The following is a 288,358-nucleotide window of genomic DNA, read 5'->3' on the forward strand; positions in this document are numbered from 1 at the left end:
TCAAATACAGGAATGGGTTAGAGGATCAGTCTGTGTAATTTATTTGACTATAGGCAAAGAGAGATGCACTTGGATGAAGGCCAGTAACATAGATAAATGAAAATGAAAATCCATTTGAGAATGGCTCCAATGAGGAGCTGAAACATTGCATACTAAGTACGGGTGAATAAATTTCACACATCTGTTTTGGGGTTTGTTTGGAGCGCTGATTCCTCTTTCAGTTACTCATTTGAGAATCTTGTTGCTCTATGGATCCTTTCACACAGGTAGATTTTTGCCTGAAACGCGCTTTGACCGGCAGAATAGTGTCAATTGGCAATGGTTAGCTCCATTTACATGAAACAATTATTGAACCAAATGTGCCCCAGTGATCATTAGTGCAATCGCTCAGGAACATATAGTTCATTATTGTCAGCAGGACATCCCTGTTTACAAAGGGCAATGTGCTAACAGCAACTGAGAATTTTTAATGCCACTTAAAAGATATGCGTTTGTTGTGTGTTTGGTAACATGTTTACATAGAGGAATGATCAGGCGAATGAACGAATGTTTGTTCCGGATTGTTGGCCCTAACAATATAGTATTTTCTTATACTGTTCTAGACCGAGTTGGACACTGGCGAACATGAGAAACAATTATTGTAGTTAAATGTATTACTTGATGGTTTTAAAGGTGTATAATAATAAAGTGCTCTGAAAACGTAATCTTAAATCATAAACTGAAAGACAATGGAGAACATCAATATTTGGATTAGGGTTTCTGATGATCACGTATGAAAGGTGCTGAAAGCTTGCATTGAATATTATGACCCAAACATCTCAAAGGCCCCTTTGTTTGCACAAAAAGTTCTTGTGCATGTAAACCATCTAACAAGCAAAATACATAGTCCTGGCAAGCAATGTGGCATGCGCCTAAATACAATAATATTTGTATGAGTGTTTGGCTTCTTGTGCTTACTTAACATATTTTTATAAGCAGGTTCCTTAACTTTGCACAGCCATAATAAGCAGCATGTTTAGATTCTGTTAGGCTCCTTCATATTTCTGATTTTGTCTTTGTATTCAAGTTTGGGGGTCCCTATTGGAATTTGACTGAGGTGAGTTATTCTGGGCCATACAAGTGGTAAAAGAATGAACAGAACTCATAGAGGTCATAGTATGAGTCGTTCGCCCCATTGATGGAGGTCCAGAGACTGGTGAACCATAACCAGTGGGGCTTGAAGTAGTTTCTTCAGTCTGTTGTAGTAACCTTACTCTCTCCATCTCTATATGTGAAAGTGGAGTTCCAGGAGAACACATAGTGTTTGAAGGAATATAACAGCAGTCTCTCATAGGATGAAAAGATTCTGGTTCTGCAGGCCTCCGGCATGCATCTGGAGAGACCCTTGTGAAATGCATTTGATTGTAAGAAACATCTGAAGGTAATGATGCATGACCAATTGTCCTGGGCATTGGTGATTCTTGCACGAGATGCAGGGAGTGTGGTATGGGGTAGCTGGACCTAGATTGCTGCTCATTACAATTTATGTGGCTTGCAGAAGGGGTTGAGACCACTTGGACTGTGTATGGACAGGCCAAATGAGGGTTGTACTGTTGGGCAGCCAGCAGAGCTTGCAACAGGCGCATCATATGTTGTAATTCCTTGCTGAGCTGAGAGACTTCCTGGTTGAGATTGTTAATCTGCAATAAAGAAAAAGGACTCGTGTGTCAACAAAAAACTTGTCAAATTTCTTTATCACTTTATCACTAAAAAGTGTTTGTCATTTGGTTTATAATGCATTAACCAAAACAGGTCAAAGTGGTATTGGAAATGGAAACTAAGACCCACACAAAACTCAAGAAAGAGTCTTTCCAGAGCCAACCCTTAATAGGGTTGAAGTCGGGTTCATTGTGGATGGAGTCCTAGCTGTCAGACCACTAATGTCTGCTATTAAGGCTAATGAAATTTGATACTTATAGACTTACCATTAAAGGGAACCTGTCATCACCTTTGTGCTGCCCATACTAACGGCAGAATAAAGTAGAGACAGGTGAGTTGATTTCAGTGGTCTGTCATTTATAAGTTAAAAGTAAGTGGTTGCCGAGAACCAACATCACAATCATTGTAGTCTGGGCCTGGAAAAGAGTCACGGCCACCTGAGAAGAGTCATGGTTATTCATGAATTCCTGCCCACCTGCTGATGACTGACAGTCTTCTACCTAGTCTTCTCCCTTTCTCTCTAGGAGAGAACTGCCAATCATCAGCAGGTGGGTGAGAGAGCAGGAGATTAGGAATAACCAGGACTCTTCTCAGGTAGATTTGACTCTTTTCAAAGCCTGTTCTATAATGATTATGATGCTGGTTCTCGGCAACCACTGACTTTTAGCTCATGAGTGACACACCTCAGTGAGGTCAGCATAAAGTTGATGACAGGTTCCCTTTAATTTGAGTTAATCAATGATGTTTGCTTTCTTACCTCTTGATTTAATCTGCATATATTCTGCTTAATTTCTTCTGCTTCGGCTGCTAAAATTGGGTTGATTAAGTTTATTCCTGAGACAGATGGGCAAGAGAAGAAAAGTGACATGTTTATAAAACATCTTACCAATTTTATGTACAAAATGATAATGTATAATGTATGTATATGCAATGACTGTATCTATATCACTACAAATAAGGTGGCCCCCACACTTGTATTATCCATGCCGTTAAAGGGATAATCCTATGAAAAGTATGACTATGCAATAAATAGGGCATTGTTAATGAAATGTTACAGCAATACACATGCAATAAAAATATTGTTAGGTTTTTTATGTACATTCTATTTTCTTCTCTGGTAGCGCCCCCTGCTGTTTCTCCTGTAGCAGAAATGCTAGTCCCCCTTTTCCTGTAGTCAGTAGTGGACTGACATGCTCAGTAGCTGCTCTCTTCTTCCTCTCAGTGCCGGCATAATGATCTTATGGGGAAGCAGGCGAAGGAGCCCAGACACCTTTCATTCGTCATCCCTACTTCTAAATTCCTAATAATATATAGCTATTCCTCACTCTAGACCAATGATTGTGAACCTTTTAGAGACCGAGTGCCCAAACTGCAATCCAAAAACCCACCTATTTATCGCAAAGCGACAACACGGCAATTTAACCTGAATACTACAGTCCAAAGTACTATATCTTCCATGTACTTCATCATTTAGCTATAATATCCTGCCTACATTGAATGCGCTGCCTGTGCTGTTGATAGTGCGCCCTGCTCTGATGAATGGCAGGAAAAGTCTAAAGCATATTGGTACACCATAGACTTTTTCCAGGGTGCGGGTGCCCACAGAGAGGGCTTTGAGTGCCGCCTCTGGCACCCGTGCCATAGGTTCGCCACCATAGACAGTGGAGAAAGAAATGGAGAGATGGGCCATTGCTTACCATACCACTGTTTATTATTGGAATTGCTGCATCTGTGTGAGGGGCTGCAAGGTAGGAAGACGGGAGAAGGTTTTAATAGCTGCTAGCTCCTGGTTGCCACTGGTGCTGGACTATTACATGCGAGGAGCTGCTTCCAACCCACAAAACATGAAGCTACCAGAGCAGCTGCTCTATGCGAGGGACTATTTTTTATGCAGATGAAGAAAGGATTAACAGGTGCTAATTGCAGAGCCTTTTAGGAGATGCAGGTTCTTGATTGTCTCATGAGTTGCTGCCTGCCCACAGAAAGGGAAGAAAGTCCTCCAGAAAAGCTGTTTTAAGTTTGTGTGAGAACCTACTTGCTGAGATGATGCATTAACTTTAACTTTAAGAACAGACTGGTGCCTGACAGATCTCGTACCCCCGATCTGGTTGTCCTGGCTGGGCTCTGTTTACTCGACTGCAGCAGTGATGTCACATCAACAACACCTGACCACAGCAGCCAATCTCTGCCCTCTTCAGTGTACTGCTGAGGCCGATAATTGGCTGCAGTTGTCAAGTATTGTCAAGGTGACGTCACCCCTGCAGTCAGGGAACCAGAGCTGTAGCACGGGATCTCTCTGGTAAAGAACTATCTATTCTTTATTGCATGAAGATCACATGTGTTGGTGTCTAACGGTTTCCAAATGATAATCACCCCCTAGACAGCTGAAGATGCACATCTTTTGTTTAACCTGCATATTTTGGGTCTTTTCCTTCTCCTTGTATTGTTTCTTTAAATTTACATTCTCTCAATGCTTGCTGAGTGGATGGGCTGTTTCATGTAAAATGTAAAAACTGTGTGCTCTGAGCCAGTTAGATGTTCTTCCTTGCTTCTCCTCATCCATGCTAAAAAAAAATTGCAGTCTCTGAAACATACTGTAGTCGCATCTCCCTTCCCTGTGTTATTCATTCTTGCCAGTTGCCAGTATAACCATGGCAGTTTCAGGATCTTTAGCAAACAGTTTTTAGGGTTGCCAGGAATACCCCTTTAAGCCTCTGCTAGAGGTGTCTGGCAGAAGCTAGTCTCTCAAATGCAAAATTTATTTATGGGCAGCTTGGAGGAGAATTTGACCGACAGCAAATATGCCTACCCAGCAAAGTTCCACTTGTCTAAATGTACAATAGACTGAATTAGAAGTGGCTAAACCCACATACCCTATAGCCAATGTGGGCATCAGGTTTCTATTGTTACTCTTGAGAATTTAGTGAGCTCTATAATTCTCATCCAAACACAGGAAAATGTATTCATTATAAATTAGTAATGACGGTTGCTTATTTGTATATTTTAGGGGTAGATCTAGGACTTTCTTTTGCCTTCTCTGTGTTGTTCAGATTGTATGGAGAACGTTCCATTATCAGTGTGCTTCACTAGGTCATCAAGGTTTATTTTAGTCTTCTCAATGTGAAAATCAGGACGTACTATTCCTCTTGTGTTTTATCAGTGTTTTAACTTTTGTTCTCATTATTATGCAATGTGTGCCGGTTCAGTATAACAGAATTTGTGCACGAGACTCTTATTGAGACCTTATGGACATCTAAATATCTAATAAATATCTAGTATTGCTTAATTTTAGATAGAAGACATTCAGTAATTTAATGGCATTATCTAGCCTTCTCTTCTGCAATCCCCTGCCGATCCAGCATATATGCTTCTGCCTTTGTTTACTAGTGATTGGCTGCAGTCAGTAGCCTCAGCAGTCTGTGCCAAACCACTGTCACCACAGCTCAGCGATGGGAAACCTTGATGGCAATTGTATGTCACATGACCACTGAATGGCTGCAGCAGTCAAGTGCCGGCCTCGTATAAACTAGGACTAGGAAGGAGGACCTCCAGAGCATTTGTGCTGGATCAATGGGGGATTGCTGCTGTTTTCATTTTTTTGAAGGTTGAATAGCCCCTTTCATAAATAATCCGCCATTTCCACTGGCAGAGTAGTAAGATTTTTATGTTTCAAATGGCCACACAGATGTTAGTAGTAAAGAAGGGACTGTTCTCGTCAAACAGGTGGCAGGTGGCCACGCCCTTTCCGCCCATAACCCCGCCCACTCAGCCCATAACCCTGCCCATAACCACGCCCAAACCACACCTGAAATACCGCCCATTCAAATCCCCTTTTAGATCCGATAAGGCGTCAGTAATTAATTAGGTTGTAATATGTTTAAAAATAAAATATTAACCCCTTAAGGACTCAGCCCTATTTCACCTTAAGGACTTGGCCATTTTTTGCAAATCTGACCAGTGTCACTTTAAGTGCTGATAACTTTAAAACGCTTTGACTTACCCAGGCCGTTCTGAGATTATTTTTTCGTCACATATTGTACTTCATGACACTGCTTAAATTGGGTCAAAAAAGCTAATTTTTTTGCATAAAACAATACCATATTTACCAAAAATGTTAAAAGAAATTGCAAATTTCAAAGTTTCAGTTTCTCTACTTCTGTAATACATAGTAATACCCCCAAAAATTGTGATGACTTTACATTCCCCATATGTCTACTTCATGTTTGTAGCATTTTGGGAATGATATTTTATTTTTTGGGGATGTTACAAGGCTTAGAAGTTTAGAAGCAAATCTTGAAATTTTTAGGGACCACTACAGGTCTGAAGTTACTTTGCGAGGCTTACATAATAGAAACCGCCCAAAAATGACCCCATTCTATAAACTACACCCCTCAAGGTATTCAAAACTGATTTTACAAATTTCGTTAACCCTTTAGGTGTTGCACAAGAGTTTTTGGCAAATGGGGATGAAATTTGAGAATTTAATTTTTTTGCCTAATTTTCCATTTTAACCCATTTTTTCCACTAACAAAGCAAGGGTTAACAGCCAAAAAAGACTGTATCTTTATTGCCCTGACTCTGCCGTTTACAGAAACACCCCATATGTGGCCGTAAACTACTGTACGGGCACACAGTAGGGCGTAGAGGGAAAGGTGCGCCTTATGGTTTTTGGAAGCCAGATTTTGCTGGACTGTTTTTTTGACACCATGTCCCATTTGAAGCCCCCCCTGATGCACCCCTAGAGTAGAAACTCCATAAAAGTGACCCCATCTAAGAAACTACACCCCTCAAGGTATTCAAAATTGATTTTACAAACTTTGTTAACCCTTTAGGTGTTGCACAAGATTTAATGGAAAATAGAGATACAATTTTAAAATTTCACTTTTTTGGCAGATTTTCTATTTTAATATTTTTTTTCCAGTTACAAAGCAAGGGTTAACAGCCAAACAAAACTCATTATTTATGGCCCTGATTCTGTAGTTTACAGAAACACCCCATATGTGGTCGTAAACTGCTGTACGGGCACACGGCAGGGCGCAGAAGGAAAGGAATGCCATACGGTTTTTGGAAGGCAGATTTTGCTGGACTGTTTTTTTTTTACACCATGTCCCATTTGAAGCCCCCCTGATGCACCCCTAGAGTAGAAACTCCAAAAAAGTGACCCCATTTTAGAAACTACGGGATAGGCTGGCAGTTTTGTTGGTACTAGTTTAGGGTACATATGATTTTTGGTTGCTCTATATTACACTTTTTTGTGCGGCAAGGTAACAAGAAATAGATTTTTTGACCCTTTTTTTTTTGTTATTTACAACATTCATCTGACAGGTTAGATCATGTGGTATTTTTATAGAGCAGGTTGTCACGGATGCGGCGATACCTAATATGTATACAATTTTTTTTATTTATGTAAGTTTTACACAATGATTTCATTTTTAAAACAAAAAAAATGTTTTAGTGTCTCCATAGTCTAAGAGCCATAGTTTTTTCAGTTTTTGGGCGATTATCTTAAGTAGGGTCTCATTTTTTGTGGGATGAGATGACGGTTTGATTTGCACTATTTTGGGGTGCATATGACTTTTTGATCGCTTGCTATTACACTTTTTGTGATGTAAGATGATAAAAAATGGTACACCGTTTTTATTTAAATTTTTTTACGGTGGTCACCTGAGGGGTTAGGTCATGTGATATTTTTATAGAGCCAGTCGATACGGATGCGGCGATACCTAATATGTATACGTTTTTTTATTTATTTAAGTTTTACACAATGATTTCATTTTTGAAACAAAAAAAATCATGTTTTAGTGTTTCCATAGTCTAAGAGCCATAGTTTTTTCAGTTTTTGGGCGATTATCTTGGGTAGGGTATGATTTTTGCGGGATGAGATGACGGTTTGATTGGTACTATTTTGGCGTACATGCGACTTTTTTGATCACTTTTATTACCTTTTTTGGGAAGTAAGGTGGGCAAAATTTCAATTTCCTAATAGTTTATATTTTTTTATTTTTATGGTGTTCACCGTGCGTGGAAAGTAACATGACCGTTTTATAGATCAGGTCGTTACGGACGCGGCGATACCAAACATGTGTAGGGAATTTTATTTTTTTCATTTTTAATCAGTGATAAATGTGTTTTTTTGATTTTTACTTTTTTTTTTCACTTTTGTTTACTTTTTTTTTGACCCAGACCCACTTGGTTCTTGAAGATCCAGTGGGTCTGATGTCTGTATAATACAGTACAGTACACTATATAGTGTTTTGTACTGTATTTTACTTACACTTTGTCTGAACAGATCTCTGCCTTTAGCACTGATCTGTTCAGCACCATGGACAGCAGGATGCCTGAGACGGCGTCCTGTTGCCATGGGAACCTTCCCTGTCTGCTCAGTAGTGGTCAGAACTTCGCAGATGGGGAAGGGTAAGGAGGGGAGCTGTCTGGGGGCTCTCTCCCTCTCCATCGGGGGGCTGCAAAGGCACAGCAGCCCCCCGATGGGAGAGGGAGGGAGCTCCCTCTTACTGTTAACTTTTTCCATACAGCGGTCCGTACGGACCGCGGTATGGAAAGGGTTAAACGGCTGACATCTGCACAGATGTCAGCCGTTTATACCAGGTGTCAGCAATGTGCTGACACCCTGGTATACCCACTGGCCACCAACTAATTTTCAAGAGGAGGCGCACCTCCCGCACCGCCCCCACCGCCCACAACTCCCCCCCCCTGCACCACCCGCCTGCAAAAAATCATGCAGGGGTGCAGGGGGGGGTGCAAAATCTATATTTTAGGGACACTAAAGTTTCTGATCCCCGCGGTCAGGGACCGCAGGGATCAGAAAGCGCAGCAAACCGCAGGTCTGAATTGACCTGCGGTTTGCGGCGATCGCCGATACGGGGGGGGCGTTCTGACAGGATGCCGGCTGAATGATTTCAGCTGGCATCCCGTTCCGATTAACCCCCACGGCACCGGAATCGCGATTTAAAGTTAGGACGTACCGGTACGCCCTGCGTCCTTAAGGGGTTAAAGGGCTTCTGTCACTCCACTAAACTCATATTTTTTTTGGGGCTACTTAAATTCCTTATGCTGCGATACATCAATATATAATGCTCTTTCTAATTTTCGTTCAGTAGTTATATCAAAAAACGGACTTTTATAATATGTAAATTACCTCTCTACCAGCAAGTAGGGCGGCCATGGTTACTTAGCTTATACTTACATGCGCTGTCTGTGGCCGGCCGGTGCTCCTCCTACTGGTAAGTGAAAGGTCTGTGCGGCGCATTGCTTATAGCACAGACCTGTCACTTACCAGTAAGTGATTAAATGGCCAAAGAGAAAAGGGGAGAAGGCGCTCATAGGTGGTGGTTGACAAGATATGTTGTTATTTGTTCCTAGCCAGGGTGAGTGGTTGCCACTCACCTTGGTTAGGTTGTACTTTCGGTAGTACAGTTCTGGTGGAGGTAAAATCGTGGGGTGATGTGGGTTGGTGCAGCCAATTAACGTCCAAGTTGACCATGGGCGGGAGCCAAGCCGCCACTTTGGTGCGAATTGTGGTGTGTGGGGAGGGGGCTCGTCTGCACTGGGTTCATGCAGTGAGCGGGTGGACACAAGGCGCAATTCACAACCCAGTTGAGGATACAAAGTATTTTTTATTTTTTGATTAGCAAAGACGACGCGTTTCGGGGTACACAGACCCCTTTATCAAGTCTAAAAAGAACAACACAAAATTTTATGGTATAATATGTATAAAAATACAATTAAAAATGAAAATGAATGTAAATATATAAAAATATATATAAAAAAAAATGGACGGGTCTGTGGGTCTAAGTATAAATGGACGAATCAGTGGGTAAAATAATTTTGTTTGGTTAAAACAAAGACGAGAAAGTTGTATATGCATAAATATAAGCTTGCGTATAGAGCGTATAAAATGATATAATAATAAGGGATAAATGAATAAATACATATATGCAAACGGATGTGAATTTTCTTCAAATCTGAGCAGGTGTATGTGTATGTGGTGCTGGGTGGTTCTATTTGGTTGTATGGTCTGAGTTTCGACTAGGGATGATCAATGCATAGAAAAAGAGTTTTTTCAAAAGACAAATGTATTTCTGAATGTGTATGTGAGTATGTCAGAGATACTGTGTATGGGTCATATATTGTATAATAAGTACCTGTATCCTTGTCACCGTAGGCTAATTGGAGGTCACTCTTGTTGGAGATCCCTTATTTGGGGGGTGTATGGCGGTCCGCACTGCTGTGATGGGTGATAAAGTAATGTTTAGTAGGGTGAGTCACTCACAGTGACTCTCCCCATACCTGCCACCCATCCACGTCCCCCAGCAACTAATTCCCACCTGAACCATTAAACCAACCATGAAACATAGCCCAACCAGTAGAATTACATTCTCTCATCAACCCTTTTCTGTACAGGAACCTCTCGCTGATTCTGTCCCTCCCATCTCTATATATAAACGCCACCCTACTAAACATTACTTTATCACCCATCACAGCAGTGCGGACCGCCATACACCCCCCAAATAAGGGATCTCCAACAAGAGTGACCTCCAATTAGCCTACGGTGACAAGGATACAGGTACTTATTATACAATATATGACCCATACACAGTATCTCTGACATATTCACATACACATTCAGAAATACATTTGTCTTTTGAAAAAACTCTTTTTCTATGCATTGATCATCCCTAGTCGAAACTCAGACCATGCAACCAAATAGAACCACCCAGCACCACATACACCTGCTCAGATTTGAAGAAATTCACATCCGTTTGCATATATGTATTTATTCATTTATCCCTTATTATTATATCATTTTATACACTCTATACGCAAGCTTATATTTATGCATATACAACTTTCTCGTCTTTGTTTTAACCAAACAAAATTATTTTACCCACTGATTCGTCCATTTATACTTATGGACCCGTCCAGTAAGAGGAGCGCCTGGCAGGCCACAGACAGCGCAGGCAAGTATAATGCTTCTAAAATTGCTAAGTAATCATGGCAGCCAGGACTGCAGTAGCATCCTGGCTGCCATGGGAACCGATCGGAGCCCCAGCGATTAAACTGGGACTCCGATCGGAACTCTCCGCTGCCACCAATGATGGGGGGGTGATTTTAATTAGGGGGGGGGAGGGGAGGCCGCACTGGCCACCAATGAATTTAATACTGGGGAGGGAGGGAGGGCCGCACTGGCCACCAATGAATTTAATACTGGGGCGGGAGGGAGGGGGGCCGCACTGGCCACCAATGAATTTAATACTGGGCAGGGAGGGAGGGGGGGCCGCACTGGCCACCAATACATTTTTAAACTGGGGAGGGAGGGGGTCTGGCCCCCTGCTGCCTGGCAGCACCTGATCTCTTACAGGGGGCTATGATACGCACAATTAACCCCTCAGGTGCGGCACCTGAGGGGTTAATTGTGCGGATCACAGCCCCCTGTAAGAGATCAGGTGCTGCCAGGCAGCAGGGGGCCGTTATGTCCACAGTTCTCAGTATATTCTAACTTAAAACGTCCCCATCACTATGGGAACGCCTCTGTGTTAGAATATACTGTCGGATCTGAGTTTTCACAATCTAACTCAAATCCAATGGTATATTCTAACATAGAGGCGTTCCCATGGTGATGGGGACACTTCAATTTAAAATATACCATCGGCACACACGCACGGACAACAGCCCTGAGCACGAACACAGGGCTTTTATTAGTATACTGTAGATTACGGATTCTATATACGCTCTATACGTATAAAGTTTGTCTCTTCTTGAAATCAACGTGTCGCCGAGTGTTATGTCCAATTGATTAAAAAGACTAGCAATAGGGGAGTTAATAATGGCGACATGGGATACGTCGGGTATGGGTGTGTTATCTGGGCTAATGATTCTGCAAACGATGTGTAACAGCGTGTTTAGGTTGTAATAATATTCAACGCTGCCCGAGATGAAGAACTCCAAAGGCGCGTTGGCCGCTAACGGTTGTACCTCTACATAAAACGATTTTTCAGTACTTGTTTGCTTGGCGGTATTTGAAAGATATCCAACTCTGATTTGGCATACTCGGCAGATGTGTCGTGTACAAAAGCCATAGCTGTTAATTAGAAGATGTCGCTCGGTGAATGGCTTCTTGTTTTCTGGTGGCGACATCTTTTAATCGGCTCTACTTTATTCATAAAAGGGGGTAGGACGACGCAGTCACAACCGCGTTTTGTTTTCAGCGTTTCTCTTCGAATTTGCACAACACCGGAGCCCTCCTGCCCTTGGGTCTTTTTATTTGATCCATAACGGCGGTCAACGCCGTAGCGACAACATCTTTAGCGATATTCCTGGCGGCTGTTTTTACAAGTTCCACACCTTTCTTGAATAGGGGATCGACTCGCCGGAACAATCCACGAAATAACCTGGCGAGACCAGAACCGTGCATGAATTCTGCGCCGTGAAAGCCGTCCAAACCACAACCGGCTTGCGCTATGTAATAATGCGTATAAGTGTCCGGATCGCCGTACACTCTCTCGGACAACATTTTAATGTGTCGTCACCGTGCGAGGTCTAAAGTGTAATCGCACGATAGTTTTCCTGTATTTGAATTTAACGGGTTTAGCTTGATCCATGAGTATCGATATTGTAATGGTATCAAAGTGTTGTTTGCAGAGAGGTATATAGTCCGGCCTGTTATACTTTTGCGTGACTATTTTCCGCTTATCTCCACAGTTCTTAAAAGCTGTACGTAACTATCGCCAACAAGTTGATGCTGAATGATATCAGTATAAACAAAGATCATATAAAATCCAGCTTTAAAATCAGGATTCATTTTTCTCTTTATAGGTAAAGAATCTGTAACGGTCACGTCCACACACACACACACACACACACACACACACGGGGGGAGGATAGTGACCACTGCGCTCCACCCTCACCCCTGGCCCTGCCTACTTGCCACACGAGTCCTGATGACAGGGGACAACTGGACGGCAGTCCCTAACTTAGGATACGTGCGGGAAGGACAGACAAGACAAATAACGGATAGTGAACGGACCGGGTCAAAACCAAGAGGGCAACGCAGTACAGAGGGATAAGCAAAGAATGGTCAGGAGAAGCCGGGGTCAAATACCAGGAGAGTAGAGAAGTGCAACAGGAGTCCGCAAAGAATAGTCAGGTGGAAGCCGAGGTCAAAACACCAGGAGGGATGCGCAGTACAGGAGGAGCAGGCAAAGGATCGTCAGGGAACAGGATCAGGTAAGTATACAGGTATCCAACAAATCACCAGGAACCTAAATTAACAGGCAACCTGTGGCCAGCAGGCTGCCTGTTAAATACTAGTTAGCTGGGGTCATGTGACGTGGCCAGCGTCACATGACCCGCACCAGGAAGTACAGCTGAGCACCGAGTGCCCAGCTCGGTGCTCAGACCTCGCCTGGTTGCTGGGGGAACTGGCCCCTATCACCAAGATGACGAGGACGCTGTGCGCGTCCTCGCTCCTGCACAGTAATGGGACGCCGGCGGCGCTGAGGAGAGCGAGCGCCCCCGCGTCTTGTGACAGAATCGCTCCCTTTTGTTAAAAATAAATCATCATCCACGAAATGTTCTAAAACAGGCAAGCCAGATTAGTTTATAGCACAAAACTATGTGCCCCGCATCTGTGCCCTGAAGCCCCAATATATTGCCTAACTTTTCACCAGGCATAAACTGTATAAGCTCGATTTCGTTACATAAACGGTTCCACCTCATCAAAAGACGTGTACGACACTGAACATAACTCATCGCTAATACCATCATTAACCGAACACCCCGCGGGAAAAGACAGGTGATGAATAAGCCTGAACTTGCCCGGCTCTTTCTTAGGAACCAGCCCCAGAGGGGAAACCCACAAATCCCACAAAGGACATTCAACAAACGGGCCCACTATCCTACCCGCAGCCACCTCTTTTTCAATCTTCTCCGCAACCACCTCAGGCCGTCGCAAGGCAGAAGCTAGATTGCGAGCAGCGACCTCCACCTGAACTGACACACACGGGATCACAAACCTGTCCCTAAAACCCCTCAACAACAACTCCGCAGCCTCCCTATTTGGGTATGTCTTTAGCCACGGTACCATCTCTTCCACCTTCATGGGAGTCGCCCCCTTTGTGCGCAGCCTCAAATCCTCTGCTTTTTCCGCGTTTAAAACACCGCGACAAGCTGTGGGACCCCCCGCAACCTGAACATTCGTGCTTGAACCTGCAATCGGCGAGGTATCTTCCAGTAACCTTCGTTATACTGCCAACAGCACCCCTTCCTATTCCCGCTAGTGAACTCTGACGCCGAGGAACCCCCGGCCCCAGACCGAAAGGGCTGGCTTACACCCTTTGGAGCCGACATGAGCCACATCCATAGGCCGATGTCCTTGTGGTCCCACCTGATACTCGATCGCACCACTTTTCTCTGTCTAAACTGCTCGTCATACCGGAGCCATGCTACCCCACCATACGTCCTATACGCTTCCCCAATCGCATCCATATAACAAAATAAGGCAGAACAATTCTCCGGCGCCTTCTCACCCACCACACTCGCAAAGATCGCGAAAGCCTGAAGCCAGTTCAAAAATGTCCACAGAATCAACCTATACCGCCGCCTCTCCTCCTCCTCCTTTCTGCTTTCATCCGGCTTCCCCGTTTCCAAATTAAACTTTTCCAACGGAAGCAACGAGAATATCTCAACATACTCGTCCTTCCAAATTCTTTCCCTGACCTCAACCTTCAAATGCGCCCCCAAAACAACCATAAACCTCCGCTTTCGTCGAGTCCGCCATCCTGACGTTCTCCCCCGCCCTGACTCTGTTACCCCCACACGCCGCCGTCTCCCCCGCCAAAGCACCCGCCGTGACAGTCAGCGTGTTCTCAACGGCATCCGCAATAGCACACACTCCCCTGCCCACCACTGGCGCAGGCGCCCACACCGCCGCCGGGGACGCCCTAGCACCCGAACCCAAGCGCGCCATCAGTGATAGCATACCCGACATAAACTCCCGGGCTAAACCGTCAGACCCAGACAGTCCCCCCAAGTTACCCCCCGATCCCGACCCGACACAGGTCTGTCGCTGACACAAAGATCGCTCACCTGGCTGTCCCTGGGGTGTCCTCCCAGCTGCCGCCGACCGCCCTGTAAGTCCTCCCGTCCACGGTCCGCTCTGCGCTGATGGTGTAGAAGGACCGGCACCCGCCGAATCCTCAAGGCCGCCGTCCGTCTCCCCTACATCTTGACTCACTTCACCTTCTTCCAAGGCCCGGTAGTCCTCCAGCATCCTCCAGGCCTGGTTGCAACTCACAGTTGACAAAGCAGCTAGGCCCACCTCCAGATGGCCGCCGACCTTGCACACCCCCACCTTCTTCAAACATCTCCTCAATCACGGGCTCCTTGGCCTGCAAACCGACAGCCGCATCCATCTCCGGCACCGCTGTCATCCCCCCATGCTGCACTGTGGGAGGGGCCAAGTCTGAGTCCACAGCCAGCGCTTGAAAATAATCTTGGCCTGCAGTACCGACTCCGTCCACCGGCTGTTCCCCGCTTCGTGCTCCCTCGCCAAACAGATGACGACTGCCACCAGCCAGAGGATGCAGGTCGCGACGCGACTCGCTCCCTCAGCGCAGCTGCGCTCCCAGGAAGGCCCCCACCGACCACAGATGAGGCCGCACGCTCCACCGCTCTCCCGGACCGGACACTACACACAGGCTGCGCAGGTAAAGTCCGTCCGCCGGCTCGCTCCCCACCAGAATGCGCTGGAGGGGGGGACACCGCACTGGAACTCATCCCCCTTCGCAGCGCTGAAGATGAAGGACGCGGGACAGCGCGTCCTTCTCCCATTGGTGCCCGGCGCTGCGCAGGATTCCTCCCGCTGCGCCGGCAGGGGTTAACCCTGGGGGTCGCCTCTGGGCACAAGCTCTCAGGTGGCACCGATCTCCTGGCCCTAGTTCTAACTGCAGGTGCCGCTGGGGGCCCAGCCGGACCCGCTAAAGCCACCCGCAAACAATCCTGCAGCCATGCCTGACCATGACGGTCTGCTGCTGCCCTCACTGCCAATAATAAATCTTCCACAGATGCCATGCTGCGACTGACCTGCAATCGTGACAGAAAACACTGAACGTCGGTAGGAGGTGTCTCCTCCCCCAGGATTATATACTGACCGCGAATACCTAGTCCAACCCCTATCTTACCAGATACATTAACCCCTTACTGCCTTCAACTTCTCCCTAAGTCAGGCTACACTGCGCCCCGCTCCGTTGCTCTCATTATCGCTTAATTTCTTTATAGCCTTGCACCATCTTTTCAGTATATTTCTTTGTCGCTCTCTAAGGATGTTGAGAGCGATCTTGCCAATAGCGGATATCAAATCATTACTGGCGCTGCGTAATATTAATTTTCGCACCATCGGTTTTGTCTTGACCAATGCTTTTAAAAGATCCCAATTACGTTGGATCCTGTTCGACATCTTTACAGACGCGGCGACGCTACCAAGAATAACCTTCAAGATGAGAAATATGTCATTTTAGAGTTTCATTTTGCACACATAACCGCCGGGAGATCTGGCAGGAACAAACCGGTTTTTAGCCGTAGTTCCTTGGGCGTGTTGGATCTTAAATCTACGAGTAAATAACCGTAAGGTGCGTGTGAAGCATCTTCAAAAGCTTCTAAAAAGAAACGTGCTTTACCGGGGTACATTTGCCAAGCCAATGTAATAACTTGTAATTTATCATGCGGGTTCTTAAAAAGGACCATGTATTTAGTGTTTAAATTTATGGTCCTGCTTTTCTTGCCCTGACAAAAAAACTTTTTGAACGAGATACATGATGCTCAAATTTCTGTGGTGCACGTATTTGGTGAAAGAGTTTTGTATTTCAAGATTTTTTCACAAGCCGCCTCCATAAGATCATAGATGACTGCCAAATTTACCTTGTCCTGTAGGAATAGGTCATCGTCTGTAAAATTTTGCGGTAATCCCTTGATAAACCTGATATTTGTAAACAAACGGGTTAGCTCGTCGTACAATTTCTGCCAACATGCATAAAACCAAATGACATTTTCAGGTTTGTGCGACATTAGTGTATCCACTTGTATTAACAACCGTTTTACAAAAAAACTCTTTCTGGAATTTGAGGGCCCTGCTAAAATACAAGAAAGCGGGTTGCCATGTTTAATATCCGAGAGGTAACGTTGTAAAGTCCGTCGTCAGTCGACTCTTTGTGTAGACGCACTTTTGCATTTTACGTAGCGGTCTTGTCTCTATGAACCGATGCTTCCTATTTCTGAAAATGCTGTTTTGCTTTATACCTGTTGTTTTCTGCGTCTCGGGATTGGGACTGTGCGAGTAATCCAACACAAGTTCTTTTAAACTGCCAAAATTAACAAGTCGGGCGTTAGCGACGTTGAGAGTTATACCCTCAACCTTTAATACGGTGGCGGGTTCCAGTCGCCGTCTCTACTTACGATTATGATGTCTGTGTCGTGATAAAGACGACGTTCTTGCAATCTGTCTAGGAGGTTGTATAATTCGAGTCTGGCGTATGCAGTTGTAAAACAGGCTATAAAAATGTTTGTGTTTATGTTGAGCGCGTAGCGCTCTTTTACATAATGCCGATTGACTACGGTCATCTCGGCATCGAATACATTTTGCTTAAATCACGTACGCCTTTAATTTTTATTAAACATAATTACGTAACGAAGCAAATTTCCTTTGGTCTGGACTGGTTGGGGTTATGGGGACGCCGTAGGGCGTGGTTATAAACTCTTAAATAGCGTCTTAGGACATGCCCGAACATGTCTTCAACATGCTCAGACGTACCATGACGAGCTTCGCTAAATTAACGCCGTATTTCAGAAAATGAACGCTGCAGTCAAAAATAGGGCAGCTGAATCGACACCCTGGAAAGTTGAGTCCCGCGGCTGTCCATCTTAAATTCGTTTTGGGCTAGATAGAAAGGTGCCTAGGACCTGCGATGACATTAGCTTTGGGCGGGGCTTGGAGGGTTTGTGGAAGGCTTGGGCGGGTTATGGGCGGGGAAAAGGGGCTCATCAAAGGTCCTAGATAAAATAGATAGATAGATAGTTAGATGCCTGATAGATAAATTGATAGATACCATAAAAATATATCTTTCATTAGATCTCAGATCAGGCCAGCAATCAGTCCCCCAATGTTAATCAGACCTCATCTGACAGCCCCAATCAGACCCCCAATGTTAATAAGCCCCTTAATCAGACCTCAGATTAGACCCCCAATGTTAATAAGACCCCAGTAAGACCTCAGATCAGACCCCCATGCCTCAGATCAGCCTCCCATGCCATTTATGAGCCCCCATTATCCCCCATGCCAATTATGAGCCCCCATTATTAGCCCCCATGCCAGTTATGAGCCCCAGTGCCATTTATAAGCCCCTGTTATGAGCCCCCAGTGCCATTTATTATGCCCCCAGTGCTATTCATTATGCCCCCAGTATGAGCCCCAGTGCCACAGAGCAAATAATATAAAAAATCCACTTACCTCTCCTTCTCCTGGACACCGCCGCTCCTCACCTCCAGTGCGCTCTGTCTTCTTCCTGCTGTCGGCTGTGCTGTGACCCGGCGCGCACAGCTTGAGGTCACACCGCACCCTCACACTGTGAGCAGCCTTCACAGCCGACAGCCGAGGACCAGGAAGCGGTGAGTACAAAGCCTTCACCGCTTCCTGGTCCTCTGGTACTAATGAGCGTTTCCACTTTTGGGGGAAAAAATGCATCTCATGGGGCAAAAAATACGGTAGATAGATGTGTGATAGATAGATAATAGATAAAATATTTATCTATTAAACGTTAGATTTGGCCTAGATAGATAATTAATTAGCACAGGAGCTTGGGTGAGATCCGCTCTGACATCAGTTTTGGGGGCGGGGGCTGGGAGGGTTTGTGGGGTGTGTGGGCGGGGAAAGGGGCTCATTAAAGGTCCTAGATAAAATAGATAGATAGATAGATAGATTAGCTAGATTGTTAGATAGATAGATAGATAGATAGATAGATAGATAAAATATTTATCTATTGAACAATAGATTTGGGTTAGATAGATAATTAATTAGAACAGGACCTGGTGAGATCATCGAAGGTCCTATAGATAGTTAGATAGACGGATCAAATAACTATTGTCAATATTTATAATTAGCCACTGCCAATAATTATAATAGCTTAATAAGAGGTTGATATAAGCTTAATATACGCTTAATATCATTTTATTTTTAAACATATTAAATTGAATTACTGACACCTTATCAGATCTAAAAGGGGATTTGAATGGGCGGTATTTTAGGCGTTTAGGGCGGGATTGTGGGTGTAGTTATGGGCTGAGTGGGCGGGGTTTATGGCGTAAAAGGGTAGTAGCCACTTGTCACTTTGAGTTTGACGAAAACAGTCCCTTCTTTACTACTGATGTTGCCTTGGTCACATTCATATCTATAACCCCGGGGCAGAAAAGGTGTTCAATAATCCATTGTACTCCATATAAGAACATGTGATCTGAGTATTAGAGTATACCTTAAAGAAGTTGTCCAGGATTAGAAAAAAAAAAAGGCTGCTTTATTTCAAAAACAGCACCGCACCTGTCCATGGGGTGTTTCATGGCTATTACAGTTCAATTCCATTGAAGTGAATGGGGCTGAGCTGTAATGCCATACACATCCTGTGGACAGGTGCGGTACTGTTTCTGGAAGAAAGCAGCCCTATTTTTCTAGTCATGCAGAAGCAAAGGAGAAGCGATGATATGCCTGGATAAGGCATATGACCGCTGCAGCCAATCACTGTCCTCAACAGTAGACCACTGAGGAAAGTGATTGGCTGTAGCGGTCACATGCCTATTCAGGCATATCACCATTGCTGTATGTAAACAAATAGCTCCAGAAAATTCAGGTCAGCGAAGCAGAAAACAGGAGGAAGGGGTGAGTATAAGATTTTTTTTATTGTAAGTAATTTTAAGGCTTGACTGAGACTTTGAATTATCTTAGACAACCCCTTTAAATCTATGCTTTCCAGAGTGCCCAGCTTAAAGGGAACATTGCCTTAGCTATGTATATTGGTGATATAACATTTATACGTCCTGTGTTGTTACTATGGGAGAGTACAGTGACTATCTTAAAAAAATATAACAGGTCTGAGTGAAAGAGTCAAAATTCTTATTCCACAAAACAGGGGACATATTTTAGATTGGCGGGAGTCCGTCGGAATGGAGCGCTAATCAAGCATCCCCTCTGCTGCTCCTTTCAAGCTCTATGGGACGTTCAGCAACATCCGAGCGCAGTACATTTTAACATTAGTTAATAAAATTTTAAGTTATACAAGTGACCTGTAGCTATTGTAAATCTTGAACCTGGGTTTCTTCTTGGCGGTACATATTGTAGAACATAAGCATACATCACAGCATGTGTTTGGGTAAAGCAATATGTGTCTCGGCTAAAAGCATTGACAATAAAATAGGATTGCCATAAATATTAATAAGTATACCAGCATGCTAGAAAAAATGTTGACTTCAGGGTCTTAGCATGACAAATGGAACATCTGTGTTTGTTGTAATCTCTTATGGATGGGCAGGGAAGGACATACATTCACAAGGGAGTGAAAATAGAGAGCAGTAGTTCAGACAGGACAGACGGACGGATAGAGTGACAGACACAGTGAATAGATCTAGTCTGCGTACCCTACCAATGTCTTACTTCTTTACCTGCAACCGGAGACTGTCTGATAGGAGATCTTGGCCTGGAGTTGTCCATGTTGAATTGGAAGGTCTGGTTCTCTGAGACATCTCCACTGTCCTCAATCCCATCTACCACTCTAAAGAGAATGGTTTGGAAGCATTTACAGTCAGTAAATATGTAAATAAAAGCAGTATCACGCTCTTAGATATGAGAAGTCGCATACTAAATTCAGGCTCATGATGTTATATGTGTATTAGGATGGGCCATCAATGCATGATTGGCAGGGGTCTGAACCTGAGAATCTCCACCCAACATCAGAACAAAAGGACAGCCCTGCACATCTGTACATGCAGCTCTGCTTGGTTCTGCAATGAATGTCTATTCAAGTGAAACAGGCTGGGGCTTCAGAACCAAGTGCAACCCTTACATGGATACCACCACAGCGCCTATACAGACAAGTATTCTCATCAAAGACATTTTTGATATATCCACCTCTGGGATCTGCACCTAACTCTAGAATGGAACCCCCAGTACCATCCTGCCTGGATCCATAAGGTTATGTTCACATGATGGATTTTGAAAATCCCGCAAAAAAATTCAACTCAGATCCTTGCTTTTTTTCTCCAGCACATTTTTTTCCCGTGTGTTTTTGACACTTTATTTTAACCAACAGGTTTTTACTTCAATGCTAAATTACATTTTCAGCTCATGGGTTTTGCCACAGATCTGCACCAAAAACAGTGCAAAAAACGTCCGGAGACGTACATAGCAGTTTTTTTTATTCTTCCCATTCCCAAGTGAGAGATTCAGTGCAGATTCCACCCCGAGATAGGGCATGCTGGCACGTGGAAATAAAAGTAAGTGCTGTTTCTGATTGAAATGAATGGGAGGCTTTTTTAGGTGTTTTTTTAAGCGGATTTTGAGGAGCAAAAGTGCCAAAACGAAAAACTCCGTATGAACTGGCCCTAACTTGTGAAATGCGGAAAAAACATAGCTTTCTATGCTACATTTTTGTATTTTCAATTCACTTGTACGGGAGTTATGGAAACAGTACAGTACCAAACCAACAGTTAGGCCTCTTGCACACAACCGTATGGCTTTTTCAGTATTTAGTGGTCTGCAAAAAACAGATCCGCAAAAAATACGGATGATGTCCGTGTGCATTTCGTTTTTTGCGGAACGGAACAGTTGGCCCCTGATAGAACAGCACTATCCTTGTCCGTTATGCGGACAATAATAAGACATGTTCTATCTTTGAACAGAACGGAAAAATGGAAATACGGAAACGATGAATGGATGGTTCCGTATACGGTCTGTATATGGAACGCGCAAAACGGAACGTAAACAGAAAAAAATAAGTTTGTGTGCAAGAGGCCTTATCCTGTATTCAGTGCCTAGGGAATAACGAATCTCTATCCGGAATATCCCTATAAGGGGGTTATGCTTTGACTAACCACACATTGATGGCCTATTTTTAAATACGCCTTTAATGTGTAATTACTGGGGGTCTCAAGCCCCTTCAGTGTTTATCCAAGCACAGCAGCATTTCCAAACATATAACCAGGGGCATAGCTATAGGGGATGCAGAGGTAGAAGCTGCTTCCGGGCCCAGGACCTTGAGGGGGCTCAAAAACCCTTGTGCCACATAAGTAGACACCGGTATTTTAGAAAGTGCATGCCAGTCAAGTTACACCTCTGACTGGAGGGAAGGGGTTAGGTCAAGAATTTGGCATGGGGGATACCGTTTTAATTTTTGCCTCAGGCAGCACGAAGTTCAGCTTGGCCCCTGCCCCTGGCCACAAAGCACTGAGATAAGGGGGCCAAGCTGAACTCTTGCACCAGGGCCCATGAGCCTTTAGCTACACCCCTGCATATGTACTGCATGGTACTGCAGCTGAGCCTCATTAAAATATGAAAAGGACTTAGTCTTCGTTCACATCTCAGTTTGTGGATCCGGCAGGCTGTTTTGGCACAGAGCAGCCTGCTGGATCCTCTACTTCACCCCCGTATCCCCATTGACTGCAGCGAGGTCTAGTGGTGATCCGGCTGATTTCCAGTAAAAATGCCTTAACATAAACCGCTGCATGCAACGTATTTCTTTCGGCTGAAACCTGCCATTTTTGCTGGAAATCACCTGGATAACCGCCGGACTCCATTGCAGTCAATGAGGATCCAGCGATAAAGTAGACGAACAGCCTGCCAGATCCACAAGCAGTGATGTGAACGAGGCTTTAGCTGTAGTACCAGGCACAGCCTTATGTATTTATGCACTGCTGTGCCTGGATTGACATTGAAGAGGCTGTGTCATTCTCCTCTCAGCGTATTGGTGGTGGTCCTGGTGCCCCATTGATCACACATTGAAGGCTTACCATGATAAAAAAAAGCTGGAAGGTTATATTAATTCTAATGCTACAGATGTAGCCAGCATTATTTTGACATAAGCAATTTGTTGTATAAGACCTCATGTACATGACCATATGTATTTTGTAGTCTGCAAAATATGGATGATGTCCGTGTGACGGTCCATGTTACATCCGTTTTTTTGGGGACCGATTAACTTCAGATAAACTTCAGCCACAATGGTGGCTACATCTGTAAATGTTTTTCCAAGCATCCAAGCTAACACGTAATTGCACGAAATTCAATTGTCTGCTACTTGCATATTTTGCAAATCTATAAAAATCCTAGTTATGACAACTTATTCTCAAACCTATAATATACATACAAGTAAAGAACAGATGGGTTCACTGAACTCACCGCGGGCTAAGATCTGGTGGACCATATGTGTTGAGAGATGGAATGAGAAGATTGGCTGGCTTTTTTGAGCCAACATTCTCCGTTTCATGCACTTTCTCTGCCTTGCGACACTGAGGTGAAGGACTTCTACCTCGACTGTTACGTGCTGGAGACCGACAGTTACGACGAAAGGCATGGAATTGCCTCAGATCGTCACCAAGGAGACTGCTAAGAGAACCACGGCGCACAGGGCTATTGAGGTTTGGAAGCAAAAGCTTCCTACGTGTCATAGTAGCAGGAGAGTGGCGGAAGAAGTCATCCGTTTCATCATTGTCTTCAAGAATTGATGATAACTTTTTATCAGATGCGGTGCTAGATTCTGGACGAGGCTGAAAAATTAATTTAAATGACATTTGTAATGATTGACATAATGGAATTCTTAAAATATAAAGCCTGAATGCTATATGACAACTTTATTGGACAGGGACATCCAGGGGTGCACCGCCAATGAGGCGAGGTGAGGCCATTGCCTCAGACAGCACCAGGTAGGGACAATTGGGGGTTAATGGAAAGGCCTTGGGCTTTCATTGTGTGAGTGTTCATCTCTGCATATTCAACTGTATCGCTATATTAACCAGTATGTTTTGTAGCACTATATGTAAAGTTTTCCAAGTATGTCTTTAACAGTAGGGCTGAAGGGAGGGGTTAGGTTGAGAATTTGGCATGGGAGGGGGGCGTAATTTCAGTTTTCGCCTCAGGCAGCAGAAAGGCTAGATGCACCCCTGGTGACATCATATCTTATTCAAAACCAGAATTGCATTCAGATTCCTGGTGGTTACCATTGGAGATCAGTCTCCACCTTGACAGATCCAATTCTATCTAGCAACTTAGCTGAGATCCTAAAATGCTTTGCATCCTCAGAGCTGTGTTTTATGCCAACATCAAACTACTTTAAAGAGCCTGGTAAAAACTCCAAAGCTGCCTATATGCATTGGAATAGTGTTGGTGGAGATAGCTGTTGGCCTTAAGTAGAAATTAGATGAAGCTGAATGAAATAATTTAGAACTAGCCTTTGGATTAAATCTAGTGTATATTTATGGCTAGCTTAAAGAGTTTGTCTGTCTCAGCCAGTAATTGGCTGAATGGTGAGATCCTATGTGTCCAGGGGCCTATGAAGAAGAATCCATCAAGGAACTGAAGCCTCACAATTGATAAAGGTGAATATTACTCATTTTCTTATTTTGCACCATTATTTAAAGGTAACCTGTCATTAACTTTATGCTGACCTCACTGAGGGCAGCATAAAATAGTGACAGAAATGCTGATTTCAGCTGTGTGTCACTCATCAGCTAATAGTGAGTGGTTGCCGAGAACCAGCATCATAATCATTGCAGCCCGGGCCTGGAAAAGAGTCACATCTACCTGAGAAGAGTCCTGGTTATTCCTAATCTCCTGCTCTCTCACCCATCTGCTGATGGTTGGCAGTTTTCTCCTAGAGGGAAAGGGAGAAGACTAGGTAGAAGCCTGTCAGTCATCGGCAGGGAGAGCAGGAATTCATGAATAACCATGACTCTTCTCAGGTGGCCGTGACTCTTTTCCAGGCCCGGTCTGCAATGATTGTGATGTTGGTTCTCGGCAACCACTTACTTTTAACTTATAAATGACAGACCGCTGAAATCAACTCACCTGTCTCTTCTTTATGCTGTCCATACTAACGGCAGAATAAAATTGATGACAGGTTCCCTTTCAGGATGTAGATCACCAGATCATGCTGTATGCAGATACTGAACCATCAGGGGTTGCAGCTAACCAAAAACCAGAAGAGCTCAATTTCGAGTACATTTTTGCAAGTAGCACAATGTAACTCAGGATCAGTACAGAATAAGTAAGAAAAAATATCCAGAAATGCAACAGATAGCTGAAAGGATGCATTACCTGTGATAGCCGTGGTGATCGGGAGAACCTGTAGAATCCCTAGAATCAAACAGAAACCCTGCTGTTTAGTGACAGATAACATGGATAAAATAAGAAATAAAACACAAAGGCATTCCACTTCAGTTTCTTTCATAGTGTTGGCTTCAAATGGTTGAATTGGCTACACAAGTAGAAATGCCTCGTCACAAATAGATTTAGAATTCAGTTAATGATCTTATATTTTAATATGCTTCTTACATCTGTCTCACTGCCTTCACGCAAGTTAAATGTCAGGTCATGGTGAATGTCTGCCATGAATTTGCTGGAATACTCTGGGTAAAGTTCTAACACCTCCAGGAGTCCTCGAAGGCTGAGATATTGCAGATCACAGTAGGTCAGGGCTTTCACATCGGCATTCGTTTTGATCACCTGGTCCTTGTTGGAGTTGTCGGCACCAATGAGATCTCCTTTCCCTAACATATGGAAAGCAAGAGAACACACATTGTAATATTCTGACATAGTTTATATACATTGTAGTAAAGGAAAATATGACTGTAGACAAAAGTATGGTACATGGGCACTGCAGGTTTTGTTGATAATTGGACAAGAATGGGTCAGTGTAAAGGGCCCTCTAGGCCTGTAATGTAATAATGACCTGCCTAATGCCCGGGTCCCTCATTTAGATAATAATTACCCCGCTCCCCGGCACCCGTGTCACTTCTGATCCCTACACAGCCACCGCTGCATCTCCCCATCGCGCGGATCAAAACATCCGGCGACGTGGGGTGGGGGGGCAGCCAATAGCAGGCTGCTGTGGGGACAAGCCTCCCTAACATTGCGGGTGACCCTAGGGAGGCTTGTCCCCATTGGCTAATACCCCCCCCCCCCATCGCCAGAGAGGCAGCGACGGCCATGCAGGGATTAGAAACGCCGTGGGTGCCGTGAAGCGTGGTAAGTATAAGCTATATTAGGTGCCCAGGCATTAGAGGGGGTCATTATAGGGGTTGGATAACCCCTTGAAGGTCCATTTACATTGGTCAATTTTGCAGGCGATTGTCGGGAAGGAATCGTTCCTTCTCGGCAGTCGCCTGCTCGTCAGTGAAGGAGAGTGCTGCATTTACGTGCAGCAATCTCCTCCACAGTATTCCAGCAAACGTCAATTTTTGTCACTACATCAATGATGTGATTACCCAATGAATGTGCGTTTCACTCGTTCATCGAGTCATCAGTAGAACATTTACACTGCAAGATAATCGCTAACGAGTGTGTCCATGAACGCTTGTTAGCGATCATCTGTCCTGAGAATCAACCCATGTAAAGGGCCCTCAAGAAACATACTCTAGAAGGCATCTTTGTGTGACTCTAAGCAGAGAAACACTGTAGTTTAAAGGTCATCTTATTATTTAAAGAGATAACAGGTCTATCTCTGTGGGATCAGCTGGTGCCCTTTTAACTGTTAGCTCTGCAATTGTGATAGTACAAGTAGTACTCACCAAGAATAGCCAGTACCATATTGTCCTTCAAGACTTCCAGAGACCCTGAACATACAAAATAATTGGCTTGCAGAGCATCTCCTTGTCGTAGAAGGTACTCCCCAGGGGCACAGAAGGAAGTTTTGATGTGCAGCGATAGGGCACGCAGACATCCCCGACTGGCTGTCTCAAAAACAGGTAACTGCAAGATGTCCTTATTGAGGTGCATTGCTATATCAGCACGTAACTCATCTGGAAAATCTTTTAGCAGCTGGAAGAAATAAAGGACATCAAATGCTAGAGATCTAAAATGAAAGATGACTTACTGTATCTCTCATTGTGTGACTCACAGTGGAAGTTGCCTATACAAGAGAATATATAAATGCAATGGACTCAAAATGGCCAAGATGGGTAGCTGGACAAAAATCACTCTTAATATTAAATCACAAGAAGCCATGTTGAAGGATTACTTTATAGATAGAAGGTAGAATGAAGCAATTTGAAGTAACATTATGTTCCCTACCTCATTTGCATCAATGCCATTGTTGACAGACCAGGTTGTCTGAAAGTACTCCAACATACGTTGTTTAAGCTGCTGGGGCAAGCGGTGAACTCGGATAAAATCCTTGAGATCCTTCATACGTGTATGGTACAGGGAGCGTCGAGAATACATTCGTTGGATGATGGCTGTCACATTGCCAAAAACCACAGCATGCATTAGAGCTGTAAGAAACAATACAACACCACTGGTGATTACAGTAGTAACCTAATATCCTCCAAGGTACTGCGATCTCTTGGTTTCTTTGAGGATCACCACTGAGTGGTGACAAATGACTTTGCTCCTCACATGATTACAAGACTATGTAGTGTAGCACAGCAAAGTCCTTGTCCATGCTGTTGCTGCTAGACTGCTAATTTGGAACTATGGTCCCATATTTGAAAGCATTGAACTTGACCAAATCACATCCAGACTCACCTCCTATCAACATAGTACAGATGGAGAAGATCTTCTCAGCATCGGTATTAGCGCAAACATTGCCAAAGCCCACACTAGTCAAGCTGCTTAACGTAAAGTAGAGGGATGCTATGTAAGCACTACGAATAGAGGGTCCTCCAATTGAATTATTTATGTAGGGCACTTCGAGTCGCTTTCCCAATTCATGGAGCCATCCTGCAGGACAAAAACATATGTACTCAATACTGTACCCAGTAATCAATTCATTTCCTTAAACAATGCAGTCTTTAATGTCCAGTATATGAAACTAAGTTGGAGTCTACAAAGCCTTCAGTAACTTTGAGAGACGATGACAACATATCAATACAAGATAGGGAGAAAGGGAAATTTAGAAATGATGCTATTTACTAAAAACAACTATTTTATATAATAAGGGGAATTGACCTTTATCAATCTATTCCTTGTAGTAGCTGTTCTTACCAATATCCCAAGTGACAGGGTCATTGCTCTCCATTTCTTTGCGGCCAATCACGTACCAAACACAGGCCATCCAGTGAGCCAGGAGAGCAAACATAGACATGAGAAGGGTTAGCACCATTGCACTGTACTGGGAATATCGATCCAGCTTCTGCAGCAACCTCAGGAGCCTCAGCAACCGAATGGTTTTCAACAGATGGACCAGAGATGTCTTCCATTTTTATGAAAGAGAAGAAAGCTGTCAGACACAGGTCTATCAATTTCTCAATCTTCCGTGTCTGATTTAATCAGTTTGTATATAACAACATGTAGAGCTTTTTACTGTTTAGCTACCTCCAAAAGATTTGTTTTTCTCTTGGAAGAGTTCACAGGAAATACAGAAAACCACGAGGTGACATTTGTTTCTTACCACTGTGACATTGAATGCATAGAGAAGATCAAATGGCAAAGCAGCAATAAGGTCCACAAAGAACCATGTGGCGAGGTAGTGGATGCAGATTGAACGGGGGTTATACACCACTTGTCCAGATTGACTGACGTAAGTTGTACGGAAATTTAAAATGATATCTGTAAGAGCAGAATGAAACAAAAAGGTATTGACCAACTGCTTTTTTACTGATCATTATCTTACATGCAAAAAAGCTATGTATTAAACATCAGTTAGAGGAGTCAAGAATCACAAGTGATAATCATTACCATTTTAACTTGTACAGTTTCTGAACCCCTTCACGTTATGTCTCTTTGATAATGTGACACAATATGTGACCGTGATAGGTAACCACTGGTCAGGATGTGGTATTGCCACCAGAGACAGCATGCACAGGTTTCACATGGTACAAGTATGTTAAGTATATTACTGTTTCCTGTTTTCACCCATTTAGGGGTAACTTTTAAGATTGGATAAGTTAACAGAAATTTTATGGACACCTCCAGGGCAATTTTTTTATGATCGTATTTTAAATTGGTCTTTATTAAAAATATTCTGCCGTTTTTGACGTACAAGTGTTAAAAAATCAGTCTATTTACAGACTGTCGTTCATGTGAAGCCTTATCTCTGATCTCCTGACCTCATAAACAGTCATTATAGCTAAATTCTTTTGAAACTGATAAGAATATTGCTTAAATGAATGTTAATGAGGTCAGGAGATAAGGCTTCACATGAGCCATCAGCTAATGAGACTGAGATGTTATACTTTGTAGACTGAGTTTTTCACCCTTATAACTCAAAAACAGCTTAACATTTTTAGTAATGAACAATTGAAAAAATAAGTAAAATGCTATCATAAAAAAATTGCCCCGAAGGTGTCCATAGCCTTTAAACAATTTTGCTGCAGCCACATTCTCATCGTTTTATCCTGTTTCTCAAATATCATCCCTTTGGGACAGGTGTATAGCCGGGGAGATCATGTGGCATGTGCCCTGAGTGTTAGGTATAAGGATGGGCCCAACAAGTTCATCAGCCTTGGCCAGGATATTTAGATATAAAGCGAGGGCAGCAAACTACATTTTTGTCCTGGGTGCAAGGCGAGTTGTGACCCTGGTGGGGCCGCAGTAATAACCAATGATATTACAAATCAGTTGACATGGCTGCACAAATTGCTTAGTTGTCTATGGCAGGGTATAATAATTCTCTCATTGTCCCTTTAATTGTTAGGACATTTTTTGTTAATTAACTTGTGTCTGAGATTAGATCTTGATAAGGTGTGATCCTCCGTTCTCCCTGATATATGTGATTGGGTACTGCATTGACTTGATGATGAGAGTGCATCTCTACAAAGCCTGTCCATAAAAATGTATTGCTAATGTACAGTAGTACAGAGCTACAAGGACTCTGTGCACATGGCTATTAAACCTTCAAAAGGCTTTCCAAAATTCGTTTTTTCTAGCCACCCCAATACGCTGTAGTAGAGACTAGTAGATTAGTGTATGAGCTTACACAGACATAAAATGGCAGGTATGTTAGAAGAGCAGGTGGGTAACATGCACTGACACTAGCATCCAGGCATCATGGCTGGTTGTCAAATCTCATGCATATTTATTGCCTGTCCACTACTAATTTCCAGTCTTTTAAAGCGAGTCTGTCAACAGTTTTGACCCCTCAAAACTGCTGTCAGCTCTATATAGGTGATGGAGGCAGTGTAAGCATACCTGGAGTGATGGTCGTGAAGTCTGCAGGATGAAAGATCCATTGCGAGCACCATGGAGGTGGTCCTTTAGTGTTCAGTACACCAAGTTCTCTGCACTGGGGATGTGTTGAGTGCAGAGATGTGATGACATGAAGGGACCACCTCCATGGCACTTGTGATGTATTTCTCGATCATGCAGCCTACATGACCATCACCCCAGTTATGCTTTACACTGCTCCCCCTGTCACTTATATAGCGCTGTCAGCAGTTTTGAGGGTCAAAACTGCTGTCAGATTCCCTTTAAAGGAAAACATTTTCATCATTGCAGCTACAAAGATGAGATGGTTTGTCAGTAATGCAATAGCTTTATTTGCTACAGATATAGGCATACAGAGTGGCGGCTGTGTACCCACACATACAACTGGACAGGATGTCTTTGTGGCCCCATACGCTTACCTAAAATAAATAACATTTCCACAGCAATGTCACTGACAATTGTGCTCCGGGCTGCAGAGACACTGTCATCGTGGCCTGTGAAGCAGACATTGTAAGGGACGGTGACAGCTACGTAAAAGGTGGCTAAAAGGATAAGCCAGTCCCAGAGGGCTTTGAAGATGCTGTAATGAAGAAGGATGAAGCGAGGCTTCTGGACAGATGCTACTTTGTATTCGGGGAGGGAAGGCTTGTTATCTAAGAGGTTCTGGGAACAGAAGAAAGAGAGAGTGATTGAATAAATGCTTTGTCGGTATAATTCCGCTTACGGAGGCGGTCAGATCATTGTGTGTCCTTAAGATGGAAGTTTTCTCAGTTCATTATAAAATCAGTCTATCAACAAAATGATGAGTGGAAGTACAGTAGAAACTGGGACCAAGAAGTTCTGGTGGAATTCCATGTCCCATATTATTACATATGGTGAGTTGTACAGAGTAATAATACAATACCCACAGTGCTACGTTATCTCCATATGGTTCCAATTTCATCTAGTGGAATGCTCATTGTACAAAGATATTGCACTATGGAGGAATTCTCCTCGACAAGCATTGCTTCTCAGGGAGAATATTTCCTTAAATGGGTTGTCTGGGAATAAATCATTTTTCCTTGATGCCTGCAGCATTCTGTTCCTAAGGAAAGAATCATACTTACCGCTGGCTTCAGTGGTGGCGTGTCTCTTGTGTACACATCCCTGCTGAAGCCAGTCATTGGCTGCAGTGTAGCAGGTGACTATGTCCATGCAGGGGAGGAAGTAAACAAACCGTGGACATGCAGGAGCCAGCACGCAGGACCGAATCACCAGGGAGCAGGTAAGTATGACTCTTTCCCTTAGGGGAGCATGGCTGCCGGCATCTGGGACAAATGATTTATTGCCAGACAACCCTACACAACACGGTAGTGATCCGGTTGGGTCATGGCCAGCTGCAGTCATGTTAGGCCACACCTGCCTCATATTTAAGTAAGCAATACCATGCGGCCATTAAGAATTTACACTGCTCATACAGTGTGGTCTTCGTTAGTTAAATATCAAGCAGCTGTCTGTGACCACTACCGTGCCATGTGGTCATACCCTTAATCTGATCTTGTATGGAGGCCCCATATGGTGGCCCATGGGTTGCCCGCTCCTCTGCCGTACAGAGCTGCTGGGACCCTCCGTGTCATTGTGTACACAGCCCTGCTCTGTCCATGACGCCTAAGTCTACGTCCACACAGCCTAATTCTAAGCTGAAAAATATGGACCTGTTTTGATTTTTTTTTTACGGTATATTCCTTTTTTCAGCTGGATAAATATCTGCAGGATACACATCAAACAGCAAACCAGTATTATTGGAAACATTTTGGCTTCTAATATGCTTCAAAGCAGTGACATGCCATTTCTTGTGTGAACTGTGGCGCGTATATCCTATTGGAAACAATGGGAGGCTGTTTCTAAATGCTTTAGAACAGGAGTGCACAATCTTTTTTGGTCTGAGGGCAGCATTGTCATATTGCTCTATTTCAAGGGGCCACAAATAAAATGCATCCGTATCCGTTCCGTTTTTGCGGAACAATCTATCGAAAATTTCATGCCCAGCCCAATTTTTTCTATGTAATTACTGTATACTGTATATGCCATACGGAAAAACAGAACAGAAAAACGGAACCGAAACGGTAACACAACGGAAACAAAAAAACGGAACAACATATCCGTGAAAAATGGACCGCAAAACACTGAAAAAGCCATACACAGTCGTGTGCAGGAGGCCTTACTAGCGGGGAAAGAGCTTATTGGTTAACCCTTTAATGACCAGGCCTGAATTTTTTTAAATATATTTCTGCTACATTATTTGTATTTTATAAATATTTTATTTCTTTATTTTTTTTATTGTTTTTTTCCTTTTTATTTTAATTTTTTTATTTGTATTTTATTATTTTTTTAAATATATTTTTGCCACATAATATGTCCCCTAGGAGGACTTTTTTATTTTTTATTTTTTTTTATTTTTTATTTTTTATTTGTATTTTATTATATTTTTATTCTATTGTGTTTTTCGATTTTTTTTAAATATTTTTTTTATTTATTTTTTTAATATATTTTTTCCACATAATTTGTCCCCTAGAGGCCACATAAAAAACTTTTATGAGACAATGAGACTTATTTTTTGCATTATTTCCGCTTTCACTGGGGCATCCAGGGGAACCAGCCTGTGGGGCTTTGTAGAAGGCAGAGCTGATCACGGTCCACTGACCCTGCAGCTCTGTCCTCATTGAGAGCTATGCCACCTATTGGAGGAGAAGGCAGAAGCGCTGATAAACCGCTTCTGCCTTTTCCTTGGCTCCCCTGACAGCGAGGAGCCCAACCTTCTCCTGCTAGACTGCAGGTGCTGTGCAGCGCTCTGGGCAGAGACACAGCTGTGTTTCTGTCCAGCAGGACGGAGGCCGTAGACCTTGGCTCTGGGGGCCGCATGCGCGCTGCAGGTTGTGCACCCGGATATTTAGGTATATTACTGATTGGGAACTGAGCAGCAGTAACCTGGCAAGGCTTCCAGCTCCGTTCTGTATGTTAGCTCCAGCAACAACGGATGCTGCAAACAGCTGATGCGTGGGGATGCTGGGTGTCGGACCCCCACAGGTCACCGATATCTATAACGCGGAAAACCCAAAAATGTAGCTTTGCGTCATAAGTATACATAAAAGAATTCTGGAATATCCAGTTCTATTTTAAGGACAGGCATTCAAGGAAATTCAAGATCCATCTGGATACAAAAGACGTTTATCGGATAATTGGCGTGCCTCTCTGAGCGTGATGTGGTGTGTCTCTTGTGGCCTTTAGCTGATGCAGGTCAGAATGTCACTGACTATCTTTATTTTTATCACAATTAACAGTTCTGGAGCTTACACTTTGCCATCTCGCTGTCACTTTGTCAGCGCGGCCTGATCTGAATACCTCCAGCAACCAATCAAATCGCGACTTTGATCCTTCACATTGAGTAACGTAATCCTGCTTATCTGTTACACTTTCTCTTCTAATCTGATTAGGCCTGGACTGACTTTTCAGTATTTTTTTATTTTTTTTTATTTTGCAGTAGATACATCTGACGGTTACAAAAGCACCACATGTTTCCCTGCTTTCCCCATACAGAACGGCCTTATCAGAGCAGACGGGTGGGACCAGATTAGAGAACAGAGGTTAATGGAGAGACTGATAGGATCTGCCGAAGGTTATTTAGCAAAGCAACATCTGTTAGCTCCGAATTCTATATCTGTCTGGCACAGTGTGCCAGCTCCGCTGCTTTGCTATAGATGGTGTTCAGGGGGCATCTGAGGATTATAAAATATGACATAAAAAAATGAATTCTGCACGCTCATGTTAAGAGCGGTTATCCCACAAAAAAATAATACTTTGTAATAAATACTTTGCATTTCAAATATACATGCAATAAAAATATTGTCATGTTTTTATGTACATTACATTTTCCTCTCTGGTAGCGCCCCCTACTGTCTATCCTTCTGGTCCACCTTCTCCTGCATTCGGTGGTGGACTAACATGCTCAGGAGCTTCCATTCTCCTCTGTGAAGGAGAAACAACTCAGACATCTTTCATTCATTCATCCCTACTTGTAAATTCGTAGAACTAGAGTATATAGCTGTCTCTCTCTCTCTCTAGACAGCGGGGAAAGAAATTGCATTAAATGCCATACAGCTATTTATTACTGGAATCTCTAGAGATGTGTGTGAGGACTATATTCTGTGTAGGGGAGGAAGGGGTTAACAAGAACTGAATGCAACGCACACCTGGGGTTGTCATCAGTGATTTTTCTGCGTTGCCCTGACCACTTTCTGAAAGGGGAGAGAGGTGAGGACCGAAGCCATCATCCCTGGCACATTCAGCATTATTTACTCCAGTTTCCTGGCATAAATGATGTCTGAAATCAGTGGCGACTCAAGGATCAATATATAGGGGGGGGGCACAGAAGATACAGTCAAAAATGGGGGGCACTAATAATTTTCACCAGCTAATCATACTACTGAAAAATACTAAAGCAGCCGCTTCCCCTGCAGCTACGCTCCTGACCCTAGGGTAATATAATTAAGGGGTATCAGGGTACATTGGGTGTAATATAACTGAGGAGGGCTATCAGACATTATAAAGGGGTAATATAGCTTACATTACCCCTGTATTACGTCCCTGATAGGATAGCACTCCTCAGTTAGGTTACCCCTGTATAATGCACCCTGATACCCCTTAGTTATATTATATAACTAAGGGATATCAGGGTACATTACACAGGGGTAATATAACTGAGGGGTATCAGGGTACATTATACAAGGGTAAATGTAATATAACTGAGGAGGGCTATCATGGGACATTATACAGGGGTAATGTAAGCTATATTGCAACCGTATAATGCCTGATAGGCCTCCTGAGTTATATTACCCCTGTATAATAATGTACCCTGTTTACCCTCAGTTATATAACTGAGGGGTATCAGTCAGGGGACATTATGGGTAATATTATAACTAAGTGGTATCAGGGTACATTATACAAGGGTAATATAACTGAGGAGGACTCAGTGCTATCAGGGGACATTATACAGGGGTCCTCAGTTATATTACCCCTGTATAATGTACCCTGATAACCCTAAGTTATAGGGGTATCAGGGTTGAGGAGGGGCTGGGCGCAAGCCAAGCAGGAGGGCAGGCCATGAGGCGAGGTAGTGGGGGTATAGGGGTACATACTTTTTTTTTTTTACTTTTTATTCTTACTTTGTTTTCTTTTCTCTAGGGTAGGCAGGCAGAGTTGGGAAGTTGCCACAGCAGCCACAGACACAGTCGACTGAGTCCACTCCTGTCAGACTGTGTCCTCCTCTCCTGACAGTCCGAAGCTGGAGCCTAGCCCTAGGCAGTGGGCACCTGTAGACAGGCCTAGACAGCCGCTGTGACGCAGGAGCAGAGCAGAACATGAAGGCAGCTTAGGCAGCAAAGTCCGTTCGCGCGGGCGGGCAGGCACGCAGCAGTGCAGCTTTACGTGTTGACGACCGCGACGTCAAGTCGTTAACTCGTCTCTGCGGCTGCCACACTCCCAGCCTGAACCCGCCCTGCACGCTCTGCCTCCGCGAGTCCGCTGGGTCTGAACGCCGCCCCCACCCCCATCTGTCATGTGACTCTCGTCTGAGACTGACTGTGTATGTATCTGTGTTCTGTTCTGTGTACTTTAACTTTAATCACTGAGTAGTGCGGGCGGCTGGCCGGGTGCAGGCAGCAGCAGAGGGCTGCGATTACTAATGCGATTCAGCGAATCAGCAGGGGCGGCACCAGGGGGGGCAAGAAATGACCTGGGGTGGGCAATTGCCCCCCCCTTGCCCCCCTGTAGCGACGCTACTGTCTGAAATCTACACCACTGACCTCTTCATGATAAAGTATTACTAAGCGCTCGTGCACACGGCCGTTTTACGTGCATTGGGGACCTCAGATTGATCCAGACCCATTCAACTTGAATAGGTCAGTGATCCGTCCGCACCACAAAAAAATAGAACATGTTCTATTTTTTTGCTGTGCGGAGGCATGGAGTGAAATCCCATGGAAGCACCACACCGGCCCTTCCGGATTGCGTCTGTGATGTGGGGTGCACACAGCCGGTGCCCGCATATTGCCTGGGCACGGTGGGGCAATGGCCATGTGCATGAGCTCTAAGGCTGAGTTCACATCACGGTTTATTTTCCTGATCCGTCATGCAGGACTTTTTCCCCCATCTAAAATAACGGACCTTAGACGTACAGTATTGGAACAAAGTTTTATGCGAATCGACTTCGGATATTTCATCCGAAGTCGATTCGCTCATCCCTATTGCCCAGCAACAACCCAGGCATGCACTGTATGGCAACGGCAGATCTCCATTGTCCTGTGTGATCTGCCATTGCTTCCAGACCTCTTTCTTTACAGACAGATATTTCTAACTGTTGCCATGCAGAAATCTATTTCTCTTCCAGCAGAGGAGCTCTCTCTCTCTCTTCAGAGCTGCGGCTATAAACCAAGTAATGACGCTGCCTCATTGGTTCAGAGACTAGCGTGATATCTCTGAGGCTACGGTCACATCTACTCTAAAGGGCATCTGGTAGTCTGTTCCGGCCCGAGCAATACCGGAATTGCCGTGTCCGGCATAACCGAACACCGCTGGTACCACTGGATCCCCACTGACTGTAATGGGATCTGACTGGGATCTGGGCAGTTTCCGGTTTGAACACCGGCTTTCTGCCAGACAAATGCCGGGAGTGCACTTTGTATCTAATTGAGGGGAGTTCTTGAGCAGGGGACCAGAGCTGGAGTGCATTTTGCATATCATAGAGGGGATCTTGAGCAGGGGACTAGAGCTGGAGTGCATTTTGTATATCATAGAGAGGTTCTTGAGCAGGGGACCAGAGCTGGAGTGCATTTTGCATATCATAGAGGGGATCTTGAGCAGGGGACCAGAGCTGGAGTGCATTTTGTATATCATAGAGGGGTTCTTGAGCAGGGGACTAGAGCTGGAGTGCATTTTGTATATCATAGAGAGGTTCTTGAGCAGGGGACCAGAGCTGGAGTGCATTTTGTATATCATAGAGGGGTTCTTGAGCAGGGGACCAGAGCTGGAGTGCATTTTGCATATCATAGAGGGGATCTTGAGCAGGGGACTAGAGCTGGAGTGCATTTTGTATATCATAGAGAGGTTCTTGAGCAGGGGACCCTCCTGTTTGAAATCTATATATGTCTTAAAACAAAACATGGAAAGGGATTGTTCTAATCCTCAAAAAAAAAAAAGCCAGAAGTGATAGCATCCTCTGTTTGCATTCTTTTATTGTTCCCAGCAACGCATACAGTCAGACAATGTTTCGACCCTTACAATGGCTGGAGCAAAGCCTTTAACTTTTATAATGGAAAATGTCCGTTTCAGAAGTGGAAACCAGAGAGCAGAAATCTACAGTTTCTAGGCGGTGCTAATACTAGCAAGACACAGTGCCAAAATAACATGTCGTAAAAAGCATCTGCCAACAGGATCAACCCTATTAAAGCAGGCATACTGATTACAATGATGCCTGTCTTGTGAAAATCAGTTGCAGAGTTCCTTTATGCAAGTGAGGGCTTCAGTGCACTATCCCATCTGTGCACTGAAGCTCTCATTTGCATTAAAGGAGATATCAGGTAATTTATATTGATGACCTATCCTCTGGACATGACCGCCATGGCCTCTTCCTAGGGCCATGTGACATCACCGTACATCGATCACATGACCTAGATGAAGTGAATGAGGCTGAGCTGCAATAGCAAGCACAGCCACTATACAATGTATGGCGCTGTTCTTGGAAAGCTGTGGGAGCTGGCTGCGCTCACCAGAGCTATGGTCAGCGCGGTCACTCAATAAAACAGTTGATCGATGGGGGTGCCGGGTCTTGGACCACCACCAGTGTGATAATGATGACCACCACCAATGTGATGACCTATATTTACCTAGATAACCCCTTTAAGAATTTAACTCTTTAAATTAAATTAAAACTTTAATCGTTTTTAACAGATAGGCAGTATGCCTGGATTAATAGGGTTGATCCTGGTGACGGATGCTCTTCAATGTCCCATTGGCCTAATACTGCTTTATCTAGTCTATTAGCCTTAAACTCAATAGCAGATAGATCCCCATCCACTTTAACCATATAGTCTATCCTATGCATTTGGTAAATGACAGGGCACTTAACCTACGGCACAGATTTGGAGTTGTAATTGTCCAATGTTGTTTTGTATCCCTCATCTTGCTCCCTAAGTTTTTAGTTTAGAAATAGAAGACCTATGAGCCCATAAAAATTTAGATTTACTTCTAGTTACCCCCAACTGGTTGTCAAACTTGCATGCGTAAGATTCCGGTTAAAAGGTTGAACCTTTGCTCGATGCATGATCTCTATACTTACATTGTTTAGTTTTATGTCGCTTTTGTTTCGTCCAGAGACTTGACCTGTTAAGTGACAAAGCATGGTCCGACTCTGCCTTCTTGCAGAGCTAAAATGTGAAGCACCAGGTCTACGGTTCTTTTGCTTGTCTGTCAAAAAAGTCATGAAACTGCATTCAGTATGTACAAGAAAGGCAAAGAGGTCCTTGCCTGGAATGTATCTTCTTTAATACTACTTGGCTTCTAGCCATTGTACTCACCATCCTTCTTATCATGTGGGGCTCTCATTCTGTGCTCTGTGACATCCTTAAATGAAAAAAGAAATAGGACCACCTCACCTTTTTCATTTTTGATGGGAACAATGTCCAAGAGACACCAGAAGAGATCTCCTGTTTATAAAGAAAATACTGTTGGAGTTAAAATCTGTGACACAGGCATGAATAAAATATTGCTTGTGGTATCTTAAAAGAAGAAAAAAAAAACTCACCATCTTTTTTGTAAAAGCACACCTCAGCCTGGTACTCCTGCTTCTCATCCAGTGTGCATTCAATACCCTCAAGGACAGTATCGCTAGTCTCCACCCCATAAAGGAAACGGCAACTACAGTTCTTCTGCATGACCTCAGTGCGAGCAAAACCGGTGAGATCACAGAAGCCATCAGAGCAGTAGACAATAGGGAAACCATGTTGGACTTGGGCATTGGCCAGCAGAAAATTGCTGTCTGTAGAAAATAGTAAGAGATAAATTTAGCAAATGGATATGTAAAGAGAATTTTAGATCTATGCTATAAACTCTTGCTAATTTGATTGCAAGAAACAAGACAAAAACATACAATTTTAACCAACAATGGCTTTGATAATGCTCTTTAGATCGTGGAACCACCAAGTGTTGGAACCATTGAGTGTTGAAGTGAGAGCACATATTGTAACATCCATCCGTCCTCAGTTGAAACACTGACTACTGTGGTCTAAACAGCCTCTGGAAACAATATCAACACAAAAATGGTATGTCCGGAGATCTTTTGATTCAGAGCTGCACACAAAAGTGAGACCATTCTAAAAAGATGCTAGGTGTCCTATGGAGTGGTTTAGAGAACCACTTATGGACATGAACACAGTAAAATGTCTTCTCTGGAGTGATGAATCCTGCTTTACACTCTAGAAACCTGACAGGTTGATTTCAGAGATATTGAGCGACTGTTTTTGGTCAGATCGCTCAATTGTTAGAAACATTTACATAAAAAAGGAAAATCGCTCATGGCTCCATCCGCTCATCAAAATACACCTTAACTCTCCCGAACAGATGATGAAGGGGGAGAGGAGGTTCAGATCCACTCCTTTTAAAATAAATTGCCTTCAGAAGTGTCTGGCAATGACTTTCTCTTCTCTCACCATTGACAGCGCATACACACTCAGCCAGCCAAGTGTGTATGGGGGAGTGAGGAGGGATAGCTGTCAGCTGAACCATCTTTTGGCCGACAGATATCGAATATGTATGACTAGTTTTAATGCTGCACCATGCAATGGTATTTTAGAGAATTCTATGCTTCCAACTTTGCTGCCTTCAATTCTCCGAAATATCATTGGAATCATTTGGGAATGTTGCTCCAACTACATATTGAAGTCTATGGACATAGACATTATGCCCACGTACTATTGGTTATACAATTTTTCGGATAAATTTTTCTGTATATGATACGTAATATAATATAATAGCAGGACTCATAATTGTAGTTAGGATAGACTTGCATTCAGCTTACCAGACCAGAGGTTGGATCCTTGGACACTGGACCGGTTTAGGCGACATGTCGTGCTTCCACTGTGGATTTTCCACTGCCCCAAAACTGTCCGAGATTGGCTGGTTTTTAAGGTGGCTTTGCTTCTGCGATCGCATCGAGTCTTCCACTGCATTCAACGTTTGCATTGCAAAGGTTGAAAGCTGAGGGTAGAACCCGCATCATAATGACATGCTATGGATTGAAACCCACAGTGCAAATCAGTTTACTCTGTGGGTTTTGTCCACTGTGTGTGGATGAGAGTTCTCAATTCTCATCCTCTTCAAAGCTTTTGTAAATGCTGCAGATTGTCCGTGCTAAATTCTGCTGAAAATCCACCAAGAAACTCCAAGACACATCTGTGCCAAATCTTATGAATTTTGTATTATCCAGCCAATTTCACAATGCTAGGATTGATTTGAGTATGGATTTCTTATACCCCCTTCAGTTCAATGGGGAAAATCTTCAACAAATCCATGCTCTTTCTGCAAGACAATTTTTGTGAGCAAATTAAGATTTCCTCCACTTGTCGTGCTCTGTATTCCGCTGCATACTGTTCTGGCAGCATTTCTATCCTGTGTGAACATACCCTAAGAATCCTGGAGTTTCATTTAGAACTAATCTTGAGTATTTCAAATTATTAAATTTTTTATTTCTAGATGTGCTACGGTCTAGGAAAGCAGTATTATTCTGATTAAATGGATGGTGGAAGTTCAATAAGTAATTATAACACAGATATACAAGATGAATAGAAAATGTGCAAGCATTGCATTTCACTCAGTGGTCATTGGTGCCTAACTGTATAAATATAACAAATCTTCAGTTTTATATTTGACTCCAGACAGTTTGCACCTTTTATAAAAATGATGGCTGTTCAGTAAGTTATTACTACATCTCTAACTCTGGAGCTCACTTCCACTAGATAAGTGTGAAGGCTGCAATGTAGGATTTCAGAAATAGGTTCACACAGTTATGTATGTGTCACCTTATAATGTCACTTCAGCAAATTAGACTGATAAAATGAAAAATTTATTATAAGATGAGTAACACATGGGCCGTAAATTGGTCCTAGCCTATAATGAGACACATAAGGAGGTTTGAAAGCTTCAGCTTGCTGTTCCTCACTAAAATGTGGGTCTGTGATTATGACACAAGACTTCTGATAAGTCATCTTGGGGTACGTACATATGCGTAAAAGGCATAGTAGCTGCTATTGAGTCCAGAAGGTGATGGAGTCCATTTTCACTATTAAAAAATTTATACTGTAGGAGTCAAACAATGGAAGAAAAGACAAAAGGGACAGCTTCGAGACATGATTAAGTATGATGCTGATGGTGTACATTGAAAAGTCATGGGACATTCCCCTTTGTCTGTGAGGCCTGTGGTCACTTGTTATGTCCGTGTTATGCTCCAATGTTAAAAAACCTATGCAGTTCCGCTAGTGTCGGAAGGGTAGAATCAGTCTAGGTGGACTTGGATTGCATGGTTTCCTGAGGGATTGCAAAGACAAGTAAGGCCTCTTTCACAAACGTCCATGGCCGTGATGACATCCGTGACAAGATGGTCAATGGTTCACCCATGAAGATGTCCATGAGGCGTCCGTGTGTTTGTTGTTTGCCATCCATATTCCACGGACACTGCTAGGCTAAAAATTTGTTTCTTGAACATCTCCTACCAATGGTCTGAGTAAATCACTGACAGGACACGGATGCCATCCATGTTCACAGACCCATAGATTTCAATGGGTGTGTTTGATCCACATCACGGATCTAAGTAGCTCGTGTCCTCGTGGTTTTTCCACTGATCCACAGTTAATGAAGATTCACCAATGTGGAAATAAACACATTAAAAGTCAATAGGTACGTGTGCTGTCTATGGAGAATATGGACAGCACACAGTCATGATTCACTGACGTGTGAAAAAGGCCTTAGGGTACATTCACACGACCGTAAGTGTTTCGCGGTCTGCAAATTGCAGATCCGCAATACATGGATATTGCAATTGCAGACAAGAAAAATACATGCTCTATCTTTTTTGCGGGGCTGCGGAACGGAAACACGCATGCGGACAGCACATGGTGCACATCTTTTGCAGCCCCATTGAAATGAACAGGTCCGCATCCATTCAGAAAAATTGCGGAACGGATGCAGACCCCTAAATACGGTGTGTGAATGTACCCTTATACGACATTGAAACACCCCTGCCCTATGTCAGACAACATGAGAGTTTTTTTTTCAATATTTGTATCTTTATTGTTTTCTTAATAAAACAAGTATAAAAGGGTTATCTGGTCACAGCAGATGGGTACATATAACAGGTATATTTAGAACAATGCATCGCTTCGATACTAAACAGCGTATATACATATAGAGGCATCTAAATCTCGAAGTTCCCTCGATTAGTATCAATACACTGTCACATATATCAAGACCAAAACCCATCCCTGCCCCTGACTACCAAAAAAAAAAAAAAAAAAACGTATATCCCCCCACCCAGCGTACCTGGCCTGGTACGGCCGCCACGAGGGGCGTTAGGGCGCTCATACCCCTCTATTGGGTATTTTTAAAACCTTCATAGATGTCGAGTCCTATTTAATGTGGACTGTTATGGTGATATTCATTATTTAAGAGTGCACGACAATTTATTTGTTTAGTATTTGGCCATAACCCCATCGACAGAAAAAGGGGGGACATCAGTTCCAGTCAGGGTGTGCCCCTCTCGCCACTTCCCCCTGCTATCTATCTATACTCCCATTTCTATGGCGTAGCTCACCCCGCGCCATTTCATAGCCTCAAAGTCTGTTATTCGTGCCATTGAGTTTTGCCATTCATTTATTGATGGCGTCCTATCTTTCACCCATTGTCTCATGATTATTACCTTGGCCAATAAAAATCCCTTCAGCCAATAAGCCTGTTCATTTTTGGTGGTTCTTTTCTTGTACTCGGGAGGGAGAAGTCCAAGCACAACTGCTTGGATAGTTAAGGGGGGGTGATTCCCACTTTGTACCGCCATCGCCTGGAATATACTACCCCAAAAGAGCTTAATAACTGGGCAGTCCCACAGCATATGTATAAACCCAGCGGCTACCAGAGAGCATTTCAAGCAACTAAATGCTTGTCCCTTGTTACTATACATTTTAGATAGGAGACTCGGGGTAACATATAAACGGTGTATTATTTTAAATTGTGTCAACCGGTGTTGTCTCGAAGGCGAAGCCTTCTTGATATTTTGATATATTTCCCGCCATTGTGAAGGGTTACATTCCCCTATATCCACCTTCCATTTATCTACACTTTTAAATTTAGTGACCGTGCTGAGTTCCTCAATAAATCTCTTATATATTAGTGAGATCTTAACTTTATTCCCTACTATATTATAACAAAATAATAAAAAACCTCTGAGTTGCTGCTATAAAAGGTATTTTTTTCAGTGTGCAAGCTAATGCGTGTTGTACTTGAAAGTATCTATATTGTTCTAATGCAGTTATTGGTGTGTGTTGGAACAGTTCCCCTATTAATTTAATTTTCCCTTTCATGTATATATGTGAAAGTAACGTGATACCTTTTCGAGTCCAATAATCATTTTCGTTAAGTGCCAAGAATTCTGTTAGCACAGGGTTATCCCATAGCGGGGAGAAGTCCAGAATTTGGGGGGCCTGGATGAGTGCCTTGATTTTATTCCAGGTCTTCTGCAGCGCGGCCCCAATGGGGCAACATATATCTGCACGCTCCAGAAGCCCAGATTCCAGTATATTGAATATATTATATGTATGCTGTTGAAGTTGCCCAGAAATATGGGATAATAATACTCCATCCCCGGTATTGACGCACCACTGTAGTTGTGAACACAAGTAGTAGATTTGAAAATGGGGCAGGCCTAGGCCGCCATCACTTGCCGCCATTCGCAAGTATTGTAGCTTAATACGGACCCTTTTTCTGCCCCATATCAAGTCATTTATCAATCGATCAATCAAATTAAAGACACTGTCTTCAATCCAGGCAGGGCAGGAGCTAACCGTATACAGTATCCAAGGCAGCAAAACCATTTTAATCAAGGCTATCCTATTAATCTGCGAAAGCGGAAGTTTCTGCCATACTCTTATTTTTTCCCTTATTTTCCCAACTAAAGGGGTGATATTTAGTGTATTATAGTTCCTGATGGTGTTGCTAATTTTTATCCCTAAATAGTCTAGGTGGTCTGTTGGAGTAATAATTCTAACTCTAAGATCATTCAAGGGGGGCATCCGATTCAGAGGGAAAAGAACAGATTTTGTCCAGTTTATGTCATATCCAGCAACTCTACCAAATTCCTCTGCAATCCGCATAACGTCTGGGACACTTCTCCATCCGTCATTCAGATAGAGCAGCACATCGTCTGCATATAGGCAGATCTTATCATCCGTCCCTCTCCCCCCAAACCCCACTATACAGGGTTCAGCCCGTATCCTGCAGGCGAAGGGTTCCATAAAAATTGAAAAGAGGAGTGGAGAGAGGGGACATCCCTGTCGTGTCCCCCGCTTTAGGGAGACGGCAGGGGTAAGTACCCCATTAACCTTGATTCTGGCTGTTGCATCTCTATATAGCAATTTAACCCATCCAATAAAATCCTGACCCAGATTCATCTTATACATGATACGCCAGAGGAAGGACCACTCCACCCGATCGAACGCCTTAGCGGCGTCCAATGACAGGATGGAGCGGTCCTCCCCCCCTCCAATCTGAATGTTAAGAATGGTCCGACGTATATTTGTCTGGATCTGTCGCCCGGGGATAAACCCTGTCTGATCTATGTGGACTAGGCTAGTTATTACTTTTTTTAACCTGTTGGAGAGGACCTTTGCAATTACTTTATAATCTGCATTAAGCAGCGATATAGGATGGTAATCTTCAACGCTATTGCCATTTTTCCCTTTCTTAAGAATCAATGTGATCGTTGCCTCTGTCATAGACGGGGGTAGCTTTCCACATTTGCTAGATTCATTCAGGACCTGCAGCAGCCCGGGCAGGAGCACCCCTGCATGACTCTTATATATGCCAAAAGGCAATCCATCCGCTCCGGGCACCGAAGAGCCCTTAGTCTCGAGTAGAGCTGCCTGTAGCTCGTCCAAGGAAATGGGGGCATTCAAGAGGCCGAAGCCCCGTCCGGCAGCACTGGCATCTTAACCTGATCTAAGAACTCATCTATCTTGGCCTCTGCATCCCTCACTCGGGAGCGATACAAATTACCAAAATAATTTAAGAATTCTCCCTCCATCTCCACTCCTCTTTCCAATCTACGCCCATCACCCGTCAGTATTTGTCTAATTTTTTGGGGGGGCTTTTGATTCGCTATGATAGAGACCAGTAACTTGCCCGGGGTGCCACCCTCACAGAAGTCTTTATACCCCATGAAAAATAATTGGTTCTGAGCTTTTTCCCTCATAAAAGTTATATAGTGGTCTTTAGCCGCTTTTAACCTAGTGCGAGTACTCACATCGTGTTGTATTCGAATACAGCCCTCCAGATATGCAATATTTGCTTCTAGCTTTCGTTGCTCCTCAAAAAAGTCATTTTTTTTCTTTTTTATTCTAGAAAAATAAAGCCCGCGGATAAACGCCTTCATGGCATCCCAAACGTAATGAACGTGTGTTGTACCAATGTTCTCTTGCCAAAATTGTATGAGTTCTTTGTCGATCCCGATAGAATCATTTAATATGGTTAACCAGTGCTCATTCAATCTGAACGATCTGGTGATACCAGCTTGTTGTCCGGTCTTCATCACCAACAGGATCGGTGAATGATCGGAAATACCATGGATCTCGTAAGTCATTTTTAAGATGGAATCGAGCATCTCGCCATTGGCCAAGGCAATATCAATCCTGGACATAGCACTATATGCTTTACTAAAGCAAGAGTACACCTGTTTGTTACCATAAAGCCATCGCCAGATGTCTATCAGTCCTATCTCCTCACAAAACCCTCGGAATACTGTGTGTTTTCCCTGCGCACCTTTCCCCGCTGCTGAAATTCTATCCAGCTCCGGGTCCAGTACGCAGTTAAAATCGCCGCCTATTAATACCGGAGACCGATCCTTGTTGTGCATAAAAAGCGTCAACTGCTTTAAGACTGTCATTGCAAATGGTGGCGGGATGTACAGGAAAGCAAGGACACATCTTCTACCGTTCCATTGGGCGTGAAGGAAGACAAATCTCCCGTCTCTATCAATCAACTGGTCCAGTAGGATAAAGTCAAGGCTTTGATGTATATACACACTGACCCCTCGGGAGTATGACGAGAAGCCAGAGTGGAACTGATATCCTGCCCATCTCTTTATTAGATAATCTGGGATATCAGGTGTAGCATGCGTTTCCAAAAGGGCCACTATTGCGGGGAGATGCCGTGTAATCAGGTCGAAGACCACAACACGTTTTGTTCTATCACCCAGTCCACGTACATTCCATATCATAACTCTGTTATTAGTCATGCTTTAAACTATAAAGGAAACATCCATCGCCCCTCAAGGGCAGCCGCAACCAGGCCAGGACCCACCCCCCCTCCTCCCCCCTATCAAACCCACCCCCCGCACCCCGCCACCCCCCCCCCATCCCCAAACTGGTTCACTGGTGCATAGCATCCAGTCAACCTCTTACATTACACCCATCCATCCATGGGTCAGCCTCCAGCGCCCCACCCCCTCTCACCACGTCCAAACCCCACTCCTCAACCCCGCCCATACATGGTATTGTCTATACTTTAACAGAGTCCAACCATACAAGGGCCTCTCTAGATTTATCAAAGAACATTACCGTGTCCCCATACACCACTCTTAATTTTGCAGGGTACAACATAGAGTATTTAATATTAGCCTCTCGTAATCTTTTCTTAATGTCGTAATATTCTCTACGCTTATTTTGGGTGTCCCTGGAAAAATCGGGATATATCTGTATCTGATTGCCATTGTGATCAATGTCCTGTAATTCCCTCTTACGCCGAAGCACCCAATCCCTGTCACTGGAGGATACAATTCTGACCAGAAGGGGTCGAGGGGGACCTCCAGGTGGTGGCTTTTTAAACGGAATTCTGTGGGCTCTCTCCACGCATAGCGCGGCGATGCCCCCTCTGGCCCCCAGGGTCTCTAGCAGCCATTTTTGTACAAAATCCACGGGGTTCTCCCCCTCTACACCTTCAGGGAATCCCACTACTCTCAAGTTGTTCCTGCGTGCTCTATCCTCCATTTCTGTCAGCTTCATACTGACCCGTTTGTTTTCCCTATCTAAATCCTCAATCTTATTAGCCATCTGTTGCTGTTCTTTTTGGACCTCAAGTAAGCCTGTTTCTACATATTTAATGCTGGCCCTTGTTTTCTTTATATCGTCTCTAATGAGTGTTATCTCGGACTGTAGTGTCTTCACCGTGGTGGAGATGTCTATAACTGACTGGTTTGTGGTCTGTACTACCGTCAATATATCCACCAACTTGTCATCTATGGTGTCTAGTCTGGAGGCATCAGGTACCCTACTCTGCGTCATTTGTGTTAGCAACTCCCCCTGCGTTTCTGCCGGCTCCACAGTTTTTTTCCACCCTCTGGGCTTAGGTGTGGGGGATTTTAAAAATTTATCAATTCTAGCCTGTGGGCTACTTCCACCCCCGGCTTTTGGAGATCCCGTGCCCACTGATTTCCTATTATATTTAGGCGGCATGTTGTCCGTTGTACTATTGTGGGACTGTACTGCTCAGCCTTGGCACTGCCCCGAGTGTGGAACCCCCACTTATTGCCACGCTAACAGTGCGCAGATATAACGAGTATCAAATCATCAATAGATTAGGCATACCATATATAAATCCCTGATTAGTGCTTTTTCAGAGTGGACGGGGGTCGACAAATGAGTATAGGTGGACAGCCTGAAGTCGCTACTTCACCCCAACCAGTCAGAAACGCACCAATGGAGGAAATAAAAAAAACAAAACATATAAGCATAAATTCAGCAAATTCAACCTAGGCCAGTATACTCGTAAATAATCAGTTGAACTATAAAGAAATGTCTAGGGTAGGGGTGTTCAGCAACACCAGCTGCTACGGATGGTGAGAATAAGGATAAGGGTCAGATGGAGATCTCCTTTGCTGCTGTCCACAAACGGTAATCTCACGTGGTAATCTCACGTATTTGGCCTGGCGATGTATCAAGATTATCCAAATTAGTAGGTTATACACAATGCTGAGGTGTTAATATCAACCGTAGACAAGTGCAGTCTCACTAGTAGTCAGCCATTTCCGGCCAAAAGTTAGAGAGGGGAGGTATACAGATTCAACAAAACGGCAGTCTTCTCCTTAGTCAGATATAATGGTGCGGGAGGCAGTAATCACCGATCAAACTTCAGCTCTGTAGTAGCCGGTAGTTTGCTTTGGCGGATAAGAGTGTGTATATAAAGGGGGCACTCTCTTACACCCTTAATACAGGGGGGAAAACTTTCATATTTCAGCCAGGAGTTCCATCAGGGGTATTAATGGCTTTGTAATATCACCCTATTTTTCAAACCCAAGGGATTTTTGTTTTTTCCCCCCTCTTTTTTCCACTTTGCTGCACCCCCGCTGTTTTTTTTTTTTTTCCCCTCCAGCCTACACTTCAATCGGCTGTTATATCACCCATAGCTGGTGACCGGCTGACCCCCTTTTTCATTGTCGTCACTCCACTCCACTCCACTCTCTCATCAACAAAACGGTGGTGCTGCCACCCAGCACAAGGTTATTATAATGGGTTAATGTGTTAATTGTTAGAGATGCACGTTGTCTCACCAATCTTCGGCCAGCCGGCTAAGCAGAGGAGAGCAGAGGGTATGCAGCAGGCATGCACCGGGGGGAGCCAGGGGTCCAACTTGGCAACGCATAAAGGCATGCAGGTTGGTATCTTAGGTGGTCCAGGTCTTTCCACGCGTCTCCCGGCCTTCTGCAGTGGGGCTCGACGGCGTGCTGTCATTCATGGCCCCCACTCAGCAGCACTAATACGGCAAATAGCCAGTTCCCCATGCATTTAGAGTGAGTGGCGCACGTCGCACCTCCAGGATCAGTCGGGGCCGTTCCGGACAGCGCGCAGCGACGGATCCCCGGTCCTCGCGCAGCCCAGGTACAGTACTAGCACGCCGGAAGGTGGAGGACGCCAAAGGTGAAGGGCGGTGGGCGAGTTGGACACAGGGGCGGTACCCAGACGGACGCGCGGCGCGCCCACGTAGTCGAGTGCTACGTCATGCCGCTACGTATCTGAGACAACATGAGAGTTAAAATATATCGTGATCGATCCAGTCTCTCAGGAGGTTAAATTAGTCTCTGGTTCTTCCAACGCCATGTTTCTAAAAATGCATGAAATAGCATCCCAGTAAACATGTTGTTATGGTAACTTTAATCATGAAAGCTTGTGAGGTTAATAGGGGATGCGGCTGAATCAGAAAACGTCTTCTCTTAACGTATACAAGGTACAGCGTGGGCAGTGTTAGCCTCCCATGCACACCTGACGAATTCCAGCAGGTGCAATGGTTATGTATTATATGGGCCAAAGCAGAACAGACAGGGTTAATGTTTGCACATATGTTGTACACGGCAGTAGTACTACAGTGGAGGATGCTAGTAGAAGACTATTCATAACGCTTTCCATACCTGTTTTTATTTTTCATTGAATTCTCACATTTCTAAAGCGACACAGCAGATGGTTCAGTATTGCCAGCTATTGTACCATGTTGGGGAGCAGCTTGCTATTGTTTTGGGGTTCCATGGTCATGACGGTTGAAGGGGTTTTCCCACTAGTAACATTTATCACCTATCCATATAATTGTTGGGGATCCGATTTCTAGGACCCCACTGCCGAACATGACAGCGGGGTTCATGGGGTCCTTTGTGGGAATGGAGAGGTGGTGTACAAGCATGGCTACCTCTCCATTTGCTTCTATGGGACTGCCAGAGATAACTGAATACTGAACAAAATGGATCCGTTGCCATAGTGGGCATCACCACTACATTCCCATAGGGGAAGTGTTCTCATGATCGACGGGCGTCCCAGCAATTGGACCACGACTGATACATGTTGTTAATGGGGAAAAACCATGTCAATGAGAATGACAACTGTGTCTCCTGACTGTAATATAATCCACACTTGACAATCTTTTTGGAAGATAAGCTGATCACAGTGTGTCCTGCTTCTGGGACCACCAGCAATTACATGGAGTCTATATGGGTACCTGACAGTAAGGCTTCTTTTACACGACCGGTTTTTATTTTCCCGTTTACGGGTCATTTTTTGCGTTCCATATACGGTCCGTATACAGAACCATTCATTTCAATGGTTCCGCAAAAAAAACAAAATGTACTCCATATGCATTCCGTTTCCGTATTTCCGTTTATCCATTCTGTTGAAAGATAGAACACGTCCTATTATTGCCCGCAAATCACGTTCCGTGGCTCTATTCAAGTCAATTGGTCTGCAAAAAAAAAAAAACGGAACACTTACGAAAATGCATCTGTATGTCTTCCGTATCCGTTCCGTTTTTGCAGAACCATCTATTGAAAATGTTATGCCCAGCCCAATTTTTTCTATGTAATTACTGTGTACTGTATATGCCATACGGAAAAATGGAACGGAAAAACGGAACAGAAACGGAAACACAACGGAAACAAAAAACGGAACAATGGATGAGTGAAAAACGGACCTCAAAAAAAAAAAAGCTATACGGTCGTGTGAAAGAGGCCTAATGGGGGGAGTTATCCGCCATCCCATGCATTGCCAGAGGATGCCCTTTTAATGTATGAACAGACACAGGCCTGTGATAAATTAGGCACATCCTCTGGCAGTCTGTGCTCCTAGGCTGAAATCCACAACAGCTCAGAGCAGAAAACTGGTAACTACTGAAATTTAGCAATTGCTGAATTTAGCAACTAAAGTAGTTATCCTTTGCACCAGTTTTGATAAATCTACTTCTCTAAACCGGACAACCCCTTCAGGCTTTCCATGTTGTGTGAACCTGGCCCTAAACTGATGTTTGCAGTAATATATACACTCACCTAAAGAATTATTAGGAACACCTGTTCTATTTCTCATTAATGCAATTATCTAGTCAACCAATCACATGGCAGTTGCTTCAATGCATGTAGGGGTATGGTCCTGGTCAAGACAATCTCCTGAACTCCAAACTGAATGTCAGAATGGGAAAGAAAGGTGATTTAAGCAATTTTGAGCGTGGCATGGTTGTTGGTGCCAGATGGGCCGGTCTGAGTATTTCCCAATCTGCTCAGTTACTGGGATTTTCACGCACAACCATTTCTAGGGTTTACAAAGAATGGTGTGAAAAGGGAAAAACATCCAGTATGCGGCAGTCCTGTGGGCAAAAATTCCTTGTGGATGCTAGAGGTCAGAGGAGAATGGGCCGACTGATTCAAGCTGATAGAAGAGCAACGTTGACTGAAATAACCACTCGTTACAACCGAGGTATGCAGCAAAGCATTTGTGAAGCCACAACACGCACAACCTTGAGGCGGATGGGCTACAACAGCAGAAGACCCCACCGGGTACTACTCATCTCCACTACAAATAGGAAAAAGAGGCTACAATTTGCACGAGCTCACTAAAATTGGACTGTTGAAGACTGGAAAAATGTTGCCTGGTCTGATGAGTCTCGATTTCTGTTGAGACATTCAAATGGTAGAGTCCGAATTTGGCGCAAACAGAATGAGAACATGTATCCATCCTCTGATGGCTACTTCCAGCAGGATAATGTACCATGTCACAAAGCTCGAATCATTTCAAATTGGTTTCTTGAACAGGACAATGAGTTCACTGCACTAAAATGGCCCCCACAGTCACCAGATCTCAACCCAATAGAGCATCGGTGGGATGTGGTGGAACGGGAGCTTCGTGCCCTGGATGTGCATCCCTCAAATCTCCATCAACTGCAAGATGCTATCCTATCAATATGGGCCAACATTTCTAAAGAATGCTATCAGCACCTTGCTGAATCAATGCCACGTAGAATTAAGGCAGTTCTGAAGGCAAAAGGGGGTCCAACACCTTATTAGTATGGTGTTCCTAATAATTCTTTAGGTGAGTGTAGTTAATGAAGCAGACTTTGTGCTTTACCTGTGGTCAAAGGTTTCCATTACGGACCTATAGTAAGCTAATATAGTCTTCAAGGAAAAGAGTATATGTCAGACTGGGCTGTCTAGGACCCACTAGTAAAATTTATTTTGGGGGCCCACTATACAGATACATCCAAATATTTTCTGCTCACACAGCAGCAAGATGCCACAAGATGATTGATTATGGGGTCCCTGCAGTAGCATTGAGAAGGCAGGTCTCCGGGTAAGGAGGACACTGGATGTCCTGCCTCTGTACCTATAAGTTATCTTAGCCACAGGGCCGCTTCTGCCATGAGGCGAGATGAGAATCTTGCCTCAGGCAGCAGTTCTTACTATTTTTGAGGGGGCGGCATCCACACAGCAGTTAAACACTGCTGGTGGATGCCGCCTGTGTTCCCTTTAAGCTGCGTCCCCCCTCCTCCTCCTGGAGCACAGGGAGCTGCGGTTCTGTCACTCACCGACCGCTCAGCTCCCCATGGTCCTCCCCTTCTTCAGGCCAGCGGTGCAGTGAATGGTGAAGATGTAGACTTCTCCCTGCTCCACCATACAGCCTGCAGGCACAGATTGTGCTGCCAGCCTGTGTGGGAGGAGCCTGCAGAGCGAGCTGTGTCTGTAGGGGGAAGAGGGCCGTGAGCTTCAGGAACGGGACAAGGTGAATAGTTACTGTGTTTTTTTGTTGTGTTTTTTTTTTTAAACAGGGCATTGCTACTACAAAGGAGGCATAGAGCAGAGGGCATTACTACTACAATGGGGGCACAGTGGGCATTACTACCATAAGGGGGCACAGAGAGCATTACTACTACAAAGGGGACACAAAGGACATTACTACCATAAGGGGGGCACAGAGGGCATTGCTAATACAAAGGGGGCACAGAGGGCATTACTACTATAAAGGGGGTACAAAGGGCATGACTACTATAAAAGTGCACAGGGGGCATCACTACTATGAAGGGCGCAAAATAAGCATTATTACTATGAAGGGGGCACAATGGGCATTATTACTATGAAGAGGGCACAATAGGCATTACTACTATGAAGGGGGCACAATGGGCTTTAGTACTGTGAAGGGGCACAATGGGCATTACTACTGTGAAGGGGCACAATGGGCATTACTACTGTGAAGGGGGTACAATAGGCATTACTACTGTGAAGGGGGCCCAGATTGCATTACTAATGTAAAGGGGGCACAAAGAGGGCATAACTACTGTGAGGGGCATAACTATTAAGGGGCACAGGGTGTGCATTACTACTGTGAAGGGGGCAAAATGGGCATTACTACTGTGAAGGCAGCACAATGGGCATTACTACTGTGAAGGCAGCACAATGGGCATTACTACTGTGAAGGGGCACAGAGGGCATTACTACTGTGAAGGGGACACAGTCGTCATTGCTACTATAAATGGAGGCAAAATGGGCATTACTACTGTGAAGGGGGCCCAGATTGCATTACTAATGTGAAGGGGGCACAAAGAGGGCATAACTACTGTGAGGAGGAGTAACTATTATGGGGGCACAGAGTGGGCATTACTACTGTGAAGGGGGCGCCATTTAAATTTTTACCTCATGCAGCAGAAGAGCTAGAATCGGCCTTGCTCAGCCACATGAACATGCCTATAATAATAAACTAGGGAGTTTCTTAAATAATCTACCCAGTTTTTTTTATATGAACATGGGCTGGTTGAGGTGCTGTACACTGCCTATCTATATGTAGTGTAGTAAGTCTACTGTGTTATGTGCCACTTCTGCAGGGAGTGGAAGACAAGGGCCTGTGGGCCAGTCCGAGCCTGAGTATATGCATTCAGTGACCCCCTGAGGTCAAATGTGGTCTTTTTATAGAGTGCTGAAACTATAGGAATGGGTAATTGAAAGTGAATCATTTTTAGAATTACTGAAGAGATATGAGACAGACCTTAGAATTGCTGCTTCAGAATTTTCCTACAACATCTTAGCGTTCAGTTCAACTAATAATCCCTATGGGGCCACTTCCCGAACAACAGGACAAGTATCAGATCTAGAAAAAGAACTCTCAGCAAAATGTAGATGACAAATACCAAGCCTATTAAATGAGCCTTACAATGTAGAGTAATCCGACAACTGCAGTTTAGAGCATACTGTATATTACAAACTATGGAGGAAGTGATTTTTTTTGTTTGCATAGTTTTTGCTAGTTCTTAGGGACACATATCAAAATGTCAGTAATATGTACACCCCCCGCTCATTAAACTTTCTTTCTGGAAGATTTAGGATATAGGATGGATTTTGTTGCAGATATATAAGCAGATTTCACCCTATGCATTGCATTGCAGGATAAATGTGCATGCTGTGGATTTAAAATCCCATCTGGAGGTCAATTTACACTGTGGAATTGTTGTCGCAGCATATAGATGAGATTTCTTGAAATCTGTAAAGGCCTGAAAATTGGTGTGGAGGTACCCTTATTACGTGTGGTTTTTCCTCATAGATAGTCATGTGGAAAAGCCACAGTGTAATACAGTATCAGCAAAGTGAATGAAATTTGACAATTCTCATGTACACTTTGTGAATAATGCATTTGGAAAGACTTCAGACCCTTTCACTTTTTTCACATTTTGTTATGTTACGGCCCTGTGCTAAAATAAAGAAAAGTTTATGTTTTTCCCCATCATTCTGCACTCAATACACGATACTGACAAAGTGAAAACAGAACGTTAGAAATCTTTGCTAATTTATTAAAAAAGATAAACTAAAATCTTGCATTGACATAAGTGTTCATACCCTTTACTCGGTACTTAGTTGAAACGCCTTTGGCAGCAATTAAAGTGTTGTGGAAATTTTATTATGCGGACATTTTATCTTAGGATATGTGTGTGTTTTTATAGATTGTCATCTGTCTTCCTGTGTCCTCACTTCCTGTATCCTTGTTACATGAAGTGAGTGGTCGGGTGACTGGCCAGCCCCTTTCTATTGTTACTGTGACTAAACAAAAGGTGAGCAGACTGTGGAGGAAGGACAGTTGCTCAGAAGAACTCAAGATGGTAGCACCTTTGTCTGACTGCGGTTGAGGGATTTTCCTTATCCTTACACAAAGCCTGATGCGAGCGGATTTCTAATATTAATATTTCTACAACAGTTGGCGAGCACAGTTAGGAAGATAATTTTTTTCCCCATTATCAGCAGAACTTAAAGGAAACACAGCTTAATTTTCAAAAAGCAAAAAAAGGCTGGCATAAGGTAATATCCTTTTCCTTAGGCTCCATTCACACGTCCGCAAATGGGTCCGCATCCGTTCCGCAATTTTGCGGAACGGGTGCAGACCCATTCATTTTCGATGGGGACGGGGACATTTTCTATGGGGGCATTTGCGGAGCACGGCCCGATCTTCGGGTCCGCAGCTCCGCAAAAGATAGAACATGTCCTATTCTTGTCCGCAGCTCTGGACAAGAATAGGCATTTCTATAGGGGTGCCGGGCGGGTGCGTTGCGGATCCGCAATTTGCGGGTCCGCAACACACCACGGATGTGTGAATGGAGCCTTACTCTCATTTTTGAGAAAGTTTTGCTCTTTGTGAACTGAAATCGGTGTACTCCAATCTGCTGATATCAGGAAAAAAATCTACTGGAAGAACCTTTTGGTGTATGTGGTTGTTATCTGCTGCGTCAAGGGGTGTGAGGATAAGGTAAGTGTTTTTCCATTGTGTTGATTGTACAGAGATTGTAATGTGTGTGCTGAGTAGTACAAGGTCAGTTGAGATTTTTACCTTTCCTTACACAAAGCCTGATGCGAGCGGATTTCTAATATTAATATTTCTACAACAAAAGCCTCCTGTCTTCTTGAGTCTGATGCCATAAGGATTTTCTGGCATTCTTCTCTATGGATCTTCTCAAGCACTGTCAGGTTGGAGATGGACAATCGGGGGACAGATATTTTCACGTCTGTCTAGAGATCTTTGATGGAGTTTAAGTCAGGACTCTGGCTGGGCCACTCATTGGACCACTAATGTGTTGTCTTTGCTATGTGCTTAGGATCATTGTCTTATTGGTAGGAGAACCCTCGGCCCAGTCTAAGGTCCAGAGCACTCTAGATCAGGTTTTCATTATGAATATCTCTGTACTTTGCTCCATTCAGCTTTCCCTCAATGCTGACTAGTCTCCCTGTCCCAGCTGCTAAAAATCAACTCCACAGCATGATGTTGCCAGCATCATGCTTTACTGTAGAGATGTTGTTGGGCAGTGCCTCGTTTCCTCCAGAGATGGCTCTTAAAATTGAGGCCAAAAAGTTGAACCTTGGTTTCAACAGACCAGAAAATCTTGTTTTTCACTGTCTAAGAGTCTATTAGCTGCTTTTTTTGCACACTTTCATATGTGTTTTACTTACGGGAAGCTTCTTTCTGACCATTCTGTCATAAAGCCCATATTGGTGTAATTCTGCAGTGATGTTTGACCTTCTAGTAGTTTCTCCTATCTTCATATGGGGTCTTTGGAGCTCAGCCACAGTGACCATTGGTTTCATGGCAACCTCTCTTACCAATTCCTTCTCCATTGATTACTTAGTTTGGTGGGGCGTCCAGCTGTAGGAAGAGTCAAAATTTCTTACATTTAAGAATTATGGAGGCCATTGTGCTCTTGAGAACTGTCAGTGCAGCAGAATTTGTTTGTACCCTTTTCCAGAACAGTTCTTTCAATCTTATGGCTTGGTTTTTGCTCTGATATGCATTGTCAGCTGTGAGACCTTATATAGACAGTGGTGTGTCTTTGCAAATCATTTCCATTGAACTGAATTTACCACAGGTGGACTTCAATGAAGGCGTAGAAACATCTCCAAGATGATCAAGAGAAATGGGAGGCTCCCAGAGCTAAATTTGAAGTGTCATAGTGAAGAGTCGGAATAATTATGTCCTTTATTAAATTTACAAACATTTCTAAAATTCTAAATTCCTTTTTTTTTTTTTTATTAAGGGGGATTCCCTTTAACCTCACTTGCATTCATTTCTAAATGGCAGACTCATTGGAGAGCACTGAGAAGTCTCACTTGTGCCTGTTTAATAAATCCCTTTCATCTGGCAGCAGTGTGACAGGTCTTTATGATAAACTGTAAGGTCATATTTAATACTGTACGATGAGAGCTCAGTTGGTTGTAAGAAGCCATATGAGAACATATGGTGTCCTTGGAGGTTATACCCTGCTGGTGCCCAGATACACCATTAACCAGCCTCTGCCAGATGTACTGCAATGTGATTTAGATCATAGAGGAACTCTTCAATCATCAAGCATGCCAAGAACAAATTCAGAAATGCATCACAATAAATGGTAAAATAAACTAAAATTATAGTGTAATTTACATATATTCTCCTTCTCTGTCCACCCACAGCTCAAGGCACTGCAGAAGAATACGAACCACATATAATAACAGGATCTAAAGCACTACTCATCCTTTTCCACCTGCTTCAAGTACAAAAGGCCAGAAACTACTCATCGTTACATAGTAGTACTGGTAGTACTCATTCTTAACAGTTCAGGGTAATATATCTTTCATGGTCTGTAGAAAACTGATCTCACTAACGCTAGTGTGAAACTAGCCTTAGTCTAATGGCCCATAGCTCATGAATCTTTGATATACTTCTGTTTGCTAATATATGGTTATACTAGCAGAAGGACCCGGCTTCTATTTCATTTAATGTTTGTTCGTTAACAGTGATTTCCACAATAACCTGCCCCCTTAACAGTGACCTCCACAGAGCTCGGTTCCCTTAAAATGTGACCTCCACAACACCCCACCCCCTTAACAGTGACCTCTACAGCACCCCGCCACCTTAACACTGACCTCCTGTCACGGCGGGCGTGCACTCAGTATGACAGATGACGAACCAACCAGGCTCTGGGCGAGAGACAGAGAAGGGTCACCTCCTAGCTAATCCCTGACCTCTTTCTCTGCACTGCTCAGCCCATCTACACATCTTGAAGGTAGATCTGAGATGTCCCCGTGCCTGGGCTGACAAAACCCTGAATTCCCTGAGATGGTGAAGTGGGAAATAGGAGCAGCCTGCTCGCACAGAACCTGGATGGGAAAGATGACACAAAACAACCAACTAGAAACAACACTTATCTTCCTGAGCTGGAGAAGACAGCCAACCTTCCTTCCTTGCTTGCTTCCAAGATCACAATAATGAATATAATCCGCTCAGGGCACTGGGCAGAGGAGCTATTTAAAGTAATGACTCCACCCAGTGCACCTGATGAGGGGCGGATCCAGCACGACTCCAAAACAAACACTAAACTCGTGCTGCAATCCTGGCCGACCTCCGCACATCGTCAGAGTGGGGCATGACAGTACCCCCCCCCCCCTCTATGGGTGACCTCCGGACACCCTGGACCAACCTTATCCGGATGGGACCTATGAAAGGCCCTCACCAGACGGCTGGCGTTGACATCTGACGCCGGAACCCACATCCTCTCCTCAGGACCGTATCCTCTCCAGTGAACCAGGTACTGGAGGGAACCCCGCAGAACTCTCGAGTCGAGAATCCTGGAGATCTCGAACTCCAAGTTTCCCTCGACCAGAACAGGAGGAGGAGGCAATGTCGATGGCACCACCGGTTTAACATATTTTTTTAGTAAAGACTTGTGGAAAACATCGTGGATCCTCCAAGTCTGCGGCAGATCAAGTCGAAATGCCACAGGATTGATCACAGCAGAAATCTTATATGGACCAACAAATCTTGGACCCAGTTTCCAAGATGGCATTCTCAACTTGATATTCCTAGTGGACAACCACACCAAATCACCCACACACAGGTCCGGACCAGTCACACGTCTCCTGTCAGCCATTCGTTTATACCTCTCACCCATCCTCTCCAAATTCCCTTGAATCCCCCGCCAGATAGAAGATAAGGCAGAAGAGAATCTCTCCTCCTCTGGCATCCCGGAGGAACCAGACCCAGAAAAGGTACCAAACTGAGGATGGAAACCGTATGCGCCAAAAAATGGCGACTTACCCGTGGACTCCTGCCTACGGTTATTCAATGCAAATTCTGCTAAGGGCAAGAACGAGGACCAGTCCTCCTGATTCTCAGCCACAAAGCACCTCAAGTAGGTCTCCAGGTTTTGATTGGTACGCTCCGTCTGACCATTCGACTGTGGATGAAAAGCAGACGAGAAAGAAAGTTGAATGCCAAGTCGAGAGCAGAACGCCCTCCAAAACCTGGAGACAAACTGCGTGCCCCTATCAGAGACAATATCCGAAGGAATACCGTGCAATTTAACAATATTATCCACAAAAATTTGCGCAAGAGTCTTAGCGTTAGGCAGACTTGTTAGTGGTATAAAGTGAGCCATTTTACTGAAACGATCGACTACCACCAAAATCACTGTTCTCCCGGAGGAACTCGGTAGGTCCGTAATAAAGTCCATGGACAAATGTGTCCAATGACGAGATGGAATAGACAATGGAAGAAGTGAACCAGGCGGTCGAGTATGAGCAACCTTAGACCGAGCGCAGGTTTCATAAGCTGCCACGTAATTCTCAATACTCTTACGCAAACCTGGCCACCAGAACCTCCGGGACACCAGATCACAGGTGGACTTACCACCAGGATGTCCAGCGAGAACAGTATCGTGATGTTCCTTAAACACCTTGTATCGTAGGCCCTCAGGAACAAACAACCTCCATGGGGGACACGAACCAGGAGCCCCCTCCTGAGCTCCCAACACCTCCATCTCCAATTCAGGGTACAGAGCGGAGACCACCACTCCATCCGCCAAAATCGGCGCTGGATCTTCTGAATCACCTCCCCCAGGGAAGCTGCGAGACAAGGCATCAGCCTTGACGTTCTTGACCCCTGGGCGAAAGGTAACCACGAAATTGAACCTGGTAAAAAAAAGTGACCATCTGGCCTGCCTAGGGTTCAGACGCTTGGCAGATTGCAGGTAAGCCAAATTCTTATGGTCAGTATACACCGTAACGGGGTGAGACGCCCCCTCCAACCAGTGGCGCCATTCCTCAAAGGCCAACTTGATAGCCAACAACTCTCTATCTCCAACATCATAATTCCTCTCGGCAACCGAGAGCTTCTTGGAGAAGAAGGCACACGGGACCCACTTGCCAGGAGATGAACCCTGTGACAGCACCGCCCCAACCCCCACCTCTGATGCATCAACCTCCACTAGGAATGGTTGAGACACATCCGGCTGCACCAGAATGGGAGCAGACGCAAAACGCTCCTTAACAGCCGAAAAGGCCTGCAACGCCTCATCCGACCAGACAGAGACACCGGCGCCCTTCTTGGTCATATCAGTAAGAGGTTTTACTAGGGTAGAATAATTCGAAATATATTTCCTATAATAATTTGTAAACCCCAAGAACCGCATCAAAGCTTTCTGATTCTCTGGTCCGTCCCACTCCAGAACCGCCCGGACCTTTTTGGGGTCCATACGAAAACCGGAATCAGAAAGCATGTATCCCAAGAACGGAAGCTCTTGCACCGCAAACAAACATTTCTCCAATTTGGCATACAACTTATTCTCCCGAAGGATTGTCAAAACCTGGTTTACATGATCCTGATGGGTCTTCAGATCAGGAGAATAAATTAAAATGTCATCCAGGTAAACTACTACGAACCTCCCCACCAAGTGATGAAAAATGTCATTGACGAATCGATGAAGTACTGCTGGCGTGTTCGTCAACCCAAAAGGCATCACCAGGTTTTCAAAATGACCCTCGTGCGTATTGAAGGCCGTTTTCCACTCATCCCCCTCCTTGATCCTGATCAGATTGTAGGCTCCTCTCAAATCCAACTTGGAGAACACCTTGGCTCCAACAATCTGATCAAAAAGATCAGAGATCAAGGGCAGGGGATATGGATCCCGGACTGTAATACGGTTCAACTCCCGGAAATCCAAACACGGTCTCAGTGATCCATCTTTTTTCTTCACAAAGAACAAACCTACTGCCACTGGAGACTTAGATGGTCTAATATGACCCTTTGCCAAACTCTCGGCGACATACTTTCGCATGACCTCTCTTTCGGGTTGAGAGAGGTTGTAAAGCCGAGACTTTGGCAACTTGGCGCCAGGAATGAGATTAACTGGACAATCATAGTCCCGATGAGGGGGCAATTCCTGAGCCCCACCCTCCGAAAAAACATCCGCAAAATCCGAGAGATACGGAGGTAAAGCCGTAATGGACACTTCAGAAATACATGTGACAAGACAATTGTCCGAACAAAACTCGCTCCAACCAATGATTTGTTTTGCTTGCCAGTCTATAATTGGGTTATGTCTAATCAACCATGGCAACCCCAAAACTATAGGAGCTGGCAAATCCTTCATGACAAAACAAGAAATAATTTCAGTATGTGAATCACCCACCCTTAAATGAATACCATGCACAATGTGAGTGAGACTCCTTTGAGAAAGAGGGGAAGAATCAATTGCAAAAACACGAATCTCGTTCTCTAACGTGCAAGTACTTAGTCCCATGCCTTGAAGAAAAAGAAAGTCAATTAGGTTTACCCCAGCACCACAATCAAGGAATACATCAACAAACACATTTTTTGACTCTAGCGCCACCATAGCTGAAAGGAGAAAACGGGAACTGCAGGGAGCTTGCATACCTGTCTGCTCCACCACACCATTCATACTACCAAGTGTGAGGGAGGGTTTTTTTTCTTTTTTCCTTTTCTCTTCCACCTGTGATTTAACATGAGGACAAGAAAAAATAAAATGACCCCTCTTTCCACAAAAGTAACATAGTTTGTGCAATTTCCTAAAGTCTCTACTATCAGAATGGCAAGAAATCTGACCCAATTGCATGGGTTCCTCCGCTACTCCAGAGTTATAAGCAATATCACCCTGGGCAGAAGAAGAAACAAAACCACACGCAGGAGGGATCCCCTGCACGGAGGAACCCTTACCCCTCTCTCGGATACGTCTATCCAACCGTATAGCCAAAGACATTGCATTCTCTAAAGTATCCGGATACTCATGAAAAGCCAGGGCATCCTTCAACCTTTCAGATAACCCCTGACAAAACTGACTACGTAACGCGGGGTCGTTCCACCCCGACTCAGTAGCCCACCTCATAAACTCTGTACAGTAACCCTCTGCAGTATGTTCACCCTGCAGTAAGTTACGCAATTTCGATTCTGCCATCGAGACCCGATCTGGGTCATCGTAGATCAATCCCAGGGCTTGGAAAAATTCCTCCACTGACCGGAGAGCCAGAGAACCGGGCGGCAGAGAAAAAGCCCAGGATTGAGCGTCCCCTTTAAGCAGAGACATGATGATACCAACCCTCTGATCCTCATTACCTGACGAAAATGGACGCAGTCGAAAGTACAATTTGCATGACTCTTTAAAGCGGAAAAAATCATCCGTACTCCCTGTAAATCTGTCGGGAAGAGCGACTTTAGGCTCCCCACCAATTTGACCTGTACCTGATGCCAGAAACCTCTGACACTGTGTGACCGTACCACGCAGATCCGCAACCTCTAGGGATAAACCCTGCATGCGGTCAACCAGTGCATCAATTGACGCCATCACAAAAGCACTGAGTGATGGCGGATTATAATGTCACGGCGGGCGCGCACTCAGTATGACAGATAACGAACCAACCAGGCTCTGGGCGAGAGACAGAGAAGGGTCACCTCCTAGCTAATCCCTGACCTCTTTCTCTGCACTGCTCAGCCCATCTACACATCTTGAAGGTAGATCTGAGATGTCCCCGTGCCTGGGCTGACAAAACCCTGAATTCCCTGAGATGGTGAAGTGGGAAATAGGAGCAGCCTGCTCGCACAGAACCTGGATGGGAAAGATGACACAAAACAACCAACTAGAAACAACACTTATCTTCCTGAGCTGGAGCAGACAGCCAACCTTCCTTCCTTGCTTGCTTCCAAGATCACAATAATGAATATAATCCGCTCAGGGCACTGGGCAGAGGAGCTATTTAAAGTAATGACTCCACCCAGTGCACCTGATGAGGGGCGGATCCAGCACGACTCCAAAACAAACACTAAACTCGTGCTGCAATTCTGGCCGACCTCCGCACATCGTCAGAGTGGGGCATGACACCTCCATAGTGGACCGTCCCCTTAACTATGACCTCCATCATTCCCTGCCCCTTAACAGAGACCTCCACAGCACCCACCCCTTTAACAGTGACCTCCACAGCATCCCGCCCTCTTAACAGTGACCTTCACAGCAGCCCACCCCTTTAACAGTGACCTCCACAGCGGCCGCCCCTTTATTAGTGACCTCCACAATACCCCATCTCCTTGATTTCCCCAACACCCCATCCCCTTAACAGTGGCCTCTACAGCAATCTTCCCCTTAACACAGACCTCCATAGTTAGTGGACCATCCCCTTAATTGTGACCTCCACAGCAGCCTGCCCCTTAACACTGACCTCCATAGTGGACCATCCCCTTAACTGTGACCTCCACAGCAGCCTGCCCCTAGGGTGGCCAGAGGTCCGGTTTTAGGCCGGACAGTCTGGCTTTCAGACTCCCTGTCCTCCGTCCGGCACAGGGCTTGGACGAACACATGGATGTCCTTTTGAACAGCTCACTCTCAGACAGCATAGTTTTTCCGCAGGGAGAAAGTAACCCTCCCTTCCACCCCTGCAGCTGACAAAGTTGATTTTTACCTTTATTATTTCATTTCCTGTCAGCTGCTGAGTGGGAAGGGGCATGGTCTAACCAGGTTGGGGATCAGGCTAAGCGGGGCCTGGGGGCGGGGTTTTTAAGTCCGGCATTTGAGGTTGGCCTGAATGGCCACTCTACCTGCCCCTGAACTGTGACCTCCACAGCACTTCGCTCTCTTAACATTGTCAACCACAGCACCCTGCCCCTTTAAAACTGACCTACAGCAGGGAAGAAAAATGGCTGGATTGTTATGGAAACCTGGTGTAAAACTGTGTGTATGTGGAGATAAGGGTCATGTGACCAGGCTTCTATTGGCTAATGCATTTTTTGTGAATAGCTCAGGAACAGTACGTTCTAGAGCCGAGACCCAGTCAAAAACCTTCCCAGACACCTGATATACCTGTGTGCCAAATTTCGTGATTGTAAATGCGACGGTGCGGATTTCTTTAGCAGACATATACATACATGCACACACACATACATACACTCAGCTTTATATATTAGATTCCACAATATAGTCTTGAAAAACTGCCTTTCTCATTAGGAAACAATTTGTTTTATTCTCAGATATTTTAGGCCATTTTCTATGACTAACACTAGGCTTTACCAATTTCCGATGCACATGTTAAAATCTGCATATACAGTAAACCAGCTTGTACAAACTGCATGTGTACTAAGGGACTGCATGATTCTTAATAAACGTCTAAGAGCAAAGTTTCACCTTCCCCAAACAGAGTCTTGGATTGTGGGAAAAAACTGATATGACTGCCACGGGTACCACATCACTCACCTAGCTTCTGCCTTGGGCCCGCCAACAGACTCCTGTGTCCCATGCCACAGCCTGGCTGCTATGTCTCTTTCTGTGTGTGTATTAGTGTCTATTCATTGACCCTCTCCCTGCAGCACTGCAAGAGTTAATTCCCCTTTTGTGCTCTGTGTTCAGCTTTTTGACCAAAGAGCTCATCAGCCCTTCTATATATGTTGGGCTGTTTGTTCCGCTCCTAGTGTGAAAAGTAGATTCCTTTTTGTTTCTCTTGCATGTTAGGCCCTGCAAGCCTAACCTGACCCATGCCTGTTCCCTGTACAGACTCTGAGACTCCTGCCCTGACTTCTGGACTGTTACATGGATCTGCATATACTCTGGCTGCCCTGACCTCTGCCTGTTTACTGATAATGTGTATTGCCTGATTCCTCAGTGCCTGGCACTGGTGTGTCTGACTCCAGTAGGTCGGCAGCCAACCACACCAGCAGCCTGGTGGCTCCCCTGCAGTGAAGGCCAGATCCCTGTATAGGGGTTAAAGGGTGAAAGCCAAGGGACTGCCAGGATAATGCCCTCAGGAATAGCCCTAGGTCAAACCAGTTGGTTGGTACAATGGGTCCATACTCAATGTCTTTAACAATGACTGAGGAATTTGGACAAAGAAACTAACTTCAAGTAGGTTGAATTAGAACCCAGAACTGCAGTGGAGCCAGCCAATCTTACCAAATTTGGAACCGTGCCAACCTTGGTGCTGGATGTTTTGGTTGATGTGATATACTGACAAAATACTTATTTGATAGATGGGAAATGTCATCTCACTTCCCTTAGGGAGGAAATATGTTGGAACTTCTAGTTTTAATGCTATTTTTGCTGATGTCAGTGGACCCTACCAATGAGTAAATGGAAACTGCCTTCACTCTCAGGAGGGAATTAGATCCACCATGCTTGTATTTCGTTTAGTCCATAGTACACTTGAAGAGAACAATATACTATTGTGCAGACTCAGTGCTCCGTTCTTTTATTATGGATCCTGTTCCTCAGTTGGAAGGCTTGTTAAAATCTTGTACACTCTTGGTCATAGCTGGTAGAATGTTTCTTTATTCACTTCTTATTGAGATCAATACAAAGCCTCTTATTGATCACAGTAGCTGATGAAGAAGGACAAGTCTTCATAGGGGCATCAGAGCTCCTTAAGAAAACAATGAAACTTCAAATATATATGGTCATTTTTTTTATTTTTAGGAAACATTAGGAATATATTATTTAAGAAGTTTTGGTCTTTACTTTTTTTTTGTCTTCACTGCTAGGTGGTGGTGCGAACTCCTAAAAGAATATGGGGAGCACTGCATTGCTGCAGTAGAGACAACACTTTCTGTCAGTTGGTGCGTCCTTACCAAGCACAGTAGCTATATTGATAGCTTAGCAATTTATTGAAAACGCCATTCTGATCAGTGGTTGTTTGGGCAATATTCACTGCCGAAGGATGCTGAAAGGTAATAACAAATGGGTCTTATCTGTTTGCCCTTACTATTCCCATTTGACCATGATGTCCCTCTGTGACGACTATATTTCAGCATCAGTTCCCCCACTACCTACCTTTTAAATGATAGGTATTAGTTACACTTAAAATATATGCCATTGGGAATGATAAAATAAAAAAGCACGGGGAAACTCACAACTAAAACACAAGTATGTATTGGCCCTGATTTATTGCACTTTCAATTCGGAATTCTGTCTTCAAAAAGTCACAAAATAGGGTTTTTGTGACTTTTTGGACTCACATAAAAAAATTCAACTTTTTGCAGTTTTACACCACACTCCAGTTTTGAAAGGTGGGTGGAAAAGTGGGTGTGGTTGTCTATGTTAATGAGTTGCACTCCAGATTTATCATTGAGACGTATTTTTTTTTTATCGCAAAAAAAGTCTCAATCTCACTCCAGTAGGATGGTGGAGTAGGAAAACTGCAATAGCTTTAAAAGAGTTGTCTGGGTTCAGAGCTGAACCCGGACATATCCCTGTTTTTACTCAGGCAGCCCCTCTGATGTGTGCATCAGGGCATGTCATGCTCTGATGCTCTTCTTTGCCCTGTGCTGAATCGGGCAGGACAAAGTTTTTTCTGGAGATCCGGTGACGTATCGGGCTCTCCATGGGTAAGCGGGGCAGAGTCCGCTTCCGCCTAGCACTGAGGCCAGTGACATCACCGACACTAATGGGTGGGCGGCTTTAGTGCTGACTTAACCTGTAAAACAGCTAAGGCAGCGCTAAAGCCCACCCTTTAGTCTCCGCCTAGCAGTGTAAAAATATAAACAAACAGTCCTTGCCCTGCACGATACAGCTCATATCAGAGGGGCTGCCTGGGTGAAAACGGGGATACGTCCATGTTCAGCTCTGAACCCGGACAAGCCCTCTAAGTATAAGACAAATTTATCAAACAACATGTGACATTTGATAAATGTGGCATAAAGTACTCCAATGCAGATTCCAGCAAATATTCCCTTTATGATAAATTCAATTGACTCCAAATATATTATGCTATACTCATGGTGGTGATGTGCCAACTCCTAATGTGCAGAGCTAGACGTTTTATCTAATGTACTTGACCTGGACACCATTTAGAATATTTTGATCCATCCAGACAATGACGCAAAATGTCACTTGGTTAGTTGTAATGACTTGACATCATCATGTTGTAAAAACCATGGACAGGAAAATAAGTGGAAGGCGAGCAAAGCATTTTGTCTGGGGTTTAGAGGTTAAAGACTCTTACAATATGATGGGATTTGTCCGTCAAACTACAGCCAGTCTGTTAATGCGCAAACAAGCAAAATGCTGCTGGATAAATGCTCATCAAGCCCGTGTGTTGTTCATTTAAGTGCATGACACATTCTCTGAAAACGCACACTGCAAATTAATCAAGAGCAAATATATAACAGGGGTTATTCAATTAACTATCAAGTGTCGAGGAGAGCAATTACTGGAGTCTGGCTGCATTTTATCTGGCGAGTTCTCCAGGGAAATTTCCCAAATTACAGGTAAAACTACTGAGGAGAAATGAAAAAAAAAAAAAAAAAAGCTTCAGAGGCACAATTTTTGAGGGTTGTGCCACCATTAAATGTTATTTTAATAAAATTCAGCATGAAAACCTTACTTTCTGTTGCAAAAATGCTCTGCCACCAACTGCCACCAGGAAGAGAACTGTCTGTAGCAGAAATTTCATGCACCCTGAGAAAGAACACACCCCAGGGTTGCCAGTCTGAACTAAATCTAACAGAGCAATTTAAGCAATGAATGGAGATTCTAGCAGGTTCTAGCTTTGTTAGAAAGAGATTGTTATGTACTGTGTGATGTCTGATTTTCATTTTTCAATCATGGCATAACCCCTTTAAACGGATTCTAGGATGATTTAAAATGGCCGGCAGTAACCTGTCTTAGAATGTGAGCAGGACTGTTTGCTATCACTTGCAGAGATGCCTAGGGTGGTGAGGAGGTTGGGGGACACTACACAGCGCTACACTACATGGTAATGATGCAATCCTGCCTACGATATGCTATTATGGCTGAGCAGCCTGACAGGAATCCTCACCAATATGTAGCATATGTAAGTGCCAGAGCAAGGTGTGTAGCGAGGCCCTTTCCCCCTCATCCCCCTAGGCAGCTCTGCAAGTGGAGGGAACCAGTCCTGTTCACATTCTAGGACAGATTGCTGGCAGCCATTTTAAATCATTGCCGGAGAACCTATTTAAGTCTGGATTGCTTGTTTGTCTTTTGATTTATAGGTAAAGCCACTCATAGTGGGCAGCAGGGAGGGGAGTTGTAGACAGGAAAGGTGTTGGCATGCAGTTTAGGGCTCATGAACACAAACATATTTTTCTTCCGTTTCCTTTCCATTTTTTTACAGGTCTGTATGCAGAACCATTCATTTCAATGGGGCTTGAAAAAAAAAAAAAAAAAACGGAAATGATTGTGTACATATAATTGAACATGGATGTCACATGGGTGTAATAGGTTTTTTTTTTTTGCGGATCTGTGTTTTGCGGACCACTAAATACATACGGTCGTGTGCATGAGCCCTTAAACGGCTCCCAACCACACCAACTGAATGCACTCTCATGTTAGGTTCACACCATCTGTAGCATGTATGACTGATGTGTAGCTAGGGATGTCTACTGACTTATTTGACAGATGTGTTCATAGATTTCTAGGGAATGCATGAATGCCAAAAAAAAGACTGTCCTTATGGCATGCACCTGTCTGATATGCATTTTTTTACTGTACAGTATTTAAAAGCCTTATTAATTATTTTTTTTAATACAAAAGGCATCTCTCAGAAAACACATACCATGATATACAGTCAGGTCCATAAATATTGGGACATCAACACAATTCTAAATTTTTGGGCTCTATACACCACCACAATGGATTTGGAATGAAACGAACAAGATGTGCTTTAACTGCAGACTGTCAGCTTTAATCTGAGGGTATTTACATCCAAATCAGATGAACGGTGTAGGAATTACAACAGTTTGCATATGTGCCTCCCACTTGTTAAGGGACCAAAAGTAATGGGACAATTGTCTTCTCAGGTGTTCCATGGCCAGGTGTGTGTTATTCCCTCATTATCCCAATTACAATGAGCAGATAAAAGGTCCAGAGTTCATTTCAAGTGTGCTATTTGCATTTGGAATCTGTTGCTGTCAACTCTCAAGATGAGATCCAAAGAGCTGTCACTATCAGTGAAGCAAGCCATCATTAGGCTGAAAAAAACAAAACAAACCCATCAGAGAGATAGCAAAAACATTAGGCGTGGCCAAAACAACTGTTTGGAACATTCTTAAAAAGAAGGAACGCACTGGTGAGGTCAGCAGCACCAAAAGACCCGGAAGACCACGGAAAACAACTGTGGTGGATGACCGAAGAATTATTTCCCTGGTAAAGAAAACACCCTTCACAAGAGTTGGCCAGATCAAGAACATTCTCCAGGAGGTAGGTGTATGTGTGTCAAAGTCAACAATCAAGAGAAAACTTCACCAGAGTGAATACAGAGGGTTCACCACAAGATGTAAACCATTGGTGAGCCTCAAAAACAGGAAGGCCAGATTAGAGTTTGCCCAACGACATCTAAAAAAGCCTTCACAGTTCTGGAACAACATCCTATGGACAGATAAGACCAAGATCAACTTGTACCAGAGTGATGGGAAGAGAAGAGTATGGAAAAGGAAAGGAACTGCTCATGATCCTAAGCATACCACCTCATCAGTGAAGCATGGTGGTGGTAGTGTCATGGCATGGGCTTGTATGGCTGCCAATGGAACTGGTTCTCTTGTATTTATTGATCATGTGACTGCTGACAAAAGCTGCAGGATGAATTCTGAAGTGTTTTCGGGAAATATTATCTGCCCATATTCAGCCAAATGCTTCAGAACTCACTGGATGGCTCTTCACAGTGCAGATTGACAATGACCCAAAGCATACTGCAAAAGCAACCAAAGAGTTTTTTAAGGGAAAGAAGTGGAATGTTATGCAATGGCCAAGTCAATCACCTGACCTGAATCCGATTGAGCATGCATTTCACTTGCTGAAGACAAAACTGAAGGGAAAATGCCCCAAGAACAAGCAGGAACTGAAGACAGTTGCAGTAGAGGCCTGGCAGAGCATCACCAAGGATGAAACCCAGCGCCTGGTGATGTCTATGCAAAAATCCAGACTTCAGGCTGTAATTGACTGCAAAGGATTTGCAACCAAGCATTAAAAGGTGAAATAGATAAACCAATACTGTTTCCTTATTTCAGATAAGTAAATGATCCATAATCATTCATTACAAAACCAATACAAGATATATGGATCTATAAGTATCAAATCACAACTCAAGCAATAAAGTTTTATACAAAATCACAGATCTTTTTATTGGTACAAAAAATAGAGTTGTGACCACTGGCCACACAGACATTTAAGAACACTTAAAATGCCATACAGACCGCAGATATGTGGTAGTTACAATAATTGTGCGTAAAGTGCAAGTGCTAAAATTACTTTACAGCAAAGGAGATTGGTCAATGCCCAACACCGAGTTAAGTCCTGTCTATACCATGTAGCAAACGGTAAACATTGAACCATAGACTAAAAAGGACCTATTACTCACATCGGTGACTCTAAACAAATAATGACATGAATGAGGAAGCATACTGACCACAATCTCTACCACGGCACTGACAGTCTGTGCCCCGACGCGCGTTTCGCCGTCAGCTTTTTTACCCCTTGAAAAAGCTGACGGCGAAACGCGCGTCGGGGCACAGACTGTCAGTGCCGTGGTAGAGATTGTGGTCAGTATGCTTCCTCATTCATGTCATTATTTGTTTAGAGTCACCGATGTGAGTAATAGGTCCTTTTTAGTCTATGGTTCAATGTTTACCGTTTGCTACATGGTATAGACAGGACTTAACTCGGTGTTGGGCATTGACCAATCTCCTTTGCTGTAAAGTAATTTTAGCACTTGCACTTTACGCACAATTATTGTAACTACCACATATCTGCGGTCTGTATGGCATTTTAAGTGTTCTTAAATGTCTGTGTGGCCAGTGGTCACAACTCTATTTTTTGTACCAATAAAAAGATCTGTGATTTTGTATAAAACTTTATTGCTTGAGTTGTGATTTGATACTTATAGATCCATATATCTTGTATTAAAAGGTGAAAGTTTGATTTATGATTATTCTGTCCCATTACGTTTGGTCCCTTAACAAGTGGGAGGCACATATGCAAACTGTTGTAATTCCTACACCGTTCACCTGATTTGGATGTAAATACCCTCAAATTAAAGCTGACAGTCTGCAGTTAAAGCACATCTTGTTTGTTTAATTTCAAATCCATTATGGTGGTGTATAGGGCCAAAAATGTTAGAATTGTGTCGATGTCCCAATATTTATGGACCTGATTGTATACAGGGCAATTCAAAAAGGATGGTGCAGAAGAAAAGGCATGTAGGTAAAGAACACAAATTCTGCTCCTGAATAATGAAAGCTGTGCTGTGATTGGTTGCTATGGGCAAGAAAGTACATTTTCTTTCAGACAGTTTTCATAATTCTGTTCCTTTGTGGGTTCGTTTAAACCTGTACATAGAGGGGCAGGTTTAAGATGGGGATATTGCAGCAAGAAAAAGCTTTTTGCTTATTGAAATTTTCAAGAACGGGGTCCGTTGTGGCAGTACAGTGACATTTTCAGAATAAATTTGGTAAATGTGCTCCTCATAGAAACTACTGGATGAAGCAAATCGAAACCACCGGCTGTTGATGTCAAGGATAAAGTCCAGGCTGACTTTGGAAGAGACAGTGAAATGGATTTGAGACGTGTATAAGCATAGTCCTATAGAAAGTCAACCAGGCTGACTAGTATGGTGTTACAAGTGCCTCAACCCACAGTATGGTGTATTTTACCAAAACATACAGATTACAAATTTTTACAGGAGGTGAAACGGGACAACAAATCATAACTCCATGATTTTTGCATTGACTTAAAGGGCTGTAAATGTGTTCTGTGCAGTGAGCAGGCGCAAAGTCTACAGTCCCTTCTTTTTTGCCATGGATCCTGTGACTGGCCTCTCCTACCTGGAAATGTTAAGAGAATGATTTATGCCCCAGATACAGGAAGATCTGCCAAACATTGTCTATCAGCGGGATTGTGCTCCTCCACATTTCCAGTTGAATGTTCAATACCTGAATGAAACTCAACTGGAACGTTGGGTTAGCACAGACAGAGTAAATGATTCATCAATGTTGTGCAGGCATCCATGATCACCAGATCTAACACCCATTGTCTTTTTTCTGTGGGGCTACATCAAGTGGCGGACTGGGAACTTGAAGTGGCCCTGGGAAAAACAACCTGAAAGTGGCCCCATGTTATATACAGGTCCAAATTGACAGAAGGGGCAATACAAGTAGGCGGCATCAGCAATACCATAGTGCAAAATACTGTCCCATCAGAACCGTATACCACAGTGTAGCACAATATATTGCCCCAACAGCTGTCCCTCCTCCAGTTGTCTCTGATTAGGATATGGAGCAGGGGGCTTAGGAGGTGAGGTGCGGCAACAGCAGTTGAATTCAGGATGGCCATGTACACCATACCATTTTGGGATACATGGGACCATTTGAAAAATTTTATTCTATTTATTGGGGAGGCGAGGTGTGCATATTTCATGCAGTTGGAGGCTGAGAGCATGCTGCAGCAGTGCTCCATTTTTATTTTGTACCCTACGATTATCACACTTTGTGATTGCTGTAGATCAGGGTAAGGGCTCATCCACACAGCCATTGATCGGCCGTTCCGTGCATTGGGGACCCCAATTTGTGGTCCCCAATGCACGGACAACATCCGTGCGGATTCTGCAGACAGATCCAGACTGTACCGCAAAAAAGTAGTTCTGCCATGGGGTTCCGTTTCTCCGTTATGCACCGACCTTACGGATTGCGGACCTGTTCAAATCTGTGATTCCATGATTTGCGGGCCACAATACGGGCACAGCCGGGCAACGGCCGTGTGCATGAGGCCTAATGTGCAATACTCGCTGCGTGTGAAATCCAAGCAAAGCTCTGAGCAGCAGTTTCTATAGTCATTATATACTGCACATAACTCAAAGAGGTAATGCATGGTGTATTCTCTTAGGATAAAGATAACATCTTATGGTTTACTGGGAATTATTGTTTTACAGTGCTTTTAAGGCTACTTTCACGCCTGCGTTTAGGTGCGCATCCGTCTGGTATCTGCACAGACGGATCCGCACCTATAATGCAAACGCTTCTATCCGTTCAGAACAGATCCGTTTGCATTACCATTTTTCATGATAATGCAAACGGATCCGTTTTGACTTACATTGAAAGTAAATGGGAGGCGAATCCGTTTTTAATTGCACCATACCGTCCCCATTGACTTACATTGTAAGTCAGGACGGATCCGTTTGGCTCAGTTTCGTCAGACGGACATCAAAACGCTGCAGGCAGCGTTTTGGTGTCTGCCTCCAGAGCGGAATGGAGGCTGAACGGAGGCAAACTGATGCATTCTGAACGGATCCTTATCCATTCAGAATGCATTGTGGCTGAACCGATCCGTTTTGGGCCGCTTGTGAGAGCCTTGAAACGAATCTCACAGGCGGACCCAGAAACGGCAGTGTGAAAGTAGCCTTAAAAAGTATTCATACCTCTCAAATGTATTTTATTGGGATTTTATGTAATAGACCAACACAAAGTAATTATGTGAAGTGAAAAGAAAATGATACATGGTTTTCAAAATTTTTAATAAACAAAAATAGCAACCAATCAGAGTCCACCTTTCATTTTTCAGAGCTCCTTTGGAAAATAAAAGGTGGAATCTGATTGTTTGCTATGGGCAACTAAGACAGTTTTCCTTTCCACCAGTCTTGATAAATCTCCCCCATAGTGTTTTGCATTTAGGCCAAAAAGTTCAACTTTGGTCTCATCTGACCAGACCACCTTCTTCCACGTGTTTGCTGTGTCCCCTACATGGGCAAACTGCAAATGAGATTTCATATGGATTGCTTTCAAAAATGACTTTCTTTTTGCCACTCTTCCATAAAGACCAGATTTGTGGAGGTCACAACTGATATTGGGCCTCTTGGCTGCTTCTCTAACTAGTGCTCTCCTTGCCTGGACTGTCAGTTTAGGTGGATCGCCATGTCTTGGTAGGATTGCAGTTATGCCATACTCCATCCATTTTCAGATGATGGATTGAACAGTGCTCTGTGAGATGGTTGAACCTGATGGACTTATGTCTTTTTTTCAACCGTATTAACTATGTAACTATGTTCAGAGCTTGGGATATTTTTTATAAGCCTAACCCTCCTTTACACTTGTCCATAACTTTATCCCTGACCTGTCTGGTGTGTTCCTTGGTTTTCATGATGCTGTTTGATCACTAATGTTCTCTAACAAACCTCTGAGGCCTTCACAGAACAGCTGTAGTTATACTGAGAATAAATTGCACACAGGTGGACTCTATTTACTAGTTAGGTGACTTCTGAAGGCAATTGGTCACACTGGATTTTATTTAGGGGTATCAGAGTACAGGGTGCTTTATACAAATGTGCACCACACTTTCCAGAGTTTTATTTATGAAACAATGTATCATTTTCTTTTTAACTTCACACATACTTGCCACTCTGTGTTGGTCTATCACATAAAATCCCAATAAAATCATTTAAGTTTGTGGGTGTAACGTGAAAACATGTAGAAAAGTTCAAGGGTATGAATACTTTTTCAAGGCACTGTATATTAAAATATTATTTCAATTATAGTAAAGTACCGCAAAGATTCAAGAGCACTAATCCAACCAAGGAATTCTAAGAATATATCAGTTGAATACTTGAAACATTTTCACTGAGATACATTTTGGTCAGAAGTTTTTGGTAATTTTACATATATACTACATTTAGATGGATGAGAGCCAAAAAGAGAGCATGAAAACTATAGGTCCGTAAGTTTAAAGTGAATCTGTCACCAGGAAATTCACTGTCAAATGAAACCTGTCAGCTTCCCTATGTTGCCTTCACAGGGGGGGCTAACGACAGAACTACTGATTTCAGAGGTCTGTCACATTTGTGATGACATTTAGTACTTTTAGAGTACTGACCTGCCAGAGTCTGAAATGAGTGCTAGAGCTGTGAGAGAGTTCAGTCGAATACTGCTCGCTGTCCCCGCCGCTGAATGATGATTGACAGTTTTCTTTTTTGTTGTGCATATGAAAGAAAACTGTTGGTCGAGATCAGATTAGTACTCTAAAAGTACTGAATGCCATCACAGGAGTGACAGGCCACAGAAATCAGCAGGTCTGTCACTACACTCAATGAGGGCACCATACATTGAGAAGACCATGTGGGAACTTGGCCTTCTCAATCAAGAAGGGTGGGTCTAGCAGAGGAAATAGGAGGAGCAAGAGTGCTTGGACCTGCTCTAAGTGCACTTAAATTAAAAGTACCTTTTCTCCAGAATGAATCAACGGGATGCCAAGTTATTACTAGATGGCTTCCCATAGAAAGCATTATAGGTATGGAATGTGTTACCATTTGTTAGATTTAGTATGAATGTGGCTCTAGGTTTTATTTCGAGGAAGGGTTGGTTTTAGGTGTGAGGACATTGGACTGTATATGATATTTATATAATGCATTTCTTCTGAACCAGTCAATAGGAAAAGTGGAGCAGTTGTACTTAACAACCAATTAGGTAGCTGGTTTAGATATAGAAGGTTAAGGGGATATTCTCCTACAGTATCTCATGAATGGGGCCACGTTGTGAATGGAGAGGAAGCTACGGCCACCCATAAGCAGAGAGGAAGGGCCGGTGCCACCCATAAGCAGAGTAGGCAACCACGTAGAGTGCACTCTGCCTGAGGGCGCCGGCCGCCGCCTACTTGTCATCCTTCTGACATCATCTCCTTCTGTTCCTGTACTTGCCAGCCGGATGCGCTCCGATGAGTTTGTTCACTTCGGGCAGAGAGAGCGGCACGCAGCTGACACACAGCTACGAGACCCTGGTGTATTTAAATCTCATTTAGGCTTTCTTTCAGAAAAGCTTCTCCTGGGATTCGAACTCACGACCTTTCACATCTGAGGCAAGGCATTTACCCTCACAGCTATGAAAGCTGTATTTCCAGTCTACTGTAGGTAACTTTGATACCTAGTGTACATGCATACACATGTCAACTGCCCCAACACACCCATCTCTGCTACATCCATACACAGGTACTGGGGCAGCTGTCATGTGTATGGATGTACACGAAGTATCAAAGTTATCTACAGTAGAAGTCTTATATATATATTTTTTTAAGTAACTGTCTATACAGTTCTCATAGCTGTGAGGGTAAATGCCTTACCTCTGAAGTGAAAGGTTGTGAGTTTGAATCCCAGGGGAAACTTTTCTGAAAGTGTTTTTTTTTTTTTTTTAAATACTGGACTGCTACTTAACTTTTTTTTTTGAGTAACTGGCTACACTGCTTTCATAGTTGTGTTGGGTAAATGCCTTGTCTCTGATGTGAAAGGTTGTGAGTTCGAGTCCCAGGAGAAACTTTTCTGAAAGTGTTTTTTTTTTTTTTTAAATACCGGACTGTTACTTTACTGCCACGGGGGAGGGGGGGGGGGGGCTATTGGCGCCATGATACTGGCACATGGAGGGGGGAGGAGAGAGGCACTTGATACTGGCACATTAGGGGGCAGGGGGAGAGGCTGGCACTATGATATTAGCACATGGGGGGGCAAGAAATGGACATGAATCATGAGGGGCAGAAATGTGAAATGATGGGGGGGGGGGGCAAGAAATGGACATGAATCATGAGGGGCAGAAATGTGAAATGATGGGGGGGGGGGACAAAATGTAGATTTGCTTCTGTTGACTAAAATCCTTGCACCGGCCCTGACTTCGGGCGCGCAATGCCGCGACACCAGTGACCTCCAGAGGTGGGTCTCGCGGGTTCACGCGCCAAAGACACATGATCTTGGCAAGAGCCAAGGCAATGTGGACCTGGAGCACAGCGAGGAGCAGAACCTGGTAAGCACCCCTGGCAACCGCACTCTGACAACCTGCACTAGGGTGTCAGAGGCTGCAGGACAGTGGTGGCACAGGATTTCAGACAGTGGCTGAATGGCGCCTGGCAGTGAATAGGTGGCACTGCTCGTGTTTAGTGTGCCAACCTGCTGAACAGCGCAGAGTGATTGGCATCACTGGGATGGTACTAGGTGGCAGACAATGGCTGGATATTATATATACATGACCATAGTCAGACTGGCACAGGGTACGCGACCATAGTCAGACTGGCACAGGGTACATGACCATAGACTGGCACAGGGTACACGACCATAGTTAAATGTTGCATGCAATAGGTGGCTGAAAAAGGGGCGGAAAAGGGGTGTGGTCAATGGGCGGAGTCAAGGGGCGGCAAAATTAGCTTTTGCCTAGGGTGGCAAAAATCCTTGCACCAGCCCTGCCTGAGCCCCGACTTGAGTAGCTGAGCGCTGAATTGTTTTTTTTTAGAAGGCCTATAGCAATGAATGGGGAGGGGGTGGGGGATGGCCGCACGTGCCTGGCTTGCTTTCTATTCTCTGCTGTTGGTCTTTTGCATGTGTACTTTCTTGGCTATTTTTAGAAGTCCAATGGTAGTGAATGGAGAGGACGCTGCCCATGTGCAATGTACTATCTTTCATGGTGCTGCTCTGTTCCTGTTCTTGATAAAGGAACGGGTTCAAGAAGGACACCTATCTTACCTTTCAGGCATTTATTATTATGATTTATTATTAAAGCGTCATTCATTCCATGGAGCTGTACATATGATAAGCACATACATATGCACATACATAATACAGACAATTGCAATAAGCATGAACAAAATGAGTTACAAACTGGTACAGAAGGAGAGAGGGCCCTGCTCGCGAGGGCTTGCAATCTACAAGATGGCATGTCCTATCAATAAAGTGCAGAGGGTTACAGCAGTTGCAAAGAGAGCAGAGCCTCTAGGTGTAATGCCAACGGCCCTATTGCTCCTAGAGGCTCATTTGCATGTATTAAAGTTTCATTTTTCTCAGTACTGTGGGCACATATGAACATAGGACCAACACAGATGCCTTCATCAGCCAGTTTCATAGGTACAGATCTGCTGAATGTATCGTAACTGGAGGACATATTTAAAGGAAAGATGGAGAAGTTTTCACTCCTGGCTTTGGCTTCACAACCTGCATCAAAAACCTGAACGTGTAAACCCAGCCTTATGGTTGCTGAAGGACATTGCAATACTCAGTCTTCATCAGCGCTGTTGTTCTCACTCTTAGTTATTATTTCTATGCACAATTTCTTGCAGTCACACAAACTTTTCCTCCACGCTGGTGTATTTTTTGACATAGCCCTCCTTACGCATACATGTAAAATACACAAAGATTGTGTATTGTGCTACCAAATAATGGTGATGATTATGCACGCACACAGCGTGCTTTGTGGTATGAATGGAGCTTTATATCAGACTATTTTCTCATCCTACAATGGAATGTACAGAATTTCACCCTGACAATGGCTTTTGATACGCCGTGTTCTCCACTTTGTTTAGATGCTCTACATGCAGTTATAGACTTATCTTTGATGTCGTGACTGACTACAAAAAACATAAAACATTTGCCATAATTGCCTCAGCGTTGTTCTGCTGAAGGGTCTAGTCATTGATTTTATTTATTATATTTATTTTATGTACTTATATAGCGCTACTATATTCCGCAGCGCTTTACAGACATTAGCATCCAACTGTCCCCAGTGGGGCTCACAATCTAAGGTGATCATCATATTAAGGCTCCTTTCACACGGGCGAGTATTCCGCGTGGATGCGATGTGCACACGAGCGGTGATTTTCACGCATCACTTGTGCGTTGCGTGAAAATCGCAGCATGCTCCTCTTTGTGAGTTTTTCACATAACGCAGACCCCATAGAAATGAATGGGGTTGCATGAAAATCGGAGATGGAGACCCGATCATTATTATTTTCCCTTATAACATGGTTATAAGGGAAAATAATAGCATTCTGAATACAGAATGCATAGTAAAATAAGGCTGGAGGGGTTAAAAATTAAACTCACCTTAGTCCACTTGATCGCGCAGCCCGGCTTCTCTTCTTTCTCCTTCTTTGCTGATTGCAGGAAAAGGACCTGTGGTGACGTCACTCTGGTCATCACATGATCCATCACATGATCTTTTACCATGGTGATGGATCATGTGATGGACCATGTGATGACCGGAGTGACGTCACCACAGGTCCTTTTCCTGCAATCAGCAAAGAAGGAGACAGAAGAGAAGCCGGGCTGCGCGATCAAGTGGACTAAGGTGAGTTTAATTATTATATATTTTTTTTAACCCCTCCAGCCCTATTTTACTATGCATTCTATATTCAGAATGCTATTATTTTCCCCTCTAACCATGTTATAAGGGAAAATAATGCAATCTACAGAACACCGATCCCAAGCCCGAACTTCTGTGAAGAAGTTCGGGTTTGGGTACCAAACATGCGTGATTTTGCTCACGCGAGTGCAATTACAATGTTTTGCACTCGCGCTGAAAAATCGTGCATGTTCCCGCAACGCACCCGCACCTTTTCCCGCCCGTGTGAAAGAGGCCTAACTGTTACCATGGCAGCTACTTGGCATTGAGTAGCATCAATACAAGCAGCTCAGTAATTGGACACATTTAAAGCAATGTCCATGAATAATGTATTGCATTCTCTACTGCCAAAAATTTTTAAATTAATACAGATCAACGATCCTTAAAGGTATATTAGACACATAGATTTTCTGCCCGATAAATGCTATCGAGCGTTCATAGTAACTCTCATTAGCGAACATCTGGCTGTCCATTACTGCCTTCCGATGAATGAGCAAATGCTTGTTCATCAGGCGATTTAAATATTTAAGCATGCTGAAACATCTGGATTTGCTGGCGGAAGATCGTGCTGTCAGGTCCGGCGCCACCCATAAGCAGAGTAGGCAACCGGGTAGAGCGCACTGTACCTGGGGGGTGCCAGCCACTGCCTGCACCCCGCCCCCTACTTGTCATCCATCTGACATCATCTCCTTCTGTTCCTGTACTTGCCAGCCGGATGCGCTGGGCAGAGAAAGCAGCACGCAGCTGACACACAGCTACGAGACCCTGGTGTATTTAAATCTCATTTAGGCTTTCTTTCAGAAAGTTTCTCCTGGGATTCAAACTCATGACCTTTCACATCAGAGGCAAGGCATTTACCTTCACAACTATGAAAGCTGTATTACCAGTTGCTTAAAAAATAATAATAATATAAGACTTCTACTGTAGGTAACTTTGATACCTAGTGTACATCCATACACATGTCAGCTGCCCCAACACACCCAGCTCTGCTACATCCATACACAGTGCACTGGGGCAGCTGTCATGTGTATGGATGTACACTAAGTATCAAAGTTACCTACAGTAGAAGTCTAATATTTATTTTTTTAAGTAATTGTCTATACAGCTCTTATAGCTGTGAGGGTAAATGCCTTGCCTCTGAAGTGAAAGGTTGTGAGTTTGAATCCCAGGGGAAACTTTTCGGAAAGTGTTTTTTTTTTTTTTTTTAAATACTGGACTGCTACTTAACTTTTTTTTTTTAGTAACTGGCTACACTGCTTTCATAGTTGTGTTGGGTAAATGCCTTGTCTCTGATGTGAAAGGTTGTGAGTTCGAGTCCCAGGAGAAACTTTTCTGAAAGTGTTTTTTTTTTTTTTTAAATACCGGACTGTTACTTTACTGCCACGGGGGAAAGGGGGGCTATTGGCGCCATGATACTGGCACATGGAGGGGGTAGGAGAGAGGCACTTGATACTGGCACATTAGGGGGCAGGGGGAGAGGATGGCACTATGATATTAGCACATGGGGGGCAAGAAATGGACATGAATCATGAGGGGCAGAAATGTGAAATGATGGGGGGGCAAGAAATGGACATGAATCATGAGGGGCAGAAATGTGAAATGATGGGGGGGACGACAAAATGTAGATTTGCTTCTGTTGACAAAAATCCTTGCACCGGCCCTGACTTCGGGCACGCAATCCCGCGAGACCAGTGACCTCCAGAGGTGGGTCTCGCGGGATCACGCGCCAAAGACACATGATCTTGGCAAGAGCCAAGGAAATGTGGACCTGGAGCACAGCGAGGAGCAGAACCTGGTGAGCACCCCTGGCAACCGCACTCTGACAACCTGCACTAGGGTGTCAGAGGCTGCAGGACAGTGACTGGCAGCAGGGTGGCACACACTTGTGTACAGGGGTCAGGGCACACCTGCTGCTTGACTAGGGGCCATAGATTCTGACTGGCACAGGGTGCCCAGCAGTGGCACATGGAGCCTAATAGGTGGCACAGACTGTCTAAAGGGCTATGAATGGTACAGGGTGCAGGACAGTGCCAGACTGGCAGAGGGCACAAGGCAGCATACTGTTTTATGTTGCCCTGGTGGCACAGGATTTCAGACAGTGGCTGAATGGCGCCTGGCAGCGAATAGGTGGCACTGCTCGTGTTTGGTGTGCCAACCTGCTGAGCAGCGCAGAGTGATTGGCATCACTGGGATGGTACTAGGTGGCAGACAATGGCTGGATATTATATATACATGACCATAGTCAGACTGGCACAGGGTACATGACCATAGTCAGACTGGCACAGGGTACATGACCATAGACTGGCACAGGGTACACGACCATAGTTAAATGTTGCATGCAATAGGTGGCTGAAAAAGGAGCGGAAAAAGGGGTGGGAAAGGGGGTGTGGTCAATGGGCGGAGTCAAGGGGGCGGCAAAATTAGCTTTTGCCTAGGGTGGCAAAAATCCTTGCACCAGCCCCGCGTGCTGTATAATCACGATCTGCTGCTGGCATACCGCTGTCCTTCATGGGGATGAGCAATAGCATAGCAATCGCTCCTGCCCATGCTGCAGAGGACATTTCTGCATGTAATAGCAGCTAGTCTCCTCTGCTACCTATCTGGCGACTGCCGGGAGGGGACGCTTCCCTCCTGACAATCGCTTGCAGCATCAGGGTGTCTAATACACCCTTTAGGCCGCTTTCACACAGTCAGTATTTGATCAGTGATTTCCATCAGTGATTGTGAGCCAAAACCAGAAGTGCAGGCTACACAAAGATAAACTATAAGGGAAAGTATGACCTGAGTCTGGTTTTGGCTCACAATCACTGATGGAAATCTCTGATCAAACACTGACCGTGTGAAAGTGGCCTCACTAATTTTATAGTCTTCTTCACCTTCACCTATTTTCTACCTTTCCGATTATGGTAGCAACTATTGATGTAGGATCATTTGAAACAGATCTAATGAAGGGTAACCTTAGTAGAACTAGAAGGTTTTTCTGGGATTTTAACTTTGATCAGGATAGGATATTAATGTCTAATCAGCAGAAGTACAGCACCCTCCATACTGACCAGTCAGCTGTTCTGCAGTAGATCTGGTCCTGAAAGCAAGCACCAGAAGTACAAAGCCCTGCCCATTGTGTAGTGGACGGAGCTGCTACCTCATTGCTGCTCCCATTCACACAATGGGCAGAGATGTGTAGTTCTGGTGCTGCTTTTTAACACCAGAACTTCTGCAGGACAACTGACTGGCCGATATGGATGGTGTTGGCCTCCTGCAGATCAGACATTGATGTTCTATCCAGAGGATGGGCCATCAATATTAAAATCCCAGAAAACCTCTTTAAGAATTCAAGAGCACTTTTGCAATCCAAAGCACAGAAAACCCTTGCTAAAGCAGAAAGTTTTTAGGTGGCTCACAAGCAAAAACCAAGGACATTTTTGTAATATTCACAATGTACTTTTCCCCTATACAGAACATCAAAGCATGCATGACTGTGACTTCTTATCACCATGAGCCTTAACCCTTTCAGCCCTGGATGATTTTCCATATACATTTCTAACTCCCCGTCTTGGAGCCATAACTTTTTAATTTTTTTGTTTACATAGCTGTAGGAAAGCTTGAAACAAAGCCAAGCTGCTTGAATTTTTGTGCCAGGAGTGGCATAAAGTTACCCAACAGCAATGTGAAAGACTGGTGGAAAGCATGCCAAGATGTATGAAAGCTGTGATTAAAAATCTGCGTTATTCCACAAAATGCTGATTTATGATCACCACCTAAGTTGAAATATTAGTACTGTGTTGTTTGAAAAAGAATATCTGAATATCTTTTGATGTATCTGCCCAGAAAATATATTGTAGTTTTGATTGTTTTAGAACACAACTTCCACTTTTCTAAATCAATTTTCTTAAAAATTTCATTTACTAATATTAAAAAAATGTAGTCACTAAGTTTAAATATGTGAATCAGACCAGAATGCAGGGTAAGCATAATGTTTGAACTTAGGTTAATTGGCCATTAAATGTGTGTGTGTCTGAGATAAGAAAATCAGGTTGGGAACCTACCGGGCAAATGGAGTCTGTCTACAGCTCTACGAATATGTTTGACCTACCTCAAGTTATTTCTATGTCTGGCAAATACATTCTAGGCCTAAATATAGTGTACTTGATACAGGTAGTGTTAAGTAAATTGAAGAATATGAAGTAGAATTTGATCCGAAGTTTAGGAAAAATTTGATTAATCTCAAAGCTGAATTTCCTTGAGCTTCGTGGTGACGAATTGGATGTTTTCTAAAATGGCTACTGCACATGTTACAAAGGTGAAAGTAAGAAGTGGGAGATCTGCAGCAAACACAGGAGGGGTACTCTGTCTGCTACTCAGGAGACTACCTGTGAGGAACCACTTGCAGTGCACGGGTTCATAGAAGCGGCGGCAGGTAATCATCACCTAGTGGTGGATGGAAACTCACCAGTGTGGGAATGTTTCACCAAGTTACTACTAGGGTAACTACTAGGGTGCGAGGTAAGGCACTACTAGGGTGCGAATGTTGGCACGACGGCCCTGCGTTAACAGGGGGCATCACTGTAAGGTGGCATGGGAAAACCGTGGCACTCATTTAATGTTACAGCCTGTTAACCATCAACCGCTGCATCTCCCACCAAGCCAACGTCGGCCCGCCAACATCAGGAGAAGAAAGCTGTCATTCCTTTCCTTTGACTTCAATGTTTATTGCTCCTGATGCTCCTCCTCCTCCTCATCGCTTGTTTCAACAGCAATCGATAACCAAGGCGATTGCAAAGAGACAACAGTATGCGTGCACTTATCCAACAGCACAGAAGCTGAACGTGCACCTGGCCAAGTTGCTGGTACCACAGTCCCTCCCTTTCCATGTAATTGACTCTGCACATTTCAGAGAACTGATGGCTTGTGCACACACAAGGGGGAGAGTCCCAAGCGGACATTACTTTTCCAAAAAAGCTATACCAGTCCTGCATACGTACATTGAGCAGAAGGTGGACCAGTCCTTAGGCCTCTCGGTGTCTGGTAGAGTTCATACCAGCGCTGACGTATGGAGTTATAACTATGGTCAAGGACAATATATGTCAGTCCGGGCCAGGCACACCAGCAACTTGGCCAGATGATGGCAATGCTGATCCGCGTTGTAATTGTGGGATTTCTGCACCAATGTCCTCCTCTTCCTCCTCATTCTCCAACTTGTCCTCACCCTCCCCTCTAGGCACAGTTCACATTGGTCCTCCTGAAGACTTGGCACCTCCATTTCATGTCCACCTGAGCCTCGAGGAGGACGAACTGGCAGTGCAGGACATGGAGGACATAAATGCCCAGGAATTTTATGCACAACTAGGTGGTTTATCTGACCAAGCGACAGGAGAGGATCAGGAGGAGCTGGAGGGTGGCGACAAAGACGAACCAGATGACCCGGACAGACTGTGGCAGTATGCAGTAGAGATGGAGGCTCTCCGAATCTCTTGTGAAAATGGCCAGATGAATGCTGTCATATTTGTGTAGTGACAGCCACATTGGCATAATTCAGCAGAGGGATGACTACCACATTGTTAGACCCTTGTTACTTGTCAAAAATAGGGGCATTTTTTAGACCTTCTGAAGGGGATGCAAAAATGGACTACTGTAGAGACATGCTGTATAGTCAGTTGGTTGCTGCCTATGGGTGCCATCGCCCGTCCTCAGGAAGGTCTGACCTGGGGGACCCTCTGCACTCACGCTCCACTGCCATGACTGGTGGGGGCAGGACAGGAGCAGCACCAGCTCCATAGGCATCCACTTCAATATGGAGTCTATGATGAGCAGTTTTCTTCAGCTGGCTACTGAAGAAACCACCCAGCAGCAGGACATGTAGCAGAACCTCAAACAGCGGGTAGTGGCCTACTTGGACTACACTCTATCACCCATGATCCAAGATCCCTTGGACTACTGGGCATGCAAAGCTGAAGTATGGCCGCAACTGGCCGAGTTTGCCATGGGCATGCTTTCCGACCCAGCCAGTAATGTGGCATCAGAGCGGGTGTTCAATGCAGCAGAGACATAGTAACCCCTAAAAAGAACTTGCCTTTCCTCCCAAAATGTTGAGAGACTAACCTTCATAAAGATTTCCAGATGCCAGTGCCTGATACAACAGAAAAAAAACATTCTGCCACTATTAATCATACTGTAGTGTGCTGCCACACTGGAATATTCTGCAAAATGGGCCATTACTTCTGGCCACGTGCTGCTGCCACCATTCTGATGCTGCCTCTACTACCATTCCTACAATGGGGCATCTTGGCCTACTGATATGTACATGTTACATATATTGTAGAATACGTAGATATTACAATGCTGTTTTGGGGTTTTTCTACTAGTAATCTGCCACCCTCTTGTGCTGAATGCCACTTCTGCTGCCCCCCTCCCCACTCTGTCATGCGGCCGCTATTGTAACTGTCACTACTGCTGCCCCCCTCCCCACTCTGTCATGGGACCACTATTGTCACTGTCACTTCTGCTGCCCTCCTTCCCCACTCTGTCATGGGGCAACTATTGTCCTTGTTACTGCCACTGCTGTTGGCAGCCAACCCCATTCTGTTATGGAGCCACTATTGTCCCTGTTTGTCAATGTTAACATCACAGTTTATTTTTCTGTTCTTCTGATCCATCAGAAGAACAGACAAAAAAAAGCCAAAAGCAGGAGTGGGTTCAAGACACAGATGACATGCAAATATTTCCATTACATTTTATCTCTGTTTTGGACCCACTCCTGTTTTTTTATTACAAATACTGATCAAATACTAATGCAAAATACTGACCAAATACTGGCCGTGTGAAGTAGGCCATTGAAGTCCTCCATGCAGGACTTTTTTCTTTGTTAAAAAACTTATTTCAGACGTAAATGGCCAAAACTGATACAAATTGAGCATAAAGCCTCTTTCAGACAGTCAGTATTTTGCATCAGTATTTGTAAGCCAAAAGCAGGAGTGGGTCCAAAACACATTTTATCTCTGTTTTGGACTCACTCCTAGGTTTGGCTTACAATTACGGATCAAATACTGACCGTCTGAAAGAGGCTTTATTGATGCTCAAACTACAGGCCTCATTTTTTAGTTTTCTGTTCTTCTGATAGCTCAGAAGAACGGAAAAATAAACAGTGATGTCAACACAGCCCTACTGCCACTGCTGCTGCTGCCACCCTCCCCACTCTGTCATGGGGCCACTTATGTCATAGTTACCGCCACTGCTGCTGCTGCCACCTTCCCCATTCTGTCATGGGTCCACCACCTGAATCTTGGGACACTGCACAGTTAAGTCCATGGCGATAAATTGGACCTGATGTTAACAGTGACCTGTAATACTGACTCACAGTAAATCTACAACTAACAGAATGGATTGAAAAGCATGTGTTTGGACTGCCACAACATGCATTAAAATAACTTTTTTTCTCCACTAATTTACTGGCGCTGCCTCCATTTGTTCCGCTAAGGAGTCATTGCACTGCAGGGGTGCACACAGATTTCTTTCTTTACTGAAGGGTGCTGTATGCTTTTATTTTTGTTTAACTGAAGGGATTAGCTATGAATCTTGGTGGACTGAACAGTGATGTAGACAGTGATAAATGACACCTGTAATACTGAAGGCACAGTGCTAGTGTGAACGCAATACACTCTCCCTGCATTCTCCCTGCAGTTTAACTTCCAAGTCTTCACACTGAGATTGGGCCACAAAGTGGAATGAATATGATTAGGCAGAGTGGCCTCGATATACCTGATGTATCGCGACTCGTGACAAATAAATTTCTAACAAATCAAATTTCTTGTTGAAGTTGGGGGAATCGACTGAATCAAAATTTTCAAATCTTCGTTTATCACTACTCTTAGACCTCATGCTTCAAGTTGTACAGAGATGTAAATACGGCTCCCATAGAAGTCTATGATGCCATAATGTACATGTGTATTCCTCCAATGTCATTTTTTTGAAGGGAGAATGCCCCCAATACTTTGGTGGACGGCGGCAGTATATGGTAGCACATGACATGCCTAAAAGCGTCATAGTCCATGAACCCTTAGCATGTAGTCAATACACAGTATTTCCCCTACTAATAGCAATCACCACAACTGGACACTATTTAGCTCTCCTTAGAGCTACATACCACTACCAGCACTATGAGAAGAAGAATGATTCTAAATTCAGACATTAGGTATCTCAGAATATCCCAAGAGATTACAGCTTAGGCTACTTTCCCACCTGTGTTCGGTGCGGATCCGTCTTGTATCTGCACAGATGGATCCGCACCGATAATGCAAACGCTTGTATCCGTTCAGAACGGATGCGTTTGCATTATTCTTTAAAAAAAAAGTCTAAGTCAAAACGGATCCATCTTGACTTACATTGAAAGTCAATGGGGGACGGATCCGTTTTCAATTGCACCATATTGTGTCAGCGAAAACGGATCCGTCCCCATTGACTTACATTGTAAGTCAAGACGGATCCGTTTGGCATCGTCAGGTGGACACCTCAAAAGCGGAACGGAGACCAAACGCAGCCAAACTGAGGCATTCTGAACAGATCCTTATCCATTCAGAATGAATTGGGGCTGTACTGATCCGTTTTGGGCCGCTTGTGAGAGCCCTGAACGGATCTCACAAGCGGACCCAGAAATGCCAGTGTGAAAGTAGCCTTATCATGAGCCATCATCAATAAATTTACACTTATTGACACCATGACTTATCATAGTTCACAAAGACTAGATAGATAGATAGATTGATCCAAAAAACAAGGCAGCACTCAGGTGAAAAGGTGATGACCCGATTTATTTCCCAGGCAACGTTTCGGCCCACTCAATGAGGCCTTTGTCAAGCAAAGCAATAGTGTCACAAGTGAGTATGTATACCCAAAATACCAAGGTGCAAAGGAATCACATGATGCATATTAAGTGAATAATTGAACAATAAGACACATGATACATACTGTAGCTTAGCAACTGACCACTGAAATAACTCTCCTGGGCAGAGAGAGACTTGAAATTTCCTTAAAATGTATTTTTGAAATTTTTCCTTTAGTAAGTTAAGACTGGATGGCTTCAGGCTGTTCTTAGGCCCTGGTCACACCACAACATACAACGCATGGGGTGCATCAGTTGCAACCCTAAGAATGTGGTATAAAATGTATCATGGGCATAATAGATAATCTGAGTTTCACCAGGACAAGATACTCCTCCTATACTTTAAAGGGAATCTTTCACCAGTTTTACGGTGTCCTAACTAAGGGCAATTTAAACTAGTGACAGGTCTCCCTAGCACAATACTGGGTAACTTTGCATAACTGACCCAGCCATTTTGCTAAAATCTTGTGCTAAACAGCTCCCGCGAATGCTGAACGAGTCCCCATATTCAGTAAGCATTACCAGGCTTGCACAATGTCACTGTTCCAGAGAACCACTGATGGGTGGTCCTCCTCATTCTCTGTCATGGTGCCTCTTCCACTCATTTACAGGACAGTTCTCAAAAAGGGCCTGTCACCAGGAAATTGACTATTAAACCAGGCACAGGGCCTTGTAGGTCTAGCTCACCTGAACGTAATGATACCTTTTGCTTCATTCTGGAGAAAAAATGTACTTTTAATCCATATGCAAATGAGCATTTAAGTAAACTGAGGGCGTGCCCAACCTCTCTGTGTACCTTTCTCCTCCTGCTTCCTCCTGCACCCCCTCCCTCTCCTTGAGTGACATGGCCAGGTTCCTGCATAGTCATCTCACCTGCCCCTGCCAACCAGTGAGGGTAAGGAGAGGCTGGCAGAGCAGCAGGAGGAGCAAAGGAGCAACTGTAATGGGTAGACTACAGTAACCAGAAAGATTATCAAAATTAGGGTTTTTCAGTTTAGAAAAAAGACGACTGAGGGGAGATCTAATAACTATGTATAAATATATCAGGGGTCAGTACAGAGATATCTCCCATCATCTATTTATCCCCAGGACTGTGACTGTGACACAAGGGAACATCCTCTGCGCCTCCAGGAAAGAAGGTTTGTACACAAACAGAAGAGGATTCTTTACGGTAAGAGCAGTGAGACTATGGAACTCTCTGCCTGAGGAGGTGGTGATGGTGAGTTCACTAAAGGAGTTCAAGAGTGGCCTGGATGTATTTCCGGAATGTAATAATATTACAGGCTATAGCTACTAGAGAGGGGTCGTTGATCCAGGGAGTTATTCTGATTGCCTGATTGGAGTCGGGAAGGAATTTTTCCCTGAAATGAGGAAAATTGGCTTCTACCTCACAGTTTTTTTTTTGCCTTCCTCTGGATCTTGCAGGATAAACGGCTGAACTAGATGGACAAATGTCTTTTTTTAGCCATACAAACTATATTACTATGCTACAGAGTGTATAAAGTGGCTTGGGCCCACCCTCAGTGCATTTAATGGCTGATAGAATTAAAGTGAAAGGTTTGATTTCATTGAGCTGAGTTAGCACTACAAGGCACTGTCTCTGATGGAGCAATGAATTTTCTGCTGACAGATGTGTATTGTAATGGATGCATAACATGAAGGGAACAGTCCTTGACATGCTAGCCCAAAGCACTGCTGTAAGGTTGGCTTGGACATTGAATAAACAGGGTTTCTCTAGCGGTTGATCTCGGGAATGGATCTAATGCCCAAATCTACACCTCTACACTTTGCGTTTTTTTTTTACACTCAGACATCACAACTCTTTTGACAGTCATGATGGGATTAGCTTGATTAAGCTGTGATGCTATATTGAAAGTGGAAGCTGGTTATCAGTTGGGTTACTACTATGTTATATTGGAATGTGGCTCTTGGCGAAAAGACCTGAACCTTATGATTTTCAAACAGCCCTACAAATTGAACCATCACAAAAACGAGGGATGGCCAATCTGGGGCTCTTCAGCTATTGTAAAACTACAACTTCCACCATGCCCTGCTGTAGACTGATAGCTGTACGCAATGTGGGCATGCTGGGAGTTGTAGTTTTGCAACAGCTGCAGAGCCTCAGGTTGGCCATCCCTGACAAAAACCATTGATTTCAAATGACATGGTTATAGAAAAAAAAAATCGAATGATCTATTGGGGCTGGAGTGTTTAGTATCGCTGCTCAGCGTCTTGGAAGAAGAACTGCAGATAATGTGCGGAGAAAAGAATTGGAGACGGCATCCGCAGCTCATTGAGAATATCTAGGGCAGGTGCACAAGCAGAAAGATGAGGAGTCAGCTGAAGTGCTAAGGTGTTGAGGGACACATTGATTTATATGAAGCTGGAGAAGAAACCATATGATTGGCCATTCTAGGAAGGGGGCTCGGGGGATTGTAAAAGCCATTTCATTTCTGCAAGAGGACGTTAGTTTTAGTGAAATGGGTTATCACCAATGTTATGGGACCACTGTGGCTAGAAATATCAATTTAGATTTTAATTTTCTCCCTTGCAGCATGGTATTTTCTAGGCTGGTCTACTTTGCTTTTACAGAATTGCACGCTATTAACCTTTAACACACTATATAAAGTTTAACAGCCGTATAGAGGTTCTTAATGTTGCTATTACAGAGTAATTTAAATTTATATTATCATGCAGGTGATGTCCTAGGCACATTTCTGTAATACACCTTGTATCGACTACTGCAGGCCCATCCTGTGCCTCTCTGTCATCTTTTTACTAAAAATCACGGTGACAACTTTATCTCACTGTGATTTTGTAGTAAAAAGGTCACAGAGAGGCACGGAGCATTATCAGTCAGAGCGGGGTTTGGCAATCTTTCATGCAGCGGATTACCCGCAGGGCATCCGCTCGTGTGAAAGAGCCCTTACAGAAAAAGAACTGCAGCAGAAAGGACACTCCACCCCCCGAGAAAGGACTCATCTCCTGTGCTAAATAAATAATAATCTAGCAAAACAAATTCAGTAATTAATGGAGCGATCTATGTGAGATGCAGGGCTGGTTCTAGCTTTGTTAGAAAGAGACTTGTGTACTATATGATGTCTGATTTTCATGTTTTACATTAATCATGAGAATACCCCTCAGAATGCCTACATACCCTTTAAGGACTCTTAAGTATTACTGTATATAATATGTAATGCTTCATGCTCTAAAATGCTTTGTGCTCAATTCAAACTTCACCCCCAATACAAGCTCTCAATAGAAGGCAACTGCATCCCTATAATGCGTTGTGCAGTTTTTACCACACAAAGGAGAAATTTATAATTATCGATAGAACAATTGCCATTCCAAGCAGCAATACAGTTAGCTAAAGTGCTTTCTACTTGAAAGATAAAAATGAACTAATATCCTTTGGCTTAAATTAACCTTTTTTAAACACCATAAAATTACAGTCTCTGCTGAGCTTTGTTAATCATGGCCACAGAATATGCAAGACCACGTAAGATCCTCAGATATGTGAATCCCCAAAAAATTTAAATCAGACACTTGTTCTACCACTTCTCCATTAATACATATTGGTCCTTCTAGACTTTCTGAAATCCACCGCACTCTCCTTTGTCTTCTTAGTATTCAATATTGTCATGACACCACATGGCCAGTTGTTGTACTTCTTCCCTATGCTCACTCTCATCATCCCCCCCCCCAATCAGCCCAATTATCGTAGTGTCATCAGCAAACTTGATTATTGAATTGCTTCATGGCCCTTAGTGAATGACTCTATGCTAGAAAAGGATTTCTATAGAGAAGACAAATACATTATATATAGCCCCTACTCCACCATCCTTCTTTGGAGTAGGCAGTGTGGACCTACACAGTGGTCCCTTCTGGCCTGAGGGTCACGTAGCTCTTCTTGTCTAGAGGTGATGTAAAAACAAGCACTGTTCATGTCACTAGGGACGGCATGAACCAGCACCAGTAGAAAGATAAAGGGCTTTCTTACTCTATGCACATATCAATTCCCTGGTCACGGGTCATGTTCCAACTGATGGGGTCCATCTCTTCCCATCTCAAACTCAAAGCTTGCATAAGTGCTAATATTTTACCCATTCTCCACTGGACCATTGGAGATCCTTGGTGGACCCAGCAAATCAATGCATTACACAGATAGCCCACTGAGTTCAATAACAGCTATGTAATGCATCATATCCCCTATGCTAGCGCTGTAGGGAAATTGAACATTTATGGGGTCATTTATTATCCACAAATACGCCTTTTCCCCGCTCTTGCCAGGTCTAAAAAACTGGGCGTGGAGAGGATATGGAAGGGGAAGGGCCAGCAGGCTCGTCTCATTCATCATTTTCTATGTCTGTTTCAAGTGTAGAAAATGGTCTAAATGTAAGCCAGGTAGGAAGCTGTCTCACATTTAGACTGGCGCTGGATGCGACAAAGTTATGTAGAGGCTTCTTCGTAACTTCGGCTGTTCCACCGCCAGATAGGGGTTGTTAACACCCGCGTCTAAAACACCAGTCTTAACAAATGACAAGCTTAGTGTTAAATTTCCTCACAGATTTTAGCTTACCGGTTGGGGCTCCAGCAGTGGAACACCCTGTGATTATCTTATTTTTTGGAAACTCTTCTTAACCGCCTCCGGACCGCCTAACGCAGGATCGCGTTCCGGAGGCGGCAGCCCTGCGCACAGTCACGCATATATGCGTCATCTCGCGAGACGCGAGATTTCGCTCAAAGCCGGCCCGCGCATGCGCATCGCGGGCCGGCAAAAGTTAAAGAAGTATTTCGTCACCAGCCTGCCAGCCAATGATCGTGGCTGGCAGGCTGGCGATTTTCAAAAAATCAAATCACAAGCCAGATAACACATTATATTTGTAAATATGATGTGTTAGGGCTCTTTCACACCTGCGTTCTTTTCTTCCGGCATAGAGTTCCGTCGTCGGGGCCCTATGCCGGAAGAATCCTGATCAGGATTATCCAAATGCATTCTGAATGGAGTGAAATCCGTTCAGGATGCATCAGGATGTCTTCAGTTCCGGAACGGAACGTTTTTTGGCCGGAGAAAATACCGCAGCATGCTGCGCTTTTTGCTCCGGCCAAAAATCCGGAACACTTGCCGCAAGGCCGGATCCGGAATGAATGCCCATTGAAAGGCATTGATTCTGATCCGGCCTTAAGCTAAACGTCGTTTCGGCGCATTGCCGGAGCCGACATTTAGCTTTTTCTGAATGGTTATCATGGCTGCCGGGACGCTAAAGTTCTGGCAGCCATGGTAAAGTGTAGCGGGGAGCGGGGGAGCAGCATACTTACCGTCCGTGCGGCTCCCGGGGCGCTCCAAAGTGACGTCAGGGCGCCCCAAGCGCATGTATCACGTGATCGCATGGACACGTCATCCATGCGCATGGGGCGCTCTGACGTCATTCTGGAGCGCCCCGGGAGCCGCACGGACTGTAAGTATACCGCTCCCCGCTCCTACTATGGCAACCAGGACTTTAATAGCGTCCTGGGTGCCATAGTAACACTGAAAGCATTTTGAAGACAGTTCCGTCTTCAAATGCTTTCAGTACACTTGCGTTTTTCCGGATCGGGGAGTGTAATTCCGGCAAGTGGAGTACACGCCGGATCCGGACAACGCAAGTGTGAAAGAGGCCTTAAATGGCTTGTCTGCTCCTCTGCTGGTCCTTTTCGTCGGTTGGTTCCAGCAGAGGAGCAGACATCACAGTGAGTAGCCACCAAACACTACACTTAGCCCCAGATCACCCCCCATCACCCCAATTAACCCCTTGATCACCCCTTGATCGCCCCTGTCAATCACCTAGTGAAAGGAAAAAAGTGATCAGTGTAAACTGTCACATTTTTTTTTCACTGGTATTGACTGATAGGTTTTAGGATAGTTTAGGCCCCTTGGTTAGGTAGTTTAGCGTCAGTTAGCGCCCAGCCCACCGCACCGCAGTCACTGATTCGCTGATTAGCGTATCGCTAATCAGCATTTGTACTTTTATAGCATCTGTAAGTGATCAAAACTGATCACAGTCAGATCTATAATTGTATTAGTGTCACCTTAGCTCGCCCTCCACCCAAAACGCAGTGTTTGCCCGATCAGGCCTGATCGGTCGCCCACACGTGCGTTCACCCACACCCGCCCCGCCGCAGTGACAAAAAATATATATTTTTTTGATCACTGCACAATCACTTTCCAAGCGCTGCGGCGATAAAAAAAAAATCAGTTTTGATATTTTTTATCAATCGCAGCGGCCTCCGGTACTTTGCTAGCCTCCCCTTTGTAAGACAGGCTTGCTTTTTTTCTTGGGTAGTCTCAGGGAATACCCCTAAATTTAGTAGTCCAAATGTCAAACAGGGGGTATTCTTCTGAAGAGGCCTACAGGATTCTGACCCAGTCGGATGAGGAATGGGAACCCTCATCTGACGAATCTAGCGGGTCAGAATATGAACCTGTAGAAAGCAGTGGCAGTCTGACCCAAAGTTCGGACGAGGAGGTTGAGGTCCCTGATAGCACCAGGCGTACCCGGCCCCGTGTCGCTAGACCACAGGTTGCGCAGGATCCGCTTCAAGAGCAGCAGAGTGGGGCTGGCGCTGTCGGATCACGTGGTGAGGCATACACCAGCAGCGCAGCCCTCCCTGGACCTAGTACCAGCACTGCCGTACAACATGGTGAAGTGGCGAGCACCAGAAGGGCAGTTGAAGCTGGTACGGTGGCACGTGCAGTAGTTACCCCGTCGCAGCCACCGCACAGACAGGCCCGTAGACCCCCTAGAGTCCCTGAGGTGCTGGCAAATCCTGATTGGCAGTCACCAATTTCAGCCGCACCATTAGTTCCCCCTTTCACCGCCCAGTCTGGAGTTCAGGTTGAGACAGCTCAGATCGGTTCGGCCCTGGGATTTTTTGAGCTGTTCTTGACTGCGGAGCTCTTGGACTTAGTCGTGGCAGAAACAAATCGGTATGTCACTCAATTTATATCCGCCAACCCGAGAAGCTGTTATGCCCAGCCTTTCCGGTGGAAACCAGTCCAAGTTCCCGAAATTAAAAATTTTCTGGGCCTTCTCCTTAACATGGGTCTAACCAAAAAGCATGAATTGCGGTCATATTGGTCCACGAACCCGATTCATCACATGCCCATGTTCTCTGCTGCTATGTCCAGGGCACGATTTGAGGCCATCCTGCGTTTCCTGCACTTTAGCGACAACACCACCTCCCGTCCCAGAGGCCACCCAGCTTTTGACCGGCTCCAGAAAATTCGGCCCCTCATAGACCACTTCAACCAGAAATTTGCAGATTTGTATACCCCTGAGCAAAACATCTGCGTAGACGAGTCCCTAATACATTTTACCGGGCGCCTTGGCTTCAAACAATACATCCCAAGCAAGCGCGCCCGGTATGGGGTCAAATTGTATAAGCTCTGTGAAAGGGCCACAGGCTATACCCACAAATTTCGGATCTATGAGGGAAAAGATCAGACCCTGGAGCCGGTCGGTTGCCCTGACTACCTGGGGAGCAGTGGGAAGACAGTCTGGGACTTGGTGTCACCCTTATTTGGCAAGGGGTACCATCTTTATGTGGACAATTTCTACACAAGTGTGCCCCTCTTCAGGCATTTGTTCCTAGAACAGATTGGCTGCTGTGGCACCGCGCGAACTAGTCGCGTGGGCTTCCCTCAACGGCTCGTAACCACCCGTCTTGCAAGGAAAGAGAGGGCTGCCTTGTGTAACGAAGAACTGCTCGCGGTGAAATGGAGAGACAAGCGTGACGTTTACATGCTCTCCTCCATTCACGCAGACACGACAATACAAATTGAGCGAGCAACCCGTGTCATTGAAAAGCCCCTCTGTGTCCACGACTATAATTTGCTCATGGGAGGGGTGGACTTCAATGACCAGATGTTGTCTCCGTATTTAGTTTCCCGACGCACCAGACGCTGGTATAAGAAGGTGTCTGTATATTTAATTCAATTGGCTGCATATAATAGTTTTGTTCTCTACAGTAAGGCTGGGAGAACACGATCCTTCCTCAAATTTCAGGAAGAGATCATCGAGAACCTCCTGTATCCAGAAGGTTCCGTGGCCGCATCCACCAGTGTAGTTAGCCGTCTACACGAGCGACATTTCCCCAGTGTCGTTGCCGGTACCTCAACCCAACCGTTACCCCGAAAAAGATGTTGTGTCTGTAGCAGGAGTGGAATAAGGCGTGACACCCGCTATTTCTGTCCTGACTGCCCTGACCACCCTGCCCTATGCTTTGGAGAGTGTTTCCGGAAGTACCACACACAGGTACACTTAGCATAGGGATTGCATCTCACAGAACAGGCACACAGGGCTATTAGGGCCCTTTCTCTCACAGCTGTTGCAAACCTCTCCTTTCACCTGGGATAAAGTGCATAATGTACTTCGCCACATCTTTGGGCGATTTGCGCTTTGCACATTGTCCCATGGGGAAGGAGAGGTTTGTCCTATAAAAGGTAAAAAAAAACACCAGTAAGCAAAAAAGTTAACTTTCAGTTAAAAAAGTTAAAAAAAAGTTTATATGGTCTGTTCAAAAGTTATTATAAAGTTAATAAAATTTATTGCGTTGCGGCCTGGTTTTTTCTTTTTTGTTTTGTTTTTTTTACCTTCCAGGTGGACCAACCGATCGACTAGCTGCAGCACTGATGTGCATTCTGACAGAAGCATTGCGCTGCTGTCAGATTACACACAAGTCGGTGTATGCGGCGCTGCAAGACGAGATTTCTCCTCTGCAGTAAAAGATACGTTTGCCGAGGCATATGAGCTGAGGAGGCGGCGGTGTTCATATGCTTTGGCAAAAATTTTTTTTTTCTATGAACTCGCCATGCCCCTCATTGAATACCTTGGGGTGTCTTCTTTCCAAAATAGGGTCACATGTGGGGTATTTATACTGCCCAGGCTTTTTAGGGGCCCTAAAGCGTGAGAAGAAGTCTGGGATCCAAATGTCTAAAAATGCCCTCCTAAAAGGAATGTGGGCACCTTTGCGCATCTAGGCTGCAAAAAAGTGTCACACATGTGGTATCGCCGTACTCAGAAGAAGTTGGGGAATGTGTTTTGGGGTGTCATTTTACATATACCCATGCTGGGTGAGATAAATATCTTGGTCAAATGCCAACTTTGTATAAAAAAATGGGAAAAGTTGTCTTTTGCTGAGATATTTCTCTCAACCAGCATGGGTATATGTAAAATGACACCCCAAAACACATTGCCCAACTTCTCCTGAGTACGGTGATACCACATGTGTGACACTTTTTTGCAGCCTAGGTGGGCAAAGGGGCCCACATTCCAAAAAGCACCTTTAGGATTTCACCGGCCATTTTTTACAGATTCTGATTTCAAACTACTTACCACGCATTAGGGCCCCTAGAATGCCAGGGCAGTATAACTACCCCACAAGTGACCCCATTTTGGAAAGAAGACATCCCAAGGTATTTCATGATGGGCATAGTGAGTTCATGGAAGTTTTTATTTTTTGTCAAAAGTTAGTGGAATATGAGACTTTGTAATAAAAAAAAAAATCATCATTTTCCGCTAACTTGTGACAAAAAATAAAAAGTTCTATGAACTCACTATGCCCATCAGCGAATACCTTAGGGCAGGGGTGTTAAACTCAAATTCATCGGGGGCCGCATCAGCAGTTTGGTCACCCTCAAAGGGCCAGAAAACTTACAGTTACTTGGCTTGGCCCTTGGGGATCTCGGACGCCACTTCCACACTTTGGCCGGGGGCTCGGTGGAGCTGATGAGGTGTTTTATCCTAATGAGAAAGATTTCATAATAAGTATTTGGAGATAATAGCAGCCCCCAGTAATAACAGCCCCCAGTAATAACAGCCCCTCTGTGCCAGTAATAACAGCCCCCTTTGCCAGTAATAACAGCCCCCTTTGCCAGTAATAACAGCCCCCCCTTTGCCAGTAATAACAGCCCCCCCTTTGCCAGTAATAGCAGCCCCCAGTAATAACAGCCCCTCTGTGCCAGTAATAACAGCCCCCAGTAATAAGAGTCCCTCTGTGTCAGTAATAACAGCCCCTCTGTGTCAGTAATAACAGCCCCCAGTAATAACAGCCCCTCTGTGCCAGTAATAACAGCCCCCAGTAATAACAGCCCCTCTGTGCCAGTAATAACAGCCCCCAGTAATAACAGCCCCTCTGTGCCAGTAATAACAGCCCCCAGTAATAAGAGCCCCTCTGTGTCAGTAATAACAGCCCCTCTGTGCCAGTAATAACAGCCCCCGCCAGTAATAACAGCCCCCTTTGCCAGTAATAACAGCCCCCCTTTGCCAGTAATAACAAACAGCCCCCCCTTTGCCAGTAATAACAGCCCCCGCCAGTAATAACAGCCCCCCCCCTTTGCCAGTAATAACAGCCCCCCCTTTGCCAGTAATAACAGCCCCCGCCAGTAATAACAGCCCCCTTTGCCAGTAATAACAGCCCCCCCTTTGCCAGTAATAACAAACAGCCCCCCCTTTGCCAGTAATAACAGCCCCCGCCAGTAATAACAGCCCCCCCTTTGCCAGTAATAACAGCCCCCGCCAGTAATAACAGCCCCCCCTTTGCCAGTAATAACAGCCCCCCCTTTGCCAGTAATAACAGCCCCCCCTTTGCCAGTAATAACAAACAGCCCCCCCCTTTGCCAGTAATAACAGCCCCCGCCAGTAATAACAGCCCCCCCTTTGCCAGTAATAACAAACAGCCCCCCCCCTTGCCAGTAATAACAGCCCCCTTTGCCAGTAATAACAGCCCCCCCCTTTGCCAGTAATAACAGCCCCCCCTTTGCCAGTAATAACAGCCCCCCCTTTGCCAGTAATAACAGCCCCCCTCTTTGCCAGTAATAACAAACAGCCCCCCCTTTGCCAGTAATAACAGCCCCCGCCAGTAAAAGTATTGTACATAATAAAAAAAATTAAAAAAAACACATACTTACCTCCATGTCAGTGATGCGATGCAGGCCTCTTCTGGCCTGTGTCCCACGCTGTATGGCTCAGGCAGCGCGATGACATCATCGCACCGCCTGCGCCGGCCTCTGATAGGCTGCAGGCACTAGGCCGGCAGCCTATCAGAGGAAGGGACAGGGACACGCCTCTCCCTCCCCTACCGCAGCACAGGCAGGCATCTGTATCGCTGTCCTGAGGACGGCGATACAGATGACTGGAGATGAGCGCTTCCACAATGGAAGCGCTCATCTCCCTGTGCCCAGCCGCCGCCGCCAGCTCGACTGCCGCATATCGGCGGCGGCTGCGCGGGCCACATGACGAGGTCTGGCGGGCCGTTTTCGGCCCGCGGGCCTTGTGTTTGACACCCGTGCCTTAGGGTGTGTACTTTCCGAAATGGGGTCATTTGTGGGGTGTTTGTACTGTCTGGGCATTGTAGAACCTCAGGAAACATGACAGGTGCTCAGAAAGTCAGAGCTGCTTCAAAAAGCGGAAATTCACATTTTTGTACCATAGTTTGTAAACGCTATAACTTTTACCCAAACCATTTTTTTTTTACCCAAACATTTTTTTTTATCAAAGACATGTAGAACTATACATTTAGAGAAAAATTTATATATGGATGTCGTTTTTTTTGCAAAATTTTACAACTGAAAGTGAAAAATTTCATTTTTTTGCAAAGAAATCGTTAAATTTTGATTAATAACAAAAAAAGTAAAAATGTCAGCAGCAATGAAATACCACCAAATGAAAGCTCTATTAGTGAGAAGAAAAGGAGGTAAAATTCATTTGGGTGGTAAGTTGCATGACCGAGCAATAAACGGTGAAAGTAGTGTAGTGCAGAAGTGTAAAAAGTGGCCTGGTCATTAAGGGTGTTTAAGCTAGGGGGGCTGAGGTGGTTAAAAAAGACTACCTAAACAGGACAACCCATTTTAACGATTAAAGAGGACCTGTCACGGCTCCTGACATGTCTGTTTTAATAGCTTTATGCATTCCCCATGTAATAACAATTCTGGAGCATCTATTCTTATGGCTCTATGTTGTGCCATTCCTTTATTATTCCTTCTAGAAGTTATTAACAAATTACTATCAGTCTTCAGAAAGGGTACAGAGGGGAGGTAACAAGTTGGGGGGGGGGGGGGTGTACCTGCACAGACTCACTCTATCCAATCAGTGCTGCCATTTTCAGAGTGTGTCTGTACCCCCCCCCCCCCCCCAAATGGTTACCTCCCATCTGTACCCTTACTGCAGACTGCTAGCAATTATTCATAACTTGTAGTAGAAATAATACAGGAATGGGACAGCATACAGACATAAGAATATATGTTCCAGAATTGTTATTACATGGGGAATGCATGAAGCTATTAAAACAGACATGTCAGGAGGGGTGACAGGTCCTCTTTAAGATCACATTTTTTTAATGAAAGAAACTAATCAAAATATGACTACTACTTGTATATGGGTGCCATGTCTATAGCTCAGTATGTCTCACATCATGAAGTGGAAAAATCTTCATAAAGAGATTTTTTTGTAGCAGTTTGCAATTTTTCAACCTACACTGAACAGAGCTTCTCCCTAGTGCACCCATCAATAATATCTTAGCTCTGTACATCAGGTATCAATCATGGCAGCTGCCAAAAAGAACTAGACCTCCCATCCTGTAGTCCTCTCAAAAGCCCTATTAATAAATTATTATGCCGTCCATTCACACATCATAAGCAGGAGCAACCATGAAGAACGGTGCTCTTCTTCTAGGGAACAGCACATTTATTCATCCCCTCTATTGTAGAAGGACTGCGGATTTGCCTGGCTATCTTGATCATTGTGTTACTTGTTTTATCTGCAATGTTCAGGAGGGAGGGTGGGTGTTAATTCCACCGCTACCAACAATCCCCCCTCCTCGTGCCGAAGATGTGAATGAGCTAAAAATAAAAAAAAAGTCCACCAAAGAACGTGGCAGGTACCAGAAAGAGAAACCCCTCAGGATTCATCAGCTGAGGATTTCCTGAGAACAAAATCCAGGTAGTGACCTACATAATGTGCAAGCGGAAGAGAGAGCTCATTACAGGAGGAGGGGAAAGTCACAAAAGGAACCTGGTCTACTTAAAGGGTTTCTGTCATCACAAAATTCGTTATGTAGCTGGCTGACATTAGTGATGTGCTAATGTCAGCAGTACATAACTGTGTAACTTTTATCTGCCTACATGCCGCCGTTCGCCCAGAAAACGAACTTTCTATTGGGGCGTTGCTGCAGCACATTTTGGTTTGATGGACATCTCTGCTCTGCGCTTTGAAAGTAAAATCCAGCGCCTGCGCCGTCCCGTTTAGTATTCGGCGCAGGCGCAGTGAGTGAAGGACGCTCGCCTGCTGCCGGCTTCCTCACTGCTGCCGAGCTCCCCGTAAGTGAAGACAGCCGGCAGCAGGCGAGCGTCCTTCACTCACTGCGCCTGCGCCGAACACTAAACGGGATGGCCAGGCGCGGGATTTTACTTTCCAAGCGCAGAGCAGAGATGTCCATCAAACCAAAATGGGCGTGCCGAACGGTGAGGAGATGGAGCCTCTTGGTGCTGCAGCAATGCCCCAATAGCCCCTAGAGGCTCATTTGCATATTTTAAAAGTTGGTTTTCTTGGCGCACGGCGGCATGTAGGCAGATAAAAGTTACACAGTTATGTACTGCTGACATTAGCACATCGCTAACGTCAGACAGCTAGATGACGAATTTTGTGATGACAGAAACCCTTTAATGTCCAGTAACTATGTTATTATGACCTACAGCATATTCCAGATGGAACAATACATAAAACGTGGCATGTAGGAATATGCAGATAGGGTTAACATAACTCTTGCATTGCTAAGCTGACACATTGATGTCTATTTGTCTCCTCGGCTACTTCTTGACTTCTGCTGTGGTACCCCTGTCCTTAGATGAACTTTTACAACTTTTACAAGTAGGAACATGATATAAGGTGAGGAGTCGCATGTAAGACAGCAGAAGGTATTCAAAAAGAAAAGCTGACCTTAAGAAGGCAAGTTGCATTTCTCTGTGACAGAACTGTAACGCATTGTATTATCAATAATGGTTGGCAAAGCTTTCTCAGGAACTGAAATTCTTCAGCACTTAAAGGTTGCATTTTAATGTATGCTGATTTCATGTTAGCTGTCAGGCTGTGTGACCTCACATTACTCAGCGCTCCCTGCTGAATCAGGGGGTGCTGAGAAATTTTTTAGTGGAATACATCAAGGGGTGTGAACTATAACTTAAAATGCACTACACCAGACGATACCCGGGACCCCCGATGATCATCTGTTTGAGAAGGCATTGGCACTAGCAGTAGCTCCATGGCCTTCTCACAGCTTTCCCTAGACCATCTGATGTCAGTCATTGGTCAAATAGCCTAGCTCAGACCCATAGAAATGAATGGGGCTGAGCTGTGATACCCGCCATTAAATGGGTGGCACTATGCTTGGTGAGCAGGGAGAAGGCCGCAGCGCTACTGTGAGCCCTGGCGCCTTCTTAAACAGCTGATCGGCAGGGGTCCCGTGTGTTGGATCCCCACCGATCAGATATTGATGACCTATCTAGTAGATAGTTCATCAGCATCTCGGAAAACCCTTTTAAGGTGGAATTACTTAAAGGACTTGTCCACATCCAGGATTACAAAAAAAGCATGACGCTTTCTTCGAGGAACTCTGCCATACCTGTCAATACAGCTCAGTTACAAGACCACACACAACTTGTAGAAAGATGTAATTTTTTTAAAAAAGCGGCTAAGTTTGTTCCAAGAGTAGTAGATGCTTAAAACAAGCAGATGTGATTGGAAACAGTAAGCAAATGTATACCTATAAATCTATCCTGAGATAAAAATAAAAGTGAAATAATATAAGGGTCATATGGTCTTTTCTGCCATCATTGTTCAATATTTTTATAATCCTGGACAAGAAATGCTAAAAACCTACGTGGTCACTTTGATAAGAAGTCCTGATACAGGATATTATCTGGCGGAAGAAACAAACTCTTCTCATAAAAGAAAATCAGCGCCCAAGAGCGATGCGCTTTATATCAATGCTGCAGGGAGTCTGATTTATTCTGCAGAAAGAGCGTCTGAGAGCAGGAAGAATGTTTTATACAATGTAACAACTGGAAGAATGGATGACATTCATTAGCTCAACATATTAAGCACACAGGTCTATTATTAGATGTGGCTATTTTTCTCCAAGCACATAACACAGGAAGCAACACGCAATTTATCCTGGAGCCTCATCATTTATCCTCACCTCCCTATGGTGAGTTGTTGCGAATCCAAGGGTGTTAGTTGCAAGTCATATTGTGGCACTTTTCATACTGTACAATTAAGAATATAAGAATATCTTTCCAATATGTCAGTCCTTCTACTGTATGTGCAGTTGATTTGGAGGTAGAGTGGGTGGCCGGGGGGGGGGGGGGTCCGTTGCCCCGGGCGCCAGACTGCAGGGGGCGCTGACGGCCGCTGGCGCAAAATCACTAATGTTTCCGCTCTGCTCCTTTGCTGCACTGCGCAGAGTGAGCGAGGAGCGGTAAACTCTCAGCCCGGCCGAAGGAGCGCGCGCTCTGATGAATCACCAGGGCACGCACGGCTGTACGCAATGGCACTGATATAGGCTCCACCCACCTTCCAGACACTGTGGAGCAAGAAGAACTAAGAGAAGATGGCTGCCGCTTCAGGACCGAGCGCAGCCTGTGTGTGATTCAGCGACACCCGTCCCACGACACTGACAGTGAGTGACAGTCAGTGTCACAGACAGTTACTCACTCACACAGCACACTGACTAAGTTAAGTCCCCCTGGCCTGAGGCTCAGCCCCTGAGCACAATTTTAACAAACTAAGCAGTGCCTGGCGGCTGCCTGCTGCTTGCTGCAACACCACTCAGACCAGTTAGGGAGTGAGGGCAGCAGTAGTAGGTGACTGACTGTATTTCTTCAGTTTAACGATTGCTGCTGCCCAGGGGGGTAATTTTTTGGGGGGAAATGTGTCTCAGGCTGAGCCTCAGGAAGAGTCATTACTGGACCAGGATTAATAATGGAGGATTATTATTGTGGGGGCCTAGGTGGAATATGCACACTAGTAATATTCTTTCCCATAGTCCTATTGTGCAGTAAATTCCACTTAGGCCCCCACAGTAATAATCATTTGTATTAATCCATTGTTAGTCCTCTTACATGGGGGGGTTGTATCTTACATGGGACTATATGCTGGAGGGGCTGAAGGCAGGAGAGTAATGTATCTTACATGGGACTGTATGCTGGAGGGATTGAAGGCAGGGAAGTATATTTTATAGCAATGTATGTTATGTCCATCCAAATATCTGTTTGGGGGGGGGGGGGGGGGGATATAGAATTTGGCCCACCCTGCTGCATCCTGGCCCCAGACTTCAGGTCACACCGTGTGTGTTCTAAATTCTGGGGCCTCACACCCATCTACTACATTCACTGTGTTATCTGTGGTGTTACATAGGACTGCAGGTGACATCTACTACATTATTTGTACTCAGACAGTTATCACTGTGTTATCTGTGGTGTTACACAGGACTGCAGGTGGCATCTACTACATTATCTGTACTCAGACAGCTATCACTGTGTTATCTGTGGTGTTACATAGGACTGCAGGTGACATCTACTACATTATTTGTACTCAGACAGTTATCACTGTGTTATCTGTGGTGTTACACAGGACTGCAGGTGACATCTACTACATTATCTGTACTCAGACAGCTATCCAGGGCCGGATTAAGAGCATCATGGGCCTGGTGCTGAGGATTTTGCTGGGCCTTTTTATGGAACTGCACTCAGTGTCTTAATTACATATATATTTTATCGATACCATTAAAGTATTTTGTTCTTGCAACTACCCCTTCATTTGGCGTCTATCTTGGCAACATGGAGGGGGACCACGGGAGGGGGACCACGGGAGGGGGACCCTGAGGGTGGGGGCATCCTCAGGGCACTGTAGTGTCAGGAAAACCGCTTTGTTTTCCTGACACTATAGTGATCATTTAACATGACTATGAAGATTACTGTTTTCTAGCTGCTGTGGACTGTGGACAACAGCAGCTAGAAACAGTAATTTCCATAGAGCTGTGTTATGATTTATGGACACAGCACTCAGCATGCTTAGCCAGTCAGATAGAAGGCTGGCTAAGCATGCTGAGAGCTGTGTCTAAATACCATAACACATTAAAGGGATTCTGTCACCAGGTTTCACCCGTCAGCTAAAAATATGCTGATGTTCAGGGCGTCTTCACGATTCCTAATGTGGGCTTATAAATGTCATCTGTGGGCTTATTTAGCTAAAAAACAGCTTTTACTAACCTGTCAGTCAAACAAATAAGGTGCCCAAGGGGATGTTAATGGATGCAAGGTGTCGGCCGCACCCGCCGCCGTTCGTGCCCAGCGCCGCCTTTCCGGACTTCTGCGCCGCCTCCTAATCCTCTGTGCCGCCTCTCGCTCTCCCTCCCTCCCCCTCCTCCTGCTGTAAGATCTCGCGCATACAGGGGTTGAGCGAAGTGCCGGCGCATGCGCACTTCGCTGTAAGAAGCCAAATGGAGAGGTCTGCACGGGCGCATCAGGCAGAGCCCTGTGCGCAAGCGCGAGATCTTACAGCAGAAGGAGGGGGAGGGAGGGAGGGAGAGCGAAAGGCGGCACAGAGGATTAGGAGGCGGTGCAGAAGTCCGGAAAGGCGGCGCTGGGCACGAACGGCGGTGGGTGCGGCGGGCATCTTGCACCCATTAACATCCCCTTAGGCACCTTATTTGTTTGACTGACAGGTTAGTAAAAGCTGTTTTTTTAGCTAAATAAGCCCACAGATGACATTTATAAGCCCACATTAGGAATCGTGAAGACGCCCTGAACATCAGCATATTTTTAGCTGACAGGGGTGAAACCTGGTGACAGAATCCCTTTAAAGAAATTACTGTTTCTAGCTGCTGTGGACTAGCAGCTAGAAACAGTAATTTCTTTAATGTGTTATGTTATAGAGACTGAGCTCTCAGCATGCTTAGCCAGTCAGTAATTTTCATAGTGCTGTTATGATTTATGGACACAGCTCTCAGCATGCTTAGCCAGCCTTCTATCTGGCTGTGCTTCTTGAGAGTCACAGTCCACAGGCTCAAACAGCCTGTGGACTGTGACTCTCAAGATGCAAAGCCAGATAGAAGGCTGGCTAAGCATGCTGAGAGCTGTGTCCATAAATCAGAACAGCACTATGATTGCCCTCCCTTCCAACTGGATGAGTTTATCTGATACCTGCCCTGCTCTAGAAGCTCCTGCTGTCTCACGGGCTGGTGTGGCTGAGCGCTGTGGGCCGTGTGCTGGTCGAAACTGCTGAGTAGGTTGTACACAGCACAGCGTGCAGGAGGGATAACCGCGGGCGCACTGAGGTCATATCCGGCGGGCCGGCATTACAGGAACCGCACCAGCTGCTCTGACGTCCTGCCGCCGGATATCCTGTGACGTATATCCGGCGGCAGGACGTCAGAGCAGCTGGTGCTGTTCCTGTAATGCCGCGGCCAGCCGGATATGACCTCAGTAGTGATGGGAAGCTCGGATCTTTCAGATGAATCGGTTCATGAATCGGATCTTCGGTTCACTTGCTGAGTCACTGACTGCTGAGCTGACTCGCAAGTGAACCGAAAACTCTAGGTGCCGGTGCGCATGCGCAGATGCTATCCATCCGATTCACTTGCTGCTGCTGACTCAGTCGGCTCTTCAGCTCGCTAATGAGTGAGTCAGGATCAGGAAGAGTGATTGATTATAGTGATAGTGAAGGGAAGCTGAGGCTGACGCCGGACAGGAGGACTCAGGAGCTGTCACTGTGGTGTGCATTGTTGTCTGTTGTGCATTGTTACCCACAGTGACAACAGTCTGACACTGACAGTAGTACAACGAACCAAGTGAAGTGAAATGTGAATGCCCGCACAGGGAAAACTATGTGCTGAATTGATAACAGTATTACAGTAACAGTCACTGGCTGATAATAAAATAGTCCCCACAGTCCCCACTTAACGGAATCCATAAAGGAGATGTGAACCCACCCTTAGTTATATAGCTACTGAATGAGATGCCTTTAACATATATATCTCCTGAGAAGCCAATTTGATCCTAAAGGGTTAATTCAACCTGTAATCTAAACTCTGTGTCATCTGTCACTTCTCTTATCTCTCTGGGCCCCATAGCAAGAATCTAAATTGGGCCCCCATTCCCCTTTTATAGCCCCTCCCACTACCCATTCCAGGCCTCTTTCTTTGTTCCATGAACTATGTTCGCTGCTGTTTTATAATTTATGCCATCAGGGCCGGATTGGGATTACAAAACAGGCCTGGCACACAAAAGAGGCATAATAGATACAGTGTGTACAGATGTATAGTGTATACAGTAGTGTACTGATATGTGAGGAACGTGGTATAATATATGCAGTGTGTTCAGGTATATAGTATATACAGCAGTGTACTGATATATGAGGTATAAATTACAGCTCGTACCTCACATATCAATCCAATACTGTATATACAATATACCTGTACACACTTCATCTATTATATCTCGTACCTAACATATCAGTACACTGCTGTATATACAATATATCTATACACACTGCATATATTATACCTTGTACCTCACATATCAGTACACTGCTGTATATACAATATATCTATACACACTGCATATATTATACCTTGTACCTCACATATCAGTACACTGCTGTATATACAATATATCTATACACACTGCATATATTATACCTTGTACCTCACATATCAGTACACTGCAATATATATTATATATCTGTACATATTGCATCTATAATACTGTTTAATATATGCAGTGTGTGTGTGTGTATATATAGATGTGAGGCATACAAGGTATAATACTGTAGATGCAGTGTTTATAGAAATATGTGGTCAGTTATGCATTATAGTCACTGTGTGTGTGAAGTACATGAGGTTGTGGTCACTGTACCTGTCTGAAGTATTATACATGAGTGAGCAATGAGTAAAAACAGGGCATGGAGGGGGGGTAAATGATGAAAAGTGGAGGACCTCCTCTTACCACTCCATTCCAGTCTGTATGGATCAATGCAGAGCTGATTGTGAACTTCTAATACTTGCTGTTAGGGGTTGAAGGACCTGTGATGATGTCATCACAGGTCCTGGCAGATGTACCTTTCAAACCTAGGAACTACACCATTTTTGGTGCAGTTCCTTTGCTAGATTCTGCAGGACCTGTGATGCTGAAGATGATGTCATCACAGGTCCTGGCAGATGCACTGTTCTAACCTGGGAACTACACTTTACACTGTGCACTTCCCTTACAGGACCTGAGACGACTCAGAGCTGCTAGTGCCTGCCTTGCCTCAGCTCTGATTGGTTGGTGGGCGGGAAGGGGCGGGGCTGGCAGAAGCAGCTTCCACTCTAGGATCATATTACACTCCTCCCGAGTCCCTCCCTCAGGCTCCCTGCTGCCAGCGTGAGGTGAGCGTCTCTGCATTGTCTGTGCTCTATGTGACGCTGCGCTGTGTACAACAGAGGACTATTAACCCTCCCGACGGCCTTTTGGCTGGCAGATGGGCCTATTTTATGGTAGGGGCCTGGAGCTGCAGCTCCATCAGCCCCTACGTTAATCCGGCCCTGCAGCTATCACTGTGTTATCTGTGGTGTTACATAGGACTGCAGGTGACATCTACTACATTATCTGTACTCAGAGAGTTATCACTGTGTTATCTGTGGTGTAACATAGGACTGCAGGTGACATCTACTGCATTTTTTCTATAAAAAAGGGGCGTGTCCAGAGGTTGGGGGGGACGCGATACATGGCTTGCTCCGGTGCTGGCAACCCACGCTACGCCACTGCCAGATACACACGCCACATTTAGAACCTAATTTAGACTCCTGTCACCATATTTAAAATAATTTTAAAGGGATTTTCTGGGTCCTGTCCAGCATGGCCACCTTACTTGTAGGATAAAGTTTGTCATATTCTTACTATTTCGAAATTGTGTGGATCGGCCTCAATCAAGTGATGCTCCTCTTCTGAAAATCTAGCTTCCACTGACGTCAAGTCAGACTGTGGACAGGGCGTCACTTCTGCTATGGAGAGGGTCAGAGGTATCCCTTTCCCTGGTGCATGCGCAAACTCCTGAATCCACCTCATCTACGCACGCGCCAGGGAAAGGAGTAGTTCTGACCCTATCCACAGTGGGAGTTGTAGTGTCCCACTAGGTAAAGGTGGGCACTACACAAGGGTCAATTGGGCCACGTTGTTCTCCACCTCCTGTGGAACATGGTTATTGTATTTTATATGTCATTTTAATGTATAATTGTCATTTTATCCACCTCCCGTCCGCCCATAGACTATAAACGTCCGGGAGGTGGTTCTCTATTTCTGAATGGACGTTCCAGAACGTCCGTTCAGAAAGTGCAGCTGCACGCTAATCGTGCAGCTGCTGATCGGGTTGCCCGCTGTCAGTGACAGCAGGGCACCCCAGAGAGAAGGCAGGGACAGTTCCCAGGTGTCCCTGCCTTCTGGATCGCTGCATACACAGCGCTCACCGAGCGCTGTGTATGCAGAGCAGGAAGCGCTATGCCCGGCCCGGGACCGGAGAGTGCAGGAGCTGTGTGAGGTCTTTCAGAGACCTCGATCAGCCCTGCACTGAGGCTGTACCGCGCAGAATTATGCTGTACAGCCTCTCTGGGGGGTGCATTTCTCCTGTAACTGTCAGCCCCAGTTACAGGAGAAATCAACAGTGAAAAAAAAAAAGAAAAAGTGAAGTAAATGTCCCCCAGAGGTCTTGTATGACCTTATGGGGGACAAAAATTGTAAAATAAAAAAAATAAAAATAAAGGGTTGAAAAAATAAAATAAAAAAAAGGTTTCACATGTAAAAAAAAAAATTCCCCAAGTAAGGAATAAATGAAATGTAAAAAATAGCAAAAAATAAAATAAAATAGACATATAAATAGACATATTTGGTATTGCCGCGTCCGTAAAAACCAGCTCTATAAAAATATCACATAACCCCTCGGGTGAACACCGTAAAAAAAAAAAAAAATGTGTCAAAACAAGCAATTTTTGTCACCTTACATCACAAAAGGTGAACATGGAGACACTAAAACATAATTTTTTTGGTTTCAAAAATGCTATTATTGTGTTAAAGTGAAACAAATAAAAAAAAAGTATACATATTAGGTATTGCCGTGTCTGCAAAAAACAGCTCTATAAAAATATCACATGAGCTAACCCCTCAGGTGAACACCGTAAAAAAAAAAAAACAGTGTCAAAACAAGCAATTTTTGTCACCTTACATCACAAAAGGTGCAACACCAAGTGATCAAAAACGCGTATGTCCCACAAAATGGTACCAATAAAACCGTCACCTCATCCCGCAAAAAATGAGCCCCTACATAAGAAAATCTCTCAAAAAATAAAAAAACTATAGCTCTCAGAACATGAACACATTAAAACATAATTTTTTTGTTTCAAAAATGCTATTATTGTGTAAAACTTTAATAAATAAGAAAAAGTATACATATTAGGTATCGCCACGTCCGTAACAATCTGCTCTATAAAAATGTCACTTGACTGAACCCCTCAGGTGAACGCTGTAAAAATAAATAAATAGAAACTGTGCTAAAACAACCAATTTTTTGGTCACCTTGCCCCATAAAGTGTTATAATGAATGATCAAAAAATCATATGTACCCAAAAATAGTAGCAATTAAACTGGCACCTTATCCCCTAGTTTCCAAAATGGGATCACTTCTTGGGAGTTTCTACTGTAAAGGTGCATCAGGGGGCTTCAAATGGAACATGGCATCTAAAAACCATGTGGAGTTCCTTTTCTTCTGTGCCCTGCAGCAGTTTATGACCACATGTGGGGTGTTTCTGTAAACCGCAGAATCTGGGTAATAAATATTGAGTTTTGTTTGGCTGTTAACCATCGATGTGTTAAAGAAAAAAATTGATTAAAATGGAAAATCTGCCAAAAAAGTGAAATTTAAAAATTTGATCTCCATTTTCCTTTAATTCTTGTGGAACGCCTAAAGGGTTAACAAAGTTTGTAAAATCGGTTTTGAATACCTTGAGGGGTGTAGTTTCTACAATGGGGTCATTTATGGGGGTATCCACTATTTAGGCCCCACAAAGTGACTTCAGACCTGAACTGGTCCTTAAAAAGTGGGTTTTGGCAATTTTCTTAAAAATTTGAAGAATTGCTTGTAAACTTCTAAGCCTTCTAAAGTCCTAAAAAAAATAAAATCACATTTCCAAAATGATGCCAACATAAAGTAGACATATGGGGAATGTTAAGTAATAAATATTTTAGGAGGTATCACTTTCTGTTTTAAAAGCAGAGAAATTGAAATTTAGAAAATTGCGAATTTTTCAAAATTTTTGGTAAATTTGGGATTTTTTCATAAATAAAGGTGAAATATTTTGACTCAAATTTATGACTGTCATGAAGTACAATGTGTCACGAGAAAACAATCTCTGAATGCCTTGGATAAGTAAAGGCGTTCCAAAGTTATTACCACATAAAGTGAGATATGTCAGTTTTGCAAAATTAGGCCTGGTCAGGAACGGGGCAAATGACCCAGATGGCAAGTGGTTATTAATGTTATCTCCTGAGTACCAGACCTATTAGAGGTGTAATTCCTCCTCCTAGACTGTAGAAGGAGCTAGGGAACCCCCTAGTATAAATAGCCAGGTCCAGACCAGAGAGAGGGTGTGTACAGAAGCCAAGAGTCACCTTAGCCAGAGAGTAGCTAAGGAGCAGCTTCTGATATGCAGCTAGATAGCCCAGGCTTCTAGCTTGCTACCAGGAGAGGGTTTTGCCTCCTGAGTAACCTGAAGTTCCTATAAGAGTACAGAGCAGAGCTATTGTTCCAGCCAAACAGAGAGCTGAAGGGCAGAAGGATATATGTACAAAGCAAGGAGATATATACCTGGGGAAGTTTTCCTAACCAAGGATAAAGCCAGCAATAGGTCATACGGGCCTTGGGATAAAGACAGACAGGATTCTTAAAAGAAAAGTGCAGCCTGATCTGTAAGTGTTTAACCCTCTGAGTATCTTGCAAGAACATTGTGCCTGCCATTTGATGTAAAGTCTGCCTGTCACCATCTTAACCTGTGGAACTGACCAAAAGACTGTAAATAGTTAAAAAGTTTTGGTTCACTGCAACGTGTGTTCCTCACTTATTACTGCAAGGAATCGGTGTGCCACTGGCGTCACAAACTTTAAGGGATCTTGCCACAGGCACACTAAACCTACAACACCTAGGGCACCTCACCTACCACCTGGCCTGATCCCTATACACAGAAAGTGCCCCAGAGGATCCATGTGCCAGCCTCTCCATCACTGCTGTACGCCTGCCCAGGGTCTTCTATAAACTGTGAGTAACCAAGAGCAACCCTCGTTCTGCCTATTAACCGTGACCTCACACTCGCTCACCCTGCAGGGCTGCGTACTGCAGAGTGATGGTCCAACCAAAGCCCAGGCTGGAAACCTGACAAAGGATGTGACATTGGCAAAAGCTAGATTTTCAGAAGAGGAGATTCTGATGACCAGGTTCCCATAAGACAGATCTACGTAGGGATATGGTAATTATATTACACACTTTGTCCTACAGGTGTGTGGGCACTGTGCAGTTAAGTTGGGCCCCAGAAAACAGCATTAATTCATTGACCATATGCCATGAGATCAGTAGCAGGAGCATGGCTGACATAAATGGGCTCCTGCCATCGCTGCCGCGATCAAAGTTAACTCCAATCCAGGCAATTTAACCCCTTATATTCCACAGCATTTAAGCAGTTAAAGGCAAAGCTCATTGCCATTCCATTAAATAATGTGTGAAGTGTATTATATTCGTGATCAAAGTATCACCTTGTGTGACTAATATAGTAAAACAAGTTTGAAAAAAACACGTTCAAAGGAAGCTACTGTATATTATAAAAAATAAATAAATAAAAATATGCAAAATTGCTGCATCGGTATTGACAAGCATAGTAAACATGAACAATAGTTCATAATAGTGTATCCCCACATATAGCATATAACCCCGCAGCAAGGTGAGCCTGACCATTGTATTCCAGTCTCTCCAGTCATGCAGCCTCCTCTATCAGAGTTTCATAAAAATGCCTGCTGCCCTTTATAACCCTTGCTGTAATAACCTATCCTGAGGATCCAACTTTACAGATGGATTGTGGTCTCAGAGGACTCGATAAACCGTGCACATATGAGGAAATACATTATCCGTCTCTCATTGTCATATTTCCTCCTAGCACTGGTCATATCAAGATATTGTTCCCCTATGGGTCTGCGGGCTCGTCTCATATGAGAAAGGTCTCTGTGCAGCCAGTATAATGTGTAGATGAAATAGTACACAAGAGCAAGCGGTGGGAAATCTATATGCTGATGTTGGACACAGAGAAAAAGACCTCAAGTTCAGAATCATAGATCATATCCCCCCTCTAAAAAGAGGTGGTAACAGAGAATTGGCATTAAAACAGCGTGAACTGATATGGATACATAGGTTACGCACATTAAAACCTGATGGTCTGAACACAGAATCTTTTTAATAGATAGGTGCTGTTCGCCCCATTATTGTGGTGTGATACTATTTGTCCAGCCTGGTTTTAGGACTATGCAATAGTGCCAGTCATATATATTGTTTGCTAATTTTCTCCTTTCTATTTTTGTAGATATTTTGGAAGTCCTTTGTCTCTACCAGTCCAGTGATACCAGAAGTGGTTCTATGTCTCCGCTCATCATGGCTCTTGCTTACTTGTATTTGTATGAAGAAATATAGAACATCAGTGGTCTCATCTATGTGTGTGCTATTTCTTGACATTTGTCTGATTTGATTGCTTGATCGGTGACTGTTTCGACTCCTACCGTGCTGGTGTAAATTTGGCATCCGGAGTGGGTCACAGGCGTGTACCATCTTCGGTTGTCATAAAGGTGTTAGCCGAGGGGACCACTAAAGTTTCCCTTGCCTCACGCTGCACCAATTCACACTGTAGTTAAGAGGGAAGGGTTTCACTCCTCTTTCAGTCATCCCTTTATGCATTTTATTCCCTGAGGTGGTGGATGGCACGTCAAGGTCGCCCAATACTGGCCTGTTGGATGACACGTCGCATTTACACGTGCCGCAAAGTCACCATGATGGATGCCGCTGCGACACTAGATGTGCCATCCTATGTTCTCATAACCGTATCCTCTTTGAATCTTTTGATCCCTATATATTTGCCAGCTTTTGCTGAATAAATCTATCTAGATGGCCCCACTGATGCCTTTAATAATTTATCCTTTTGAAATGTATACAAACTTATCCGGTCGCCATGGTGACCGGACACACCCCTGTGGTGGATTGGCCTGGGTGGAGTCACATGGTCCGCTCCTTTCCTCCTCACGGTGCGAGTGATGTGATCTCTGTCATCGCGTCCCCGATAACGCGGGCGGGTGTTCTGAGTCGCGCCGATCGCGTCTGGGAGGATGGGGCAGATCGTCAGGCTCCGAGCCTGTGCATTGCGCACACAGGGACGCCGGACGCATGCGCCCACACTGAACCACCAATGGTAAGCTGGTTTTAGTTGGAATAATAAATACAGCTGTATTAGATTAAGATATAACAGCTGAAGATGTCATTTTAACCCGTTTAGATAATAAGCACTTGCACTAATGCACAGGCTCACAAAATTTTTTGGGGATTATGCGGCATAATTATTATGTATTCACCATAATTATGGAGACTTCACATTAAGAATTGTATGGTTTTTAGGGTATTTATGCACTTGTAACAGTCTTGTTATCATGTGATTATTTGATGTATGTATCATGTGTCCAATTGTTCAATTATTCACTTAATATGCATCATGTGATTCCTTTGCACCTTGGTATTTTGGGTATACATACTCACTGGTGACACTATTGCCTCATTGAGTGGACCAAAACAATGCCTGGGAAATAAATTGGGTCATCACCTTTTCACCTGAAGTCGGAGTTCTGCCTTGTTTTTTGGATTTATTATACAGTGGAGGAGATGCCTGCCTTCCTGAGGATTTGCACCCTATTCACACCGTCTAACTCTTATCTGTGTTTGTAGATAGATAGATAATAGGCAGAATATCGCCTCAATTTCAGAAATTTAAGGCAACATCTGTGTGACTTCACTTGGAGGAACCAAGTAACACCTTAATCCACCATTAGTGATTAATACCAACCTCCTGCTGGATTCTTTCAATGTTGATCTGATAAATGGACATATCACTGGATGTATTATGGCTGCTGGTTAGTATTATAGTGTCAGTATGACAGATGTTATAGGACTACTATTTTATGGTAACTGTGATTATTATTTCATATCTGATATAATATACAGCATGACATGTGATATTATAGCACTGGTTGGCGGGTATTATTACATGGAAAGCTTTATTAATAAGATTATATGAACCTAAATCTGGCGCTTACTGTTTTACTATATAACACTGAATGTAGAGGGTTTTGGGGCTGGGGGCTGGAATTTGAGGGCATGGTTTTGACAGGACCAAGCCCCATCTGTCATTGTCATGTGACAGGTTTGGCGCATGTTATCGCATCTAAATCTCCTTCCGCTAAGCCGTGCCCCTTGTCGACCTGGAATACATGAACTGGCGACCTGGTGTAGTCTTATGACATGGTCTAGACGCAATCCCATTAGTACATTTTCTCCATTGTATCCATGAGAAACACGCGAATAACATAGGTAGTGAATGCCGGTGGCCATGATAAAAGGTTCAGAATGACTTGTACTAAGCTGATGATGAGACCGTGATGTTTTCTATGATTTGATGAAGATATATAGAGTTCTGTAGCCATGGTTACTGCTGTTTATTACTGGTGGATATTTACTTTACAAAATGAATGGAGGCATGCATCTTTATTATATATAGCCCACAGGTACATTTATTATAGCAGTGTTGTATATATTTGTAGTCACATTAACCCTTCTACCTTATTTTCAAATTTACTGTTTTGTTTGCTGTTACTCCGCACACCATATACAAATCTGATGGAAACCATCAGCAAGATGGCTAACTCTCAATTATTCCAGGCCGCTCTTACCCCTGGCTGACCTCATCTATGTGTGATTATAGGGAGGGGCGACAGCAGGTATGAACTTACTCAACATTCAATATTCAACATTTTTCAAACCAGCACCTGGATCTGAATACTTTTATAGTTGTATGTAATTAAAAATTTACTATAGCAACTGAGTTATTCAATAAAATGAATCTGTATAGCGTCACCTGCTGTTTGCTCTTTTCCTTTTTTCTACGTCCACCTCATTGAGGTGGTCACACGCGCTCAGTTTAAATCTTCAACTGTCACCATCCATATCTTCTGTTAGAAGCTGTGATAGTTATAGGGAAGGAGCTACAGCAAAAAGCATGTGGCCCCTGAGAAAGGACATGCTTCGTAGCTGCCAGCCTGAAATAAATCTAGCAGAATAATTGTACCAATAATCAGGAGAGATCTTTGGATCCATGTGAGGTACAGGGCTGGTTCTAGCTTTCTTAGAAAGGTATTGTGATATACTATATGATGCCTGATTTTTATTTGTTTACATGAATCATGGCATAACCCCTTTAAGTGTTTAAATGGGTGAACCCGGGCACTGAACTAAAATAAATTGGGTAATAAATGACAAATGGGCACAGAATCCATTGGTTCCTCCTATTTATTCCTCCTTTAGTATCTTTTCCGTTTTAATAAATCTTCTTAGAATATATAAGACACACTTCTCTGCAGGTATCTGTTCTGTGTAAACTGAGTAAAATAACATTTTTATATAATATATTAAGGAAAGCACCAAACGACAATGGTATAGGAGATTGAAGACTTAAGTGGGGGCACCAAAAGGCAATTTTGCCCTGGGCATTGTGCAGCCTTTAGGCTCTCACCATTAACATAGGTATATAGTAGTAGTTATGTGCATCTTGGTGCAGGTGGTATTTGAACTCTACTAAACCATAGCTATAAATACAAAGTGTAGGTTATTTGCAGAATATTCCATTTACTGTATGCCATGTAAAAATAGAGGATCACGTCAGGACTGAGCAGTTTTGAAGTTTATCCCTAGCTTGGCGCAAGAGAATGAACTTCAAAATAGATAGTCGACCAGTGAATTAACCATATAGTACAGTAAACCTCTCCAAAAGACCACCCGGATCTGACCTGTGATTGATTGATTGGCCGTTCCCTTGTATTTTATCTACTGTATATTGACCTGTAAGACTAGGGATACACGGCAATATTGGACGTCACACAACCAAGGATCGCAGTGTAGCAGGGCAGTCGTAGAAATGATTGGGGTCGCAGCACGACTCCCAAGTTTGCCGCAACTGTGACCCCAAAATCACAAAAAATCCTTCAGGGTTGGGATGTTGATCATAGCAAACTTGCAACTCCATTCATTTCTATGTTTGTCACGCCCAAGATCACCATCTCAAAAAGAGATTTTCCGTATTTATGGGGTATTTCTATTGGTTACCATGATGTAAGCTCACAATGTAGATGGTTAAGGCTACTTTATGTAGTGGACTACTTGGTGCACACCTGTCCAGTAAATAGCCCTCTAAAGAACCAGTTTGGGGGCTAAAAGAAGCAATACCGATCTCTTCATTACTTACAAGCAGCAAACTTGGTTTTAAAGAGGGGGGCTGCTTTTCTCTTCTTGGCTGTACAGAACTACTCTGGGCAAGGTGACAGCTGGGTTCACTTCTGGTCCCATAGATGAGTGGCCATTTTGGTGACAATTGTATCCAATAGTTCTCAAGTCAGCACAGGACATTACAGACCTGCCCTAATCTAAGGGATAATTATCTTGGTTAAATGTTGACTTTAAGGGGTTATCCAGCCCCCCCAAATGCCCAGGCCCCTCACACAGATTGTACTTACCTCGCTCCCTTGCACCCGCGTCGCTCCTGTTGCCTGCATGGCCACTGCTGAATCTCGGATCAAAATCTGATAAAGGAAGGGGGGGGGGGGAGATTGGATGGCAGACAATAGCCGGCCGTGTTACCATTGGGAGATGTAGTGGTGGGCATCAGGAGTGCTGGGGAGTGAGGTAAGTACAATCTGTGTGAGGGGCCTGGGCATTTGGTGGGGGACATTTTACATTTTTGGGGTTTTTTAGCAACTCATTCTCATTCAAGTCAACGGGACTGAACTACAATGCCAGATACAGTGCATGGACAAGCGTGGTGCTGATTTTGGAAAACAGAAGAACCTTTTATCTAATCCTAATAAACCCCTTTAATTTTGGAGCTCCAAGTGTTTTATTTAAAGCAGCTTCTGACCCGTAGCTCTCCAGATGATGGAAAACTACAATTCCCAATTGGGAGTTGTAGTTACCTAAAAGCTAAAAATCTACAAGTTGGAGAACGCTGATTTAGAATAACAGCCATTTAGACAATGCCAAAAAATGAGCCATCCACCAGCCTCGTCTGTAAAATGGCGTGGTTTATGAATCAGGAGCTTATCCTTTCATTCTCTTCTCACTCCGTTAGCTCTGACAGCTCTTTTTCCTAAATAAGTAGTTAGTGTTGACAGAATGGATGCCGCAGTGGATATTTCTCATCACCTCCCTCGAGTGCACATCCAACATGCACACAGATCTGGGACATCACTAAAATCTAGCTCTATTCAATCCTGACAAAATAAACATTCCATTTTTACAATCCCAAGAAGCAAAAACATATTTTTTTTTCCATAAAACACAATAATGTCTTCAGGCTTCTTCCAAAGAGACATTTATCAATAATAAAAATTCCATTTCCCCTCCTGGCATGGGGGCTATGTAGAACTGGAAATGAGATGCCAGCTTCTTCTAGGGTGGTGCAGCGCCTCCTTCTTTGTCTAGGGAAATATAAATAAAGCACCTAGATAATGGAAGGGAGCATCCTACACTGTGCAGGGCATATACGGACAAGGGCTTCACATATTAGATATTAAGATTAGAATGGAAATCTGAGTAATTTAAATCAATTGATATGCAAGAAGTTCACACCTGGTGCTTCACTGCTGCATTATTTTGCAGCCTCCAGATGTTACATAAATGTCAGTGAGAGAATTTTTTTTTTATTATCTCATCTACCCTTTATGTTTTTGTGACCCACACATTTTTAGGACCCTATGTGATTTAGCAGTAATCTGCATATGAATCGGGCAGAGATTGTTCAGTTCCCCTGCAGCGCTACCACTGGAGAATGAAAGCATTACACAGAGGCCATTGAAAACAATAAGCTTCCTATAATATGGGACTTTTCCCCGCTCACGTCAGGTCTAAAATTGTGGACATGGGGTGGGCAGGGAAGGGGCGGGACAGCCGGCCTGTCTCATTTACCATTTTCTACGCCTGTTTTAGGTACCTCTGATCTCAACCACCACTGTAATAAACATCGCAAGGATACCACCAGGGCCGCATCTACTATTACTGGAGGAGGGTGTTGCGATTCTTCAAAATCATGAAAGAGCAGAACTTCAGAAACTAGTCTCATGCTATATCCCCAATCCAACTCTTGACCTGCTCCCAAAATGTCTGTATCTGTGGACATAGCCATATACAGTGTGCTAAGTCTGCCCTATCTAATCCACATTTCGGGCAAGCAGTAAGGAAAGTTGGGTTATCTGATTTCCTGGGAAAGGTGAAGGCGTAGATGGCCGAATGCATCAACCGAAGGTGTGACTCTCGCCACACCTCGCAAGGCACCGCTTTACACACTCTAAGCCATCCCTGCAGGATTTTCTCAGGCGATATTGTTATATTGAGCTTCTTCTCCCATTTTTTAAAAAGAACTTGTGCTGATGCTTTATTACCGGATTCACGTAACACCCGATATATGTGAGATATGGAAAGTTTGGAACTATCAGCTCCCAAAGAAAATACTAAAGAGTTCCCAACACATTCGCCCGTGACATCACTCAACCTCTCCTTCCAGAAAAGATAAACTTGTTGAAAAGGAAGAATGTGTGACCCATCTAGATTATACTTATGACATAATTCAGAAAAGGTAAGGTATCTTTTTTCCGTGATGTGAAGAAGATCAAATAAGGTCTTAATACCCTTTGTTCTCCAAACCTTAAACATTGCTCTCATTTCTGATGTATAGATGAGGGTCCTGAAAGGGAGGGGGGAGAGTTTTCTCGAAGGACACACATAAAAAATATTTTTATGCATAGTTTGCAATTCTGACTGTTATATGAGATGGGTATGGGTTGCCCATTTAATTGACTTATAAGTAGAGTTGAGCGAACACCTGGATGTTCGGGTTCGAGAAGTTCGGCCGAACTTCCCGGAAATGTTCGGGTTCGGGATCCGAACCCGACCCGAACTTCGTCCCGAACCCGAACCCCATTGAAGTCAATGGGGACCCGAACTTTTGGGCACTAAAAAGGCTGTAAAACAGCCCAGGAAAGAGCTAGAGGGCTGCAAAAGGCAGCAACATGTAGGTAAATCCCCTGCAAACAAATGTGGATAGGGAAATGAATTAAAATTAAAATTAAAAAAATAAAAATGAACCAATATCAATTGGACAGAGGTCTCATAGCAGAGAATCTGGCTTCACGTCAGCAGAGAATCAGTCTCTTCATGCCATAGCAAAGAATCTGGCTTCATGTCAGCAGAGAATCAGTCTCTTCATGCCATAGCAGAGAATCTGGCTTCATGTCAGCGCAGAATCAGTCTTCATGTCATAGCAGAGAATCAGGCTTCACGTCACCCACCACTGGAACAGGCCACTGTCACACATTTAGGCCCCGGCACCCAGACAGAGGAGAGCGGTCCCGTAACAGAGAATCTGGCCTTATGTCAGCGCAGAATCTGTCTTCATGTCATAGCAGAGAATCAAGCTTCACGTCACCCACCACTGGAACAGGCCACTGTCACACATTTAGGCCCAGGCACCCAGGCAGAGGAGAGAGGTCCCGTAACAGAGAATCTGGCCTTATGTCAGCACAGAATCTGTCTTAATGTCATAGCAGAGAATCAGGCTTCACGTCACCCACCACTGGAACAGGCCACTGTCACACATTTAGGCCCAGGCAGAGGAGAGAGGTCCCGTAACAGAGAATCTGGCCTTATGTCAGCGCAGAATCTGTCTTCATGTCATAGCAGAGAATCAGGCATCACGTCACCCACCACTGGAACAGGCCACTGTCACACATTTAGGCCCAGGCACCCAGGCAGAGGAGAGAGGTCCCGTAACAGAGAATCTGGCCTTATGTCAGTGCAGAATCAGTCTTCATGTCATAGCAGAGAATCAAGCTTCACGTCACCCACCACTGGAACAGGGCACTGTCACACATTTAGGCCCCGGCACCCAGACAGAGGAGAGAGGTCCTGTAACAGAGAATCTGGCCTTATGTCAGCACAGAATCTGTCTTCATGTCATAGCAGAGAATCAGGCATCACGTCACCCACCACTGGAACAGGCCACTGTCACAGATTTAGGCCCAGGCACCCAGGCAGAGGAGAGAGGTCCCGTAACAGAGAATCTGGCCTTATGTCAGCGCAGAATCTGTCTTCATGTCATAGCAGAGAATCAGGCATCACGTCACCCACTACTGGAACAGGCCACTGTCACACATTTAGGCCCAGGCACCCAGGCAGAGGAGAGAGGTCCCGTAACAGAGAATCTGGCCTTATGTCAGCGCAGAATCAGTCTTCATGTCATAGCAGAGAATCAAGCTTCACGTCACCCACCACTGGAACAGGCCACTGTCACACATTTAGGCCCCGGCACCCAGACAGAGGAGAGAGGTCCTGTAACAGAGAATCTGGCCTTATGTCAGCACAGAATCTGTCTTCATGTCATAGCAGAGAATCAGGCATCACGTCACCCACCACTGGAACAGGCCACTGTCACACATTGAGGCCCAGGCACCCAGGCAGAGGAGAGAGGTCCCGTAACAGAGAATCTGGCCTTATGTCAGCACAGAATCTGTCTTAATGTCATAGCAGAGAATCAGGCTTCACGTCACCCACCACTGGAACAGGCCACTGTCACACATTTAGGCCCAGGCACCCAGGCAATGGAGAGAGGTCCCGTAACAGAGAATCTGGCCTTATGTCAGCGCAGAATCTGTATTCATGTCATAGCAGAGAATCAGGCATCACGTCACCCACCACTGGAACAGGCCACTGTCACACATTTAGGCCCAGGCACCCAGGCAGAGGAGAGAGGTCCCGTAACAGAGAATCTGGCCTTATGTCAGCGCAGAATCTGTATTCATGTCATAGCAGAGAATCAGGCTTCACGTCACCCACCACTGGAACAGGCCACTGTCACACATTTAGGCCCCGGCACCCAGACAGAGGAGAGCGGTCCCGTAACAGAGAATCTGGCCTTATGTCAGCGCAGAATCTGTCTTCATGTCATAGCAGAGAATCAGGCTTCACGTCAGCCACCACTGGAACAGGCCACTGTCACACATTTAGGCCCAGGCACCCAGGCAGAGGAGAGAGGTCCCGTAACAGAGAATCTGGCCTTATGTCAGCGCAGAATCTGTATTCATGTCATAGCAGAGAATCAGGCATCACGTCACCCACCACTGGAACAGGCCACTGTCACACATTTAGGCCCAGGCACCCAGGCAGAGGAGAAAGGTCCCGTAACAGAGAATCTGGCCTTATGTCAGTGCAGAATCTGTATTCATGTCATAGCAGAGAATCAGGCTTCACGTCACCCACCACTGGAACAGGCCACTGTCACACATTTAGGCCCAGGCACCCAGACAGAGGAGAGCGGTCCCGTAACAGAGAATCTGGCCTTATGTCAGCGCAGAATCTGTCTTCATGTCATAGCAGAGAATCAGGCTTCACGTCAGCCACCACTGGAACAGGCCACTGTCACACATTTAGGCCCAGGCACCCAGGCAGAGGAGAGAGGTCCCGTAACAGAGAATCTGGCCTTATGTCAGCGCAGAATCTGTATTCATGTCATAGCAGAGAATCAGGCTTCACGTCACCCACCACTGGAACAGGCCACTGTCACACATTTAGGCCCCGGAACCCAGACAGAGGAGAGCGGTCCCGTAACAGAGAATCTGGCCTTATGTCAGCGCAGAATCTGTCTTCATGTCATAGCAGAGAATCAGGCTTCACGTCAGCCACCACTGGAACAGGCCACTGTCACACATTTAGGCCCAGGCACCCAGGCAGAGGAGAGAGGTCCCGTAACAGAGAATCTGGCCTTATGTCAGCGCAGAATCTGTATTCATGTCAAAGCAGAGAATCAGGCTTCACGTCACCCACCACTGGAACAGGCCACTGTCACACATTTAGGCCCCGGCACCCAGACAGAGGAGAGCGGTCCCGTAACAGAGAATCTGGCCTTATGTCAGCGCAGAATCTGTCTTCATGTCATAGCAGAGAATCAGGCTTCACGTCAGCCACCACTGGAACAGGCCACTGTCACACATTTAGGCCCAGGCACCCAGGCAGAGGAGAGAGGTCCCGTAACAGAGAATCTGGCCTTATGTCAGCGCAGAATCTGTTTTCATGTCATAGCAGAGAATCAGGCTTCACGTCACCCACCACTGGAACAGGCCACTATCACACATTTAGGCCCCGGCACCCAGACAGAGGAGAGGTTCATTCAACTTTGGGTTGCCCCACAATATAATGGTAAAATGAAATTAAAAATAGTATTGAATGAGGAAGTGCCCTGGAGTAGAATAATATATTGTTAAGGGGAGGTAGTTAATATCTAATCTGCACAAGGGATGGACAGGTCCTGTGGGATCCATGCCTGGTTCATTTTTATGAACGTCAGCTTGTCCACATTGGCTGTAGACAGGCGGCTGCGTTTGTCTGTAATGACGCCCCCTGCCGTGCTGAATACACGTTCAGACAAAACGCTGGCCGCCGGGCAGGCCAGCACCTCCAAGGCATAAAAGGCTAGCTCTGGCCACGTGGACAATTTGGAGACCCAGAAGTTGAATGGGGCCGAACCATCAGTCAGTACGTGGAGGGGTGTGCACAGGTACTGTTCCACCATGTTAGTGAAATGTTGCCTCCTGCTAACACGTTCCGTATCAGGAGGTGGTGCAGTTAGCTGTGGCGTGGTGACAAAACTTTTCCACATCTCTGCCATGCTAACCCTGCCCTCAGAGGAGCTGGCCGTGACACAGCTGCGTTGGCGACCTCTTGCTCCTCCTCTGCCTTCGCCTTGGGCTTCCACTGGTTCCCCTGTGACATTTGGGAATGCTCTCAGTAGCGCGTCTACCAACGTGCGCTTGTACTCGCGCATCTTCCTATCACGCTCCAGTGTAGGAAGTAAGGTGGGCACATTGTCTTTGTACCGGGGATCCAGCAGGGTGGCAACCCAGTAGTCTGCACACGTTAAAATGTGGGCAACTCTGCTGTCGTTGCGCAGGCACTGCAGCATGTAGTCGCTCATGTGTGCCAGGCTGCCCAGAGGTAAGGACAAGCTGTCCTCTGGGGGAGGCGTATCGTCATCGTCCTGTGTTTCCCCCCAGCCACGCACCAGTGATGGGCCCGAGCTGCTTTGGGTGCCACCCCGCTGTGAACATGCTTCATCCTCATCCTCCTCCACCTCCTCCTCATCCTCGTCCTCCTCGTCCTCCAGTAGTGGGCCCTGTCTGGCCACATTTGTACCTGGCCTCTGGTGTTGCAAAAAAACTCCCTCTGAGTCACTTTGAAGAGACTGGCCTGAAAGTGCTAAAAATGACCCCTCTTCCTCCTCTTCCTCCTGGGCCACCTCCTCTTCCATCATCGCCCTAAGTATTTTCTCAAGGAGACATAGAAGTGGTATTGTAACGCTGATAACGGCGTCATCGCCACTGGCCATGTTGGTGGAGTACTCGAAACAGCGCAACAGGGCACACAGGTCTCGCATGGAGGCCCAGTCATTGGTGGTGAAGTGGGTCTGATCCGCAGTGCGACTGACCCGTGCGTGCTGCAGCTGAAACTCCACTATGGCCTGCTGCTGCTCGCACAGTCTGTCCAGCATATGCAAGGTGGAGTTCCACCTGGTGGGCACGTCGCATATGAGGCGGTGAGCGGGAAGGCCGAAGTTACGCTGTAGCGCAGGCAGGCGAGCAGCGGCAGGGTGTGAACGCCGGAAGCGCGAACAGACGGCCCGCACTTTATGCAGCAGCTCTGACATGTCTGGGTAGTTGCGAATGAACTTCTGCACCACCAAATTCAGCACATGCGCCAGGCAAGGGATGTGCGTCAAACCGGCTAGTCCCAGAGCTGTAACGAGATTTCGCCCATTATCGCACACCACCAGGCCGGGCTTGAGGCTCACCGGCAGCAACCACTCGTCGGTCTGTTGTTCTATACCCCGCCACAACTCCTGTGCGGTGTGGGGCCTGTCCCCCAAACATATGAGTTTCAGAATGGCCTGCTGACGTTTACCCCGTGCTGTGCTGAAGTTGGTGGTGAAGGTGTGTGGCTGACTGGATGAGCAGGTGGAAGAAGAGGAGGAGGAAGCTGAGTAGGAGGAGACAGGAGGCAAAGAATGTTGCCCTGCGATCCTTGGCGGCGGAAGGACGTGCGCCAAATAGCTCTCCGCCTGGGGCCCAGCCGCCACTACATTTACCCAGTGTGCAGTTAGGGAGATATAGCATCCCTGGCTGTGCTTACTGGTCCACGTATCTGTGGTTAGGTGGACCTTGCCACAGATGGCGTTGCGCAGTGCACACTTGATTTTATCGGACACTTGTTTGTGCAGGGAAGGCACGGCTCTCTTAGAGAAGTAGTGGCGGCTGGGAACAACATACTGTGGGACAGCAAGTGACATGAGCTGTTTGAAGCTGTGTGTGTCCACCAGCCTAAATGACAGCATTTCATAGGCCAGTAGTTTAAAAATGCTGGCATTCAGGGCCAGGGATCGAGGGTGGCTAGGTGAGAATTTACGCTTTCTCTCAAATGTTTGTGAGATGGAGAGCTGAACGCTGCCGTGTGACATGGTTGAGATGCTTGGTGACGCAGGTGGTGGTGTTGGTGGTACATCCCATGTTTGCTGGGCGGCAGGTGCCAACGTACCTCCATAGGCGGAGGAAGAGGCCGGGGCGGCGGCAGCAGCAGCAGAAGAGGCCGAGGCGGCAGCAGCAGAAGATGTAGCAGGGGGAGCCTGAGTGACTTCCTTGTTTTTAAGGTGTTTACTCCACTGCAGTTCATGCTTTGCATGCAGGTGCCTGGTCATGCAGGTTGTGCTAAGGTTCAGAACGTTAATGCCTCGCTTCAGGCTCTGATGGCACAGCGTGCAAACCACTCGGGTCTTGTCGTCAGCACATTGTTTGAAGAAGTGCCATGCCAGGGAACTCCTTGAAGCTGCCTTTGGGGTGCTCGGTCCCAGATGGCGGTGGTCAGTAGCAGGCGGAGTCTCTTGGCGGCGGGTGTTCTGATTTTTCCCACTGCTCCCTCTTTTGCTACGCTGTTGGCTCGGTCTCACCACTGCCTCTTCCTCCGAACTGTGAAAGTCAGTGGCACGACCTTCATTCCATGTGGGGTCTAGGACCTCATCGTCCCCTGCATCGTCTTCCACCCAGTCTTGATCCCTGACCTCCTGTTCAGTCTGCACACTGCAGAAAGACGCAGCAGTTGGCACCTGTGTTTCGTCATCATCAGAGACGTGCTGAGGTGGTATTCCCATGTCCTCATCATCAGGAAAAATAAGTGGTTGTGCGTTAGGGCATTCTATCTCTTCCACCCCTGGGGAAGGGCTAGGTGGATGCCCTTGGGAAACCCTGGCAGCAGAGTCTTCAAACAGCATAAGAGACTGCTGCATAACTTGAGGCTCAGACAGTTTCCCTGATATGCATGGGGGTGATGTGACAGACCAATGGGCTTGGTTTTCATGCGCCATCTGTGCGCTTTCTGCAGAAGACTGGGTGGGAGATAATGTGAACGTGCTGGATCCACTGTCGGCCACCCAATTGACTAATGCCTGTACCTGCTCAGGCCTTACCATCCTTAGAACGGCATTGGGCCCCACCAAATATCGCTGTAAATTCTGCTGGCTACTGGGACCTGAGGTAGTTGGTTCACTAGGACGTGTGGCTGTGGCAGAACGGCCACGTCCTCTCCCAGCACCAGAGGGTCCACTAACACCACCACGACCATGTCCACGTCCGCGTCCGCCTCCCTTATTAGATGTTTTCCTCATTGTTCCCGTTCACCACAATTTTGAGAATGGCAAATTTGGGAATGCTTTTTCAACCCAGAACAAAAAGTCTGCTTTTACGGTCACTACAAATAACTTGACCAGCTAAAACTGTGCAGATTTGGTTGAATAGAGATGTGAGACCTGTTTTTTTTTGCGCTGTGTGACAGTTATAGGTTTAATCACAGAATGACACTTCTATCAGCACGCTAGCGTGTGTCTTAGGTTTTTCTGAATGATACTATCAATAACTTCAATGTAAGATTTTCTTTTTGGGATAGATTTCAAGTAGGCCTGAAATACCACAAACTAGTTATTTTCAGAATGGCAAATTTGGGAATGCTTTTTCAACCCAGAACAAAAAGTCTGCTTTGACGGTCACTACAAATAACTTGACCAGCTAAAACTGTGCAGATTTGGTTGAATAGAGATGTGACACCTGTTTTTTTTTGCGCTGTGTGACAGTTATAGGTTTAATCACAGAATGACACTTCTATCAGCACGCTAGCGTGTGTCTTAGGTTTTTCTGAATGATACTATCAATAACTTCAATGTAAGATTTTCTTTTTGGGATAGATTTCAAGTAGGCCTGAAATACCACAAACTAGTTATTTTCAGAATGGCAAATTTGGGAATGCTTTTTCAACCCAGAACAAAAAGTCTGCTTTGACGGTCACTACAAATAACTTGACCAGCTAAAACTGTGCAGATTTGGTTGAATAGAGATGTGAGACCTGTTTTTTTTTGCGCTGTGTGACAGTTATAGGTTTAATCACAGAATGACACTTCTATCAGCACGCTAGCGTGTGTCTTAGGTTTTTCTGAATGATACTATCAATAACTTCAATGTAAGATTTTCTTTTTGGGATAGATTTCAAGTAGGCCTGAAATACCACAAACTAGTTATTTTCAGAATGGCAAATTTGGGAATGCTTTTTCAACCCAGAACAAAAAGTCTGCTTTGACGGTCACTACAAATAACTTGACCAGCTAAAACTGTGCAGATTTGGTTGAATAGAGATGTGAGACCTGTTTTTTTTTGCGCTGTGTGACAGTTATAGGTTTAATCACAGAATGACACTTCTATCAGCATGCTAGCGTGTGTCTTAGGTTTTTCTGAATGATACTATCAATAACTTCAATGTAAGATTTTCTTTTTGGGATAGATTTCAAGTAGGCCTGAAATACCACAAACTAGTTATTTTCAGAATGGCAAATTTGGGAATGCTTTTTCAACCCAGAACAAAAAGTCTGCTTTGACGGTCACTACAAATAACTTGACCAGCTAAAACTGTGCAGATTTGGTTGAATAGAGATGTGAGACCTGTTTTTTTTTGCGCTGTGTGACAGTTATAGGTTTAATCACAGAATGACACTTCTATCAGCACGCTAGCGTGTGTCTTAGGTTTTTCTGAATGATACTATCAATAACTTCAATGTAAGATTTTCTTTTTGGGATAGATTTCAAGTAGGCCTGAAATACCACAAACTAGTTATTTTCAGAATGGCAAATTTGGGAATGCTTTTTCAACCCAGAACAAAAAGTCTGCTTTGACGGTCACTACAAATAACTTGACCAGCTAAAACTGTGCAGATTTGGTTGAATAGAGATGTGAGACCTGTTTTTTTTTGCGCTGTGTGACAGTTATAGGTTTAATCACAGAATGACACTTCTATCAGCACGCTAGCGTGTGTCTTAGGTTTTTCTGAATGATACTATCAATAACTTCAATGTAAGATTTTCTTTTTGGGATAGATTTCAAGTAGGCCTGAAATACCACAAACTAGTTATTTTCAGAATGGCAAATTTGGGAATGCTTTTTCAACCCAGAACAAAAAGTCTGCTTTGACGGTCACTACAAATAACTTGACCAGCTAAAACTGTGCAGATTTGGTTGAATAGAGATGTGAGACCTGTTTTTTTTTGCGCTGTGTGACAGTTATAGGTTTAATCACAGAATGACACTTCTATCAGCACGCTAGCGTGTGTCTTAGGTTTTTCTGAATGATACTATCAATAACTTCAATGTAAGATTTTCTTTTTGGGATAGATTTCAAGTAGGCCTGAAATACCACAAACTAGTTATTTTCAGAATGGCAAATTTGGGAATGCTTTTTCAACCCAGAACAAAAAGTCTGCTTTGACGGTCACTACAAATAACTTGACCAGCTAAAACTGTGCAGATTTGGTTGAATAGAGATGTGAGACCTGTTTTTTTTTGCGCTGTGTGACAGTTATAGGTTTAATCACAGAATGACACTTCTATCAGCACGCTAGCGTGTGTCTTAGGTTTTTCTGAATGATACTATCAATAACTTCAATGTAAGATTTTCTTTTTGGGATAGATTTCAAGTAGGCCTGAAATACCACAAACTAGTTATTTTCAGAATGGCAAATTTGGGAATGCTTTTTCAACCCAGAACAAAAAGTCTGCTTTGACGGTCACTACAAATAACTTGACCAGCTAAAACTGTGCAGATTTGGTTGAATAGAGATGTGAGACCTGTTTTTTTTTGCGCTGTGTGACAGTTATAGGTTTAATCACAGAATGACACTTCTATCAGCACGCTAGCGTGTGTCCTAGGTTTTTCTGAATGATACTATCAATAACTTCAATGTAAGATTTTCTTTTTGGGATAGATTTCAAGTAGGCCTGAAATACCACAAACTAGTTATTTTCAGAATGGCAAATTTGGGAATGCTTTTTCAACCCAGAACAAAAAGTCTGCTTTGACGGTCACTACAAATAACTTGACCAGCTAAAACTGTGCAGATTTGGTTGAATAGAGATGTGAGACCTGTTTTTTTTTGCGCTGTGTGACAGTTATAGGTTTAATCACAGAATGACACTTCTATCAGCACGCTAGCGTGTGTCTTAGGTTTTTCTGAATGATACTATCAATAACTTCAATGTAAGATTTTCTTTTTGGGATAGATTTCAAGTAGGCCTGAAATACCACAAACTAGTTATTTTCAGAATGGCAAATTTGGGAATGCTTTTTCAACCCAGAACAAAAAGTCTGCTTTGACGGTCACTACAAATAACTTGACCAGCTAAAACTGTGCAGATTTGGTTGAATAGAGATGTGAGACCTGTTTTTTTTTGCGCTGTGTGACAGTTATAGGTTTAATCACAGAATGACACTTCTATCAGCACGCTAGCGTGTGTCTTAGGTTTTTCTGAATGATACTATCAATAACTTCAATGTAAGATTTTCTTTTTGGGATAGATTTCAAGTAGGCCTGAAATACCACAAACTAGTTATTTTCAGAATGGCAAATTTGGGAATGCTTTTTCAACCCAGAACAAAAAGTCTGCTTTGACGGTCACTACAAATAACTTGACCAGCTCAAACTGTGCATATTTGGTTGAATAGAAATGTCAGGTCTATTTTTTAGGCGCTGGGTGACAGGCTCAACTTGCCCCTGATGTAATATATGGCCAAAAAATAACCAGACTGTTGATGGTTAAATGCACTTGGGTGAAACAGGCTCAGCCTGCAGCTGATGTAGTATATGGCCAAAAAATAACCAGACTGTTGATGGTTAAATGCACTTCGGTGACACAGGCTCAGCCTGCAGCTGATGTAGGATATAGCACAAAATAACCACACTATCGATGGTTAAATACACTTGGTGATAGCTCATGCTGGCGCACCACAAGTCACAAAATGGCCGCCGATCACCCCAGAAAAAAAGTGATCTAAAAACGCTCTGGGCAGCCTCAAAAAAGTGAGCAAGTCAATAATAGCACTTCAATGATCCACAGCTGCAGATCGATCACAGAATGAAGTCTTTTGGAGGAGTTAATCTGCCTAATCTCGCCCTAATGTCGCAGCTGCAACCTCTCCCTATACTGATCATAGCAGAGTGACGTGCGGCGCTACGTGACTCCAGCTCAAATAGAGGCTGGGTCACATGGTGCACTGGCCAATTACAGCCATGCCAATAGTAGGCATGGCTGTGATGGCCTCTTGGGCCAAGTAGTATGACGCTTGTTGATTGGCTGCTTTGCAGCCTTTCAAAAAGCGCCAAGAAAGCGCCGAACACCGAACCCGAACCCAGACTTTTACGAAAATGTTCGGGTTCGGGTCCGTGTCACGGACATCCCAAAATTCGGTACGAACCCGAACTATACAGTTCGGGTTCGCTCATCCCTACTTATAAGTGAATGATAAATTACATGGTAATAGATCTTTTACCCTAAGATGGTGTCCTATTTAAAGGGGTATTCCCATCTTGAGATGACTCCCTCGCCAACCTCCTCCAGTATGGATACAGTGGCCAAAGGTGGTCAAAACCACAGAAACAACCGAGCGGGCTGTGCTATGCTGTTACTGCAGCTGCCATCCAAATAAATGGGGGATACAGAAATGGTAAGACAGGGAGCTTAGCTGTTTCCGCATCTCACAAGTTACAGAGACAAGGCGGCCTGCTGGGCTGCACTGTTTTCTGTAACTTCCATTCACCTGTATGGGAGCTACACCAGCCCGGCTGTTTCTGTTGCTTCAACCATCTCCAATCTCAGTATCCAAGCTAGAAGTTGGATAGGGCTGATGAGAATACTCCTTTAAAGGGGTTCTCCAGCTTTTTACCATATTTTGTCTCCTCCCTCCCTGCAGGATCGGTCCACTGCTGCCTTTACTGGCCTCCAGCCCCTGCTTATAGCCTTCCAGCATTGTGGGGATCATGTGTGCCACTGCATCCAATGACTGCCCACAGTGTTGACAAGTGAGTGTGGTGAGTCATTTGCTGCAGCGGCTCATGTGAGCTTGTTTATGCCAAAATTTTACAAGTAGGGACTAGAACATGGCGAATGAGGAAATGGGAACAAAGGAGCCAGAACTGAGTGGTGGGAGCAGGTAAATATGCTTTACTTCATAGGTCTAGCCTGGAGGGCGGGAGCAAAATTTGGTAAAATGCTGGAGTACCCCTTTAAGGAAAGGTCCGCTGGACTTTTAGACCAAATGGCATGAAAGCATATTGTGCCAATAGGATAATAGCTCCAACTGTGCTCCTCCAGGTTCCTGATGAGGCATGTTTTAAAAATGTTCTCATCAATCATATTCTAATTTCCATGCTGACATGAACCTACGTACCCCAGGCTATATTTTACAGTTTGTTGGTGGGATCAGACATTGGTAGTTGCTGTTGCTGACGGTATACTGAAATCATACTGTTGTGGTTGATCACTAGTCCTTGGTATTGCTGCCTGCTTCCTGCTGCTCGCTCCTTTGGAGGCTTTGCAGAGGAAAATTGTTTCCTATCCCATGCAAGCCTTGGATTGCACATTTTGTATTTTCTGTATATTTATTCCATAGGATCCGTTGAATCTGAACTGGTAGAGTATGCAATTATCTGTCCCGCAAATAGGATGTCTTCTCACTTGGCCTCACACATTGTCTCTCCAGAAGTCCTCGCCCTACATTCCCCTTTTTTTCAGTTCTGAAGAACAAACAGCCAGGGAGAGCAAAAATAAGTCTGGTCTTCAGAAGGGGCTCTTCAATGATGCCCTTGCCAATGGCTATCCAGCAGTGCTCAGCTGTAAATCCAAAAGCCCCAGAAGCTAGAATGAGTTGTCACACCAATACTTATCACGTACGACGTAGACAATCTAAAAGGATACACGGCACAATCCCAGTGACTGGAACTGACAGGAGTTGACTTCAGAATGGGTGAATTATCTCATGATACACCATGTGTATCGTACAAAGAGGAGCTCAGCTGCTTCTCCTGCCTCCTGTCTCTAGGGCAGGGGTGAGTGTCTCACAATCAGAGGTTTTTCCAACCAGATCACGCAGTTGCTCCTCTCTCGTCTCTGGCAGCCACATTGAATTTTGATGATCTGTTATTTAACCTTTTCATGATTGGGCCTAAAAAAGGCCTGAACGTCCTGGTAATTTTTCGTGATTTTGTGCACGTGGTGATTTAGTGACCCTAACTTTTTTTATTTGTTTGACTACCAAAATAATTTTTGCAATGTTTTTTAACTTGATACTTAGGACTCCTTATTAGCATGTTTTTTTTTTTGTTTGTTTTTTTTGATTTTTCTTTCCTTTTATAGGTTTCATTTGGGGAAAACCGCAAATTCTTATTTAAAAGTCATCTTTTTAATTATAGATTTTATTTCTTAAATATATATCTTGATAAAACTGACACAAAAACGAATTATTGCAATGGGTTCCCAATTCTGTAACAATCGCTTTCATATACAACATGTATAGGTTTGAGTGAACAGGGCAACTATGGTGACTGTTCTGTTTACTTGCACTGTTTCCACAGGAGCCCCAGTTTTAGGGGAAAACAGCCCCACTGTGGGGGCATTACAGACAGGCAGGGCTGATCAAGGTCTCCTTAGGCTGGGTTCAGACCTGAGCGCATTCGATATGCGCTGTTTACAGGCGTTTTTATCGGCCGTATTTTGGGGCGTTTTTGTATTTTGGAAACGCGCGTCGTGCGCGTGTTCTTGCTATTGAACACAGAGGTGTACAATGAAAAACAGAGGTGTTACACGCGACAATACGCCCCAAAGAAGCTCCTGTACTTCTTGGGGCGTAGGGCGTTGTACAGCGCGTTCGTACGCACTGTAAAACACTCAGGTGAGAACCATGCCCATAGGGAAACATTGGTTTTTGCCTGTTGAGCGTTTTCCAGCACGTAAGGAACGCGCTGTAAAACGCTCAGGTGTGAACCCAGCAGACTCTGCAGCTCTGGTCCTACCCCAGACACCCAGCGGTCACGTGACTGCTGGGACTAATAGAGGAAGCGGCTCGGCTGCTTCCTGCACTCCCTCCCTGCGCTCGTGCAGCTCTCTCCTGCCGGCAATGGAGAAGGTAAGAGCAGTAATAAACCGCTCCTATCTTCTCCTCAGGGTCCTCGCTGTGTCTGACAGCCAGGTCCCGAGCTGCTCCTGCTAGATTGCAGGAGCTTTAATCCCAGCGCTGTACAGTGCTGCCTGATGGTTTATATACAGGTTATGCAGATAGGACTATATAGTCAGTGGGCAGTCGGGAAGGGGTTAAAATGGGACCCCCACTGATCACTAAAATTAGGTTCTCAAGCCCCCTATTTGAATGGAGTGATGGCCTGACAATTGTGCTGCAGCTCCGTATATTTCTATGGGATGGCTGAAGAGAGCAGAGTGCAGTGCTCGGCTATCTGCAGCAGTTCCATACAGAATGAAGGGAGCAGCAATGCACACTTGTGACCATCACTCCATTCAAAGGGTCTCATCATCGGTGAGGGTCCCAGTGATCACACCCATATCACCTGTCCTGTGGATAAGCTAATTATGTGTTATAATGGAAAAACTCCTTTAATTTTCCATCAATTGTCCTATTTTGAAGAAACTCAGCAGCTGCATACAGCCGGGGACACGTCCAGCCCAGTTTTTGTTCTTATCTCTGGAGATGTGTTTTATCGTCAGCCATTGAGCGTGCACGTTGCCTGATGCTACAGCGTAAAACAGACCGGACAGATTGGGATGTTAAGCACCAAAATATGAGCAGATAGATGACACTAAAAAAGCTATGTATATACTATACACACTTGTCTGCCAAACATCACGTTAGTCATAAATCTAATTAGGTGAGTATTGTATAATGAACATAATGAAATGTATACTCATTGACAAAAACATAATAATAAAGCACCAAGAAGGAGTTGCTGTCTATGTGTGAAGGTAATGATGACATATGTAAATTATTAGGCCCCTTTCACACGGGCGAGTATTCTGCGTGTATGTGATGCGTGAGTTGAACGCATTGCACCCGCACTGAGTCCGGACCCATTCATTTCTATGGGGCTGTGCACATGAGCAGTGATTTTCACGCATCACTTGTACGTTGCGTGAAAATCGCAGCATGCTCCTCTTTGTGCGTTTTTCACGTAACGCAGGCCCCATAGAAATGAATGGGATTGCGTGAAAATCGCAAGCATCCGCAAGCAAGTGCGGATGCGGTGCGATTTTCACGCACGGTTGCTAGGTGACGATCGGGATGGGGACCCGATCATTATTATTTTCCCTTATAACATGGTTATAAGGGAAAATAATAGCATTCTGAATACAGAATGCATAGTAAAATAGGGCTGGAGGGGTTAAAAAAAAGAAATACATTTTTTAAACTCACCTTAATCCACTTGTTCGCGCAGCCGGCATCTCCTTCTGTCTTCTTTCTTCAGGACCTGGGTAAAGGACCTGTGGTGACGTCACTACGCTCATCACATGATCCATCACCATGGTGATGGATCATGTGAAGGACCATGTGATGAGCGTAGTGACGTCATCAAAGGTCCTTTTCCTCACAGACGAAGACAGAAGAGATGCCGGCTGCGCAAACAAGTGGATTAAGGTGAGTTAAATTATTATTATTCTTTTTTTAACCCCTCCAGCGCTATTGTGCTATGCATTCTGTATTCAGAATGCTATTATTTTCCCTTATAACCATGTTATAAGGGAAAATAATACAATCTACACAACCTTGAACCCAAACCTGAACTTCTGTGAAGAAGTTCGGGTCTGGGTACCACAGTCAGTTTTTTATCACGCACATGCAAAACGCATTGCACCCGCGCGATAAAAACTGAACAATGGAGCGAACTGACTGACTGCATTTGCGTACCTACTTGCGTGGGTTTGCCGCAATGCACCAGGACGCATCCGGACCTAATCCGGACACGCTCGTCTGCAAGGGGCCTTACAGTATTAGAGTGAAAGGATGTTTATTGGGGAAAACGTTTCAGCTGAAAGGAGGCTCGACAAGTACCCAGTCTAGTGCCCTGGATACAAGAGGAGATACAACTGGGAATAGAGCAGTGTTGGACTGGGGTGCCTAGGGCCCACCAGTAAAATTCATTGTGGGGGTCCACCACACAGATACATACAAATGTTACCTCTTCACACAGCAGCCAACAGCAGCAAGACGTTACAAGATTATTGATTATGGGGGTCCCTGCAGCGACTTCAAGAAGGCGGGTGCATCTGTAATAATAAACTGTTAAATAATCTACCCAGTTTATTATATGAACATAGGCTGGTTGAGATGCTGTACACTGCCTATCTACTGTATATGTAGTCTGGTCACTCCACTGTGCCATGTGCCAGGTGGGAAACGGGACCCACCTTGCTTGGGGCCCACCAGAGGATTCACCTGTACCCCTGCGGACCAATCTGAGCCTGGTCCTCTCATCTAATACTTCCTCTCTAAATTGTCCTCCGATATTCCATAGTAATAGCCTGGACATGCTGGGAGTTGTAGTTCTTTCTTCTTATACTCCCTCGGTGAATTGTCCTCTGATATCCCATAATAACAGCCTGGACATGCTGGGAGTTATAGTTCTCTCCTCATACCTCATGCCTGTAGAGTCCTTTCATATTACATATTAACAGCCTGGACATGCTGGGAGTTGTAGTCAGGTTCAGACTGGCCCACAGGGGTACAGGTGACTACCCTAGTGGACCCCAAACAAAGTATATAAAAAAAATTGGGTACATTATTTAACAGTTTAGTATTAAAGATGCATCTGGTGGCTAAGATGACTTTTAGACACAGCAGCAGGCCAGCTCGTATCCTTCTTTTCTAGGCACCCGGATTCTTGAAGTCGCTGTAGGGACTCCTGTAATTAATCACCTTGTAGTGTCTTGCTGCTGTCTGCCGCTCTGTGAATGGGTAATATTTGCATGTATCTGTGTAGTGGATAGAGATGTCCCGAACTATTCACCAGGGAACAGTTCCCGGCGAACATAGCTTGTTTGCGTTCGCCGCGGCGGGCGAACATATGCGATGTTCGGTCCGCCCCCTATACATCATTGAGCAAACTTTGACCCTGTACCTCACAGTCAGCAGACACATTCCAGCCAATCAGCATACCCTCCCTCCCAGACCCTCCCACCTCCTATCAAAAAGCAAGGACAGCATCCATCTTAGATTCATTCTGAAGCTGCAGTGTCACAAATTTGACTAAATTGTAATCGCAATGCGATTAATACAGGTTATATTAATTGCATTGCGAATTCAACTTAGAGCTGGGTTCCTAATGGTTGTATTTCTAGAATATAACGAAGATTGAGAATATAGTGCTATATTCGTTATATTCGGCAATTCTAGCAATACAACCATTAGGAACTCAGATCTAAGTTGTAATCGCAATGCGATTAATGCAGGTTATATTAATCGCATTGCGAATTTAACTTACCACACTCTGCGTCAACTACGTAATTTTCCATGGGAGTTTTGCCATGGATCCCCCTCCGGCATGCCACAGTCCAGGTGTTAGTCCCCTTGAAACAACTTTTCCATTACTATTGTGGCCAGAAAGAGTCCCTGTGGATTTTAAAATTCGCCTGTCTATTGAAGTCTATGGCGGTTCGCCCGGTACGCCCGTTCGCGAACATTTGTGTCGCGTTCGTCTTTTGCGAACGGAAAATTTTATGTTCGCGACATCTCTAGTAGTGGACCCCCACAATGAATTTTACTGGTGAGCCCTAGGCACCTCAGTTTGACACTGGAGAGGACTACAACTCCCAGCATGTCCATTCTGTTATTATGGGATATCGACAGACAATTCAGAGAGGGAGCATAAGAGGTTAGGACTACAACTTCCAACGTTTCTCAGGGTCACCAATTCTCCACTGCTGAACTCCATCCCCGCCTGCACTAATGCACGATGGTGATGTCGTCACACGTCCTTCAGCTCTTGCACTTTAGTAAGTTATAGTTCCCGCCCTGCGGTGCGCCCCCCCCCCCTTACCCCCTCCCCCTTCAAAATCCCAGATATTTTTGGTAATTTATAAATTCCAACTGGACAATTTTTTTAGGTACCAGAAAGAGGACATGTCTGGAAAAAAGAGGACGTATGATCACCCTAAGGACTGTTCTGGGGGACACTTGTGGGGCACTGTGGCTGTCACTTATTGCACAACTATGGATATAGCGGAAACTTATAGAGGGCTTTGGCTGAGCTTTATAGGACTTTTGTCTGTTATGGGGGCACTGTGACTGGCATCTGTAGTGGGGTGGTGGAGAAACGATGAAACTATGGCAAGTTATGAAGGCAGTGGATGAAATGTTTTGGGGCTTTGACTGGTACTAATATCGCACTGTCAATAGCTGTCTCTTATGGTAGCAGTGTGGTTGCTGTGTTAGACGGGCATTGTGATTAGCACCTATGGTGGCAGTGTGGATGACATTTGTAGGAGCACAATAATTGTCACCTTTGTGAATAGCTTCTATGTTACCAATATTGCTGGGAGTTATAGGGGCAGCATGGGTTTCACTTATGGAGTGGCTGGCATTTTGGGGGCATAGTGGCTGGAAGTTATGGGCGCACTGACTAGGGTTATCACCCCTGGCATCACTGTGGATAACACCTATAGGGTCAATATTGCTGGGATTTCTTGAAGAACTATGGCTGCCAGTTACAGAGACAGCAGATGAAACTTATGGGGGCACTGACTGCCACTTATATGGCACTGTCAGTCACTATTTCTAATGGGGACACTGAGGATAGCACAAGGGGCCCAGAATTCTAGGATCTGTAGGGGTAGTGTGGCTGGCAATTACTATGGTTGGCAGTTATGAGGGCAATCCAAGACTCTTGAGTAAATGTATGAGGGATCAGTTTGGCACTTATGGTAAAGGGGCACAATGAGGGCACTGGGACTCCGACTTGTGGTATTATGGGTGTACTGTGATGATACAGGCATGTGAAAAATGTGTTCCAACGTACATCTTAGGCCTCATTTACCAAGGACTGTCCTTGTTGCCCCTAGCAACTAATCAGCTTTCATTTCTTTAACTGCTTTGGAAAAATCCAAGCTGCTCTCTGATTGGTTGCTATGGGCAATGAAGACATTCTTGCGCTCCATTCACATGTCGACATGTGTTTTGCGGATCCTCAAAACACGGACACCGGCAATGTGCGTTCCGCATTTTGCGGACCGCACATCGCCGGCACTATAATAGAAAATGCCTAATCTTGTCCGAAATTGCGGACAAGAATAGGACATGTTCTATTTTTTTCGGGAACGGAATTGCGGACCCGGAAGTGCGGATCCGCATTTCCGGATCCGGGCAGCACATTGTGCGGCCCCATAGAAATGAATGGGTCCGCAATTCCGTTCCGCAAAATGCGGAACAGAATTGCGGACGTGTGAATGGAGCCTTACTGGTAGATAGCTGTGATGAATAAGAACCCATTCCTCAAGGGGGATGTGCGCCTATGTTATTATTTATTGTATGTAATCCCCTAATATTATATGTAATACGCATTTATATACTGTATTTAGGCCGGGTTGTGATGTAATTTAGACACAAGATGGGACATGCGTCTAAATTTGCAACTTTCTGACGCCATAAAACTGTCGTAGAAGACTGGTTCATTCGCCCCACAGTGTTCACCTGAACAGTCGTTGACCCTTAGCGTCACCAGCTTCTCATTCGCCGCAAACGGTGCTGGGACTCCTAACACTGCTAAGAGTTCTAGCAATTTTCTGCTAACTTGGTTATTTCATAATGAATTTCATAGAAACATAGAAACATAGAATGTGTCGGCAGATAAGAACCATTTGGCCCATCTAGTCTGCCCAATATACTGAATACTATGGATAGCCCCCGGCCCTATCTTATATGAAGGATGGCCTATCCCATGCATGCTTAAACCCCTTCACTGTATTTGCAGCTGCCACTTCTGCAGGAAGGCTATTCCATGCATCCACTACTCTCTCAGTAAAGTAATACTTCCTGATATTACTTTTAAACCTTTGCCCCTCTAATTTAAAACTGTGTCCTCTTATGGTAGTTTTTCTTCTTTTAGCTCTCTTCCTTTACCGAGTTGATTCCCTTTATGTATTTAAAAGTTTCTATCATATCCCCTCTGTCTCTTCTTTCTTCCAAGCTATACATATTAAGGTCCTTTAACCTTTCCTGGTAAGTTTTATCCTGCAATCCATGTACTAGTTTAGTAGCTCTTCTCTGAACTCTCTCTAGAGTATCTATATCCTTCTGGAGATATGGCCTCCAGTACTGCGCACAATACTCCAAGTGAGGTCTCACCAGTGTTCTGTACAGCGGCATAAGCACTTCACTCCTTCTACTGCTTATACCTCTCCCTATACATCCAAGCATTCTGCTGGCATTTCGTGCTGCTCTATTACATTGTCTTCCCACCTTTAAGTCTTCTGAAATAATTACTCCTAAATCCCTTTCCTCAGATACTGAGGTCAGGACTGTGTCAAATATTCTATATTCTGCCCTTGGGTTTTTACGCCCCAGGTGCATTATCTTGCACTTATCCACATTAAATTTCAGTTTCCAGAGTTCTGACCATTCTTCGAGTTTTCCTAAATCCTTTTCCATTTGGCGTTTCCCTCCAGGAACATCAACCCTGTTACATATCTTTGTGTCATCAGCAAAAAGACAAACCTTACCAGCGAGGCCTTTTGCAATATCACTTATGAAGATATTAAACAAAATCGGTCCCAGTACAGATCCCTGTGGAACCCCACTGGTAACATTACCTTGTTTTGAATGTTCTCCATTGACTACAACCCTCTGTTGTCTGTCACTCAGCCACTGCCTAATCCACTCAACAATATGGGAGTCCATGCTCAATGACTGCAGTTTATTGATAAGTCTTCTATGTGGGACAGTGTCAAAAGCCTTACTAAAATCTAGATATGCGATGTCTACTGCACCTCCACCGTCTATTATTTTATTCACCCAGTCAAAAAAATCTATAAGATTTGTTTGACATGATCTCCCTGAAGTAAACCCATGTTGTTTTTCATCTTGCAATCCATGGGATTTTAGATGTTCCACAATCCTATCCTTTAATAGGGTTTCCATTAATTTGCCTACTATTGATGTCAGACTCACTGGTCTATAGTTGCTCGATTCCTCCCTACTACCTTTCTTGTGAATGGGCATGACATTTGCCAATTTCCAATCTTCCGGGACGACTCCTGTTACTAATGATTGGTTAAATAAATCTGTTAACGGTTTTGCCAGCTCACCACTAAGCTCTTTTAATAATTTTGGGTGTATCTCATCAGGCCCCTGTGACTTATCTGTCTTCACCTTAGACAGCAAACTTAGAACATCTTCCTCTGTAAAGATACATGCATCAAACGATTTAATAGTCATTCTTTCTAGTGGAGGTCCTTCTCCTTTTTCTTTTGTAAAAACTGAACTGAAGTATTCATTAAGGCAGTCGGCTAGCCCTTTATTCTCTTCTACATACCTTCCGTCCTTTGTTTTTAATTTAGTTATTCCTTGTTTTAATTTCCTTTTTTCATTTATATATCTGAAGAATGTCTTATCCCTTTTTTCATAGACTGAGCTAGTTTTTCTTCTGCCTGCGCTTTAGAAGTTCTTATAACTTGCTTGGCCTCTCTCTGCCTAATCTTGTAGATTTCCTTATCTTCATTGCGCTGTTTTTTTTTATAATTACAAAATGCTAGCTTTTTATTTTAATTCCCAACTGGGACATTTATGGCATATTCATAGGATGGGGCCCCTGAAGTGTACAGACAGGAAGTTGCGCATGCGTGAACACCCTTCATTCACCGCTATGGAACTTCAGAAAATAGCTGAGCGGCGGTTTGGCAATTTTCAGGAGTCCCATAGTAATGAATGGAGAAGTGGTCGCGATTGTGCTAACTGTTCTCCATTTGCTGCTATGGGACTTCCAAAAACAGCTGAGCGTGCTCACTATTTTGGGAACTCCCATAGCAACGAATGGAGAAGACGCCACGAATGCGCAATGTGCTCACCGTTTACTTTGGAATCCTGTCCTGGAGATATGAACCTATAGGACATTTATGGCACATCCTATCCATATATGCCGTATATATCCCAGATGGGAATACCCCTTTAACCTCCTCCCTGAGAAAATCATGCATACACCCCTGAAACCAAAGAACGTAAGTTAAAGAAACAGAATAAAGACACAGAACACGTTAATTGGGGATAAATGGCCAAATTGTTTATTTAAAATAAAAAAAATGGCAAAACCCCGACTCACGGAGAGTCACCCTCCAGCACTCAGGAGAGGAAAACCCCCTGTGGAGGAAACCTCTAGGGAACCATGGCTGGAGGGCTGCCCTTCCCTTGGGCTTAGAGGGTAATGCCACTATGTGACTGCCACATAAATATTAGGGGGGATGCAGCAGCCGGGCTGATCTGGTTGGCTAGGCAGATGTCCCTTTTCTCCCGTTGGGTGATGGGCTTCCTGCTAGAACCTCCAAATTTCCTCAAGGTGTGGTGGGCGGGGGCAGTCAAGCTCAAGGTCTTCAGTCCATCAAGTAGAGCACCAAATATGGCCGCCTGCCTGCTTTTAACAAGGGTTTTTCCCTTATGACACAAGTGCTTGTGATGTCACAGGTGTCTGTGACTAATGTTCATGGCAGTGTTCCGAAGTGTTAACCCTTTAGTGACTGTCAATGGGCAACGTATATGAAAGGAATCCATGTTCTTTTTTATGTCAAAACCAATTCTGCTTTTTGCTGAAGTTTTGTTTCTCTGTTAGGAACTAACTCTGATTGCTGTGAAACTAATTGCTGTAAGGTTTCTATTCTCTGTAACCCTGAATCTTATCTCTTTGGCACTACTCTCGGACAATATCCCTAATATGGAAGTTCCGTTTTTGTTTCTCTTTTTCTGTCTGTAGCATAAAACGTGTTAATATGATAGGTTAAATACATAACTTACGATGATATGCTAATAAAGGGGGTAAAGCCCCCTCTATATAACCTGTGTACATTAAAAATAAACCTCAGAGTGTTCATTCAGTACATCACCGTTGTGTCTTTTGTTACCTACTGAGTGAAGCGCTCTCCTGACGTCAGAAAAGGACTCAAACCAAGCCGATACTAGAAGTTTGGTGCCAGGGGTACCAAGTGGGACGTTGAGATTCCTATCAGTATATTTGGTGGAGCAGGTTTTTTCTGTAGCTGACAACCACCAACCGAAACCAACCCGGACCAGTGGTTCTTATTTAACCCCTTCCACACCACACCATGTAAATGAACAGACTAACAGCATGGTCCATTCAGTTTTATATTTGACCCATGACCCTATCCTGGGACCGCACTTGAGGACAGCGCAGCCATGAGACGGACACTTGCATTATGACTTTACTCAAGCAGGAAGTGCAGGGTTTAGTAGTTACAGTCATCATTGGGTACAAAACCTGATGGTTACATTGTTATTAAAAGGTTGGCGATTACTTTGGGCAACTGAACAGTCTATCAGGTAAACAGCTTGATGGTGTCAGTCTTCCACTAAGGCACATGGCCCTATAGTTACAAATCTCGGTTGCAGTTTCTGACAACTCACGCTACCAAGATTTGACAGGGCACGTGGATCAGGGCTGTCTTGTCAGGGCCATGGTATGGAGGCCATTAGACACTCTCTTCACTCCTCCTAACTGTTATCTTACCCTCAACTGCCTCTTGCTGTCTTCTCTCCTTGAATGAGCCTAGACATCTGATTGGTGCTGGGCTCCGTTCAAACCTCTTTACACATGGGACACAAGAAGACAGGTAAAGAGGACAGACATCATATATGACTGCACATCAGGGACAAAGTCTCTTACACTCAAAGCATGGATGAAATAATTTAAAGGGGCAGCACCACCCCTATACAAGCTACAGTATGCTGACAACTTCAAGGCACAGTGAATGGAGCCTTTTGCTTCCAGCTCCATCCACTGTTTTGATTCCAGGCTGCCAAAAACAGCTAATCGATGGGGTGACGGGTCCCCAATAGAGTTGCCACCTCCCTGGTAAACCACTGGCCTAGCCGGTATTACCAGTAATCTTCTGGGTAAAGTGGCAACCCTACATGTAGTGCATACATTATATAATAGGTTCAGGTGACTTCTTTTGTAACCCCCAAAAGGAGGACACTATACCCTGGTCAGTAGGTAACGATACAACACACAGAATGGAAAGCATAATCTATATACCAGCATCAGGAGACATTACAGGGAGGAGGTATAAGAGGACAGGACTACAACTCTCAGCATACCCAGTTCGTTATTATGGGATATCAGAGGGCGTTTCAGGGAGGAGGTCTATGATCAGAGGACTAAAACTCTAAGAATGTCCAGGCTGATATGATGAGATAGCAGAGCACATTACAGGGAGGAGGTATAATAGGAAAAAAATACACTGCTCAAAAAAATAAAGGGAACACTTAAACAACACAATGTAACTCCAAGTCAATCACACTTCTGTGAAATCAAACTGTCCACTTAGGAAGCAACACTGAGTGACAATCAATTTCACATGCTGTTGTGCAAATGGGATAGACAACAGGTGGAAATTATAGGCAATTAGCAAGACACCCCCAATAAAGGAGTGGTTCTGCAGGTGGTAACCACAGACCACTTCTTAGTTCCTATGCTTCCTGGCTGATGTTTTGGTCACTTTTGAATGCTGGCGGTGCTTTTACTCTAGTGGTAGCATGAGACGGAGTCTACAACCCACACAAGTGGCTCAGGTAGTGCAGCTTATCCAGGATGGCACATCAATGCGAGCTGTGGCAAGAAGGTTTGCTGTGTCTGTCAGCGTAGTGTCCAGAGCATGGAGGCGCTACCAGGAGACAGGCCAGTACATCAGGAGATGTGGAGGAGGCCGTAGGAGGGCAACAACCCAGCAGCAGGACCGCTACCCATGCCTTTGTGCAAGGAGGAACAGGAGGAGCACTGCCAGAGCCCTGCAAAATGACCTCCAGCAGGCCACAAATGTGCATGTGTCTGCTCAAATGGTCAGAAACAGACTCCATGAGGGTGATATGAGGGCCCGACGTCCACAGGTGGGGGTTGTGCTTACAGCCCAACACCGTGCAGGACGTTTGGCATTTGCCAGAGAACACCAAGATTGGCAAATTCGCCACTGGCGCCCTGTGCTCTTCACAGATGAAAGCAGGTTCACACTGAGCACATGTGACAGATGTGACAGAGTCTGGAGACGCCGTGGAGAACGTTCTGCTGCCTGCAAAATCCGCCAGCATGACCGGTTTGGCATTGGGTCAGTAATGGTGTGGGGTGGCATTTCTTTGGAGGGCCGCACAGCCCTCCATGTGCTCGCCAAAGATAGCCTGACTGCCATTAGGTACCGAGATGAGATCCTCAGACCCCTTGTGAGACCATATGCTGGTGCGGTTGGCCCTGGGTTCCTCCTAATGCAAGACAATGCTAGACCTCATGTGGCTGGAGTGTGTCAGCAGTTCCTGCAAGACTTAGGCATTGATGCTATGGACTGGCCCGCCCGTTCCCCAGATCTGAATCCAATTGAGCACATCTGGGACATCATGTCTCGCTCTATCCACCAACGTCACGTTGCACCACAGACTGTCCAGGAGTTGGCAGATGCTTTAGTCCAGGTCTGGGAGGAGATCCCTCAGGAGACCGTCCGCCACCTCATCAGGAGCATGCAGGGAGGTCCTACAGGCATGTGGAGGCCACACACACTTCTGAGCCTCATTTTGACTTGTTTTAAGGACATTACATAAAAGTTGGATCAGCCTGTAGTGTGTTTTTCCACTTTAATTTTGAGTGGGACTCCAAATCCAGACCTCCATGGGTTGAAAAATTTGATTTACATTTTTTAATTTTTGTGTGATTTTGTTGTCAGCACATTTAACTATGTAAAGAACAAAGTATTTCAGAAAAATATTTAATTAATTCAGATCTAGGATGTGTTGTTTTTGTGTTCCCTTTATTTTTTGGAGCAGTGTACAATTCTCAGCATATCCAGGCTGATATTATGGGATATCTGAGGAAGGGAGGGGGTATAAGAGGAGAGAACTATAGCTCCTAGCATTTCTAGACTGTTATGTGATATCAGAGAACGTTACAAACTTGAGTATATTGATACCGTGTGGTCAGGAGAGGGTTAATGGCCTTTGAAGTCAGGCACATTGACAGTCACTAAAGGCTTAACCCTTTGGAACACTGCCATGAACATTAGTCACAGACACCTATGACATCATAAGCACATGTGTCATAAGGGAAGAACCCTTGTAAAAAGCGGGCGAGCGGCCATATTTTGTGCCGTACCTGATGGACTGAGGACCTTGAGCTTGACTACCCCCGCCCACCACACCTTAAGGAAATTTGGAGGTTCTAGCAGGAAGCCCATCACCCAACGGGAGAAAAGGGACATCTGCCTAGCCAACCAGATCAGCCCGGCTGCTGCACCCCCCCCCCTTACTATTTATGTGGCAGCCACATAGGGGCATTACCCTCTAAGCCCAAGGGAAGGGCAGCCCTCCAGCCATGGTTCCCTAGAGGTTTCCTCCACAGGGGGTTTTCCTCTCCTGAGTGCTGGAGGGTGACTCTCCGTGAGTCAAGGGTTTGCCATTTTTTTTTATATTTTAAATAAACAATTTGGCCATTTATCCCCAATTAATGTTGTCTGTGTCTGTTTTTTTAATTTGCATTCTTTGGTTTCAGGGGTGTATGCATGATTTCCTCAGGAAGGAGGTTAAAGGGGTATTCCCATCTGGGACATATACAGCATATAACAATAGGATCTGTCATAAATGTCCAATAGATGGGGGTCTCATCTCTGGGACCCGCTCATATTTCTAGAATAAACAACTTGCTGTCTGTATACTTCAGGGGCCCCATCCTATGGATATGCCATAAATGTCCCAGATGGGAATATCCCTTTAACTGAAATTCACTATGAAATAACAGTATAAGCAGTGTTAGGAGTCGCAGCATCTCTGCACCAACTGAGAAGAGTCGCTAGTGATGCCGAGAGTAAACGACTGTTCAGGTGAACGATATAGGGCGAATGGATCAATCTTCTATGCCAGCTTTATGGCGTCGGAAAATTGCAAATTTACAAGCTTGTCCCATTTTGTGTCTAAATTAGATCACAGCCTGGCCTAAATACAGTATATAAATGTGTATCACATATATTATTGGATTACATACAATAAATAAAAACATAGGCGCACATTCCCCTTAAGGAACGCTATCTACCATTAAGGCCTCATGCACACGACCGTTTTTTTTTGCGGTCCGCAAAACGGATTTCCGTTGTTCCGTGATCCGTGACCGTTTTTTCTTCCGTGGGTCTTCCTTGATTTTTGGAGGATCCATGGACATGATGGAAAAAGTCATTTTGGTGTCCGCCTGGCCGTGCGGAGCCAAACGGATCTGTCCTCACTTACAATGCAAGTCAATGGGGACGGATCCGTTTGACGTTGACACAATATGGTGCAATTGCAAACGGATCCGTCCCCCATTGACTTTCAATGTAAAGTCAGGAGTCCCTATTATACCATCAGATCAGAGTTTTCTCCAATCCGATGGTATATTTTAACTTGAAGCGTCCCCATCACCATGGGAACACCTCTATGTTAGAATATACCATCGGATTTGAGTTAGATCGTGAAACTCAGATCCGACAGTATATTCTAACCCAGAGGCGTTCCCATAGTGATGGGGACGCTTCAAGTTAGAATATACTGATAACTGTGTAATAACTGCCCCCTGCTGCCTGGCAGCACCTGATCTCTTACAGGGGGCTGTGATCCGCACAATTAACCCCTCAGGTGCCGCACCTGAGGGGTTAATTGTGCGTATCATAGCCCCCTGTAAGAGATCAGGTGCTGCCAGGCAGGAGGGGGCAGACCCCCTCCCTCCCCAGTTTTAAATTCATTGGTGGCCAGTGCGGCCCCCCTCCCTCCCTCCCCAGTATTATATTCATTGGTGGCCAGTACGGCCTCCCCTCTCCCCCCCCTAATTAAAATCACCTTCCCCCATCATTGGTGGCCAGTGCGACCTACCCTCTCCCCCCCCTAATTAAAATCACCTTCCCCCATCATTGGTGGCCAGTGCAGCCTCCCCTTTCCCCCCCCCCCTAATTAAGCTTTTATGCAGACGGATCAGCGGATTCGTCTGTGTGAAAGTAGCCTACGGACACGGATGACGGATGCGGATGACAATCTTGTGTGCATCCGTGTTTTTTCACGGACCCATTGACTTGAATGGGTCCGTGAACCGTTGTCCGTCAAAAAAATAGGACAGGACGGACAGGAAACACGGATCACGGACGCACAACGGTGCATTTTCCGAGTTTTCAACGGACCCATTGAAAGTCAATGGGTCCGCAGAAAATCACGGAAAACGGAACAACGGACACGGATGCACACAACGGTCGTGTGCATGAGGCCTAAGACTGTCTTCATTGCCCATGGCAACCAATCAGAGAGCATCTTGCATTTGTCCAAAGCAGTTAAAGAAATGAAAGCTGTGCTCTGATTGGTCGCTAGGGGCAACAAGGACAGTCCTTGGTAAATGAGGGCTAAGATGTACGTTGGAACACGATTTTCACATGTCAGTATCATAACACTACACCCATAATACCACAAGTTACAGTCCCAGTGCCCTCATTGTGCCCCTTTACCATAAGTGCCAAACTGAGCCCTCATACATTTACTCAAGAGTCTTGGATTGCCATCATAACTGCCAACCATAGTTATTGCCAGCCACACTACCCCCACAGATCCTAGAATTCTGGGCCCCTTGTGCTATCCACAGTGTCCCCATTAGAGATAGTAACTGACAGTGCCATATAAGTGCCAGTCAATGCCCCTATGAGTTTCATCTACTCTCTCCGTAACTGGCAGCCATAGTTCTTCAAGAAATCCAAGCAATACTGACCCCATTGGTGTTATCCACAGTGATTCCGGGGGTGATAGCCCCAGTGCCCCCACAACGTCCAGCCACTGTACCCCCATAATTGAAAAACCACTGTGCCGCCAAACTGCCTGCCTCTGAGTCTCCATACTGCCCCTACCACTCCCAACAATATTGGTAACATAGGAGCTATTCACACTGATGCCAAAGGTGACAACCATGGTGCCCCTACAAATCCCACCCACAGTGCACCCATAAGTGCCAGCCACTATGCCTGTCTAAACGAGCAACCACACTGCTACCATAAGAGACAGCCATTGACAGTGCCATATGAATGCCAATCAAATTCCCAAAACATTTGGCACCCCTCCCTACAGATGCCAGCCACAGTTCCCCCATAACAGATAAATGTCCTATAAAGCTCAGCCTAAGCCCTCTATAAGTTTCCACTACAGTATATCCATAGTTGTGCCATAAGTGACAGCCACAGTGCTCCACAAGTGCCACAGTCTCCTCCAGAACAGTCATTAGGGTGATCATACGTCCTCTTTTTTTCCAGACATGTCCTCTTTCTGAGACCTAAAAAAAATTGTCCAGCCGGAATTTAAAAATTACCAAAAATATCTGGGATGTTCAAGGGGGAAGGGGGTGGGGGCACCGCAGGGCTGGCTCTATAACCTGCTACAGTGAAAGAGCTGAAGGACCTGTGATGACATCACCATTGTGTGATCAGTGCAAGCAGGGACAGAGTTTAGTGGTGGAGAACTGGTGAGACTGAGAAACCCTGAAAGTTGTAGTCCTCTCCTCCTATACTCCCTCTCTGAATTGTCCTCTGATATCCCATAATAACAGAATGGATATGCTGGGAGTTGTAGACCTCTCCAGTGTCAGACTGAGGTTCCTAGGGCTCACCAGTAAAATGAATTCTAGGGGCCCACTACACAGATACATGCAAATATTTCCTGTTGACACAGTGGCAGACAACAGCAAGACAAACCTCCCAACTTTTGAAAATCGCAAAGAGGGACAATATATGCCAGCATGCATCGCTGCAATTTTTTTCATACTAGGCCATGCCTCTAACTCTGCCCAAAGTATAATTACTGACCCCTGTCACAACTGCAGCAGCTGAGGATCGGGTAGGTGAGTATAAGTTCCTTTATTATTCTGCAACATGTGGAGCCTATGGGACAATTTGTTTCTTGTGCTTCAATATTCCATTTAAATATTAGCACATCAGATTATAGATATTTAAGGTAGAAATTGAACAAAATAATGAAGTTATGGTCTAATATACAGGTAGAAACCATACAGACACTTTAGTAAGGAGCAATTTAGTAAATGTATTAATGCACATTTATACATTAATCCCCCAGGTCAAAAAGAGGGACATTTAAGGATCAAAGAGGGACAGAGGGACTTGGGTCAAAAAGAGGGACTGTCTCTTTAAAAGAGGAACACTTGGGAGGCATGAGCAAGATGCTACAAGGTGACTGATTATAGAGGACCCTGCAGTGACTTCAAGGGTGCCTAGAAAAGGAGGATACTGGCTGGCCTGTGTCTACAAGTCATCTCAGCTATCAGATGCATCTATAATACTAAGCTGTCAAATAATCTACCCAATTTTTTATATTGACGTTTAGGCTGGTTGAGATACTGTACGACTCCTATCTATATATAGTGCAGCCACCTTACTGTGCCAGGTGTGCAGGGGATGAGGGACTAGGGGCCCACCTTGCTTGGGGCCCACCGGAGGATTCACCTGTACCTCTGTGGGCCAGTCTGAGCTTGGAATAGAGGCATACAGGGCCCATATGGCATCCTGTGGTACATTTGCCCACCGCTGTTGCATCTGGGCCTGTAGATCCTGCACACTCATAGGCTGTCAAAGATGGCATCCCAGCTGGTCCTGTAAATGCTTAATTGGTGATAAATCTGGTGACCTGGCAAGCTGAGGAAGTTTTGCAATCTGACAGACACATTCCTGGGAAAACCTGGCTGTTTGTGGGCGAACATTATCCTTCTGAAAAATGCTAATTGCAAGACCTGCTATGAGAGGCAACACATGCATCTGTGGGATGTGCTACACATATCGCTGACCTGTTAGTGCCCCTTGTTTTACCATTCGGATGACTGACTGTCGTATGTGATGTATGCGTTGTATATGAGCTGCTCGTGCTTGTCAACAGATCAAACAATCCTCTCTACTGGTTGTCTATCTGGGCCAACTGGCGCCTGTTCATCGTGTGTGCATGCCCTCACATAACCACTGCTTCCAACACCTTCTAACAGCTAGGTCAGAGTGGCCTAGATGTCGTTTCATTGAAATGACGGTCCTGCTTCTGTTAGTCCAATAATGTGCCCCTTCTATGTCTGTCAACTGGACAAAGTGTTGTTTAAGTGTGTTGTATAGGCCTGTCTAGCAGTCTCATCAAAAGGTACACTACCCAAAAGTGACCCCTGAAAGCATTTTCTTTTTAGGGCAGCAGTGGAAGCACTTTTATGCCCTCTTGTGGAAAGACCCAGTGTTTAATAATTTACATATCTGCCTAAGACGTAACTGAAAGTCAAGTTTTGCAGTCATTTCTACCTGGGTGTGTTATTTTTTTTGTTAGTGATTGTATAATAAAATACCACATGACATTCATGGTGATGGATCGTGTGATGGACCATGTGATGAGCACAGTGATGTCACCACAGGTCCTTTTCCTCCTGCACAGCAAAGAAGAAGACAGAAGAGAAGCTGGGCTGCGCGAACAAGTGGATTAAGGTGAGTTAAATTTATTATTTTTTTTTTAACCCCTTCAGCCCTATTTTACTAAGCATTCTGTATTAAGAATGCTATTATTCTCCCTTAAAACCATGGTATAAGGGAAAATAATAATGATCTGGTCCCTATCCCAATCATCTCCTAGCAACCATGTGTGAAAATCGCACCGTATCCGCACTTGCTTGCGGACGATTGCGATTTTTACGCAGCCCCATTAACTTCTATGAAAAACGCACAAAATAGAGCATACTGCGATTTTCACGCAACGCACAAGTGATGCGTGAATATCACCGCTCATGTGCACAGCCCCATAGAAATGAATGGCTCACAATGCAGTTATCCAGTGACGTTTTATACTGAATACTTGTCTCTACGTCCTTTGAATGCTATTCTAGTGTGCAATCATCCTCAATCATTCATTGCTTCAGTTGAAAGTGCCCCCTCTTACCCCCCCTTTCATATCCCTTTATGTCTTCCCATTAGGGAACAAGTCACCCAGAGGTCTCCGCCTCACCCTTCAGTTCTCTGCTCATCTGTTCCTCCCTATACATTACTGGTATCTCATTAAATTGGCAGCATTTAGCCCGTGTTCTGTACATAGCTGCCTTCCCGTCACCTCCCACCTATACTGCCCTTTCTGTCTTCGTAAACCTTCTCTCATCAGAGTTCATTACCAATACCTTGGAAACCAGCAACTCAGTGATTCAGTTTTTACATTACAAGCCCTACTTCCAATTATATCTGTGGTGGCCAAAACCGGTGTTTGAATTAGCACAACCGCAGCAGGACACAATTTGTAGCGATGAAACACCTTCATAATATCATTTACATTGTCTTCTTTAGTGGAACAGGCATGCCGGTGTTTGGGTAGTGATGGATTGTAAGAAAGTAATACCATTCCATTATAGAATTTTCTGTAACAGACATTGCATAAAAGAAAGAGATATATACATTTCATACTGAGCGTTCAGCTAAATTAGCAACTATGTATATACTGTATGTCAAAGTAATTAGATTGATCCAATCATCTGGATGGGATCTGAGAACAAGCTAATGTCCTAGGGCCCAGCAGACTTAAAGGGGTCTTCTCATCTCAACATTTGTTGCTAGGATAGGCTACAAATGTCTGATAGGTGCAGGTCCCACCTCTAAAACACACTACTATCTCCAAAACGGGGCCCCGAAGTGAAGGGAGACCAGCTATGTATGCGCAGCTACCCTCCATTACGAAAATAGCCAACCACTGACTTGACTACTTACGGCGGTCCCATAGCGGTAAACAAAGAGGTGTCCACGCTTGTGTGACTTGCTCTCCATTCACTGCTATGGGCTTCCAAAAATAGCTGAGTGCATTCGCTCATTCATTTTCGGAAGTCTAATGGCAGTTAAAGGGGTTATCCAATACCTGAAACGCTGCACCATACGCCCGGGCCCCTTACACACAATATACTTACCTTGCGCTCCGACACCTGTGTCGCTCCTGGTCCCCGCATGGTAAGTATATTGTGTGTAAGGGGCCCGGGTGTATGGTGCAGCATTTCAGGGGTTGGATTACCCCTTTAACTGCCATGAGACTTCCAAATAACCCTTTTAAGGCCTCATGCACTCAACCATATGTGTTTCCAGCCTGCTGCTTCTCATCTTTAGAACTACGACTTACACATGTTCGGCCAGTGTTCCAATCAATCCCGGCACACTGGGCCTCCGTTTTCGAGACTGGAGGTTCCAAGCGGTCGAACCCCACCAATCCAACAGTTATCCCTTAACAAGTAAATGGGGGATAACTTGTTGTCATTGGAATACCCATTTTAACCTCTTAAGGACACAGGGCGTACAGGAACACCCTGATGTCCGAGTCCTTAAGGACACAGGGCGTACAGGTACGCCCTGTGTATTTCCGAACACCGCTGCGGGCAGGCAGTGATCGTAACAGAGTGCCTGCTGAAATCATTCAGCAGGCACTCTGTGACAATGCCGAAGGGGGGTCCTGTGACCCCCCCGTATTGGCGATCGCAGCAAACCGCAGGTCAATTCAGACCTGCGGTTTGCTGCGTTTCTGGGTCAATCGGGTCTCTGGTGACCCGATAACCTGGAATAGGATGGTGATCGGTGGTGTGATAATACACCACCAATCACCATCCTTAGATCATGAGATGTGGCGGTGACATCACCTCTCAGGATCGCATCCTATTGGCTGGACGGGCGGGCGGGGGTTAACTTCCCCCAGCTTTGCTCTCCTCCTCTACACTGCTTCCGTGGAGCCAGGAGAGAGGAGTCCGTCCGTCCAGCTCTGAGCCCAGCACCCCCACGTGAGCCACCATAGTGCCATCTGGCACTCAAAAGTTTGCAGGGAAAGGTTAGATTAGGTAGGGTCCGGGAGACTGAGGGATAGTTTTAGGGAAAAAAAGTATTTTTTTTGGGCTTCACCCTGATCGGGTGTCTGGGGTCCACAGCACACTCAGCTGTGCGACCCTAGACCCCCCAGGGGTGCTGCAGCTTGTCCCCCCCTCCCCACACACACACATTTTTTGGGGCGCAAGCGCTTTTTTTTTTGTGTGCGTGCGTTGACTGTGGCCGGCGATTTTGAATTGTTTTTTTTTGTTGTTGTTTTTTTCGGGGGCTTTCATTTTTTTTTCTTTTTTCTTTCTTTCTTTTTTCTGTTAGGTTTATAAGTGAACGTGAACACCCGTCCCCCCACACACACGCACACTAAATAAAGTTTTATACACATGCACACACACACTCCCTTATGGCCCGCCAGACGTTCTCGGCTGAGGAGGCATACGCCCTGCTTGTCTCAAAATCCGATAGCCCCAGTGAGGATGAAGATGACCCCACTTTCCTCTTGTCATCCACGTCCTCATCATCTAGTGATGATGAGTCCCCAAGGCGGCAGAGACGCCGCAGGTGGAGCCAGGGGACCCCAATGCCAGGGAACCTGTGGCCCACACTAGTATGAGCAGCCCTGGGGCTCGTACTAGTTTTCCGGCCCACCAGATAAGTCCACCTGAGCCCCCTACCGGTGAACTTGTCTGGTGTACCCCAGAGGATTTTGAGCCTGTGATTCCTGACTTTGTTGGCCAACCAGGAATCCAGATTCGCACAGTGGGCTTCACTGAATATGACTTTTTTTTTTTTTTTCAGTGATCACTGTGAATCTGATAGTGGAGCAAACGAACTTGTTCGCCCAACAGCTCATTGCTCAAAACCTGGGCTCCTTTTTGGCTACGTCCGGTGGCTGGACTCCGGTCAGTGCAGCCAAGATGAGGATGTTTTAGGGCCTCGTGCTGCACATGGGCCTAGTCAAAAAACCCAGTGTCAGGCAGTACTGGAGTGGGGACATCCTCTACCAGACCCCACTCTACTGTATGGCCATGACACGTTACAGTTTTGAGGCCATTCGGAAATGCATGCATTATACAGATAATGCAGCATGTCCCCTGTGAGGTGATCCTGCCTATGACCGCCTGTACAAAATCAGGCTGGTCATCGATCACTTCAGGGCCAAATTTTTAGAGGCCTATGTACCTGGAAGGGAGGTCGCTGTTGATGAGTCTCTCATTGCTTCCAAGGGGAGACTCATTTTCCGCCAGTATGTTCCCTCTAAGCGGGCGAGGTATGGCGTGAAGCTGTACAAAGTTTGTGAGAGTACCTCAGGGTACACTTACAAGTTTTGTGTGTACAAGGGGCGAGATTCCCGTATTGAACCCCCAGAATGTCCCCCCACTCTGGGTGTTAGTGGGAAACTTGTGTGGGACCTTATGCACCCACTGCTAGATAAGGGTTACCACCTGTACGTGGATAACTTTTATACTAGTATCCCCTTGTTGCAGTCCCTCGCTGCCAGATCCACGTCCGCTTGTGGGACCGTGTGGAAAAATCAACGCGGCCTCCCTACCCACCCCCTCCAGGTACCTATCCCCAGGGGTGAGACCCATGCCCTTACCAGTGGAAACCTGTTGCTGGTCAGATATAAGGACAAGAGGGATGTCCTTGTACTGTCCACAATTTACGGAAACTGCATCACCCCTGTCCCTGTGCGAGGTACCGCGGCAACGGTCATCAAGCCCGATTGTATTGTGGACTACAATTGGTATATGGGAGGAGTTGATCTCTCTGATCAAGTCCTCGAGCCATATAACGCCATGCGTAAAACCCGGGCATGGTACAAAAAAGTTGCGGTCTACTTGGTACAGGTTGCCTTGTACAACTCTTCTGTGCTGTCCTGGAACACTCGCAACACAGGGAAATTCCTGCAGTTCTATGAGGCAGTCCTCAAGACGTTGATCTTTTCTGACCGGGAAAGAGCAGGCCGGAGTACCTCAGGAACTGGAGGCGCCTGGATCGTCCCTGGCCAACACTTTCCAGGTGTGGTCCCCCATACTGGAAAGAAGGGACGGTCCCAAAAAAAGTGCAGAGTGTGTCACAGGAGGGGGATACGGAAGGACACCACCACTCAGTGTAAAACGTGCCCGATCATCCGGGCCTCTGCATTGACGGTTGCTTCAGGGAGTACCACACTTCCATGGAGTACTAAATTTATAATCCCCTTCCCCAATTTTAATTCTATTTGGCCACAGACAATCCCCTGAAATAAAATTAAAAAAATTATGGGTCTCAGACTTTGGAGACACTAAAACCCCCAAATTTATTTTTTTTCAAAAATGATATTATTTAGTAAAACTAAAATAAAATAAAAAAAGTATACATATTAGATATTTCCACGTCCGTAAGAACCTGAACTATAAAAATACCACATGACCTAACCCCTTAGATTAACACAGTCAAAAGAATTTAATAAAAACGGTGTTAAAATAATCTTTTGTCACCTTACATCACAAAAAGTGTAAAAGCAAGCGATCAAAAATTCATATGCACCCCAAAATAGTGCCAATAAAACCGTCCTCTCATCTCGGAAAAAATTAGCCCCTACCTAAGACAATTGGCTAAAAAAACAAAAAACTGACTCTCACACTATGGAGATACTAAAATGTTTTTTTTTTGTTTAAAAAAGATTATAGTGTGAAACCTAAATAAATTTAAAAAAGTAGACATATTAGGCATTTCTGCATCCGTAAGAATCTGCTCTATAAAAATAACACATGACCTAACCCCTCAGATGAACAGTCAAAAAATAAAATAAAAACTGTGTAAAAAAAAACGATTTTTTTTGTCACCTTACATCACAAAAAGTATAATAGCAAGCGATCAAAAAGTCATATGCACCCCAAAATAGTGCCAATAAAACCGTCCTCTCATCTCGCAAAAAATTAGCCCCTACCTAAGACAATTGGCTAAAAAAAACTAAAAACTGACTCATAGACTATGGAGATACTAAAATGTTTTTTTTTGTTTAAAAAAGGATATTATAGGGTAAAACCTAAATAAATTTTGACATATTAGGTATTCCCGCGTCCGTAAGAATCTGCTCTATAAAAATAATACTGAGTGGACCCAGCATGAATGTGGAACCTGCACTCCCTGAATTTTATGGTGGCCATTATGACACATAACAGGTAGTATTTAGTGTTAGTTTCCCGTCTTATAGAGATTCACCTTGACGCCAGCAAACGGGCCCAAATAATTTAGTACAAAATATATTTGCCAAGAATCTCAAATTTATAAAATAAGCGTAGCATTAGCACCAGAATGTTTTCTATAACTATGGCATATTTGTATGTAATTTGTGTTTGCAGAGTGCTGCTGCATTGTGTGTTTTTTTTCTTTATGATTCCTCATGGCCATCGCTAAAACTCTCCTTTATGTTGATTTTCTAATACAGGAGACTTAGCCCATTAGTAATCCTGCTAGATATTCTGGGTATTTACGTCTATTTTCTTACTCGGGAACACCTATAATTCCAAGGTTGACAGACAAGGGACTCTTTATAAGACAAAGTCACAGCAGATATGGTAAATGGATTCCCAATAACCGGCATGTAGGACTTCTCCTGTATTCACCCTATTGTTCTCCTCTCTAGAGTCTCTGCGCTCTCCCATCCTCCTAGTTCCCTCTTTGTCGTGGAAATGGAACGTTATGTTCATGAAGATGACACAAGACCAATTTCTTGTCACTCGGCCTTCCTTACCTAGAGACTGCACCTATCTGTAGATGGTGGACAGTATGTTCCAGGTCTATTGCCATTGTTGGATATCTTCTTTTCTTTCCAATTCTCTTTTTATTGATTTTTTTAGAGCAAATTGAAAATTGTGCAATGAACAAGTGGTACAATATTGTCGAGAAACCATAATGACAAAAATGCATGAGAGAACATTCGTCTGAATATGAATATCATTACAAACAAGTACAATAAACATAGAGTACCAGGAAAAGGTGGTATACAAGATGGGGGGTGGGGATGGGAGAAAAGGGAGAAGGGAAGTACGGGGGTGGGGGTGGGAGGGAGGGTTCTTTTGCAAAGTGTTGGAGGGCGAATGAGGTCGAGGGGAAGGGAAGGTGACCCAGTCTTTTCATATTGATTGGAACTTTGTGTGTGTGTGTAATTCCCAGGCTGAAAGTTCCTCCATGAGGAAAATATAATTGACTTTTTGCAGCCATTGAGATATGCTGGGAGGGCTCTGTTGATTCCAACGTAACGGAATTAAAAATTTTGCAGCAGCCGTTAAATGTTGGAATAGTATCCATTTCGTGGTCGGTATATCATCCAATCTTATGTTAAGTAAAATGGAAATGGAAGAGGGGTCATTGACCAAGGAACATATACTCTTAATTAGTTTTGTCACTTCCGACCAGAAAGGTGTCAGCACAGACCACCACATGTGGAGGTATGAGCCTTGTAAGAGGTGGCACTTCCAGCATATATCAGAGCTGAGACATTTCATCTGCTTTAGCCTGATTGGTGTGCAGTACCATCTAGAGGTTAGTTTAAATGCGTTTTCTTGGAGGCGAGTACAGCGGGATATGCCGTGGGATCTGCTGTATATTTGCTTAATTTCTGATGGTGACCATGTAGTACCGAAGTCTCTACCCCATTCTGCAATATATCCCCTATCTGAAGGTGATTTGACTACCTGAAGGACGCCATACACTTTAGACAGTAAGTGTTTTGGGACTTTATTTGAAGATATCAATTTTTTTTTTTTCATAGGCTGTGGGATCCCTAGGGACACTTCCTTGAATTAAATAAGGACAGTGTCTATATCTTCTAACCTTCAAAAACAGAAATTCAGTTGTCAACTAATTATTGATCTCTCTCATGTGAATTTCTACCTACAGTATGCATTCAAGTTTCCTCTTACTTCAGGGATTGTCCTGGACTTTTAATAACCCCAATGAAGAACACTATGGGGGAGGTTTATCAAACCTGGTGGAAAGAAAAACTGGCTTAGTTGTCCATTGCAATCTATCAGATTCTGCTCCTTTGGAAAATGAAAGATGGAATCTGATTGATTGCTATGGACAACTAAGCCAGTTTTCATATTTTGATAAATCTGCCCCATGTTCAACCCGTTTTCCCCCAAAACTAACGAAAAGGCGAGTAACAAACTGTTTCCTACTGTACCATGAGGAATATAGACATTATATGTGCCACTGAATTAACGGAGAAACATAAGGCTATAGTCACATGACAGTGAAAAAAGTAACCAAGAGAAATGGACACACTGTCAGTTTTTTTAATGGTCATTTTTCAACCATGACTGTTAAAAACGACCTTTAAAAATGGATGAATTTCATTGGCTTTTTGTAAAACTTAGATTGTGAGCCCCATTGGGGACAGCTTGATGCTAATGTCTGTAAAGCACTGCGGAATATGTCAGCGCTATATACGTGCATAAAAATGAATGAAAATAAATAAATAAATAAAATCCAAAGCCCTGCAGTATACATATTGTCTTCCATAGTGGCCCCCAGAATTAATTATGTGCAGGGTTTTTTTATGCCAAAAAAATGCTTGTCTCTTGATGCTGAAGGACCTGCAATTCCAGCATGATGACATCATCATGCTCTCCTAGCAATCAGTGCAGGTCCTTCAGCATCAAGAGAAGAGCAACTGCCTCTGCACATTCAAGTGGATAAGGTGCGTAATTTCTTTTTTACTTTAACCCCCCTAAAGGGCCTTTTTCCACTTGTGTACCCATTTTTAACCCCTAAAAGGCCTTGTTCCACTAGTGTACCCATTTTTAACGTCTGTAAGACACTTGCTCTCCTGTCTAATGGCCGTTAAAAACTGTCCCATTAATATCAGATGTGTCTGTCTGGCCGTGAAAATGGCAAAAAATAGGCCCTTAAAAAACGGCCATGTGAATAGCCTCATTTATTTTAATTGGTTCTAAAAATGGTCATGTGACAGGCCCGTTACCAAAACAAACATTACATGGCTGTTTTTCACCGTTGTCTGTATGTAGCCTAATTTCTTTTAGATACAACACAAATTGTGAGGCAGAGAAGATGAACTGTCCTTGGTGCTGAAAATTTTACATTTCCTATATGTAGAATATGGATGGAAAGGATTATTTAATCCAGTCACCTCCTAGTGGACCACTCCAGCTGTTTGACAGCTACTACTTTCATCATGCCCTTACAGTTTAGGTTTACCTTATTTGACTCTGTAAACGCTTTGGGATGATTGGCCGTATGTGACTAAACATTTCCACTACACAGTAGAGTAGACCATATTTTTTTAGAATCCACAATTCCTTATGACTCCAACATTCCCTATCTGCTTAACAGGAAGGGACATGGCTTTGCTGGAAAGGGGCGGGGCCTAAAATGCACCAGTTGGCGACAAATTTGCGCCACAATTCTGGTTTTAAATTATGCCTCAAAGAAAGCCAAACAATAGTCAGAGAAAAGTGTCTATCCGTACACCAGATTTATCATCTAGCCCAGGAATGCTCAACCTGCGGCCCTCCAGCTGTTGTAAGACTTGTAAGACTACAACAGCCACCATTCCCTTTGATAGCTGTATGCTGTCTGAGAATGATGGGAGTTGTAGTTTTGCAACAGCTGGGGGGCCGCAGGTTGAGCATGCTTGATCTAGCCTGATCCCCTGTGATAAATCTAGTCTATACAGTCTGACTAAGCTTACACCAGCTACAGGATTAGTAAATCTGCCCCAATGTGTGCATCTCCTGTACAGGTAATAGGCCATTGTGGGGTAATGGTGGTCCACTGTTTTCAATACCTCCTGGCGCAATAGCATGACCTCAAGTGGTTGGAGACAATTCATTTTATTTGCATATACGTGACAACGCGTTTCGGAGTAGAGTAAGTATGAGGCATACAGTAGTTCGCAGTTCGCACTGTATGCATGTGGTTTTGCAGCCTCAGACTTGAAAAAGGAGTATTATTCTACTCTGAAATGCATTGTCACGTATCTGCAAATAAAAATAATTTTCTCCAACCACTTTAGGTCGTGTTATTGCACCAGGAGGTATCGAAAACAGTGGACCACCAATACCCCACACCCCTCTATTGTCTCTCATCACTCCTCCAGGAGGACTGGCAACTCCACAAGTGAGGAGCGAACAGTACGGGCAGCACCAACCACCACTTAAACACACGCCTACACTAGTGTTGTGCCTATGCTTGCACAACACAAAAAGGTGAGCATAATTATTACCTCCTTTTAAACTACCCACCAAGAAACTATCACCTTATAAGCGCCTCTCTCCCTCTATCGCCACATATCCTGTACAGGTAAGTAAATGTTAGACATCAGCAGGTGAAAATGGTTAGGAATTATATTTTACCAGTAAGGCTCTGTTCAGATCTGCATGGCTGTGTTCATGTCAGCATTGTTTTCCATGCCGCTTGGGTTTCGGTGCTTTTGATGGCAAGAACAGCATAGATGGCACGCTTTTCTTCATGTCTAAAACTCTAGAACCCCAATGGAAGCCCGAGAGACCCCTTTATAAATCAGTGCAGTTTTGGTAAACGGATCTGTCATACCTGTAAAGGCTCCATGACAGCAGTTTGAATCGAGCCTTAGAGCTTTGCTCATGTGAAGAATTGGGTATGGTGGTATATTTTAGAATAAGAAACAAGTATCACCGCAGTCACCTTTGTCCTGTTCTGCTCCATAAGAGAGCACAATGCTCTTATGTATTGTTTCCACAGTTACCAGGATCCTCATTGTAGTTTCCTTGATAATGTAACTGTGTTCTTGCTAATCACATGAGTCACATCCCATTCTCTGCCTAAATAGATTGTAATTACCAGCTTCATTTCACACCTTGATCTAGCTAAAGCTGGATCTAGACAAACCAATAATCGTCCAGATTATAGGAAATGACCTGTCCTGCGAGGAGTGGTTTTACACTACATCATTTTTATTTATTTTTTTATGCCAAATTTTTTGTGTTTTAAGGGTGCACACACTGTCAGTTTTTTTAACAATTTTTTTGATGCTTGTAAAAAGCATGAAAAAATTCTGGAATTTCTATGTTGCATATTTTTCTTGCATTTTTTTTTCCAGTTTATGGGAAAACGTCTGGAAAAAAAATTGCACACCCAGAGCATGTTGCTATTTCAAAAAAAATTCAATGACCAAAAAAATGCACCTTAAAGGGGTTTAAGTGAATTAAGAAAATGAAAGTACTTATATATTACTTTATAATAAATTCATTCCCAAATACCTTTCATTGGTTATAATGGCTTGTTTTGTCTAGAAAGCAGTCATCAAGGGAAATAAAATGGCCACTGTCTTATTAGTACACACAAAACCTGTCCTAATCACACAGCAGGACAAGTTACTTCCCAACACTCACGTAAAGAGCTGCCTCATCCTCCTCTCTGCTCTTCTTGGAGATACGAAGTACACAGAGGATGGACAGGACAGACTGTGGTAATGTGGTACTGTGGTAATGGAGACTGCATACAAGCGCTGCTGCTTATTAGCCACATCCCCACCTCCTCTCTGTACTTCATGTCTTCTCATGAACTCCATTCCTACAGAGATTCAGATAAAGATTATATTAAACTGTATTCAGGATCTTAATCCCTGACAAGCAGAGAGGAGGAAGATGAGGCAGATCTTTACCTCATTGTTCTGAAGTAACTTGTCCTGCTGTGTGATTAGGACAGGTTTTGTGTTTACTAATAGGACAGCAGCCATTTTGTTTCCCCTAATGATAACTCCTCAGACAAAACGAGCCGTTATAACTAATGCAAGGTATTTGAGAATATCATTATAATAAAGTAATATTTAAGTATTTTCATTTTCCTAATTCCTGGAGAACCCCTTTAAGATTGAAAAAACTCCACTACAGAAAAACAAACATCCATGCAACATCTGCAGCTGGCATTTCTAGTTTAAAAATGCTGCAAATACACCATCCACCAAAATCCACCAAAATCCACCAAACCCATCAATAATGCCAGAAAAAAAACCTATGTCTGACACCAGCCTTAGACAATTTCCTTGCGTTTTTGCTGCTTTGGCATTTTTTTTAATCACAGCAACCTTTGGGTATGGGAAATGCTTGTAAAAATGCATTTCTTTGTGTTTTTAACAAGCCAATTAAACTCTCTAGGTTAAAGGGGTTATTCAAGATGCTTCTGCGAGTCCGGGATCACGTGTCGTACATTTGACATGTGGTTCCAGCCTAGCGAGAGATCCAGACTCATTAACCGAATGCTGCCCATAGATGAAAATCACAGGAAAAATAGTCGGCACTCACTCTGTTTGCACGTTGCACGGGATAGGAATGGAATCCACGTATATTCAAGGAAAATCCCAGCAGGATGAAAATCAGGCATGTCAGGTATGTCTGGATGTGTATAAACTCCAAATTTGAATGTGCCTGATTTTCATCTATAGGCAGCATTTGGTGTACCTGTAAGGCCTGCATCATATCAGTCAGCTCTGGGTGGGACTCACAGCCTCGTCCCTCCTCCCATTGCATGTGTGGTTTCACACTGGAGGCAACTGGTTGCTGTTTGCTGTGAGTCGGACCTTACGCTTCTGTAATTCGCCCACTGGCCCCTGGTACTGCCCATATGGCACAGGCAGGTTAGCGTTAGGTGCCGGGCCACCAGAGATACCTTGACGTGGTGCGCGGGCTCCGGTATGTCCTTCATATAGGGATATATTGGCTAAAGTCTCATTTTTAACATCAGTGTGAGGATTTAGTCAGATTTTGTTGATTACAACTACCAGAGTAGTGCACCTATTCTTATAAATGTTTATTTGATATAGTCAATTACATCCACACATTTTGCTATCTGGTGTAGGATGTCTATGTGGCACTTGTGGTCTGCTGCGGGCATCATCCATCTTACGCGTTTCTTGCTGGGATTCGCCATTAGCAACGGACCACAAGTGCAAGATTTGCTCCCCTGGTTATAAATGCACAACTGCCTATGGGGTTGAGCATTTGCTGCTTTTTGAGACCACGTTATATTATGTACAGTAATTTGCACAATGGTTCTTTTAAAGGGGCCATACCATTAAAAATATCCTACATTTTTCGAAGCAGCACATGAATCTGAATACATTTGTAGTTGCATGTAATTAAAAATGTAGTATAGCCACTGAATTATTCAATAAAATCCATCTGTATAGCGCCACTTACTGTTTGTTAGTTTTTTTATTTCTCTGTCCACCTTGCTGAGGTGGACGCATATGCTCAATTCCATCCTTCAAATGACACCAGCCCTATCTTCTGTGACAGTTACAGGAAGAGAGCTGCAGGAAAAAGGACATGCCCCCTAAGAAAGGACCATGATGCGGATGAACAGGAGTCTCGACCGGCCTAGCTGCAAGTAAAGGGACAGCCAGTGAACAGCCACTGGATCGGCAGGTAAAAACCATGAAACAACACGCACTTACCTGCTGTGGCCACAATGATGACTGGACCCCCATGCAGACAGGAAGCTTGGTGGCCCCAGGCAGAGCTGCTCACCGACTTGTGATTTCCCCCTCCGGGAAACCCAGACACCCCCTTCCAGAGGTTCAACAGATAAACAGTGGAAATGTCTAGCAACCATGCTGGAATAAAACACCAAACATACCAGACATGGAACACCAAACTAGACATAAACACACGCCCAAAACACCAACCACACCAAACAAGACAAACAGGTGAGGATAGGAAAAGGACAGAGGGAACATAAGGGAGACATCATGGTGACATCGATGTCTAGCTAGGAGGCCCTCCCACTGGACAGATGGTATATCCAGGAAAGGAGCAACACTCCAGCTCACACAAAGGCTTTAGGGCAACTGACCTCAGACTCACAACACCAGTATATAAAGAGCCAAGAGGCCACACCTAAAACACACCTAAAACCACACCAGCCAGATAATTAACCCCTCCAGCACCAGACAGGAAAGGACCCAGGGGAAGGGAGTAGCCACCTACATGCTGCAACAACAACACATTGCCGCAGGCAACAGCATGCACGGCAACCGTGTCACGGCGCACACAACAGAGGCCGTGACGGTATGGTTTGCTATGGTTGCACTGATACCAATTATGTGTACTAATGTGCACTAATGTCCACTATAAACATTTTATTACTAAGGTGAGCAGATGTGCACCACTTATGAGACTGGATCTTCTCAAGTTCAACCCAAGAAGCTTCTTTAAGGCTGATTTCATATCTCCATTGTGAACTTCGGCACTCATGTATGCTGGCTTTCAGCCAGACAAAAAATACTACATGCAGCATTTTTGTCTGGCCAAAAGTCGTCTTTTATGCCGGATCCCATTATAGTGTTCCTGTGTAGGAGAACGCGGCCCAAGGCTTCATGTACATTATCTTTAAGGTCAATTGTTTGTCTCTTTCATTTGTCAATTCTCAGTCTATGATCTCATTTTCTTCATTACATTACTAAGTTTCTGTCATGAACATACTTCTGTTGTTACTCACATAACACACAAATGGACAGGTCACTGCTTCCCACAAGATCAGTGCACTCGTCCCTGCTGCTGTGATCTTCCCAATGATCTCCATGGCTACAAATTGTTCTATTTCCACCTACTTCAATACTGTGGAGCTACAAAATAATGTGTGAGATGGACAGTCAATACAATGATGTGTTCACAGTACTCTTAATAATCTGTTCAATATAGGGACACATTTCTTGCGATAGCTAGATAAGATTTTATAGAATCCCAATGATTTTCTGTGGAATTCTATGCTACAGTAAATATCTATATTCAAACACATTTGTATTATTACTATCATTAATATGTGTATTTTTAGCCCTGTTATCTCCAAATACCATACAAATTACATATTGGATGCTATATAAGATTTTTCCCTGGCAGACTAAATATTCCCTGCACTGCCCCAGCATCTTCAGCCACTTCTCATTAATCCCCAGATGATCTCTCCTCTTGATGTCTTAAAATTTCTTAGAAAGCTCCTTCTTTCCCTTCCCAGCTTAACATCTATAATGGATCTTTAATTCCTTTCAAAAGTTCAGTAATGGGAAGTTTCTGAATTTTAGGTTTGCATTAAAATATTTTTTAATAGTTAAGTCTTTTATTCTCATAGCAAGGAGACACAGAGTTGCTCACCCAATAAAACTCTTCTAAATGCTGGAAATGGAGGACTTCACCTATAGTCAGCCTGGAATTACAGGGCAGGATTAATCAGATTTCTACTGGTTCAAGCATTTTTCTTGCGCCATATATTAGAACAAGTCTACAGGGCAACTTGGAAGCTGATTGTGACGCTAGCATCTCCTCCTAATCTCCTCCTAATCATTCTTTATTCATCTAGTAAATAGTACACAAATAAAAAATTGTGATGTTTCGGCTATGTCCTAGCTTTTTTAGGAAACATCACAAATTGTATCTGTGTACTATGGAGTAGATCAATAAAGAATCACTGACGTCACAAGTTGTTTTTCCATCTGTTCGGATTGGCTAGTGAGGATCTACCGACAGATGTCCACCTATATTCCTGACTGTATGCGGGTAAGAGACATTGGTGCTGTTCTTAAATTCATGTTTATACATGGAAGCTGAAGTCACACTTTATCCAGTATTGTATCATGGTGGGACTATTACACTCCAATTGAGGCAATGACAAACTTACACAAAGTGAGAGTACTAGAGTGCAACTCAATAAAAAAAATACTCTACACAGGGTTCAAATGGTCCACCAGACGTTCTGAGGTTCCTCTGGTGCCTCTGACACAATAAAAAGCCCTTAAAGACTAAGTACACCTTCGGGAGCAATTTTTTATGATTGCATTTTACTCATTTTGGGATCAAAATCAATTTTTCAATTGGTCTTTATTACAAATATTGAGCCATTCTGTCACAAAGGGTAATTATGTTTCTAGCTATGTTAATGGTACTTTCTGTTTCACTTTGTGCCGGTCATCTAATAGTCCTTATCTGTAAGTTACTAAAAGGTCATTTTTTTAAGTTACTAAAAGGTCACTTATTTAAGCCACATTGTTATCAGCAAGATAAGAATTTAGCTATAATGAGTGCTTATAAGGTCACAGATCAGAGCTAAGGATCCCATCAGCTCCCTGCCTGACGGAGAGAGAGCAGAGAGAAAATTTAGAACCAGCTATTAAAATGGCTCAATATTTTTAATAAAGATCAATCGAAAAAAAAAAGATTTATAGCTCAAAATAAGTACAATGCAACAATAAAAAAAAAATTGACACCAAAGGTGTACATAGCCTTTAAGATCCAAGGAGCTGATTTTGGAGATATTTTCTTGCCGCTTTGGTCTATGAAATGCAAATAAGGATTACATGTCCTATGTGTACAACAGCAATATCAAATAATTACAATCAATTAAAAGAGGATTATTCTGTAGAGACAGAGGGTGGGCCCAAAGAACCCTTTCCCAACATTGATTGCATGTCTAAAATCACTGAAAATGTATATGACGTGATTCATGTTCTATGAATATCTTCAACAGGACATTGCACTCTGCAAATCCCCTTACATACACTGGTTCCTAATGGCAAGCTTTTTTTTCCTGCATTCTGTATGCTTTCTCAAGGTACTATAATGAAGACTAATGCCCCAAAGTTACATTCTCGTGTATTATTCAAACCTTAATATAAACCTGAGGATTCTAGTATATAGACATTGTAAAGTAATCCATCAATACCATGTGTTCATTGGGAAAGTTTAGCATCCTGTTATTACTATATGATATTGGTCAGCCTTGACAAAGGCTGGGATACAGTCGAAACGTTGCTGTTTGATTTTATGGCACACTTTCTGTAAAGTCCGTCCAATAAAAGATTCACTGGAGATGGTGCCGCTACCTCTCTTCATTTGCTATATGGTCGACTACTGAGGATTTGCGGTCGTGGCTCGGCTGTTGCATTACCGGTGTGGCCATTTATGTCCGTGGGTGCTGCTCTACAAACACTTTTGTCACCCCTTTAACATTGATTTTCACAGTGGCCGCCTCTTTAACACTGACCGCCCCTTTAACAGTGACTTTCACAGTGGCCGCCCCTTTGACAGTGACTTTCACAGTGACCGCCCCTTTAATAGTGACTTTAACAGTGACCACCCCTTTAACAGTGACTTTCAAAGTGACCGCCCCTTTAACAGTGACTTTAACAGTGACCGCCTCTTTAACAGTGACTTTCACAGTGACCGCCCCTTTAATAGTGACTTTCACAGTGACTGCCCCTTTAACAGTGACTTTCAAAGTGACCGCCCCTTTACCAGTGACTTTCACAGTGACGCCCCTTTAACAGTGACCACCCCTTTAACAGTGACTTTCTCACTGGCCGCCCCTTTAACACTGACCACCTCTTTAACACTGACTTTTACAGTGGCCGCCCCTTTAACAGTGACTTTCACAGTGACCGCCTCTTTAACAGTGACTTTCACAGTAACCGCCCCTTTAACAGTGACTTTCAAAGTGACCGCCCCTTTAACAGTGACTTTCACAGTGACCGCCCCTTTAACAGTGACTTCAATAGTGACCGCCCCTTTACCATTGACTTTCACAGTGACCGCCCCTTTACCAGTGATTTTCACAGTGACGCCCCTTTAACAGTGACCACCCCTTTAACAGTGACTTTCTCAGTGGCCGCCCCTTTAACAGTGACCACCCTTTTAACAGTGGCCCCTGCCCCCCATGCATGTAGCAGTATAGTTGTGCCATCATATGTCATATGACTGAATATTTCAGGACCTGCGAACTGCTAAAACCTGTGATCAGTTGTTATGGCAACCTGGATTAAGACCTGAGAGCTTCTATTGGCTGATAAGGGACATGTGACCGTGTGTATGGCAGTTAGGATTTAAATAAAAGGCTGGCAGGCTTGTATTGGATTATGCAAGTAATTTTTTGGGAATATCTCGGGAAGATACGTCCTAGAGTGCTGAGACTAGGTGTATACCAAGTTTCTTTGAAATGGATGGTTGCGTTTTTGACTTTTCGCGGAACATACATACATACAGTGCTGCCCATAATTATTCATACCCCTGGCAAATTTTGACTTAAAGTTACTTTTATTCAACCAGCAAGTAATTTTTTGACGGGAAATGACATAGGTGTCTCCCAAAAGATAATAAGACGATGTACAAGAGGCATTATTGTGGGGAAAAAAAAACATTTCTCAGCTTTTACTTACATTTGAGCAAAAAATACAAGATGTTCTGCACTGTGGAAAATCCCAGAGTACGTGGTCGGAATCCAAAAGTGATACCTGTGCTGGCCAGCAGGATAGTTAGAGAGGTGAAAAAGAATCCAAGGATTACCACCAAGGCCATCCTGGTGAATCTAGGCTCTGCTGGTGGCAATGTCTCAAGGCAGACAATCCAACTGTCACTGCACAATGCTGGGTTCCACTTCTCCAGATAAGGCACACAAAGGCTTGCTTGGCCTTTGCAAAAGCTCATCTGGACAAAGAAGAAGACATCTGCTCTTCTGTGTTATGGTCAGATGAAACAAAAGTTTAATTGTTTGGTCACAATGATGTTTCCTTCATTTGGTGTAAAAAAAGGAGAAGCCTTCAACCCAAAGAACACCATCCCCACTGTCAAACATGGTGGTGGGAACCTAATGCTCTGGGGGTGTTTTTCAGCCAATGGACCAGGGAACCTAATCACAGTAAACGGCACCATGAAAAAAGAGCAATACATGAGGATTCTCAACGACAACATCAGGCAGTCTGCAGAGAAACTTGGCCTTGGGCACCAGTGGACATTTCAGCATGACAATGACCCAAAACACACAGCAAAAGTAGTGAAGAAATGGTTAGCAGACAACAATATTAACATTTTGGAGTGGCCCAGCCAGAGTCTAGACTTGAATCCAATTGAGAATCTGTAGAGAGAGCTAAAGATCAGGGTGATGGCAATGAGACCCTCCAACCTGAAAGATTTGGAGCTCATTGCTAAAGATGAATGGGCAAAAATACCTGTGGAGACATGCAAAAAGCTGGTCTGCAATTATAGGAAGCGTTTGATTGCTGTAATAGCCAATAAAGGCTTTTCTATTGATTATTGAGAAGGGTATGAATAATTTTGGACTGGACACTTTTTGCTCAAATGTAAATAAAAGCTGAGAAATGTGTTTTTTTCTCCCACAATAATGCCTCTTGTACATCGTCTTATTATCTTTTGGGAGACACCTATGTCATTTACCGTCAAAAAATTACTTGCTGGTTGAATAAAAGTAACTTTAACCCCTTAAGGACCGGGCTCATTTTCACCTTAAGGACCAGGCCATTTTTTGGAAATCTGACCAGTGTCACTTTAAGTGCTAATAACTTTAAAACGCTTTGACTTATCCAGGCCATTCTGAGATTGTTTTTTCGTCACATATTGTACTTCATGACACTGGTAAAATGAAGTCAAAAAAATTATTTTTTTTGCACAAAAAAATACCTAATTTACCAAAAATTTGGAAAAATTTGCAAATTTCAAAGTTTCAGTTTCTCTACTTCTGTAATACATAGTAATACCCCAAAAAATTGTGATGACTTTACATTCCCCATATGTCTACTTCATGTTTGAATTATTTTGGGAATTATATTTTATTTTTTGGGGATGTTATAAGGCTTAGAAGTTTAGAAGCAAATCTTGAAATTTTTCAGAAATTTACAAAAACTCAATTTTTAGGGACCAGTTCAGGTCTGAAGTCGATTTGCGAGGCTTACATAATAGAAACCACCCAAAAATGACCCCATCTAAGAAACTACACCCCTCAAGGTATTCAAAACTGATTTTGCATACATTATTAACCCTTTAGGTGTTGCACAAGAGTTATTGGCAAATGGGGAGGAAATTTGAGAATTTAATTTTTTTTTCAAATTTTTCATTTTAACACATTTTTTCCACTAACAAAGCAAGGGTTAACAGCCAAACAAGATTGTATCTTTATTGCCCTGACTCTGCCGTTTACAGAAACACCCAATATGTGGCCGTAAACTACTGTACGGCCACACAGCGGGGCGTAGAGGGAAAGGTGCGCCGTATGGTTTTTGGAAGGCTGATTTTTATGGACTGTTTTTTTGACACCATGTCCCATTTGAAGCCCCCTGATGCACCCCTAGAGGAGAAACTCCCTAAAAGTGACCCCATCTAAGAAACTACACCCCTCAAGGTATTCAAAACTGATTTTACATACGTCGTTAACCCTTTAGGTGTTGCACAAGAGTTATTGGCAAATGGGGATGAAATTTGAGAATTTCATTTTTTTGCCTAATTTTCAATTTTAACCCATTTTTTCCACTAACAAAGCAAGGGTTAACAGCCAAACAAGACTGTATCTTTATTGCCCTGACTCTGCTGTTTACATAAACACCCCATATGTGGCCGTAAACTACTGTACGGCCACAAAGCGGGGCGTAGAGTGAAAGGTGCGCCGTTTGGTTTTTGGAAGGCTGATTTTGCTGGACTGTTTTTTTGACACCATGTCCCATTTGAAGCCCCCCTGATGCACCCCTAGAGTAGAAACTCCATAAAAGTGACCCCATCTAAGAAACTACACCCTTCAAGGTATTCAAAACTGATTTTACAAACGTTGTTAACCCTTTAGGTGTTGCACAAGATTTAATGGAAAATAGAGACACAATTTCAAAATTTCAAATTTTTGGCAGATTTTCCATTTTAATATTTTTTTTCCAGTTACAAAGCAAGGGTTAACAGCCAAACAAAACTCATTATTTATGGCCCTGATTCTGTAGTTTACAGAAACACCCCATATGTGGTCGTAAACAGCTGTACGGGCACACGGCAGGGCGCAGAAGGAAAGGAATGCCATACGGTTTTTGGAAGGCAGATTTTGCTGGACTGTTTTTTTGACACCATGTCCCATTTGAAGCCCCCCTGATGCACCCCTAGAGTGGAAACTCCAAAAAAGTGACTCCATTTTAGAAACTACGGGATAGGGTGGCAGTTTTGTTGGTACTAGTTTAGGGTACATATGATTTTTGGTTGCTCTATATTACACTTTTTGTGCAGCAGGGTAACAAGAAATAGCTTTTTTGGCACGTTTTTTTTTTTGTTATTTACAACATTCATCTGACAGGTTAGATCATGTGGTAATTTTATAGAGCAGGTTGTCACGGACGCGGCGGTACCTAATATGTATACATTTTTTTTATTTATGTAAGTTTTATACAATAACTTTGTTTTGAAACCAGAAAAATGTTTTAGTGTCTCCATAGTCTAAGAGCCATAGTTTTTTCAGTTTTTGGGCGATTATCTTGAGTAGGGTCTCATTTTTTGCGGGATGAGATGACGGTTTGATTGGCACTATTTTGGGGTGCATATGACTTTTTGATCGCTTGCTATTACACTTTTTGTGACGTAAGATGGCAAAAAATGGCTTTTTTTTACACTGTTTTTATTTTTATTTTTTTACGGTGGTCATCTGAGGGGTTAGGTCATGTGATATTTTTATAGAGCCGGTCGATACGGACGCGGCGATACCTAATATGTATACTTTTTTTTTATTTATGTAAGTTTTACACAATGATTTCATTTTTGAAACAAAAAAAAATCATGTTTTAGTGTTTCCATAGTCTAAGAGCCATAGTTTTTTCAGCTTTTGGGCGATTATCTTGAGTAGGGTCTCATTTTTTGCGGGATGAGATGACGGTTTGATTGGTACTATTTTGGCGTACATGCAACTTTTTTGATCACTTTTATTACCTTTTTTGGGAAGTAAGGTGGGCAAAATTTCAATTTTCTCATAGTTTTTATTTTTTTATTTTTATGGCGTTCACCGTGCGGGGAAAGTAACATGACCATTTTATAGATCAGGTCGTTACGGACGCGGCGATACCTAATATGTGTAGTTTATTTAATTTTTTTAAATTTTTATTCAGTGATAAATGTTTGTTTTTTTTATCTTAACTTTTTTCACTTTTTTTTACATTTTTTTGACCCAGACCCGCTTGGTTCTTGAAGATCCAGTGGGTCTGATGTCTGTATAATACAGTACAGTACAATATATATTGTTCTGTACTGTATTTTACTTACACTGAACAGATCTATGCTTTCAGCATAGATCTGTTCAGCACCATGGACAGCAGGACGCCTAAGCAGGCGTCCTGTTGCCATGGGAACCCTCCCCGTCTGCTCAGAACTTCGCAGACGGGGAAGGGTAAGCACAGGGCTGAGGGGGGCTCTCTGGGGGCTCTCTCCCTCTCCATCGGGGGGCTGCAAAGGCACAGCAGCCCCCCGATGGAGAGGGAGGGAGCTCCCTGACCGATGACAGTTAACTTTTTCCATACAGCGGTCCGTACGGACCGCGGTATGGAAAGGGTTAAACGGCTGACATCTGCACAGATGTCAGCCGTTTATACCAGGGTGCCAGCAATGTGCTGGCACCCTGGTATACCCACTAGAAGCCAACGATCATTCATGGGGAGGCGGGCGGGGGATCGCGATCCCGCCTGCCGCATCGCCCGCCTCCCGCAACGCCCCCACCGCATGCGACACCCCCCCCGCACCACCCGCCGGCATCAAATCGTGCAGGGGTGCAGGGGGGGGGTGAAAAATATAGATTTTAGCCACTCTAAAGTTTCTGATCGCCACGGTCAGGGACCGCGGGGATCAGAAACTGCAAAAAGCGCAGCAAACCGCAGGTCTGAATTGACCTGCGGTTTGCTGCGATCGCCGACACGGGGGAGTCACATGACCCCCCCTGGCGTTGTCACAGGATGCCGGCTGAAGGATTTCAGCCGAAATCACGTTCCGTTTAACCCCTCGGGCGCCGGAATACAGATTTTAAGTCAGGACGTACCGGTACGTCCTGTGTCCTTAAGGACTCGGGAAATAGGGCGTACCGGTACGTCCTATGTCCTTAAGGGGTTAAGTCAAAATTTGCCAGGGGTAGGAGTAATTATGGGCAGCACTGTACACACACACATACATACACACATACGTCCTTTTTTATAGATATAGATATTGTGGGGACTCGCTCTTGTAGTTAGGATAAGCAGGCGCAATACAGAGGCAAAATACAAGTTTGTAATTCAAACTTCAGTGTTTATTTACACATGATGCCAAAAACAAAACGTCACTTTTGCAGTGTCGGTGTTACTTCACACCCAATGGCAAGTTAATATAACAAAAGTCACCTTGGTGGCAGTTCTGCCTCAGAAAGTTCAAATACAGGCTTTAGACGGCCCGTTCCCCTTGACACATGGGTCTCCGCTCTCCAACCCAGCACAAGCCTCAGATCCCAGCACACAGACCTCCTGAGCTCCACTGTCAGACGGAGGTAATCCTCTCCACCTGGCAGTGCTATTTGGTTTTGTGCCTGGGAAAACCCGGCCTGGAACATGGGGAGTAGTCACCCTCCCAGCACTTTGACTACTCCCAGTAAGAGCCATCCCCAATCAGCTATTACAGCCATGCTAAGTACCAAGGTGTCAAACAGCAACTGCTACTGACACAAAAATCGGCTCCTACTCCACCGAGGCCAGGAACCTCGGTGACACATACCTATCATCCACGATGATTCCTTGTACCTTCTTACAATATGTATATATATCTGCATGTCGTTTCTATGCTCTAACTGCTGCATATCAAGAAGCTCTGCAGGTTCTTATCTATAAACTTAAGTGCAGCTAAGAAGAGGATGCACATCCCCAGTGCTGTATAGTTGTTAAACGTAGCTGAAATATTATGCAGTTCATCCTGAGATTCTGCACCACCAGGGCACTTAAATCAACTAAATGCCATGAAGACTTTTCTAGAATCAAGTACTTAAGGATCTGTAAAGCTGGAAGCATGTTTGCATTTTAAAGTCCTATAAAGCCCTTTGATCCAGGCTGAAGCAGTCTCCGCTCTTGAACAGGAAGTCTGTATACGGATTTTGATAGTAATTCATACATGACACTTGCTTAAGCATTAGCCACCCATCTCTGGATTGTTAATTTGTGATGTGATAGTCTCAGTGATATAAAAGAAATTCCTAAACGCTAAAAGCAAAGTAATAGATACTATTCATAGGTACTACCACCCCACCAAAACTTGTTTTCAGTCTTTAAAGGAGTTGTCCAGCTTCTTTTTATTTTTTATTTTTTAAATCTGCTGCCCCATCCATCTGTACCCGTGGAGGAATGCATACTCTATTGCTCCCTGCCTAGCTGTCTTCACTGATCTTCTGGTCCCCATCTGTCTACTTCCACATGGATGGGGTCACTTGTGCCACTGCAGCCAATGACTGGCCTCAGCAGTGACATCAGCGTGCCACTTCAGGACACCTCACCAGTGAGGCTATTCATTGGCTGCAACGACTTATGTGACAGCATCCGTGCGGAAGTTGACAGACGGGGACTGGACTGGAAGTTCAGTAAAGAGAGTCAGGGAGCTGGATTGCAGTATCGGGGAGTAGGTGAGCATGGATATATATACAGGTACAGCTGGGGCAAATAAAAAAAAAATGCCTAGGCTTTAAACATTCTTCTTCACTCCTACAACACCATGTTCCTGCCCATTCCTATATAGGTATACCTGCAAAAGGAACTTCATTTTTTGGCCTATTCCTCTTTGCAGATAAGGACCACCTAGGATAACAAAGTAAGCAGAAACTAACAAAGGTTTCAATGTCCAGTTTCAGTATACCAAATGTTAAGAGCTCTGGAATATCTGGTGTATTCAAGTTTCTAAGAGAATCCTCCAGTAGGCCCAGGCTTTGACACAGTAATAGGCCCCAAAGGTCCACCACAAGCTGACTTTGGAGCTTCCAATCACTTGGCATTAGAGTCTATTTCATATAGTTTGATTCACAAATTACATATTAGACTTTATATAATATGTCCTGTATGGGCAATGAACTGAAAGTGGAGTTGCACATGTTTTATATAAATGGAATTTGGGGGTTCAAAATATTTTGTCTGGTCAATGCTGTGTGTTTTTTTGAAAGTTTTATTTTTTCTAAAAGCTTATAAAGTTAGAGATGGGCCCCCAAGCTGAATATTTGCCCAGAGAGAAAATAACTTTATTTGTCCCTGATTGCAGACAGTATATACTCTTATCAGTTTTGTCCTGTGGTCAAATTGATTCCCGTTTTACTGTTCTCATAAGGCAGCGCTGATGAAAACTGGTTTCGGCTCATCTATATATAATACTATGTATGGTATGTAGGTCTCATCATTGAGTGGAGATGATTTCCGGTCATATCTGAGCCTGTTGATAATAACATCTTCACAGTCATAGAACATTGTGGAGCAGGCCCAGCACACTAATTTACCATTCTGCACTGCAGCCTACAGAATAATCCTCTTAAAGGAAATCCTTGAAGCCTCAGTGTGGCAGTTTATCAAACAGACTGGCACTTTCCGCTTTTGGGAATGCTATTTTTTAAAGAATGATTAAGGTGATTCCAGCCACCAAGGGCACATTGCAAACTAAAATAAGGTGTTTGTGCTCGAGTGGATTAGATTAGGTGTTTGTGCAGTTAATTAGAAAAACATTAAAATAAATATTCTTTACCTTTCTATAATGTATAAGGTAGTGGTTAATGTTAGAAGGTTACATTGATGGTGGTTTAGAAGGTCTCCTTGCCCTGAACACAAAGGTCTCTGAACTCAATAAATGACCGATATCTAGCTCTGACTGGTAGGTTACTTTGACTCATATTTTCTTTTAATGGTTTTCGTGCATGCAGTTAATCTATGATGGAGCTAGTACGGTATATGTTTAAAGTAATGGTTTATGCACAGTCTTCGTCTGTTGGGCTACTGTAACCCAAAGGGGTGCAACGGCAGCTTTCATAAATGTGATGTGAACATAGCCTAGTTTTATCTGAGGTTGCATCCACACGACCGTGTCCATTTTGAGGATCGCAAACCACAGATCTGCAAAACACAGACACTGGTCATGTGTACTCTGCTTGTTGTAGCCAAAGATAGGACACGTCCTATCTTTTGTGGTGTGGCTACACAGGCCTGGAAGCACGTTATGTCTTTCGTGTGCTTCTGGGTAGGGCAGCCATGCCACAAAAGATAAGACATGTCCAGTTCTTTGCCACATCTTGTGTACCATGGACCCACTGAAGTTAATGGGTCCGCAGCATGATGAGGCGTGCCCTTGCCTGGCGTCCATGTTTTGAAGATCCATAGTCTGTGGTCCGCAAAATGGACACAGTTGCGTGAATAGACCCTTAGAATTATAAATCCTATCAACCAAGCCAGCTCATACCTGAAGACTCTCAAATATGCAACTACACAGTGACACCTGAAATTAAATTTTTGGATAATATGATTTTACTATGGCACAATAGATATTCACTGATAATGAAACTTTTATAAACTCTCTCAACCCTGACCAGTATACCAGTCCCAGCCTCTGAACAACACCCCCACATCATGATGCAGCCACCACCATGCTTCACTGTAGGGATGGTATTGGGCAGTGCCTGGTTTCCTCCAGAAATGACGCATAGAATTGAGGCCAAAAAGTTCAATCTCTTTTTCCTCAGACCAGAGTCCTTTAGGTGCTTTTTTTGCAAACTCCAGCTAGGCTTTTATGTGTCTTTTACTGAGGAGAGACTTCTTTCTGGCTTCTTTGCATAAAGCCCATCTAGGTGTAGTGCTGCAGGGATGGTTGACCTTCTGGAAGTTTCTGAGCCAGACTGACAATTGCATTCTTAGCCCCCTCTCTTACCAAGGCCTTTCGCTAGTTAAAATAAAGTTTATTTTTATTGTATATAGTTAGGTAATGTTATATATTGTATATTTTGGCTGTAAGTACCAGTAAGGTACATGGTTGGCAAATGGTTCCAAGAACAGGGCTAACCACCCTGTTCCTTCTCTCTTGGTAGGAGAGGGATGGTCCTGCTTCCAGCCAGGTGGGGCAATTCCAGAGGAGACACAGACAGCAGAGGAAGCACACTACAGAACTTCTGTTCCTGCAAAGGATTCTCCATAGAGAACAACAGAATATGTCCTCAAGTAAATCCTTGAGAAGTCAGACAGCAGAGTGACCTGCTAACACCTGCATCAAAGACACTTCTGTGAGGTGAAGGACTACTGTTAAGACACTCATCACCCAGACCACCACCAGGCCAGTTAGGCAAGTAAAAACCTGATAGTGGACGTCTAATCAACCTCCATATTCCTTACTGGTGCCAGAAATTGCACTTGGAATCCGCTGCTTTTGAATGTACCTAACGTTATACTTTGAACTTAGTAAAAGAGACTGTTATATGTTTACTTCTGGCCTCATTTTTCAAAGCTAAATTTCCACTGTACCAATCCCCAGGGAGCAACAGCCTGAGGAAGTATACCATGACACAACACTTCATCAAGGTCTCTAACATTCTCATCCACTGCACCGGCTTCTCAGGAGCTCACTGCACATTCAGCTCTAGGAAGAGTCCTGGTTGTTCCAAAATTATTCTATTTAACAATTATGGAGGTCACTGTGCTCTTGGGAACTTTCAGTGCAGCCCCAAAAATTTGTACCCTTCCCCAGATCTGTACCTCTACATAATCATATCTCTGAGATCTACAGGAAGTTCTTTCCTTCTCATGGCTTGGCTTTTGCTCTGATATGCATTGTCAGCTCTGAGACTTTATATGGACAGGGGTGTGTCTTTCCAAATTGTGTCCAATCAACTGAATTTACTGCTACTGACAATCAAGGTGTAGAAACATGTTAAAGATGATCAAGAGAAGAGTTACATTTCAAGTCTCACAGCAAAGGGCCTGAATACTTATGTCCATGCAACATTTTCTTTTTTTTTCGTTTTTGTGAATGGGGGAAACTTTATTTTTTTATTTTAGCACAAGGCCTAAATATAACAAAATGTGAGTAAAGTGAAAGAGTCTGAAGATTTTCTGTGCATTAGATGAACAGTCCATCCATGGGCTTAATGTATTACTTCATCGGTGGACCTGGTATGTGGGAAGGAGTTTTCAGAACTGGACATAGGAGCTACATGTTTTAATAAGTATTTGGAAATTAGCAGATACACTTCATTTATGAAACTGAACTATAGGCATTGTGTGACTTGTTTTATGTTCTATATTACATGGAATATTTTTCAAAATGTGATCATGCCACCCAAATTCCAAGTGGTCAGTAGCTGCCTTAGAACTTAATTGTACTCTGTGCTCATGTACTTTATCATGGAAAGCAGCTCACTCTTCCAAATTCAATTATAAGTCAACCATGGAGCATAATTACGTTTCTAGAAAGTGCAACGGATTGTAGGGAATTCTGGATGCATTCATGCCATCAGTTATCGTGTCTGATTATTTGGTCATCCTGCATGTTTTGCCGAAGACAACCAAGGATGTTTGCAACCTGAGTAGAATCAATCAATCAGTATGGGAATGGCAGAATGCAATATTTTTTTGTGTGTGTTTCATTTAGATGACAGCCAGAAGGATAATGTAACAAGACACTGATTATTCAGCTAGGAAAGAGCAGCCCTTATAAGTGCTCAGTCATTTCATTAGTGCAGTGAAGAGGGAACAGTCCATGGGATTAGGCTAAAAAATAGTTCCATGCACTGCTTTCACATCTTAATCCCTCTGGAGGGAAGGAAGGGAGGATGAGGACAAGGTTATTATATTATTTTCATAATCTACTACACTAGGAATAGAGAACTCTCATATCATTTGTGTATTTCTAGTGCACCCTCTCATCTTTTAAAGAGATACAATCTAAAAAGGGAATACCTGAGAAGCACTACTACAATCAACCTAGGGTATATACTGCCTACAGAACCACACACTATTATTTCTATGTTTTTGGTGTTTTTTGCTTGTAAAAATGCCATGAATTTCAAGCATTTTCATTGCATTTTTTACAAGTGTTATTGCTGGCATTTTTCTATTCACTACATGCATTTTCATTACCGTACATTACATTTTTTTAAGTGTTCTATGTTACACTATAGACTTTCAGTTATCATCTGGCTGCAGTGGGCACAGGTCTATGTAGTACAATGAGAACTGTGCAATGCTCTAGTAGTCCTGTGATGGAGCTGCAAGAAAAATGAATACTTTCTGCCAGACCAAGTCACAGATTTCAGCAGATTATTGGTGATACTATCAGTGGGGCACTGTTATCTGCTTCTCATTGTGGCACTTTTCAAAGGGCCCTTTTACTCTGGCCCTAGAGTTTGGCTAATTATCAGGAACAAACATTTGACAAAATGCTAAAAGAATGGGAAAAGAACGATCGTAATAACGATCGTTTGTCCCCTTTTCACTTTGTATTAGACCCAAAGGTATTTTAAATGACAGCCGATTGACTTTTATATATCGTCATTTAACACTCATTATTGACTCAGCATTGGTCCATGTGAGAGGGCTACACCTAACAAAAAGGAAATGTCCAGAAGACAGCCCCTACAATAAGAACATGGTTAGCATATAAAAAGATTTTGCAATGTATCGTAGCTTATTTTAATGTGAAGATTAGCTATGAATTCATTACATGTGTACAGTGGGAGCTACTTTATTAACGTTCATTAGAAGCTTGTGCTATCAGGTGCCCCTTGAGGACAAGTAGAAGTTAATTAACTGTCTCACACTAAAAATGGGTAGGGATTTCAATGGTAACTTCAATTTGAAACTCGAAATCTTACTTACAAAACATCTTATTTTTGTGCCTATGTCTCATTGCCAAGGTTGGATTGACCTAGGCCGATCTCACTGGTTCTTCTGTAAGTCTCTAGTACAACAGGGTCTCCAAGGTCCATCAGAAGAGAGCACTTTTTGAAGCTGGTTCTGAAGTCAATTACCTCAAACCAAGGGCCTTTTTTATGGGTGGAATTCACAAATAACCTATTTATACATCCTGTGTGTGCAATAATAACAGTTAAAGGGGTTGTCACACTTCAGCAAATAACATTTATTATGTAGAGAAAGATAATACAAGGCACTTACTAATGTATTGTGATTGTCCATATTGCCTTCTTTGCTGGTTTGATGAATTTTTCCATCACATTATACACTGCCGGTATCCGGGGGTATGACCACCCTGCAATCCGGTAACATTGTTAGTGCTTACACAATATAGGAAAAAATACGGTCCCAGCCACCAGAGGGGCGGGCGCCTTTTTCTATAATGTACAAGCATGACCACTGCTGCTGGATTGCAGGATGGTCATAACCCCTGGAAACAAACAGTGTATAATGTGATGGAAAAATTAATCCAGCCAGCAAATACATTCACAATACATTAGTAAGTGACTTGTATTAACTTCCTCTACATAATAAATGCCACTTGCTGAAATGAGACAATCCCTTTAACCACCTCCGGACCGCCTAACGCAGATTCGCGTTCCGGAGGTGGCAGCGCTGCGCACAATCACGCATCTACGCGTCATCTCGCGAGACGCGAGATTTCCTGTGAACGCGCGCACACAGGCGCGCGCGCTCACAGGAACGGAAGGTAAGAGAGTTGATCTCCAGCCTGCCAGCGGCGATCGTTCGCTGGCAGGCTGGAGATGTGTTTTTTTTAACCCCTAACAGGTATATTAGACGCTGTTTTGATAACAGCGTCTAATATACCTGCTACCTGGTCCTCTGGTGGTCCCCTTTGTTTGGATCGACCACCAGAGGACACAGGTAGCTCAGTAAAGTAGCACCAAGCACCACTACACTACACTACACCCCCCCGTCACTTATTAACCCCTTATTAGCCCCTGATCACCCCATATAGACTCCCTGATCACCCCCCTGTCATTGATTAAACCCCTGTCATTGATCAACCCCCTGTAAAGCTCCATTCAGATGTCCGCATGATTTTTACGGATCCACTGATAGATGGATCGGATCCGCAAAACGCATACGGACGTCTGAATGAAGCCTTACAGGGGCGTGATCAATGACTGTGGTGATCACCCCATATAGACTTCCTGATCACCCCCCTGTCATTGATTACACCCCTGTCATTGATCAACCCCCTGTAAAGCTCCATTCAGATGTCCGCATGATTTTTACGGATCCACTGATAGATGGATCGGATCCGCAAAACGCATACGGACGTCTGAATGAAGCCTTACAGGGGCGTGATCAATGACTGTGGTGATCACCCCATATAGACTTCCTGATCACCCCCCTGTCATTGATTACACCCCTGTCATTGATCAACCCCCTGTAAAGCTCCATTCAGATGTCCGCATGATTTTTACGGATCCACTGATAGATGGATCGGATCCGCAAAACACATACAGGCGTCTGAATGAAGCCTTACAGGGGCGTGATCAATGACTGTGGTGATCACCCCATATAGACTCCCTGATCACCCCCCTGTCATTGATTACACCCCTGTCATTGATCAACCCCCTGTAAAGCTCCATTCAGATGTCCGCATGATTTTTACGGATCCACTGATAGATGGATCGGATCCGCAAAACACATACAGGCGTCTGAATGAAGTCTTACAGGGGCGTGATCAATGACTGTGGTTATCACCCCATATAGACTCCCTGATCACCCCCCTGTCATTGATTACACCCCTGTCATTGATCAACCCCCTGTAAAGCTCCATTCAGATGTCCGCATGATTTTTACGGATCCACTGATAGATGGATCGGATCCGCAAAACGCATACGGACGTCTGAATGAAGCCTTACAGGGGCGTGATCAATGACTGTGGTGATCACCCCATATAGACTCCCTGATCACCCCCCTGTCATTGATTACACCCCTGTCATTGATCAACCCCCTGTAAAGCTCCATTCAGATGTCCGCATGATTTTTACGGATCCACTGATAGATGGATCGGATCCGCAAAACACATACAGGCGTCTCCCTGGAGCCTTCCAGGGGGGGTGATCACCCCATATAGACTCCCTGATCACCCCCCTGTCATTGATCACCCCCCCCTGTCATTGATCACCCCCCCCCTGTCATGCTGCATTCAGATGTCCGTATGATTTTTAAGGATCCACGGATACATGGATCAGATCCGCAAAACACATACGGACATCTGAATGGAGCCTTACAGGGGGGTGATCAATGAAAGGGGGGTGATCACCCCATATAGACTCTCTAATCACCCCCCTGTCATTGATCACCCCCCCTGTCATTGATCACCCCCCTATCATTGATCACCCTCTGTAAGGCTCCATTCAGACATTTTTTTGGCCCAAGTTAGCGGAATTATTATATTTTTTTCTTACAAAGTCTCATATTCCACTAACTTGTGTCAAAAAATAAAATCTCACATGAACTCACCATACCCCTCACGGAATCCAAATGCGTAAAAATTTTTAGACATTTATATTCCAGACTTCTTCTCACGCTTTAGGGCCCCTAGAATGCCAGGGCAGTATAAATACCCCACATGTGACCCCATTTCGGAAAGAAGACACCCCCAGGTATTCCGTGAGGGGCATATTGAGTCCATGAAAGATTGAAATTTTTGTCCCAAGTAAGCTAACTTGTGCCAAAAAAAAAAAATTTCTATGAACTCGCCATGCCCCTCATTGAATACCTTGGGGTGTCTTCTTTCCAAAATGGGGTCACATGTGGGGTATTTATACTGCCCTGGCATTCTAGGGGCCCCAAAGCGTGAGAAGAAGTCTGGTATCCAAATGTCTAAAAATACCCTCCTAAAAGGAATTTTGGCACCTTTGCCCACCTAGGCTGCAAAAAAGTGTCACACATCTGGTATCGCCGTACTCAGGAGAAGTTGGGGAATGTGTTTTGGGGTGTCATTTTACATATACCCATGCTGGGTGAGATAAATATCTTGGTCAAATGGCAACTTTGTATAAAAAAAATGGGAAAAGTTGTCTTTTGCCAAGATATTTCTCTCACCCAGCATGGGTATATGTAAAATGACACCCCAAACCACATTCCCCAACTTCTCCTGAGTACGGAGATACCAGATGTGTGACACTTTTTTGCAGCCTAGGTGGGCAAAGGGGCCCATATTCCAAAGAGCACCTTTCGGATTTCACAGGTCATTTACCTACTTACCACACATTAGGGCCCCTGGAAAATGCCAGGGCAGTATAACTACCCCACAAGTGACCCCATTTTGGAAAGAAGACACCCCAAGGTATTCCGTGAGGGGCATGGCGAGTTCCTAGAATTTTTTATTTTTTGTCACAAGTTAGTTGAAAATGATGATTTTTTTTTTTTTTTTTTTTTCATACAAAGTCTCATATTCCACTAACTTGTGACAAAAAATAAAAACTTCCATGAACTCACTATGCCCATCAGCGAATACCTTGGGGTCTCTTCTTTCCAAAATGGGGTCACTTGTGGGGTAGTTATACTGCCCTGGCATTCTAGGGGCCCAAATGTGTGGTAAGGAGTTTGAAATCAAATTCTGTAAAAAATGACCAGTGAAATCCGAAAGGTGCTCTTTGGAATATGGGCCCCTTTGCCCACCTAGGCTGCAAAAAAGTGTCACACATCTGGTATCTCCATACTCAGGAGAAGTTGGGGAATGTGTTTTGGGGTGTCATTTTACATATACCCATGCTGGGTGAGAGAAATATCTTGGCAAAAGACAACTTTTCCCATTTTTTATACAAAGTTGGCATTTGACCAAGATATTTATCTCACCGAGCATGGGTATATGTAAAAAGACACCCCAAAACACATTCCTCAACTTCTCCTGAATACGGAGATACCACATGTGTGACACTTTTTTGCAGCCTAGGTGGGCAAAGGGGCCCATATTCCAAAGAGCACCTTTCGGATTTCACTGGTCATTTTTTACAGAATTTGATTTCAAACTCCTTACCACACATTTGGGCCCCTAGAATGCCAGGGCACTATAACTACCCCAAAAGTGACCCCATTTTGAAAAGAAGAGACCCCAAGGTATTCGCTGATGGGCATAGTGAGTTCATGGAAGTTTTTATTTTTTGTCACAAGTTAGTGGAATATGAGACTTTGTATGAAAAAAAAATAAAAAATCATCATTTTCCGCTAACTTGTGACAAAAAATAAAAAGTTCTATGAACTCACTATGCCCATCAGCGAATACCTTAGGGTGTGTACTTTCCGAAATGGGGTCATTTGTGGGGTGTTTGTACTGTCTGGCCATTGTAGAACCTCAGGAAACATGACAGGTGCTCAGAAAGTCAGAGCTGCTTCAAAAAGCGGAAATTCACATTTTTGTACTATAGTTTGTAAATGCTATAACTTTTACCCAAACCATTTTTTTTTTACCCAAACATTTTTTTTTTATCAAAGACATGTAGAACAATAAATTTAGAGTAAAATTTATATATGGATCTCGTTTTTTTTGCAAAATTTTACAACTGAAAGTGAAAAATGTCATTTTTTTGCAAAAAAATCGTTAAATTTAGATTAATAACAAAAAAAGTAAAAATGTCAGCAGCAATGAAATACCACCAAATGAAAGCTCTATTAGTGAGAAGAAAAGGAGGTAAAATTCATTTGGGTGGTAAGTTGCATGACCGAGCAATAAACGGTGAAAGTAGTGTAGGTCAGAAGTGTAAAAAGTGGCCTGGTCTTTCAGGGTGTTTAAGCACTGGGGGCTGAGGTGGTTAAAGGGGTTTTCCTGCTTTATGCACTTTTTTAATTTAAAGCCAAGACAGTTGAGCCTGTACCTGTTGAAAAAAAATCATACTTACCTTGCCCCCACTGCCGCATTCTGATTACCTGGCTCTTTCTGTCTTCTGGTTCCCATCATGTAAACTTCCATAAGAACGGGGAACATGGAAACGTGTCACTGCTGATGCCAATCATTGGCTGCAGCGGAGTACGTGACCACACCAGTCTGTAATTTTACAGGACATGAGCCAAAAGACCTCAGAAGAGAGCCAGGCGCCCTGGAAGCTGGAGGGGAGCAGGTTAGTATAGTTTTTTCAATGGGCCAAATTTTAAAAAGCTAGAAAACCCCTTTAAGCTTACAATGCAATAGAAAGTAGACATGTATATGTGCAGTGTACAGTACAGACCAAAAGTTTGGACACACCTTCTCAGGTGTTTTCTTTATTTTCATGACTATGAAGGCATCAAAACTATGAATTAACACATGTGGAATTATATACATAACAAACAAGTGTGAAACAATTGAAAATATGTCATATTCTAGGTTCTTCAAAGTAGCCACCTTTTGCTTTGATTACTGCTTTGCACACTCTTGGCATTCTCTTGATGAGCTTCAAGAGGTAGTCCCCTGAAATGGTCTTCCAACAGTCTTGAAGGAGTTCCCAGAGATGCTTAGCACTTGTTGGCCCTTTTGCCTTTACTCTGCGGTCCAGCTCACCCCAAACCATCTCGATTGGGTTCAGGTCCGGTGACTGTGGAGGCCAGGTCATCTGGCGCAGCACCCCATCACTCTCCTTCATGGTCAAATAGCCCTTACTTTCAAAGTTTTCCCAATTTTTCCATTTTAATTCATAGTTTTGATGCCTTCATAGTCATGAAAATAAAGAAAACTCTTTGAATGAGAAGGTGTGTCCAAACTTTTGGTCTGTACTGTATATGTTTGTATCTGTCTAGTGTGACACAGTGAGGGGTTGCGTCTGGCAAGGCAAGTATTTTCCTCCCAGCAAGTGCGGCTGGGCTGGTTTCCAGCCAGGTGAGGTCAAATACCGGACTGGAGTTTAAGTGCCGGTCTGGGTTTTGGCAGCACCTGGCTGTCCTTAAATTGGCAGCTGGGCTCAGCAGAGATGTCTCTGTTTTTGGGATCTGAGGCTTTGTGCCGTGCTGGAGGGCTGAAAGCTGGGGAAAACAGGCCCCATAAAACCAGCTGCGGACTACTGGAGGCAGAACTACCAGCAAGGTGACTTGTGTTATATGAACTTTCCATTGTGTGTGAAATAACACCAAGATTGCAAAGTTACGTGCTGTTTTGTGCAATTGCCTCAAGTGTGAATAAACACTAACGTTTTGAGTTAAGAACTTGTATTTTGCCTCTGTCCTGCGCCCGCTTATCCTATCTACCAGAGCGAAACCCCACAATTGGTGGAGGATGCAGGCAAGAGCAGTGATCTGGCATGAACGCCGATATTTATGTTTCTGCATTTTTCAGGCACGGTTGTATGTCGTACATTAAACCAGCTGTATTTCAACCAGTGCCCCACGACAAAATGGAGGCTGTTATGAAGGCCCTTATGGAGGCTAATCTGCACCAGCGAGAGACAAGCCTGCAGCAACGCGAGGCTAATAAGCAGCAGCAGGAGACTAACCAGTAGAGATGTCCCGAATAGTTCGCTGGCGAATAGTTCCCGGCGAACATAGCTTGTTCGCGTTCGCCGCGGCGGGCGAACATATGCGATGTTCGGTCCGCCCCCTATACATCATCATTGAGTAAACTTTGACCCTGTACCTCACAGTCAGCAGACATATTACAACCAATGAGCAGCAGACCCTCCCTCCCAGACCCTCCCACCTCCTGGACAGCATCCATTTTAGATTCATTCAGAAGCTGCATTCTCAGTGAGAGGAGGGACAGTGCTGCTGCTGCTGATTCAATAGGGAAAGCGTTAGCTAGGGCAGTGTTCTGTGTCCACAGACTCATCTGCTGTAAGGACAGCTCACCCCAAGCGGTCCAGCTCACCCCAAACCATCTCGATTGGGTTCAGGTCCGGTGACTGTGGAGGCCAGGTCATCTGGCGCAGCACCCCATCACTCTCCTTCATGGTCAAATAGCCCTTACTTTCAAAGTTTTCACAATTTTTCGGCTGACTGACTGACCTTCATTTCTTAAAGTAATAATGGCCGCTCGTTTTTCTTTACTTAGCTGATTTCTTCTTGCCATAATACAAATTCTAACAGTCTATTCAGTAGGACTATCAGCTGTGTATCCACCTGACTTCTCCTCAACGCCACTGATGGTCCCAACCCCATTTATAAGGCAAGAAATCCCACTTATTAAACCTGACAGGGCACACCTGTGAAGTGAAAACCATTTCTGGGGACTAACTCTTGAAGCTCATCGAGAGAATGCCAAGAGTGTGCAAAGCAGTAATCAAAGCAAAAGGTGGCTACTTTGAAGAACCTAGAATATGACATATTTTCTGTTGTTTCACACTTGTTTGTTATGTATATAATTCCACATGTGTTAATTCATAGTTTTGATGCCTTTAGTGTGAATCTACAATTTTCATAGTCATGAAAATAAAGAAAACTCTTTGAATGAGAAGGTGTGTCCAAACTTTTGGTCTGTACTGTATATGTAGGATAGGTTCTTAAAATAATTCGCTTTGGTGGGCCCAAAGTACCACAGTCTTATACTGCTTATAATTCCAAACTCCCCCCTCCATTTTGTTTATGGGAAGGCTCTAGACTAGACTCAGAAAGGAGCCTATAAAACTAAAAAGTGCATATCATTCTTGTTGCCAGCCCTCATCCATACCTTACACATGTGAGAACCAATATGGCAAAACACTGCATGGTCTTTTTAAAACAGAAGGTAGTTTCATAGCGAAATCCCATCATGCATCCAAAGAAATGCCTCTTTTAATAAGCATTTAAAAGAGAAATTCAGTAAACATTGCCCTTTTGATAGTCATAGATGCCTTTGAGAAAATCACATTTGTGAAGCCTGTGATATGAGACTACCACTGCCCAAAACCCTTTTGGCACCGCTCAGAGATTCTGATGTACGATTCTAAGCACACCGCCAGTGATTTGTAGCCAGCATAGGATAAAGCCTTGGTTCTACTATCCGTGTCAGTGTCCTGTGCGGTTTTGTACAGTAAAATGCCAGGCCTCTAAAAGAATCCCAACAGACCGCATTATAGTCAATGGGGTCCAAACAGCGCCATTAGTTTTCAGTTATCTGCTGGATCGGAAAACAGAACAGCAGAAAATAACAAGGCTGGTGTGAACCCAGCCATATACACGATAAGAAATAAAATATAGACAGCGCATGGCATGCTGAGGGTTATAGTGCCTGTCATGCTGGGGTTTATAGTGCAGGGCGTGCTGGGGTCGGTCTATTGTGCAGGGCATGCTGGGGGTTATAGTGCAGTTTATCTTATTATGGATAATAGTTCCGCAGACGTTGTCCAGCAGATCTTTCCAAGGACGACTATACCCTTCTCCGAGATGATCATAGTCCTCTCTGTAATGTATGAAGTCATTAAACTGACATCCACATGCTGTCATGAAAGTAAAATAGATGGTTAGAAGCGGAAAATTCCCCAGGTCCTTCTTTACTTGGTGTGTCACTGTCTCCCCAAGGACATTGAATGAACACAAAAACAAGGCATTGCCGGCAGCTGACTCCACGGAGACCGAAAAACAGAGGCAATCTCTGGAGGGAGAAGACTGCCGTAGCCAGAGTCTCATCCTTACTTCAACATGAGCATCTCTCTCACTGCTTCATTTATACAACGTTAAGTGATGGGTCTAATAATGGACATATTATTATTAGTCAATTGAACAGCTACCACCTCATGGATTCATTGCATTCAATATTAATGATTCTATTGTCCACCTGAGGTCCTCACTGCTTTCTCCATGCGCCTATATATCCAGTCAAGCGGCAGACATTTTCCTCAAATGACTTCAGCAGATGATTCTTAATCATCATAATTAAACTTTGTAAGAAATAACATCATCTTCTGTGCAAGGAATGACATCATCCTCTGGTTTAATAGTTTACACATTACTTGATACAAAACCAAAGTCGATTGTCAGATACAAGAATAAATGGTGTGTCAGCAGAAAACCTTTATTGATTTTCAGAGTAAAAAAAACTGCATAAATTAAAACAAGGAGCGTTTCAGCAACATAACCTAAATAAGTGGCCAAAACATGCAATATATTATGAGGATGGTAAAAGTAAGCCGCCACCTCTGATGTCCTAGGATACCTTATGGGACACATGATTAAAAAAAAAACATGTACATAAAATGCATTATTGCCCATTGCCTGCAGTCATATCCCAGCTGGCACTCCTCCACATAGGTAGTGAAAAAAGGTAGGAACCATCTATGACATCCAAAGGCCTAAGAGCATTTTGAAAAAGAAAAACCTCCAATGACCACAAAAATGCAACAAAATAAAATGGTAGATGTATAGATGTTCTGGTGATCTTGGTTCCTCGGGATAGGTCATCAATATTTGATCAGTGGGGGTCCGACTCCTGGCACCCCCACAGGACAGCTGGCCACTGAACTCCGTGAGCGCCACAGCCTCCTCCAAGGCCAGTGACGTCATGTTCATCAGTCAGATGGCCTGGGCACAGCTCAGTCCCATTCAAGTGATGGCCTATCCTGATCTGCTCTTTGAAGGTGTCATAATGCTCATGCAAGTACTGGCCCATATACCTAAAACTGTTGTACATAGGACAAAGCTACAATACCCTGCTCCTCACACAAGCGCACAACCCCATTTAAACAGCTGATCAGTGGAGATGTGTGTATATATATATATATATAAATACACACACACAGACAGTAAGAGAGTACGCTATGGAGGCTCATTCCCATCGCAGCCGGCTATAGGCTCCTCCCCCTCCCGATGCAGGATGTTTTCATCTGCATGACCGGGAGATGCAGCGGCTGCTATGCTGGCATCAGAAGCGACGCGGGTGCCGGGGAGCAAGGTAAGTACTATCTGTGTGATGGGCTCGGGCATATGTTCATACATACACCAAGGTAAACAATCTGGGGGACATTTATCATTCCCCAGTATGCCAGACTACTAGCGTAAAAAAGTCGCACACAATGGTGGTGTAAATGTTTGTGACTTTTTGGGGGTTTAGAGCCCTGCTTGGCTGGGGGGCACAAGGGGGCGGCACAGGAGAGACTATATTATAATCTATGGCAGGAAACTGGTGCAGATTATAGTGCAAATGTACATCAGTTCCCTCTCTAGTGTAGATTTCTGTTTTGGCACAGGGACCTGCACAGATCTACCACATTAGAAGCATGCCCCCTCTCACTAGCCTACAGAATTTGTAGATCCACACTTTGAGAGTACAGCCACACGTTCAGGTTTACTGATGTAGATTTGGAAGGCAAAATCAGGAGTGAATCATAAAAGGTAAGAAAGAATAAAGGATATATATGACATTTGTTTAGTCACTCCTGGCTTTGGTTTCCAAAACTGCATAAAAATAATCTGAACGTGCAGACAAGCAAAACAACCTCAAATCCTTGCCCAAAGGTGGGTCTAATGACCCGAATTAGCAGCATCATAAAGATCTAAAATGCTTTTACTTCAGGTCATTGGTCGTTGGTGAGGCTGGGGAATTGGCAGGTTAAGGCCTCATGCACACGACCGCTGTGTGCATCCGTGGCCATTGTGCCGTTTTCCGTTTTTTTTTCGCGGGCCCATTGACATTCAATGGGTCCGTGGAAAAATCGGAAAATGCACCGTTTTGCAGCCGCATCCGTGATCCGTGTTTCTTGTCCGTCAAAAAAATGTCTATTCCTGTCCTATTTTTTTGACGGACAACGGTTCACGGACCCATTCAAGTCAATGGGTCTGTGAAAGAACACGGATGCACACAAGATTGGCATCCGCGTCCGTGATCTGTGGCCGTAGGTCACTTTCATGCAGACGGATCCGAAGATCCGTCTGCATAAAAGCTTTTTCAGAGATGAGTTTTCACTTCGTGAAAACTCATATCCGGCAGTATATTCTAACACAGAGGCGTTCCCATGGTGATGGGGACGCTTCTAGTTAGAATATACTACGAACTGTGTACATGACTGCCCCCTGCTGGTGCTGCACCTGAGGGGTTAATTGTGCATATCATAGCCCCCTATAAGAGATCAGGGGCTGCCAGGCAGCAGGGGGCAGACCCCCCTCCCTCCCCAGTTTTAATTTCATTGGTGGCCAGTGCGGCGCCCCCCCCTGGCCCCCCCTCCCTCTATTGTAATATCATTGGTGGCCAGTATTTTTTCATGTCCGTGGATCCTCAAAAAATCAAGGAAGACCCACGGACGAAAAAACGGTCACGGATCACGGACCAACGGAACCCCGTTTTGCGGACCGTGAAAAAATACGGTCGTGTGCATGAGGCCTAATCCAGATACAAAAGTTACAAAAGCTTACAGATGTTAGGTTCACCTAAGTTTCTAAAACCAGTATAAAACTGGATTTACACATATAGTTTTGTATGTAGTTTTTATGCAGTTTAATTTATCCAAAGTCAGTAGTTGATCAAAAAAGAAGGAAATATGTGAAGGAAAAACTTCTTCTCTCTTGGATCCTCTCCTGCGTTTGATTCTAAAAACTACCAAAAACTTACCAATTTCAGACAGCAATAATAAAGCCTTTTAGTTTCCAAATTATAGTAGCAATACCTGAACCTCCCCTGGTCCTAGTGAAGTAAACTTAGAGGTCTGTGTGTTGCAGTTGTAATACGGATGGTAAATTGCTAATTACAGCCTTCTGAAAGTCGCTTTAATGTTTCAAAAATGGATGAATTAATCATCACATAGTGTAAAATGTTTAATCATTTAAAAAAATACCATCATAAAAATACTGAAAGCCATGTAGAAACTTGCTGTATTAGCCAAAACAAAGTATTTTGGCAGCTCAAGAATGAATATGGATGCAATAAATGTAAGGATTTATAAAAACGGAAAGATCATGTTAATCACTAAAATAATTATAGATATTTTTTTCTGTTTGTCAAACATTTAAGCTTTAAAAATTACAAACTGGTACCACTTCCAAAAACCTTCTAGGGCAGGTTCCCGCTCTATTAAGGCATCTGAGTCATAGCTTAAGAAACTTATTCTATGTGCAGCCAGCAAATGACTGTTCTTTACACTCTGAAATGAGAGCCAAAAGAAGGCAACGACATCTAAAATTTTAGAAACCAGACTCTATTGTTACTTAGAAGTCAAGGCTGTGGACAAGTGTGTCATGAAGTCCTTTTTGGCTGATTGGGAGGCTGACACGGAAATGGACATATTTGACAAACAATTTCCTGCTGGTTTCTTATGGGCACTTCAAACGCTCGGTGACAAGTTCCCTTTAAAATATGTAGCATTCCTAATGCTATTACTTGGTCAAGAAAAAAAAACTGTTATAACTCCTTGTCCCTGTCAAAATTGACTTGTCACACCTAGTGTCATTTGCAAAACTCCTTGAACCTCTCCTATGTCTACATAATCATCCAAGAAATATTAAACTGTGGGTCTATGAAGTCAAACAATTATGTAGACCAAAAGGACTATCCAAACAAGAATGTAGACCACAAGGTTTGTCTCAGCTTTAACAGTCATAGAAGGTTCTCCTTTATGTAGAGCAAAGATTCAGTTAAAGGAATTTTACAGGTCTTACATATTAAGAACCTGCAATTAGGATAGATCATGGATATCAGATTGGTAGGGGTATGACTTCCAGCACCAACTCCAATCAACTGTTTAATGGGGGGGGGGGGGGGGGGGGGGCTTGGCTGAGTATTGCAGTCTCTTCCGTCAGCCTGTGATATCATGTCCATTACTTTGTGCAGTTCAGTCCCATTAAAGTGAATGGGATTGAGCTGAAATATTGAGCTTGGCTATACAATGTACCATGCTGTGCATGTTATAGTATGAAGAAGCCACAGTGCTCAACTGAACACTGCTTCAAACAGCTCGGGGTGGCGAGAGTCTGATCCCCACTAACCGGATATTGAAGACCTATCCGAAGGGCAGGTCATCAATATATAAGTCCTAGAAAACCCCTTAGCTAAATGGGTAAAGTAGAGTGGTTTATAAGCACCCTTCTGGCACACAGCACCTGCCCTAGCTATGCCCCCAAGTTATGTACTGCTGCATAACTTGGATTATTTCTGAGGAGTTTTGGAAAGTCCTATGGGATTAGTAATGACAGCCATATTATCTTTCAACTTTCTAGGAATAAATGACATCACAAACACTTAACTGGATACAATATTTCCAACATACAATGGTTATTTCTGACCCATCGTAAGTTAAAGCTAGACTCAACATACAATGTCTCAGACTCAGATCCAACCAATCCAACCAATCCAGGCCACTTCTCTGGTAAAATAGCTGGATTAGTTGCTAGTTATCAGCTATTCCTTACTGTTATATGTAAGGACATATTTTATGTCTTAGTTATCTGCTTATATTTCTTGAATCTTCATTTTCTCTTATCTTGGATGACATTTTGAGGCTTTGGAACCGATTACTCAAGTTACAATGGTTTCAACATACACTGGTCGTCCTGGAACCAATTAATATTGTAACTTGAGGGACCACTGTACTTTATAGGCAGGACATATAGTGTACAGTTCTAGATGGATATGATGCCATAATTGGTGTATTCTAATAATCCTAGTGACTGGCTCCTGAGAAATCTATTGATCTAGGCATGCTTACATGGCACTAGAGCCCCCTCTAATAGAAAAAATATGAGCGTACTTTCGGCAAGATCCCATAATTTACAAATTATTAGCCCCTGTGGATTTTCAAGTCATTGGGCATTCAATGCTGTAATGGAGATCTGTAGATTGCAAGCAGTGTGAGGAAGCGTGTGTTATAAACATACATTGTGCCATCTGCTTCACAGCATGATCTGGCGTTCCCATCCCGCAGAACAAAAGACCCGTCTCCTTGGCTCACACCTAACCACCATCCCTAATATTAACCCTCTCACCTCTGCTACGAGACCAGCAATATTCTCCTATCATGTAAATGCATGCAATGGCCATTTGAATTGCTAATATCTCAGTAATCAAATAGAACTATGGATTATGCCAGTGCTATATTATTTCTATCATTATGGGGACAGATCTTCTAGGCATTTGTCTTTTTTTCAGCTAGATGGGCAATGCCAGAACAGACTGACCTTGGGCATCTGACATCTGACATCATTTGCATTTACACCAATAATATAACTGCAAAAGATATACCCCATACATGGTTCAAAAGATATACCTTACATGGTTCAACTTTGTCACCTGTCAAACTGTTCTAACCTTGGTCACCAGCAGTGGTTCTAAAGACTTCAGACTGGGCCCATACAAGCCATACACACCAATGTATAAATACAAAATAGCAAAAATGGAACCACTTCTGTCTGATTAGCCTTGAATTTTTGGGTGTACGCAGCTGTAGAGGCATGCACTGATTCTCCACATGGCCCTGCACGAGACCATGTTATGTATGCAGATGAAGCCATGAAAGACCAAGATCTGACATATCAAACCTGGATATAAAACTTCTATTAAAAAGATGTATTTCTGGAAGATTTGCAAATCTCGACCTATCCTTTCATTTAGGGCTCGTTCACATGAACGTGTGCTGCCCGTTGCCGTATTGCGGACCGCATTTGCAGATCCGCAATACACGGGCACCGCCTAGTGTGCATTCCGCATCATGGATGCGGACCCATTCACTTCCGGAGATGCGGAACGGAAGCACGGAACGGAACACTACGGAAGCACTACGGAGTGCTTTCTGGGGTTCCGTTCCGTGCCTCCGCACCGCAAAAAGATAGAACATGCTCTATCTTTTTGCAGAACAGAGGGATCACGGACCCATTCAAGTGAATGGGTCAACGATCCCCATGCCGCTGAGCCACGGTCGGTGCCCGTGCATTGCGGCCTGCAATTTGCGGTCCACAGCAGGGGCACGGGCATCACACGATCGTGTGAACGAGCCCTTAGCAAAATATGCTTGTAAGTGCAGAAGGTAGAGTCAGTTCACCAAGTTTCAGATTTACAGTAAATTTACAGTAGATTTACAGTAAAGTAACATCTTGGGGAATCGACGAAGTCAGAATTTTTCTTAACAATCCATCCTACTCATTCCACATGCAGCAATTTAAAATGTTTAAAAACTTTCTGTACATTGCAAAAGAACAGACAAAAAAGAAGAGTTGTTACAATACATTAGAGACAAGACTTTAAAAATTGTAGTGGATTTTATAGTGCATTTATACTATCACACCTTATACTATTGTACGGCAACATATCGTGGATCCAGAATGAATTATCTGAATACATGGTAACTATACAGATTTCTTTCTCTTGTAGTAAGCGTTATAGACATATATACAGTTGTATAAATCAATGAAGAAATTGTTATGTACGTACGAGTCCCATCAAATCTTGTAGCGATGGTATCCAAGAAAGTATTCTGCGGAGCAAGCAAACCTTTCATCACAGGCATGTTTCCACCACCTTGATGCTCTCTCCTTGTCAATAATCCTTCTGAGACGCTGCATCAGCATTGAGAAGATGCTACAAAGTAGTCAAGGCACCCTTGTCCTCTCTCTACCCCACTGAAACCAGATGATGCTTCTAAGACATCTTGTTTTAATCTCGCTGCCAGGCAGCCTCCAGTGAATTACATGAGCAGTCACACATTGATATTCATTGTTTTCTTTTATTATGTCCGCTGCTTCTCTCTCACCCTCTCCTCTCTTGTGTGAGTCTCTCTCTTTCCATCCCTCTCTCCTCCCCTCTGTGTTTCTCTCCCCCCTCCCGTGTTGAGCTGTCCCCTTCATGTACCTGCCTTCCAACTCACATGGTCCCCTGACTCTCTCCTGCTTGTCTCCAACTCCCTCCTCCTATTTACCAACACACCTCTGCCTGTAACACTCAATCGCCATGCCCTGAGGTCTATTCAGATTTTTCTCGTATCACGCTGTCTCTATTAGGCATGGATGAAATGAGAAATTGCATGAGACTGATAATAATTTCTCATTCCTGAGATCATACTTTCTCTTTCATGCATTTTGATCTCTGCAGAGTGAGACTAGGGCTATATGGGGACACTGGAGTGGTAACACTGGTCACATCAAAGTTGCCTTTAGTCATGGTGGCTTATGTCCCATTAGTCATTATATTATTTAGTTTATTTATTTATTATACTCACTTATATATCGGTATATTCCGCAGCTCTTTACACACATTAGCATTAAGCTGTCCCCAATGGGTCTCACAATCTAAGTTCCCTATTAGTATGTCTTTGGAGTGAGAGAAAACCAGAGTACTCGGAGGAAACCCACCCAAACTCCATGCAGATTGTCCTTGGTCGGATTCGAACCCAGGACCCCAGCACTGCACCGCACCAGTTAGACATATACCTTAGGAATAAGCTAATAAAATAAAAGACCACAGGCACAATCTAAATTGGAAATACTTGGCCACAATGTTTATTAAAGGTATCATGAATAAATATTTCAATCAGTTAGCATAATGTATTAACCGTAATCAATTAATTAAAACCATAAAATATTAAAATCATCATCAATTAATCCCTCCAGATGCCATATCAAGCAGTCTGTCCAGTATTAGCTTGGCGACAAAATTCCCATTGAAAAACAGTTCATAAAATCATTCTTGAATCTTCTTACACAGGTTAACCCTTAGAAAGCACCACAATATAAAGGGGATGGAAGTTTAAACCAATCCATAAACTCAAATCTTCCTGTTCTTAGTAACCGATTAAACTGCACGTGCTCCGCAAAGCTGACCCATATCTGACCTCCTCAAATGGTACCAACAATAAAAGGTGGGGGCATGGAAATAGAGGAGTAGAATAAGTAAAAGGAGACTAAGCCTAAAAACACAGCCCTGAACTTTCAGGGCATTAAACCTTTAAACCAACATAATGGACTGAGCCACCATGTGCCCCCCAAGCAGATTGCTATAGGGGGCTCTTATCTTGGAGGGAGCTTCATGGATGGAGAGATAGACATTAGATATATAGGCGCATATTGACCATCTTTAAACCCAACAGATAATACATCTATCAGCTATAACGTTAAAACCACTGACTAGTGAAGTGAATACATTTGTTTATCTCTGGACATGACATCTATCATGGGGTGGGATATATTAGGTAGCAAGAGAACAGTCAGGTCTTGAAGTGAATGTGCTTGAACCAGGAAAAATGGTACAGTATCTGAGAGACTTTGACAATGTTCAAATTGTGATGGCTGAACGATTGGGTCAGAATATCTCCAAGATGGCATCAATTTAATAATCTCAATTTAATCCAGCATCTGTGGGATGTGCTGGAAAAACTAGTCCAGTCCATGGAGGACCCCCTCACAACTTACAGGACAAAGGATATGCCAAGATCCCCTATCCACCAGACTGGTGGTACCCCAACCAGTAAGCTGGGTACATGTCCGCTACCACTCAGTTTGCTGTGTATGGAACTGCTGGAGATTGATTAGGCATGTACTCGGCTATCTCCAATGAAGAGGCAGTGGACATGTGCGACTTGCCCCTCCTTTGATATAGGGGCACACAACCCCTATTATCATGATCCCAGCAGTCAGACCCCTACTGGTTAGATGCTTATTCCCTCTCCTGATCTGCTGCAAACATCTTGGTGCAATACCCCACAGGATACCTTCAGAGGTCTTGTGAAATCCATGCTCGTTTTGGCAGCACAGGAGAAATCTACACAATATAAGGGCTCATGCACACGGCCGTTGCTCGACCATTCCGTGCATTGGGGACAGCAATTTGCAGTCCCCAATGCACGGGCACCACCCGTGCGGATTCCGCGGACGGATCCAGACCCATTCAACTTGAATGGGTTCGTGATCTGTCCGCACCACAAAAAAATAGAACATGTTCTATTTTTTTGCAATGAGGAGACACGGAGAGAAACCCCACGGAAGCACTCCTTAGTGCTTCCATGGGGTTCCGTGCCTCCGTTCCGCAGTACAGGCACGGCCGGCAAATGGCCATCTGCATAAGCCCTAACGGTTAGGTTTATTTCTTTTATATGAGGTTTTAATGTTATGGCTGATCGGTTTACATCCCATTAACCATCGTGACTTGTCATTGCATTTTGCAAAGCAGTTCAATCTGCTTATTGATTATTTTGTCCCTTGCCGTTTATTTTTACATCGCAGCATGCTTTCTGTCTGGTGTTTCTTTAGAAATTTTTTTTAAAATAAAACCACAAGTTGTGCTACTAAAAAGACTTCACGGCCAAAAACGCATATAAAAAATTTCTAGGCATTTGTTCAAGTAAAAAAAAATATATACCATAAAAAATGATAGGCCAGGCAGCCAGCTGCCCACGCCCTCCCTGCTCTTGCTATGCCACCTTTTCAGGAAAGTGGCAAGGGCGGCGTACAGACACCACTTTCACACAGTGTGTGTGTGACTTTTTTACAGCACATTTCCCCCTATATGTTCTCCAAAGTGGTGCTTTTTAAGAATACTACTCAACTCTTGTCGCAAAAAAAACAAACATATGGCTATGTCGACGGTAAAATATGAAAGTTGTGGCCTTTGTAACGCTGAGATGAAAAATATATAAGAAAGCTTGCAGTGTCCTGAAGTTCAAAATAGGCCGTGCCCTTAAGGGGTTAGCCAAAATGCTGAAAGTTAGACAAATTCCCAAATACCTGGTAATAAATGTACAAAATGACACAAATAATTTCACATTAGGCCTTATATTGAAAGAAATGGAAAGAAACAAAAAAAAAATAGTCATTGCCCATAGCAACCAATCAGGTTCCAGGGTATATGTGTGCAGTACTTGAGAATGTAAGCAGCAGTGTGATTGGTTGCTGCAGGCTCCCTGTCCCTGTGCTAAATGTGTATTGTATCTAGTACTTGACATCTCATCAGTGGCGTCACTAGAACTAACTGGGCCCCACAGCAAATGTTTGAATGGGCCACCCCCTGCCCCCAGCAACTTCTTTGCACCCCCCCTACTCACAGGCAACCCCCTCTCCTGTGATAAGTCGGGATTGCTCTCTCCAGTATATAATTTCTGTGTCTAATACTGTTGAGGGCCCTGACAATAAAATCTTTAATCCTCCTCCTAGGAGAGGCCCCTTCTGAGGTAGGGCCCCAAAACAGCTGCCTACCTTATAGCTACGCCCCTGCGTCTCGTTTCTTCACTCCACACGTAACATCATTGGCTTAATCCAGTTTTCCTGTGACTGATGCCATGCCCTCAGCCGCTGGTGAGGAGGAAGGAAATACCAGGTCTGAGACCAAATACCAAATTCTCTACCATAAACTTCTGCAGTTATTAAAGCCACCCTAAACAACCACCCCTTACCCCCATGTGCTAGAGGAGACGTCGTCTGTTAGGACCCCTCACTCTGGGACACCTCATTACAGAGGGCAGAAGCCCAGCAGCCTGAGGTAAATATTCACTTACATATCCCATTACTACAAGTATTATGTGTGGCGTATGTCGTTATTGCACGTATATTCTCTATGTAGATTATTATAGTGCCGTTCCCTGGTATCAGCCTGTAAAGTGAGGGGGTGAACCATGCCAACATGGATTTAAAGGGCATCTGTCATGCGTTAATAGAAAGTAAATTCATATTATATGTAATACGTAGCATATGTTAAAATATGTGTAAGATACTACTAATTATATAGACAGCTTGAAATGCTCTAATAGTTATACAAGTATACATGCTGTTGGTTAAAATGCAAACAGATTTAAACTCAGTTGTAGTGGAGCACTCGACAGGACACTAAGGTGTCTCCTGACAGAGGTCAAGCTTGAGAAGAGACAGGTAAAGTTTTTTAGTTACCCCCCTAGCCACAGGTTCTTTTGGTCCAAATAGCAAAAGAGCCCGCTGTATTTTGGTCCATCTGTTGGGGCTCCCAACCAATCATGAGAATGAGGGTCCCGTTCCTCCATTCTGATAAAGCGGCAAGTCATGCATGTCCATTGCTGCACTGAAGATAGCCCAGTATATAAAATCAGTGATACAGTCCTAACCTCAGTATCTGAGGAAAGGGATTTAGGGGTCATTATTTCAGAAGACTTAAAGGTAGGCAGACAATGTCATAGAGCAGCAGGAAATGCTAGCAGAATGCTTAGGTGTATAGGGAGAGGCATTACCAGTAGAAAGAGGGAGGTGCTCATGCTGCTCTACAGAGCACTAGTGAGACCTCATTTGGAGTATTGTGCTCAGTACTGGAGACCATATCTCCAGAAGGATATTGATACTTTGGAGATAGTTCAGAGAAGAGCTACTAAACTGGTACATGGATTGCAGGATAAAACTTACCAGGAAAGATTAAAGAACTTTAACATGTATAGCTTGGAAGAAAGACGAGACAGAGGGGATATGATAGAAACTTTTAAATACATAAAGGGAATCAACAAGGTAAAAGAGGAGAGAATATTTAAAAGAAGAAAAACTGCTACAAGAGGACATAGTTTTAAATTAGAGGGGCAAAGGTTTAAAAGTAATATCAGGAAGTATTACTTTACTGAGAGAGTAGTGGATGCATGGAATAGCCTTCCTGCAGAAGTGGTAGCCGCAAATACAGTGAAGGAGTTTAAGCATGCATGGGATAGGCATAAGGCCATCCTTCATATAAGATAGGGCCAAGGGCTATTCATAGTATTAAGTATATTGGGCAGACTAGATGGCCCAAATGGTTCTTATCTGCCGACACATTCTAGGTTTCTATGTTTCTATAAGTACAGCACATGCATGACCTGCCATTCCATCAGAACGGAGAAATGGGACCCCTTTTCTCATTGGGTTCCCAGCAGTCAGACCCCCAGCGATTTTCCATCTTGACTTACAGCCCCCTCTTCCCGCCGTAACCCTGTTAATTGGGTCCATCGAGTGCCCGTGTTATCTTTTTTTGTGCAATGGATGTAGCAGAGGAATGTGGCTTCTAGTGTCGGACTGAAATCCCTTGGGCCTACCAGAGTAAATGATTCTGAGGACCCACCCTCTATGTATACAGGACCTTAAGGCCCCTGTTTTATTAGGGGTCTATTATTGTCAGAGCTTGGGCCCATCGGAAGATCCTCTGGTACTCAGACTCTCTACTGTAGTATGAACTCAGCCTCATCAGCATAGAAACACAAGAATCTCTGTGAAACATTGACCAGTGTAACGTGTAATATATTTCTATAGGGTCACATGCGGTCACATATCTAAATGCAATGTCATGCTACCACAATATTGCAGCATTGTTGGATTGTTTGCTATTATGTCAATTAGAACCCTAATTCCCCAAAAAGTTGGGACTGAGCTAAAATGTAAATAAAAACAGAATGCAAATCTTCAAATCTCTTACAGCCATATTTTATTCACAAAAGATCAGGGATGCACAAGCCGAGGGCCATTGGATGCATGTGGCCTGCAGAGCCATTGTTTGTGGCCCCCCGTCCTGCTGTCCTGATCGTGCGATTAGCTGTGTTTCTGCTGCTATCACTGCACTGTGCTGGATTACAGCTCCTGCTGCTGCAAGTCGGGTCCTTAGCTGTTTACCAGGGGCAGACTGAGAACTTAAACTGGCCCTGGAAAAAATACTAAATGTGGCCCTGTCGAGTAGTTGGATCCAAACTGATGGAAGGCAGGGCCAGCAATACCATATTGTGGCATATTATGCCACCCCAACAGAGCCAAATACCACAGTCCACCACAAAATACTGCCCCAAAAACTTCCACTAGCCAGCCGTGAGGAGGGCCCAGGCAGCCCCCTGGGCATTGGCCCAACGACAAATATCCCTGTAAGGTCTATGGCCAATCCGCCCCTGCTGTTGACAGTGACTACAGGGGACCCGAGGAGAAGACAGAAGAGGTTTATTACCACTTCTGCCTTCTTCTTCAGATAGGTGCATAGCGCTCAGTGAGTGCTATGCAGTGAATAGAGGAAGCCGCTATGCTTGCCTTGTACAATGGGGGTTGTTTTCCCATCTGTAACTGGGGTTTCTTTGGATGCCCCAGTTACAGTGAAAATAGTGAGAAATACAAATGTCTTTCAGTGGCCTTTATATATTATGTGCCAAAATATATATAAAAATAAGCAAAAAAATAAAAGATATAATAAAATACATATAAAGGGGAAAAAAGGAAAAACATAGCAATCAATCTTTGTGTCACGATCAGTGTGGGGGAAAACTTCCACACTGAACACAGGAGGGAAGGGGAACAGTAACTGGGCCTGGAAACTAGGGAAGGAACAGGACACCTCCTAAACAACCCTGATCCGGGCCCTAACTACCTATCAATATTAATAGACCTTGAAGGTAGGAATATTCATATGCAGGATACCTAGGCCCTTTATTCCCTATAAGGCCCTGGAATAAGGTTAGGACCGGAGACAACCCATTCCTCCCCAGATGGACGAAAGGAAGTCTCTGTCTCAGACCCAGATACAAACAACAGGGAATATACAAACAAAAACAAACGCTACACTTAATTTATGTAGAGATGGATGAGCAGGAACACCAGAGACGACCACACACCAGCTCAGCCAAATCCAAAAGAAAGCTATCTACCGCATAGTCAGAAGGGTGGGGTCAGACTATAAAGGGTAGAAGTGATAACCATTGAGCAACAGCTGTAGTGGCGTCGCTACAGGGGGGTAAGGGGGGCAATTGCCCCCCCCTATGTTATTCTTTGCCCCCCCGGGTGCCCCCCCGCTGATTCCCCCCAAAGCAGGCCGGTGAATACTAATGAGCGCTTCCATTATGGAAGCACTCATTAGTACCGAAGGACCAGGAAGGCAGCGGTAAACGCTCTGTACTTACCGCTTCCTGGTCCTCGACTGTTGGCTGTTCAGGGCAGCGCACAGCGTGAGGGCGCTCTGTGACCTCACGCTGTGCGTGCCAGTTCAGAGCACAGTCGACTGAGGAGAAAGAAAATTGCAGGCGGCGTCCAGGAGCAGGAGAGGTAAGTGTTTTTTTATTTTATAAAAAATGTGGCTGCTGGGGGCATAATAGGGGCTAATGAGAGGCATAATGGGGGCTAATTAGAGACATAATAGGGGCTAATTAGACTATTAGAGGCATAATGGGGCTAATGAGGCATATGGGAGCTAATGAGGCATATGGGGGCTAATGAGGCATATGGTGGCTAATGAGGCATATGGGGGCTAATAAGATGCATAATGGGGGATAATGAGAGGCATCATGGTTGCTAATTAGAGATACAATGGGGCTAATTAGACTATTAGAGGTATAATGGGGGCTAATAAGGCATATGGGAGCTAATGAGGCATATGGGGCTAATGAGGCATATGGGCGCTAATAAGAGGCATAATAGGGGCTAATGAGAGGCATAATGGGGGCTAATGAGAGATATAATGGGGCTAATGAGGCATATGGGGGCTAATAGGAGGCATAATGTGGGCTAATGAGGTATAATGGCTTATAATGGGGCTAATGAGGCATCAGGGCTGATATGGGGGCTAATGAGAGGCATGGGGGCTGACATGGGGGTGATGAGGCATAATGGGGGCTAATAAGAGGCATAATGTGGGCTAATGAGGCATAAGGGCTTATAATGGGGGCTAATGAGGCATAAGGGCTGATATGGGGGCTAATGAGAGGCATGGGGGCTCATATGGGGGTGATAAGAGGCATAATGGGGGCTAATAAGAGGAATAATGGGGGCTAATGAGGCATAAGGGCTTATAATGGGGGCTAATGAGGCATAAGGGCTAATATGGGAGTGATGAGAGGCATAATGAGGGCTAATGAGAGGAATAATGGGGGCTAATGAGGCATAAGGGCTTATAATGAGGCTAATGAGGCATAAGGGCTGATATGGGGGCTAATGAGAGGTATGGGGGCTGATATGGGAGTGATGAGAGGCATAATGAGGGCTAATGAGAGGCATAATAACAGTGTCATCCACAGATGCCCCCATAACAGTATGTCTTCCACAGATCCACCATAACAGTACGCCTGCGCACTGACGAGAGACAGAAAGAAGGGGAAAGAATCCGCGGAAGCAAGCAGAGGACGGCACAGCAGACGACTGAATAGCTTCTTTTGTAAGTAAATAGTTTTATTATAAATGTATCCCTGCATACCGCAATTCTCTGGTATTTTGTAATCTTATTTATATATACTTATTTTGTTTTTGCCCCCCCATTTTTGACTGTGGTATCTTTGTGCCCCCCCCCCCCCCTATATATTGTTCCTAGAGTCGCCACTGAACAGCTGAGAAAAGGGAAGTGGTCATTAACCCTATCAATACTGAATCAAGAGAAATCAAGGAGGCTGTTAGATTCCTCCACGCTCAGCCAGTCTCCCTGATCTCCTGACATCAGTCACCTGAGGGACCGTGACACTTTGACGGCTGATTTGCATATTTTATCATGATGAAAGATGTACGATAATTGTCAGCACATATCTCTGTGTACTCAGAAATGTGCTGCCGATATTAACATAACCGAATGAGGGAGGAATTACTGTGATAGTGATCATTTCTTCCCATTCACTTCAGCCTGTGTAATAGGCCGATGCAAACAAGTGCCAATCGGCTTTTTTTTCCCGGTCTCTTGAAGTAGAGAGACATTTTATCATTTCATTAAAAAAAATTAACTCATTTAGAACTTAATGGCAGCAACACATCTCAAAAGTTGTCTACCATTGTGTAGCATCCCCTCTTCACTTACAGGGGTTATCCAAGAGCTATAATGCCCCCCCAGATTGTATACTGGCTCCCCATTGCCCAGCGAATTCACTTCAAAGTACTAACAAATACATACAAGGCCGTCCACAACCTGTCCTCTCCCTACATCTCTGAGCTACTTTCCCGATACATCCCCACACGCACTCTCCGATCCTCACAAGACCTCCTTCTCTCCTCTCCTCTTATTGCCTCTTCCCACAATCGGCTCCAAGATTTCTCCCCTGCATCCCCCATCAGGGGAGCACCCAGGAATTTTGTCTAGGGGGGGGTCCGAAAGGCAAAAAAATGTGGCATGTGTAGTGCCTGTGCTAATTCAATTTTTCAAAGTCCCCTTTATATTTAAAAATGCAGGGAAAGGGTGTAGTGTGTTGCGCGGATTCTTTAATTGGCAATTCTAAAAGGCCTGCAGGAAAATAACAATGCAATTTTTTTGGCCCCGCCCATTATTAAAAGCCCCTCCTACATATAATAGGCCACTCCCAACAAACACTGTACAGCTGACATTCTATAGTTGCGGCCTGTCTCTACACATCATACGGAGAGGGGAGGGTCTGTCCTGGCTGCACTGCCTGCTTATACAGCAAGCTACAGCCAGGAAGCTCCTCCGCTCTCCTCCCTCCCCTGATCCTGCTCAAGGCCTGTGGTTCCCCCCCACCATCTGCCACCCGCCCGTGGCCAGCTGCCTCCCTTGACCGTCCTCACCCAGCTCTGAATCCTCCTTCTGCAAATGGCAGGGGGAGGAGCTGGAGCATCTCCTCTCCTACATAGCGCCCCCTACCTCTTACATCCAGTGATGTCAGCTTTGTTGTAGACGTTTTCTTTCCTCATCTTCTCCATTCAGACCAGACCGCCATGATGATTTTTCAGCCATCTCCCGTCTCTGCAGAGATTGACAAACAGACATTAGTTTCCCACATTTCCATCATCTTCACATCTTCTGAACACCCTTTCCTGCCACCCCCAATACTCTGCCCGCTGTGCCCCCAATACTATACTGCAGAAACAGTCCCCCTGGAAATACTACTACCACACAGATAGTGCCCCCCCCTCAACAATTATTGGCTCACAGTGCTCTAAAAAAATAACTGCGCCCAGACACTAATAGTATAAAGATAATGTCCCCCAAAAATTATTGTGCTAAGCTGATACTGTGGCAGGGTGCCCCCCAAAGTAACAGGGCTCCCCAAAATAGAAATAATTCTCTGCCAGAGCACACTTAGTAGTAATAATGCCCCTATAGTGCCCATACTAGTAATCATGTTCCTCATAGCCCCCCAGTATTAGCAAAGCTCCGCATAATACCTCCTTGTACTAATAATTCTCCCTACAATATGACAGTAAATGAAATACCCCCACTTAGTGCCCGCTGTTGAGCTAATGTCCCCATAATGTATGCCAGTATATAATACCCCTATATAGTGCCCCAGTAAATGCCCTCATAGTGCTCCTCTCCCCCTTCCCCATAGTGTCCCCCATAATATGAAAGTAAAAAATGCCCCTTCTAAGTGCCACCATATGCCCCAATAGTGCTCCACTCCTCCATAGTGCCACTCTCCCCTATAGTGCCTACCATAATGTGCCAGTAAAAAAATGCCCCCTTAGTGCCACCAGATGCCATAATGCCCCCATAATGTGCCAATAAGAATAAAGGCCCCTTTAGAGCCCCCACTTCCCCTTAGTGCCCCCAAATAATGCCCCTATAGTGCCACCAGATGCCCCATAGTGCCATTCTCCCCTATAGTGCCCCCATAATATGTCAATAAAAAAAGCCCCTTTAGACCCTCCAGATGCCCCCATAGTGCTCCTCTCCCCCATGGTGCCGCCCCATAATGTGCCAGTAAAAAATTCCCCCTTAGTGCCACCAGATGCCATAATGCCCCATGTGCCAATAAGAAAAAAAGGCCCCTTTAGAACCCCCACTTCCCCATAGTGCCCCCAAATAATGCCCCTATAGTGCCACCAGATGCCCCATAGTGCCGTTCTCCCATATAGTGCCCCCATAATGTGTAAAAAAAAAAAAGCCCCTTTAGAGCCCCCATAGTGCTCCTCTCCCCCATGGTGCCCCCCAAATAATGTCCCTATAGTGCCACCAGATGCCCCCTAGTGCCGTTCTCCCCTTTAGTGCCCCCCATAATGTGTAAAAAAATAATAATGCCCCTTTAGAGCCCCCATAGTGCTCCTCTCCCCCATGGTGCCCCCCAAATAATGCCACCAGATGCCCCATAGTGCCGTTCTCCCCTATAGTGCCCCCCATAATGTGTAAAAAAAAAAAAAAAACCTTTAGAGCCCCCATAGTGCTCCTCTCCCCCATGGTCCCCCACCCCATAATGTGCCAGTAAGAAGTGCCACCTAAAAAAAAAGTACCACCAGATGCCCCATAGTGCCGTTCTCCCCTTTAGTGCCCCCATAGTGCCAGCTCCCCCCCTCCAAAAAAACAAAATAAATAAATAAATAAATACACTGATACTTACCTCCATCAGCAGCGATGCGATGCAGGCTCTTCCGGCCTGTGTCCCTGCTGTGTTCTGCCCGCCCGGCTCAGGCGCGTGATGATGACGTCATCTCGCCTGAGCCGGCCTCTGATAGGCTGCAGGCATTAGTGCCTGCGGCCTATCAGAAGAACAGGGGAGGGACACACCTCTCCCTCCCCTGCCGCAGCACAGCACAGGCATCTGTATCGCTGTCCTAAGGACGGCGATACAGATGGATTAGATATGGAGATGAGCGCTTCCATGGAAGCGCTCATCTCCTAGCGCTCATCTCCTAGTGAACTCCCCCCCCGGCCCCCCCCACCACCACCGCGGCCGCAATTACATCCAGGGCCGCGCCGCCTGTGGTGATCGACGGTGCGGCCCTGAAGGATAAAAAAAATAATATTTCGGCTGGTTGTTCTAGGGGGGGTCCAGACCCGCTGGACCCCCCCTGTAGGTGCGCCACTGTCCCCCATACTCTGGAACTCGCTACCCCAACATATCAGACTTTCACCTACAGTGGAATCCTTCAAAAGAAACCTAAAAACCCACCTCTTCAGACAAGCCTACAACCAGTGACCCTGCTGCCTCTATACCGCCATGACCAACTTCTCCCGCACCTACTGTGTCCTTCTCCCATACCATGTAGATTGTAAGCCCTCACGGGCCAGGGCCCTCTCTCCTTCTGTACCAGTCTGTAACTCGTCTTGTTTATGATTAGTGCAATTGTCTGTATTATGTGTGTATACCTCTTCTCATATGTACAGCGCTATGGAATGAATGGCGCTTTAATAATAAATAATAATCATAATACTTACCCCGCTCCCTGGCACCCGCATCGCTTCTGATGCTGGCACGGCCGCCGCTGCATCTCGCGGGTGATGCTAGGGAGGTTTGTTCCATCGCAGCCTGCTATTGGCTGACCCCCCCAGAGGCTGAATGTTTTAATCTGTGTGACGGTGAGATGCAGCGGCATCAGAAGCAATGTGGGTGCCTGGGAGCGAGGTAAGTAGAATCTGTGTGAGGGGCCCGGGCATTTGGGGGGAAATTATAGGTCTTGGATAAAACCTTTAGGGCTCGTTCACACAAACGTATTTAGCGTTCCGTATACGGGCCGTTTTCTGCATTCCGCATACGGTCTGCTCATTTCAATAGTTCCGCAAAAAAAAACTTTATGTACTCCGTATGCATTCCATTTCTGTATTTCCGTTTTTCCGTTCCGTTGAAAGATAGAACATGTCCTATTATTGCCCGCATATCACGTTCCGTGGCTCCATTCAAGTCAATGGGTCCGCAAGAAAAAGCGTAACACATACGGAAATGCATCGGTATGTCTTCCGTATTTGTTCCGTTTTTGCGGAACCATCTTTTGAAAATTTTATGTCCAGCCTAATTTTTTCTATGTAATTACTGTATACTGTATATGCTATATGGAAAAACGGAACAGAAACGGAAGCACAACGGAAACAAAAAACGGAACAACGGATCCATGAAAAACTGACCGCAAAACACTGAAAAAGCCATACGGTCATGTGAAAGAGGCCTTAACAACAGCCTGCAAACGTCTGGGAATTGAGACCAATTGCTGGAGTTTTAGGAGAGGATTCTTGTCCCATTCTTGTCTGATGTAGGATTCTAGCTGCTCAACATCCTTTTTTGCGGAATTTTTTGTTTCATGATGCGGCAAATGTCTTCTATTGGTGTCTGGACTGCAGGAAGCCAGTTCTCTACTTCTGTGAAGACATGCTGTGTGATGGATGCAGTAATGTTTTTTTTAAAAAGCATATACTGTATAAATCATGTAAAAAAAAAATTGGCATCAAACTCATGTGAGCACTGAGAAAATACTGTAGCCTGTTTTCACACATAGTTTTTAGTGGCATTTTTTGCAGTAAAAACACCAGCTCCAGATGTTAGCTAAAGGTCTACGAGACTTATGAAACATGAGAGACACAAGAATTATTTTTTCCTCCTGCGATTTGTTGTTGTCCTTGCTTCTTATGAAAAAAAAAACACAACATGCTGGAGATCTTAGAGTTTTTTCAGGTGTTTGCCAACACCTTCTCTATAGGGAAAAAAGGTCATTAAGAAAACACAAGTGGTAAAACACACTGTGCAAAAAACACCCGAAACTGTCTCGAAGGAACTTTGGACTGTAAACTCTGTCTGCAGTTTTTGTATATGTGTTTTTTGGTGGCGATTTTTTTAAATTGGGCTGTATTTTTTGTGTATTTGGTAATTTTATAAATGCAGCTGGTTATAACAATGGCATTTTCCATAGCCTTCTGTAAATAGGAAAAAAAGGTCTGAAAAAAATGCTATTCACACGTGTAAAAAGAAAAATGGCACAATAAAAACCCATAAAAATGCATACAACATGAAAAAAACACTGCATTTTTACTGGGGAGGGGGAGTTAGCAGAAAAAAAAAAGTCCACCTGACCAAATTCTTGTTTGAAGGGATCCTTAAAGGGAACCTGTCACCGGGATTTTGGGTATAGAGCTGAGGACATGGGTTGCTAGATGGCCACTAGCACATCCGCAATACCCAGTCCCCATAGCTCTGTGTGCTTTTATTGTGTAAAAAAACCGATTTGATACATATGCAAATTAACCTAAAAGAGTCATATCTTACTTGTGTGACCAGAGAAGAGTCATATTTTCAAGCTCTGACTCATCTCAGGTTAATTTGCATATGTATCAAATCGGTTTTTATACACAATAAAAGCACCCAGAGCTATGGGGACTGGGTATTGCGGATGTGCTAGCGGCCATCTAGCAACCCATGTCCTCAGCTCCATACCCAAAATCCTAGTGACAGGTTCCCTTTAAAGGCTTACAATTAATGTAAATATCACAGTTAACAAAGTACATGCTGTTAAAACCGATCCAGTGAAGAGTTAGAAAATGTACTTGTGTAGTATGGCACCACCTGGTGGTTAACGTCTATTGTAACATCGCCTGAGTAGTGGACACACTCTCTCCAGTGGCATACCTTCATGGAATGGGGGGAGGGGGCTCAAGGAAAACAGATTATTACAGCTTTCACTGTATAAATTCATATGCACTGAGCTCCCCATAGTGGGGGCTGCAGGCAGCAAGCTTTGTAATAGAATATCGGAAGGGAAGCGATTTAGAGCTGTATGGAGAAGATTTATCAATATTATCATCATTATCAGTATGTATGCCAGATGTCTATTGTAGACACATTGAGAAATATGGTTAAAGTCAAATAAAGTGAGTAAGGCCAAGGGTTACTTTTTATTACAATTTTTTTCTTCTGCTTGATTTAAAAAAAATCTGGGGCTTTGTGATTTGAGCTCTGCATGACCCTGGTTCTCCTCACTTTAAGATCTCTGTGCAGAGGAGCTAATAGATATAGAAGGAAGCAGTCTAATTATGAGCTCCCTGAGCAAATTTTGGACCCACTCCTCCCTCAACTTATTGCTCAGGTGCACATGCAGCAGTGGAATTGTTAGCGTCTATCAATGAAGAGACTTGATCAGCCCCCCTCCCCATACTGTTACTTTAACTGGTGTGCCAAAGAGTGAAAGTACGCCCTTTTGTGCACCACACATAAATAGTGTTCCCCACAAAGGAATAGTGCCCTCTGAGTGCCCCCAGAATGATGGTTAGGTATATGGCTGATGTACTTGTAGATCCAACTTCTTCACTTCTTCCCCTGAAGAATAATTTAGGGCAATTCTATACTGCAGCAGAACCTCTAGATGTGGTTCAGTCCGAACCCAGCAGAAATGCCCCCATTAGTAACCCCACAGCAGTAATGTACCCCTTTGTGCCCCACAGCAGTAATGTACCCCTTTGTGCCCCACAGCAGTAATGTACCCCTTTGTGCCCCCACAGCAGTAAGGTCCCACTTTGTTCCACCCACACAATAGTATGGTTCCCCTTTGTGTCCTCACACAACAGTAATGTCCACATTGTACCACAACAGCAGTAATGTACCCCTTTGTACCCTCACAGCAATAATATCCCATTCTGTGCCCCACACAACAGTAAGGTATCCCTTTGTGCCCCCACACAGCAGTAATGCGCTTTTATGCCCCCACAGAGTAGTAATGACCTCCTTTGAACCCCACACAGCAGAAATGCCCTCCGTTGTGCGCCCTAACAGCAGTTATACCCTCCTTTCTGGCTCCACACAGCAGTAATGTCCCCTTTGTTGTCCCCACAACAGTAATGCCGTATTCTATGTACCCCATTATATTCCCCAGAGCAGTAATGCCCACCTTGTGAGCCCACACCATAGTAAGGTCACCCTTTGCGCCAAATAAAATAAATAAAAATTGTGAAACCTTCCTCTCCCACAATGAGCCGCTGGATCCTCTTCTTGCCACCTGCTGTCCATGGCCCAGCTCAGTAGTCACGCTGCAATGATCATTCCACCTGCCTTGGTACACTGACGGCTAGTAGGTCACAGGCCTAAAGCAGTTTGTGGCTTACCAGAGTAAGTGGAGGTACAGGGAGCCAGTGACTCTATACTCCATCGTAGTTTTCACATGGAGATATGTCCTAGGTATGCAGATTCAGTTGGAAGTGGCTTACTGGCGGGCACCCTTCCCCTCCTGGCCTGGTCGCGCCCCATGTGACCGCTAACATTACGCCACTGCTTCATATGCTAGAAACAATGGCAGTTACTTTAAAACAGCTATTCACAGCATTTATAGACTTATGGAATAAAATGATTCATGGGATAACCCCATTAGCTGTTCTATTGTACCCTGTGATAAGGGCTGTATTACACTATGTGATCAGGCAGACAATTACCTGCTCGTCACAGGAGGAGACCGCTGCTATTACATGCAGCGATCTCCTCCACAGTATGGGAAGGAACGATCACTAATGCCATTGCTCGCCCCCATACAGTATAATTTCTTGCCATCAGCAGAACATATTTAGGCTATTTTTGCTGTATCCGTCATGGATCAGCAAAAACACTTCCGGCTGTATACGTTATGAACTGATCCAGTTGTATTATCTGTAAAAATAGCCATGACGAATCTGTTTCCTTTTGTGTCCGGACATTTTTTAGATATAATACAATTATTTTTAGAGATAATACAACTGGATCCGTCTTGCTCCACATCCCATGACAAAATGGAAGCGGTTTCCTCCGGTATTGAGATCCTATGACGCAGGTGGGAAATAAGTCTTAGACAGTACGTTCTGCCACTGGCAAACGATTATTTTTAAACCTGCTTAAAGATTTGCGATTGCCCGATGAATGAGTGTTTGCTAGTTTATCAGGTAATCGGAGGTAGAATTGCAACGGGTGCCTCCCCCTAGGGCCCTTAATAGATGTAACGGCCCACGTGTAGGAATGCTGAGTGGTATGTTACGGCCTAAAATGTCTCTTAACCTCCCTGACGGTATTCCCGAGCGTGACTCGGGGTTAATTTTCGCTGCCAGGAGCGGTAACCCCGAGTCACGCTCGGGGTAACATTACAGAGTCCCTTCACCTTCTGCCGGCGATCCGGCGATGTCCTCCGCTGAGAGCGCTCGTGTTCTGCCAGATCTCTATAGGTAATGGCTAAATACTATATTCGGGAAGGACCTGCTGACGCCATAACATCACGTGGCACTCCTAGATCACGTGGATCGGAAACATGTATCATGGAGCTTGCTAGGGTCAGCAGTGCGGGGAGTGAACTAAAAAATTCCTGCAGCGCAGTAGAAGTACGCGGAACCTACTGATTTAGTAACTTATTTTGTACTGAAACTGTTGGTGATGTGCTGTGAGGGATTGTACACCGCGGGGGGCAGCTGCATGGATGCTGAGGGAGGGGGTATCTTGTTGTATGGGGGGGAAGCTGCATGGATGCTGAGGGAGGGGGTATCTTGTTGTATGCGAAAAGTCTATACCGGAAGTGACGCAGCTGCACAGGAATCAGCTGCAGGAGGGTGTGTGCGGCACCGCGCGTGCGCACTTAGGGGTATAGAGATTTTGCAGCGCACGATGTTGCATCAGATCTCCCTACCCCTGAATGCGCACGCGCGCACAAATCATCAGTTGCAGTTCATCCTGATTCGATCTGATGATTTGTGCGCGCGTGCGCACTCAGGGGTAGGGAGATCTGATGCAACACTTTGCGCTGCAAAATCTCTATACCCCTAAGTACGCACGCGCGGTGCCGCACACACCCTCCTGCAGCTGATTGCACGAACTACTTCTATCTTCTATCTATCGCACACCCTCCTCCAGCTGATTCCTGTGCGGCCGCGTCACTTTCGGTATAGACTTTTCGCAAGGTATAGAGATCTGGCAGAACACCGGCCGGCATTTGACTTCCTGGTTCCGTTCCCTGTGAGCAGCAGCTGCGCATGGGAGTGGAACTGGGCGGGAAATTCAAATAAATATAAACATAAAAAGTGACAAACACACATAAAAGAGGTTATACATTGTAATCTGAGAGGATTACACTGTATAACCTCAGATCTGACATTTGATGACTGTACAGTGCCCCTTGCCTGCCATTTTACTGTCATTTGTGAATATAAAATATTTATGAAAATAATTGTACCATTTTTGGTACAAAATTCCTGACATAATCATACCGCCAGGGAGGTTAATGTGTGTCACGGTGCTCCAACATGGATACCGCTGGACCCCAGGCTTTGGCTCCAAAGCAATAAATAGCGGGAACAATTGAGGGATAAAAGAATAACTGGAGTCCAGACCTTGAGATGAAATTTAATGGCAGCTTTACTTTGCATAAACGTTCTCCAAAACGGTTTACAGGCTTTGTCTTGGTTCCAGCAGGCTTCAGCATTAAAACTGGCAGGCAAACTTCCCTCTGCTATATCTATTTCTCTCTGAATCTGCTGTACTGACAGGATGGCTGTATAAGGCCTCATGCACACGACCGTACTTTTTCACGGTCCGCAAAACGGGGTTCCGTTGGTAGGTGATCCGTGACCGTTTTTTCGTTCGTGGGTCTTCCTTGATTTTTGGAGGATCCGCGGACATGAAAAAACTGTCGTTTTGGTGTCCGCCTGGCCGTGCGGAGCCAAACGGATCCGTCCTGAATTACAATGCAAGTCAATGGGGACAGATCCGTTTGACGTTGACACAATATGGTGCAATTTCATACAGATCTGTCCCCCATTGACTTTCAATGTAAAGTCAGGAGTTAATATACCATCGGATCGGAGTTTTCTCCATTCCGATGGTATATTTTAACTTGAAGCGTCCCCATCACCATGGGAACGCCTCTATGTTAGAATATACCATCGGATTTGAGTTACATCGTGAAACTCATATCCGACAGTATATTCTAACACAGAGGCGTTCCCATAGTGATGAAATTTGCGGCCTCCGTCGGCCCCCCTCCCCCCCTCTATTGTAATTTCATTGGTGGCCAGTGTGCGGCCTCCCCTCTCTCCCCCCCCTGCCCGATCATTGGTGGCAGCGGAGATTCCGATCGGAGTCCCAGTTTAATCGCTCTGGGGCTCCGATCGGTAACCATGGCAACCAGGACGCTACTGCAGGCCTGGTTGCCATGGTTACTTAGCAATATTACAATATTAGAAGCATCATACTTACCTGCTGGCTGCTGCGCTGTCTGTGTCCGGCCGGGAGCTCCTCCTACGGAGGCCGCACACTGGCCACCAATGAAATTACAATAGAGGGGGGGAGGGGGGCCGACGGAGGCCGCACACTGGCCACCAATGATATTCAAACTGGGGAGGGAGGGGGTCTGCCCCCTGCTGCCTGGCAGCCCCTGATCTCTTACAGGGGGCTATGATACGCACAATTAACCCCTTCAGGTGCGGCACCTGAAGGGTTAATTGTGCTGATCACAGCCCCCTGTAAAAGATCGAGTGCTGCCAGGCAGCAGGGGGCAGTCATGTACACAGTTTGTAGTATATTCTAACTAGAAGCGTCCCCATCACTATTGGAATAGGGGGGGGAGGGGGGCCGACAGAGGCCGCACACTGGCCACCAATGATATTAATACAATAGAGGGGGGGCCGCACACTGGCCACCAATGATATTACAATAGAGGGAGGGGGGGTGGCCGGGGGAGGCCGCACACTGGCCACCAATGATATTACAATAGGGGGGGGGGGCGCACACTGGCCACCAATGATATTTAAACTGGGGAGGGAGGGGGGTCTGCCCCCTGCTGCCTGGCAGCCCCTGATCTCTTATAGGGGGCTATGATATGCACAATTAACCCCTCAGGTGCAGCACCTGAGGGGTTAATTGTGCGGATCACAGCCCCCTGTAAGAGATCGGGTGCTGCCAGGCAGCAGGGGGCAGTCATGTACACAGTTCGTAGTATATTCTAACTAGAAGCGTCCCCATCACTATGGGAACGCCTCTGTGTTAGAATATACTGTCGGATTTGAGTTTTCACGAAGTGAAAACTCATCTCTGAAAAAGCTTTCATGCAGACGGATCTTCAGATCCGTCTGCATGAAAGTAACCTCACGGATCACGAACGCGGATGCCAATCTTGTGTGCATCCGTGTTCTTTCACGGACCCATTGACTTGAATGGGTCCGTGAACCGTTGTCCGTCAAAAAAATAGGACAGGTCATATTTTTTGGACGGACAGGAAACACGGATCACGGATGCGGCTGCAAAACGGTGCATTTTCAGATTTTTCAGAAAAAAAACGGAAAACGGCACAACGGCCACGGATGCACACAACGGTCTTGTGCATGAGGCCTAACTCAGCTTCTTCTGTATTCTGCACTTCACTTTGGAGTCTGACTCTAGGTTATGCCAGGGAACTTTCCTCCTGGCTCCTGAGGCTTCAAGCTTTGGCCTCCATGGCCAGCAGAGCATAAGGTGCTCTGGCTGGCGTGGGCATGGCCAGCAGAGACGTGCCCTGCATAACTTCCCCAAGTAAGGGGTAAGCTAGAACTGACTAGAAACTGGGACCCACCCTTCCTGCATGAAGTAGGACTCGCCAACATCTCTCCAGGGGGTGTTAGAATGGAATGGATAGATGCATTCTACCTAACTGCAGCTCTGCAGTGTTTGCTGCCACCTGCTGGTGAACCAGGCACATTACACGTTAACATAACAGTTGCAAACATTAGAAATGCACAGTGTATAGGACCTGGAATAAAATGCTTTATTATGCATTATAATTATATTAACCCATTAAAGACAGTAGCGGGGTGAAGAACTGGTAATGCCACTCTGGGGCGTTACAAAATTGCATAGGGTGGTTCATCACTAACAAGCGCTCATAGAAACACTTATCAGCAGTGATCTGCCCAACAATCGTCTGGTGTAATACAGCCATAACTCCCCAGGTTTACCTGCAGTAGCACATTGTCAAGTCACATTGCACATTCCACAAACTAGCTCTGCTACATCTGCTTATCTCAGTGGCTTTTATATTTCTATTCAACTGTTAGTATGAAAAGGATATTGTTTAACCTAAAATGTAACGGCAGAGCTGTCCACAATCTTATTTCCAGAAATAGTACTGCAATATGTACTGTATCCCAGAATATTTGTCTTCCTGTTACCAGAAACAAAGTTTTAAAACCCAAACCTGTTTGTATGATGGCAGTAAATCTTCGCACTATGTTTGCAATCACCTTTTGATATAAAGCAGAGGAAAGCAGAGGGTGCTGTGTCAAATCACAGGTTGTCCTCTACTGCCCTCTTCTGGTGCCTATTATATTGCTTGTTGAACAGGCTCTTTTGAAAGCTGGAAGCAGCAGTATCATCTGTATTTATATGGCTGTATGGCAGAGCCAGTAGTAAAATTTTGGGCTTTTCTTGTGGTGGCATAAAGTAAGCATATATTTTAAATTTGCAGTATGCACTACTTTTATGCCTTTTGTGGCCCCGATATGGCCACTTAAGTCAATAAGACATTATAAAATAAGCATAAATCCAAGATCAACATATCTGGAGGGGGAGAAGGGGTTCTGTATTGATTGATTAAAAAAATCAGACATCATATAGTACATAGAAAAAATGTGGGGGATTCAGTCAGCACAACCCTGTATGCAGGTGCACATCGCTATGGCGAAATACACATACAAACGCAAAAAAACAAATGCAATAGCACTCTGCAACCAGCACTCTGCCCTGCCTCTATGCTGGATGTTGAATGAGGCATTGGTGTACATTTTGGCCAAAGCGTAATAAGCCACTCACCACGTCAAGGTCGCCTCTATGAGTGGTCCCTAACACTAGTTCCTACCTGTTTATGGGCCATGATAGCCGCACAAAGTCCAGGGAGCGCAGGTACAACATGCACGCCAGGCACACTCTGCTTTTAACCCCGTCCGGTGCCGTGACAGCTTTCATCGGATCCAGGGATGCAAGTACCAACATGCATGCTGAGCCCACTATATACTTCTCCTGGAGCCAAATGGCTACTGGTAGGCGCTGTAAAAGTAGACTCAGTTTTATACTGACTTTAAAACCAGCCTCCAGGGCAGACTAACTGGTCAGGTGTGCATGACTGCATGGAGATCGCCACGCCTCCAATATATACTACAAAGAAAAAATGTGGGGGATTCAGTCAGCACAACCCTGTATGCAGGTGCACATCGCTATGGCGAAATACACATACAAACGCAAAAACACAAATGCAATAGCACTCTGCAAGCAGCATTCTGCCCTGCCTCTATGCTGGATGTTGAATGAGGCATTGGTGTACATTTTGGCCAAAGTGTAATAAGCCACTCACCACGTCAAGGTCGCCTCTATGAGTGGTCCCTAACACTAGTTTCTACCTGTTTATGGGCCATTTCCCGCATTGAACTCGCTTGTGTGTCAGGCATTTGTCACATCCGTGACAGGCGGTAGAAGATCTAAAAGACTGGCTGCACGTCAGTGATCTGACAGCTTCTTTTGGTTTCACTTTGTCTATGTGTTGCTAGGATGTCCACACCTCCTTTTCCGGTGTAGATCATGTGACATTTACTACTCCCTTCTTAGTCTGGCTTTACCCATCACTCCTTGCGGTTGATAGCTCATTCTGGTTGTGGTTCGTTTGGTGTCTGGATCTCGGCTGAGTTCATGCTTTCCATTTACCTGGAGTTAAGTGTCTTTCCTTTTTGTATTGTGTTTATTTCCCTGTTTCTTGGTACCAGACCTGAGGGAGACTCTTGTTCCTTCAGCTGGGAAGGATCAGGTCGTCTGTGGCCCAATCACTATCTTCAGGGCCTTCTAGGGTGAGGCAGGCTTAGGTTCCTGCGGATGAACAGTCCTACCATCGGGGTCTGTTCATTCTGTTAGCAGTCAGGGCCTGGGTTGCGATTTATTAGGTGGTGACCTTTCCCTAGTTTGCAGGCCTGGTACCTTCTCCCTCCCTTTTGTGTTTGGTGTTGAGTTAGCCTCCCACACTATGCTGTGACATTATCAACCGCCAAAACTGCCATTTTGTTTGTGTCAGTGCGGCGATGGATCCAATCTCTGCACTAGTCGGACTACTACAGGGGTTGTCTTTGGAGGTAGCTGATCTCCGCAAAACTGTCTCGCAGATCCAGAGACCTCAGGCGGCTGGTTCCGACAGTGGGAATCAGTCCCCTTCTTTGATCCTCCCGGACAGATTTTCCGGGGGCAGTGCCAATTTCATGCTGTTTAAGGAATCATGCAAATTATATTTTAAGCTACGTCCTCATTCTTCTGGTGATGAGAGTCAAAGAGTGGGTATAATCATGTCGTTGCTTAAAGGAGACGCTCAGGCATGGGCTTTTCTTTGCTGACCAGATCGTCGGTAGATGAGTTTTTAGGAGTTCTAGGTCTCATCTACGACGACCCGGATTGGATTTCCCTGGCCGAGACCAAGTTGCGGGGTTTACGCCAGGGAAAGCGGTCTGCGGAGATCTATTGCTCTGAATTTAGGAGATGGGCTACGGATTCAGAGTGGAATGATCCAGCTCTCAATAGTCAATTTTGTCAGGGGTTATCCGAGAGGCTGAAAGATGCATTGGCCTTTCACGAAAATCCAGAGTCATTGGAGGCGGCTATGTCACTTGCTGTACTTATCGATAGATGTCTGAGAGAGAGATCTAAGGTCTCTCACTCTCAGGATGTACTATCCTATGAGGTGGCGGCTTCCTCTGACACTTTGGGTGAAGAGACACTTGAGTGTATGTCTGGTGACGAGCCAATGCAGTTGGGGGGAGCTACCACTAGACCTGTTGGAAAGAATGTTGGTCATAAGAAAGGAGCCTGTTTTTTCTGTGGTAAAAAGGGACATTTTGTTAATGTATGTCCCTACGTTCAGCGTCAAGGTGAAAACAAAAATAAAACATTTAATTCCCATTTTACTCTTGGTGGTGTGGGAACTTAAATTTATAATTTACTGGTAGTACCCGATTTCTCTTGTCTGCTGAGGTGGCGCTAGAGTCCAAAATTGTGAAAATTGAGGACTTTATTTACAGTGGGGCAGGGGTTAACCTAGTTGATGGCCAGTTCGTTCGCATGCATGGATTGTCAACAAGTGCGTTAGAAAAAAAATATTTCTGTGTTTGCAATTGATTCCGCTCCACTTACTCAAAAATACTTATCACAGATGGTGCAGAACATCAAATTGAGGGTGGGTGATTTTCATCAGTAATTCATTTCGTGTTTTGTGTTGGAGGGTCTGCCTGCTCTGTTGGTTTTGGGCTTGCCATGGTTAAGTAAACATAATCCTACCATCAATTGGCAAGCGAGACAGATTCTCGATTGGAGTGATTATTGCACAGAAAATTGTCTTAATACATTGATTTCTGTTATAACCACTAAAGCTGTACCCTCTGATGTATTTTCTGAAAGTGGAGGCCAGGAATTACCTCCGCATCGGCATTATGATTGCCCTATCAATCTTATTCCCGGAGCTAAATTGCCCAAATCTCAATTATATAATATTTCTGAACCCAAAATCCTTATCCCCTTCCTTTGATCCCAGATTTGTTTAATCAGATTGTCGGTGCGAAGGTGTTCTCCAAGTTGGATTGGAGGGGGGCATATAATCTGGTAAGGATCAAAGAAGGGGACGAATGGAAGATGGCATTTAATACCCCTGAAGGTCATTTTGAGAATCTGGTCATGCCTTTTGGGTCAACCATTGCGCCTATAGTTTTTCAACACTTCGTTAATGACATCTTTCATCATCTGGTGGGGAGGTTTACTGTGGTATATCTGGATGATACAGGGAGTGCAGAATTATTAGGCAAGTTGTATTTTTGAGGATTAATTTTATTATTGAACAACAACCATGTTCTCAATGAACCCAAAAAACTCATTAATATCAAAGCTGAATATTTTTGAAAGTAGTTTTTAGTTTGTTTTTAGTTTTAGCTATTTTAGGGGGATATCTGTGTGTGCAGGTGACTATTACTGTGCATAATTATTAGGCAACTTAACAAAAAACCATTTCAATTATTTATTTTTACCAGTGAAACCAATATAACATCTCAACATTCACAAATATACATTTCTGACATTCAAAAACAAAACAAAAACAAATCAGTGACCAATATAGCCACCTTTCTTTGCAAGGACACTCAAAAGCCTGCCATCCATGGATTCTGTCAGTGTTTTGATCTGTTCACCATCAACATTGCGTGCAGCAGCAACCACAGCCTCCCAGACACTGTTCAGAGAGGTGTACTGTTTTCCCTCCTTGTAAATCTCACATTTGATGATGGACCACAGGTTCTCAATGGGGTTCAGATCAGGTGAACAAGGAGGCCATGTCATTAGATTTTCTTCTTTTATACCCTTTCTTGCCAGCCACGCTGTGGAGTACTTGGACGCGTGTGATGGAGCATTGTCCTGCATGAAAATCATGTTTTTCTTGAAGGATGCAGACTTCTTCCTGTACCACTGCTTGAAGAAGGTGTCTTCCAGAAACTGGCAGTAGGACTGGGAGTTGAGCTTGACTCCATCCTCAACCCGAAAAGGCCCCACAAGCTCATCTTTGATGATACCAGCCCAAACCAGTACTCCACCTCCACCTTGCTGGCGTCTGAGTCGGACTGGAGCTCTCTGCCCTTTACCAATGCAGCCACGGGCCCATCCATCTGGCCCATCAAGACTCACTCTCATTTCATCAGTCCATAAAACCTTAGAAAAATCAGTCTTGAGATATTTCTTGGCCCAGTCTTGACGTTTCAGCTTGTCTGTCTTGTTCAGTGGTGGTCGTCTTTCAGCCTTTCTTACCTTGGCCATGTCTTTGAGTATTGCACACCTTGTGCTTTTGGGCACTCCAGTGATGTTGCAGCTCTGAAATATGGCCAAACTGGTGGCAAGTGGCATCTTGGCAGCTGCACGCTTGACTTTTCTCAGTTCATGGGCAGTTATTTTGCGCCTTGGTTTTTCCACACGCTTCTTGCGACCCTGTTGACTATTTTGAATGAAACGCTTGATTGTTCGATGATCACGCTTCAGAAGCTTTGCAATTTTAAGAGTGCTGCATCCCTCTGCAAGATATCTCACTATTTTTGACTTTTCTGAGCCTGTCAAGTCCTTCTTTTGACCCATTTTGCCAAAGGAAAGGAAGTTGCCTAATAATTATGCACACCTAATATAGGGTGTTGATGTCATTAGACCACACCCCTTCTCCTTACAGAGATGCACATCACCTAATATGCTTAATTGGTAGTAGGCTTTCGAGCCTATACAGCTTGGAGTAAGACAACATGCATAAAGAGGATGATGTGGTCAAAATACTCATTTGCCTAATAATTCTGCACGCAGTGTATACTAATTTATTCTCCTGATATGAAGACCCATTAGGATCACGTGAGACAGGTGTTACAGATCCTAAGAGAGAATAAATTGTATGCTAAGATGGAGAAGTGTGTATTTGCAGTTCAGTAAGTGCAATTCCTGGGTTATCTACTCTCATCCTCAGGTTTTCGGGGGATCCTGAGAAGGTCCGTGCTGTGCTAGACTGGGATCGTCCTGAAAATTTGAAAGCCCTTATGTGGTTTTTGGGGTTCACCAACTACTACCGTAAATTCATTTTGAACTACTCGACTGTGGTTAAACCTTTAACGGACATGACTAGGAAAGGTTTGGATATCTCAGTCTGGTCGGATGCGGCATTAAAAGCCTTTTCAGTGGTGAAGGAATGTTTTGCTTCTGCCCCTATACTGGTGCAACCGGATGTGTCACAGCCATTCATTGTGGCTGGGGTAGGAGAGGTCCTGTCGTAGGGTCCTTCACCTAGTAAATGGCGTCCATACGCATTCTTCTCTAAAAAACTCTCAGCCGCTGAAAAAGATTACGACGTGGGTAATAGGGAATTGTTGGCCATTAAGTTGGCTTTTGAAGAATGGCGTCATTGGTTGGAAGGAGCAATTCATCCTATTATGGTGTTCACTGATCACAAAAATCTGGCTTACTTGGATTCAGCTAAACGTCTGAACCCAAGACAGGCCAGATGGTCATTGTTTTTTTACCAGATTTAATTTCATTGTCACCTATTGCCCTGGAGTTAAGAATATCAAGGCTGCTGCCTTGTCACGTAGCTTTCTTGGGGGAGATGATTCGGAAGATCTTGAGGCAGAGGTGTCGGAGGCCCAGGGAGAAGCACTGGATTCTTTCCCTCCGGGGAAGTTGTTTGTTCCTTCTAAGCTACGTCACAAGGTGTTCGAGGAACATCACTGTACTGTTCTCACAGGACACCAAGGGAGCAGATCCACTTTCAATCTCATATCTCATAGATTCTGGTGACTAGGTTTACGCAAGTGTGTTGAGGACTATGTGTCAGCTTGTAGTACTTGTGCACGTGCTAAGGTGACACATACCTGGCCTTCTGGATCTTTATTTCCGCTGCCCATACCTTCTAGACCATGGACTCATTTATCCATGGATTTTATCACAGATTTACCTAATTCTTCAGAGAAAACTGTGATTCTGGTCGTTGTTGATCGCTTTAGTAAGATGGTGCACTTTATAGCTTTACCAGGTCTCCCCAATGCTAAAACTCTTGCACAGGTCTTTGTCGATAACATTGCAAAACTACATGGTATTCCCTCTGATTTGGTGTCTGATAGAGGGACTCAGTTTGTTTCCAAGTTCTGGAAGGCGTTCTGTACTCGTCTGGGGGCATAATTGTCCTTCTCTTCGGCGTTTCACCCTAAGTCGAACAGACAGACCGAACGCACAAACCAGAATTTGGAGACTTACTTGAGATGTTGTGTCTCAGAGAATCAAGAGGAGTGGTCTTGTCTTTGGCCGAATTTGCCATAAACATCCTTAGACAGGAATCTACTGATAAGTCACCCGCAATTTGGCACATTTTCTGGCACTGAGATTTCTGGTATACCTGAAGAAGAAAGATTTTCTTCTTCTTTGTCCGCTATTTGGTGGAAAATTCTAAATAATCTGGAAAAGATGGGCAAGAAGTATAAACGTATGGCTGACAAGAGACATATGAATGGTCCAGGCTTGAGAGTTGGTGATTCTGTGTGACTGTCCACAAGAAACATTAAGTTGAAAATACCTTCTTGGAAGTTGGGTCCAAGGTTTATTAGTCTATATAAGATCACTGCCATTGTTAACCCGGTAGCCTTTCGGATTGAGCTCTCCCAAGCTTTGAAAATTTATGTGTACCATAAGTCATTGTTAAAGAGTTATGTTGAACCTCTTGAACCGTCCACCTTGCCTCCCGCCCCTGTGATGGTGGACGGTAATTTGGAATTTCAAATCGCCAGGATAATTGACTCACGAGTTCTCAGTAGATCCCTCCAGTATCTCGTGCACTGAAAGGGTTACGGACCGGAGGAGAGGATGTGGGTCCTAGAGGCCGACGTTAATGCTAAGCGTCTGGTGAAAGCTTTTCACCGAGCTCATCCAGATAAAGTGGGTCCTGTGTGTCCGGCGGCCATCCGTAGAACGGTGGCTACTGTCACACCCGTGACAGGTGGTAGAAGATCTGAAAGACTGGCTGCACGTCAGTGATCTGACCGCTTCTTTTGGTTTCACTTTATCTATGTGTTGCTGGGATGTCCACACCTCCTTTTCAGGTGTAGATCATGTGACCATTACTACTCCCTTCTTAGTCTGGCTTTACCCATCACTCCTTGCGGTTGATAGCTGTGGCGAAACCAACCTCGCCACTGGGTTTTGGAGGGGCCTGGCTACTAGCCTCTTGCCCCAGGATTATGGGCCCTCTCATCAGTCAGGCCTCATTTGTTCACAAAGGACTTGGACTAACTTGAACTCTCACCCCCACGAATTAGACCAGGGTTCAAGTTAGTCCATTACGTTTGGTAATTGTATTTTGTGGATTGCGTCTCAGACAATACTCATTGTGTTAGTTAATTGCGTCTCAGACAATGCTCATTGTATTTTGTTTATTGCGTTACAGACAGAGGGAAGGGGATTTTGTGTACAATAGCTGGGGAGGTTGAATACTGTAAATACATGTGATTGGCTGTTTCCTATTCAACTGTCTACAGCATTCATATGCTTGAGAGGATTTATATGCTTCTTCGGTTCGGTGATTGTGGTGTCTGCCAGAGTGCTTGGAAACCTCAGGAAACGCTAGGAGCATCCGTCAACGGAGGTACTCAGTCGGGGTGCCAGGTGATCCGTTACAATAGCTCATTCTGGTTGTGGATCGTTTGGTGTCTGGATCTCGGCTGAGTTCCTGCTTTCCATTTACCCGGCGTTAAAGGGAACTATCACCTGGATTTTGGGTATAGATCTGAGGACATGGGTTGCTAGATGGCCGCTAGCACATCCGCAATACCCAGTCCCCAAAGCTCTGTGTGCTTTTATTGTGTAAAAAAAAAACGATTTGATGATGAGTCAGAGCTTGAAAATATGACTCTTCTCTGGTCACTCAAGTAAGATATGACTCCTTTATGTTAATTTATATAAAAGGCGGGAAGTACAAAAGTGCATAATACTTATTGAATTCGTCTGCAAATTAAATTAAAAGTGTAATTTATATGTTTAGGGTAACACAATGAACATTTTGAAATGCTCAGTGACGGTAGCATAGTAGAGGTGACAGGTTTCCTTTAAGTGTCTTTCCTTTTTGTATTGTGTTTATTTCCCTGTCTCTTAGTACCAGACCTGTGGCAGACTCTTGTTCCTTCAGCTGGGAAGGATCAGGTCATCTGTGGCCCAATCACTATCTTCAGGGCATTCTAGGGTGAGACAGGTTTAGGTTCCTGCGGATGAACAGTCCTACCATCAGGGTCTGTTCATTGTGTTAGCAGTCAGGGCTCGGGGTTGAGATTTATTAGGTGGTGACCTTTCCCCTTTCCCTAATTTGCAGGCCTGGTACCTTCTCCCTCCCTTTTGTGTTTGGTGTGGAGTTCCCCTCCCACACCACGCTGTGACAGCATTAGTCTGCACTGCGATCAGACAACTGAGATTTTTTCCTCTGATCTCGTTCATTAGTGCACAATTGCTTACTTTAGTTTGGAGTTTAAGGAACTAATATAAAAGTTAAAAAATAAATAAAGTTTCTTGAAGTTATGGACTGTAATTTGTATTTGTTGTTAGGCTATAAAAAATACAGCGTTTTAAAAATTCAGGTAAAAATTATTTGAGTCATTTAGTTGTGAATAAAAACTGTGTATATTCTGCTTTGAGTTCAAACGCATTGTTGAGCTCTAATGTGCCTAAAGTTTTCCTAAGCAGCAGGATACGACCACCGATACTTTAGAAACCAATTTAAGGTCCTTGCTTGCTGACACTGAGAGAAGTAATTTATCATATGAAATGTAGAGGGGTCCCTTTATACGGGACGACAGAGCAACAGATTCTCGGAAATGAAGCGTTCCTTTAAAAACAATCGTCTGATCGTCAGCAGAGGAGAGCGCTGCATTCACACGCAGCAATCTCTTTCACAGTGTGGGGAGGAGCAGTCACTAATACCATTGTTCTTCCCCATACTGACTCGTTGTTTGCCGGCAGCAGAGCATGTTTACACAGCACAATCTGCTGCCAGTAAACGTTAATTTTTGTGTGCACAAACGATCAAATTACCTGATAAACTGGCATTTCGCCATGGGCGTCCGCAGGGAGGGGCAAGGGGGGGCAAGCGCCCCCCCGGGGCCAGCAGCACTGGCGGATCCAGGGGGGGCAACGGGGCAATTGCCCCCCTCCCCCCCGAGCTGCTCAGAAGTGGGGGGACGGCGGCGGGGCACAGGGAGATGAACGCTTCCAATGGGTGAGGCAGGGGAGGGAGGGAGAGGCGTGTCCCCGTCCTCAGGCTGAGGCAGGGGAGGGAGGGAGAGGCGTGTCCCTTTCCCTTCCTCTGATAGGCTGCAGGCACTAGGCCGGCAGCCTATCAGAGGCCGGCGCAGGCGGCGCGATGACATCATCGCGCCGCCTGAGCCGTACAGCATGGGACACAGGCCGGAAGAGGCCTGCATCGCATCGCTGCCAAGGAGGTAAGTATAAGTGTTTATTTTTTTTTGTGTACAATACTGGTGGCTACTGGCACATAATGGGAGTCTCTGGCTACTGGCACATAATGGGGGTCTCTGGCTACTGGCACATAATGGGGGGCTCTGGCTACTGGCACATAATGGGGGGCTCTGGCTATGGGCACATAATAGGGGGCTCTGGCTACTGGCACATAATGGGAGGGGGCTGTCATTACTGGCACATAATGGGGGGCTGTCATTACTGGCACATAATGGGGGGGCTGTCATTACTGGCACATAATGGGGGGGCTGTCATTACTGGCACATAATGGGGGGCTGTCATTACTGGCACATAATGGGGGGCTGTCATTACTGGCACATAATGGGGGGCTGTCATTACTGGCACATAATGGGGGGCTGTCATTACTGGCACATAATGGGGGCTGTCATTACTGGCACAAGGGGGGGCTGTCATTACTGGCACATAATGGGGGTCTGTCATTACTGGCACATAATGGGGGGCTGTCATTACTGGTACATAATGGGGGCTGCCATTACTGGCACATGATGGGGGGGCTGTTATTACTGGCACATGATGGGGGGCTGCTATTACTAGCACATGATGGGGAGGCTGTTATTACTGGCACATGATGGGGGGGCTGTTATTACTGGCACATTATTGGGGGCACTATAGGGGCATCTACTGAGGCCACAAAGAAGGGGTGTTTTATATGGGGGGCTCTGTACAGTAGAATTTTATACTGGGACACATTATGGTGGGTACTATGAGGAAGGGGGGAGAGGAGTACTATGGGGTCATCTACGGGGGCACTAAGAAGGGGTATTTTATACTTGCAAATTATGGGGGACACTGAGGGCATCTACTGGGGCATTTTATACTGGTACATTATGGGGGGCACTAGGAGGAAGGGGGGAGAGGAGCACTATGGAGGCATTTACTGGGGGCACTATATAGGGGTATTTTATACTGGCACATTATAGGGGCACTATGGGGACATTAGCTCAACTGGGGGAATTACAAGGGGGTATTTTTTGCACTGTCACATTATAAGGAGAATTATTTATACTGGGGGGCATTATGGTGGGCTTTATTACTCCCACATGGTATAACCCCCTAGTAGCAGCACCATCCTCTCCCTGCACTGCTATTCCTCTGCCCCTTCTCAAAATCCTTATTATGAAATCTTTCTCATTAGGATAAAACACAACATCAGCTCCGCCGAGCCCCCCAGCCAAGTGTTGAAGTGGTGTCCGAGATCCCCAAGGGCCAAGCCAAGTAATTGCAAGTTTTCATGTGAAATATGTTTATGTTATACACATATAGCATACACCGTGCCCCACAATATACAGTATACCTCTACACTGTGTAGTCTTGTGGCAGCGGACAGAAAATAATCTGGAAGTGCCCCTTCCGAGACCAGGCTCTGGATCCGCCACTGGGGGGCTCATGCGTTACTATACTTGGTCATAATGAATATGCCCCTCCCCTTCATTACATTCTCAGAAACAAGCAGAGCATGGATGTCAATAAAATTATGCCCCCCCCCCGGAAAAATTTCTGCGGACGCCCATGCATTTCGCTTGTTCATCGGGTAATCGGCGGTACTTTTACACTGCCAGATAATCACTAACAAGTGTTCCTTTGAACGCACGTTGGCGATTATCATTGGGATTCTCAGCCCGTGTAAAGGGCCCTTAAGAAAATGATTTTGTGTCTATTGAGATAACGTACATTAACCACTTAAGGACCACAGGTTTATACCCCCCTAAAGACCAGGCCCTTTTTTACAAATCGGCACTCCACAACTTTAGCGTTTTATTGCTCGGTCATGCAACTTACCACCCAAATGAATTTCACCTCCTTTTCTTCTCACTAATAGAGCTTTCATTTGGTGGTATTTCATTGCTGCTGACATTTTTACTTTTTTTGTTATTAATCGAAATTTAACGATTTTTTTGCAAAAAAATGACATTTTTCACTTTCAGTTGTAAAAGTTTGCAATGGCCAGACAGTACAAACACCCCACAAATGACCCTTATTTCGGAAGGTAGACACCCTAAGGTATTCGCTGATGGGCATAGTGAGTTCATAGAACTTTTTATTTTTTGTCACAAGTTAGTGGAAAATGATGATTTTTTTTTTGATTTTTTTTTCTTACAAAGTCTCATATTCCACTAACTTGTGACAAAAAATAAAAACTTCTATGAACTCACTATGCCCATCAGCGAATACCTTGGGGTGTCTTCTTTCCAAAATGGGGTCACTTGTGGGGTAGTTATACTGCCCTGGCATTGTAGGGGCCCAAATGTGTGGTAAGTAGTTTGAAATCAAAATGTGTAAAAAATGACCGGTGAAATCCGAAAGGTACTCTTTGGAATGTGGGCCCCTTTGCCCACCTAGGCTGCAAAAAAGTGCCACACATGTGGTATCACCGTACTCAGGAGAAGTTGGGGAATGTGTTTTGGGGTGTCATTTTACATATACCCATGCTGGGTGAGATAAATATCTTGGTCAAATGCCAACTTTGTATAAAAAAAATGGGAAAAGTTCTCTTTTGCCAAGATATTTCTCTCACCCAGCATGGGTATATGTAAAATGACACCCCAAAACACATTCCCCAACTTCTCCTGAGTACGGAGATACCACATGTGTGACACTTTTTTGCAGCCTAGGTGCGCAAAGGGGCCCACATTCCAAAGAGCACCTTTCGGATTTCACCGGCCATTTTTTTTACAGATTTTGATTTCAAACCACTTCTCACGCATTCGGCCCCTAAAATGCCAGGGCAGTATAACTACCCCACAAGTGACCCCATTTTGGAAAGAAGACACCCCAAGGTATTTCGTGATGGGCATAGTGAGTTCATGGAAGTTTTTATTTTTTGTCACAAGTTAGTGGAATATGAGACTTTGTAAGGAAAAAATAAAATAAAAAATAAATCATCATTTTCCGCTAACTTGTGACAAAAAATATAAAATTCTAGGAACTCGCCATGCCCCTCATTGAATACCTTGGGGTGTCTTCTTTCCAAAATGGGGTCACTTGTGGGGTAGTTATACTGCCCTGGCATTTTCCAGGGGCCCTAATGTGTGGTAAGTAGGTAAATGACCTGTGAAATCCTAAAGGTGCTCTTTGAAATGTGGGCCCCTTTGCCCACCTAGGCTGCAAAAAAGTGTCACACATGTGGTATCGCCGTATTCAGGAGAAGTTGGGCAATGTGTTTTGGGGTGTCTTTTTACATATACTCATGCTGGGTGAGAGAAATATCTCGGCAAAAGACAACTTTTCCCATTTTTTTATACAAAGTTGGCATTTGACCAAGATATTTATCTCACCCAGCATGGGTATATGTAAAATGACACCCCAAAACACATTGCCCAACTTCTCCTGAGTACGGCGATACCAGATGTGTGACACTTTTTTGCAGCCTAGATGCGCAAAGGGGCCCACATTCCTTTTATGAGGGCATTTTTAGACATTTGGATCCCAGACTTCTTCCCCTAAAATGCCAGGGCAGTATAAATACCCCACATGTGACCCCATTTTGGAAAGAAGACACCCCAAGATATTCAATGAGGGGCATGGCGAGTTCATAGAAATTATATTTTTTTTGGCACAAGTTAGCGGAAATTGATTATTTTTTTTTTTTCTCACAAAGTCTCCCTTTCCGCTAACTTGGGACAAAAATTTCAATCTTTCATGGACTCAATATGCCCCTCACGGAATACCTGGGGGTGTCTTCTTTCCGAAATGGGGTCACATGTGGGGTATTTATACTGCCCTGGCATTCTAGGGGCCCTAAAGCGTGAGAAGAAGTCTGGAATATAAATGTCTAAAAATTTTTACGCATTTGGATTCCGTGAGGGGTATAGTGAGTTCATGTGAGATTTAATTTTTTGACACAAGTTAGTGGAATATGAGACTTTGTAAGAAAAAAAATAATAATTTCCGCTAACCAGGGCCAAAAAAATTTCTGAATGGAGCCTTACAGAGGGGTGATCAATGACAGGGGGGTGATCAATGACAGGGGGGTGATCAGGGAGTCTATATGGGGTGATTACCCCCCTGTCATTGATCACCCCCCTATAAGGCTCCATTCAGATGTCCGTATGTGTTTTGTGGATCCGATCCATGTATCCGTGGATCCGTAAAAATCATACGGACATCTGAATGCAGCCTGACAGGGGGGGTGATCAATGACAGGGGGGGGTGATCAATGACAGGGGGGTGATCAGGGAGTCTATATGGGGTGATCAGCCCCCCTGGAAGGCTCCAGGGAGACGCCTGTATGTGTTTTGCGGATCCGATCCATCTATCAGTGGATCCGTAATAATCATGCGGACGTCTGAATGGAGCTTTACAGGGGGGTGATCAATGACAGGGGGGTAATCAATGACAGGGGGGTGATCAGGGAGTCTATATGGGGTGATCACCACAGTCATTGATCATGCCCCTGTAAGGCTCCATTCAGACGTCCGTATGCGTTTTGCGGATCCGATCCATCTATCAGTGGATCCGTAAAAATCATGCGGACATCTGAATGGAGCTTTACAGGGGGGGGTGATCAATGACAGGGGGGGTGATCAATGACAGGGGGGTGATCAGAGAGTCTATATGGGGTGATCACCACAGTCATTGATCACGCCCCTGTAAGGCTCCATTCAGACGTCCGTATGCGTTTTGCGGATCCGATCCATCTATCAGTGGATCCGTAAAAATCATGCGGACATCTGAATGGAGCTTTACAGGGGGGTGATCAATGACAGGGGGGTAATCAATGACAGGGGGGTGATCAGGGAGTCTATATGGGGTGATCAGGGGTGATCAAGGGTGATCAAGGGTGAATAAGGGGTTAATAAGTGACGGGGGGGGGGGGTGTAGTGTAGTGGTGCTTGGTGCAACATATTACTGAGCTACCTGTGTCCTCTGGTGGTCAATCCAAACAAAGGGGACCACCAGAGGACCAGGTAGCAGGTATATTAGACGCTGTTATCAAAACAGCGTCTAATATACCTGTTAGGGGTTAAAAAAAATCACATCTCCAGCCTGCCAGCGAACGATCGCCGCTGGTAGGCTGGAGATCCACTCTCTTACCTTCCGTTCCTGTGAGCGCGCGCGCCTGTGTGCGCGCGTTCACAGGAAATCTCGGCTCACGCGAGATGACGCCAATCGGCGTTAGCGTAGCCTGGGGGAGCCGCCGCGATGACGCCTTTCGGCGTTAGCTTAGCGGCAAGTGGTTAAAGGGGTTCAGCCCTGAACCTGGACATAAGCTTCCCTTCACTCCTTTAGGACGTAGGATAGGAACATCATAGCATTTCTTTACTCCAATGCTCCCCTTGCCTTGTGCTGCATCGTGCAGTGCAAGGCCTGCCTAGAACAATGCTGTACACTGCCCATTTGTGATGGTGATGTCATCGTTCTCCCTGCTAGGCGTAAGTCTGTTGTCCAAAAAAAAAGACAGCGCAGCTCAAACTTATTCTAAAGGGATGTTGGTAATTAGGGTACGTTAATAGTGTCTTTAAGGTGCAATCGATCACTGGATTTCAAGTTTTAGGTTCCCTTCACATTCAGATTTTTCGTCTCCTGAGGGTTATATAAGAGAACTGAACATAGTGAGGTACCCCTCACTATGTTCAGTTCTCTTATATGTATAACACTCAGGAGATGAAAAATGGTCTATTAATTCTGTCTCTTGGCTGTGCATTAATCCAGCCAGGTGTTGATTCTTCTCTACGTGAAGGCTGGAGTAACGCACAACCCCAAGCTATTCTTTGCATATATTACTTTTCACTTGATAACCACTTTGAAGGGTTTTTCCAGGACTTACTTATTGCTGACCTGATGATGACATGATGAAGTGAGCACAGTACAATAGATCTTTGATCAGATACAAACTGACTGTATCAGAAATCGCCGCTGGAAGATGTGGCAACACGTGGGCCAGTGGCGTACATACAGGGGTCGCTGTTGCGACCGGGCCCGTCACTCCAGCCGCGTGTGGACCCCTAGTCCCGCCCTTCTGTAGTCCTTGTGCCCGCCCCTTTAATATACTTACCCTCCCCGGCCGCCGCGTCACTGTCCTGAGCGCATACAGCATCAGGACGTAGTGCGTGCACTATGACCTGACGCTGCACGCTGTCAGGTGACAGTCCAGTGTCGGCTGGGAAGACAGACAGAGAGATGTGGAGTGCGACTTCTGCCAGAGGCCCGAAGAGCAAGAGTAGTCCCGTGGCGCAGAACAGGTAAGTATTGGGGCCTGGGGGAATGGGGATCACTCTGGGCTGCCGCCACTGATTGATGTGAGCCGATGGGGGCTGAGTGGGGGTCTTTGGGCTGATCTGAGATCTGATGGCTGCTGAGTGGGGGTCTTTGGGCTGATCTGAGGTCTGATGGGGGCTGACTGGGGATCTTTGGGCTGATCTGAGGTCTGATGGGGGCTGAGTGGGGTGTCTGATGGGGGTCTTTGGGCTGATCTGAGGTCTGATGGGGGCTGAGTGGGGGTCTTTGGGTTGATCTGAGGTCTGATGGGGGCTGAGTTGGCTGATATGAGGTCTCTCTGCAGTGGCATAGAGACTCACTGAGGCCAGCAGCAGCCATTTTAGTCAGATTACAGCCACTCTGCAGCTTTGGCTATAATCTGACTGAAATGTCTGCTGCTGGCCTCAGTCTCTCTGCCACTGCTGCTCTTAGGCCTCTTTCACACGGGCGTTGCGGGAAAAAGTGCGGGTGCGTTGCGGGAACACCCGCGATTTTTCAGCGCGAGTGCAAAACATTGTAATGCGTTTTGCACTCGCGTGAGAAAAGTCACGCATGTTTGGTACCCAAACCCGAACTTCTTCACAGAAGTTCGGGCTTGGGTTAGGTGTTGTGTAGATGTTATTATTTTCCCTTATAACATGGTTATAAGGGAAAATAATAGCATTCTGAATACAGAATGCTTAGTAGGTGATCAATTGAGGGTTAAAAAAAAATAAAAAAATTAACTCACCTTCTCCTCTTGTTCGCATAGTTCCCGGTCTCTTCTTTACTTCTTTAATGATGAGCTGTGGGCTAAAGGACCTTTGGTGACGTCAAATCACTTGCTCCAATAACATGGGCCATCACCATGGTGATGGACCATGTGATTGGAGCATGTGATCTGACGTCACCACAGGTCCTATCCGATAGTTCATCTTTTAAGAAGTAAATAAGAGACCGGGAACTACGCGAACAAGAGGAGAAGGTGAGTTAATTTTTTTTTTTTTTTTTTAACCCTCATCTGATCACCTACTAAGCATTCTGTATTCAGAATGCTATTATTTTCCCTTATAACCATGTTATAAGAGAAAATAATACAGTGAATGGACTGTCACCTAGCAACCATGCGTGAGAACTCGCACCGCATCCGCACTTGCCTGCGGATGCTTGCGATTTTCACGCAACCCCATTCACTTCTATGGGGCCTGCGTTGCGTGAAAAACGCAGAATATAGAGCATGCTGCGATTTTCACGCAACGCATAAGTGATGCGTGAAAATCACCGCTCATCTGAACAGCCCCATAGAAATGAATGGGTCGGTATTCAGTGCGGGTGCAATGCGGGTTCACCTCACGCATCGCATCCGCGCGGAATACTCGCCCGCGTGAAAGGGGCCTTAGGGTGACCAGACGTCCAGTTATTAGACTCCTGGTCTGGCACAAGGCCAGGACGGACAGCCAGAAGTCCTCCTTTTTTGTTGTTATGGATGATGGGATGATGATGGGACGGCGGGTCCGGCTCAGGCATGGTCACTTAAAGTACCAATGGCAGGGGGCAGGGCCTGGCAGCATGTCCGGATCACAATGCGTGCTTACGTGACGTCGCTAAGTTATCAGCGCTGCAGGCCTGGCAGGAAGCTGGGAACAGAGGAGCGCGGGAGCCACTGCTAGTCTGCCACTGCCCATTTGCCCAGTAGTCTGACTCTATACTACAGTCACTCACCCCACCTCGCCTCGTTCTCTCTCTCTCTCTGCCAGACATTTCTGCCAGCCTGAGCCAGGCCCAGGAGCAGCACTCATTCAGCCAGCCAGAGCCCACACTGAGCCCAGCCAGCCTCCAGCATTCAGCCTTGCCAGTTGCCACAGACTTTCAGCAGGGCGATTCAGCAGCTTTCAGCCAGAGCCAGCTCAGGTAAGAGTTACTATCTGGCCTTGGTATGTTCTGTATATTATTATATGTGAGCTGGCCTGGTATAAGTTATACATCTTCTGGTATATTAAGATGTATAACGTATACCAGCTGTACATACATAATTATATACAGGAGATACCCAGGTTATAACAGCATGCTCCATATCACTATATACAAGATGTTTAACTTATACCAGCTGTACATACATAATTATATACAGGAGATACCCAGGTTATATCATCAACGTGGTCCACTATATCACTATATACAAGAAGATGTTATACCGTATATAATCCTCTTGTATATAGTGATATACAGTATATAATATATATGTGGTAGGCAATTAAGAGTGCCGTATTTGTGTGAGGGGAGGCGGGGCGTTCACTATTTAAACCTGGCCCTCCTCCCCCCACTTGTCGGTTCGAACGATTTCGAATCGGCTTGTGGGTTGGTGCCAGAGAAGGGCATGCGTCACTGGAGGATCGGGGGATCGGCTGCGTCGAGCTCGTCGCTACGGTGATTAGGTAGGCAGGGTGGCTTGCACACCCGTCTCGCTATGTATAACATGTGGGGCTGCCGAGCGTGCCGCCGGTCCCCAGCTGCGCTGGAGACTGCCCGCACTCCCGATCGCTTCCGGCACCCCGAGACAGGTACCCCGATCCGCTCCAGGCCCTGCGCTAAGCACCCCCGCTCCCACATGCAGCGTCCCCCAGGCAGGCACCTCTCACCTGTGGCTCAGCAGCGACGGGTCACGACGTCCGCTCGCATACCCTGAGCATCGGTCACGCCGGCCGTCGGCTCCACGACGCAGCGTTATATATCACTCACTCCCGTATCAGAACGTTCCGCCGTAGAGGAAAACGCCGTCCGCTCACACAGGGATCTATTCATTAGCTGCAATCAGTAAGCGGAGGTTCAGCTGCAGGATCAGGGGACGGAAGCCGAAACCTATAGGCGATTAATACGCCGCGGCTTTCCCTGTACAAATAGTCGATAGCGGTGGGCACGGGATGCAATGTTCCACATGGCGGAGCGCAAATCCCTCGCAGCCGATCCTGATGCACGTTCTCCTGGTAATTACAATTAGCGAGGCTGTGAAGGTGGACATGCTTATTCATGTCTAGGAATCCGCTGCAGAATAAACTCGTCTTCTTTACTGCGCCAAACTCAGGCAAGACGAGATAAGCAGATACTCAGACATGTGCACTGTATAACAAGTTATGATTTCAATGGTTAATTCTAACCTAGAAGGGAATCACTGGCTTGCTGCGCTCCAGCAGGTCCTGGCTTGAGAGAGGGCGGGGGATGGTCGACACCTACAGGCCCATACTGGTACTGCAGTCTTGGTGCAGGGCTCCTCTGCTCAGGCACAGTGGCTAGGTACTAAGGCAGGAGTAAAAAAAAAATATATATATATTTAAAAAAATTTGGAATATGTTCAAGGATCAAATATAAAGAGGGCTTCAAGGAGGGGGGCTGGCCACGTCACTTTGCGCACGCAGCCGGGCCGCCCATAAGCCCATACGGTCAGTCAGGGGGTTGGTTCGGGCGCAGTCACAATAATCCGGTGGTTAGCTAGGGAGCGGTGGCATGAGTGAAGTGTCGCCCAGCTGGCGTGCGCTCACTCACACGTCTGTCCTTGGTTATTCAGGTCCACAGGTGGTGGGCTAACTTACGATACTGTGGGGTTCGTGGCTGTCATGGCCACCAGGTGAGTCAGGGGTGGTGCATGCGGGGGCCAACCCCCTCTTTTCTCCTGCATAGGCTTTGGGGACAGGGGATGGTGGTCTATTATGTCCAGGCCTCTGGCGCATCTCTTACAGGGTGGCGCCTACAGTCGTGGCCTTTGGTGGGGGGGAAAAGAAAAAGAAAAAAAAAAAAAAAAAGAAAAAATTATAATAATGGTATAGATAGGAATGTTGCTTTGCCAGGTCTGTCACGACTACAGACTCCTTATAAAGCCCTGCCACGACTGCAGGCATCAGTCTGTCACGACTACAGACCCGCTCTAAAGCCCTGCCACGACTGCAGGCAACAGTCTGTCACGACTACAGACCCGTTATAAAGCCCTGCCACGACTGCAGGCATCAGTCTGTCACGACTACAGACTCGTTATAAAGTCCTGCCACGACTGCAGGCATCAGTCTGTCACGACTACAGACCCGTTATAAAGCCCTGCCACGACTGCAGGCATCAGTCTGTCACGACTACAGACTCGTTATAAAGTCCTGCCACGACTGCAGGCATCAGTCTGTCACGACTACAGACCCGCTCTAAAGCCCTGCCACGACTGCAGGCACAAATCCGTTACGACTGCAGACTCATTATTAAGACCGGCCACGACTGCAGGCATTAGTCTCATGTCAACAGACTCATGAGGTAATACTACCACGTCTACAGGCGATGGTCCGTTACCGCTACTCTCGATGTAGGGTCCCCTCACGACTATAGGGGCTAGTCGGTCACATCCACAGACTCGGTCGCACTCCCGTTAACTACAGGCACTGGGTGGGCATCTACGGGTAGTTGCGTCACGACTACGCACGTGGGTCAGCCACGGCCTGGGAGGTCAGCCTTCACGGTCACAGGTAGGTCCAGTTAGGCTTCAGTCTCCCAGCGGGTTCCAGTCACAATAACCAGCCCCTAGGTGAGGGGGGGCACTCCCGCACCGGCGCACAATGCCAGGGAGCTGTGCGGCTCCTCACGCGGCACACGGTTCAAACCAGCGGGGGCCGGGGCCCACGGTAAAGGAAGGGCTCCCTCTGATCCGGTGCACATTGCCAGGGAGTGGCGCTGCTCCCCACGCGGTACGAGTGTCCAGCCGGCGGTGGGTCGGCCCTCCCGCACTGGTGCATTCTGCCAGGGAGCAGCGTGAGCTCCCCACGCGGCTGGGGGGTAAGGCTCCTCATCTTCAATAAAGTCTGGCATGGGCCGCCGTGCCGTTAGGTAGGCAGGGATCAGGGGAAGGAGTACTAGGCTCGGTCAGGGGGAGCAGATCATAGGCGGTGGCTGGCTTCCTGCTGCCAGCCGTACATTAGGTTCCAAGGGGGTTATTTAGGCACAAGATGTTAGTTAGTCCGTGCAGGTGATCTGCGTTATACCATGCTCTTCATGCTCGTACTCAGAGCTGTGCCCATACGGGAGCTGCTTAAGTGGTTGATAGTGAAAAAAAAAAAAAAAAAAAAGTATGTGTATATATATATATATATATATATATATATAAAAAAAAAAAAATAATATATACATTTTTGAGTCTCTCACGCATGGCTTCTCCGTGTTAGTTTTACACATACAGATCTGCCATTAGAGTCTCTCATGCATGGCTTCTCCGTGTGAGTTTTACACATATGACTCCGCCATTAGTCTCTCACGCATGGCTTCTCCGTTTTAGGTTTACACATATGACTCCACCATTAGTCTCTCACGCATGGCTGCTCCGTTTTAGGTTTACACATATGACTCCGCCATTAGTCTCTCACGCATGGCTGCTCCGTTTTAGGTTTACACATATGACTCCGCCATTAGAGTCTCTCACGCATGGCTTCTCCGTTTTAGGTTACACATTTGACTCCGCCATCTGAGTCTCTCATGCATGACTTCTCCGTTTAGGTTCACACATATGTCTCCGCCATTAGAGTCTCACGCATGGCTGCTCCGTTTTAGGTTACACATATGACTCCGCCATTAGAGTCTCTCACGCATGGCTTCTCCGTTTTAGGTTTACACATAGGACTCCGCCATTAGAGTCTCTCACGCATGGCTGCTCCGTTTTAGGTTTACACATATGACTCCGCCATTAGAGTCTCTCACGCATGGCTTCTCCGTTTTAGGTTACACATTTGACTCCGCCATCTGAGTCTCTCATGCATGACTTCTCCGTTTAGGTTCACACATATGTCTCCGCCATTAGAGTCTCACGCATGGCTGCTCCGTTTTAGGTTACACATATGACTCCGCCATTAGAGTCTCTCACGCATGGCTTCTCCGTTTAGGTTCACACATATGTCTCCGCCATTAGAGTCTCTCACACATGGCTTCCCCGTTTTAGGTTACACATATGACTCCGCCATTAGAGTCTCTCACGCATGGCTTCTCCGTTTTAGGTTTACACATAAGACTCCGCCATTAGAGTCTCTCACGCATGGCTTCTCCGTTTTAGGTTACACATATGACTCCGCCATTAGAGTCTCTCACGCATGGTTTCTCCGTTTTAGGTTACACATATGACTCCGCCATCTGAGTCTCTCACGCATGGCTTCTCCGTTTTAGTTTTACACATATGACTCCGCCATTAGAGTCTCTCACGCATGGCTTCTCCGTTTTAGGTTTACACATAGGACTCCGTCATTAGAGTCTCTCACGCATGGCTTCTCCGTTTTAGGTTACACATATGACTCCGCCATTAGAGTCTCAAACGCATGGTTTCTCCGTTTTAGGTTACACATATGACTCCGCCATCTGAGTCTCTCACGCATGGCTTCTCCGTTTTAGTTTTACACATATGACTCCGCCATTAGAGTCCCTCACGCAGAGCTTCTCCGTTTTAGTTTTACACATATGACTCCGCCATTAGAGTCTCTCACGCATGGCTTCTTTGTTTTAGGTTTACACATAGGACTCCGCCATTAGAGTCTCTCACGCATGGTTTCTCCGTTTTAGGTTACACATATGACTCCGCCATTAGAGTCTCTCACGCATGGCTTCTCCGTTTTAGGTTACACATTTGACTCCGCCATCTGAGTCTCTCATGCATGACTTCTCCGTTTAGGTTCACACATATGTCTCCGCCATTAGAGTCTCACGCATGGCTGCTCCGTTTTAGGTTACACATATGACTCCGCCATTAGAGTCTCTCACGCATGGCTTCTCCGTTTTAGGTTTACACATAGGACTCCGCCATTAGAGTCTCTCACGCATGGCTGCTCCGTTTTAGGTTTACACATATGACTCCGCCATTAGAGTCTCTCACGCATGGCTTCTCCGTTTTAGGTTACACATTTGACTCCGCCATCTGAGTCTCTCATGCATGACTTCTCCGTTTAGGTTCACACATATGTCTCCGCCATTAGAGTCTCACGCATGGCTGCTCCGTTTTAGGTTACACATATGACTCCGCCATTAGAGTCTCTCACGCATGGCTTCTCCGTTTAGGTTCACACATATGTCTCCGCCATTAGAGTCTCTCACACATGGCTTCCCCGTTTTAGGTTACACATATGACTCCGCCATTAGAGTCTCTCACGCATGGCTTCTCCGTTTTAGGTTTACACATAAGACTCCGCCATTAGAGTCTCTCACGCATGGCTTCTCCGTTTTAGGTTACACATATGACTCCGCCATTAGAGTCTCTCACGCATGGTTTCTCCGTTTTAGGTTACACATATGACTCCGCCATCTGAGTCTCTCACGCATGGCTTCTCCGTTTTAGTTTTACACATATGACTCCGCCATTAGAGTCTCTCACGCATGGCTTCTCCGTTTTAGGTTTACACATAGGACTCCGTCATTAGAGTCTCTCACGCATGGCTTCTCCGTTTTAGGTTACACATATGACTCCGCCATTAGAGTCTCAAACGCATGGTTTCTCCGTTTTAGGTTACACATATGACTCCGCCATCTGAGTCTCTCACGCATGGCTTCTCCGTTTTAGTTTTACACATATGACTCCGCCATTAGAGTCCCTCACGCAGAGCTTCTCCGTTTTAGTTTTACACATATGACTCCGCCATTAGAGTCTCTCACGCATGGCTTCTTTGTTTTAGGTTTACACATAGGACTCCGCCATTAGAGTCTCTCACGCATGGTTTCTCCGTTTTAGGTTACACATATGACTCCGCCATTAGAGTCTCTCACGCATGGTTTCTCCGTTTTAGGTTACACATATGACTCCGCCATCTGAGTCTCTCACGCATGGCTTCTCCGTTTTAGTTTTACACATATGACTCCGCCATTAGAGTCCCTCACGCAGAGCTTCTCCATTTTAGTGTTACACATATGACTCCGCCATTAGAGTCTCTCACGCATGGAGATTAAAAAAAAAAAAAAAAAAAAAAATAATAATAAAAATTTCCTCACCAGGCCCAGCTGCGCTGGGACTAGTCTCCCATCTCACCATAGCTAAGAGACTGATGGCCAATTCCTTGGCCAGTAATACTCTGAGGGCTTACAAGACAGCTTGGCACCTGTTTCAGAGATATGAGAACACCTACCCGGCCGCTGGCCGGGGACCTATCACTCACCTATTGGGCTTTGTCAGGGTTTTTGCCACTCTCAATTAAACCTGTCCTATAGCATTGTTAACTATACATGGCAGGTATTCAGCACCATTGGTGCAGGCTACATCCGGACCTACCGTCACTCTTCTCCGCCCACCCGATCAAAGCGGCGTTGAAGGGTTTGCGCAAGATGTCTGTTGTGAAACGACATGGGCGTCAGCCATTTACCGGTAGCTTGTTCAGGCCGTGACAGGCAAACTGCAGGGGCAAACCGTTCGGGCCGCAGGTTAGCGCTCTGGTAGAAACAGCCTTGTACCTGACTTTCCATGGATTCCTCAGGTCAGGCGAGCTCATGGGCACCAATACGCTGGCTGGGTGCCTGCAGAAAGGTCAGCTCATCCGGCACGGGTCCATCTATGTCCTCACCTTGGCCTCGTCCAAGACGTCACGGCCGGGGCAACCAGTGGCGGTCAGATACTTTCCCACGGACAGCAGATGGTGTCCGGTGCAGGCCTTGGAGGCTTGGCTGCGTAGTATTTAGTCCAAGCGGCATGTTCTCCCGTACTCAAACTAGTCAATGCCCGGCTAACCACTGCGGCCTTTCTTACGTACTTTCAGGTTAGTTGACAGGTCCAGGGGTCGGTCCTCGCTGGATCACAGGACATTCCTTCCGCATGGGCGCGGCAGCGGCGGCGTCCATGCATAAGGTGCCAGTACATGTCATCAAACGGTTGGGTCGTCGCAGTTCCGTGTGTTCCATACGTAATATCCCGGATCCTTATACGAAATATCATTGGCTTTCGAGTTTTGGTCTGTAGTTTCTGTTATCAAGTTTTCTAACTCCTATGCATGGTTCTTTTGGCCCCTTTAGGCTACCCTTCGATAAGCAGTTCCGGCATAACTCTGCTGCTTCTAGGTTGGGGGGGTGGAGTATAGGCGTAGGTAGGGGACCCTCTCAGCATGAGCCGATCCGAGCACAAGTGGTAGGCAATTAAGAGTGCCGTATTTGTGTGAGGGGAGGCGGGGCGTTCACTATTTAAACCTGGCCCTCCTCCCCCCACTTGTCGGTTCGAACGATTTCAACCCACCCAGGAGCCCTCCCTTCTTTCAGGTCTCATTATTGGGGTAGCCCCCTTTAGGCTACCCTTCGATAAGCAGTTCCGGCATAACTCTGCTGCTTCTAGGTTGGGGGGGTGGAGTATAGGCGTAGGTAGGGGACCCTCTCAGCATGAGCCGATCCGAGCACAAATATATATATATATATATATACAGTGGGATGCAAAAGTTTGGGCAACCTTGTTAATCGTCATGATTTTCTTGTAAAAATCGTTGGTTGTTACGATAAAAAATGTCAGTTAAATATATCATATAGGAGACACACACAGTGATATTTGAGAAGTGAAATGAAGTTTATTGGATTTGCAGAAAGTGTGCTATAATTGTTTAAACTAAATTAGGCAGGTGCATAAATTTGGGCACCACAAAAAAGAAATGAAATCAATATTTAGTAGATCCTCCTTTTGCAGAAATTACAGCCTCTAAACCAGGCATCCTCAAACTGCGGCCCTCCAGCTGTTGCAAAACTACAACTCCCAGCATGCCCGAACAGCCTACAGGTATCAGCCTACAGCAGGGCATTGTGGGGTTTGTAGTTTTACAACAGCTGGAGGGCCGCAGTTTGAGGATGCCTGCTCTAAACGCTTCCTGTAGGTTCCAATAAGAGTCTGGATTCTGGTTGAAGGTATTTTGGACCATTCCTCTTTACAAAAATCTTTAGTTCATTCAGGTTTGATGGCTTCCGAGCATGGACAGCTCTCTTCAAGTCACACCACAGATATTCAATTATATTCAGGTCTGGGGACTGAGATGGCCATTCCAGAATGTTGTACTTGTTCCTCTGCATAAATGCCTTAGTGGATTTTGAGCAGTGTTTAGGGTCATTGTCTTGTTGAAAGATCCAGCCCCGGGGCAGCTTCAGCTTTGTCACTGATTCCTGGACATTGGTCTCCAGAATCTGCTGATACTGAGAGGAATCCATGCGTCCCTCAACTTTGACAAGATTCCCAGTCCCTGCACCGGCCACACAGCCCCACAGCATGATGGAACCACCACCATATTTTACTGTAGGTAGCAGGTGTTTTCCCTGGAATGCTGTGTTCTTTTTCCTCCATGCATAACGCCCCTTGTTATGGCCAAATAACTCAATTTTATTTTCATCAGTCCACAGCACCTTATTCCAAAATGAAGCTGGCTTGTCCAAATGTGCTTTAGCCCACCTCAAGCGGCACTTTTTGTGCTGTGGGCGGAGAAAAGGCTTCCTCTGCATCACTCTCGCATACGGCATCTCCTTGTGTAAAGTGCGCCGAATGGTTGAACGATGCACAGTGGCTCCATCTGCAGCAAGATGATGTTGTAGGTCTTTGGTGCTGGTCTGTGGGTTGACTCTGACTGTTCTCACCATTCGTCACTTCTGTCTATCCGAGAATTTTCTTGGTCTGCCACTTTGAGCCTTAACTTGAACTGAGCCTGTGGTCTTCCATTTCCTCAATATGTTCCTAACTGTGGAAACAGACAGCTGAAATCTCTGAGACAGCTTTCTGTATCCTTCCCCTAAACCATGATGGGGAACAATCTTTGTCTTCAGGTCATTTGAGAATTGTTTTGAGACCCCCATGTTGCTACTCTTCAGAGAAAATTAAAAGAGGAGGGAAACTTACAATTGACCCCCTTAAATACTCTTTCTCATAATTGGATTCACCTGTGTATGTAGGTCAGGGGTCACTGAGCTTACCAAGCCAATTTGAGTTCCAATAATTAGTTCTAAAGGTTTTGGAATCAATAAAATGACAACAGTGCCCAAATTTATGCACCTGCCTAATTTTGTTTAAAAAATTATAGCACACTTTCTGTAAATCCAATAAACTTCATTTCACTTCTCAAATATCACTGTGTGTGTCTCCTATATGATATATTTAACTGACATTTTTTATCGCAACAACCAAAGATTTATACAGGAAAATCATGATGATTAACAAGGTTGCCCAAACTTTCGCATCCCACTGTATATATATATATATATATATATATATATATACACACACACATACATACACACACGCGCGGCGGGGGGTGAAGACAGGTTGGGGGGCGGTGTCGGGTTGAGGGGGGGCGTTGACGGGGAGGGGGCCCCATGGATCAGTTTTGCACGGGGCCCCATGGATTGTGTGTACGCCACTGACGTGGGCCGTGTTTCCCAGACCGATCCCAGTTATGTGAATCAGCCCTTAATTGGAATATCTTGTGTGGATGTTGTTAGCCCAGTGGTCCATGCCTGCATTGCTACCCCTACCCGCAGGGCACGGGCACTGGGCTCCCTCTTTCCCTCCTGCTGCCGTGCTCCGTACTGACAAGCGTGGGCAGCAGGTAGCTTAACTGTTGTATCTGTGCTCCATGCCAGAGTTTACTTCCTGCTTGAGTCCTGGACTGTTGTAAGGGCATGCATGGACATGTCTCTCCTCCCTTGTGAGGCAGCACGCTAGCTGCAGTATTTTATCCGTCCAAAATTCCGGAACACTTGCCGGTACGCCGGATCCGGCATTATTTCCCATTGAAATACATTAATGCCGGTTCCGGCACCAAGTGTTTGGATCCGGAAAAACGTATCCGGTATATTTTTTTTTCACATTTTTAAAGGTCTGCGCATGCACAGACCGGAAAACCGGGTCCGTTTTTCCGGTCTGCGCATGCGCAGACCTTTAAAAATTTGAAAATAAATAAATACCGGATCCGTTTTTCCAGATGACACCAGAGAGACGGAACCGGTATTGCAATACATTTGCGAGAAGGATCCGCATCCGGATCCGTCTAGAAATGCTATCCATTTGCACACTAATTTCCAGTTCCGGAGTCCAACAAAACAAGTGTGAAAGTACCCTTAGTCACTCCCCTCCAGGGTATAGCCAGTTAGTGGGTCCACACCCGCTTGCATAACAGACGTCATATAGGAAACATAACGTTTTCCATTAATCCTTTGAAGTTGCAGCATAAAAAATGTCCCGAAAAGAAGAAAACAATCGGGAAAGGTGCTTTAACACCTTAGTGACCAGCCTGTTTTGGGCCTTACTGACCAAGCATTTTTCTTCTTTTTTTCATCATCGCGTTCCAAGAGCTATAGCTTTTTTATTTTTCCGTGTATATAGCTGCATGAGGGCTTGTTTTTTGCGGAAAAAGTATTTAATGGCACCATTTTTGGGTACACACAACTTTCTGATTAACTTTTATTACCTCTTTCTGGGAGGGAGATGGGAAAAACAGCAATTCTGCCACTGCGTTTCTACGTTATAAATTTTACAGTGTTCATTTTTTGGTATAAATAACATAATATCTTTATTCTCTGGGTCAGTACGATTACATTGATACCAAATACATATATTTTTTTTTACGTTTTACAACTTCTTTGCAATAGAAGCATCGCTGCTTCCCAAGACCCATAACGTTTAAATTTTTCTTTCTATGGAGTTTTGTGAGGGCTTGATTTTTGTGGGACGACTTGTATTTTTCACTGGTATCATTTTGGAGTAAATGGTGCTTTTTGATTGCTTGTTATTATGTTTTTTTGGTGGCAACTAAGAATAAATTAGCAATTCTGTCTTTTTTTTTTTTTTACGGCGTTCGCCATAGGGGATAATTTGCATGATATTTATGTAGTCCGGGTCGTTACGGATGCGGCAATACCAAACATATGGGGGATTTATTTATTTTTTGCAATTTTTTTCATTGAAAAGCGTATTTTTAATGGAAAAAAAGCATATTTTTTTATGGGATTTTTTTATTTAATAATTTTTTTTTTATTTTTTTTAACGCTTAATAGTCCCACAAGGGGACTATAACAGACAATATTTTGATTGCTTTTAAAATGCCATGCACTATCCCTATAGTGCATTGCATTTTAATGGCAATGCTATTCTGACATTGACCAGCAGGCTGCGCCTGAAATTACTCAAGGCTGGTCTGGGGTCTACATGAGACCCTAGCCAGCCTTTACAAACATCGCCACCCCGCGATCGCATTTGCGGCGTGCCGATGGGAGACAGAGGGAGTCCGCCCCCTCTGTCAGCACTTTACATGCGGCGAGCGCCATTGCCCGCGGCATGTAAAGTGTTAAATAGCCCGGATCGACACTTCTGCCATTCCGGGCTGTTAAAAGTGGCGGCCCAGTCTAAGGCCCCTTAGTGACTGCTGTAAAAACACTTATGGGTGGTTACTAAGGGGTTAATCATTGTAATTTAGAAAAATTTGATAAATTAGGTAGAGCAGAGTAACTTGGATTTCTCCAGCTGTCTGCTTCTTCTCAATAATGTTTGTTAAGCTGCACATTGATTTCTCAGTCACAATAATTCCATGTATATTGGATTATTGTATGCTGGAATATTGCAGTAATTTAGCTTTGTTTATGTCTCTTAAAGGGGTTGTCCAAGTATTTTTATTGATGACCTATCCTCAGGATAGGTCATCAATATCAGATTGGTGGGAATCCGACACCCGGCACCCCCGCCGATCAGCTGTTTGAAGAGAAGGTGCGCGCCGTGCCAGTGCTGCCTCCTCTTTATTGTTTTCCTGCTCACCGTCGCATCCGCAGTGGAGAGCAAGTGTAATTACACCTAAGCCGCCCCATTCATTTCAATGGAATCGCTGTGTAATTTACACTTGCATAGGAAAGAGCCATCCCATTGAAGTGAATGAGACAGCTTACGTGTAGTTACACCTGCTCACCGCTGCGGATTCAACGGCAAGCAGGAAAACAATGAAGGTGTTGGACCCCTGACTCCTATCCTGAGGATAGGTCATCCATAACAATAACTTGGACATCCCCTTTAATATACACTGAAATCTAATAAGAGCAAATTATGTCATAAGCTATTTCCCAAGATGCTGTGTGCCAATAACAGGAAACTAGAATTGTGAATTTAGCTTTGGATGTGAACGGAGAACACGATGTAGCACAGAATCTGTATCTGAAAAGATGCTACACTTTCTTAGGCTCAGTTCAGACCTGAGCGTTTTACAGCGCGTTCCTACGCGCTGTAAAACGCTCAACAAGGAGAAACCAATGCTTCCCTATGGGAATGGTTCTCACCTGGGCGTTTTACAGCGCGTACGATCACGCTGTAAAACGCCCGACGCTCAAACAAGTACAGGAGCGTTTTTTTGGGCGCTTGTCGCGCGTTCCCGTACATAGACTTTCGGGAACGCGCGACACTGTGTGTACGCTTGTCTCTGTATGCGCGATTGTAAACGCCCGTACAATTGCGCATACAGAGCGCTCCTTTCAGAACGCTCAGGTGTGAACTGAGCCTTAGATATAACCTGGTATTTTACCTGGAGTATTTAAAGAGATTTTACTGTCTTGTAATGCTTATGACTATAATATGACTATGGGCGCATTCACATCACTGTTTTGCTTTCCGTTCTTGTGATCCGTCAGAACAGATTTATTTTTTTTTTTAAAGGAGTTGTGCTGGAGTTGTGGGACAATTTCCCATATATGGTGGAAATGTGATAGGATTAGGGGTTTCTGGAGAGAGGTGGAGGACACTGTACGCCAGGTGTGTGGGCCTGTGTTAAAGGAAATATAAATTATTGGAATTTATGCAAATCTCAATAATTAATATTCATAAATAGGCGTGAATCGTCGAGTGATGACTCTGCCTATTTATGCCTAAATAAACAAATCACTACTGATTACCTTACTCTACACTGAACTACCTGCGGCTATTGCTGCGGCGCCTTACTACTACAAAGACTACACACTGTGCTTAAATAAAAGGTATTTATTAACACACTATACGTCACAGTATAATATATTTGCTTATAACTATATATATCTATATCAATGGAATAGGTATATACACTCACCTAAAGAATTATTAGGAACACCTGTTCTATTTCTCATTAATGCAATTATCTAGTCAACCAATCACATGGCAGTTGCTTCAATGCATTTAGGGGTGTGGTCCTGGTCAAGACAATCTCCTGAGCTCCAAACTGAATGTCAGAATGGGAAAGAAAGGTGATTTAAGCAATTTTGAGCTTGGCATGGTTGTTGGTGCCAGACGGGCCGGTCTGAGTATTTCACAATCTGCTCAGTTACTGGGATTTTCACGCACAACCATTTCTAGGGTTTACAAAGAATGGTGTGAAAAGGGAAAAACATCCAGTATGCGGCAGTCCTGTGGGAAAAAATGCCTTGTGGATGCTAGAGGTCAGAGGAGAATGGGCCGACTGATTCAAGCTGATAGAAGAGCAATGTTGACTGAAATAACCACTCATTACAACCGAGGTATGCAGCAAAGCATTTGTGAAGCCACAACACGCACAACCTTGAGGCGGATGGGCTACAACAGCAGAAGACCCCACCGGGTACCACTCATCTCAACTACAAATAGGAAAAAGAGGCTACAATTTGCACAAGCTCACCAAAATTGGACTGTTGAAGACTGGAAAAATGTTGCCTGGTCTGATGAGTCTCGATTTCTGTTGCGACATTCAAATAGTAAGGGTGAATGCAGGGAACCAGGGATTCGTTTGTATAGGGGAGAGTAAGGGTTAACCAGGGATTCGTTGGTGGTATAGGGGAGAGTAAGGGTTAACCAGGGATTCGTTGGTGGAACGGTTAACCAGGGATTCGTTGGTGGTATAGGGGGTGTAAGGGTTAACCAGGGATTCGTTGGTGGTATAGTGGTATAGGGGAGAGTAAGGGTTAACCAGGGATTCGTTGGTGGTATAGAGGGTGTAAGGGTTAATGCAGGGGAATCGTTGGTGGTATAGGGGGTGATATAGATACTCAGCCGGTATGCTCGTTGTCCAGGGGGTGCTCGTTTTCCTAGGGGATGATCCTCTTCGGCTGGGGGCTGGTTCCAAGAGTTATTTAAGTTCGGCGGCGCTCTCTCCCGAGGCAGCCCGTCCTGTGGCCCAGAGCACGTGGGCCGGCGCGGTGATATGATGTCACCGCGTTGGCCTGCGCATCCCAGAGCGCGCTTCCAGAGAGCATCTATATACCCTGCGGCGCGATAATTATCGCGCCGGAGGTATGCAGATAACAGAGGGAGGGACGTTTGTTTCCCTCTCTCTGTTATGTTAACTATCCCCAGCAGCTGCGGATAGTTAATACTAAAAGGCATCGGATCTCTATTGATCCTATGCATTTTGAGGTCACCAGAGGCTGGACATGATTGTCCAGCCATCTGGTGACCTTCTCATCTCCGGCAGGGATGCAGGAGGAGTGGGGGGGCACCGGAACAGGGGGCATCTTATCTGTATACTATATGTGTATAGATGCTTGGGGCACAATCATACACATATATATACCGATCTTCTGGTGGGAGTCATACCTACATATATATTCATGGATGCCTGGGGCACATCCATAAATATATATACAGTACAGACCAAAAGTTTGGACACACCTTCTCATTCAAAGAGTTTTCTTTATTTTCATGACTATGAAGGCATCAAAACTATGAATTAACACATGTGGAATTATATACATAATTAACAAGTGTGAAACAACTGAAAATATGTCATATTCTAGGTTCTTCAAAGTAGCCACCTTTTGCTTTGATTACTGCTAAGCACACTCTTGGCATTCTCTTGATGAGCTTCAAGAGGTAGTCCCCTGAAATGGTCTTCCAACAGTCTTGAAGGAGTTCCCAGAGATGCTTAGCACTTGTTGGCCCTTTTGCCTTCACTCTGCGGTCCAGCTCACCCCAAACCATCGCGATTGGGTTCAGGTCCGGTGACTGTGGAGGCCAGGTCATCTGGCGCAGCACCCCATCACTCTCCTTCATGGTCAAATAGACCTTACTTTCAAAGTTTTCCCAATTTTTCGGCTGACTGACTGACCTTCATTTCTTAAAGTAATGATGGCCACTCGTTTTTCTTTACTTAGCTTCTTTTTTCTTGCCATAATACAAATTCTAACAGTCTATTCAGTAGGACTATCAGCTGTGTATCCACCTGACTTCTCCTCAACGCAACTGATGGTCCCAACCCCATTTATAAGGCAAGAAATCCCACTTATTAAATCTGACAGGGCACACCTGTGAAGTGAAAACCATTTCAGGGGACTACCTCTTGAAGCTCATCAAGAGAATGCCAAGAGTGTGCAAAGCAGTAATCAAAGCAAAAAAGGTGGCTACTTTGAAGAACCTAGAATATGACATATTTTCAGTTGTTTCACACTTGTTTGTTATGTATATAATTCCACATGTGTTAATTCATAGTTTTGATGCCTTCAGTGTGAATCTACAATTTTTATAGTCATGAAAATAAAGAAAACTCTTTGAATGAGAAGGTGTGTCCAAGCTTTTGTTCTGTACTGTATATATACACATATATATAGATATGACCAATAAGCCCACCCACATAATATACCATATACATAGAGATGTATGCTGCCAAGGGGGCATACATACATCTCCATGTATACACACATGTCCCACCTGGACGGGCCCATAGAAAAGGGCCAATACATATGTACCGTATATATGTCAGGCCATATATACAGTACAGACCAAAAGTTTGGACACACCTTCTCATTCAAGAGTTTTCTTTATTTTCATGACTATGAAAATTGTAGATTCACACTGAAGGCATCAAAACTATAAATTAACACATGTGTAATTATATACATAACAAACAAGTGTGAAACAACTGAAAATATGTCATATTCTAGGTTCTTCAAAGTAGCCACCTTTTGCTTTGATTACTGCATTGCACACTCTTGGCATTCTCTTGATGAGCTTCAAGAGGGAGTCCCCTGAAATGGTTTTCACTTCACAGGTGTGCCCTGTCAGGTTTAATAAGTGGGATTTCTTGCCTTATGAATGGGGTTGGGACCATCAGTGGCGTTGAGGAGAAGTCAGGTGGATACACAGCTGATAGTCCTACTGAATAGACTGTTAGAATTTGTATTATGGCAAGAAAAAAGAAGCTAAGTAAAGAAAAACGAGTGGCCATCATTACTTTAAGAAATGAAGGTCAGTCAGTCAGCCGAAAAATTGGGAAAACTTTGAAAGTAAGGGCTATTTGACCATGAAGGAGAGTGATGGGGTGCTGCGCCAGATGACCTGGCCTCCACAGTCACCGGACCTGAACCCAATCGAGATGGTTTGGGGTGAGCTGGACCGCAGAGTGAAGGCAAAAGGTCCAACAAGTGCTAAGCATCTCTGGGAACTCCTTCAAGACTGTTGGAAGACCATTTCAGGGGACTACCTCTTGAAGCTCATCAAGAGAATGCCAAGAGTGTGCAAAGCAGTAATCAAAGCAAAAGGTGGCTACTTTGAAGAACCTAGAATATGACATATTTTCAGTTGTTTCACACTTGTTTGTTATGTATATAATTCCACATGTGTTAATTCATAGTTTTGATGCCTTCATAGTCATGAAAATAAAAAAAACTCTTTGAATGAGAAGGTGTGTCCAAACTTTTGGTCTGTACTGTACATATGTATTTAAATATGACACTTCCCTCAACAGCCTGCAACTCGCTTATCAATGGACACAGTTCTCTTATGGTTGGCCTCATGAGCATTCTCTAGCATCCTATCTTCTTACTGCAGCCAAGCTTAGTGCGGACCCGCCTGCTAAACAACAGTGGATGGACAGGGTAGATCAGTTTTATACACTTGACAAACTTACTGCATGGATCAAAGGCTCCCATGACCATCGTGAACGAATTTGGTATCCTCAGGTTTCTTTCAAAAGATCCATGCTTTCTCAGAGGCCCCCGTCCACCGGTACCTGATGCAATATTTGGGCCGCTGGAGGTGTGGACTGTCCTCCACGTCGCTCCTACCTTGGGTCTTTTTCTCCTTGGGAACTGAGCACATATTTTTCTTTATGGTACTTCCAAATGGCATTAACACCCCAATTTTTGTCACTTCATGATACTTTGATGGACTTGTATGTGGCATCACTCTGGAAATCTCATAGTTACTGGTGTTGAGCGCAAAAATTCTAATCACGAATTTTAATCGCGAATAACGCCACTTCATGAATTTGCGAATAGTTAGAATATAGTGCTATATATATTTGTATTCGCAAATAGTGTTAATCAAGAATATTCTAATCGCGAATTTATCGCGAATATCGGCACTTAGCAACATCCCTAGCAACCAATTTGAAAGTTGCCTACTCCTTAGTGTTAATCCCGAATATTCTAATTGCAAATTTTTATCGCGAATATATTACATTGCTGATTTTCGCAATCTAGTGAATAATGACTGGAGATCACGAATTCTCGAATTTGAAAATTTATGGCGAATATTCGGCCAAAAATTTGCAAATTCGATTATTGCCTATACCGCTCGTTACATAGTTAAAACGGTTGAAAATAGACATGTCCATCAAGTTCAATCTCTATTTGTGTTTGACCTGACAGATATGTTTTAATGTTTTTTCTTGCTTCTTTCAGTTGTGTGTATTTTACATTTAGGGTACTTTCACACTAGCAGCAGGGGACTCCGGCAGGCTGTTCCGGCAGGTGAACAGCCTGTCGGATCCGTCCTGCTGCTAGTTTATGTGTGCCCCCGGACTGCCGCTCCATCCCCATTGACTATAGTCCCCATTATAATCAATAGGGATGGAGCGGCAGTCCGGGGGCACACATGAACTAGCGGCAGGACGGATCCGACAGGCTGTTCACCCGCCGAAATTTTACGGTGTTAATTTTTTTGTATAAATAACCTAATATCTTTATTCTCTGGGTCAGTACAATTACATTGATACCAAATACATATAGTTTTTTTTTTACATTTTACTACTTTTTTGCAATTAAACCCCTTTTCTTAAAAGGAAAAAAATATTTTCGCATCGCTGCTTTCCAAGACCCATGAGGGTCCATTCACACGTCCGCAATTTCATTCCGCAATTTGCAGAACGGAATTGCGGACCCATTAATTTTTATGAATCGTGCGGCCCGGCTCCAGAAATGCGGACCCGCACTCACGGGTCCGCATTTCCGTTCCTGAACAAAATAGAACATGTCCTATTCTTGTCCGCAATTGCGGACAAGAATAGGCATATTCTATTAGGGCCGGCGATGTGCGGTCCGAATTGCCGGTGTCCGTGTCTTGCGGATCCGCAAAACACAGTACGGACGTGTGAATGGAGCCTAACTGTTTTTTTTTTTATTGTTTTATAGAAGAGATTAGGGCTGTACTGTATAGTAAAAGGGGGTTGTTGTGCGCTCTGTTGAGACAGGAGCCTGTGTCTGTCTGGGCTCTTTCCCCCCTCCTCACGCACTGCGGGGGTGCTGAAAAGATGGCCGACTGGCGGGAAACCTTAAGGGCCTGTGTATATGGGCGAACCTCGCTCCTTCACTTCTTGTGCACTTGTTGTGCCCGCTGCCTCCCGAGCTCCTCCCCCTGCTCCTCACCAGGTTTGGCGCATCCGGATGCACCGTAGGTCCTCTGCCCAGAACTCCCACGTGGCTCGCAGGTCCAAGCTCCCGGCGCGATTCTCAGCTCCCTCCGTGTGTTTTGCTGGGTAAGTCTGCACAGCACTGACTTCTGTCGGCTGCAGGGCTCAGTCAGAGGTCTGAATCAGCTTGGATTTGTCTAAGTCTGTAGTGCCAGCCGCGGAGCTCCTTCCCATGCGTCCAGCCATCTTGGCTGCTGGCCATGCCACCGCCCCACCCATAACTTTTAAATTTTTCTTTCTATGGAGTTCTGTGAGGGCTTGATTTTTGCGGGATGACTTGTATTTTTCATTGGTATCATTTTGGAGTAAATGCCGCTTTTGATCGTTTGTTATTACATTTTTTTTGGTGGCAACTAAGCATAAATTAACAATTCTGTTATTTTATTTTTATTTTTATTTTTTTCGCCGAAAGGGATAATTTACATGATATTTATGTCGTTTGGGTCGTTATGGACGTGGCAATACCAAACATATGGGGGAGATTTTTTTTCATTGAAAAGCGTACTTTAAATGGAAAAAATGCATATTTTTAAATGGAATTTTTTTGAATTTCAGAAATGTTTTTTTTTTCCTTTTTTTACCACTTAATAGTCCCACAAGGGGACTATAACAGACAGTATTTTGATTGCTTTTAAAATGCAATGCACTATCCCTATAGTGCATTGCATTTTAATGGCAATGCTATTCTGACATTGACCAGCAGGCTGCGCTTTAAATAACTCAAGGCTGGTCTGGGGCCTACACAAGACCCTAGCAGGCCCGTTGCTAACAGACAGACAAAACAAGCAATTGCTTGGGGCCCCGAGCTGTTTTGCTTCCTTTAAGGCTGAGTAACTCAGAAGATCCGATGGTATATTCTAACCCCCAGGCGTTCCCATGGTGACGGGGACGCTTGCCTGGGGGTTAGAATATACCATCGGATCTGAGTTTTACGAGCTCAGTGAGATCGTAAAAACTCAAATCCGATGATATATTCTAACCCCCAGGCGTTCTCATGGTGGCAGGGACGCTTGCCTGGGGGTTAGAATATACAGGGCCACGCCGCTCACAGCAGTATATTTATAAACTAATCAGTAACTACTTTAACTTTAATCATTGCTCATTGCTGAGCTCTTTACTTGGATTATTTGCATATCTTATTTGGATATAGCAGGCAGTGCGGGGGGCGGCGCTCACTCACTGACGTCACGCGCCTGCTCCTCCCACTAGGCGGCGCAGGCGCGTGACGTCAGTGAGCCATCATGGCACTGTTTAGGGGAGGGGGGATCTGTGGATGGCACTGTTTAGGGGGGATCTGTGGATGGCACTGTTTAGGGGGGGATCTGTGGATGGCACTGTTTAGGGGGGATCTGTGGATGGCACTGTTTAGGGGGGATCTGTGGATGGCACTGTTTAGGGGGGAGATCTGTGGATGGCACTGTTTAGGGGAGGGGGATCTGTGGATGGCACTGTTTAGGTGGGATCTGTGGATGGCACTGTTTAGGTGGGATCTGTGGATGGCACTGTTTAGGGGGGGATCTGTGGATGACACTGTTTAGAGGGGGATCTGTGGATGGCACTGTTTAGGGGAGGGGGATCTGTGGATGGCACTGTTTAGGGGAGGGGGATCTGTGGATGGCACTGTTAAAATTTCATGCACATTAAATGCAACAGCAGTATTTGCACTGTAAACCTCCTTTTTTATTTATATAAAGTGTGGGTGAACTTAAACTGTATGGCTATACTGTGGTTCCTGTATGCTTTGCGTGCGTAAGGTGGGGAGGGTGTGGAGGGGGGGGCCTCCATGTCTATTTTGCTTGGGGCCCCCAAATTCCTTCAAACGGCCCTGGACCCTAGCCAGCCTTTACACACATTGGCACCCCGCGATCGCATTTGCGGCGTGCCGATGGGAGACAGAGGGAGTCCGCTCCCTCTTTTAGCACTTTACATGCGGCGTGCGCCATTGCCCGCGGCACGTAAAGTGTTAAATAGCTCGGATCGACACTTCTGCCATTCCGGGCTGTTAGAGCAGGGTTGTAAAAGGTGGCGGCCAAGCCTGAGGCTCCTTAGTGACCGCTGTAAAACACGTATGGGTTAATCATTGTAATTTAGATAAATTAGATAAATTAGATAGAGCAGAGTATTTCTCTAGCTGTCTGCTTCTTCTCAATAATGTTTGTTAAGCTGCACATTGATTTCTCAGTCACAATAATTTTATTTATGTTGTAATTTACTCCCAGAGAGATTCCATGTATATAGGATTATTGTATGCTGGAATATTGCAGTAATTTAGCTTTGTTTATGACCCTTAAAAGGGTTGTCCAAGCATTTTTATTGATGACATTTTCAAATGTAGCTGGTTCCTACACTGCCCTAAAAATGTAGGCTTCGATAAGTCCAAGAGAGGCTGTAAATTAATGTTAGTTACCCATCTGTGGAAGCCACCTTGACGCCTGGTAGATGGGCCCGACACAAGTTTGATCAAAATGTGCGCTAAGAGCTTCCATTTTTCCATTTATAGTAGGTATAATACCACTTTAATTTAGAATGAGCCCCATTTCTCAGCTCTATTGTTTGTATGTTTAAAGTTGTGCAGCCATTTTTTTATCAACCATTTTTTTTGCTTGTTTCAGTACAGCCATGGATCCTATTGCTGCACTGGCTGGACAGCTGGAGGGACTGTCTTTGGAGGTAGCTGACCTCCGCACGACGAACTCGCAGATCCAGAGACCACAGGCTGCTGATCCTAGTGGTGGTTACCAGGCCTGTCTCGAACCTAAAGTTGCCCACCACCCAGACAGATTCTCTGGGGGAAGTGATAATTTCATTTTGTTTAGGGAGGCATGCAAATTGTATTTTAGGCTACGTCCACACTCATCTGGGGATGAGATTCAGAGAGTTAGTGTGGTTATTTCATTGCTTAAAGGGGACGCTCAGTCATGGGCTTTTTCTCTGCCGACCGGATCGGTGGATGAATTTTTTCAAGGCTCTGGGTCTCGTCTATTATGACCCGGATCGGACCTCCCTGGCCAAGACCAAGCTATGTGGCCTTCGTCAGGGAGAGCGTTCTGCTGACATCTATTGCTCTGAGTTTAGGAGTTGGGCTACGGATACTGAGTGGAACGATCCGGCTTTCCGTAGTCAGTTTTGTCGGGGATTATCATGAGAATCCTGAGTCTCTGAAAGCCTCTTGCAGTACGCATTTATAGATGCCTGAGAGAGATCTAGGGGCCCCCACTCTAAGGACGTACTATCACATGTATCGTCTTCCTCTGACACTTTGGGTGAACATACTCCTGGGGTTATGTCTGGGGATGAACCCATGAAATTAGGGGGAGCTACTCCTTAATCTGCTTTCAAGCGTATTCGTCGTAGGAAGGAAGTGTGTTTTTTCTGCGGACAAAAGGGACATTTTATCGATGTATGTTCATGCATTCAGCGTCAAAAATATTAGAAAAAAGGGGACGTCTAATTCCCATCTGACTCTTGGAGGGGTGAGATGGGAGTCAGAGTGTCAAGGCTGTATGTGAGCAACAATAGTATACACAGTAAAAGAGCTACTGACCGGACCCAAACTAGGGAGGATAAAGGGTGACCCCTGTCCGACCCTCAAAGCTCTCCCTATGCTGCTAAAGCACATGCCCGGATCCAAATGGCGGAACGAGGCATGCCCACGTGCCTAAGACTGATGACCACTGTAACCCCTACAATAGTGGAAGGGGCACGGCCACCGGTGCCCTACTCAGTATATGGAGGGAACCGTGGCCACCTCAGATCCAGTCAGAAAATAATCAGGTACACAACAATGTCTGTACACTTAGCTGAAGGTGTTGCAGAAGAGAAGACGGATCCAAGGAGAAGACGGATCCAAGGACAGCTGGCAATATCCGGAGTGCTTGCTGCAGCAGAACACAGGTCCAGTGAACTGATAGCTACAAGTGAAGATACTAAAGCAAGAGCTACAACTGAAATGAGAACTATAATCCACGCCCTACAATAGGAGGAGGGGTGATATAAAGAGAGGGAAATCAAACGCATGAGTAACAGCTGGGAGGAAGGAAACCAAAAGTAAACAGAGCAGTGAGAACTCCTCCCAGCTCTAGTAGTGACATCATCACAGGGGTGGAGAAACAGAGCTGTGAGAACGTCCCAAAGCTCTGGTAGTGACACAGAGAACGTGCATTTGTCTTGACTGCCGAGTACCCGATTTCTCCTGACTGCCGAGGTGGCACTAGAATCCAAGACTGTGGGGATTGAGGTGTTCATCGACAGTGGGGCAGGGATGAACCTGATTGATGCTCAGTTCGTCCGTATGCACGGGTTGTCTCCAAGTGCATTAGAGAAAACCATTCCCATTTTTGCTATTGATTCTGCACCTTTAACTCAGAAGTGCTTATCTCAGATGGTGCATGACATCCGATTAAGAGTGGGTGACTTTCATCAGGAATTAATATCATGTTTTGTGTTGGAGGATCTCCCTGCTCCGTTGGCTCTGGGTTTACCGTTGTTTAGCAAGCACAATCCAACCATCGATTGGCAAGCTAGACAGATTCTGGATTGGGGTGATTATTGCATTGACAATTGTCAGAATAGCTCTTTTTTTCTTTAACTACTAAGACATTACCCTCTTTTATATCTGATTTTGCCGATGTATTTTCTGAAAGTGGATGCCAGGATTTACCTCCGCATTGGGAATATGATTGTCCTATCAACCTTATTCCCGGAGCTAAGTTGCCCAAATCTAGGTTGTATAACCTTTCTGGACCTGAAAGAACAGCCATGAGAGAGTATATTACCGAGAGTTTGGTTAAAAGACGCATAAGACCTTCCAAATCTCCAGTGGTAGCAGGGTTTTTGTTTTTTTAAAAAGGACGGAACTCTTAGGCCATGTCTGGATTTCCGTGAGCTCAATCGGATTACTGTCCGTGATCCTTACCCCCTTCCTTTGATTCCTGATTTGTTTAACCAAATTGTTGATGCCAAGGTGTTCTCCAAGTTGGACTTAAGGGGGGCATATAATCTTGTCAGGATCAAGGAAGGGGTTGAATGGAAGACGGCTTTTAATACCCCAGAGGGTCACTTTGAAAACCTGATCATGCCTTTTGGGTTGACCAATGCTCCTGTGGTTTTCCAGTATTTTGTGAATGACATTTTTCATCTCCTGGTGGGGGGGTTTGTTGTCGTGTATTTGGATGACATACTAATTTATTCTCCAGACGTGGAGACTCATCAGGATCACGTTAGACAGGTGTTACAGATCCTAAGAGATAATAAATTGTATGCAAAATTAGAGAAGTGTGTTTTTGCTGTACATGAGGTGCCAGGGCCAGTGCTACCATAAGGCAGACCAAGCGGCTGCCTTAGGGCGCAACCAGGGGGAGGGCGGAAAAATGTGACATGGAGGGGGAGAAATGTGACATGGAGTGCTGATGTGACATAGGGGGGTGATTTGACATGGAGGGGGAGAAATGTGACATGGGGGGCTGATGGATGGGGGCTGATGTCTGACATGGGGGTCTGATCTGAGGTCTGATTAACATTGGGGGTCTGATTTGGTCTGTGAGCTGAGGTCTGATTAACATTGGGGGTCTGATTACTGGTCTGACCTGAGGTGTAATGGAAAATATTTTTTTCTTATTATCGTCCTCTAAAACCTAGATGCGTCTTAGAGGGGGAAAAATATGGTCCTCAAACCAGCGATTGTCTGAAGCAGAGAGAAGATACCAGGACCACACAGAGGAGAAGTAAGCTGCTGCAGACGGGACCAGGGCCAGGTGAGCTGTGGGGGGGGGGGACGCAAAAATGTAGCTTCGCTTGTGTTGGCAAAAAACCTTGCACCGGCCCTGTGAGGTGCAATTCTTGGGCTACCTGCTGTCATCTTCAGGTTTTCAAAAATGGATCCAGAGAAAGTCTGTGCTGTATTGGACTGGGATCGACCCGAAAATCTGAATGCACTTATGCGGTTTTTGAGGTTCACCAAATATTACCGAAAATGTATTCAGAACTATTCAACAGTGGTCAAACCATTAACTGACATGACTAAGAAATGGCCGGATGTTTCAGTGTGGTCTGATTCGGTGTTGTGAACCTTATCTGCGGTTAAGGGGGGCTTTGTTTCTGCCCCTATATTGGTGCAGCCGGATGTATCACAACCTTTCATTGTGGAAGTTGACGTGTCGGAGGTGGGGGTAGAAGCAGACTTATTGCAGTGCCCATCACCTGGTAAATGGCGCCCATGTGCATTTTTTCTCTAAAAAAACTCTCTGCCGTAGAGAGAAATAACGATGTGGGTAACAGAGTTGCTGGCCATTAAGTTGGCTTTTGAGGAGTCGCATCATTGGTTGGAAGGGGCGATCCATCCAATCACAGTGTTCACAGATCACAAAAATCTTGCTTACCTGGAGTTGGCTAAACGACTGAACCCAAGGCAGGCCAGATGGTCTTTGTTTTTCACCAGATTCAATTTCATTGTCACTTATCGTCCTGGGTTAACAACGTCAAGGCAGATGCCTTGTCACATAGTTTTCCTGGAGGTGGTGATTTTGAAAATCCGAGACCGATACTGTTGGAGGGGGTGGTGATATCCGCTCTATACCCTGACCCAGAGGTGAAGGTGTTAGAGGCTCAGGGAGACGCACCGGAATCTTGCCCCTCTGGGAAATTGTTTGTTCCATCAGAATTGCGTCATAAGGTGTTTGAGGAACATCACTGTACAGTTATTACGGGACACCCTGGGAGTAGATCCACTTTTGACCTCATCTCTCGTAGATTCGGGTGGCCGGGGTTGCGTAAGTGTGTTGAGGACTATGTGTCGGCCTGTAGTATCTGTGCATGCGCTAAGGTGACACATACTCGACCTACTGGATCTCTACTTCCGTTGCCCATACCGTCCAGACCATGGATTCACTTGTCTATGGATTTTAATACTGATCTGCCTAATTCGTCTGGGAAAGCAGTTATTCTGGCGGTAGTTGATCGTTTTGGTAAAATGGTGCACTTTATAGCGCAAGTGTTTGTTGACAACATTGTGAAACTTCATGGCATTCCCTCTGATGTGGTTTTGGATCGTAAGACTCAGTTTGTGTCCTGATTCTGGAAGGCATTCTGTACTCGGCTGGGGGTAGAACTGTCTTTTTCTTCTGCTTTTCATCCTCAGACGAATGGACAGACGGAGCGCTCTTATCAGAGTCTGGAGACTTATTTAAGATGTTTTGTCTCTGAGAACCAGGAGGAATGGTCCTCGATTTTGTCTTTGGCAGAGTTTGCCATATACAATCGTAGACAGGAGTCCACTGGTAAGTCGCCATTTTTTTGGGGCATATGGGTTTCACCCGCAATTTGGCACATTCTCTGGTTCGGATACTTCCGGTATCCCTGAGGAGGAAAGTTTTTCGTCATCATTCTCTTCTATATGGTGGAAAATTCTAAATAACTTGATGAATATGGGCATAAACATGTAGCTGACAGGAAATGTATGAATAGTCCGGACCTAAGTGTGGGTGATTTTGTGTGACTGTCCACAAGAAATATTAAGTTGATGTCACCGCCAGCTCTCTGAGAAGGTCTGGCAGACGTTCTTCTATACCTCTTGCATGATGTTCTTTGTTTTGGTTTCACTTTGTCATCTCCTTTCCTTCTCCCAGCTGTTACCTATTTACACTAATTGCCTCCCTTTTATATTCCCTCCCATACTGCCTCACTTTGCGGTTTATACTACTTCCTGGATTTGAAGTGTTCACTGCTGGAGACTTCTGTTACTGCTTGTTCAGATAAGTCCTTTCATGTATTGTGTTTTGTTGCTGGCTTGATTCTAGGTGACCCTGACTCCCTCCGTATTTAGTGCAGGGAGCCGGTGGTCGTGTCCCTTCACTATTATAGGGTTTCAGGTGTCACACAGTCTAGGTACGAGGGCATGCAATCGTCTGAGACCCTTGTATGTGCTTAGCAGTCAGGGTGAGCTCTTAGGGTTTTATAGGGGTCACCCTTATGCTCCTTAGTTTGGGATCAAGCCAGTCGGATGTTTATCCATAACTTCCAGCTATCTACAACATCATCTGTGACAGTTGAAGGTTCCTTCTTGGAAGTTGGGTCCAAGGTTTATCGGCCCATATAAGATCACGGCCATTATTAATCCTGTAGCTTTTTGTCTTGAACTTCCTCAGGCTCTGAAAATTCATAATGTGTTTCACAAATCTTTGTTGAAGAGATATGTTGAACCTTTGGAGTCGCCCCCCTTGCCACCCGCTCCTGTCATGGTGGACGGCAGTTTGGAATTCCAGATCGCCAAGATTATTGACTCTCGAGTTCTCTGTAGATCTCTTCAGTATCTTGTTCACTGGAAGGGTTATGGACCAGAGGAGAGGATGTGGGTACCGGCATCTGACGTGAATGCCAGTCGTTTGGTGAAAGCCGTTTACAGGTCTCATCCGGATAAGGTTGGTCCTGGGTGCCCGGAGGTCACCCGTAGAAGGGAGGGTGCTGTCACGGACATTCCCGCGACAGGTGGCAGGAGATCGGTAAGACAGGCAACATGTGGTTTGATCTGACATGTTTTCCATTTGGATCAAATGATGTCTGTGTTGTTTCTGGTGCTTGCTACACCTTCTTTCCCCAGGTGTGGCTACCTTCTCTATTTATTGTTGTTTCTCCCACTATGCTATGCGGTTTATAGCTTCAGTTTGAGTTGTGGATAGCTGGTGTGTGGATCTCGGCTGAGTTCCTGGTGCTACCATAGCCTCTTGAAGTTAAGTGTTTTCTTTACCTTTTGTATTTTGTTTGGGTTATTTTGTGTGTTGCATTTCCCTGTCATTTGTATCAAGGCTTAAGGGAGAATCGTCCGTCCTTTTGGAGGAACAGGTTCTCTCAGTCCTGACATTAGTACCAGGGTCCTATAGGGTGAGTTAGGACATTAGGTATTCCTGTGTATGAACTTACCTACCTCTGGCATCTGTTCATGCTGGTAATTAGCCAGGACTTTGATTAAGGTTTTACTAGGAGGTGTCCATCTCCTTTCCCTAGTTTCCAGGCCTCCTTATTCCCTCACCCCTTTCCCTCCTATGTTCGGTGTGGTGTTTCACTCCCACACCCGAATGTGACATAAACTTTCTTATGCAGATATAACCTGGTATTTTACCTGGAGTATTTAAAGAGGTTTTACTGTCTTATAATGCTTATGACTATAATATGATTATGGGTGCATTCACATCACAGTTTTTTTTTTTTTTTTTAAAGGATTTGTTATTATGAGCATCCATTGTGATCAGTTTACCTCTGTTCTAGATATCAGTTCTCTACCTGTGCTGGAGTTGTGGGACAATTTCCCATATATGGCGGAAATGTGATAGGATTAGGGGTTTCTGGAGAGAGGTGGAGGACACTGTACGCCACGTGTGTGGGACTGCAACTCGCCTATCAATGGACGCAGTTCTCTTATGGTTGGCCTCCTAAGCATTCTCTAGCATCCTATCTTCTTACTGCAGCCAAGCTTAGTGCGGACCCACCTGCTAAACAACAGTGGATGGACAGGGTAGATCAGTTTTATACACTTGACAAACTTACTGCATGGATCAAAGGCTCCCATGACCATCGTGAACGAATTTGGTATCCTCAGGTTTCTTTCAAAAGATCCATGCTTTCTCAGAGGCCCCCATCCACCGGTACTTGATGCAATATTTGGGCCGCTAACTGTCCTTCACCTCGCTCCTACCTTGGGTCTTTTTCTCCTTGGGAACTGAGCACATATTTTTCTTTATGGTACTTTCAAATGGCATTAACTTTTTTTTATTTCAAATGAATTTTTGTCACTTCATGATACTTTGATGGACTTGTATGTGGCATCACTCTGGGAATCTCATAGTTAATATGGGTGAAAAAATACATCTCCATCTGTGTTTGACCTGACAGATATGTTCCTATATTTTTTCTTTTTGTTGCTTTTTTCAGTTGTGTGTATTTTACATTTACTTTTAAATTATATTTGACTTAAAGAGGACCTGTCACCACTCCTGACACGCCTGTTTTAATACCTACATGCATTCCCCATGTAATAACAATTCTGGAGCATCTAGTCTTATGGCTCTATGTAGTACCATTCCTGTATTATTCCTGCTAGAATTCATGAATGAATTGCTAGCAGTCTGCAGTAAGGGTATAGAGGGGTGGTAACCAGTTGGGGATGTTACATGCACAGACTCACTCTATCCAATCAGTGCTGCCATTTTCAGACTGTGCAGGTACACCCCCCCCCCCCCCCAACTTGTTACTACCCCTCTGTACCCTTACTGCAGACTGCTAGCAATTCATTCATAACTTCTAGTAGAAATAATAAAGGAATGGCACAACATAGAGCCATAAGAATAGATGCTCCACAACTGTTATTACATGCAGAATGCATGAAGCTATTTAAACAGGCATGTAAGGAGTGATGACAGGCCCTCTTTAACCCCTTACTGACCAACTTATTTTGGGCCTTACTGACCAAGCGTTTTTCTTCCTTTTCTCATTGTCATGTTCCAAGATCTATAAATTTTTTATTTTTCCATCTATATAGCTTTATGAGGGCTTGTTTTTTGCGGGACAAGTTGTAGTTTTTAATGGCACCATTTTGGGGTACACATAACTCTCTGATTAACCTTTATTAACTATTTCTGGGAAGGAGATGGGAAAAACAGCAATACTGCCACTGCATTTTTACAGCGTTCATTTTTCGGTAAATAACATAATATCTTTATTCTCTGAGTCAGTACGATTCACTACTTTTTTTGCAATAGAACCCCTTTTTTCTAAAAGAAAAAAATGTTTTTGCATTGCCTCTTCCCAAGACCCATAACTTTTAATTTTGCTTTATATGGAGTTGTATGATATCGCACTGTATGTACCTAATATTGCTGAATCTCTCCTTTAGCATTTATCTGATGGCATTTGTCTTCTCTGGTCCTCATGGTTGCGTCCCAGAGAAATATGGTGGTCTCTGAATCCATTTGTGCACTTTATTTTATGTTTCGCATGGTCTTGGAAATGGAATTGGAGATATATTTTTCATACAATGTCTTGGTTGCTATGTATGATTGTTGTGTTCTTTTTCTATTCAATAAAAATAGATTCAACACTAAATGGAGTTGTATGAGGGCTTGATTTTTGCGGGATTTTCCATTAGTATCATTTTGCAGTAAATTGCGCTTTTTGATCGCTTGTTATTACATTTTTTCGGTGGCAACTAAAAAGAAATTAGCAATTTTGACTTTTAGATTTTTTTTACGCTGTTCGCCATAGAGGATAATTTATGTGATATTTATGTAGCAATTTTTTAATTTTTTTTATTGAATAAATGTGTTTTTTAATTTTTTTTACCACTTAATTGTCCCACAAGGGGACTATAACAGACAGTATTTTAAAATGCAATGCATTATCCCTATAGTGCATTGCATTTTAACGTCAATGCTATTCTGACATTGACCAGCAGGTTGCGCCAGAGAGGCACAGCCTGCTGGAAATTACTCAAGGCTGGTCTGGGGCCTACATCAGACTCCTGCCCGCCTTCACACACATCGGCACCCCGCTATTGCATTTGCGGGGTGCCGATGGGAGACAGAGGGAGTCCGCTCCCTCTGTCAGCACTTTACATGCGGCGGGCATGTAAAGTGTTAAACAGCCCTCAAGCTGGTCTGGGTTATTAGAGCAGGGCCGCGGCTCTTATGTGAGCCGGATCCTTGCTCCCCACTGCATGGGGGACCCATGCAGTGCTTAGACTGGGCCGCCGCTTTTTAAGGCCCCTTAGTGACCGCCGTAAAAAGGCGTATGGGTAGTCACTAAGGGGTTAAATAACTGATCTTTGACGGAACAAACGCAAACTGATGCAAAATGATCATAACATGCTCAAAATAATCCTTTTTTTTGTTTGGGAAAACAAAATAGTAATGTGAATGTGCCCATATAATATGATTGGCAGAATATCCACTTCTGGGACCCCCACCAATCCACAGGTTTAAAGAATTGAATTTTCTTTGTCATTTTTTCTATACATTTTTACTCCCAGCAGTTCGTGAGGGGACTGCAATATTGCTCCATTCAAGTGAAAGCGACTGTGTTGCAGTTCCCTGCACAGCAATTTTCCAAGAGTGTCGCTGTGAAGGGGCAGCAGAACAGAACTAGCACTGCAGACTGCTTTATTCTAAGTATCCAGGCAGTCACACCCCCATTGATCATAAAGTATTAGCATTTGTGAACTATATGCGATCACTTAGGGCTTGCTCATGTGCGCGTTGTGTTTTCCGGGTTTCCGTTTCGTCAGAAAAACAGAAAAAAAAATTATCTGTTTAATGGATTGAATACCGTACATAAGCAGTACACCTTCCATTTATCCATCATGCATTTACTTCAATATTATAAAAAAAATATGAAGCTCCTTTCCATCGTGTTTCCATTATTATTTGCACGAAAGAAAATCACAGTGGACGGAGCTTTTTCTCCCACCAACAATAACATACCTAAAACAAAGCGAGCTCAAAATAACCCATTCACTGAGAAAGGTCAGGGGCGGGGGTTATAATTGATCATTTTTTTAATGATTTTCAGTTCCAAAATACAGAAAACACAGCAGTAATGTGAAAAGGCCCTTACTTTAAACCTCTGATTCTGGTAAACCTTGAGCAGAACAGTAGTTAGATCTTTAGGCATTTTATTTTGACAGGATAAGAATCAATCATATAATCCACATTAGCTTGCGATAATCGCCAACAAACTATTCCAGGAATAATTTATGTAAAGCCGTTAGAACCTTTTTAATTATGACTTTATTTGCATTAACTTTTGGGAGAAACACTGTAACTTTCCTTCATCTATAAAAGAGCATTCCAAATGTTAGCGTTTTAACAATTGCTTCCTAGATGGTCATAATTAGAGATGAGCGAATTTTCAGGTTATATGAAATTCGTTCACACTTCGTTTACTGGTAAAAGGTGAATTGCATTATGGATTCTGTTACCACGAACCATAACATAATTCTATGACGGAATGCCTTTAGAGGCATTCCGTTATTCATTCCGTCATAATAAAAGTCTATGGGCTGCAAAATGGATCTGTCCCGTTTCCATTATACAGGGGAGGACTCCCCTGCATAGCGGAACGGACTCTGGTCCTCCTTGCCGCTGACATCATCTTCCTGGCTGCAGCGGTGATGTTCTGTGCACACAGGTCACCATGCAGCCAATCCCTTTAGCAGTATACAGGATGTCACTGCTGAGGTGAATGATTGGTTACATGATGATCTGTGTGCACAGAACATCACCGCTGCAGCCAGGAAAACAAACAGCAGGACAGGAGAACAGCGCAGGATGCTGCAGAGGAGAAATATGGTAAGCATGATTTCTTTTGTTATTTTAGTCCATTTTCAGCAGCTGCCCACATTTTTATTTTAACTAGAACAACTCATTGAAGTTGATCTTATTAGTGTAATATTAAATTGATATCTGTCTTCTCGGGCAAATTAGCAAGCGTAGTTCCAGGCAACTTTTTGGCTTATAGGGTATGGCAACACATTAAGGATTCTGCATGCAGTTTTGGAAGCCAAAGCCAGGCGTGAATTCAAAAAAAGAGAAGTCATATCTGTCCTTTATACTTTCTCTCCACTTTCCAAAACTACATGCAGAAATCTAATCATGTGGCCATTCCCTTATAGTCCCTGCTACATGTTGGAGCTTTTTTGGCAAGCAGAGTCTTTGCTAAAATTAGCTAGGTCCATCAATGTAGGGCATAAAGAGAGTGGAGACTGTGTGTTGGGTATCAAGCCACTTATCAGTTGATCATCTGTGCAAGGTCTTTCACGAGTTTCTTCAGCTCGCTTCCCCATAGTAAGGATTCCTGCAGCCTGGTTGCCTGAGCTTTGAAGCAACCTCTGAAGGCGTGTCTGTAAGCTCTGGACATTGCTCTTCCTCTTCCCCAGGGTCAAAATCCCAGCAGCATGATTGCCTGAGCCACGAAGAAGATCATACAATCTGCAGGAGCATGTCTTCTGCCGGCAGCAGTCTGGTGCACTGTCCGACTTCAGAGCTAAAGAACAGAGGAGAACCAGGACCAGTACACAGCAAATCTTTCTGACCTATAGAAATCAAGAAGACTATATAATATAGGAATCAAAAAATGTTTTTTTGTAATTTATATAGTGTGAGCATGTTCCAAAATGATCGCTATGCTAACTTTTAAAACATAAGAAAAACTCAATAGTGCACAGTGAACATCATAAAAAGCCCGAAAGATAACAGCGCAATTGCATTTTTCCCAGTTCTCCAGGGTTGTTAACCTCTTCATTAACAGAGTGTTTACCCTCCTTCCTTACCAGGCCAATTTTTAGCAATGGGCCTTATCTAACTACAAATAACTATTTTATTTTTGAGCCCGCCTACATGTATTTGATATTATTTTTCACAGGTCACATTAGACCTTTTTTGTGCCATTAGGTGACAGATATAAAATGTTAAAAAATATTGAAGGAAAAACAGAAAATTATTAAAAAATATATATATTTTTCATTTCTTAACAATTGTTTTCTAATAGTTACAAAGATTTCAAGACAAAACATTTCTAAAACTGTTACTGTATGTGTGTACTGTGAAAATTGATGCTACTTGTTTAATTTATCTACTGGTTGGGACCACTGCAAGACCTCAAAGGACTGCAGTACAGGTGAAACTCGAAAAATTAGAATATCGTGCAAAAGTTCATTTATTTCAGTAATGCAACTTAAAAGGAGTTGCATTAATGCAACTTAAAATTAGAATATTGTTTAATATTCTAGGCTCAAAGTGTCGGACTCTAGTCAGCTAATTAATCCATATCCCCTTAGCAAAGGGTACCTGAGATTGTGACTTTGGGGTTTTCATAAGCTATAAGCCATAATCATCCAAATTATAACAAATAGAGTCTTGAAATATCTCACTTTGCATGTAATGAGTCTATCTCATATATTAGTTTCACCTTTTAAATTGCATTACTGAACTAAATGAACTTTGCACCATATTAAAAAATTTTGAGTTCCACCTGTAAATTTTGGATTTTGGCCGCCTATTTTTCTATTGCTGGTTCTATGCCACCATACTGCCAGAATAGATGTTGTACAGTGGCAAAACATTAGAAACTCGTTCAAAGCGTTGATGCCCTAAGGTATTCATCTTAGGGAAATTTGGACATTTTAAAGGGAATCTGTCAGCTCCAAAATACCCCCCAAATTAGAGTAAGCAGTGTACAGTGTAAGTGATGCTGAGTCCTTTTATGTAATTTTTATCTTCATACTCACCTGCATTCCAATACTGTGCTCTCACAAATCAGCAGTAAATTGCATTGGGAGGACTCCTCCTTGAGTCCTCTCCGTTATGTGTGTGAACTTGGGAGTCCTCTTAATGCATTTTACTGCTGGTTTATGGGAGAACAATGTTGGAATGCATTTGAGAATGAAGATAAAAAATGTATTTGCACCGCTTACACTACGAGGGGTGTCCAATAAGTTATCTACCTGAATATGAAAACAACATTTTCTGAGAAAACTGAGCTTGCTACTTTATAATGTCATCCCCCGTGACTTCAACACACTTATTCCACTTCGTCTCCAGTGATCAGATGTCCTCAGAATAGAAGGAAACTTCTTGCTGCTGCAGGAACCCTTTTACCGCCTCTTTGACTGCATTATCATCAAAAAATCATTGCTCATGCAGAAATATCTTTAGGTTCTGAAAGAGAAAGTAATCACTAAGAGCCAGGTCTGGCTCCCTTATAGCAGCTTGTGATTTGCAAGATTTGTATTTTGCGAAACTTGTGAGCTGGTGCATTGTCATGAGGCAGCAACACACCTGCCGCCAATTTCCCATGTTGAAGCAGGGGTGTCTCCAGTAATTGTTGTCTACTGTGGCATGAATTCTAGTAATAAAACACCTTCTGGATCCCAAAAAACTGTTACCATGATCTTTCCAGCTGACTGCTGCACACAAAATTTCTTTGGAGTTGGTGAACCCCTTGTGCCTCCTTGTGCATGGACTCTTGTTTAGTCTCGGGATCATGGTGGTGGACTCATGTTTTATCACCCCTAATAATTTGAGAATAAAAGTCTCCTGGATCTTTTCTAAGCATGTCTACATTTTCTTGGCTAAATTGCTGGCGACAAGTTTTTTTCTCAGGCGAAAGCATTCGTGACATCAAAACATCATGACTGATACTGGAAACTATGCCAACTGAAATGCCTAATTCATGAGCTATAACACTGACTTTGACTCGACGATCTTCCAAAATAATGGACTCCACTTTACGGCACATTTCTGTGAAGATGCTTTGACAGGTCACCCTGAACGATGGTTATCTTAAATTGATTCGCTACACCATTTAAACTGCTTGACCCAAAACATTACTTGTTAATAGGAAGGAGCATCATCACCATATACAGCAATCACCCTTTCATGGATTTCTTTAGGCTTTTTTTCTTCCTTTGTAAAGAATTTAATCACAGAATGAAGCTCCAAATCATTCACTTTCTTTGCAGACCTGCACTGTACTGCACTTGCCATCCTGTCACTTCCAGTGCTTTTATCAGACCAAACTGCTACGTGTATGTTGCATTTTCAGACATGTCTCAACCTGCACAGACAAGCTCAGCTCTCTAACACTGACAGAACATGCTGGGGTAGATAACTTATTGAACACCTCTTGTATACACTGCTTACTCTAGCTTGGAGGTTGTTTTGGAGCTGACGGATTTTGTTTAAGCTTTTGGCTTTTTTACTTTTTTTTATAACTGAAAAATATATGCATATTTTGTATATTATACGCACCAAAAAAACCTTCTATACTAAATATAGCTAAAATGAATATCTATATTTAAAAAAAAAATTATGAAAGAAAAGGGGAAAAAATGTGTGTACATTTGTATATTTTAGACACAAAAAGTCTGTTATACTATTGCTAAAACTAATAACTATATTTTTTATTTTATTTATTTTTTACAAAAAGGGGAAAAAAGTGTGTGTATACGTGGTCTGCTATTCTATTACTAAAACTAATAACTGTAGTTATACCTTTTTTATTTCTTTATTTTCCTTTTACTTATTTATTTTATTTTTTTTTCAAAAAAAAATTTTATGAAAAAAAACAACAACTAATGAACCCCTTCCTGCCACTTTCAGATCAAGAAGGGATTAATTCAGACAACGGGATCACAGTACACTTTATAGCCATCAGGGGTCACTCTCACATAGCTAAAAGCGCCCCTGCTGGCTTTATATACTTTTCTGGCTGGTCTCTGGGATCTTCACAGTGACTGTAGCTGTTTTAATAACAATGTGCTCACAGGAAACTCCAGCACCATGGGGCACCAGAAGATCATAATGTAACCTGACACTTTTATACATCAGATTACAGTTAATTGCCTACCGCCACAATGTATAAAGTCGTGCGGTGGTAGGCAAGTGGTTAAACTTTTTTGTAATATACTTTATTAGGGAAAGCTGTTTCTTTGTACTAGAAAATGGTGTAGTCTTCTTAACAAAGCTCTAACTTAGATCCTTTTTTACAAGGACCAATCAGGCATTTATCCGGAACAACAAAACGTTCCCGATAATTGCCTGTGGAAATGAGGGATGCATTTACATGCCGCAATCACCTCTGCTGTATGTGGACAAGTGATCGATACAACAATCACTCGTCCCCATAGAAAATCATTGTTCCAGGGTACTATCTGCTGCACAGGAACGTCAATTTTTGGTGCCGGCAGAACAACATGATCACCCAGTGAACGAGCATTTTCTCAATTTGCTCAATCATTGGGTGACCGCTGGCACCTTTTACACAGAACAATTATCATATGTGATAATAGTCCTGATTATTGTATTGATTATTGATCCATGTAAAAGGACCCTAAGTTGCTATGGAGAGTCTGTCTTCAGTCCTGGCAGCAAGTCAGATAGGCAGGGAGATGAGCAGTGATAGTTAGGGCACATGTACATAGTCAGGGACTGGGGTAGTGAAAATAAGAAGGCTAGAAACCTCTGTATGTTACTCACAGGTGTCTTCAGTGTACAGTACACCTAAGGACCAAGCTCTCCTTAGCAATGTACAGCTATGGAGGCAATTTTTGCTTATGATTACATTTTACTCATTTTTGGCTAAAAATCATATTTTAAATTGGCCTTTATTAAAAATATTGAGCCATTCTGTCACAAGGGGTTAACTGTTTTTGTAGCTGTGTGACTGGTACTTTCACTTTCACTTTGTGATCATCTAATAACCCTTATCTCTAAACTACTAAGAGGTCATAAACCGCATTCTTATCAGTAAGATAAGACCTGAGCTATAATGAGTGTTTATAAGGTCAGAGACCAAAGATAAGGAGTCCGTCTTATCCACAGATGACGGAAAATACAGAAATCCATAGGCTGCTATTACAGCAGCTCAGCTATGTACACAAAAAAAAAAGGATTTAATATTTTTTAATAAAGACCAATTGAAAAAAAATATTTTTAGCTTAAAATAAGTACAATGCAATAATTTAAAAAAATTACCACCCAAAAATGTACACCCTGTTTTCTAGTACAACTAAACATCCTTCCCTAATAAAGTACATTATAAAAATCTTTAACATCCCTGTCCCTGCACAATATTAAAAATAAACTGAATATTTTATACTTCCCAATATATAGTATGAAATATTAAATGGTAGTATGGTCCTATACAAAAATACAACTTCTCCCACAAAAAACAAGCCCTCATATGACTATGTTAATGGAAAAATACAAACAGTTCTGCCTCTTGGAAAGCAGAGAAGATAAAATAAAAATGAAATTCTTTACGGCAACAAGGGCTTAATGGGCTTGTCCCATCTCAAAATTCATGGCATATCGCTAGGATATGCCACAAATGTCGAATAGGTGCAGGTTCGACCTCTGGGACCTGCTCCTATGCCCAGAACAGGGTCCCCAAAGTGAAGTAAGCACATGCCTGGTTACCCTCCATTAACCACTATGGGAGTTCTGAAAATACCAGAGCGCTGGCTCGACAATTTCCAGCAGTCTCATAGCAATTAATAGAGAGGTTGTTGTGCTTGCATGCTTTGCTTTCCATTCACTGCTATGGTCTTCTGAAAGTAGCTGAGTGTATTTGGTAGGCTAATGTAACGGTCACGTCCACACACACACAGGGGGAAGGATAGTGACCACTGCGCTCCACCCTCACCCCTGGCCCTGCCTACTTGCCTCATGAGTCCTGATGACAGGGGACAACTGGACGAAAGTCTCTAACTTAGGATATGTGCAGGGAAGACAGACAAGACAAAATACGGAACATGAACGGACCGGGTCAGAACCAAGAGAGCTACGCAGTACAAAGGATTAAGCAAAGAATGGTCAGGAGAAGCCGGGGTCAAATGCCAGGAGAGCAGAGAAGTACAAGAGGAGTCCTAAGAGAGTAGTCAGGTGGGAGCCGAGGTCACAATACCAGGACGGATGCGCAGTACAGGAGGAGCAGGCAAAAGGATGGTCAGGGAACAGGATCAGGTAAGTATTCAGCAGTCCAACAAATAGCCAGGAACCTAGAAATTAACAGGCAACCTGTAGCCAGCAGGCTGCCTGTATTTATAGTGGGGAGTGAGGGTCATGTGACGTGGCCAGCGTCACATGACCGACAGACCAACCAGTCGAGCACCGAGTGATCAGCCCGGCGCTCAAGGCAGACTAGGAGCAGAAAGCCACCCAGCTAGTAAAGCCGCCCTGGGAATGAGGTCAAACACAGATCCTCATTCCCAAAGCTAAGCAACAGGTCTGCAGGCAATGGGGGACCGAGTGCCCCTTCGGAACCCCGTGACAGCTAATTTCAGAAGTCCCATAGTGCTGCTCTCTTTCACTTTTGGGGCTCGTTCTGAGGACAGGAGTGGGTCCCTGAGGTGGGACTTGCACCTATCTGTCATTGTCCTGGGGATAGAGACCCAAAAATCTACATAATTTTTCATAGAAAAATGGTTAACAGATGCAGACAGTCTAAGGCTAGGCTGACATTATGGCAGAACAACGCAAAAGAAAAATGGCCATGCTGAATCTATCACCAGTGGTGCTGTCCATCATTTTACTGGGCAGTATAGCTCAGCATGCTAAACTACTTTGCTAAACTATAAAGATTTCCAGTAGCATGAATGGGAGAAGCTTATGATTATGTTGGGTTTCATAATTAGGGTTGAGCGAACTGAAGAATCTGAAGTGGACTTCAATCCGAATTTCAGGGAAAATTCGATCCTCTGCAAAGCTGAATTTCCTTGTGCTTTGTGGTAACGAATCAATTTTCCCTGAAATGGTGGTAAAAAATAAATAAAAAACACATACTCACCTCATCCATTTGAGCGCGAAGAGGCTGCCGCAGCCATCTTAATTGAAGGTCCTGCGCGAAATCTTGTGCGCGGTGAGATATGACATCACCACGCTGACCAGCATGATGACATCATCACACACTGCACAAGATCTTGTGCAGATGGCAGCAGCAGCCTCTTTGCACTCAAATAGTATTTTATGAGTATTTTATTATTAACTGATTAACCCCTGAAAGCCCTAATTTTTTATCTCAGCTGACGCAATCAGCAATGAACGCGGCATCTGAGGGGTTCAATGATGGAGGGCGGCGCAATCGTTGTTCCCCGTCATTGCACCCGCTACTTACAAAGAAATGCGCTTTGTGGCAAAGTATTTTCTCATGAAGCAAATTTCTTCGTGAAATTCGGCAAAGCAACAGAATCAAATTTTTGTAAACTTCGTTCAACACTATTCATAACGCACAGGGATAATACACATAGTGATGTCACAATGGTGGGATAATGTGCACAGTAATGTCACAATGGTGGGATAATGTGCACTGACAGGTGAAGTGAATAACATTATCTTGTTACAGTGGCACCTGTCAAGGGGCGTTTCACGATCGTAATAGAAAGAATAAGGGCTCTTTCACACGAGCAGATCCCGTGCATGGAATCCACTGCGTGAAAGAGTGCCAAGCCCCGTTCCGGGCAGCAGAGACATGGTTGATAATGCTCTTTGCCTCTCTCTGACCTTTTTACTACAAAATCACAGTGACAACTTTATCTCAACCTTGATTTTGTAGTAAAAAGGTCACAGAGGCACAGAGCATTATTAATCATGTTAATGCATCGTGTCTCTGCTGTCCGGAACGGGGCTGCTCTGGAGCTGGAAAAAGTACAAAGAAGAGGGACTAAACGGATGAGACATAGACTGATGTGTCTTAGTTATGAGGAAAGATTAAAAGAATGCGTCTAAGCGGGGGCATTATTAACTTATATAAATAGCTCATACAAAAAATATAGTAAAAAGCTGTTCAATGTTAAATCCCTTTAAAACACAAGAGGGCATCTCCTCCATGTGGAGAAGAAAAAGTTCAATCTCCAGATGTGACAAAGCTTTTTCACCATATGAACTGTGAATATGTAGAATAGTCTACCTCAAGACGTGGTAACAGCAGGAACAGTGGACAGTTTTGAAAAAGGTTTAGATCAGTGTTCCTCAACTCCTGTCCTCAGGGCCCACCTACCGGTCATGTTTTTAGGGTTTCCTTAGTATTGAGCAGGTGATATAATTAGTGTCAATGCCTTAGGACTTACCACAGGTGTTCATTCTGTGGGATATTCTCAAATCCTGACCGGTAGGTGGGCCCTGAGGACTGGAGTTGGGGAACTCTGGCTTAGATGAATTCTTAGAACTAAAAAACATTAATGCTTTTGAAAATAGATGGAATTGTGCGTTCTCACCCCCTTATCCTTATTCACATCCCCTGGTTGAACATGATAGACATCTGTCCTTTTTCAAATGTACTATTTAACTATCTAACAGCTGAAATTATCCCCGTGTTTATGGCTAGATTTACACATAAAAATAAATATAAACAAATTATACTAAATAGTTGGGAGTTCTTCTTTATAGAATCGTATTTTGCTATGAAATATGGAATTAGAAATCAAGCTATGTTATAGAAATGAAACTGGCCATAATCTGTTGAGGTGACCGGCAACAAGTGGTCAATGCCCCTTCAGGCAAAAGCAAGTATGACACAATACACACTGCTTAAAATCAATGGACTGTCCATAGAATGCACAGATTTGGTTGGCCCTCCAGAACAATAGACCATCTTTGTAGCCACTCTGTCTAATAGATTCAGGGGGCTACCCCTTTTTAAACTTAGAATTCTCTAACGGTATATTTCACCCTAACCCCTTGAATTTTATAATTGATGGTTATATCAGCCAACTTATTGGCGATGCATATTGTCAGCCTTAGGCTACATGCACACGACCGTATGTGTTTTGCGGTCCGCAAATTGCGGATCCGCAAAAAAAAGGATGATGTTCCGTATGGCATCCGTTTTTTTGTGGATCCGTTTTTTTGCGGATCCATTGTAATAATGCCTATCATTGTCCGCAAACTAGAAAAAAATAGGACATGCACTATTTTTTTTGCGGAGCAACGGAACGGACATACTGATGCGGACAGCACATGGTGTGCTGTCCGCGTTTTTTGCGGACCCATTGAAATGAAGGGGTCCGCATCCTAGCCGCAAAAAAAAACGGATCGGACACGGAAACAAAATACGGTCGTGTGCATGAGGCCTTATGCAGTGTTGTCCTTACCTTCTTGTTATTGGTCTCCATAGCTTGTGACCTTCAAGCTTGAGTCTGTTCTGCTCTCACTTTCCAAAGTCTCCTGAAGACTAAGATGCATGTCTCATCCTATTATATAGACATTGTCTACCATACACGTTTGTTGGCAGTGACGGTGCAAGTTCTATTTTTCTCCAATTTTTCTTCTCGGTATTCTGCACATTTACAGAGATCGTAGGAATGGACAAAGGAGAATTGGATTATAATGACTGGGTTAGAGTTTGGCCATCCATGGTCTCCAGGATACTTGAGGAGCATCTCAAAACATAAAATGTAGTTTTCATTGTGAATGATCAGTTAATAGGAATTTTCTCAGAGTAACCTAGTGTTAACAAGGTTTTTATAACAAGTGGAATGTAGTGTATGGCCTTTGAGACTCTTGTTTAGGCCAGACTTGAGAAAAGATCATATTGATTAGGTTTTATCAACTTCTTATATTTTATTATTATTATTGAAAGCCTTTATAGTGGAGGTATTGACCATATTAGTGGACATACCTACAGGTGGCCTTATTACACTAATTAGACTTTTTATAGTAGCATTGTATGCATTGTTTGCAGCCCTGGGCAACAGTAGCATCATCTACCTGGAATACCAGCAGTCCTGTTCTGATACGTATGATGGTGTCATCTACTATAATAGAAATGTGTTTCTCTACCCATTTAAAATGTGGCTTTTATCTGATTTCTCATTTGTCTTGTATACAGGTTTCAGGAAATGTGTTTCTTTTTCAATTTTATTGTCATTACCTATAGAAGAAGTGTTATACAAACATAAGAAAGACAGGTGTGAACTTCAGAATCTACCAAATGCTACATATAGTATATGATATAATTATAAGGGTGTGTTAGCCTGTGTAATGTGTATAACAATACAAGCGGAAAAGATGGTCTGTGTACCAGTTCTAGTAATACTATTGTAGTGCTTACATAACAGTAGACCCAAAACCCTTCAGCTTTATTTACATTGCATATCACAGCTCTGTCTGCAAGGTGTATATCTGACATAAACACAAGATTGGGTCCCATTAGGAGAATGCTGGGAACTGGGGGGGCGTGGCCAACCGCTGAGCCACCAAGACATGCTTCAGAGCGCTCTCTGCAGTGAATTGCCTAATCCTTGGCCATCAGCAGCTATACACCCCGGATTCGGTCCAAAACACAGCACACCTGGTATATTTTCAGTGCTCTCCATCTCCCGACCATTCTGGACCTCTATCTGTCCGAGAACCGGGGATATTTTTATTGAGGTCTACGCTGATGCGAACTACCTACCCGTTGGACTGCAGAGGCATAGCAGTAACTGTGGCAGTCACTGTGCCCTTATTAGCTACCTTGCTGACAAGAAGCCTCTCGGAGCACAACCCCCAACGTGGACTCATACAAGCTGTCCTGGTAAGGACCCGATCCACATTATCTATTACTGAACTGTGCACACTGGCGGGATCCCGCAGAACGCTCAATTGGCGTTAGGGCATCGGAGCCGTGTAAGACGCATTGGCTGCTAGGAGGAGACCCACATCTCGCTGCACTCTTACAGCCTTACCTTTTATAACGCCAGTTACTCTTCAGATAATCCCGGGCACTGGCGCTGAGGATCGGACTCTGGCCCAGTGAGACACCCTAAGGCCCTGAGAGTCGCATCACACCAAGCGGTCCGTGAGTGTTTCCTAAGGCCCGACCCCCCCTTCCCCCCAGTATCATCAAACGCCTCAAAATCCCCATTTTCAGTACACCGTGCTAAACCCACGGGAGCGTTGCTCCAATTTTTCACGATCGCAACTGGTATACCTGGCTGCATTCCAACGAGTGAACTGCATAATACTTGAGGACACGGTCCTAATTTTTCAGTGGTTATAACCCCTATAATCAATAACCTCTTCTCAGTTCTCTATATCCACAGTCCCTGATGTAACTGGGACTTACTATATTCAAGAGACCCAACTACTTCATAGCTCTGTTTCAACGCCATGGTCAAAATAGGGAATTCTACCTCCAAAGACCCTAACACCATTCAGAAATCCAGCTCTACACATGGAGAAATGGATAAGTACATGACCAAAAAGAAGAATTCAACCCCTGCCATCTCAAAGATAAACATGCCATCTAAGGACTCTCTCCCTATGGCACAGGTGGACACCGGTGAACAGACAGATAGTGAAACTGATGTTCCTCCTCAGAATCCCTCCCGATTTCCCGCTCCTTCCTACACAAATCTCTGGAAAAGCTCTGACCAAAGCCCTAAGCCATCTCTCAAGAGACTTACAGGACATAAAACAAGATGTGAAGCAAATTGGCTCACGAGTAGAACAACTGGAGAATACCTAAACAGCCATATGTGAATATAGCACAGCAGTCACAGGGAACATGTCTTTGTGTCAAAAATACCTCAACACCGCTTTTGAAGCAATTGAAGATCAAGAAAACAGGGGCCGCAGGAACAATCGGAGGATAAAAGGCCTACCTGAATCCGTCTCACCTACGTCCGTCTCACCTACACTCCACCATACAGCAAATCTTTCACTCCATCCTTGGAAACTCCCACCCAGACGATATAACCATAGAACGTATCCACAGGGCCTTGAGAAGGAAACCTAAAGACAACGAGCCACCACGAGATGTAATATGCCACCTCATCAACTATAAAGTGAAGGAGGAAATACTCTGTCTCGCCAGATCATCTTCCCACATAGAATATGAGGATGCTCAACTACATATCTATCAAGATTTATCACCACAAACACTTCAGAAGAGAAAAATTCTCAAACCTTTTACAGAAGCCCTCAGATCCAAAGGCATTCAATATAGCTGGAAGTTCCCATTCGGCCTAATTTTCTCAGTGGGAGGCAAACAGTTTCTGGTCCGCTCGGTTACAGATCTTCCTGACATAGAAACATAGAATGTGTCGGCAGATAAGAACCATTTGGCCCATCTAGTCTGCCCAATATACTGAATACTATGGATAGCCCCTGGCCCTATCTTATATGAAGGATGGCCTTATGTCTATCCCATGCATGCTTAAACTCCTTCACTGTATTTGCAGCTACCACTTCTGCAGGAAGGCTATTCCATGCATCCACTACTCTCTCAGTAAAGTAATACTTCCTGATATTACTTTTAAACCTTTCCCCCTCTAATTTAAAACTATGTCCTCTTGTAGCAGTTTTTCTTCTTTTAAATATTTTCTCCTTTTTTACCTTGTTGATTCCCTTTATGTATTTAAAAGTTTCTATCATATCCCCGCTGTCTCGTTTTTTCTACCAAGCTATACATGTTAAGGTCCTTTAATCTTTCCTGGTAAGTTTTATCCTGCAATCCATGTACTAGTTTAGTAGCTCTTCTCTGAACTCTCTCCAATGTATCGATATCCTTCTGGAGATATGGTCTCCAGTACTGAGCACAATACTCCAAATGAGGTCTCACTAGTGCTCTGTAGAGCGGCATGAGCACCTCCCTCTTTCTACTGGTAATTCCTCTCCCTATACACCTAAGCATTCTGCTAGCATTTCCTGCTGCTCTATGACATTGTCTGCCTACCTTTAAGTCTTCTGAAATAATGACCCCTAAATCCCTTTCCTCAGATACTGAGGTTAGGACTGTATCACTGATTTTATATTCTGCTCTTGGGTTTTTACGCCCCAGGTGCATTATCTTGCACTTATCAACATTAAATTTTAGTTGCCAGATTTTTGACCATTCCTCTAGTTTTCCTAAATCCTTTTCCATTTGGTGTATCCCTCCAGGAACATCAACAATGTTACAAATCTTTGTGTCATCAGCAAAAAGACACACCTTACCATCGAGGCCTTCTGCAATTTTGCTGATAAAGATATTAAACAATATGGGTCCCAGAACAGATCCCTGAGGTACCCCACTGGTAACAATACCATGGTCTGAATATACTCCATTGACTACAACCCTCTGTTGTCTGTCCCTCAGCCACTGCCTAATCCATTCAACAATATGGGAGTCCAAGCCCAAAGACTGCAATTTATTGATAAGACTTCTATGTGGGACAGTATCAAAAGCCTTACTAAAGTCTAGATAAGCGATGTCTACTGCACCTCCTCCATCTATTATTTTAGTCACCCAATCAAAAAAATCAATAAGATTAGTTTGACATGATCTCCCTGAAGTAAACCCATGCTGTTTTTCATCTTTCAATCCATGGGATTTTAGATGTTCCACAATCCTCTCCTTAAGTAGGGTTTCCATTAATTTCCCCACTATTGATGTCAGGCTTATTGGCCTATAGTTGCCCTATTCCTCCCTACTACTGTAACGGTCACGTACACACACACACAGGGGGGAGGGAAGTGACCACTGCGCTCCACCCTCACCCCTGGCCCTGCCTACTTGCCTCGTGAGTCCTAATGACAGGGGACAACTGGACGGCAATCCCTAGCTTGGAATAAGTGCAGGGATGACAGAGAGAGAAACAACAGAACGTGAACGGACCGAGTCAATACCAGGAAATCTACAAAGTACAAATGGAGCAAGCAGAGAATAGTCAGGAGAAGCCGGGGTCATAAATACCAGGAGAGTCGTGAAGTACCAAAGAAGTCAGCAGAGAATCGTCAGGAGTTCAGCAGGGGGTCAGTACGCCAGGAAAGACAAAATCGCAGGTGCAACCTAAATAACAGGCAATCTGTGGCCAGCAGATTGCCTGTTTAAATAGGGAGCTAGAGGGGTCATGTGACGTGGCCAGCGTCACATGACTTCAGACAGACTACACAGCTGAGCACCGAGTGATCAGCTTGGTGCTCAGCCCTAAAACCATTAGCATGAATGCAGATAGATGCACACATAGTATTATCAGGAGCGCGGGTGACGCTGGACGCACTGAAGATGCGCGCGCGCTCTCGATGTGCCCGCCTCCTAGACGGCGCCGTGACAGTACTCCCCCTTTTACGCAGGGCCACCGGACCCAAGGACTCAGGTGACGGCTTCTCGGGATGATCCTCTTAACCAGTCTAGGGGCATGAACCTCCCTAGCTGGTACCCAAGACCTCTCCTTAGGTCCATAGCCCTTCCAGTGCACCAGATACTGCAAGGAATTACGCACTCTCCTGACATCCACAATTTTAGATACCACATACTCCACAGAATCCTTAACCAGAACAGGCAGAGGCGCGGCTTGTGACGGTACAAAAGGTTCGATGTATTTTTTTAGTAGGGACTTGTGAAATACATCGTGAATGTGGAACGAGTTGGGCAATTCTAACCTAAATTATACAGGATTAATCACCTGTACGATTTTGTACGGCCCTACAAAGCGAGGAGCAAACTTTCTTGAAGCAACTTTGAGTGAAAGATTTTTAGAGGACAACCACACCTTATCACCCACCTGAAAGTTCACCCCCGTGGAACGTCTCCTATTGGCCTTGACTCTTTGAGTATCTTGATCCTTTTCCAGGTTCGATTGAACCCGAGCCCATACTGTGCACAGTTCAGAGGAGAGCCTATCCGCCTCAGGGTTAGAGGAGGAGACGGATGACCCAGAAAGAAAATGAGGATGAAAGCCATAGTTACAAAAAAAAGGAGAGACCCCAGCAGAGGAATTAACACGGTTATTCAGAGCAAACTCGGCTAATGGAAGGTATTTCACCCACAACTGTTGATCATCTGCAACATATGCCCTGAGAAATTGTTCCACCGACTGATTGAGGCGCTCAGTCTGTCCATTACTTTCAGGGTGATAAGCAGATGAAAAGGACAGAGAAATCCGGCATCTCAGACAGAAGGCCCTCCAAAACTTGGACACAAACTGCACACCCCTGTCAGATACAATATTTTCTGGAATGCCATGTAAACGTACAATTTGTTCCACAAACAAAGATGCTAGGGTCTTCGCACTCGGGAGTTTAGGCAGGGGAATAAAGTGAGCCATCTTGCTGAATCTGTCAACCACTACCCAAACCACAGTTTTACCCTCTGCAGGTGGCAGATCAGTGATAAAATCCATCGAGATATGAGACCAGGGTCTACTGGGAATGGGTAAGGGTCGTAGGTCCCCAGCCGGGTGAGTCCTAGAGGTCTTAGACCTCGCACAAACCTCACAGACCAACACATAAGACTTGACGTATCTAGTTAAAGTAGGCCACCAGAATGATCTATAAACCAGCTCTTTAGTGCCCTCAATGCCCGGATGTCCACAAAAAACAGAGTCATGACACTCACCCAGCAGTTGGAGACGAAACTGTACGGGAACAAACAACTTATCTGTAGGAGTGGATGGCGGAGCTAGGTGTTGTTCAGCCTTGATGAGAGTCGTGATGTCCTGAGACAAGGCTGCTACGAAGACCTTAGCTGGTAAAATGGTTTCAGGTGGAGTCTCTGTAGGCTGGTACGCACAGAAACTCAGAGAGAGTGCGTCAGCCTTCACGTTTCTACTTCCAGGTCTGAAAGTTATGGAAAAATTAAAGCGAGTAAAAAACAATGCCCATCTAGCCGACTCAAGAAACATTAGGTTCTTATGATCGGTAACAACAGTAACACAATGTTTTGCTCCCTCAAGAAAATTTCTCCATTCTTTAAATGCCCACTTAATGGCCAGTAACTCCCGATTTCCTAGGTCATAATTTCTCTCAGAGGGGGAAAACTTTCTGGAAAAAAAGGCACAAGGTCTCAGGTTAGTGAGGGTAGCAGGACCGTCCTCAGAAGCATCCACCTCCACGATAAAAGGTTTTTCCTGATCTGGCTGGGTTAGAACGGGAGCGCTACTGAAAGCATCCTTTAGGGTTTCAAATGAATCTAAGGCCTCAGTAGACCAATTTTCCAGATCCGCCCCTTTTTTAGTGAGGTCGGTCAGTGGTCTAGCGATTACCGAGTAATTCTTTATGAACTTACGGTAGTAGTTAGCGAATCCAAGGAAACGTTGTAAGGCCTTTAACAATGATGGTCTTACCCATCCCTTAATCGCTAAAACCTTGCTAGGATTCATCTTTATGGCATGGAGAGTCAGAACATGTCCGAGAAATATAATCTCCTGCACCCCAAAAACACATTTTTCCTGTTTAGCAGATAATTGGTTTTCTCTCAACACCTCCAACACCTGTCTAACATGAAACACATGACTCTTAAAATCAGGGGAAAATATCAAAATGTCGTCGAGATATACAATGACAAATTTTCCCAAGAACTCCCTAAGAATATCGTTCATGAAATTTTGGAACACAGCCGGGGCATTGCTAAGTCCAAAAGGCATAACGAGATATTCAAAGTGACCAGCCGGGGTATTGAATGCTGTTTTCCACTCGTCCCCCTCCTTGATTCGGATTAAATTGTATGCTCCTCTTAAATCAATCTTAGAAAACCAGGCCGCCCCTAATACCTGGTTAAATAAATCCGGAATCAATGGGAGGGAGTAAGTATTCCGGATATTGATCTCATTTAATTTCCGGTAATCTATACAGGGTCTAAGACCACCATCCTTCTTCTTAACGAAAGAAAAACCCTGCCCCCATGGGAGAAACCGAGGGTCTAATGTGCCCCTTAATGAGACTCTCCTTAATGTAATCTTCCATGGCCTCACGTTCAGGTTTGGAAAGATTGTAAATACGCCCCTTAGGAAACCTTGCCCCCTTCTCCAGGACTATGGCACAATCATAAGGTCTATGGGGAGGAAGAGCCTCTGTGGACGACGACGAGAACACATCAGCATACTCCTTTATGACTGCAGGTAATACCTCAGTCTCCACAGAGAACCCAACCCGTATTCTAGCCAAACACGAGCCGCACTCAGATCCCCAACTCACCAGTTCCCCTCTGGTCCAATCAATCGTAGGATTGTGTAATTGGACTCACGACATCCCCAATACCACCTCGACTGGTAAGTTCTCTAGGACTAACAGGGAACATTTCTCTAAGTGGCACACTCCCACAGCTAAGGAAATCTCTGAGGTACATGACCTCACAGTACCGCCCACCAGGGGAGTGGAGTCGATGGCCATGATATGGATGGGCGTGGGTAAAACAAAAATTGGAATACCCTGTCTAGTAGCATACCCCTGGTCAATAAAGCTGGCCGCTGAGCCCGAATCTATAAAGGCCTGACCCGACCACTTATTAGAACCCAGAGAAATTGTTATAGGAACTAAAAGCTTACTCTTAGTAATAACAGGGAGTACCTGGTCCCTTGGTGGTCTTGTCTTGGAAGCCTTATCAGAAAGGATCCTCTTTGGACACTGATTGATCCAATGGTCAGGATCTCCACAGTAGAAACAGATCCCACGTCTGCGGCGCTGATCCCCTCTGGTCATCCCAATTTGCATAGGTTCTTCAGAGGAGACCTCCACACCACTCCTGGTGCAACCCTCAGACTGGACCAGTACCTGAGAAGAGAACTGTCGTTCCTGTCGTCTTTCTCTCACACGTCGGTCGAGTCGGACTGCTAGGGTCATAGTCTCCTCAAGAGTCTCAGGGAGCTGATAACTCACTAGTAGGTCTTTTAGATTATCAGATAGGGCTGACCTGAATTGACACTTAAGAGCTGGCTCATTCCACCCTGAGGGAACACACCACCTTCTAAATTGGGTGCAATACTCCTCCGCAGAGAGGTTACCTTGAACCAATGCTTTCAGCGCAGTTTCGGCTACCAGGGCCCTGTCTGGTTCACCATACAGGGTACCCAGAGCCTGAAAAAAACCCTCTACCATGGTTAAACAACTAGCATCAGGGGATAAAGAAAAGGCCCACTCCTGGGGATCCGCCTGTAAGCAGGAAATAACAATGCCCACCCGTTGGCTTTCCGACCCGGAAGACAAGGGGCGTAAACTAAAATAAAATTTACAGCTCTCCTTGAAGGAGTGAAACTTCCTCCGAACTCCAGAGAAGGGCTCTGGAAGCTTGATAGGTGGCTCCATATGAGGGCTCAAGTTCGGACCAGAGGCCTGAGGAGCAGCGGCGTATTGTCCTATTTCTAGGGAAAGAATCTTCTCCCCTAGCTCCTGCACCATCTGCGTCAGGTTTGACACATGCTCAGTCAGGGTCACTAGAGGATTCATAGTACAGTGGTTTCAGTAGGCCTGTTATTCTGTAACGGTCACGTACACACACACACAGGGGGGGAGGGAAGTGACCACTGCGCTCCACCCTCACCCCTGGCCCTGCCTACTTGCCTCGTGAGTCCTAATGACAGGGGACAACTGGACGGCAATCCCTAGCTTGGAATAAGTGCAGGGATGACAGACAGACAAACAACAGAATGTGAATGGACCGAGTCAATACCAGGAAATGTACAAAGTACAAATGGAGCAAGCAGAGAATAGTCAGGAGAAGCCGGGGTCATAAATACCAGGAGAGTCGTGAAGTACCAAAGGAGTCAGCCGAGGATCGTCAGGAGTTCAGCAGGGGGTCAGTACGCCAGGAAAGACAAAATCGCAGGTGGAACCTAAATAACAGGCAATCTGTGGCCAGCAGATTGCCTGTTTAAATAGGGAGCTAGAGGGGTCATGTGAAGTGGCCAGCGTCACATGACTTCACACAGACTACACAGCCGAGCACCGAGTGATCAGCTCGGTGCTCAGCCCTAAAACCATTAGCATAAATGCAGATAGATGCACACATAGTATTATCAGGAGTGCGGGTGACGCTGGACGCACTGATGATGCGCGCGCGCTCTGGACGTGCCCGCCTCCTAGACGGCGCCGTGACAACTACCTTTCTTGTGAATGGGCACAACATTTGCTAATTTCCAATCTTCTGGGACGACTCCTGTTGCCAGTGATTGGTTAAATAAATCTGTTAATGGTTTTGCTAGTTCACCGCTGAGCTTTTTTAATAGCTTTGGGTGTATCCCATCAGGCCCCTGTGACTTATTTGTATTAATTTTAGACAGCTGACTTAGAACCTCTTCCTCTGTAAAGACACATGCATCAAAAGAATCATTAGTCTTCTTTCCTAACTGAGGTCCTTTTCCTTCATTTTCCTTTGTAAAAACTGAACAGAAGTATTCAGCGATGGACTGGCCATCGGGAGTACCGGGAGAATCCCGGTGGGCCGATCGAATTATGGGCCGGCCAGGGCCGCCAGGCATCAGGGGGGTAAAGCTCCAGTAACAGCAGGCAGTGTGGGGGCGGCGCTCACTCACTGACGTCACACGCCTGCTCCTCCCACTAGGCGGCGCAGGCGCGTGACGTCAGTGAGTGAGCGCTGCCGCCCGCACTTGTTACTGGAGGCTGGAGGCGGGAGCTGAATATGTAAGGTAGTAAAACTCTTTACTAAAGAGATGAGCGCTGTGCCCCCACGTGTAGTAGAATACCTACCTGGAGCCAGTGCCAGACTGTGCACAGAAAGGGCACTTTGTCACTGTGGACAAAGTATGGCACTTTCTGTGCACAGATTGGCTCTAGGTGGGTACAGTGTGGCACTGCAGTCACTAAGGGCACTATTTATCTGGGCATAGTAGGGCACTATCTGCCCACATAGTCAACATATGGCGCTCTGGGCACTGCCATATAATAGTGTGGGTACGGTACGGCGATATTTGGTTCTATGTGGGCACTGTATGATTGTGGGCAGATAGTGCCATACTATCCACAGATAAATGGCGCATTTAGTGCCTGTCGTGCCCACATAGTGCCATATAGAACCCATACTCGGAAAGCGCCATACTTGTGTAGACAGAGTATAATTATAGGCAAAGTATGGCACTTTCTGCCCACGTTTTAGCTCTAGGTAGGTATGATATGGCACTTTGTGGGCACTGTAGACACTAAATACACAACTTATCTGAGCATAGTATGCCCAGGTCTTCCCACGGTCATACAGTGCTCAGATAGCGCCATGTTATGCACAGATAAATGGTGTATTTCTTGCTTATGGTGCCATACAGTACCTACCTAAAGTGAAAACCTACAGTACTTTGGCCACAGTCATACAGTGCCGACATAGAGCCAAAGTATGGCACTTTCTATGCACCTAGGTAGGTACTATATGGGTACAAATGCGCTATTTTTCTGTGAATAGGAGGGCACTATCGTGCTCTATGTGGGCACTGTATCACTATTAGGGCAGATAGTGCCATAGAGACAAAATGTCTCCCAGCACATTATACATGGCTCGTCATCATGGTTACGACCTCCCTGTAATCCAGCATTGGTGGTCGAAAAAAGCACCAAACTATGTGCACTCCCACAATCCCGGCTACTCCTATAGTGTGCAAGCATGACCACCGCTGCTGGATTACAGGGTGGTCAAAACCATGGAAACGAGCAGTGCATAATGTGATGGAAAAATGACTCCCGCCAGCAAAGGAAGCAATATGGACAATCACAATACATTAGTAAGTGCCTTGTATTAACTTTCTCTACAAG

At 44.4% G+C, this 288,358-nt stretch overlaps 1 protein-coding gene across 1 annotated transcript; it reads right to left on the reverse strand.

The window, feature by feature from the left end:
* Positions 1-947: 947 nt before the first annotated feature.
* Positions 948-196,494, reverse strand: KCNH4 (potassium voltage-gated channel subfamily H member 4). The gene is made up of 16 exons (XM_040435762.1): positions 196,419-196,494; positions 38,943-39,176; positions 38,716-38,844; positions 38,478-38,605; positions 30,526-30,769; positions 28,353-28,510; positions 27,947-28,154; positions 27,488-27,682; positions 27,035-27,234; positions 26,533-26,782; positions 25,298-25,512; positions 25,061-25,099; positions 23,147-23,514; positions 20,416-20,525; positions 2,456-2,532; positions 948-1,679 (listed from the first exon to the last, which is right to left on the reverse strand). The coding sequence occupies exons 1-16, from the start codon at positions 196,492-196,494 to the stop codon at positions 1,062-1,064; spliced, it is 3,249 nt and encodes a 1,082-aa protein (XP_040291696.1). The 3' UTR covers positions 948-1,061.
* Positions 196,495-288,358: the final 91,864 nt, after the last annotated feature.

This window comes from Bufo bufo, chromosome 6 (genome assembly GCF_905171765.1).
Source record: "Bufo bufo chromosome 6, aBufBuf1.1, whole genome shotgun sequence".
NCBI lineage: Eukaryota > Metazoa > Chordata > Amphibia > Anura > Bufonidae > Bufo > Bufo bufo.

Excerpts from the sequence above, each read along its gene's own strand:
- KCNH4 (XM_040435762.1), bottom strand. The coding sequence starts at position 196,494 with ATGCCTGTGATGAAAGGTTTGCTTGCTCCGCAGAATACTTTCTTGGAT. Across the intron at positions 27,683-27,946 it reads CCCTGTCACTTGGGATATTG|GATGGCTCCATGAATTGGGA; the intron begins GTAAGAACAGCT and ends TTTGTCCTGCAG. Across the intron at positions 23,515-25,060 it reads GATCACCACGGCTATCACAG|CCTCGTCCAGAATCTAGCAC; the intron begins GTAATGCATCCT and ends TTAATTTTTCAG.